Consider the following 288,358-nt stretch of genomic DNA (forward strand, 5'->3'; position numbering starts at 1 on the left):
TTTGATACCCAGACCAGCTGTATGCATGCCTAAGTAGGACCTTACTAAACATTCTGGTTAGTGATATTACTGTTGTTTTCAGAGCATACCTTACCTGCATATGTTTCTTAGGTGTGCATATGTTGAATTTAGGAACTGAAAAAGAAAGTGATTTTATAGTTGCCTCTGGATTGTACTCTTTAAGCATGGAAGTAAAAGAAGAGCATGCAGTCCTGCTTACTTTGCATCTGGTTTTCCTAATTTAAAAGAAGAAAATCTCTGAAGAAGCTGAAGTGAGGTAGGATGAGCAATATTCTGAACTTTGCATATTCAGTTACTGGTAGGTAATTCCTCTGAGAATTTCTTGAATATATACCTACTTGTGGATCTTTAACTCCAGATGCTAATTGAGATGAGTACTAATTAAACAATGACTAGCCTTCCAAAGTGCCCCTCTGGAGAGATTTCAAATCCAAAGCTACACAAAAAAGTACCATGGTGTTAATTTCCCTAACAAAAATGTTGCAAAAAGCTACCCTAAATCTCCAGTTCTAACTTCTTTATAAAATGTGGTTTATTTGAAAACAAATTTTGAATACGAGCTGATACTGAGAATTACATAGAAGTCTGTTACCGGTGCTACAAAATAATCTGTGTAACTTCTGAAATAGAAGCTTGCCTTTCCCAGACAATGATTTAACGTCTTGAAATCAAGTTTATATAATCTAGTTTTCCCATATAACGGATGTGGGTCTGGAAAGAGCACTGATAAAAGCTATGCATTGATTGAAATGGAAATTCTAAACCACCTTCAGCAAAGTGTAGATATAGGATGTAAAACCGCCTGGTCCCGGTGGAACACAGTAGAATGCAAGCCAGCCATTAAAGGCTTTAGTTCATCTGCTTCCTCCACAGATTTTATGACTATTAAAAAGACCATCTTTAGGGGCTAAGTGCTAAAGAGGCTCTTATCCCAAATGCTATTCAATCCTGCACCTTAAATGAGGTGTAGGGATGGGGACCACTTATGATGTACTCTTCCTTCCCTTTGTCCCTAGAAATTCTATACAAATCTTTCCTAAAGTAGAAAAATCATAAAAGTGCCATGTGCTAAAGTAGTAAATTTACAGATAGTGATGGGTACCATGTTCAAGAAGTTTTTTTTTGAGGACACATAATACTAAAGGGATCTGTGATAAGCTGCAATTAGCTAGTGATTGACTAAACAAAAATAGCTTCTGCCATGGTAGTTAACTAACTCTGAACAGTCTGTTGCTAAATAGTAGTATTTTGGGAGGACTTCCTCCTGAGCTGGGCAACTATGGCTCTGTAGTTGGTGGTCTGCATCCACCAGGAACTGCTGCTGTCCAGGAGCAGAGATTCTAGAGTGCAGTCATGGGTAAAACTGAGAAGTTTCTGTTGTTGGAAACTGTAGCAGTGGCTTAAGAGAATCGTAATACCCAGTTGGAACCCATAGAAATCATTGTCATTTGATTTTCCTGAGGACATATGGAAAAAGGTGAATCAGGTAGAAGCATGTGTAAATTAATTTCCCTTGCTCAGTAGGGATCCATGTTTCTGATGAGCAGTTTACTTCCCCTCACACCTGGATAAAAGCAGGTGTTGGAGGGGAACACCTGTATCGTCTCCTTCCCTAACGAGATGAGCAGGCCCGTACAGAGAGCCCATGTTTTGCCTCATTGGCTTCTTTATTTTCCCTGGAGGAGGAAGGGAGCTGCCTTATCAAGAAAGGTAGCTGAGGGAGTGGCATGCTCCCTCCTTTTCTTGTTCTGTCTTACAAGGAGCGTTGACTGGGAAGGCATGAGCTGAACTATGAGGAAGGGATTGTTGCTGGAAAGGGAAGTTTCACTGCAGCCCCACCCATTCCCCCTATTAACGGCAGTAGCAGCACCCCAAATCTCTGAGGTGGCAGCAGCAATCCTGCCATTTCTTAGTGTGCTGAGCCAAGAGAAGACAGTCTCACAGACAACAATGAACATGTCTGATCGGTGAAAAGTATTTCAGACATATTCACAGTGAGTGCACCTGTGCTGTGTCTGGTGGGATGTTCTTGTGAGCATTGGGCGTTTCTGAGTTTTGCGTCTGGCATCCACTTTGTCCCCGAGAGGCAGCAGAAGTTTTGGCCAAGTACGGGCAACCTACAAATCCCATCATACAACAGGAATGTCAAAGATCTCTTAAGAGAACTCTGAAGAATGTAAGTACCTGTCTGATAGTGTATATAGAATAAGTGGAGCAGTGCAGAATGACAGTGCCATTAGCGCAACATGTGGATGCACCTATGGAGTTGTCAAAGGACAGAATGCAGCTGACTGACAGTGCTGGGGATACCAAAAGGGCTGTCCCAGATTTACTCCTCCAGACGCTCCCACTGGCAAGTAATATAGCTAGGCAACTGTTTTGGCTGCAAGGAAGCCCTGCAGGCTTTTCTACTATCCCTGCCTCCTTATCTGACTCAGCTGAATAAAAAATTATTTTCGTACCTGTGAGTTAACATTGCTACTGCTAAAATTATCATAAAGGTACTGAGGAGACAGTCTCAACACCGCGATATGTTGGGAAAGGGATGGATATGCCTTTTGGTCAAAAGCTTTTTGACGTTTTAGCTATATGTTACATTAATAAGGTCCAGTAGTAATTCCAGTGCAGGTAAGTCCTATGTCAATAATATACAGAGGACTTTTTCTGCCCAGAAAAGAATGGCCAGGTATCTGCAAGGGGTTTTTTCTGTATCAGTTTTCTTCTGGACTGCCAAGACTGTAAGAATTTTCATGCTAGGAGAAAACAATTTGACTACAATTCCTTATCAAGCTAGTTTTGGACCAGGCCTGTAATTGCCAGTTAGATTTTCCTTATTAATTAACAATTTCTATGTACTGTGAACATTTTTGGATTAATTCCTATGAGAGATTACAGGTGATAAATGTTGGTAAGGCCTTACTAACTATGCATTGTAGCTATTTCAGGATTTGCATTTTTGATAATACACAACCTTACTTTTTGCCAGCATCATGTCTTATTTGGAGAGCCCTATCTAGCAAGGGAGCCAGTGGGCAGTCTGGTAGATATTGTGGTAAAAGTAAAGTTACTAATGCAAAAATTGAAGATGTTTTTGTGTAGTTCTATGGACCTGCTGAATTGCTACGTACAGAGCTTGAACTTTTGCTGTCTTGCATGTTTTTTATACCATGTAAAGATGGTAGTCTAACTGCTACCAAATCAGAGTGGAAGCATTTCACACTTGAGTTTGTTCAGGTGTGAAGCAGTGCTGGAGGGAGGAGGCTCTGGAGAATATAACCATCAAATTCAATCATTATCTCTGAAAAGAACAGACGCTGCAGTCTAGAGGTGGGCAGGAGCGTGAACTGATGTGGTGCACGTTCATCACGGTATTCTGCTGATACTACTTAAAATCCTTGACTTAGAGCCACACTATTTCTCAATGCTCCTAAACAGTGTACTGCTGCTCAAACTGTGTGGCAGAGAAATGGCTTCAGGTGTAGGCAAGCATACTCATACACTCAGGTCTCACACCTGCAGGTTTTTGAGTGTAGCCTCCTACAGAGAAAAAAATTAGCCTGTTCACTAATTTCAGCACAAAGTACCAAACATTTCATAGCTATTAAAATCTTTGTATAGTGTAGCTTTCTGGCTGTGTTCAAGGTTTTACTGGTAAACACTTCCTTCAAAATAGCTGTCTTTTAATACACAACCTTTGCAAGAACCTGGTGATGCAACATTTCAGTTTAAAAGCTTATATGTTGTTGAATTTTACAGTTTGTCGCTTTGTATTTTGAAAATATGTTTGACAGCCTGATTTAACTGGAAAGAGTTGGGAGAGTAATCAAACAGAATAAAATGTTTATTCTGATAGCTAAGTACTATGTGCCAGAAAGGACTGAATACTCTTACTCGTTTTGTACAAAGTTAGAAGCTGGTGCTGTGCTACTGTGTAGGCAACCATTATGCACCCACAACAGTAGTTTGCACAAACAGCCTTGGAGACTGCAGCCATTTTTATTAAAAAGAGGAGAGTTGCAATGCATTTCACGGTCTGTGAAATCTTGCAGAGATATGCTGGAAAAGTTTGACTGTCTTGTGAGTAGGGTGGCACTTCTGATAGTGATCAGAGCTTATCTATAGTGCTGCTTATGTGGAGAAATTAAGCTCAAGATGTGGCACAGACTGCTTATGATACAACTAACTGCATCTTGATACTGTTTTTCTCACAGAGACCATTGAATCATATGACAAAGTCACGTTGGATCATTAGAGCTGCACAAAATCATAAAATTATAGCCAGTTCCTGGCTCTGCACGGGACAGCCCCAAGAGTCGCACCGTGTGCCTGCGAGGACCATCCAAATGATTCTTGAACTCTGGCAGGCTCAGTGCTGTGACCACTTCCCTGGAGAGCCTGGTCCAATGCCCAACCACACTCTGAGTGAAAAACATTTTCCTAATATCCAAACCTAAACCTCCTCTGACTCAATTTCAGGCCATTCCCTTGGGTCCTGTCACTGGTCTCCAGAGCAAATAAATCAGTGTCTGCCCCTCTGTTTCCCCTCATGAGGAAGTTGTAGACTGCAATGAGGTCTTTACTCAGTGTCCTCTTCTCCAGAAATTGATACAGAATATGAGCAAAATAATCATAATAGCAGAATGGGAACATGAGTTTGCCTTCCTGTTTGACCGTGGTTTTCAGAATCTTTGTTAAATACAGGCTTACAATTTCAGATGATGCATGCCATCCTTTCTGAAAAATCAAGGCCTTGTAAATTTATCTCAAGTTAGACATCCAAAATGAAGACTTTCATACACCAGTGCTCCTCTTATTTTTCAAGACTGGGAGAGATGGGTATGGTCTTCCTTTACTTACAACACTATCACATCTGTCTCTTTGGGCCTTTCCATTGATCAGAGGTTTCTCGTGTATCAGTCCATCCTGGACAGGTCTCTTGCTTTCCCGAGTCTAATGACTCCTTTTTATTTCCTCTCACAAGGCCTCTGCCTGCCCAGAAACTTCCTTGCAGGGCATGATTTTCAATCCTTTTGATTCTAGATAAGCAAATAGGGGGAAAAAATTACCTAAAGTAATGCAGAATTATAGAAGTTAGACAGAAGGTTTTGATTATGATGGTCTAATTTCCTGTTTGGCAGAAACACATTCTTGAAGTGAGTGGTTTGGGGATTGCTGTTTGTGCTTGGTATAACTAGACACATGCAAAACTGCAACGCTACAACTGTTCTCTACTTAGCCGAGACTAATGTTATTAAAAGAAATGGTGAATAAATTAGGAAATGAACATCCTGTTGCCAGGTCAACCACATTCCTTATTTGTTAGTATCAGCGTGTGTATGAGAAGGATAATATGTAGTGAAGACAGAGAAGAGCTGCAAGCTCTTCATGACACCGTGGAAGGGAAGGGTTGTAGAAAATAATGCCTTTAGCAACAGTGACCTAAACCCTTCATTCTCTTATCTCTCTGTGTACATGTCAGTGAGAAAGAGGGAGAATTATTAGAAGGATCAAAAGGCAAAATTCTGTTTCTTAATTAACTGTATTTCAGTTTCCTGAGGACACACACAACATATTTCTGTGTGTTTTCTCAGATTTCAATGGTGACGAGAGTGGATCAAAGATGTTGCCTCACTTAAACTGCCCTCAATTTCTTTGTGTTTACAGTAGGTGATTACTGCCTTTCCAGGTTTTGACTTTAATCCTGTAAATGTTTTTTTAGGGTTTCATTACTAACCTTCCTGTGAAATCTAAAAAAAAATAGAAAATAAAAGAATGTTCAGGGTTTTTTTCTGTTTGTATCATCAAGCAAAACATGTTGTTATGATGAAAAAATGTAGTGGTCAGTCTTCCTCTTTCTAGGTTGATTATATTGGAAATGCAAAGGGCAGTGGTTCACTTGTGTGAGAAAGTGTGATGTTTTAAATAGGTTTAGTGTAAATCAGTTTCACCATTAAACATATAAAGTGCTTATCTGGGGAGTGTGCCCCATATCCTACTAGGACTGATTTCTCAAAAGTTAAATATGATTCTAACTCTATTTTCTTGTTCTCTATGTGCACAAGGGCTAGGAATTCTGTGGGGGGGAAAATGTGCTCACGCTGTTTTCAGCAGATATTTTTACAACCTATGGAGAGTTGTACAGATGGATGCCAAGGGGATTATCTTTTAGTGATTTAGGTATAATGATACAAACCAAGATAATTTTTTATAAAAGTTAGGCTTCCGAATAGGTGCGATCTTTTTTTTTTTCTTTTAAATTTTTTGGTTGGTTGGTTGGTTGGATTTTTTTGTTTTGTGGGGTTTTTTTTGTTTTGTTTTTTGTTTGTTTGTTTGTTTTTTGTTTTTCTGCTGGGTATCCAACAGTTCTTGTTTTCTTCTGCAGAGGGCTACTAGGTGCTTGGCATTTAAGAAAATCAGGGCACTTACTTAAGTACCTATATGCAGATGTAAGTTTGACAGGCATCCAGTTTTGAAAGTCGTGCAGTGGGGTGGTCAAGAAATTTTAGGTTGGTTTCTTGGGGCCATAAGATGGAACCGTTGATATAAAACACTTATTTTCTAGCTGGCAATAATTTTGTGAAAAGTGACTGTTAATTTTATACTCTAGTGTGTTTCCTTTTCCTTCCCTCGTTTCATAAGACATTCTTCATATGACTGTGGGGAAATCAAGCCTGTAAGTACTGTTGTATCATGTGTTACAGCTGCTCCCATATAATTTTCTGTTCTATTTACATAAGTTAGAACAGAACTGAAGTACTCTTCTTTCCAAAGGAGATTTCTGTTTTGGTGAGGAGGAAAAGAAAACCAACAGCTTGCCTCAAATACTGAAAAAGCTGCAGTTTCATCTTTACAAAAACATGTTACAAAACAAAAGAAAACAATGGCTTGTGCAGAGATTGTTCAAGAGAGAACCTGGGGGAACCCAAGGTATTTTATTATTTCTGAAATGCAAATTTCAGTGAATAAGGAACATTATTCTGCACATGAAAGCTCTGTCTTTTTTTCTTTCACCCAGCTCTGAAGGTAGCAATGCAGTATTTTTCTTCTGTTTAGGATAAGCATGTGATTGACATGAAGTGTTCGAGTTTGCCTCTTTCTTTTACCTCATACAAGTACTGTTTTCCCTCTTTCTGTTCAGTTAAGTCATGTTGTGTATTTTATGCAACCTAGAAGAGTCTCTGTGTTCTTAATCTTGTTATCTGCTTTCTCAGCATTTATTCATTTTTCAATTGCCTAAGGAAGTGGAAAGGTTAAGATACAGTAACTGGTCTCTATGATGGCAGAATCTTTCTTTGTAAAACTGGTAGTTGTATTTTCTCCTCAATTTGCCTTTTGTTCTATACACTTCAGCTTTAGGATGATCACATATTATGTTACGGGTCTTCTATTTTTCCATAGATGCACACAGCATCTATGGAAAATGGATGTTTTCATGTATTCAGCATCCATGTTCATGGAGCTGAATAAAATTATGATGTATGTGGGCAAGATATAGCAGATATGCTAACCCATAAAATATATGACATAATGTTATTAGTTGGAAAATATGAATAAGTTATTCAACACAGAAGGTGTCATGAAATTATCCATATCCTGTTTACTGAGTTTGTTATAGCTGTGTATGTACACAACAGCATGTTACTGATGTATCAAATTCTTTGTTTTGATAACCAGAAGTGTTGTTTGGGCTTTGATTTGCTTCCCTGTTTCTGTCACACTCTGTTATAACTTACGAAGTTATAAAGCTTTGGGTAAAGAATGTTCCTGGTAAGACAAATTAGGTCTGCAGACTTTATGCTTTTACTAATTATTTTCATATTCTCTGTTAGATGGATACTTTTCAGGTTGGTCTTACTCTTATGCAAAATTGTCTTGATAGATGAGTAGCTCAGAGCAACATCTGTAATTTATGGATATAGCAAATGCATGCAGTCTCACTATCTTTACAGATGTGCTTTAGGGCAAGTGAGATGTTCAGATAATAGAAAGGGGGAACATTAATAAATCTCAGTCAGGAAGACAATACTTACATCTTTTCTTTAAAATAAATTCAAAGCTGAATTCCAAATTACTTTTTTAAACATCATTGGTGCTTTTTTTCTTCATAATATTGCTATTGTTAAATTGAATGCTAGATGATATGCTTGATGTATAATTTAAAAATACAAGTAATTAGGCTGTAATACTTGTTTTCCAAGACAAAACTGGTAAATCACTCAGACCCCATAAAAATGTAGACTAGTGCTTTTGATTAGTTGTTGGAGTCATTTAAGTTTCTATCAGTGTTTGTTTCGGAATTAGAGAATCTATTATCATATATTGGGAAAATGACTGCTGCAGTATTAATAACATTATTGCAGTCTGTAAGGACTGCAGAGAAAATGAACAACATGGAAATTGCTGCTTTGGAACAGAGCAGTGATCCGTACAGCCTTGTATCTTGTCTCTGACAGTAACCGATATGTGATGATTCAGAGGAAGAAATACGCACAGCCAATTGTGTTATAGTGTACCACAGAGGGAAATTTCTTTCTGGCCCCAGATGGTGCTTGGTTTATGCCTTAAAGCATGAGGATTGATAGCCATTGTAAATTTTACCTTAGCTAGTGTAACCAAATTGGATTGCTCCTTGTTGTCCGTAACCTGCCCTTCACCTGGCCTTCAAGGGATTACAGTCCTGTCCCGTATTGCTGGATTCATAGCTTTTATCTTTGCTGTTTTAAGCAGATGCAGTAATGCAATTCAAGGACTTGTGCCACTATTTTACATGGTGTCACACACCGTTGTATTTTTCATCAATAACAGGCTGGTTCAATGCTTTTAGTTAAACTGAAAATGATACTTTTGTGGTGGGCAGAACAGTTACTACACTCACCCTGTGTCAATTCTCTGCTAACTGTCTCCTATTCTGAACACGGGAGCTTTGGTCATGGAAATAGTTGAAGAATATGCCTAGAACTGGGGCTCTAAGACTTTTGTGTCATTGCAGTGGCCTGAAAGAATCAAAATTGGGTTTGGAGCACTACCACACCCTGCAAATCTTGACCTAAGCAGCTTCTGAAGACTGTCATTCTGTTCTTTCAGTTCCTACACTGGAGTACGAGGTGATGTTAGAGAAATTAATATTGTTCTACTGCAGTGCATATGTGACATTTAGATGAAAACGTATGAAAGTTCCCTGGGTTAACCTGTAACAGAGGCTAGGGACCAAGTTCTTTGTAGTAAGCCTTGGTACATTTAATTTGTTGCACACCCATCTAATAAAACCCTATATCCTGAGAGGAGCTATCTGACAGCCTAGTAAAATAGTTGTTACAGACAAAAATTGACCTCATTTTAGTCTGGCATTCATAATGCAAAATAGCACAAACTTTTGAAACTGATGCTGCTGCACTTCAAGATCTTCTTGGGTACAAGCCATTTTGATGAATAACAGCACTTCGTATCTTACTGGTTTGTGCACTGCCTTTTAGGAAGTCCTTCCCTGTGTCAGGAGTAAGAAGAATCTGTAACAGTGCTTATGCAATTACTGTCCTTCTTGTCTTTACCTCTGCGAGTGCAGATTGGTCTCTGACATCATGGATAATGTTAAAAAAGCAGTAAGCAGTTATCACAGGAAGCAGATTTTGCTCATCAACTTCCAAACCTGTCATTAGGTGCTGCCTTTCAGCTTTCCAAATGCATGCTCCACTGTCTTTTTGTTCCTTCTTGAGAGATAATTAAACAACTCACGTCTCCTTGCCAAAAGACTGGTCAAAGCCAGGGAAGGTGGGTTTCCTGAATGACAGTGGAACTTCATAACAATCTTGGGAGAAAAAATTCCCTTTCTCACTGCAGGAAAGAGGTCCAGATTTGTTTTATACTCCTTCAGTATTATTGATGGTGCATTTTCTGGAGGCATCATCTAGGTTTTAAATCGGCATGAAGAAATAACCCTTTTGTTGGTTGGTAAGTGGCAATGTGTCACATGTCTCTGCACCTCAGCTGATCGAATCTAGCAGAAATTGTCCTTGAGTTGTCAGTCTGTATGAGCTGGCACATTGCCTCCTCCTTTATTTCTACCTCCTTAATTCTACCAGCACTGCAGTAGCTGAGTACTTGAAATGGTGACATTTTATCTGTTAGTGAGGAAGTCTTTCTCCTGTGAAAAAAGAGACTTGTGGTGGTGATGTGCTGCTGCCTAAGCTTTGGAAAAAACTTCTGTTGTCCTGGACTTCCACAGACAGGATTGGTCCTCGTGGACTTTTGTGATCATTTCCCCTCACTCCATCTTTCTATTCTCAGCTGAGAAACAGGACTGTAGCCAGAGAGGTTACTTCAAGTGAAATTCCTTCTGAAGCAACCTTTAGGTTTTCTTCTCTAATATTTCTTCTTTCTCCCAGCCCATACTGGTTTCACAATGGGGCATCTCACTTGGAGCCATCTGACTGTGCAGCTGCAAATCTGGATGCAGCAATCTCTGCAATCAACAACTGCAGAGGCATAGTGTTCATTTGCAGCCATGCTATCTGACAATGGGAAATTAGTGGGTTTTTCAGAAGATAAATGAAGTTTTTTATACCAGCAGTTGAACTGGAAAATTCTCTCATCTTAATCTAAAATCACAGATTTCCTTACATTTCTTGGGTCTTCCATATAGGTCCACAAAACAATTTTTGATAGTGCATAGGTATGATTCCAAGACACTGCATTCAGTGGACCGTGTACCTTGGGGTAAAAAAAATTCAGTTTGGTTTGGTTTGAAGATGAGATGTAGAGGCAAGATTTAAAGTCAAGAAATAAGAAAAAACCAGCTCGGTGGTTATTGATATACTAGACTAACATTAGAAACAAACAAGAAAAACATCTTTAAGCCTTCAATATGCAAATTGTTCACCAAGTAATTCCAACATTTCTGTAAAGCTCTTGCTTTTCTTCTTGCTCTGTGATACACTTTACCTTAGTCTTAACTGCCTCACATTCCTCCTGATTTTAATTACCTTTTCTTATATTTTCTTATGTTTGTCTTTAACTTTCAAAGTTCAGAGATCCCCTGTTTTAAGAAGAAAGCATGTTTCTATACTGAATAATGTGGGTAAGCATGAGAAGGTAAATGTGAATCCAGGACCTTCTGCAAAGTCTTGCAGTTCAGCTTTGTAGTAAGCCTTGGTACATTTTGGTTGAGTTTTTGTAACATGGATGAATGACAAAAAAGGTGTGTGGGGTTTTTGAACTCTCAGGACACATCATGGACTGGGGGCATGTCCTGCAGTGGCAGTTTTACAACTGGAGTAAAATGTGGCTGCCCCTGCCTACCACCGGGGTGTGCGATGTTTCTTTCACTTTGGAGGAGCTGGGGAGAAGCTGCTGTGTCCAGAACTGCCCAGGACTGTGGGAGCTTCCAGCAATATTTTCAAGGGAGTAGGGAAAATCTTTAAAACTGAACTCCCCTTGGTAAATCCTTGTCTACTTCAGGCAAATGAAGGTGAACAAAAATCTTCCTTGCTGGTGCCATGCAGTATTTTAGATCCTGTTGACCTCAGAATCTGATGATGTTGCTTTGACCCAATAGACTCTCTTTGTCACGGAGGCAAATTCTTGTCTCTGGTGTTAGTTAGGAAGTCTCTCAGTTCCTGTTGACCTTAGGGTTCAGCTCTGCCACGGGACTGAGATGCTGCAAGTCAGCTGTGTGATTGCACCTTTCAGCCGTCCAAAGCAGCGGCCCCTTGGCCCACTGTTCAGCTGTGGGAATCCCAGGGCAACAGCAGCTTCTGCTATATTTCAGAAAGCTGCCTGAGCAATATCTCATATTGCTCTGCTAGCTTCAGAATAAAATGGTAGAGTGGCATAACTGCATTATTCATGCAGGGCTTAGAAAGGGAACCTAATGCAGAGATGCTGAATGAGTTAATATATGTTCATGGAATGGTTTTTCAGAATGAGGTAGGGAATTTTTCTGCTAGGTAGGGGAAGAGAGCTGCTGTTTTGCATTATGTCCCAGCCAGAGCTGTGATAAAGAATATTCTTTCTCTCACTGATGCATATTAACCTCCCTTTGCAGAGATGGGACTCATGCAGTGGCAATGTTTGGATGCTGCAGATTACCCAGGAGAGTGTGTATTGTGGAGGCACCAAGTTTCATCAGTGCTGGATTTTGTTTGGGATTTTAGTGCAGCATAACAGCCATGTTAAATCGATTTGCATGAGCCATGGAAGCTGTTCAATGGGAAGAAGGCCAATTGACCCTTCAGTCTTCCCCTGTCCCTGTGTGCATCCCGGGAATCTCAGACCTCCCAGTAATCCCAGAAACACATTCACACAGTGAGATATGATTTGTGTTTGACGCACAAAATGGTGTTCATTGTAATCTTCCCTATATGTGTACTCAAGAGGCCAAACCTCATTTTTGTTTGGCCTGTCCCTGAGTGCTGTTGAATGGACTTATTGTGTGAAATAAGCATGAGTGTCAATCTCTGGTTTTTTACCCCAGTAATTAGTAGTACTTTCTTGAGACAGTCTCCCTCAACTGTCAAAGCCATAATTCTGCTGAGCGGGTCGGCCTGGAGCAGGTTTGGGGACCAAGCTGCTCTGCGTAGGTGTGATCGTGATGTCAGGCCCAGGCAGGCTGAACTAAACACACAGTGGAATTTGCTGTCAATGTCACATGGCCTCTCAGGAAAATGACTGACTTATTTTCTTTTCCTTCAATTTTCCTTGACCTTTTTTTAATCCTATGTGCCAAATCTGCATCTGTGTGAGTAGTTACCACCTGCCAGAAACTCCCCTTCAGGAGAAACAAAGCAAACCCACCCATCCCAAGCACAGTCACTATGTGCTATTAGAGTCAACCTAGATTTGATGCCAGTTGATAGTAAGAGGTGCTGTATGACTCCTAAGTATTTCTTGTTAATGCTGTGTAGAGGAGGGACAGACATGTTAGTGCTATATTTAGTAGCGAAACACAGACAAGCATGAAGCTGCTTTCCTTAGCAAAGTTAACTCATAAAAATATTTAATGCTAATGGCCAGATATATGTTAAGAATGTGATAATTTAGGAATTTGTTTGCTGTGAAGTTTATAAACGTAGGCATCCTAGCTGGATAGCATTATGTGTGCCATGCTTAGTCAACTGTACTAATAGGGGAAGGTCTGTTACATCTGTTCTCATTAGTGCCTTGGATTTTTTTAGGAATATGCACACTTTGGAAAAAAAAAAACCACTTCAGATATTATACACAGAAGTAATTTGCTTCATTATCCTGGAATGCCTGACTAGACCTAGAGAAGGTCTGCATGTCTTTTGATTCGCTACTCTGTCTTTATTTATCAGTGTCATTCCCTAAGACACGCTGTCAGTATTCCTGTGAAAATGTCCTCTCTCAGTGAAAGCATTAGCATGCACTAATCTCCTCTAAATTGCTCTTTACTGCTTTTTACTCCTGAAATGTGATAAAGTAAATAAAATTGCAGTCTTTTCTTGCTTTTCTGGTATTTCATGGATATTGTTATTATTTACTTTATTTGTAACGTAAATGCAGGCAGCACATTCACATACATACAATTGAAAGTGTCAGCTTGAGTCCCCTGCTGTTGCAGGCTATGATATATCAAGCACCACAATTAATGTAGTGACTGTGTTTCCTTACGGATAAGACACCTTGAACACTTTCTCATTTTGCTCCCTGTCACTGCAGCACTGGCAGACATCATTAGTGCATAAAATGCATTTTGATCTGAGGCCTCTTGGGTGGTATGGAGTGGCAGTGAGTACTGTGCATTGTATCCAGCAGCTTGTGTAGGGTTTCTTAGCTAGGGTTTCTCTGATTGGCTATTCTGCAACAAAATTGTCCTAATATCTGAGAAACCACTGCTAATTTTCAACCTAATGGCAAGTTTATGTTTTTTATTCTTTTGTCAGCTTTTCTTTTTTCCCTGCAGATAACATCCTAGTTGTCTGTCAATCTAAACATCTCATCTTCTCTGTCCTTCTCTTGTAAGATGTGCAGTTCTGAATGGTTGTGCCAGCACTCCTCTGCCCTGTTCTGGTTTGTGAATCTGTGTCTTGAATTTTGAAGACATTATCACGTGCAGTTTTTGAAAGAAAGCCCTTTTGCAATGGCATTAATACTTTTCTATCCACAGAAAATGCCTTGATTGATGCTTCCTCACATTACATTTGTCTCTTTCATAGCTGAATCTTACAGACCATTCATTCTCCACCTTCGTAATTTCTTGTTGATGAGCTCTCAGCTTCTTTCAGTAGTTTTTGCAGTTAGCTCCCAAGTGCAGAATCACAATTTTTTTTTGTTCAAATGGGACTCATTTCATGTTTCTGTTGTTCTTGTCACCAAAGAAATCCAAGTAGCTCTTGCAGTCCTCCTCTTACGTTGGCAACGACACCCCACATCGCTGACTCTCATTAGCTTAGTTGTTCATGCCAAGATTATTAAAGAAAATACTAAACTAGATTTATCCTTGAAAAACTCCAGTAGCCAAGCTCCCTGCTGTCTGAAAGTCTTCTCCTTATTACTTCTTGCTTCTGTTTTTCCTTTGCCTGCCTGTCTATTCATGAGCTTTCTAAATTGGTGAATGGTTTCCACTGGAAATGCTTTGCTGAAATCCATCTGTATAAGACTGACTGAATTTCTCTTGTCTTTGTCTAAAAAATGGAGCACCCTTACTCCATGTCAGCCTGGAGTACTCTTTGAATTTTAGCCCATATTGCTTTAGGTCCATGTCACTCATTAACCTTCCTTTCAAAATTTGTTCTAAATTCTCCTGTAGTACTGAGATTAAACTTACAGGACTGTATCTATTCATATTATTTTCCTATTCTTAATGCAGGCATTACCTATACTGTTCTCTAGTCAATTGATATCACTTCTAACTGGATAGACTACTATAAAAAAACTTACTACAAGACCATAGCAGACAATTATTTCTATGACGTATCATTATTCTGGAGCTGTGAAAATGAAAGGTGTAGTTCTGTTTAGCTTTATTTTCTGAAAGAAACTTCTAATCATGGTGAGATGAAAGAGCTCAGTTGTGCAACATGGGTGAGGAATTCTAGGCTGGTTTTGTTGCTTAGCCTTTAGTCTTTTTAATGTATGCATTGGTTTTCATTTTGGTAACTGTTTACAAAAACAGATCTTCTTGGAATAAGAGTGGAAATGAAATGAATAATACAGTGGTTTCCATTAAAAAGTAAAAAAATCGACCATTGTCATTTTATATGAGAAAGGAAAATGACTTTGATATCTCACTTCTCACCAGCTGAGTTGGTAATAGCAACTGAGAAGCATTGAAATAATGTTCTTAAAGGGCTGATCTCACTTCGATAGGGCTGTCTTCTCCTTGCATTTTAACGGTTCTTGAGCAGTCAACAACTATCTTGAATGTGACCTTGCATGGCAGTACATGTTATAATCATGTTATAGTCTTTTATTAGCATATGGAGTATGATGATAAATTATGCCAGCTATGTATTCATTAATAAATTGTGGTCAGCAGGATGTAGCCCCCATGTCAATCTAATTTAATGACTCTGATGGAAAATAATTTATTTTTTTTAACTCTCTAACTTCTTTGATTGATAATGAACTTAGTCTTAGAAAGGCAGAATGTTGCCTTCTGAATCGAGATTAGGAAGTATTTGGACAAGACCTGTTTTCTTCTTAAGAAAAAAACTGTGAACTATCTAATAGACTCAAGTGATGGTGGGGAGCACTGCATTACATTAATTTCTTTCATAGTGCTGGTACATTGGCATCCCCTTGTATTGGATGAGGAATTGCTGTTCACAAACTAAAGCAGAACAGAGGACGTGCTGCGCCGAGCCACTGGTAGTCCATCCGTGAAGGTGCCTAGTGATATACTGACACGGGGAAAGTTACTGCCAGATGGTCCAACTATGGACCAGAGAATATTCTTTGGTTTCACTCCATCTTCCATTTCAGTTTTCAGTTTTCTGCATATGGATTTCATGGATGATAGAGTCTGTTTAAGAGGCAGTCAGATTTACTTCAGCTGAACTGTGCACATGAATTATAGTAAGCAAAATTTGGCCCATTTTGACTCATCTTATTGTTCCTTATATAAACGTCCTTAAGGCAGAGAATTTCCACATCTAAAGAAATTTCTGGATCAGCATTTGCATATTTTTCCTTTTTCAGAGCTTCGAAAAAGGGTAGAAAAAAACCCAACCCACAATGAAATCCTAAGTATGATTATCATCTGAATTGCATGGTGTGACCAACTCTGTGATAATAAACATTTCTAAAAGAAACTTACAGACTTTGTGTAAAAAAAGTGAATAATAATATTATTTATAATAACTTCTCAATCCCCAGTTTTGCACTGATGGCAAATAACAAAGAGTAGAAAAAAGTTTCTTGGCTTTGTTGCTACCTAATAATGCAGCACTCATGCACATATTTAATACATTTTTACATTGAAGAGGCATTTTGATAAATATGTAGTCCAGTATTGCAATCACACACAAAATGGACACTGTAGTATCATTTCCCCATCAGTAATTCCAGGTTTACATTTGCATCAGGCACTAATGTAAATGTCTTTACATTTTCCCTTTGCTTAGATATAAGATGATTTGGGTAATGGATTCTTTATTGTACTATGCCTTGTGGCTGTGCAACTCATTTAATCTGGTACCTTACCTACTGTTTTCTATGATAGGTAAGAAGATTGTATAGTGTAGAAAGCTGTAATTTAATAAAATTTTTGAAACCTTTAAACGGTGTTTTGCCTTCCAGGGATCTCCATCTGAGTTTAAATATTTGCATGGCTTTGCAGCTAAGTGTTGACATGGACATGTAGCTTCTCATCTGTTGGGGTATTGCACCTGAGGAAGAAAAGAATAAAAAACTATGTAAAACATTTTTTGAATTATTTTTGAAAGATTTCTAATACTCTTAAGGCAGCCCCCAAACATTCATGCTTTTATTCCCCCTCATAGGTGACCAGCCATTAGGTGTTTCTTGGCTGGATCCCATACTTCATTTATGGGTGCTCACAAGTTATCTAATAGTAAGGAAAATGGAGATGAATTGACTGTAGACCATGTAGCCTTTGTGTGAAACTTTAAAAGACTTTAATGTGCAAGGAAGTCTTAGCACTAAACATCCCAAAAATGTACTGTACTGTTGCACTCTGTCAAGTACCTAATAGTCCAGATAAGCTTCCTAATGTGATGTTAGACTTCCTTTGCTTGTTTTGGGAGCAAAGAGCTGTCAATAGGTTTTAATTCCTTTTGGTACTATAATATGTTGTAAGTCTGGTAAGTATAACTGAGCTTTGTTGAATGTAGAGATGAACTTACCCTCCTATATTAATCTTTCTCTGCAAGTGTTTTTCATATTAGTTATAGAAGGGACAGATTTTCTAAATGAGCTAAGTGACATAAGATCACAAATTTCATTTGAGTATCCATTTTTATTAAAAAAAAAAAGGCAACAAAAAAACCTCCCCCAAAACAAAACTAAATTCCAGGTGCACTTTCATAAAACTCAGGAGAGTTGTTCCCCTATCTGCTTAACCCTTTAAAGGCAGTATGGTAAGTTGTCATTTTCCCCAAATCCTGGGTTCTTTGGTTTTACACCTGCTGATTGGCAGCTGAAACTTTTGCATTTCTGACTTGTGACACCTCATGAGTCTGAGTTCCTGGAGCTGCAACGCTTGCAGCTTCTTGGTGCTGCAGTTCCCACACTTCTCAGCTATGGAGTAGTCTAGCAGCATTGATTTAATTGAAAGGAAATCCTGAAAATCCTGTTTGGTAGGAAACACAGATAATTTAAATTTTTATTCCTTTAGGGAGCAAATGTACCCTAGGTGTGTTCTAAAGGTTGGTATTGTTTTTGGAGTAGAAACATGAGAATTCTTGCCCAGCTGTGCTCTGAAATCCCTTAGATGACTTTTGGAAATCCCACGCTGAGTCTTCAACTGCATTCAAAAAGGATCACAAGCAGGGACTAGTTATTGCCAAGTTTTCTGTGGCAAGGAGAAAAATAATGTACTGATGAGTTAAATTTGAACTTTTGCTTCATTTTACCATTTGCGATCATTATTCTTGCCTACACTAGAATAATTCTCAGTTTGGCCTATTCTACATCTATTATGTTCCATCTGTTGGAGAGATGCAAATGGAAACAGGCAGAAAAATACCATCTCAACTCAAGGAGGATTACTACCTCAAGGAAAAAATTGCCATCTAACAGTGTAAGAAAATTTATTAGGAAAAGTGTTTTCTATATCTCCTAATCTTGGGTGATTTCATGTCTACTTCTCATAATACCTCCATTCAGTGCTTTGGAAGAAACAACAGAGTGGCAGGTGGTGTACTGCAGAGAAGGCCCTCGTGCCTGCTGATGCATTAACTATATCAAATAAACCTCCACTGATTTTAATATTACTGTGGTGAAAATGATAGAAACTGCCTAAGGCCCTTTCTATTCCTTTGGAGTAATGATAACGTTGGTGGGACCTTGCAACAGCAGAGCAAGAGGGGGAAAATAATAACCAGATAATGTAGTAGCTGCTGCTTACTAAGTAAAATAGGGAAAGACAACAAGTGCCTTGTGTTCTGTGTTTTCAGTTTGGTAACTGCAGTAGTTCAAGTCTTGTGGCTCTGTGAATAAAATGTTAACATCAATTAGAAGGGTGTTTAACTCATACGTCTTCACTATTCAGCGTGAAAGCTGAAAGGACAAGTTCCATATCCCTTCACTTCTACGTGCCCTTCCTTCTTTCACTGTCCTTGCTAATAAGTTCTCTAATTCCCCTTCCCTCCCTCCCTCTTTGAGCAGCATGTCACACCTCCGTTGTTTCTTCTATGCCTTTCTGCTAAGGATATTGTGTTGTCTTCCTACGGCTGTTAGTAATGCACCTTAAATCTTCTTTAAAATGTTGCTCTCCCTGTTGGAAAGCAAACTTATTGACTGTGGATACAGTGCAGCTTTGTTTGAAGTGGTAATTAAATAAGAAACAGTATATTGGAAGGGAGGGTTGCCAAATGCCTAAGAAGGGAGTGGAAATTTTAATATTTTCATGGTCTTCTGCCACCATTTACTTAGGAAAGTAGAAGACATGAGAAATCTACCACTGGGAAAGAAGTTCTAAACAAAGTGTTGATTTACAGCAAAGCTCCTCTTTACAGGCCACTAAAAAAGTAAAAATCTCAAAAACCACTCTGACTTCAGTTTCCAGTGGAGCTCATATTCGATTATTTCTGGTTTCCAGTTTCTTTGACAGCTCATCATCAGTCCCGCCTCCACTTCACACAATTTGAAAATCCTGTTCAATAAGCAGAACAAGTATAAGCATGGTTCTGTACTTCGGTTATCCTGGCCCAGGGAGGTGGGGGGAGGGAAGAAGAGGAGTGGATTAAAAAACATGGAAAGGCAAAACAGCCTGTTCAGAGGGGTGTCTTAACAGGAGAGATCACTTTTTCCTTTAAATTTGGAGTGACTTTGGAATTCTTTACTCTCTGGTCTGTTCTGGCTAGCCCTAGGTCCTTTTCAGTTTTCTCTTCCCAGCCTACATTCCCCTCCCTCCACGAGCACTGCTGACTCTGTTCCCTCCTGTTTCTCCCTTGCCTACGCGCTCAGAGTATCATTGGCTCCGTGCCTTACTCAGCCAGGATAGTGTCATGAATACTGCATTCTGTTCAAATGTGCATGTCTGATGTGCAACGTTCTAAAATAAATGCTTCTGTAGATAGAAACTGTGGGGGGAATATCACAAACCAGAGTCAAGAAAATTGCTGTGTTTTCTAAAGAGAGAAAACACATTGAAAATAGTCATTTGTAAATGACACATATGCCTAGTGAGTGAATCATATGCGGTGTTCTAAAGATCGGGGTTTATAATAAAAATTATGAAAAAATAGGGAACTCAAGTTTATGTGTTTAACCCCCATCTCTGAGGCAGTTCAACTGTACCTCAAACATTGCTACTAATGCTTGTCTAACATTTTCAGAGAGATTTCTGTTATAAAATTAAGCAATATCCCTAAGCAGCTGGTGTTTTCTTATACCCTTGAACATAGAGGATATTTTACTTCTTCCTCTTTGCAGCAGCATTTCATATACATGTTATATATATGCTAGCTGACTTCTCAGTATCTCTTTTCCTCAGATGGAGCATCTCTCATTCTTTCAGTGTTCACTCAAAGAGCCTTCCATCCAGACATTGCTCATTGTTTTCTCACCTTTAAATTCTAAGTGGATTTTTTTTTAAAATGTAGACTCCTAAACAGAACAAACTACTTCAGAGGAGGTTTGTTAGCTCTTAGTGCCGTAATGGTTAGGAGGTTTATTTTCTTTTCCTAACACTGTGACAGTGTTGATTGATGTTTGATTTCTGAGCCATTTTAACCCCCCAGGTTGTCTTCTATCTCCTAGCTGGTCATTTGGTATTTGTGCAGTTGATTGTTCTGACCTTCAGCTCACTGACAAGATCTGAAGTTTAATACTTAGTGTTTGTCTTTACTGAGGCACATCCTGTTTATTTCAGACCACTTTTCCATTTTCTTGGGTTTGTTTGAGATTCTAATCCTGTTCTCCAGCAGTTTTTGCCCTTTGCAACTTTCCGTGGTCTGCAAGTACAGCCTGTTACATCATCCAAGGCATTGATGAAATGACTGTTCACTTTGAGTGCCAGTAAGACATTGAACTACTAATAGCTATCCTTCAAATACAGTTTTTCAACTAGGAATGTGCATGCTTTATGTTACTCATGTTCCCTTTGGTTCACTATGAAGGTGTTCCATGAGATAAGTCAGGGCATCATTGATAGGTTTTCTAGTAATGTCACATGACTTTGGATTGCTGTCATTTATGTTGACTGCTACTGATCACCTTGCTATCTTCATGTGGGTAGAACAAGAAGTCTTTGTTGTTCTCTAACCTTGCCAGCAATTACAGTTAGGTACACTGAAATCTGATTCTCTCTGTTCTCCTTTTCCCACTCTATCTGCCTTTTTCCAGTCTTTAAGTATCTCTTTGTCTTCACAAGTCCCTGAAGACTTTTCTTGGAAACTTTTCTCACCTACAATGTTGTTGTCATTGCTTATATCAGGCTGACACTTTTTACTTATGCTTTCTTGTAATTATTTGCTTAGAGGTACCAGATATTGCACAAGAAAATGTCGACTTTTCAATTAATATATTTTTTAATTACTTTTACTGCCCCCTTACTTTTAGAAAAGCTGTTCTTTGATAGCTTTTTGAGATGAAGACTATTGTCCTTTTCAGCTGTTTGTGATGTGTCTTTTCTATTTTGTTCTGGAGACTTGGGATTAGGCTCTGACCTAACCTCAGTGCCTCAGTATCTTTGGCTGTCAGGAGATGTGATCTTCACTCAGAATAAGCCAAGAACATTTTAACTGTCTTAAGGTAAATCATCGTAACGGTGCCCCAGGCCACATTTAGGACATGAAGCTATCTTTGCTTTTTGCCCTTTAAGGCAAACTCAGCAGATATCTGACTCATCTGGGAAATGAGCTCACTCAGTTTACGTGAAATACTTCATTCACTTAACTTTTCTCCCCTTTGAATGTAGTACTTTAAAGTACCTTTACAAAGTTATCTTTCTTCCCTTTTACCGCAGATTACGGGGTGAAAATCTTACCTGACTGAAATCAGTATTAACTTCAGTAAGGTCAGAAATTTCACCCTAGAATTTAAAATATGGTTATATTGTGCAAACCTTAAGTAATGTGCTCATTTTGCTAAGCTCACTTGTTCTTTCTAATGACTCCAGTCAAACTAAGTGGAGAATAAGGAAAGCAGTGTATATTATGTTGATTTTTGTCCAGATAAAACCAATGTTAGAAGAATTTTTATGTTTTCAGAACAATGCCAGGTTCTCTGCAACCTATTTCATTACATGTTAAATAAATCTGGATAAAGAATGGATTTGTGTCTTAGTGAACAATCTCAGGAAATCCAAGTTGAATTGATGACCGTGACATTGGCATTACCTTTCTGCTTTTCCATTGGTAAAATGAGGATAATGATACTGGTATTTCTTTAAAGCATTTGGAGATCTTTGGCTGAGAACTTCTGGCTATATTCTGTAAGTGACACTTCTTTACTTTCCAGAAACCTTTTCAGGCTTCCATTAAAAAAATAAATGTGTTCAACTTTTTGTACTGGCATTTGGAGACTTTGATGTTGATAGACCTGTGAGCTTCTTCCAAAAACAAGTCATGAGAGATGGACTTTTCCTTTTACAGCCCTTGGTCTTCCAGCTGAGCTACAGAAGGTTGATTTTTGCTTTGCAGCAGAAACCTTCACCAGTATTGATGCTTGCAGGGGATGAGTATGGCAGTTGTCTTGCACTTAGAAAAGGAAGCTTGTATAGGACTCTCCTAATAGAGTGGTTTTTTTGGAGTCCCAAAAGACAGCTGAGTGTCTTTTAGAATATATTTAAATTAATGAAGGGATTAAAGGATACTGGTGCTTAAAAAAAGCAGAGAGCTGTTCTTAATGACATGGAATAGTGCTTGAGAAGGGAACAGCTCTGACTACATCATTACGTAAGAAACAAGGAGAAAAGAAATCAAGCTTGCTAGAAAATCAAAAATCGTGTATTTGTAGGAGAGGAAGATAAAGTAACTGAGAAATCTTATTACATTGTGGTAGTTTCTGGACCGTCAGAGTGAAGATTTTCTAATTATAAGGAGGGTTTTTTTTGGAGGGGGGGGTTCTTGCTTTTTGGGCTTTTTTTAACAACTGAAGATTTTAAATGAGAAAAGTAGACATTACATAATATTTAGCACTGAAACATCCCAAGGTTTCTGTGCAATTCCCTTGGCATGGAGTCAAGCAGGGATAAAGTACTTATGTTTCTATGTTTCTTAAAACAATTTTTTCAACACGTTGAATGGTTCTGGCATCTCAAGGGAACCATCTAGGCCAGACTGACAGTGGAGTTGCATCGTAGGCTGCTATCCCAATGGAAATGGGAAAAAGCAGACAACTTCCATTAGAGACCACCGTTGAGATTACAGCAACATGTTGGAAGTGCTGTTTGTGTTCCAAAGAGTAATTGCACATCACTAGAACATGTCCCACTTTACTGCATGGTAGAAATAGTCGATACTGGCTTGGCAGGGAAAGGAAAGAGAATTGCATACTGCAAGTGGGAAAAGCATATTCTCTGTGAGACACTTCCTTGTGGAGGACTTTAAGAGCATGTGCACTTCTTTTCTCAATTATTTATGGCCTTGTATGTTTTCCAAGTTTTGAATCTGAATTACTATTCTAGTTTTTTTTCTTTAATACACTTTCAAAGTCAAGGTTTTCCAAACTTTAGCTGCTTGCTTGGGGATTCCACTGCCTATGAAATTTTACTATGGAACAACTTTATCCCAATGATCTGATTTTTCTGAAATTCTTACTGTTATGCTTAGGTATTTCTCTTTATTTTAACCCACAAATTTCCTAGCTTCACATCTTCAGATATTTATAGATTTTACATAAACTGTTCTTCTCTTCATTTTAGATCTGTTGGGATCTTTGTACATCTACCCTGTGAATCCTTGTTTTCCCACATTAAAGCAATAGCCACTGAATGCACGATCCTTTCCTGTGTACATCTGCTTATGCCTCTGCCTGTGCAGCCTAATCTTTCATTTGGTAATTTGTTGCCAAAGAAGTTGGCAAATTTGTCTGTCACAAATACCTTTCCACGTCATGGATGGAGCAATGGTTTTAAACTAAAAGATAATAGATTTAGATTAGACATAAGGAAGAAATTTTTTATGATGAGAGTGGTCAGAGACAGAGACAGTTGTCTGACAAAGTTGTGGATGTCTTTTCATTTGAATTGTTCAAAGTCAGGTTGGATGGGTCTTTGAGCTACCTAATCTAGTGAAAGATGTCCCTGCCTATCACAGGAGGGTTGGACTAGATAGTATTTAAAGGTCCCCTCCAACTCTAACCATTCTATGATTCAGTCCTGAAAAAAAATTTACCTCTTTGGTGGGTATTTGAATGTTAAAAGTGATGTCTGTTCTTTGTTCAACACTGCAATGTTTAATGTCCTGCTCAAGTTACCTGAATTCAGTTCTTTTTTTTTCAGTTCAACAAGACCTGGGATAAAACTGTTTTCTTTCTAGGTGCTAATGCTTGATTCAGCTGTATAGGTTCTCACTGCCTCTTCTGTCAGCCTAGGAGGACACTTACAGGAAGTGTTTATTGCAACTTGGGTTGCTGTCATATGCTTCTGGTTCAAGTGAATGCTTTGTGCTGTGTTTACTTAGCTAAACGAAGAAAGATTTCAATTTCAAACCATTGGACAGAATGTGTTCTGGAAACCAAACTTCTTTTTACCTTGCTGCGTTACTCTCTTTGATGGCATATTGATTTACCTTACTCAGCCAAGTTGGGCCAGGCCCAGCTTTCTGCCCAATTATGTGTCTCAACATCTTGCAATTTAGTATCTTAAGCAGAGTTCAGACTTGTCCCTCCATGCTGGGATAAAGCTCCATAACTGCAGATTCTTCCCGTGCATTTCTTTTGGGCTCATAACGAGCGAGCAAACACAGTGCAGGTACCTGGAGGCAAAAGCAGTGGGTTCCACCACAGATGTCAAACACCTCAGCAGCACGTGGGATTTTTGCTGCTGCAACAGCCTTCTGCTTGCCCATGTGGCATCGTGCAAATGAACAGGACTGGGCACAGTGACGGATTTGAAAGCTTACTGTATAGGTGCCTGAGTCCTCTTCTCTGCAGAGGTGTTTTTGAGGATGTGCAGCTTAAGGTATCTTGAGCATAGGTCTCTCCAGCCATTACATTGCCTTCAGAAGGTTTCTTTCTTTCTTTCTTTAACAGCAACATGTAGATCAGTGTTCAGAGTTTGTGCTAATTGCTCAGCCATGGGCAATTAAGTTAGGGCAAAATTTCAGGTCACTTTAAGAAAAGCCAATCCAGTCTGGCCCAGTGTTATGGTGATGTTTGCTGAGATGGATAAGGTGGTCAGAGGATGTAGCTCCTGAGTGGACCTGACTGATTACTGTTGCCAGAGGGGTTTGACCGTCTGAATAGGGTCTGGGTGTCAGGTGAGCATGAGAATGAGACAGGAAACTGGGAATGCAAGGAGTTGAAATGAGTTCAGCACCCCTGCTTTCCCTGACACCTTTTGAGACAGTAGTCTAACACAGTGTCTCCTGAGGTTTTAGCATCTCATCAGGATGCTTGGAGAGGCAGACCTTGCTCCTGGCCACTTGCTTCCCATGTGCTGGCAGCTAACTGACCCCCTTGAGGCAGCTGAGCTCACTAAGCCTCCAGAAAATTAACTGTTTCTAAAAATGTGAGTTCTCCAACTGTCTCAGCAGATCAGCTCAGCACTAGAGGCAGTTCCACAGGGCAGCAGGGTGTCTCTTTTAGGAGCAAACCTCAGACTGACCGCTATCCTGTGAAACAACTACCTGTCCTAGTTCCTTCCCCTGGGTTTGGACTGGGGTTTGGTGCTTGACTGATGCCTTTAGACTGCCTCTAAACCTAAAAAAAATAAAACTCACTGACTTACCTGTACCTAGATCTCTCCTGGTGTAGAGGAAGCTCCAGTGGAGTATTACAAAAGTTGCTTTGACATTCATGCTATCTTTTTGACAGAATAGTTACTGTACTTTTAAGAAACATCTCAATGTGCACATGGCTGTATAATTTACAAATTGCATATATCTAGCCCAGAACACTAAATTTTTTATTCAGATGCTGTGACGCATTTTGTACTGCTTTGTTAGAGCATGAAATTTCAGTCTGAGAAATAGTGTTATTATTCCAATTTCTGTTGCTGGAGGTTGGTCATACAGGACTGTCCTCAGCAGAAGAGAACATTGTAGTTCATACCGGCAATTCAGCTTTTATGTAGTAATAATTAAAAGAAAAAAGTTTGTATTTATTTACTGGTCAATTATCCAATTTTTTAAAATTGGCCTTCACAAGAAAATAAAATGAAGAGAAATGCAAAAGGAAAATCTGGTCATTAATGTACTCGTTGCTTCTAGCTTTTACTTCATTTGATTGTAAATTGTTTGCAGTAAAATTGCAAATTAGTAGCTTGGATAAAGCACTATGAATTCCTTCAATATCAGATTTAAATGAGGAGGAATTGGGCCTCTAACCTTCATGGAATATAACTGTAGCTGGATGCATTCCTAGGGGCTTATTATCCATTCCTCCATATTATATGCTTGAATTCTCAATTTCTTACTGTTTAGTGCACATTGGGTGGCTGCTGGAAAATACCTAAGAAGATGTGAAATGGAAACTTAGGCAGTGGGATGCTCTTGCTACAAACACAGATGTCAGAAGATGTGCCACATCCCACAGCAGGCTTCTGAATGGGAGCGGCTCTCAGAAAACCATGTTGCTTTCCAAGAGTAGTGCAAAATTTACATCCTGAGCTTGCAGAGAGAGAGACAAGGGTTATACTGAAAGTGAGTCTTCTATGTTTTGTAAGCAGGCAGAGCAGGTTGAAATAACCATCCCTCCAGGAAAGGAAAAGTACTGCATGAACTTCAATCAGTTGTCTCCATACTTCTTACCTAGTACAGGGAAAGTGTCCTAAAATGTAGGCAAGGTAAATTTTGGCTTAGTGTGAGATATTACTACTGTCACTTCATTTATTTTATAACTAAGATAATTTCTTCCTGTTTATCACATGGCTAAAAAAACAATTCTTCCATTCATTGCCTGTGAAGCAGTGTCTTTTGTTTGACCCGTATTGCTTTTACCAAAAGCCAAAGTGATAGGAAGAATAATCGTTATGGGCAATATCCTGGATTTTTAGAGAACAGCCATGGAGAGAGAGAGAGAGAGGGAGAGAGAGAGAGAGAGAGAGAGAAATCCTTTTATCTGTTTGTCTGTTGGGTGTGTGGTGGTTGTGGCTAGACTGGAGGGAAGAGTCAGTGGCTGGAGCTATATCGGTGTTTGCTTCTGCTACCCAGGTGTATGGGAAGAGGGTGCTTCTGCGATGAAGAAAATTTAAGCTCCAGTTTATGTGCTTATGACTGGATTCAGGTATTAATTAGAGAGCATAATTTGTTTGGAGAGTAAAAGACTGAAGGAACTCTTGTCTTCCTATCAGAACAATTTTATCTGCATTGTGCTGTCTGATAAACCAGATTGCTCATTGGGGGTATTGTGTGGATTTTTTGGATTTTCCAAGAGCAAATCAGAATATGCTGATATTAGACCCAACGTTTTTTTTCTTCTCTGTTGCACTCCTTATGTCTGTGAGAGAACTTCTGCACCCTTTCCTGTCAGGTTTAGCTGCCTTTGTATGCTGTGTGGTGGTTCCTGTTAGCTGTATGGGGCACTAGTCTTGTTGTCAGCGGGGAAGGCTTCTTTACCTCAGGCATTCGAGGTACAATACTAGTCACATGTCCTGCTTTTTGAACTTTGAAGCTCTGTCTAATTCTAACTTATTTTTTCTGATCCAGGGTCCTTTAGCCTGGAATGGATAAACACTCATCTATTGTCAGCCTCGTTCAAGCTGTGGGGAAGTATAGTAGTTGCTATTCTGTTCTGTTTGTAAAACAACAAGCAAGAGCAAAAGACCTGAATAGAATGAGCAAAAATAAAAACAAAACTGCGAGGTAAATCCTGTTTATCTTTCTCGCTGAGTAAATGCAACTGTACAGTCTGTGAGTATAGTATATACAGAGTTTGGGCTGTGTATTGAGTGGGAATACATTTACAAGGAGAGGAGGTTACCTGCAAAAGTTAAGAGTATTATTAAGGTGAAATGAATTCAGGACATAAAAGATATGGGGGATGGGGGATTTGGGTTTGAGTTTTGTTGGTTTGGCTTCTTGTTGTTGTGTGGGTTTTGTTTGTTCGTTTTTACTGCTTTTTGTTCTGCAAAGATGAGGATGTCTTATCTGTGACTTTGGTGCTTTGGATACTGTGTCAGTCTTAATAGTTTCTTATCCTTTTGAATGAAGTTATGTTGGTTTAACACTATGCAGAAGCCAAGTCTCAGAGAAGTGATGGATGTCCCTGGCTTTTGTCAATTGGATATATTGTGCCACCAGAACAGTAAAATTTCAGCAGTGGCAGGATAGTATACCCAGTATGCAGTCACATCCTACAATGGCTCTGGAGCTTCTATTGCTTGTGCTGTCACTGCATATTAAGAATTAGTGAGCAATGTGCACTAGATTGTTTTAGACATGGTTTATATATTATTCCTAACATACCCTGACAGACTGTGCTATCCCAGCTGCGCTGTGTTGGTAGGACCAAAAGGAATATCAGCCGCTGTTGTTAAGTTTGGAATATAGGTTCATTTATAGCCTCAAATCCTTATTTATACAGAGCTTTATAAAACAGGCATCTGTTGGGATGATCAGTTTTTGTCCAGAGGTGAATCTGTCTAGAGGCATGTTACCAAAACTAACCTCCAAATACTGCACAGATTTAGAAAACCATGTATCAACCATGTTTCATAATGAGGAATGTTTTCAAAATTGCCTTTACACACTAAATTTCTTAAGTAGCAAGAAAACATATAATTTTTAAAGAAAATACTAACCTTTGGCAGAAAGCATAGGAAAGAATGCTTGATGAGTATTGAATTAGGCAATGCTTGTTGCTCAGTTGTTCTTGAAATTGGTGGTAGACCAGTCTGTGCTTAAGAGGGCATGATCCTATTGCTGTTGGACCATTTGAGTCATTTGTGGACTGCGTGTAGACTAACATTAGAAGCAGATGTGCTTCTAACTAACATGGTGAAGCAGACAAAGAAATGAATTTTTCTAAGTGTTCTATATTTGCTTCTCATCTGGCTTATGTATCTCCTGTATATCTTATATGTATAGAGTGGTGTGAAAAAGACTCCAGCTCGCCAACTCAGACCTTGGAATGAAGGAAGAGAAGAGAGCTGGCTATGACAGTTCTAGGCAGAGATGTTTGCAAATGGGGAAGGATGAAGAAGATTAAAAAATGTGGAAAATAGGGACATGAATGGTAAAACATGAAAAGAAAAACATAGGGAACAGGAGAAAGGAGGAAGGGAAACATAAGGAAATTGAAGTGCAAGTGTCAAAGAAAAGAGAAAATATGAGAAGCAAATAGAGGAAAACATAAAGCTTATTTAGTTGTCTTTTTTTAAATATGCAAAACTCTCAGTATTTCAAGATGTGCATGTGCATGTATAGAAATTAATATGTAGTTTGAACCATTCTAAATTCAGGCTGTAATCTTGAATTTTTCAAATCAAATTGGAGACCTCTGGGTTTAGTGGGGCCATATTCCATTCAACTGTAGTAGCAGATGGACACCTTAGTGGTATCTCACACAGAGCATTCCTTCATCTTATTGCTCCTCTGCCCTGAGTTGTCCCTATTGTGCCATATGGCCAACAGTGATAAATGGTGAAGTCTCCAGGGCTGATTTGGCTTGAAAATGACTGCCCACAAACAGGTGAATCCAGACAGATCAGTTATCTGGTTTTGAAATCTAAAAATGTGTGTGAGACTGAAGGTTGGACACAAGGAACATCATGTTACTATGTTGGTTTGGGTTAAACTGGGGTATTTGAAGTGTGGCAGTAGAATAGTATAGACAGCATCCAGTGCATGCCTAAAGCATGTGCTAAGTCACAATAGAAACACCAACAGAAAAATGTTTCTATAAAACTTGTTTATTTGGAAAAATGTGTATACTAGCTAATTGAAACATTCACTTCTGTCAACCGAGAATTGACAGGAGGAACACCAAAGCAGACAAATTGTCTGAAGGCACATTTTTGGAGCCCTGTCTAGTCTGCAGCTTTTGAGTTTTTTTCCTTTTTCCAAACTATAATGTGAACATTTACAATCAGCAATGAAACGTATCAGGAAACTTAAAAGCAAATGACAGTTGGAAAAGAGAGGGGAATGTAGTACTCAGATCTTCTGTATATCAGGGTAAAGGAAACATGTTTTATATTCTTTGTGCATCTGTAAAGCTGTGATATTTTTAGAAATTCATTTCAAACTGAGGAGCTCGAAATAAAACTCCTATTTAGGAAGAGTTGTACTGCTCAGTTTACCACACTGGTATTTACAACCACAATCTGAATCCTGTTCCTCAGAAATCATCAGTCTTCTAGAAGGTGTGAGCATCTTCTCACACTGTCAGATTTGAATATTTAATCTAGAGAATGAACTTGAGTTGAAATGCAACTCCTTTGGCAATGGAAACTGCCTTTGAAGTTTTTGAATCTTCTACATTCCATGTTTCCTGTTTTAAATTAAAAGAACAAAGCACTCTCAAACCTACTCTCACTGTAAGCACCCTGCATCTCAGACATGAGGAACCAGACAGAAAGGAGGTCTGGAGGCATTTCATTCATCTTCCCATCAAACAACTGCCCTAGGGAAGAGAAGTTCATGTGAGTCAGAGCTAACAGGTAATTGTATCCTCAATTACAGGGCAGCCTGGCTAACGGCTTCATTAAAAATCTTACTCCTATGCTTTGTTGATGACAATGATGAAATACCCCACAGTAGCCATTGTAGGACATAAAATTATGATGCCTTGGACAGAAAAAGCCCCAAATTCTTGGTCCCTGCCTTTCTCTGAATTTCATATGTAATTTCTGATCCAGCTTACATAGACCTTCCATGTTTTTCCACTGTCCTGTGACCATGATCTCTCCCAGCTTCCAGGCGACAAGACTCATGATCCTACTTAAACTGTGAAGCTTCTTAGGATGTGCTTATTTTGTAGGCATGACTGAAAAACTAAGGAATTGAAGTTGACTTGAAACTTACCTAATTGCACGAGGTCTAGAACATTATTTTCAGTCTTGACTCAGGCTGGGAATCATTTTAGCAACACTGATGCTGAATCTCTCACTCTGGGGTGAATGATGTCTTGTCATCTTTATGTACTACATTGGAGCACTCCGTGTTGGACTAAAGGTTGTGCTGTCCCTGTGCAGAAAGTGGCAAAATGTACAGTGTAGGTTCCAGCAACAGAGAGATGCAGAAGAAAGACAAAAAGCTCAGTTTATCTTTCACCAAAACTATTGCTACCACATAAGGTCAGACAAGATCAGTTTGTCAGTAGGGATCAGGTAGTTGAAGTTGGATCTAAGTGAGGCAGATGTGAGGACAAAAGAGAGCTGGAAGATGCCTTTGGCCAAGTCTCAGTTGTTTTGTATAGTCTGTAATTTAGAACTACTGCTGGATTGGCAACTGCTGTGATTAATGATTTCTTTCATCTCTCGTTCTTGGGGAGATTTTGTCCTAGCTAAGTAATGCTTTTATAGGACTCTTATATCCCAGCTGGGCTAGAGCAATGCAGTATACATGGGCATAGAGCCATTGGTTCTTAGGCGACTGCAGTCACACAGAGTGCTGCAGCATTTCCCCTCAGCAGCTCGTACTCGTGGTAGCACAATGCACCATTTCTTTTCTCTGAAGTACTGCTGCAGCTGCTGGGCCAGTTGGCAGTCTGAACAGGGAACAAGAGCCTGTACTGGCTGCCGACTTTTTGGTGACACCTAGTTTGTCAGACCCTCTCTCAGAAGGGATCTGGAACTGCTTTTATGTTAAAACATCTGTTGTATTTATAAACCTGCACTGATGCTTGAAGAGGTGTTTGAAAAATTGTATATGCCATTTTTAGATGAGGTTTGAAAAACTTGGTGTATATCCTATAGATCATATACTTCACGTATAATCATAAACATCATATATCATCATAAAATGCTAAATATCATTACACAGCATGTATATCTTTGCACAACGTGAGGGATCAAGGTTATAGATAAAATGGCAGAAGATGGAAAGAAAATAGTATTAATAGTTTTAATAAAACTTTATTTGTTGGTATGGCTTGGATATTGTCTTGTAAGTAATGAACTGTTGTTTGTCAGAGTGACACAAGTAATTACTGGCAAGTTTTTCTTTTTTATTTTATTATAATTTGGTTCTTTTGCCCAGTTACAGTGTTTCATGGTTTCTTTTTCTGAATGATCCAAGTGTTGACTTACTGGTAGAGAACTTTGGCCAGACTGTGAAAGATTTGTATTTCTTTTTAACAGGATTCCATAAGCTGATCAGAAGAACCTGTCCATAAGCATGCTGAAAGAGTTGAGGGCATCTGAACATTTTTCCTCTGGCAAAAACTCCGAAGTGGTATCAGGCAGATTTTGCTTGGATGGGTGCTGGTTGCTGATTATGAGTGAGGAGCCAGGGGTGCTGTGGGAGAGGATTTGCTGATGGTTACACCCACACCAGCAATTAGTGCTGTGCAGCAGCAGCAGAACTGTCCTGAAGACTTAATGTCCACATGAATGTATTTTTGAGGTGTTGGACTAGTCCTGGTTTGGTCTCACGTGCTCCTCTAGTGGCTTGAATGCCTGGGGTGTGCTCCTGGAGAGCTGCTCCAGATTTAGTTACACCCTGCAGGAATCCTGTTTGTGGGCTCCGAGGCACCAGTGTGTTCTATTGGGAAAGCTGCTGATCTGAACTACAAATTGATGTAGACACAGCTGTTAAATGTCTAATCCTATCTATCAAATAAGTAAATTGAGACCACAGAAACAGGCTTTTGGAGAAAGTGGCAAACTAATTCTGACTTACTGTTAGCTAAAATCAAGGTCCACTAAGAATTAATATCTAGTAAAAAAAAATGTTAATACTGTTGACTTGGTTTCAGATACAAGAGAAAATAAGAAAGCTCTTTCTGGGGCTAAAACTAAAAGAAAAAGGGAAATCAGCATGAAAACCAGAGGGTAGAGACACCAGAAACATTAGTGCTATTATCTCTTATAGGATAGCTGCAGGTATTTTGACATATCCTATGATGACTAAGCCACTGGATTCAAGAAGTGCCTGTGTATTGAGAACATAAAACTGTTATAGTCTTATACTAGTATTCTTAAATGCTTTTGTTAAAAAACCCCAAAACACTCCACCCACCTTAAAATCAACATTTATTACACAGAATGAAGATGCTTCCTAAAGTCTCAGTCGGAGCACGTGCTGCCAAACTGAAGACCTCATTCTAAGTGAACTGTGTTATGGTGAGTACATCAGCAAAAGGGGGTCAAAAGGAGACTGTAACGAAAAAGTGCTCAGAGTTTCTTACACGTGGCATGTTTACTACAGGCCTATCTTTAAAATGCTGTCACTTAAATGAAGAAATTTCTGCTTACTGAACCATGTTGTTCAGATAGCTCATAAGCAACTCTTACAAACCTAAACAGACTTCACAAAATTAAAAGTCTAAAGTGCTAACACAATTAACTTTGTGAAGTTGTTTTATTGAATGGAAAAACCTTTTTTAAAAAGTATTTTAAGTACTGTGTTGGTTTTTGTATTTAATGTGACAGTCAATCATATCTTGACTTTGCAGCCAATAATTTTTTTGAACATAAATCTGTGATGAATGAAGCTGAAAATACAGTTTGCTTAACAAGTTCAAGTTATTCTGTGTTAATTTGAACATAAGATAGTGTTGGAACTACTGTCAACCAGAAAACTTCTCAATTCTGGTTAAGCACATTTTCCTCCTGGTCATATTGGCTGCTTGAAGCGTACTTGAACTGATTGTACACCTTGAACTGATTTGGATTTGTTAGTTTTCCTCTTCTGTCACTTCATTCTTCTGCCCCGATTTGTATTCTGCCCTCCAGCACATAACTCATAAATCTCTCATTCTCCAGCACCATCAGGCCAGTGCCTTTGCTCTTTGAAAACACGTTGTTGCAATTTCTGCAAATCATGGAAGAAAATTACATAATCTTAAAAGCTATTGCTCTGTTCCCTGCATTAAATATTAATATTTTTATCCTTCTTCTTCCATCCCCTCTCACAAGTACTTCAGCCCAGACTGATGCACCTTCTCTTATTAGGGGGGCTCAGTCTTGGCCTGCATTCTCAGCAGAACTAAACAAAGTCCTGACAATCTTTCACTGTCATTTTAGGAAAGGATTAGCTCTTTAATTGTTTTTACCTAAATACTGAGACAATCATAGCTTTTATATAGTCAGTGCTTGCTGCAAGGTTTTTCTCCTTAAGCACTAACTCAATGAACAGATTTTTACAATTTGGAGCCGCTCAGTCAGTTCGGGTGGCTTTTTAATCTCCAGAGGCCAGATGGAAGCATGATCCTTCAGCATTGCTTGTTTTGCATAATGTAGGGATTGGAACTACATTTCAATAGCACATAGTCATAGATGTGTAAGTATACAAATATTTTTCTTTTCCATCTATGTATTTTCTAATGTTTTGGTCTGGTTTTCTTTAATGACAGCTTTCCACAGGGAAAAGCTGTCACAAACAAGCAAATGCTGTGCTCTGACAGAAAAGCTTACACAGAAGAAAACAATGATTTTGGTCAGGAAGATTTGAGAGAGAAACTGACACTCAAGTGCTAAGTTTCTGAGACAGATGATGACTTACCTTGGTTTCAGGGCACTGATAAAACTGCTGTTAGACTGATGTGGAATGATGGTTTTTTGGTTTTTTTTTTCTCTCGACAGAAGCTTTATTTCAAGCTCTCCAACAATCCTAACTTTGATTTTAGTTGTATTTATGCAGTTATTCTTTGCTGTCAAATGTAATCAACTGATTGAAATCCATAAATAATAAACATCAAGTTTCAATTTAAGATGCAGTAACAAGATGCTGTCGGAAGAAGTTTTACGTACTTGAGCAGCTTTTTATAGCTAACTCCCTCCAGAGTAAAGTCCTGACACATTCTTAGTGATAGGGAGCTAATGTCTTTCCTGCACGTTTGTGGAAACCCACGTGACAAATCCTATATGGCAACTGAAGGAGAGGACACTTGCACACCTGTTTGTGGAAGGGTTATATAAAAAGTCCTGCGACATATTTTAGCATCTATCAGTAAGCTGAGCAACTTGACCTGCTTTACCCTTTGTAGGATAAATGATATTAAATTAACAACTAGAAAATAATAAAAAAAAAGACATACTAACATGAAAAAACACATTTTATTGCACTTAAGTTATAAGAAAATAAAATTTCTAAGTGAATCAAACCATAGACACAATCCCTTTAAAGGTTGTTTTCCTCCATCATGTCAGGTTGTTACATAACTAAAATTAACCAACTGGAATCTGATTGTTTTAAATCAGACTATAAATAAAACAAAAACAAAAACAAAAAAAGGAGGAAAAAAGATCGCCTAGGATACAGTGTTAAACCACTTTCACAGTTCAGCTTGAGTTGTGGCTCTTGGAGAATGAGGCAAACCATTTGACTCTCGTTTCTCATTTTGTTTGCATGTGACATCTTTACAAAAACTTAAGTTTTTGCTCTGTCAGTTCCTCCCAGCAATAACTGTAACAGTTGTTTTTTTCTCAAATACTGTAAAACACTAAGACTGACCAGCAACTTTATTTTAATTTTTGTATTTTATAATATTTTTAAAAAATTTTGTCAGTTTTTTTAATGTATGTTCATTCCATTCACCACAGCCCTCACAAAGAAAAATTTCCCCACAGAACAGGCTGCAATAGCTTTGTTCCAAGGAATGTGTTTTAATTTTTGCCCAGAAAAAAGAAAATAAGCTTTGCACACACACTCAATTCTTTATTTGCAGGCAAACTTCACTCTTAATTGTCTGAAACTCTTCCACTCTCAGCCTCTTAGAGGCACAGTTGGCTCAAGTTTCAGTGGCAAAAAGTCTTTTTCTGTAACCAAACTAGAGCAAATTTGGAATTCAGTCTGGGACTAAAACGTCACAGCAGAAAAAAAAATAAAAAAAAATAATTTGCTTTTCTTTCTTTCATTTAGCAGCATAAATAAGTTTGGCCACTGGGAATACAGTACAGGGGTGGGACAACAATCCCGTAATTGAAGACCTACTTCTAGCACCAGCATTGCGAATTAAATCCATCAGAGGACTCTCAAAACCCAGGACAACTTGCCACCTCAGAGCAACTTATGCGTTGAAGAGTGTAGATGGAAGCAACAGTAAATAGATTAAACAGAGGCTAATACTGTGATTGACATTGGCAATGGTTGGCAAAAAAAAAGAGGAATAAAAGAAAAAAAAGAAAAAGCTCTGATAAAACTGTACAAAACAATTCACAGTAATATTTTAGCTTTTCCACACCAGGAATGGACTCTTTGTTTTTGTTTTTGTTTGTCTTTTTCGTTGCAGATGCTCTCTAGTTTTTGAAAGTCAACCAGTGACTGCTCACAGAGGTTGGAAGGGACCTTGGAGGTCCAGTTCAACCCCCTGCTCAGAGCGGGGCTAAGGGACAGCGCGTTGCTCGGAGGGGCTGCCGGGACCCAGGGTGGCCCAGGGGTGCACGAGCAGGCTCGCCCGTGCAGCTTATTTCAAGATCTTTGTGGTAAAATAACTTGTTAACAAGAACTGTAACATTTTTCTTTTTCACTCCAAATTGCTCAAGGAGCAGTTGGAGGAAAGTGAAGAAATTAATTGCACCTGGTTTAATTTCAAAAGTTGGATTTTTGCAAAGCTGCCCCGGTCAAAAGTGTAGCCTTTTTATGTGACGAGACAGCAAAAGCCTCTCTTGTCAGTTATAGTTTGTCATCTTTGTCTTCTCCTTCGTAGTCTGTAGGTCTTTAGGATCTGTTGCCCCAAGGCAACATCCTGCACCACCAAGGACAAGGGATTTTTTCCTTTTTCTTTTTTTTCTTTTTTCTTTTTTTTTTTTTCAGGGGGGAGGGAAAGGAGAACATCGTCTACACGTTTGGACAAATTCATCTTTCTGCCCTTCACTTCATATCGACGTCAAAGTCCAACACCAGCAGCTTTGTTTCTTCAGTCCCATTGCGGCTCCCAACTGCACACACCAGCTTTGTGTTAGAAGCTCTGATTCGCCACACGACGCCTCCACTTCCCCCGCTCTCCAATGTGACTAGATTTCGGATAAATTCACCCGTTTTCAAGTCCCAAAGTTTTACAGTTCCATCATCTGAGCTGGTAATTACAAAGTTCTTGTTGAACTGTAAACAGGTCACAGCACTCTGATGCTTGTTGGGACCTGTAATAGTAAACAAAATCATTTTTATTTGTAATTGATTAGAAAGCAATGGCAGGCAGCACTGCATCTAGAATAAATATCTAGCTATTTGCATATAGTTCTTTTACAACTATTATAGAACTATCTATTATAACTCCTGATTTTGTACATTAAAAGGTACAGAAGCCTTTCCATACTTTCAAAAAGTGAAGGCAGGTATAGAAAACTTCCCCAGTATTTCCTTCTTTGTTTCAGTGACCTCACTGTGTTGTATACAAACAGTAGGGCAAATGTGCTCTTGGACATTGATGAATATGAACTTAGCCATCTTGAATGAGGTGACTGCTGTAAGAGTTCGTCTCCAAGTCCCTTTGAAGTGTTGTTATGAGATTACTCCATCAGTAAATATTGACAGTTATATACTGACACATAAATAGATACTGTTAAAACAGCAGAGTTTGTTTTATAGGGAAATTTAATTTTCTGCTCCAGCCAGTGATGCTGCATATGATATATGGGAATGATATAAGACCTTTTTTGTGGGGAGAAACAAAACCATGAGTTTGTGTGCACGATGCCTAAGTGGCAAATGTCAAAATGGAAACAAGAATCTTTCTTCTTGCTTAAATAAAGAAAACATCTTCTACTTGCATCTCTTGATTTATTGCAACAGACAGTGTACTTTGCCTCCCGATCCAATTAATCAGTAGGCTTTGAAACATCCAAGTGACCCCTAAATAAATACATTGACTGGCTATTTTGAGATGTAATTTCCTACATATTTCTGTGGCTTATTAGGCTAATAAACCCATAGCAAATTGCTATCAGTCCAGACCATCTGCCTTTCATAATAGGCAAGTGATTTGAATAGATTAGATCAAATACATTTTGTTCTTCTAGTTCAGAAAAGGATCATACAACTGTCATCAGAAAAGTATTTCAGTTTTAAGTGGTCAGTGCTTGTTTCTCTGCATGTAATTATTTTTAAGGTTTTTTTATTAGAATCTGCAGCACAGATTACTGCAGGCTGCTTGATTTACATGAGGGTAGTTTAAGCTTACCTTGCAATGTCTGTAAACATTGTCCTGTTTTAATGTCCCAGATTTTGACCGTAGAATCGGCATTCCCAGACACAAGTATATTGTCCTTGAGTTCCATTCCACTTGTGAGTGACTGGTGGCCTGTTAGAGTGTGAATGCAGTTGCCTGTCTCCACATCCCAAACTCGGATGGAAGTGTCAAGAGATCCACTCACCACATGGATACCATCAAACTACAAGAAAGGTAAATCTATTACAAACAATTATATTAGGATCTTACGAAGAAGGCTGTTAAGCATTTCATTCACTAAATGCAAGGTGAGATACGGTATATATTCGGAAACTGCATTACAAAGTAAGAATTCAGTCCAAGTAGAGATGGCCACATTTGATACCAGAGGAGGGGACTCATGGTTAGACATATGGGCTATCAAGTACGTGGTTCAGAACGAGACTGAACCACTGGTCTTTTAAATGTAATACAACTCCTTTAAACACAGCAGAATCCTGACTCTGCTGCAGTGTGCAACAGTAACAGCGTGCAACAGTAAGAGAACCCAGCTTTCCTAATACAGACATTAACAAGCAACCCTGCTTTTTACAAGTTAGAGGGAGTTTAAGCTGGAGAAGGGCAACAACATTAGTCCAGAATCATCCACACAGAAGTCAAAACATAGAAAAATGGAAGGTATGTAATGGAAAAATGTGGGGTTTAGCCATTGTATAATCCTAATTGTGTACAGTAAGGAACTTTTAACTCTCTAGTCATTGTAGGGAAAGGCGTACAGGCTAAGATATGAAACACTTTTGACCAAGAAGACTGAACATGTAGAGAACAGAAAGGTAGAAAGGAACCTGAATTATAGTGACAATGACATAAGAGTCCAGAATTCTCAAAAAAGGAAAAAAGCAGTGGAATAAAACCGGTGGGCTTCAAGGAGGAATACTTTAAAAAAAAGAGACTTCCTTCCCATGAGGTTTTTATATATCTATTCTCTGAGGGGAAGAAGAGTTCAGGATAGTTGGCACTTTCTTAAAGACACAAACTATCCTTGTGTGAAGTAAAGATAGGAAGTGTAGTAAATTACCAAGACCCACTTGGCTAAAGCACAAGGAATTGTACAAAAAGTAGAAACTAGATCAGTAGATCTGTATAAAAGAGCCCACTGGGACAAAACCAGAAAGGCAGGGCACAAACCAAGATAAAACTAGCAAGACCCATTATACTATTCTGTAAAAAAAAAAAAAAAATCCAACCAAAAACAAAGCCAAAAAACCACACCAAGAGGAAGGCCAAAAAACAAACATACAAACAAAAAAAAAAAGCCCATTTATCCACAGCAGGAAGGAAACACCAAGTGAGGCCAGCTATTTAACTTTCTTTGCTTCAGTCCTCAGCCATCTGAGTGTAGGCTTACAGCACTAACACCACTAACAACTGAGCACAAGCTTTTGCTAGAATGAGGGGGGGAAAAATCACATAAGGCAAGTTGTTTTAAGACAATCTCAGAGACATCTGCTGCTATCTTTGAGAATCCATGGAAGATAGACAAGCTTCAGATGGCAAATACAATTCCTTTCTTTACTGAAGGAGATGATGATGGGAGATGGGGAATTACGGATCAATCAGCCTAACTTCAATTTCCAGAAGGAACTTGTAAGCCCTTAGTAATGCAGTAAGTAGCAGCAAACACAGATTTGTGGGAAAATGATCTTAACCAATATGTTTTTTTTCTTTGACAGAATAAAAAGCCATGGGAAACAGCAAATGTCTTGGTTGTATTTTCACAAAGAGGGAGGCGAATTTGAGGCCGGGATACTATGCCATTCAGAACTTTGTTCACAGTACTACTGGAGATATCAGAAAAGAGTTCCAGAGAGGTCTGGCATTTACTATTTTCATCAGGATTTGGGAGACATTTGAAACAGCAGAACTGACCCAAAGCAAAGAGTGTAGAAGTCAAGTAAAAACTGTGAAGATCTGAGTTTGGAGGGGAATGAATGAAGGTACAGCTGCAACCTAGGAGAAGGAAAGTTGGGCATGAGTCTGTTATGTTTAAGGCAATATGATGCTACTTGTCCATGTGGACTCACTGGTACCTGATAATCGCAAAGAACGAATCCAGTTAAGGGAACTCGACTGTCTGAAGCTGCTTCCTTTTATAAAACCTGTAGAAAACTAATATGGTAGATCTTTGCAGCCAAACATGGGTGAGCATGGCACCTAGGTTCAAAAGAACATAGAGAGCAACTGGCACATACAGACTGCTTATCTGCTGTATGCACTGCATTTCTGGTGAAAATATACTAAAAAAGACCCTCTGGTATTTGAATGTAACGCATATAAAATAACTTTTCACTTCCAGTAAGCACTGATAAGACTTTGACTGGACTCTGTTTTGGGCTCCCTGTTTTCAAAAGAGGATGTGAACTAATTTGAGTTTAGATAAAAAGATGAGGAGTGCCAAGTAGCCTCGCAGACTTGGGTGGAAATGCTACAGAATGTTTTTCTTTCCTAAAAAGAACTAAACCAGATTGATGTAACAAATTTTGAATTCATTTCCCCTTTCCCACAAACTAATTGTATTCCATGTACATAAGGTATTCAGAAAGAGAGCTTTAAGGCTGGGCATCAAGACAAACTGATGTTGTTACAGTGAAACAATGGTTCGGATCAGTGGTTTGGATCAACTGCTACCCATGAACCCTCAGAATCTTAAAGTAATCTCAGTGGATTACTTTAAAGGCAGATAGAAAGAGAAAGAAAAGTCAACACCTTCAGTAGTCTTCAACTGCCGCATAAGGATCTCTGGAAAATATTAAGTCTACAAATGGGGAAATATCGAGGTACAGAACCTGCCATAGAGCAGGGATAGGGAGGACTGGCTTATTCCACCTGATTATTTCATTTATGGGAGTTCTACCATTTGGGGTGATTTCAGGCCAAAGGGCAGGAGCCACCAGGCAATTTTAAAGAATCTTTCTGTTCAAAACTGCAAGCACCTGTAGTCTTGCCTGCCTTCCCTCACCCCCCTCCCATTAGTTTCAGAACATATCGGTGTGTAACACAACCCAATTATTTGATCCATTATTACTATAGTATCAGAGCAAGACATGAATATTCATAAGCCAAAACAAGAGTCACTGGTGAAGATAAGGCAGAATAACATCTACTGTTCCCAAACTGCCCTATATGAAATAGAATCTTCAGAATATTTTTGAGAGATAGGTAGGTAGCACAGCATTTTTAACTTGCTTGCTGCTTGTCTAGAGAATACTCCTCATCATATCAATGTAAGAGAATGGTTGGAGATTTTGATAAATTTTGCTACATATTTTTGAGAAAGGAAACCAATTAGGTACTTTGTTCATATTTAATATATTATGGTGAGATACATGTTATGAAATACACACTTTATGAAAAATGTCTCTAGCACTGAGCTTCATTTTCTGAGCCACAAACCAGAGCAGTTACATGCTGAATGCCATTTCCCAATTTTGAACTGTTTTTGTTAATTTCTTTTTCAAGTCCTGCCAGATTGTGGTGAGAACAGGCACAAGCATGAAATTAATTTCTTTCGCCTCTCAATGCCTGGAAGTGATGCTTTGACTCTATGAATGAATAAGATTTTTTTTTTGGTTAGTAAAGGTAAGAAGACCTGAGACATGAGGTCTGTGTGTATCTTTGCCAGCTTTGTGGGTAACTGGTAGGCAATAGAGAGATGCCACAAAGTAGCACCATAATAACCTGCACCTACATTAAGGTGTTTCTGTTGAAAAAGCCTCACAGCTGTACATCTGCCTCTACTCAGAAAAGAGGAAGTAGAAGGCTGGAGTATTACATAGGATCATTAAAATCTTAAGTTTAGCCTTACTGTGAATTATAGTTTGGAACTGGAAGATGGGACCAGAAAATGAGGATAAACAGATGACTCAGAACATTAATACAATGCTTTTTTTTTGGCACATTGTCAATAACTATATCCTTTATTTATTTAAGGCAGTAAGTTTAGAATTTCTTGGGTAAAGCAAAAACATAGCTCCATAATACATGCAAGATTTAAAAAAAATCCCAACCAAACAACCCATCTACCCACAAAACAACATAACTCGGTAATATAAAGATTTGGGCTTTATTGTACTGGAACCTTTAAAAAAAATTCTACTCTAAATTTCTAAATTAAGATAGTGTAACAAAATGAAAGAGGGGCTTATCACAGATGCCTCTATATTCCTGTGGTCTGTATAATTCTGGAGGAGGTACCCACAATTTAATAAACAAGGTGAAATAAACTGACTTTAAATGTTACTTAAGGAAACTAAGGCAGCAGATGAAAATCACATACCTGTAACGAGTAGACTCTGTTAGTATGCCCTTGCAGTGTGTGCAGACAGGTCTCTGTCTCTGGATCCCACACTTTGACCATAAAATCATATGCACCACTTACAACCCTTCTGCCATCATATTGAACGCACCGAACTGCAGCTACGTGGCCCATCAGAACGTGTAAACACTGGCCCGTCTCTATGTCCCAAACTCTCAGCGTAGCATCTCGAGACCCACTGACCACTCTGGAGGAACAAGAAAAACCCCTCCTGTACTTAGCATTGGACATAAAAGTATTAAAACAATTAAACTTGGGTTTACAGCAGTTATGAGTTGTAATTTGGGACATCAGATGGCATTAGTCCACCAGCCACTGAAGATCAGGCTTGGCCTGACATTTTATTAGGGTCTCAAATGACTGGAGTGTTCTTCTTCCTTGCTCTACTTACCTCCTCAGGATATGTCTTTTTGATACAATTAGCAATCAGTATTTAAAAAAAAGGCACTTCATTCCTGAACAGCAAAATGATGCTATAATTCTGTGGACTGTTGTATCTACCTATGAAAGCTTATGAACATGCTAAACTCCAGCCAGTGCTATGAGCCTTCTGTTTTAATGACTGAGTTAACTAATTGTAACAATTAAATAAAGATCTTTAGAAGTTTTACTTTTAATAGAGTAACAGTTATTCTGCTTGACTTTTTTTTTTTTTTTTCAATTTATACTATTAAAAGCTTTTTTAGGCAGGAACAGAAATGAGAAGGAATAAATATTAATAGAATTCATAATGGAAAAACCTCATCGTTCTTCAAAAAAGAAATGCAACCAACAAGCTCTCTGTCAACAGCTCCATACCACAGTCAAGTAACAGAGCTTTGCAAATGTTTGTTGAATCAAGATGTGGTTTACTATTAAAAAATTCTGTTATAATCAGTTAAAATTCAAATAAAATACTGCAGTGACAATACTTAGAAAGTCATTTGTTTAAAATGAGTAAAAGTTTGTAGCACTGACAAAAGGAGAAATTACTCAGTGTGGGAGACTGGATCACAGTTTAACAAAGAATTAGCTTTAAAATAACGCAAAATGTGACTTTTTGAAGTACATGACTCAATTTTCAGTTCTTCATTTAGTATTCTTATGCTTTTGCTTCTATGAATCATCTCCTCCCTTATGTTGATTTATGTTTCGCCTGGTTTGTGTTTCACTCCATGTGGCATCAGGTACCCAAGTTTAACAAGCCTTTTCTGTGCACACAAGTGTGTAAGTTACAGGCGAAGCCGTGGCTGTACCTCTGGACAAATCCGTACCTTTTCTCATGGAGATGCATGCAACGCACGGTGGAGGTGTGTCCGTACAAGGTGTGTATGCATTCTCCAGTCTCAGCGTTCCAAACCTTCAACGTTCTGTCTGTAGATCCACTGATGATGATATTGTCCCTCATTTGTGATGACCAGACTCCACCTGTGTGCCCAACCAGTGTTCTCAAACACTGAAAAGAAACATTTTCCTTAGTTTACCTTTTTGACAGAGTTGAATGGGAACTTTAAGAAAAAGCAATCTTGGAAGTAACAGTTGGCTCTCATAGTAAGAGCCAGAATACCCCTGGAGACTGCTTTCTGATTGAACAAAAAAAAAAAATAAAATTTCACTTTTACAAAATATTCATCAAATTTGTCTCTCAATTGTTGGTACTTCAACTATAAGGAATTTTCCCTGTAATCTTCCCCTTGACAAACTAAACCATATTTCCAAATTTCTCAATACAAGGACATGTTTTTCAGCCTTGAGTTGTTTTCCTGGCATTTTTCTGAGTCACTGCAGGATTTCCAATAGCTTTTTGAAGTGTGTTAGAAGGGGAGAGAGCATTCACTTGGTAGTTTTACCACCAATCTATAAACCATATACTTTTGTTGTATTTTTCTGTTTGTTTATCCAAGAGACATCCCACTCTGTAAGCCTTAGCTACAGCATCAATCCTGCAAAAAAACTCATGTTTCAAACCTTTTTCAGACTTTACTGTTGCCCAGGAGAGGATCCCACACTACATAAGCACAGCCTACCTTCTTTGATCCCAAATGTATGACATGATTTCTCACCATGTACAGACTGTTTGCTCACACCTACTTCTATAAAACCCCCGTCCTCCCAGAACAATGACTTGTCTCTGTCTCTCAGCCTGTTTGCCTTACAAATAATGACTACATACACTTTCTCACCAGGCAGCAATAAATGGTAATTAGCACAGACGAGGAAAGATCCATGCAAGACTCCTCTAGAAAGATACTTCATGAAGATTCTGCATTTACTTTAACAACATGATCTCTATAATTACCCACTTTCTAACCCATTTAAATATGTGCCATGTTGATTTTTGCATTATTCTATTTTCTTCAGTTTTGTCGTGGGGATAGAGTCTTGCAGTGCACACAGCCATCTACTTCTGCACTATTATTTTTATCAGTCAAACCCGTAACTGCACAAGAAAAGAGGTCAAGGCAGTTTGAGGATATCTTTTTCTGTAATCTAATGCTAAGTGGCATTAATTGCCATGGCCTTCCTTTAACTGTTAGTTGACTCCTCTTGATGTAGTCCAATATTTTTTATCTGAGATAATGTATCCTAAATACCCAGTCTTTCAGTTTACTCCATGTAAACATTTACACATTTTAGCTTTCTAACTGTCCTGTCCTGGATCTTCTTGTCCTCATACCTTTTGAAAAAGTGCTAATTTTACCCCACAGGTTACTTTAGGAAAAAAAAAAAATCATCAAACATAGATTATCTGGCTCAACTGTAATAAGAAAAGTAGTTGTTTAACATCCTTGTGAGTTTCTGCTGAAATATTCTATTATCACTGCATGCTGTATTTGCATCACATGAATTTTCTCCCAAAGTAAGTTTTTTTTCTGCATCAATGACAGTATACTAATTCCTATTGTTAATATCCTGTTCTTTCTTTCTGTTAATATCCTCAAGCATCCTTGTAAATGCCTTGCTTTTTTGCTGCACATAGATTTCCTGTTCTTTAACAATTTTTAAACAGTCTTCTGCAATTCCTGGCTCCTTGCTTAATTCACTGCTATCAAATCCATCTTTTTCAGTTCATAGCTGTTAGTCACTTTTACAGTTCTTTTTTTCTTATTTCAACCAATGTGCTCATATTTTAAGACATCATCCTGCTAAAGCAGTAAGAACACAGAATCCTTATTTTGGGCTTTACATCTGTCAAGGGAATTATTTAGTCATGTTCATTTGCACAAACCAACCTTTAGGGTTTTTTTATTTTATTAATTCTTCAGCATCAGTAAGCAGGAGGGCTGCTACAGCATGTTTCCATTTTTCATACACAATTCCTGGCTCTCTTAAAGGTTTAAAGTAAATAGTCACACTAGGTTTTGTAATTACTTTCAAAAAATTACGGAACAATAATTGTTAAGTCATGCTACTGTGCTCAATTTTATATATTTAAAGGAACATTTTGCTTTTGGGAGTATGATATGTACAAAGAAAGTATTTTTCATTGTGTTTAAGTTGCCCTTTTCAATTAAAAAAATGTAAATTTCTTTATGAGATCCTTCATTAGACAGTTTGTTGTAGAGAAGCCAACAGCAGCAGGGTGAGGCTGCCTATGGCTCTTAATTTTATTCTTACCCACAGTAGTATTAACAATCCCTTCAAGGATCTTCTGGGCGTGCAATGACAAATGTTTAATACACTCAGCTTCAACATTATGAAGTGGATACCTTTTACATTTAAACATGTTATTCTCAATAGTTGCCCTGTTGTTACCTGTACCATTAAAAGGAGGCTAAGTACACACAATACCAGTCTAGAAGGAAAACATTCTGTTTTTCCAAGGCCTTTTCTACATCCTTGGAGCATGGTCAGTCAGTCACCTCAAAAAAAAAACCCGTGGGCTGAGCAGTCATGATGTTCTAATGTGAGTGAAATGTTCAGTACTGTCTTTTTGATTGCACATACTGGTTTGCTTCTCTAAGCCAAAATTAAATTATTGAAGCTTATTAAATTCCTGACTGATCTGGCTCTAATTTAATAGGAAATATTTAAACCTAAAGCAAGTTAATTTATTTTTTTTTGTGGCTCAGCAATATAGTAGCTTAGAATTAAAAACAAACTCTGTATTTGAAATCAGAACCAGTAAAACAAACACCACATTTCAAGAACCTGAAAACAACAGAAAGAATGCTAGAAGACAAGCGAGAAAGGGGGATCCAGAAGGGTAAATGCAGCCTAAATTAAGCTTTAAGGAAGAAAAAGTAATGTATCTGTCCAAATTCTTTAAAATCCATGTCACAAATGACTCCACAAGAATAGCAGAACTGCCAAGAGAACGCGGATATATGCCAGTGGTAACATGAGCAGCATTGCAATTTCACATCAAGGTGACTTTTTTGAACTAGACAAGTTTCTGTGTGGGAAAAGGTGACCCACATGTTTACTACTTCTGATTCTTGCCCCAGACGGCGCTAAAGGCCACCCTGCGAAGTGGTCTAATGGCACAGCAGCATTTTTGATGTGCCAGCGCTCTACCTGTAGCTCATTTCCTCAAGAATTCAGCAAAGCTGCCAAATTACCTTGCCTGTAACCGCTGACCACACTTTGAGTGTGTTGTCATCAGAGCCGCTCACTATCCGGTTCCCACAGAACTGCAGGCACGTGATCACGTGGTCATCGTGCCCTTTGAGCACCTGACAATGAAGAACATGAAAACGTACAGTCACAATTTAATGCAGTAGATTAGAGAGAAGCAGAAGAAACAAAATGCTCCTCTGATTCGTAAATTGCAAAATGCTAGAGTTGCTTCAGTAATAATAAGGCCCCTTAATCCCGTGTGTCAAGTCTAATTTACCGCCAGCTGGGACCAAAGAAGGTGTTTTCCTCCTTCCATGGAGTGATGTTGCATTGCTTAGCAAGCACACTACAGCTACGGTAAACCTCCTAAAAGTACCAGGAAAAATCCCTAACAGAAGTAGCCTGAATTAGTAACTGAACATTGCTCGATTCCTCTACAGTTATTCCATCTCTTTATTTTTCAGTTGAGCTACTGTTACCTTTTGTTTCAATCTTGAACAAAAAAGGATGGGCTTGTATTATTTGCTGAGTATTTGTATTTCAGTGGTCAAGGCTGACTACATCTATTTTTTCCCTTACCAGCCAAGCATTGTATTGTGTTAAATGCCAGGCAGCACCAAAGTAAAAACTAGAAAACCATTAACTCAATTAAATACAAACAAAAGCAACAATTTAATGCGTTGGAAATGTGGATTGGAATGTTGCTTTATAGAGGCGGGATTTTCAATACTTGATTTTGGAAAAATTCTGTATCTTTTATCACAATACAGCAAAACCAATCCTTATCAAAATACATAGGATGAAAAATTTTTTATTTAAGAAATCTGAGCATTTTTTTCAATATGTTCATTGAAATGAAATGGCATTTGGATAATGCCAGAGGCTGTAATTTTAATAATAATTCCAAGATAACTTGATGTGGCATATCAAAGCAAGAAATACAGAACCGTTGCCAGAGATGTACGTAAGTCATGGCCAAATAAACAGCAGGATACAGCCATAGGTTTTCCATGGGAATTATCTTGTTCTTAGTTTTATTATTTTGTTGTACAGTAATTAAGAAAGGAGGTAAATTGCCTTAAAACCTTAAAAGGCCATGAATATGGGTCTTATTCATATTTCTGACTGCTTGTTCAATACCAGGTTTGATTAGACAGTTGCTATTTTATGTGCTGCTCAATTTAGAAGAATATATTTAAAAATAAAGCATGAATTAATCACAGAATAGTTGCAGAGTATTTTTATGTTGCGACATGGCCCAGCTCTACCTGAGATTATGTCTCAAAGAGACTGGCATATTTATAGGAATTCATAAAATGGTACAGAAATTTCTGTAGTGAAAGAATTCTGCTGTATTGAAGAATAACACTTCAATTTGCCAATATGGTGCTCAGAATATAATTTAAACCCAAGGTAAGCTAAAATACAAATTATTTGTTTCTGTAGCAGTACACTGCTTTTTGTGCATGGACAGTCTGGTTTGTCCAAAGGAAAAAAACCAATGTACAAGTTGATCCTGCTTTGTTCATGGCACCGTGCACAGAGCTCAGAACCTTACCTTAGGCGATTTAAGTTCTCCTCGCCGCCAGTTGGTATCAATCCTGTGTTGTCTAATGTAGGCGCTTTTCCACGGACTGTGTATAAAGCCTGGTTTTATTACTTTCCTCCTTTTAATATGTAATGGTTCATCAATACCTAAAATGGATTTAGAAAAAAGGGTGGGGAGGGGAAGAGATGAGCTTACCCCACAAAATACACATTTCCTCCCAAACCTTTACAGCGACCCCTGACATTAAATTCAGCAGAGACGCAAGAACCTCCTGCATGGCACTCTTTGTGTGTCAGGGATACTGCCCTGCTTCTCAGCAAGTTATTCTGCATCTGTCCGTGTTGGTTCAACATAATCATTACCATAATCATGGTTGAAAATGCTCTAATTCATCATTCCTTGCTGGCAACCTACTAGCTTGGTTTTGGATCCCCCTTTCCGAGGCAATGCAGCAGAATATTGCCTTCTACAAATGAGTATTGTCCAAAAAGCTCCATAACCACTCATATGCTTATTTTGGAACAGTTCAAGAATTAAACCTTTCTGTCCATGGTTCTCCACTATGGCCACCCATCTTCATTGCCTTTAAGTTCACTGTGACTCCTTGTATTAGTGAGCTGTTAATTACTTTCTTGATTTGAAAGGATGACAGCTTTTGTCATTGTCCTCTCCTGGTTGGAATTTAAGTATAGCTCTGCCCTTTCTGAGTTGACACTTGAGCAGTAGTGCTTTGTTTTAGCCCTGCTACTACAGATACAGCTTTTTTTACAATTCTCTCACCCTGCACTTTTTTCTATGCAGCTCCTCTTTCCACTGCATCTCATTACTGGCAGGAGTCTTGTCTCTTGCCAATATGTGGATTTCACTCCTCTGCCTTTAGCCTTGTCTCTGGTGTCTCTGCCTGCAAGTCTTGAATTAACGTTTCCCTCACGTTACTGAGCAGTTCAGAGGCCAACCAGGCTGCAATACTGGCCTGTTTGTCTCTGCTCTTGTGCCTGGATGTATTTAGTCTTACTCGTAAGCTCACAAATGTAGGCTCGTTCCTTTCTCAACCTTCTCTTTTTTTTTTTTCATTCTGTCCTCTTAATGCATTTTCACTTAAGTTTTTAAGAAGAGAATCTTTAGAGGAGATTTAAAAGGTTAGAAACCCATTGCAAAAGAAAACAAATTAATTTAGGTGCCCTTACAAAAAGGCAGCTAAGCTGACATTGTCATGTTTTTTGAAGCCTTTGCATTGACCTCTCACAAGTCCTTGTCTCCATACAGTCTGGACATGGCCCTGTGTTTGCCTGTGTCTAAGAGTGATCACATGCATGTGCTCTGCCCCCCAGAACAAACTCCTCGTTCATATAATGCTCCTTAAAAATAAAAGCTTTGTGCACATTCTTCATGTGCACAAATACATGGCTACTTTCCTGGGAGTCTTTTTTTACCCCATTCATATTACTGCTGAACCACCTTATCTTCTTGATTTGACACGAGCAGGATAATATCTGTGTCGCTAATGGGTTGTGTGTCCCTCTCTAAGCAATCCTGTTAGCAACTTCTCTCACTACCATGTGCCACTTCTGTGTTAATTTTCCTACAAGTGATGTGAAATTACAGCAGCCCTTCTACTGACCAAACAGTTTTTCCTCCGTGTCACAAACCGCAAGACTATACTCTGTCATTTTTACATCTCAGCTCTCATTTACTTTGGTTGTATAATAACCCTTAGAAAGCAAACCCAATTGTTTTCTAAATACGTACAACTGGTATAAATAGGGCATTCAAACTTTCATTCAAATGAAACTCTAGTTTCATTTCTAGCACTCCATGGATTATTTCTGCTTCCTACTTTAACAGAGATACAAACCATGTAGCTAAAAGCATAACTAGCACTAAATCTAAAGTCACACGAATTGCCTTTGCAAAACTTTAAGCTTATTATGTAAATTAACTGCACTTTTTATGATAGCAACACTTCGACCATTATATCCATCTTTTTGCTCAGCCTTACCCTCCTCTTTGCATTTCTCTCTCCAGAGAAGATTATCTTCAGCCAGAATTCTCCAGTAACGACATGTCTGGGCTGCCTGCAGAAGGTCCCTGGGTTCCAGGAATGACAGCACATACAGTGCCAGCTGTAAAAAATAAGAAGAAAATGTATTTTCTGCACTGCCTTTGAAAAGTGAAGTAACTCCACATATTATCACACATCAGGGGCTGAAATACAGAAAATTGAAACACTAAATTATTAAACAATCTCAGAAACTTAACAGACTCCAGTTTATTCCTGTGGGCATGTGGGAATCTAACAATCATCTTAAGTAACTAAACCCATACAGACCACATCACAAAATGATTCTTGTATTTGCAAGAAAGTAGATGGCAGCTGAAATCATCATTATGTTTTTTTTAAAAACATAATCCATGTTACTGTGAATCATTAGCAGAATTATTACTGAAGTAATTATGGCTATGTTATTTCAGCTAACAAGTACACCAGAAGTTATTCTGAGAGTTGAACTACAAAGTACAGCACTCACTGTGTGAGCAAACAGGGATGTATGTTGTGATGAATAACATCACTCAGAAAGCCCAAATGCAGAACAAGTAAATGTTATGTGCAGCTGAGCTCAAAAACCCTCTGCAGTGGTAGGAAATGCAGTGTACGTATCACTCATTTTCTGATGAGAACACAAAACATTCTTAGGTGGTGTTACAAAGGATTTGACGGACTGGGATGCAGAAGGATCTAAGTATGTAACTTTAGTACAATACGGTACCAAAATCACATGGGAAATCCCAATGAAAATAAACAGAAGATGAGCTTTCCCACATGAAATTAAAGGTTATTGGGAGAATTCAGACCTTGGCTGACTGAACTAAGCCTTATTGTGAACACCATAAACCCCCCAAAATCTCTACATATATCTTCAGATGTACTGAAGTCTTAAACAGGGGCAGAGGCATCTAAAAAACAATCCAAGACACTAGGACAGCTATCATTAAGGGTATGATGACCGAGTACAGCTTTTCTACTTGACAGCAACAATGCATCTCCCTAGTAATGGAAAATAAGTGTAAGATGCAGTAAAGTCCCTTTCACAGGTAAAAACTCTACAAAAAGAAAAATATTGACAAATAGTGATGCAGAGAACTACTTACATGCTGAAACAGTGGGGTCTTTGTCAGTAACTAATAGGATGCAGAAGTTGTCAAGGAAATCAGATCATCCACTTTTAGTTCTGCTTGCCATATCTTTTTGTGTTTAGGGTTTTGAATTTAATTTTCAGCTGAAGTTATGATATATATAAATAGAGTCTGCCCTTCAAAGCAGCACAGACTGAAATTTAGTAAGGAAGTCATAACTGTAGGCTATTGACCTCAGCAGATTTTTGACCTTATTTTGTGAGAAACATTTACTTTCAGTAATCTAGACCAGCCAGCAACTGAGCAGGAAATAAAAATTCAGTATGTCAGAACTGCATTTTGGTTGCACACACACCTTGTTTGCAAGTCATCACCTGCAGCTCAGAGGCAGCATGTACCACTCCACATTTGAGGGATCTGTGTCTTAAATTATGCATTAGATCCCACAGGCATCCAAGGCCATAAACCTGAAGAATCTTCCTCTGTCCCTACTCAGGGAATCAGCATTTAGGATCTGGTGTAAGGCTCTCTATTACAGGAACAACAACTGTATCTCTCCTTTTGGACTTTCTGTTTTAATTCCTGGCATGTAAAATTATTGAAGAAGTGTTGTTTCCTCACACACATCACATAGTTTTGCATGTAGCAAGACTCAAACATGACACAGACCCTTTCCATTTTTTGCTGGATGTTCCTCAACTGACAGCAGAGTTTGTTTAAATATCACTCTACAGATACAGACACTTGCTAAGATGGTGTTAATTAAACCCATGAGCCAACCGATTCTAAACCAGGTTACATATGGGTAACATTTATTTTAGACTATATTTATCTAAATAGTCATCAAGGGTCAACGCAGCCTACAGCTGACTTTAAGAGTAGCAGTGCGTAAAAGATGACGTCCCTTTGTCTCAGCTCATGGATCTAGTTGTAAGAAAACTTCAGGTAGCAAGGATCTGACCTCTGACTGAACTGGATTTAGGACTACTCTCTGCTTTTGTGTTAACACCCAACAGTAAGCAGTCTCTTGCCTTTTTCTTCACTCACACACATGGAACCAACAAAATTTCTATGGCTGATTTCAGCAACACTCCTCATCTGTTGGTTTCTAGACCTCATTTTCACAAATATGTAACCTGAATAATTATTTCTAAAGTCTCAGCAAGAAAACAGGAGTATTTATTTCAGATTAATTGTTTGACCGCATGTTTCCTTAGGAGGAAAGTAAACATTTTCTTGGTTATTTGGCTATTATGTTAATGTCTTTGCATTGAAGAAAACGGTTTTGAAGCAAAGCCCTCCCATCCACATCATCTTCTTGTTCTGGTTCAGTCATCAAATCACTGCATTGCATCCAACAGCACTGGAGATAACTACAGATGTTAACGCGGAGCGACAACTCAAGGGAGCGTGTTCTCTTCGGTAGGGAAGCCTGCTCACAGAATTACTGACCCTAACAACTTGTTCGTGCCCCCACAGCTCAGTGCGTCACCCCCCACTGCAGCCAGCATTAAACAGCTGAGGACAGCACCGCTTAGGAGATCTGGGTGAAGGAAAAGGAGAGGAGATGGTGGAGTCAGCTCGACAGTTTTTTTAACGCAGTTAATTTTGGTGACAGTGACTCGGGGTTAGGAAGCAAAAATTATTTAAGCCAACTTCACTGGTGAAGTCAGCCTGTCATGAAGCACTTACAATATTCTGGTTTCAAGAGGCAAGAAACCTACTAAAAATAAACAAATTAACATGAGTAGTTTACAATGGAGTTAAGAAACCTGAGTGAGAAAGAAAATTTTACTGTTATATAGTGTATCTTTTCTGTGAAGAAATTGTGAAAGCTGATGATCTTTAGTTACAGTGTAACTAGACCACTGGTTGTATTTGAATTAGTACTGCCACAAAATCATGCAAAGAGAACTGATCTGTGAGTTCCTGTTATCAATAGAAGTTGCAAAGTATCTTATGTCTCCCCAAAATACAAAGTCTTTCTGTCTTTCTTGGCCTCTGAACTAAGGTTGCTTTGGGTAGCTTCTTAGAAACATGGCAACAACGCAGAGGTCCTATTGAACTCTTCTCCTGCCCCAGTGTCCTTTCCATTCCCAAAGAAGGCTGCTGCAGAAAGTGCTTCTGTAAATACTAATCTCATGTCCTGTGTACTAAGTTAATACTCACTGCATAAATTGATTCCAACCCTTACAAATGCCAGCCAGCAAGGGAAAGCTGTGACACTTCCTGACATGTGAAGATATGACAGTATATAAACAGAAAGAAGGGTCTTGTACATCTAAGTATTCAAAAATCGGATATACACCAGAAAAGAATGTCAAGAAACAGAGATATGAAACAGTCTTCAGCTAATAAGACCATGTTAACACAGCAACCAAATATTAGCACCCAAATATCTTAAAAGAACTTGTTTTGTACAGTGTTAGTACCTAAGACTTACAAACACTTAAGCGCTCATGAAAATTTTCATCTAGAAAACTCAACATATGGTAGATCTGGCAAAAGAAAATAAGACTTCCTCCCCCCTCCAAATAACAAACATTTCGAAGTCCCTAAAATCAGTCAAGGTCAGAAGTATCATTTCTAAATTAACTAAAATACATTTATTTAATAACTGCAAAAAAATGGGTTTACACTCTTTCATATCCACCCTCATGTTCTAGTTGTGAGGACATCACGAATTACTCTTCTGTGGACAGCATTTAGTTACAAACACTGAAATCTAAATCTTACTTTCTATTTAACCTGATACAACATGATCTGATTTGCAGTAAAGAATTTACTGTAACATGTCTGCTTAATTACGGCTTGGCTTTATCCTTAGCAAGAAGTGCTTTTCTGGTTTTACTTTTGGTTTATTTGGTAGAGATATTACAGCTCCACTTGCTTAAAATAAATTCAAAGATAACATTAACAAAACTCCCACCACTAAAAGGATTAAAAAATAATGCTTACACTTACAGAATAATGTGCAGAGAAGTCTTACATCCAGAGGAAATTTTTGTGTGTGTTGCCCTAACAGAATTAGTTCTCAAAAAAAAAAAAAAAAGCTAAATTGGCCCAATTAAGATGCAGAGATATTTTTAAAGCTACTGGGATTTTGCTTAAAGGGGTCATCTGTATTTCCACGTATCTGAATGATTATCAAGAGACAGAGGTACGGTAACCTGAAATTACATTAGCCATGTTATGGCAGCGTACCAAATTGTGACCCTCTAACATCAGTTTACATCACTACGCTGGCAAAATCAGCATTAAGTTTTTAAAAATGGCAGCCAGCGCGCTCCATAATCCAGTATGAACTTTTTTTTCTCACCTCTTTTGGGAGCAAGGAAATGAAGTCTCTTTGAAACTGGGGCTCTATCACTTGCATCATGTGTTTTACTTGTGTTGGTTCACAACTATCAATGAGTTCATCTAAAGCAAGTAACTTCTCTGGTCCACTCCAGCTCTGCAAGGAAAGAAGAAGAAAGAAACAGTAAGCTTAGTTTAACACACTAGTTTGGTTTACATCAGTAAGTGCCATTGCTTTGCCAATAAGGCAAATTAAGTTTGCTCATCAACCTATATACAAGCATATAAAAAGCCAAGAGATAAATGCTCATGCTAATGACACAAAAATGAGGAGTTAATCAACACAAAATATTCAAAATTACTACACTGATTCATAAGCTAAGAAAGGATTTGTTATACGCACACATACAGATTGGCAATTAAATAGATAATAATATTTAGTAATAATAATTAAATTAATTAAGCTTCTTTTGAAGTTGATGAAATCTACACACACGTTACAGAGAACGACGGGGTTGCAACAGAATGCGTTCCCTCTCTGTCTTTCTCCATTGTGCATTCAACTGAGACGGTAACTTCTAACCTTCATATTTCATGTGGTAGACCCAAATCTTGAAATGAGAGGAAAGGAAAATAAAAAACTTTCTCTAAAAGTACATTTGCTTACTGCCTGCTTATTACTACAGTGTGTCCCTAAGCGACAATGTTGTAATTTCAGAATCCTGGCTATAAACCAACACATATTTTGTAAGTATCAATTTACACTTGAATAAACAGGGAATTTTGATTGGTAATTTTCTTACTTCACATTTTTACTAATGGGCACCATAAAGTTTGAAGATTTTAATAAGGCACTCGATTGAGAGCATAGCAGATTAGGAGCATCATTTGTAGAAAAAAAATTAATAACTTAAAATATACTGCACATCTGAAAAACATGTCTTAAACTCATCTGTGCTCATCAAAGAGTTTTGATTTGTTATGTGAAAACAATTTAAAGAAAATATAATTTCTACAGGAAAAAACAACAACTACTGCTAACTAATTTAGCAACAGAATTAGAGCACGAATAAAGCCTTAGAGAGAAAATGAGACATCACAGTTTTTGAGAGCAGATTCACATTCATAATCTCGAATGTCTTCTAGAGTGACACTTACAAGTAAATTAGCACATACAAATGATATTACAGTTACGGTAAGAGGCTAACTGAAATAAAAAAAAAAAAAAGGCAAGATACCTTACAATTAAGATTTCTGTATTAATCTGCCATGTATCTCAGGACCATTATTACTCATGCTCTAAATTTCTGTTCTCTGGATTTGACTCTGACAATTCACTCCGGTCTCCGCAATACTACAATGTTTGTATACTGTGCAGTTTCTGCAGAACAATGAGGCAAGTGAAGAGGAAGGTGGAATTTCTGAAAGCGAATGCAAAGCAGATAAATACCCAGCTTTACTCGATGTAGAAAGATCATCATGTTGCATCATTTCTCCCTAATTAAAATGTCAAAATACTTGAAATGTCAATAAAAGCATCATTTATCCAAACGATGACCCAGGGAACTTTCAGGTGACCCCATTCCATCAGGAAGTGTGAGAGCAGCCCATGTGCAGCAGCTCATTCACCCCAGTTCCATGCTCTCACTCTACACCAAACGCATGGCTGATCATAGAATCATAGAATCAGACGGGTTGGAAAGGACCTCTGAGATCATCGAGTCCAACCCTTGATCCACTACCACCACAGTTGCTAGACAATGGCACTAAGTGCCACATCCAGCCTCATCTTAAAAACCTCCAGAGACGGAGAATCCACCACTTCCCTGGGCAGCCCATTCAAATGGTTGATCACCCTCTCTGTAAAGAATTTCTTTCTAATATCCAACCTAAACCTTCTCTGGCGCATCTTAAGGCCATGCCCTCTTGTCCTACTGCTGATTGCCTGGGGCAGTCTATCCTACTGGAGGAGGGGAAGAAAGTTCCTGACCTGAGCCTTTCCATGCACTATTGGCAATTGGTAAAATAGACTAAACTGGCAAAAAAAATATTCCCCATCCACCTGTGTGTATGTAGAGTGTCACCACGGGAGATGAGGATTTCTGTGTCTCATATCCAATACCTCAGAATATTAAAAAGAAACAGGAATGTCTCAGCTGAAGCTGCAGCAGTGCTGTTGTAAACAGCTTTTATTATAAATTTCTTTCAGTAGAAACAGTTGCATCACATAGCAGTTCTCCATAAATCATGCACTGAAGAACTGTTTATCTCACCAACTTTCCAACTGCTGTTTGTTTCATCAACCCAGAGCTTAGCTGGTGCTAGGTACAAACGTTTGCAGTCTTTAATCTCATCTGTCAGCTGTGTTTGAATTTAGGAGAATTAAAAAGAGGGAAAGTAATACCTGTGTTACTTCCTTATAATCTAAATTTCCACGGGCAGTCTACTTTTAATTTATAAGCAGTTACGTTTACTAAATTAGAACAACTCCACCTGAGGAGCATTGTTTGCTGCTGTGGCAAATGCTGCTGGCAGTTACCAACAGGTTATTGATTAATAATGTCACTGTACGCTATCTTAATCTGTAACTCTCTTCCACTTATTTGATTTTTAAAACATAATACAGATCTGAAGAGAAAAGGGACAAAATTCAAGAATGGGAAAGAGATGCTAATGACTAAAAGCAGCACTCTCTTTTATCTGTCCATTCATCATTAGGGGATGGGTACAGGCAGCTTCTTAAGGTTTTTTTAAAGCAATCAGCTGCTACAAAATGTTGTCTCTAGGACACTGTCCCCTTAGTCTTTCACTTGAGCAAACAAACCTCCACTTACAGCTGGTAAAGGGTCTCTGAAGGAAGTGTCTGACATGGAAAATTGGGATGAAGCCTTGCCAGATGAACACAACTGTTTGCATTAACAAAGGCAAGACTAGTAAACTCTGTTTCTGCGCCCTGTAGTTTAATCCATTTGCAAAAACATTGCATGTAGTTCATTAGGTGGAGAGTGTAAGGAGTAAGTTTGTGTCTTTGATAAGAAACAACAGCGAACAAATGTTGCAGAAGAGAAAGAAAAAGTAAATGCTGCCAAGTAGCTTGCAAAGTTTCAAATGCTGTAGATGACTGGAGACTTCTGAGCCACATGGTGTAGTGTCCAGATGCCTTGGATTTCTACCTGGCGATTCCCTTTCAAATTGAAGATCCTTATAAAGAATATACTTTATCTTTAAAAAGCTTTTGCTTAATTGGTTTTTCTTATCTTCTTAACTTGAATTTAATTTTAATGTAAAATTAAAATAAAGCTTTTATTATGGGCAGGGGTCTCCCTAGAATAGGTTAACTCCAGGATTCATTCACATAACCATTGGGAAGCCAGCAAGGCCTACTGATACTGTCCTTTGAGTGACTTCAGATTCTTAAACAAATATACCTCCTCTTTCTTCCTATTTCTTCAGAAAGGTGTTGATTTGTCAGCCAAGGCCTTTTGGCTGGTTCATACCATTTCCTCACTCAGTATTACAGCTGATGCAACCATGGCACTACCTACCTGAAAACTATCCCTTCTTTCCCCACTTTGTTATTGTGTGTAAATGTCTTCCCTTTCTTATAATCAATATAAACAACATCTTTGCTATTCTACAACTTCCATCTCATCTGTCCTGTCTGAGTTGCCACCTTTCTTTTTATCATCATCTGTTTCTGCAACTCTACTCTTTCATGGCCTATGCTTTTCTATTGCTCAGACCTCATCTGCTGCCTTCAATTTGTACAATTACAGTTTGTAGTAATCCTTTTGCTGTAATAGTTACATTAAGGACAATCTATTTTAAAGGGTTTAAATTCACGGTGCTGTTCTCCATTACTAAGTTCTGTTAACAGAGGTCTGTCATGATGAAGACTTGCAGGAAGGGCTCTTCTTGGAGCCTGCTTCTGTTCAGCTCTTGGATCAGTTATCGAGAACCCTGCCATCCCCCACCTCAAAGGTATCTCAGTCTGGATAAAAATAGCACATAAGCACTGAAAGAAACACCATCTACATTAGCAAGCAGTTTGTCACACCAGTAGGGATTCAGGAGCAGCTGGTGCTAAAGCCCCCACATTAACCCATATCAGAGTCCCAATCCCCAGTCTGGTCCCCTGGGCTGAACATTTGTGGTACATGTGATGGACCCTGTCTAGAGGAGCTGTAACAGGTTCAGACTCTACATCCCTGCTAAGGGTTTGATAACATAGGAGTTTCTTCTGAAATCAGTTGAGTTCGTAGGTAACAAAACTGCCATGAGAGTCAAATCAATAAAAAATAAGCCAGGAAGGTCAGACCTGCTGTAAGTCTGCACTATACCTCTGAAACAAACTGATAACAGTGCTACAGCCAAGAAGGGTCTGTAGTTGTAGTGTAGATCTCTCCCAGTCAGTGTATAGGAAAGAAACACCAAACCCTTGACCTAGTCCCACCACAAGACACAGAGCAGAAAACGCTGCAATGCTGGTTATGATACAATCTTTACCACTTGCTTCACATAAGAGGTGGACTATGCAGTTGTACATTTTTTCATTCCCAAGCGTCTTTGGAAGAATAAGAAATGGAGAATGGTAAGTAATTTGAATTTAGGTGGCTCAGCCAACTATTTGTGTAAAAAAATGGAACAGGGCTCTTGGCAGCCAAAAATGGCAAAAGCATTTTGGACATTATCTAAACTGCTGTGAAAAAAACCACTTCCAATTTTAGGTAAAATAATTGCACACACTTGTTATTCAAAGTGATTGCCTATATTAGTGTGTATGGAACAACTTTTCAACATCAATATTCCATGAAAATGCAATTTTTTTACACATTACTTAAACAAAACACCCAAAGTATGTGAAGTAGGAAGAATGATGAAAGAGAGAGCTTAGTAATTTTTTAAGCAATACCATCTCTGACTGAACTTAGCATCCAATTGATATTTTTCCTTATGGCAAGCAATTTGGTAACTTAAAAATAAAACTTCTTTGTAAAGATACACTTGGGCATTGAGTTTTAAAAAACTCCTACAGTGGATTTTAAAAAGATCTGAAGCCAAGAGCCACTGCAAACCAGAAAGAATAAATGGGCCTTTAAGAAATTAAATGGTTTGGATTTATTAAAATGCTTTTCTTCATCAAAATCAATATACAGCTTTATTTTTAAAGGGCAAGTGCAACTACACAATTGTTTCTCCCTTCTGCATTATTTTGTTACTTTCAAAATAAAAGGCTTAGATCAACTATAAAACATAACAGCAGGAAGAACATATAAAAAATGAATTAAAAAAAATTATAGGCCATCTTAAGTTTTCTTAATATTTGCAGAGTGGTCTTGTTTTATCTGAAAAGATAACACAGGAGAAGAACTGAAGGCTAACTACAGGTGAGAGTCCTCAAAATAACTGATAATCACTGGTCACTGACAGCTGCTATGCCAAAGAACAGTTCTACCTTGAAACAGTACATATGTCCACTTAACATGCCCCTGGAAATTTAGCTTTCAAATTAATTGGAAATAATATTTTGATATAAAATATGAGTGCTATTAAATAAGCCTAGTCAGTCTACAGTACCTGAAGAAAGCTCTCTCATTGCTGTTTCTCTACAGGAAAAACTTTGTACTGCAAGGATGATGCTGCATGTGCCATTTAATCCTGCCCTTTGGGCAGAGCTAGCTCCCCTATGAATGTGCTTTTATCATTTGGCTATTTAAGACTCGTCCCTTTCGTGAAACTCATGTGAAAAATAAACACATAGAAAATGAGGAGGCAAGCAGATGTAACACTGAGATAGAGCTATGTGACTTAAAAAGCTTTTGATTCTATAATAAGGGACTCCCTTTTGTGAATACAATAAAAACTATCAGTGACAAGATGTGATCAAAGTGCTACTCAATGATCTCTAGTTAGGAGAGACCCCCCTCCCCGCCGCTCTTTCAATAGTATAAATCAGTATTTAGGCATTTAGTATTGCAAATAAGTATTTTGAAAAGTTGAAGTATCTAATTACACACTTAGTAAAGCATGTTTTCTACATTACAAACTGTATGTTTGCCTACATAGACAAAATTTTCACAGGCTTACAGACTACTTTTCCTTATCCTGATGAAACAGTCGATAGCATTTGCTTTTACAGTCTGCATCACTGTCTCAAACATTCCAGCCTTTCATAATCTTTTTTTTTTAAAAATATGTAACTATTGATAACTATCAATCTTATGTGAAAATACATGTTGTACATTGTTGATAACAAAATAGCTTTTGTTAGCACCAGCGTTTTAACATTACAAGACGTTAAATACAATGTAGTATTACATTACCATACATACAAAGTACCATTCAAATATGATTCTTAGGGGTTAAAAAGACATATTTCTATGAACAGTCTCAAAAAAGATACACCACAGTAATTAAATGTGAATATTTTTAAGAAACTGAATGATGTGTACAAGAACCTTAATTTCAAACTTCCACCGGTTTAAGCAGATCATAAATGCGTAAAAATAAAGAGGAAAGAGGTTCTACATTATTATTTTAATGTTCAGAACTGACAGTGATTGAGATCAATGGTATTATGTGGCAGCATGAATCAAGCCAAAAGCAGGTTTCTGCCTGCAAAATTGTATGCTAGCTACTGTCTATTACTCTTCTATTTTTGCCTGTTACAGTAATTGAAACAATGCCTGTATTTGTTACTTACTCCTTTTGAAAATGTTTTTAGAAGTAACAGTTTTTTAATCAAGATAGGAAGACATAATATTTCCATTTTTCAAATCAATGACTAGGACTCATGCCTGCTTCTTAAAAATACAGAGCAAAATGTACAGTAGAGATCTCCATGATACAGTTGAGGAACAGGAGCAGAGGCCTGCCCCAAACTGTGTTTGTATTAACACACACAGAATTGGCTTAGGTGCTCCCAGACTAGTGTCCAGGCAGATTTCAGTTTTGACCTGAGCAAGCGTCCATAGCACTGAGGGGTTAAGTTTTTTTTTAGGTGCTATTGAAGGTGGTTGAAAAGATACAAACAACCTTTTCCCTCCCTCCCTTTGAGTATGTGTGCATGTACTGGCTGACATGTTCAGTACACAAAGATCAGTAAAAATACACACTGAGTTTCCTTTTAATCTATTTTTGATAAACTTTTCTTTCTATTCTTAGAAGACACCAGACTTATGACAAATCTAGTGCTATACCTGCACTGAAGCAAAGCATGCACTAAAGCTTACTAGTCTCGAGTGAAAATGTCTCAAGTTAGCTTGAGGCCATGAACGTAGCCATTACATGTTGACAGACTTGGCAGAAAATATGAAAGCACTAAACAGGAAAGGTTATTTTATTAAGAAACCAGCGAAAGCCGTTATTTTTTATCAGTCTCTACAGTAACTTGCTGAAACAGGGACCAACAATTCCTTAAAGTTGATGCCCATTTGTTTCTGCAACAGAACAAAAAATCAATGGCAGAGGCATTCTGGATGTATGAGGACTGGCTCTGCCGAAGCAATCTCCTACTTGAACCATGGGGGTTAGCTGCTTCAGATGTTCCTTTCTCTAAGCACTGGTTACCTGAAACATTTTCAGCCATTCCTGAAGGCCTGATGGTGGCTGCACAGATGTAATGCGGCGACGTTGCTGTCCCTGGCCATTGGCTGCCCTCAGGTCCCCAAAAGTAGTAGGTGTGGCGGAACATGGCACCAGCCCCGTAGTACTACGATACAAATAAAAAGTGACAGTCATACATCAAACGTTAAGGAAAATTCAGAAGTCTATTGCAGAACAAAAAAAATCTAGTACATAATTTGCAACTATTAATTAAACTCTTTAGCTTCATGCAAAAGCATTAATGTGAAAAATTGTGCTGCTGGTCACTCAAGAGGTCAGTCCCTCACTTGGATAAATCTGCTTGCTTCTATCACTGCAGTGCTAACCCTCCAGCTTGGGGAGAAATGGGGATCACCTTTCAGGGCTGAAAAATTACCACTCTGTTAATTGGCCAGCAGGTTGCCTACAAAAATTCAGGTTTATATATTCCTTCCCTTGCCAGGGTACTTCTTTTCCTTCTGGGCTCCACTGGTGCCTTCTGACTGGGGCTGTAGGAAGCCAGAGCTCAGAGTCTCACCTATACGTGAAATGTACTAGTGCTGCTTTATCCTCAAACAGAAAGAAAAAAAAGTATCTATTTTTAGCTCTTAATATATTTTGTTGACAAAGATCTAATAATATCAAGCAGTTCTAGTGGCTTAGTGATCTAGAACTGGGCTTTGAAATACTGTATACAGTCTTTTAAAGTTTGCGTGTTGATAGAATGACAGAGGAATTAAAGGGGTGGGGGGTGAGGTGAAAAGGGAAAAGAAGCCAAAGGTGCTCTCTGAATTAGTGTGATTTTTTCACTCTGACATGTTAAAAACCAGCTCATTCATATGGGATGGAGCTTTTAAAAGAGCTGGGATTAAGCTGCTATTGTGGGAGTCTAAAGAAATACAGCTGACTGTGTTTTCTGGTTTGGGGTTTTTTGGGGGGTTGAGTTTTTTTTGTGGGTTTTTGGTGGTTTTTTTTTACATAATGTAAAGTACTTCGTTCACAGAATACCAAAGTTGTATTCCCTAGCAGGAAATACAGAATGCTGGTAGTATTTGCATAAGCATGAAAATTTTAAATACAGTGTAAGACTCCAAAAAACCCTTTGCTTTTGTGTAGGATAAATCCAGCTTTTTTGTAGGTATGAGCTTATAGGTTTTACTGGTTTTTCAGTGGCTACAGGATAGCTTTAAAAGATGCAAGGCAAGTTCATTTTAATATTTACCTCATTATGCTCTACAAATATTTCACTCTACTCTTCCTTATTCTGAAGGACAATCATAGCATGTCCTAACATTTACCCAAACTGGTCAAGAAAAGTAAAGATCGGTTTGAGCAGGCATATTTTTAAATGTTCATTTTGCTGAGTAATAACAGAAACAGAAACTGATATAAAAATACTGTTTCAGAGATGAAGGATCCTCTTAATGGCATTTGTTTACTGGTTCTACCTGTGATATGTAAATGAAATTCATTGGGACTGTTCAATTTTAAAGAGTGCCTGATCCTAGGGAAAATGGAAACAAGCAGGTACGAAAACTGCATAATTTGCTTAAGTATTATTTAGATAAAATAAAATCAAATAATTAGGAGAGAGAGGATAGGATATTACTTAGGGATTTTTGTATGCCAATGACTCAAAATCCAAGGAACATAAGTTAAAAGTATTTTTAAAATAAAATGCGGTATTACAGCTTACTCATTCTCATCACCTGCACAGAGATCCAGCACAAGGCCTATCATTCAAGGTCCAAAGTAAGGCACTTGAAATTAGCTTTTATTGGATCTGAGTAATATGTAGCCTTGAGCTTGCCCCAGTAAAACAGTTACGTTTTACTTTCTTCTGCTGTAAACTGGTTTTCAGTCAAAAATAGTTATACTAAACAGAATCTAAAAGCCTCTTTCCTTTGATCTGAGTTTGTATCACAAGATACTTGTTCATGCTTTAATCTCCCCAAAACATTCCCCTGAAACAATCAGTCAGGTTTCTGTGGAAGCTGGACAAGTCCAGCAGTTCCTCTGAATCTGACACACACACTTGACAAAGAAGTGTAGTTTCTTTGTTGCTGAACTGTTTACTCTTCTGGGAGTGTAGAGAACGGCGTGTCACCTGAAGAAATGGTGACCAACAAGAGAGTTCTTCCATTAGCCCGACTTAGAAACTGGGAGAAGACACCACCTTGAGACTTGGGGGAATGTGGAAGCTGCAACACATTGCCTCCTTTAATCTACTGCAGCATTTACACATCCGCAAAGCAGTCCTGTGACTTGTTGCCTAACTTTTCACTCATTACCTGATAAACCTCTTAAAGGAAGAGAAATAAAATATAAATTACTTTTGAAAGAGCCATCAGTGACTCAACACTATTATACCATGTTCAAAAGAAGTACTATTTCCAGACAGCCTTGGGAGGCAAGTGCAGTGCTTTTGGGAGGGACGATGCTTATTATGGGGAAAAAATGTAAAATTCAAAAAGGATGGGAAGCAGTGTGACATCCAAGCACAATTGTTATGTCCACTGCTCCTGCTCATGGTTAGGAATGCTTTACCCCACAAAGCCACTGACTGGAATAGCAGCAGGTAAGAGATTTGGTACCATTCAGGAGTAGCAAGGAAGCAGACTAGAACCCATAAGTGGATAACAAGTATGCATGTGTTCCTGTTAAGATCAGATGGTCTGCTCTGCCTACATAAATTTCCATTCTCTCATTCCTGTTACCATAGCAAAGCGATACATTTGATCCCAGTTTGTGAGAGTCTTGGGGTTTATCATTATGTCCCTTTTTAAAAATCTGATTGATTTTATTACCAGGAATGCTTCACCCCTCAAAAAGTCTCTAAGTAAATGGGCATGCTATATTTAGAACGAAATACAAACCTCAACCAAAGAAATGTAAGTCTGGCTACTTCATTAAAACTCATCTTCAGTTAACATAATTTAAATTAGCAAAGCAATATATAAATGCTGATACCACCTCTTCTTTGCTTTACAGTGTTTTAAGAGGATCTTAATTAATCAGGCTCAGCAATTGGAAAGACAGGATATATGCAGGAATCAGGATCCAGTGTTCTGTTATTGCATTTAATTACCTTGTGTATTCTGAGACTTTGCAGGGTTTCTTTCCCAGAGAGAAAGAACGGACCTCGGAGCCATGGTCCAACTTTCTCTTCATCTGCAAGGTGAGGGAAAAAGAGTAACAACATGGATTTAGTTACATGACCAGCCTTACTTATGTGTACTTCTGTAAAATTTATACATTTTTACCTTCTACTTTAATATACTTTAATTTAATACCAGATTTCAACAAAGTTGACGCTCTTAAAATGATTTAAAGCAGCATTTTAGTTTCTAGATTCAAAAATATTTGATACATGTTTTATAGGGTGCATGTATGTATTATTGCTGTTTAATAGGGTCCAAAATCTATTGTAATTACATTCTTTTAATTTCCAAATTTCAAATGTGAAAAAGTGTGCAGAAGTGTGTTAGTTTATTTACTAAACTGTTCCCTGACTATTCTCCCGGGAAAGGAGCAAAAGAACTAAACTAAAGCCCTTGATTCTTTGTGTTCAGGTTCATTGCTAAGTCTCTCATGGAAATGGTTAAATTTTAGGTAGCTTGTCTGCACTATAAACTATATTTATTTTAGGGCCTGAAAAAAAAAGACTGTCTTTTCTTTTGTCTATCCTTTTATTTTAAATTTGTACGCTGAAAACATTTATAAAACTGCAGTAAAACTGACTGATTAACCAGTATTTTTCCAAGAAGGGTAAGAATGAAAAATGCTACACCCTAGTCTTGAATGTCATCTGCAATTAGATATGATCAAAACCAAATAATGAGCAGGGCAGCTGCTAAAAGGGGAAGCCAGACTGCAAAAATTACCAAAGAGATGGAAACCAGTGAAAGCCATATTTATCCAGGCAGACAAATAAAGATTACTTTCTACATATTTGGGTAATCTTTAACCACAGGCTTTTGGACTCAATGAGACATACATATGCCAAATGCAACTTCTGAGTTTTTGTTGGTTTTGTTGTTTTTTTTGAGATGTGATACACCAAAGCACTTAAGCCAACTGAATAATGTTTACTGCTGTTTACAACTGTGGGCTGCAAAATACATAAACTACTTGTATTACAATTCAGACTTACTATAACCAATTGCTTCCTTTTTTTTTCAAAATTTCATGTTTAAGATACAGTTTAAAAGTTGTCATCTTTCTTACACAACTGATTTGATCTTTTTTAATGTTATATTATAACACAGTTATTTAACCGTTTACTGTAACTGCCGAAGCTACCTAAAACAAAACACCTCAAACCCAGCAGGATTCTTTAAAGCTTATGGTCCACGTAATTTTGTTGTGATTTTGGTTTTTATACCTTTATGGTTTTACCTAAAAACAGTCACTGAAGATCTTGTGTTCTGCTTCATTAGTGATTACAAAGGAAAGCTAACTAAGGTTACCTAGTTATATTTTTACAGTAACAGTTACAACGCAACCAGAAGAGCTTACTTTATAGCTGTGTTTTCTTGCCCATGCCTCACATGGGACACTCCACAGCATTTCACCACAAAAGTATTCAGCCAGAACCGCCCTGCATGCTGCCGAACCACCAACCTCACCCTCGCTCCTTCCCCATGCCCCAGGAGGCGCAACCCCCCCGTGCTTCCCCCAAGAAAACCAGTTGTAAGCATCACTGAAAAACAGTAGATACCATCTTTTATCATTGTGCTAGATAGGTGAGCCATCAAAATTACTGGAAGCATAAATAAGATGATTGAGCACGAATATCAGTATTTGATGATAGACTTTTCAGAAAGGATTTTTCTTGTTCAAGGAAAATTTTTATTTCCAGCTTGCCTCTCTGAGAGGTTATCATCATCATATTCCTTTTCTGCTTCCAGAAGTACACCTTAAAAATAAAAAGTAGGAAGGCTACCATAGAATAATCAGCTCTAGCGATTTACTCTTTTGCATTAGCAAAGAAAACAATATGCATCATGTTGCCTAATAATGATTTCACCTGTTTCTTTTGGTCGGGGTTTTTTCAGGTATTTTAGGCAACTTTCACATGTGTGGGGTCCACCACACAGACTGACTTTCAGCATCTCAGAAGGTGCTAAGTAAATAGAGGGTCAAAAAGGCCTTTTACCATACGAAGAAGATAAAACTTTCTCTACAGCAGAGTGGTCTAGTGACAAGATTCAGACACTAGCAAGGTCTCTGTATAACCGAAAAACAGAAACCGTCGAGCAAACATCCCTCTAAAACATTTAATCTGTCGCTAGGAAAACACAACTCCTTCAGACAACATTAATTATCGAAATAACCGAGATCGCCGTATGGTAAAAAATAATAATTAAAAAAAATAAATAAAAGAAGGGGCAGCAAACTGCATTCCGCATCACCGCCCGCCACCCAGCGCTGGCAGCGCTCACCGGCAGCGCGCTGACTGCAGCTACGGCCGGGCGGCAGCCCCCCGCCGCCGGCACGTCCCCGCCCGCGCACCGCCGCCCGCCGCCCTCCGCGGACACCGCGGCCCCCGCCCGCCCCTCCCGCCCTCCGCGGCCGCGGGCCGGCTGCGGGGCGAGGGGCGGGCGGCCACTCACTTTGTAGAAGATCATCTTGAGGGTGCCGTAGAAGCCCATGGTGTCGGCGCGCTTCCCCTTGCGCGGCGGCGGCGGCGCCCCGCGGGCCCGGCGGCCGGGCAGGCGCTGGCAGTACAGCCCCTTCTCCGGCAGGTAGGTCACCGCCTCCCGCGCCGACATGCTCGGGCACGGCGGGCGGCGGCGGCGCTGCTCGGCCCGGCTCGCCCCGGCCCTGCCCTGCCCTGCCTGCGCGCAGCCCGGCTCCCCCTGCCCGCCCTGCCCGCCGCCTGCCTCCGCCCGCCCCCCGCGCCCGCCCCGTCCCTCCCTCCCCGCCCGCCTCCGCAGCGGCGGCGCGGCACTGCGGGATGCGCGGCCGGGAGGGACCCGCGGGCCCCGCCGGCGGGAAACCGCCCCCACGCCGGGGAAAGGGCGAAAAATAATAATAATAAAAAAAACAGCGCTGCGTAGGTTGGGGCTATTTCCCCCTTTTCTCCCCCCGCTCTTCCTCCACACCGCCTCAGGCGGGGGCCGCCCCCCCAGCCCTCGCTCTGTTCCCCCAGTGCTACACGCTCCACGGTTTTCCAAGCTGGAGCAAAATAAACCCGTTTCCACTAATTATAATTATACCGTCGCCCTCGGCGGGCCTGGCTGGACTAGTCTATGACTGCGTTCCGTGGACAGACGCAAATTAGTCCTTCAAAAGTGCGGGTAATTTTAGAATTATTTGAAATGCGCTACATTTTTGCCAGGGAAAAAGATGCTGAAATACCCTCTATTGCTTAAACAATAGAATAAACGGGTTTTGAAGATTTAGGAGTTGAAAGAGCCGGATCCGAGAATTATGTAATATTCATTAAAATAGTAATTCACAGCAGAGCCGCGGCGGAGCTGTCAAAAGCAGGAGCGGGGCCGGGGTTTCCCCAGCGGGGAGGCAGGCAGCCTTCCCCGCGCACCTGGAACAGCCTGGGCGCACACACGCTCCCCGCTCCCGTACAACACAGCCCTTGGGCGGCACCAAGCCATCTTAGCTCGGGCTTCAAATCCTATGCAGGATTCTCACCTGTATTTCAGTGAAGGCAAAAGGAAAGCCCTTGGTAATTACTTGTTAAAGAACGCTCCTTTTTTGGTCATTTCCTACTCTGTGCACATCAACAAATCTGTCCAATTCATCCTTACGGTTCGACTCAAGGGCACTGAAGTTCCTGACATATGGCTGGGCTCTCAGACAGACACCTGCAACCAGTGGAGCAGCCAGGCAGCTTGTTTTTTTAGTTTCCATACAGACAACTCAAAGAGTCTTCAGCTTCAGCAATTTTTCCTCGGTTTTTTCCCCCCTCCTGCAAAGTTTTCTGTCCAAGTTCAGAGCAAAGAATACCCTGAGCATGATCTGAAGCCCCAACGTTCCTGTATAATTTTCCCCAGTGCAGTGAAATTGGAGATGCCCAGCAGCCCTCCAGACGAATGCACTCAGAAGCAAATGTAGTCAGCTCCTGCTGACCTGAAGGGAAACCATCTTTTTATCACCCAAAGCAGTACAAAAAAATGTTCTACCTTTATAGAACACACATCTAAAGGAGTGGAAGTACTTTCTGCAAAATCCATTAGCTTCCTCATTAGTACTTTAAAAAAACTAATATGTATTACTATTTGGTAATAGCAAAGTGTGACAGGTATTAGCACACTCAGATAAGGCAAAATCACTACCCCCATAGCACACGAGATCCTGCTTCTATATGGTTTTATGTATCTCCCATCCAGCACCGAGTCCTCATAGTGTTTTTCATCTCCCAGTGAAAATGTTTCTGCCCATCAAATCCTGGTATTTATGCCATTATCCATTGAACTGCAGTGCTGTATATTTTATGAGAACAAAATGGTCCTGAGTTGACTTCGTACCTCAGACATGAACAGAGCTGTACATATCCCGGGAGACTATTACTGTCTTCCTTTGCTGGCACATCACATGCAAAGGGGAAGGAAAAAAAACCCCATAGGCTGCATATACACATTAAACAATTGCAGGAAGCAAATTAATATCCAAATCATCAGAGTAAGAAAGAATTGAACATTGTGGCTGTGGGGACTTAGAAGTACTTTATATATGTGCATGCATAACGCCCTGAGATGCTTGCAGCTACCTCTGCCCTTTCTCCCATCAGTGAGTGTACTCAATGCAGAGGGGGGGTGGCTACTCTTCCTCCAGCATCACAGCGGGGACTGGCAGGAAATCCTCAGGGATCAGCCTCTCCCTCAGCCCAAAAGCAAGTGTAATCTGACAGCATGGCTAGATTTATCTTTTGAACAAAATGTGCTTTGGAATTAAGCAGTCAATGAATTGAATAATAATTAGAAATTACTATTTTCCTCTTTTTTGGAGTACTACTATTGCAGATTACTTCTCTTTTGATAATGATTGGCAGATATTGTCTCATGGTAAAAAACCACTGACTTAACTGCTAATCTCTTTGCCACAGTCAGGACCCATGTAATAACCCCAACAATCATTTTCTAGTGGTAGAAAACTCAGTATGTCAGGTATTTATTCTGCACAAAAGGTTTGGGGTTTTTCCTAATTTTAGATACAGATACCACAGACAGATTTTGACATTTGAACAGTGACCATCTTCCATCTAGCAGTCTGCCTTTCTCAGAGCAAAAACCAAAAATTGCACATGGATATGGCTCTGGCTCTCACTTATTTAGTATTTTTCTCTATAGTGGTTCCATTTTTCGTTCTCTACAAATAAAGAAACATTCCCTCTGCCTCCCATTAAGTTTGACAGTGTCTGAGTAGTCGCAAGTTTACTCTAGTTGAGTGTCTGCTCTTGTCCCAAATGCCTAACAACAGCCTGGTCTCTCTCTGATTGAGGGAGAGGAACGCACTCTACGAGAGGCTAAAGGCACTTACTATTAGACTTCTACTCTAAATTCCTGTCTAGGAAGGACTTTCTCTCTCTCCCTTGACTTTGAGAACCACCCTGTCCTCAGAAAAATTTAGTGTCATGAATGCACCACACTCTACCTTGTAATAAATTAATTAAGGGTTTGCAAAAGTAGTGTGGAACTGCCCAACCCTAGAGACTGAGCTGTGCTGCAGATCACACAGCTTCACTCTGCACCTTCTGGGAAAATACAAGGGTGAGGGCATAAGACCCCAAACCTGTAGATGCTTTTGAGAGCCTGACAGCAAGTAGCAAAGATGATGCATCCATTTACATCTCTACAGACATTTAAAAAAATATTTACTGTAGTAACATAGTATGCTCTAAGAATACTTAATGGTATAAAGTAAACGTTCATCACAAATTAAGGTACATTGAAGAAGACTACAGTTTATAAAGCAATGTTAAGAAAAAAATCAAAAGTTACTATGGTTTTTTTCCCTATTTGGTATATATTCAACTTCAAAGGTTGGTCTTATTTTGTTTAAGCTGGAGATAATTTTTCAACTTCTTAAAACCACAAACAGCATACAATTAATGACATTTAGAAAAATGTCTACACCAAAATTACATAGTTTTCAGTGGACACAAGTCCAGTCTTATTTCCCGTCAGTACTGCCAACTCTTAATTAAAAAAAATTCACAGCATCCAATTCTTTTCCTGTTGGCAACATTTCTAGCACCTTTACCAGTTTGTCATGTGGCATGCTGTAATTAAGATCGTCTATTACTTCTAATGAAAGACTAGAATGAATTACAGAAATCACCCACAGAGCTATATAATCCCCAGAAGAACGGAGATTACAGTGCAACAGACCAAAGAAACAACATTTTTTTGTTGTTTTTTTTAGTTGGAGAAACATTTTTGAGTGGAGAGACCACAGGATTGTCTGGCTGTGGTAATGGCCAGTCAGCATTTTGGAAAAACACTAGTGTTTAAACCATGGAATGCAAAAACTGTAATGGGCGTTTCACATACACATATGTGTGTTAGGAGCATAATGTGTACAGGAGGAACTATGGAGCAATATGGTTTGGTATCTCTGTTAATATTGGTAAATGCATCATTCAAGACAGTGCCAGAAGGGATTCTGTGTACTCTGCACATTTAGCAGACACTTAGCAGACTGACTCCTTTAGAAATACTTCAGAGGGATTTTTATGTGTTGTAGTTTTTTTTTTTTTCTATCCAGGAAACCAAACATTCTCATCGGGTGGGGCCAAATTCTTAACTGCGCAAGATTTACCCTGGACACAGCAAAGATGACCTGGGAAGAATGGTCACGCTCAGTTGTTTTTCCCTTTCTCAAATTTGGACCCACTTAGGTTTTAAACACTCCCCTTCTGCTTGGTAATCTAGTTTGGGCAGCTGCAGCAGCCAGCACTTTGTCTTCTATATTCGACCTATTCATCCAACTACATACTTCATTTAATTTGCCAAATGCTCCCATTCAGGCAAGAATCTGGCCCCACAGAGAGGTACTTCTGCCATCTGCTTTAGACATTTAACCACAGCTTAGCTTAGTACACCTACATTTAAAAGCCTAAGTTCCCATTCAGTCAATGAGAAAGGCACATGCTGAAGTCCAACATGTGTAAGGTCTCAGAAAAGAAGAAAAAAAATCCCATACAACATCAAGCATTAAACATGTTCCAAAATAATTTAGGGTGGGCTTTTCCTCTACAAAAAGGCACTGCTATTATTGTCAGATCTTTTTCTTTCTGAATTATTATGAAATTAAACAAGTGACCCACTGGGATCTTGGAAATCCCATGTTCTCATCGTTTCTCCCAGTTCAATTTGGGCTAGGCTAGCCTTAGGAGCTGCTGCTAATTTGAGATGTATTACGTGCATCCTAGGTGCTGAGCTGGAACTTTTTATGTGTCAATTCCCAATCTGTGGGCAGGGTGAGACAAAGTTTTAGGACACTGACCAATTAAAGAAAACTGGAATATATAACAAATTTCAAGGATACAGTGTGCGATGCACCTTATCGCACAGATATAACCATCTGTTTGTGTAGAATATACCATTAGTATTGATGGAGCAGAACAGACTTGAAGAAATGAATTTAAGTGCACCAGTTAGTGGCCAACAGCTGCTACATTCCAACTATGAGGTAAGAACAAGAACAACTTGGCTCCCCGGAAGCAGTTTAGATTGAGGAATTTCTGCTCAATTTACTTATAATGCCTGCAGCAAGCTTAGAAAGGTCCACTCCAGCAGGTTTGCCTCAACACACTTACAGGAAGAAATTTATGCTTATGATCTTGTGTAGTTCAAGTGTAGTACAAGCAAACCTGGACATTGCAATGAGCACTGATCAGCAGCTTACTGATAAATGATATATTTTTGTAGTATTGTTGAACTTAAGGTTTGGGATGAAGTAGTGTAAGCAACAGGAACTCTATTATGGGAGGAAGGAAGGACACACAGAGGCACTACACTAACTTGTATGAAGTCTTCCAAAGCTTACTTAAATGGAGTGGAGAATACGTATTACAAAGTATGATAGGTAATACTGAACTGTTTATTAACTCTATAAGGTTTCTTGGCAAAGCATTTTGAAGATTGCTTTCAAAATGAAATTCCTCACACATGATTATCCTTGATTTCCATGCAAAGTAAGGTACTGTAGTCAAATAAAAGTGTAAAAAGGCTTTAGATTTTGTTTTTGCAGGGAAGGAAATGGCATTGGTAGCAACTGAAAAATCAGATTATTATTTATTTATAAATCCTGATCTTATTAGAATAGTATGAACTTTGATTACAAATACCATTTTAAAGGTATATATCTGTAGCAGAGATTACTCATAAACCACCTTCTTATAACATTTGCCTTTAAAAAATATTGACTTCTAAATACATTGATAGAATTCAAAAGGTGTGCCAGTTAATGGCTGCAAGAAATAGCTTTGAAAAGGATTTAAACATGATGTGTATATAACACACTTCAGCGCTGGATATTTATAATAAACTTCAATTTATATTTTAAGAGCAGGGAGATTTCACAGACAGGCTTAATGTAATACGGTATCACTGTGTCTCCAGCAGAGCAGAACTCCCCTCTGAAGGTCATACATCCTGTCCTCTTTGTTGGTTCCTTGTAGTTGGGCACAGAACTTGCAACATATGCTTCGATGCTTAGGCTATTTTAAAGGAGTACAGCCAAAGCTGTCATATGCCCATTTATGAAGGGAACAGTTCCATGCATTGTTTCTTGGTGGCAACACCAGCTTAAAGATGTCCCAGTCTCATTCCTGTCCCAAAATGGCTCTTGCCCTTATTTTTGCAGGAACAAACATTTGTAGAAATACTCTGTGAACCAGGTTCATTAACTGATACAGGAGAGGTGGTTTTAAGTTTTTACCCTTGGGGTTTTCTTTTTTCTTCTTTTTAGAACTAGTTTCTGGTTTAATTTTCTACCATGCCTTCATAACAACTGAGCCAGCAGAAGCAAATGAGCAATTCACAGGCAGGGCACAGATTCCTTGAGCCAGCTACACCACTGAGAAAAAGGTATGAGGAACTGTAACCTGAGTGTCCCACACAGAGAGCATAAGCCTATTATTTACACCTAGTGGCATCACTCTCTCGGCTACAGTTTGGTGTGCACTTAAGCCAGCACAGCCACTGGGAAGAAGAAAAAAAAGCAAAAAAGCAGTCCCTACACCTGTGAACCCATGGCTGCCTTTGGCCATTCATTTCTATGCTTGCATCACCTTCTCAGGTGTGCCACCACAACCTTCATTGTATGGCTCTGGGGTCAACTATGGTGGCAACTGACCTCGGGACTCCTTTTTGCTGGGCTATCTTTCAACCAGGTCAGATTCCCCATCTCCCCTCCTGCACAGCCATACACATCTGTGCCAGCATAGCAAGAGATACAGCCTGCTCTCTCCTTTTTAACCTTCCCAAGCCCCTAGAAAAGCTACCTTGAACACTTGCCAAATTACAGCCTTAGGTGAAAAGGCAAGGAACTGGGGGGTTTGGGCTTTGTCCTCCCAACCCAGAGGACTGTATTGTTACCAGAGCAACTTATATACTTTAGTCTTTGACAAATGAAAATGGACACTCAAAAGATTTACCATAAAACAAGCACAACAAGGTGAACCATAGGCAGGGGGTGTAACGTCAACAACCTTCCTTAAACATGTCATGTTTACTCCAGGGATCTTGTCTCATTAGAACTGTATATTATTTCACTGGAAAAAAAACCAACAAACAAGCCCAAAACATTTTTCTTTCCAAAGCTTTTTCTTGTTAAAGAAAAAAATAAATGAAAGGAAAATATCAGTGGAGCTAGGCTTCACGTTGCTTTTAATTCCCTGTGACAGTAACCATGCAAGTTTCTTACACAGAAACATTGTATGGTTTGTTTTAGAACTAGCAATTATTATATTATCATATAACAAACATTTTTCACAGAGCATATTCATAAGGGGCAGAGTTAAGGTTGATAAAGCAACCTGCACTTTCATGTGCTTGCGTGCTTTCCATGCAACAGGAACATGTCGAGCTGCTTTTTTGTGTTTTGTTTCTACAGGGTATTGTTAGATTATTCATTTTCAAAGGAAGAAGATGGTATTACATATAATGCATCTTGCAAAACATTCACTAACGGCAGCAGATCTTCATAAGAACTGTGTTTCCATTCATTGTGCTCCTATTAAAGTTAACTGTAATTTATTTATTATATCATTAAACTTAATATATTGTAAGATGAATTCTATTTATAGATGCAGTAATAGCTGTGCTAATCACTCAAGTTCACACTGAATTGGGCTGTGCTTCTGAGCCACAGCAGCATTGCTTCAGAGACCTAAGTACATTCCTAAATTTCCCAAAGAGACAACTTTGCATGCTACATACTGCACAAGCCCAAGTGGCCCCACAGAACAGCCCCAGCAACCTGCTGGCTCCCATGCATGCACTGTGGAGGAAGCTGGCACCATGCACCCCATCCGCATTTCTCCCTTGGCCCACTCTTCTCCTGGATATCCTTACACACCACTGAAGCCAAGGGCAGTGGCTGCCATGCCAGCAGCCAGATGCCACCTGGGCACAGGGTGTTCAGTTGGGACAATAAGAAGAGAACAGTCCCTGCCTGGGCTCTGTTTTTAATAATTTTGTCTGCTATTCCTATTATAGTAATTTCACAGATTTTGCATGCGATTTAGTCCATAAAGTTAGAAAACCATGCACTAGAGACTGTGCTTAGGCACACAAAGCACAAGCCCTTCTTGCTGACCAACAGGTGACAATCACAATAAAAAAAAAATAAAATTAAAAATTACCCTGATAGGGATCAGCACCTTTTTTCAATATTTCAACCAAAAAGCTGAGTTGGTTCTGTTTATATTGACAAGAACGTTTCCAAATTGGAGAAGCATACATTTCTGCCTTTGAACACCGATGCTCAAACTATTTTCACTCAAATAGAAGCACGTTGGGAAATCACCTTTGTACAGAAAAAGAAATGTCTGTTTGGACTTGGAAGGCTTTCCAAAAATGTCTATCCTTTGCACTGAATACAAATAGAGCACTGCTACTACTACCTGTTTTCTGTTAAGTTTTCCTTTTTTTTTTTTTAATTTGGAGATAGTTTAATTTCAATTGTCAAGAGAACTGCTTATTTATCTGGCATAACCTATACAAATTTATTTATAAAACAGTTTCTGTCTCTCATTTGCGGTATGTGAGAAGGATAAGGGGTTAGTAGTGAGCCTTTAGGCTACGACAGAAGAATTTCTGGAATCATAGATTATACCAGAAGGATTTAAGAAGAACCTTAAGAAAAAACCCACTAAAAATGTCAAATCTCTTTTCCTACCTGTCTTAACTGAAGAGGGTATAAAAGTTGTAAAACCAAGCATTCAAAGGAATTTGAAATGACAGGAATAAGATGGTTTTACTCCTAAAAAGCTGCTTACCAAAACAGCCCTGTGCATGGTACCTACTAAATAAGACACATTCTCTGGCAAAAACCAGTGTCTCAGGTTGTAATTTATGATACATCGTTACCCACTTGTGCATGTGCATCAAATTTGCAAAGGCAAACTTTTGAGTGTTTTAGGCATGGCATCCTTGGCATCCATTTTATAACATCAAGGGAATTTACCCCATCATCTGGCAACACACTGACTCCCTGTTTGGCATGCCAGTGACTTGACACAGCCTGAGCCCCCATGGGATGCCCCACCACTGTGCGTAACCAGCGGTTAGGAATACAGCAGAATGCCACCCTGGTGCAAAAGCACTAGAGGAAGATGGAACAGTAAGTTTCAGGACAGTCTGCTGATAACAGAAGTACAGGACCCCTGAATCTCAGCTTTGGAGAAGAGCTTGCTCTGTTGAATATGTATGAATCTCCTGTGCTCTCCCCATCTTCATACTCATTTCTCTGACTAGCCTCAAGGTCCTCCATACTCCTGCCCTCTGCTCCCTGTATCAACCTCCTGCACCAGTAATTCCCCAGTAGTTTCCTCCCTCCTGCCCTCTCCACAGCATCTGAGCCTAACAGGACTAATTGTCCAACCTTATTATTCTTTTCCTTTCCCATCTCTCTCCCTGGAATTCAGGAAAGCATTTTTCTATACAGTGTCGAAGCATCAACAAGGCAGGCAGTATCTGGATTGCAGGACAGAGGCATAGAATCGTATAAAGGCCTGGGTTGGAAAGGACCTGCAAGATCATCTAGTTCCAACCCCTCCCCCCCTGTTACGGGCAAGGATGCCACCCATAAGATCAGGTTGCTCAGGGCCCTATCCAACCTGGCCTTGAACAATTTCAGGGATGGAACATCCCCAGCTTCTCTGGGCAGCCTGTTTGAGTGCCTCCCTACCCTCTGGGTAAAGAATTTCTTCGTAACATCTAAATTAATTCTCTCCTCTTCAGATAAAACTGTCCCCCCTTGTCCTGTCACTATCTGCCTGTATACAACAAAGTCACTCTCCTTTTTTATAAGCCCCCTTTAGGAACTGAAATGTTACAGTGAGGTCTCCCCAGAGCCTTCTCATCTCCAGGCTGAACACCCAGCTCACTCCGCCTGCCATTACAGGAGGTGCTTTGGCCCTCTGATCGTCTTCATGGCCCTCCTCTGGACTTGCTCTAACAGGTCCACATCTTTCTTGTGCTAAGGATCTCAGACCTGAACACAGTACTGCAGTTGGAGTCTCACGAGGACAGAGTAGAGGGGCAGAATCACCTCCTTCGACCCACTGGCCACACTTTTATTGATGCAGCCCAGGATGTGGTTGGTTTTCTGGACCGCGAGCACACACTGTTGGCTCACATCCAGCTTTTTGTCCACCAGAACACCCATGTCCTTTTCAGCAGGGCTGCTTTCAGTGAGTTCTTCTCGCAGTTTGTACTCATGTCTGGGATTACCCTGACCCAGGTGCAATATCCTGCACGTGGACTTGGTTGAACCTCATGAGGTTCTCGTGGGCCCACCTCTCAAGCTTATCCAGGTCCCTCTGGAAGGCATCCTGTCCTGTTGTGTCAACAGAGTTTCCAGCTCTGGTTAGTTCCTTTGTACCTAAGGTCAGTTTCCCAGGAGATCTCATCCACTGATTCTTTAAACAGCTTAAAGTTCACTCTTCTGAAGTTCAGGGTTCTGACTTTGTTCTTTGCCAGGCCCATGTTCCTTGTGATCAGAAACTCAACTAGGGCATGGTCACTACAGTCTAGGCTGCCTCCAATCTTAACCTCTTTAATAAGCTCCTCTACATCGGTGAACACCGGGTCCAGTAATGCTTCTCCTTTGGTTGGTTTCTTCAATACCTCTACCAGGAAGTTATCTAGAGGATATATGGCTTTTTTCCCCCCATTCTTGGCCACATCTGCAGAGCAGATGGAAGCAGACACTATGGGGAAGATTCAGTTCTGCCTGTGTTACCCTCGGCTACAACATGCTTGATAAGTCCTGGGGAAGGGCAGGGGTCAGGCTGGGGAGCATTTTGACCTGGTGGGACACAGACTCTTCACAGCCCAGAACGTTTCTGGTACATGGAAATGGTCATTTATCTACAACACTCTGCCATACCACTAAGTGGTGGCAGTGGTTATAAAAAGGAAAATTGCACATTATACCTGCTTGGTCTAGCTTCCTTTTCTCACCACATGCATGTGGTATAGCACAGAGAAGGGGATTTACTCCTTTTCCATGAACCCTCATGATTTATTGCCATGACAACTCTCTCCTCTCCAGAGGCCTATAGGAGCCATGTGAGCTGGTTTCTCCTGAGTACATTCCTCCTGCAGTGGGGGATTGATGCCAAACCTTCGCACAGCAGAAAGGAATGCCAGGCATGCTGGGGTCACACCAGATGCTTTGAAGGTTTGCTAACCCACTGTCATTAACCTTATGCTGAGCAATTTCATGTTGAAAGGGGCTACAGGCAGAGCAAGCAGGCCAGCAAACCTGCCCCATCCAAACAGACTCTTCCCTGAACAGGTGCTTCCAGTCTAGAAACCGTACAGCATGCTTGCCTCTAAAAGAAATATAGCACTGCATAATTTAGGGTAACTAGTCCCTCATCCAGACAAGAGGGATAAGAATTGCTGATATTCTTACTTTTTTTTTTACACTGAATCTAGCTTTATTGAGGTAAGATGATAGACGCCTCTATGTATTTGAGCCCAGCACAGCTTTTTATAACACAGATGTTTCATAGAATGTGAGAAGTAGGAAATAAGGTGACACATTTCATAGTGTTTCAGAGATATTTTTCAACAGGCTACCTGTATGAAACCTAAGAACTATAGCATAAAAAAAGAAAATGACCATATCTGTCCACTCTTGTGTCTAAGCCTCTCTTGGGAAAGCATTTTGTTCAGGAAAAGCTTATGTTCCCTTTATCAAGTTATAGTATTTATGTTTGAATTAAAAAAACTACAAATCAAACCCCTCTGTTTCTACCCTCAAGGAAAAATGCATGTTGCAACCTTTACATAACTTCAGACATCACATATTTAACCATTTCTCCAAAACTTCTGTCAACTTGCCGGTTCAGTGTGATGCAACTGATGTGCTCCCTAAACCAACCCATTCACTGTGGGTTAAATAGCAAGACAGTTATTTAAATTCCTGGGGTTTGAAACTTACAGTTTCTTTATTTATAGGCAGGATGGAGCAAATTAGAGATTTCAGAAATTTTTGGTTTGCTGTTCCATTCACTTGTAACCACAAAATTAGATGGTAACCATGGTTTTAAAGTTTGTAACTTTACGGAGACTCAACATTTCACAAATCCAATTATTAAAGGAAACCTAGCCTATCTAATGTTACTCATTTATCAATGAAATGCTACAAAGCAAAATCACTAGGAATAGTGCAAGCCACCAATGTGGTTGGTTGTACAGCTAAGTATTTTAAACTGTTTTAAAATTACAGAAAAAAATGCAAAATATTGCACACTATAATTTGAAATTAATATACAAGAAGAGAGATTTAGGATGCTGTAATAAAGCCTGTGCAAAAATATGTCCTAGTTCCTATGCCTTCTATTTTGCTGAAAGCAACTGCTAAAGGTTGTTGTTAGCTATAGTATTGCTTAAGCGATGCCAGCTATGTTCTGACAAATCTCTAGGGATTTTTTTGCCCACTTTCCTTTTATTATCATATTCCATCTCTAATATTCAATCAGTGCCAAACTGGTTTATGTATGCCAATCTTTCTCACAGAAATGGAAAAAGAAATCCTGCTGTATGTCATAGGCCTGCTGATGTGACAGGGAGAGGCTGAATGGAAGTGGGAAAGGGAAGCAGGAGGGAGGAGTATGAGAGCACCAGTCTGCAGTCTGGTATTTAGCAGAAATCTCATTTTTTTGATCAGAAAGTTGGCAAAAAATCAAAGCGCAGACTACCATTAGTTAGGTTCCTTGTAATTTAACCTTCAACACAAGCTTCACACATCGTGTGGTCTCTTCCCTTTAGTCTCATTTCATATGCAGAACAAACTTGTGCCTTGAAAACTGGCCAGATCTGAATAATCCCCATTTTACTATTTACCTCCAACAAAACATGCTACAAGCCACTGACCAGATCATTCGCTTATGAACCTAAATTTAAATCTCTATGCAGTTATTTAAACACAGCCCCAGTTGTTAGTTGAATTTCCCCACTGGGATAAGACTGCAAAATGTTCACTTTTGTCCCTTTTAAAATCATAGACAATGTTTAGGAATATTTGATTAAAAAGAAAATTCTGGGAAGAACTCATTTGCTGCTTGTGTAAATATAGTTCCTCATTAAAATTTGATAACAACAGTCTTAATGGAATACTACAACCTCATTCATGCTTTTGAATAAAGTGATTTAAGTTGGCATGAACACAGTTTAAATACACTTCTTCCCAGCTAACTGTCGACAGCTTTTTAACGGCCTGCAGGGACAGGTATGACTCATGCCTGTTCTTCAAAAACTTTTTTAAAATGCAGATTTTTTTCCACTTGTCTATTGTGCTTTACAAGTAAACTTAAAGAGACTAAAATTAGAAGGCAGACCACTATCACCAGAGGGATTAGAAACTGCTAGGCTAAGCTCATTCCAAAAACTGAATTGACCCATACGAGGGACTCTATGTTCGTTCCTACTAGATTTCTGGCAAACTTCAGCCAAAGTCTCTCCTGGTTGAAAATTGTTTGAAATCCCTGTGTTTGGGAACAGCGTGTAGTTTCCGGATTCACACACAACACTGCACTGAGCAACCCTCATTCTCTGGTATGGAAGACTGAAAAATTGAAGGTACTCACCCTAAGTAAGTCAGTATAAGAATGCTACCTGGTCACAAGTCATCTGGAAAAGGTTTGGGTTTTTTTAAAACAACTGGAGCAACAGTGTGCCTTATGAAAAGTATGCTAATATTTACCAATCCTGATTAACACAAAGTTTGGTAGACAGCTAATTTAAAAAGGAATCCAACAGCCTCAAGTTTAGACTAAGCAATCAACCTGCCAAAGAAAATACAGCAGAAATTACTATCCTTTCCTGTAATTCAAGCATTTTAGGTAGTGCAAACTACTGGGTTAAAAGCTAAAACAAGAAGATACATTTCAACTTAAGATAGGGATGTCAGCCTCCTTATCAGTACAGTCCTTCAAAGTGCCCTCTGAAATCCTCTTCCTTTCAGACAGACAAGCCTCAAATCTGTGGCAAGATGTGTGGGCTGCTCAGTCATGAAGAGCACACTAGGTACTCTCAGGGTAGTATCTTGTTAACCAGAAAACCTGAATACACTTTGTGCTTCTTTATGCAAAATACCTAGGGAAAAAATGTTAAGTACTTAATTTGCCATATCACAGAGGAAAGTTAAATGTGACTCAGCAGGTGCAGATACCAAGAAGCAAGAACACTTACACTAACTGGGATTCGTTTGCTTTCCCGTTCATGATAGCTTGTTACATGACTGTATTATGTGCATCTAGTTTAAAAATGATGTTTTTTCGCTTTTACAGTAGGTAGACAGCTGGCTGTTTTGTGTGGCACTCTGAAAAGAGTTAGAGAAACGTGAGTAGTAAGCTGGGTTAGCTGTTCAGTACTACATGCTAAATGTGGAAAAGAGGAAGACTCAGCCAGACCCTGCATTGATCTAAAGTATGGGTCAACAGTTCCAAGACACAGAAAATCCAATTCATTTCCAGTTTCCAGGGGACATCTATTACAATCTAAAAGGTATCTGTTTTGAAGAGTTGTGATACTAACACGGTTTTCTAAGCAGAGGCAGTGTACACTGAGGTTAAAGAGATGGCTGTAGCAAAAGAAAGCTAATCTCAAAATGAAAAAACAAGGTGAGAAAAACAATAATAATGTGCCCTTCATTGCCACAAAAACTATACTTTATTGTTGCAATAGAAGTGAAACTCTTAACTTACAAATTTAGCAGATGCCTAAGTATGAGAATAGGGGTACCAGCCCGAGGAGCAGTCATAAATGCTGTGAGAATAACCAGCAGGCTGTATTCAATCCTCTCTATCTTTTGGAAGGGCATTTTATATATCTGCAACTGCAGTTAGTATTCAGCTAGTTTTATATCTACCTAAATAAGTAAATAAGCAAGAAAAGTGTCTTCAGCTCCTGAGGAGAATTTGTGCTCAAGGATATATCTCACATACAGAGATCCCAAGGAGTAGTTCACATAATTTTTTCTCACTACTCAGGTACCATCAGACTTAGCACTTGATGAAACAGAATGTGTAACTGGTCTCCAAACAAGACCCTACCACGCAACCAGCTGGCTGATGGTGTCAATAAGTTTTTTGAGGGTTGTTTGATACTAGTCAGACAAAGGCTGCTGTGGTATCATCCAGCTTACACTCTGACAAAAGTTTATGCAGTAATACCTAGATCTGAACAAATCCAGTCCTGCCCAACATAAACCTCAGTCTGAAAAAAGTTATCAACTGATTTCTTCCAGACAACACAAGAATTTCAGGAATGCAAATTAACCACTTTAAGTCCCTGACAGGTCTTTCTAAACCTTCTACCAGTTCTTCCATCTTTTCATTTCCCCAAAACAAAACCACAGAACTCAGAAATATTCTGGAAGAATAGACAGCTAAGAAAAAATTTCCTAGTGCTCAGATGTTAAGCCTCCCTCCCTGCAGCATTAGAGTCTTCAAAATGCTTTTAAATGAAAGGGAAAAGAGGAGTAGCTTGCAGTAGTTTCCAAATAATACAATTATACTGCCTTTTATCTGTATAGATGCCAGCATGGAATTGCATTATTCCTTTTGGGGCCCTTGGGAACGAGGTGAGAATATTATCTTGATCTGCATTAAACCAGTAACTGAATTGAGTATATTTGCTTCTTCATGTTAAGCTAATTTCAAGGAGTTCCTAATATATTTGTTAGCTCTTTTTGGGAGTGATCTTGAAGCTGGAAAGGAAGAGAACAGATAACTCAATGTGTATAATATGGGCTTGTCAAATAACATCAATATTCCTCATAATAAGATTGCCCTTTCAAAGTAAGAACTACTTAGAGATATGGTAGAGACCCGAACTCAGTAGGACTGAATAGAGCAAGGGGGCTCACAGGCTGAGGCCTTAACTAACCTAGAGGTGAAACAGACTCAAAACTTGGCTAGGAATCAGACTGTTTCTTCATATTGTCATTTCCACTTTTTGGTTGTAAAGAAACTCTGGGGCAATGGCTGGGAACACCAAGTCTGCAAGTACACACTCTCCATATCGATGCCTCTATACAGAGAAGAAAGGATTACTTTAGACTACATCAGTAGAAAACTGCAGTTGACAAAGAAATAAATCTTTCTGAAATAAGTCTTTCAGAAGAGGAGGATACTGTGATTTTACCAGTTCAAAGCCCATCTTCAAATCTACAGGAAGATGACCACTGACAATCAAACATTTTTTACATCAAGAACAATTCTAGATCAGAGGTCTGTGTGCTCCAGAAACATTCCTCATGCCTACTGCTAGCTCCTCCTAATGAAATTCCTTCACTGTAAGACAGCATACCTTTCATAAGCTTTTCTGAAACAAACTTGCCAAAACCAGCTCTTGACATGGCAAGCCATGGGCATATGCTCTTCTGAATATAGCTATACCAGAAGAGGTTATTCTTCCCTCCTTAACAGATTTCAGTCAGTGAGCTGAATTGGCTTATACAACTATATATAGTAGTAGATCTTTGGTAATAAATGCACATTTTTCCTCTTAAACAGGCTAAGATGTGATGACATGAGCAGCTTAAGTGGCAGATCTGAAACAGCAGAAGTCTGCTCGCAGGATGCATGACAAATACCTGCACGTAGCCCAAAGGGAAGCAGTTTATCCAGCCAACGTAGCTGAGTTGGAAGATGTCATGTTCACAGTACCAACTGGTCAGACTCACAGAAGCCAAAATACATTGGATTCCCTATTGGTAGGATAAGTGATCTGAATTCATTGGAACCTCATAGTACTGCCAGGATTTGAACTGAGATCCTATAAACCCTTATTACTGCTGCTTTAATCAATAAAACCTCCTGAATCTAATACCTGCAAAGGGTGGCATACCCGACTTTCAAGAGTGGTTTTCTCTGAGAAATTCTAGAGGTAAATGACTTAATCCAATATCAAGACATCTGTCATAAAATTCTGTTGTGTTTTCTACCCACTGTTGCAGTTACAGGACTTTCTTCTCCTGTACTGGTAGTCCGACCTCGTTCACACACACACAAAAAACCCTACTGTGAGATGGGGCATGCCAAGTCATCTGTTCCATAAGTACTGTCAGTAGATAGATGTGCAGACAGCATTGCTAAAAAACATTTCATTTAGTCAGTTCAAAAGACAAGTTAGTTGAGTAAATGAGTCTTTGGTCTAATTTATCCTTTTTTTAAAGGAGTCACAGGTTCTGTTTCTAGTGCAGCTACATGAGACTCAAAGATATTCTGCTCAGACATTATTCATAACATTAATCTGTACTCACACAAAAGTTTCGGCTTCAAAACAACTGACTTTTATTAATGATGGTATGTTCTCCAAATCGTTGATGAAGTATCTACAATATCTTCAAATCACGCATTTCTTTCACCACCTTCCACATTGTACTGCCGCACCAATTCACAAGAGAATTTTACTAGAGCTCCTGCTCTACCAATGCCAACAGAGCCTCCCTAAGAGTGCAGCTACCCTCCACACTGATACTTGGTTCTGCTGCACCAGTGGAAGCAGTGCCCACCATGGCCCAGGCTTGCCTGTTGTCTGTCATCCACACTTTCCTCTGCAGCCCCCTGTACCCACCTGCAAATCGGCTCTTGTGCAAACAGCCTGACCTAATCCACTCCAATCAAACAAGCCAGGGTGGCAGAGTCTTACTATTTAAAATATCCATTTCATTTCGACAAACAACATTGCCAACAAATTTGAGAGGACATTTCCCTTTAACAGAGTGATTGTGCTAAGCTTACCTAGACAGTCTATACGAATTCAACACATGTTTATCAGTGACAGCAACGGTGTAAACTAAGCTCCTGGATTTTGCAGGGATATGGCAGTGAAGCATTACCATATTCCTTCTATTGGTTGTGCTGTGGGAGCAGAGCACCCAGAAACAGCTGGACAAAATAGTATCTTAAGCTGCTACAGCTTCTTGTTAAGACTGAACTCTTTGCCAACAGAAGTGCTCTTCACCTACCTTAACTGTAACCAAATTAAGGGTTTGGTTAGCTGAGAAATAGCAGGTAAAATTAGAACTTTTCAAGCATAAGACCTTACAGCTACATCAGCAAAGCTACTACACAAGTAGATCACCACTTCTATGAAAATTACTCTGGCAGAAGCAACCATGCTCACTTTTACCCTTAACCAGAAAAATCTCTGTATGCTATCATGAAAGCATATTCATCATCCATGTGATTTGTCTGTAAGAGTACAAGCTGTCACAGAGGACCTGGTTAGTTATCATTAGGATAATGAAAAATAATATAGTAGGCTACACCTTAGACCATACTTTGCCAATAAAGATGCCAAAAAACCCCCAAAAAACCCAAACCCCAAAAACTTTAACAAAGCCTAATCTGTTTACAGAAGTTGAGGCCATCTACTAACTGATTTGAAGGACATCTTTAAAGGCTGTATCTGCAAGCTCTTTAAGAAATCCACTCATGTACAGAAATCTGCAATATGAAAAAATCCTAGGAGGGAAAGTTCAAATATACAAAAAACTACAAAGTCAAAGACAGTACAAAGAATTTACAACCTCCTCTCTCTCTCCTTTTTTCTTAACTTCTGTTTGAATACCTGATTTTTTTTCCTGTCTTGAAAAAAAAAAAATCTGTTCACTGGTAAATAAACAGAATAGGCAATTCCTTTCCCACCTATTTCAGCAAGGTCATAATAATAAACTATTTTTTTTAAGTTGCAGCAGACATGAGGTGAAAAGTTATTACTTACCTGAACATAGTAGATTTACTTAATAATTCTTTTATCAATAAAAGCATGTTTTTCTTTAAACATGGTACGCTTTTCTTGGGATTAGGAAGTTCCTCGCTCTCCATAAACAATTTTTCTTCTATTTTAGCTAATATTAATTTCTTTTGCCAAGATGTGTGGAAAAGGCAACATCTATGAATATTTTTATGTAAAATCCTCATGATAGTAATTACAGAAGTAACTTTACAAAAGAAAGTGACTTTTTTTATAACCAGAGTCCAGACTTTGATGCCAGTATTAAAAAAATATATATAAGAACTTTACCACAGAGAGATATAACACAACATCCACCTCAACTAATGGTCAGAAACAGCTAACTTTTCTGGTATGTTTGGAAAAGAAATCAAAAGAAAACAGTAGGAAAAGATATCAGTTTTGCTTTTGAAATTTAAGAGTAAAGAACTTTTATAGTTTTTGTTAACCTGTGTCATATTGGAATTCAGCCATTATTATTTATGTCCTTTTAGAGTTCCAAAAATAAATGGGAACCTTACCCTCAGAACACCAGAAGCCATAAAGACAATACAGAAAGAACTGGGAATGCAATGCAGCCAGTAACGAGAGTGTAAATCTGAAGTTCAGTGCTTCTCTCTGTTATTTGTGCATGGTAATTTTCTGCTATTTTCTGCAGAGGCTTCTTTGAACAGAACATTGTAGAGTGATTACATGTCCAAACATTAATAAAATGTCAAAATCCACTGCTTCATTGTATCCACAATTATGATGGATTCCTCCTACACACGGGATAGGAAAGGATAGAATTTTATATTCATGGTGCTTCAAGTACCATGTTTTAAGTTGGGGTTTGATGTAAATCAGTTATTTGCCAACCAGATAGGCATTATTATAAATTCACATTTTAATAAAAATTGCGTTTTCACTTTTAAATATACTGCTTCAGATCTTGAATACACTTCTAGAGAATTAAGATTTTTAAACACTTAGTGGCTCTCACCGAGAAACAAAACCCGCAGCCAACGTCATATGTCACTGCTCCAACAGGGACAGAAGACAGCAGCCTGGGTTCTCCCCTGCAGTTTCAACTCTACTTAAACTGCAAGAAAAGGCCCTTTTTTCCCTTTTGGGGAAAGAAGCTGCAAAATCTCTGTTTTGGCCTCAAAGCTTCTCCCGTTTACAGGTCCAAAGCTCACACCTCCAAACTCTGGGGTCTGTCCAATGCCAATGTAAAAAGCAGCCATAGCCGACTGGGGTGGTCCTGCCTCCACCTCCTACCTCAGGTCGTGCTCTTAATGCCAGATGCTAAATAGAAACCACAGGCACACCAGACCTACCAATCACTGTCACCAAAGCAATGTTCATCCTGCTCTCTGGAACACCCACCACAGTTGCCACAGTCAAGGCTAATTATGCCCTAATAATACCTGCAGGCTGAAATTCCCTCACTTATTTTCCATAGCACAAATAACATTTTCAGACAAAAGAGAACCAAACTTTTAATATCAATTTCTCTCTGTATTTTGGATGGACCCTCTTTTTCCAATGGGATCACATTTGAAAACTCGCCACTCAAAAGAAATTCCTTTTTTAATCATGCGACTGTCTACAGATATCTGTAATAATATTTTTCCTATGCTGTAGAAAAAAAAGAATCACTCTGAGCTTCAATAACCAAAAGGATTGTAAAGATTGTATACAATCTATGCAGTTTCCTTTGTAGAGGCAACATATCAAAGAGAAAACTTCTGTCAAGAATGCACAGCTAAATGTTGACGGCAGATCCAATGGTATTTAGTCAGCTTTTGTGCACCGGCTGCTGCATAGCTGAATAGCAAATCGTACCACAACCTTCTTGCCAGGAGATTTAACCCTCCTATGAGTGGGCTTTGATGCATCAGAGAGGAAAGGATAATTCTTGTATTTTCTTTCGAAACAATGCAATAGTGATTGTGAGACATACTTGTCTGAATTAGATGTATAATACTAGGTCTCATAAGAGACACTCTAAACTTCTAAAGCTTGCCTGGCTGTGATAGGAGCTATTAAGGGGTTTGCTTTAACGGATAAGAAACATGACGACTCCCACAAGAATCAACTGGTGCTGTGCTAGAAGGACTGAAAATGCAGTCCTGCTGTCGCGCTGGTCCTTACAGAGGGAAAAAGGAAAACATGGGTCACGTTAAGATCTCCAAAAGTGTCCATCCGAATTTTTGCTGAGAAATACATGAGTGAAAATCTTTGACTTCTTACATCCCTTCTGAAAGAATTTACTGCAATTAAATGGAAAATTTTTTTGTGTTCCCCAAGTGCAAACATTTGCAGTGCAAATGTTAACCACCATTTTGAATCTGGTGGCACTGAAAAGAGCCTTGAAATAAGAGATCTGCTTGGTGACACAGAATCTCCAAGCTAGTTAACCACCATCTTCATCAACTTGAGAACCACTACTCCACCAGCCAGAATAGCATTTGTCTGTGTTAGTCCTGCTCTGAAAAATGACATATTGCACCTAGATTATTGCCAGCTTTGTGAGACAGCTCTCTCTTAAATCCTGACAACTAAGGAGACTGGGGTGACCAAGGAATAATAATCCTACTGCTGCCCCTTGCCCATTCTACTGAGGTAAAAAGGTCCACTAGCAGCCTCCTAAGTGGATTACCAGGGAGTACGGGTACCCACAGAGCAGGTGTCACCCCAAAATGCAATTTCTGCCTGGTAAACCATGCTGTCCGATGTACATTTCTCATCTGGTTTGCAGCGCACACTGCAGTAGGAAATTCCTGTTACCAAAAGAAAGGTGATTATCTTTCTGCTTTGGAAATTGCTGAACCTATGATGGCTATTACTTATAAATTCCTCATCAGATGATGTTTTCAGTTAACCAGAATAAATCTATTAGCCATAGTTTCATGAGCCTCAGTGCCTCACTGCGTTGCAGCCAATGGAGGCTGTACTCTTACTCTTCCTGGTACACACTGCCCAAACTAATACAGACCAGAATAAGTGCTTTCCATTATTCACAGCTGACATCTGCCATAATAATTTGTCTGTCTGTTTTACAAATGGGGGATATCTTTGTATTTCTCATATTGTCTTCAGAGGGGACAGGGTATTTGTTCCTTTGCAATTACTATTTTGAATTAGGGCCATTTTCAATTCTTTTATGAACATTATTCTCAGAGAACCACTTGCTCCCTGTGGTTCTCTTTCAGTACAGGCCTTCAGGCTGACTTCTCTGACACTGTATATCCACCCTGAACTTACTGGAAACCATGATAGGCTGAAAAAATGCATTCACTTGATTCAGCTTTCCATCTATACATGTGCAAAACTAACACCAATTAGGACTTTCTTCCCTCCTAAAACCAAATGTAGGATGTAGCAACAGAAATGACTGAAACGGTCATCAGTCATACACACAATAAGAGAACAGTAGATGGATTAGGATTATGCTAAAAGATTTCCTGAAGAGACTTTATAGGAACACGCTGTATGATTCCATTCTGAATTTCTATATAGGATCCCTCGTAACTTGAAGGTACTTCCAGAGATTGCTCAAGACCCAAAGCAAGATAAAAATATAGCAACTGTGACTTCCGCACAGCTTCACAGAAATATATTTACAGGATAACATCCATGAATTTTATTTAAACAAACTTCTGGACAGCTATTTGGTGCCTGAATGAATAACATTGAAGGCAGTGGCACCAATGCAAAACTAGAGAAGGGCATGTGTCAGCAAAGTGGATTACTGCAAGGCTGGTGAATAAAGCTACTAACTACCCTCCTTCAGGGGTTTGATGCTGCTGCAGGTATACCTTGCCTAGTGGTACTTCCACCTGCCATACATCTGGTTATGCTTCTGTTTCAACAATACATATGAAGGGCCAACACCACAACAATTTTCTAATTATTTTAATTTGCCTCACTTTTTAGAGAAGGTTTCCTAATTGAACACTAAGCATCAAAAATGATTCATCACTAAAGCTTCACTGAGCTTTTGAGTTTAAAGTACAGCTGTTAAAACAGACTCCAGGGATGCAGGACCAATGTCTTGTTTTTTTTTTTTTAAACTGGATAACTTCACTGGGTTGGGTGATTTCTCCAAACCCCAACACTGAACACCCATCAGCAAAGCTCTCCAAAGCAAAAATATTCCCAACAGAAAAACTGACCTAAAAGCCTATCTTTTACTATGGAAGCAGAAAATCTTTTCACAAAAGCAAAAAACTTCAAGAGGACATTCTCTGTTGTCAGTAGCTGACAATTTAGGTTTTACCCACGGATTGCAAACACAATGAAGCAACCAGCACAGGAGAGCCAGGACCTCAGCGTGACAAAGAAGAACCACAATATCTCTAAACACTGTGAAGTTTCAGTAATTTCCATCCGTTCACTGAAAACTGTCTTTGATGTGTTCTCACTGCCAGTCAGTCGCTTCAGATGTTGATTGCTCATTACATTGATTTCTCCCCTGTTTTCAGTTCACTGAAAGTTTTATCATGAACTCCTCTGAAACAAATCGGTATAAAATACCTTTAGTCAAATGAGGTTCTGGGTGGAGCTTAATTCTATTTCATCCACTGTGGTGCCTGCTCTCTCTCTGCTTGTTAGGCACATTTCTTGTAGGTTTTCATGCAAGATCTTCTATTACCTTAAGGACATGTTAGATTCTACCACAAATTTCATCACAAAACTCAGGTGTAGACAGTGTAACAGACAAAGACAGATAGCCCAAGATCTCTCAATCCATTTAAATCTGTACATCTATCAATTATGAGCACCAAATGTTAATTAGCCATTAGGTAAACATTAGTAGTCACATGCCACATTATTTTTTAAATAATGTGGAAAATACAAACTATGCACCTATAAAAATTACAAGGCAAAGGAATTCTGTAAATTTTTCAAAATCTCTAAGGTAGGAAGATGCAAAAGGCTTTCAAAGAGGTGGTTCTCAGATAACTTTGAAGATGTAATTTGTTTCTCCTAAGTCTCACTTATTTGAGATTCCCTACCACAAATACAAAGATGTCATCATAGATCTGGAAGATTCTAATTTGTACCATGAACTTAATAATTTTATATTTAGAGTGATATTTACTTATGTATACATTCTGACTTCTTTTACAGCAAAAGCTTAAATTATTTACCATCCAAATCCTCCCACTGAATTAGCATTACACATGAACTAAGTTCAAATTAACATCGAAATTACATGAAGCTTAAAAACATCCAGACTGAGATGATAAAGTTCCCCGTTACTACCTATCCACAGCTTGAAAAGTACCTACTGCTTTCTGCTATAGAAGAACAAGCCACTCATTAATTTACAGTTCCCCTTCTTAATTTACCTACAAAGACTTCTAAATATATTTGTACAGTCTTTTGTTCATCAAGCCACCTCACAGGAAACTTTTAACATTTCCTTGACTTCAAGCCATAATGTTGGGCAAGGTGAGTAGAGTCCTTTCTCAACATGCCACCCATTTGTCACACCTGGACACCCCTCAGTTTTTGTGCCACAGCCTCCCCTATGTTTAGCTGTGCCAACAGAAGGTGCTACTGTCCCCACTGCAAAACCAAAGGAACAATAAATTCACTTCAGGCAAAATTAGCTGGGTTAGCACAAATCACCCATTTAAATTGGCTAAGCTTTTCTGGCTGACTGCTCCACAGCCAGTGTGGGAGCTCTGCTGGGCTCTAGTGAGGCCATAATTACCACCAAAGGGGCAATAGCAACCTGCCTAGGGGAGATGAAGGTTTCCAGTGGCATGGATTTTAGCCAAGCCAGCATCTGTCTACAACCTCCAGCATGTGATTTTTAATCAAAGTAGTGATACTAGCACAGGCAGTTGCAAGAGGGCATTTACAGCGACAGAAGTGCTTACATCTGCTCTCCACGCACCACAGATAGATGTTCTCTCTGAACAACTTGGCCAGTTAAAGACATTCAGCCCCTGGGTATCCTACCACCTTTCTGAAAGAGGTCACTGACCTTAGAGTTCTGCTGCTCTTTCATCTCCTTCATGCAAAACATTTTCCAGGTAGCTTAAATCACTTTTAATAGCCTTTTAAACTTAAGTAACTTGGCCTAAAGCAAATGAGAGCATTTACAGGATCCATTTGCTGGCAAAGTTGAAGGGAGGAAATGACTTCTGGTAGAGTACTGGGCAGTACTTGGAAAAGAGGGAGAAAGGTTGAAAGCACAGGTGTGCAAATAAAGCCTCCAGCCAGCACAGCTGGATTCAGAAGATGACAGCTGCTTATAACCTCTTCTTGTACTTTTGTATAACTGCATTTGAAGACATATGTGTGAAAGCAAAGTGCTAGAGCTTATAAACTCAGGAGGTGGAGGGGAACTGCCCCTGGTGCAGCAGCTATCACAACAAGGTCTTACTTTGGCCATCACTTTTTCTGCTGTACTTCAATACACATCAAGAAGTCTAATAAATTATATCTGATTTAAAGAACTCGAATTCACAGTTAGCGAATTCTCCATTTCACTCTTGACAAACACAGAGTGAATGTGCTTAAAATGTGAAAGCTAACCAGTGAACAGCATTTAACTTGCAACTCAAAACACATATAAAACCCCATCTAAGTCTTCCATTTCATCAGTATAATTTTGGAAGTGATCGCTAACTCATTCAAAGAAGTCTTCGCATCCCATTTCTGAAGTGTTAGCTCACGCTATAGAGCAGCAATGGTATTTTGCAGCTGAACAGTGCTATTCTTTAAAATCTCTGGATGTATTGTAACTACTCTTGAAATAAAACTCTGGTCAATAGTTAAGTAGGTAAGAAGCATCTCAACTTGATTTCTTCTCTCAGGAACATAAAAATCTGGCCTACATTGTACAAACATCTGTTAGCAACTCTGGAATCAGAGCTCGTTTTCTGACTGCCAGGCACTGGCTTTACAAACTACAGTCATTTGCTGTGCTGCAGGACCAACATCCAGCATGCCTTCTTATTATCAGTAAAACAAGGTTTATGGGTAGAGGCAGTATCTTTCACTGCCCCAGTAATACAGCTGGGATGGGGAAGAGGGGAGGAGAGCAAAAAATTGAGCTGACAAGGTTCCAGGTATGCTTCTGAGATCGCCTGGTTTGCCCTTAAGTATACTCTGAAACTTTCTGGTTCCCACTGAGCAGAAAAGGTAGTGTTAGTAATGGGAAGGAGTTTGTCTCCAATGGGAAAGAAAGGAGTGAAACAAGGGGAAAAAACTCCGAGATTATAGCATTCCATGAAATCAATAGCTCTATTCAGTCTATGGTTTTATTGTCCCAGGCTCAATGCTTTGGAAAGCATTCCGTAGCTCTTCCTGGAGGATTAGGACTGAGAGGGTCAGAGACTGTGTGGGTACTTTGAGAAATGTTAACCCACTGGTGTTTCCATCCTTCATCAGCTGTCAGGGCTGCTTAGTCACCCCTGGGTGTCCCAAGGGGTTCAGAGCACTGCCAAAATGCACTGAATTCCAGAAGAAAGCCAGGAATTTGATGATCCTGTTACAAGGGATATGCACTAGACCCACATGGAGCTGTGCTAGCACATACCAATTACCTTGTATTTCAGACAGTAAATTATTAACTTGTATGCCTAAATGCAGAGCACCTGTTCTTGGCTTGCACTTAGCCTCAAAATTTCCTGCTTCCATTGCAGGCCTGGAAGAGCAGTCGCAATGCCCAAAAGTTTGTTCCCCCTTCCCAGCTACAGTAGAAGATGTACTGGCTCCAGACAAAAACTTCATTCAATTATCTCTTCAGATCACCTCACCAGCGCAGTACTACCCATACTGCTAGCAAGAGAATCTATTTCCATGTATATGTAAAGGGTTGGCTTCTGGCAAAGGTTTATATAATTGTACATAATGTGAAGTTCAGTCACAACATCAAAAGGAAAATTATTTTTCCTTTCATGAGATCTGGGATTTTACTGTTTGTTCACTCATTTTTTTCTTGCCTTGATCATGAACGCACAGTATATACAATCCTATGTTTTTTAACAAAAACTCTCAAACCAAATCAGGAAAGGAAATGAACCATAAAGGGAGGGCAGCAGGATAGTATCTAACATTTCTGCAAACAATCCTTTGCCACTTTCATGGTCTTGGATTAATTAATATTCTATAAAGGTCTTCCAAAAGCTGAATACCTCTCAAGTTCTGAATTCATGGGGCTGACCTTAGACTTTCTCAGAATGATTTTTAATGCAGTCTGTTATCAGCAAAACCCGTTTAAACACATGCCCCATCTGCCAGTACCCCATTTGCAAAAGAGCTTCTTATACTTGCAGACAGTAAAGCTTCTGCCTGCTTCCCTCTCTCTTCTAAATACCAGCTGTATGGTAATGAGCACAAACAGCTGAAAAATACTGCACAGTAACAAAGCTGGTACGAAGCGGGCAGAACAACGCATCCACTCAATGAAGCAGTTGTAGCATGAATTTAGCAGATTAGCTATTGAACAGGGGTGGGGGGAGGCTTGGAAAAAATGTAAAGGGTCTGCACAGATAGCAAGAAAATGAAAAGAGACCAAAGGGGCACGGGCTACCAAAGAAAAGACCAAATTCTAAAGTACTTTTGTTGGAACTGCATGAACCAATTCTTCAAATTTTCTAAGGCTTACTCCCCCTGTACTAATGATATGCCAAATGCTATTCTGATCAATTGCAAGTTCAGTTAGGTTTTAAAGGAGGCAACTTGTTAATGAAAGTTTTCTATTCATTAACAAATCTCTTTATCGGCTGGGGTCAGGGGAAGTCCTTAAGAACAGGAACACGCTCTCCTACTTCAGTCTCTGGTACTTTCAGCATGTGCGACCAACAAGCACCATATTATCTATTAACTTTTTGCATAATAGCCCTCTCAGCCTATCCATTTTTATAAAGACATTTTTTAAAATGCTGACAACATTCACGCTACCCTCCAGACACTAACAAGCTTTTTAAACAGTAAGCATAAAAGACACTTGCTTTTAAGAAAATTTGTGCACAACTGCATTCAGCTGACATGCATACAAGGCATGCAGTTGAGTATTTGTTTATGCAAGTAGCTAATTAGATATACACTATTTGCATAAAGTCTAAAAATAGCACATGCACTTTTGCACTTGAAATTACACGCATCTGTCTAATGGCAGATGTGAAAGATGCATGCAGCTTGGATACATAAAACTGATGTGAAAACACTGGACTTTTTTTCTTGTTCACAATTTCCCAATAGCTTCTAGAGTATTACTGTTGCTTCTGAAGAATTGGAGCCTAACACTTTCGAAGAAAAACATGGGAAAAGATGGTGTATTGACACTGCCCAAACAAGTGCTCTGTCAAAAACTTGATACATAGGGTTTGGGGGTTTTTAATTCCTAATATAAAAGCCTTACTGTTACAATCCCTCAGCATTCTAAGATTTGTCTTTGTGACAAGTAAGGCTAGTAAGATGTTTTTCAAAAATTCACCTACTAAGACATACTGCAATAAAAACACTATGTTTTTTCTAAAAGCAGTGAAGAGTGAAACCTCCTGTCTGTGGCAAAAAAATTTATTTACGTCTAAGGTCATCATAACGCAGCTCCTAAGAAATCAAACAACCTTTTAACCTTTATATATCCTACTTAGAGAGTTAAACAGAACACACATTAAAAAATCATCTGTGTTGCTGGCTTTTCTCTGGTGATCATAGAATACAAAAAAAAAACAAAAAAGAGAAAGCTATTTTCGCAAGGAATGAAAGAGCTTGTCATGCAGCTATACAGTGGCATTCACAAACGATATTTTTATTGCTTATGTCTATCATAACCATGTAATAAACAGAAGACAAAAAATCACTTTTGAAGTTCACTGGAAATCTCCACCTAATTTCAAATTTTCATGTAAGTAAAATCTATTGAATTTAAGTTAAAGAACATGTACTTTGATCTTTCCTGGAGAATTCTAGCACACATTATAAATATTTTTCATATTTTAAGCACCTTAAGAAATTAATAAAGAGTTTATCAAAAGACAAAACAGGTAACAGACCTATTCAACATACTGAGATGCATTAAATATTAGCTAATGATTAAGTAATCATAAACTACTTACTGTTTAAGAAAGTGTTAATATTCAGTCTACATACTTATTACTAGTCATTAAAATTATCAGTGGTTCCCATAATTTTCTGTACTTAAAACTTACCACAATTATCACTTAGTTCTTATTTTTATTCTGTTCTCTGATTTATTGAATATGCATCAGGATAAACACTGTTTGCTTAAAAACACTAAGTAACTTAAAGTGGTTTATTATGAGAGGAGGTATAACACTTGAATCGATGGAAAAATTATCTGCCAAAATTACTTTGATTCATTCCATGAACATTTATTTCTCCAGCTCATCAGCACTCCAGGAGGAAGGAATATGATACTACAGAAGTGCTCTATCTAGATGCTATTTGCTATGCTACTAACCCAATATGCCTTGTAATCTTCAAAGGAGCCTGAGGTGCTCAGTATCATTATTTAGCTTTTCAGACTATGGTCCTGGGTTGCTAAAGCAGCATCAATGAACAAGGAAAGGCCCACTTATTCTGGAAGATTTAAACTTGAGCAGTGCAAGATTTTTTGCATGTTCCATATGAAATCCTCTAAAATTCAGTATTTTATAACTTAGAAACAAAAATAAACTTTTATATAAACAAAATCAAAGTTGTCTGTGGAAAAACCCACAATGCAACATAAAATATTCAAAAATAAGCAAGAAAGAGCTTGTCATTGAGACTGGCAGAGCTACACTCATTCATTTCTAAAGTTTTAACCTCAAAGTATTCATTATTTTAGCATTTGGACAGAACACTAACTACAGCAACTAGAACACTGTCATAAGAAAAACAGGAGTGAATGGTGGCTCTGTTGAGAAACCTGTGACATAAGAAATAATCGCAGAGAGGTTTGAGTTGGACAGAACCTGAAAGATCATCTAGCTCCAACCCATCCTGCCATAGGCATGGATGCCATCCATTAGATCAGATTGCTCAAAGCACTGTCCAACCTGGCCTTGAACACTTCCTGGGATAGGGCATTCACAACTCCTCTGGACAACTTAATCCGGTGTCCCACCACCGTCCCAGTGAAGAATTGAATTTCTTCTTTATACCTTTCCTTCCCGATATCTGAGGTTTATATCTATACTCATTATTTCAGAGCATACATCCCAAGATGATGACCCTTCTGTTTGCAATGGTGGTTTCAAGAGATATTGACAGAATGCCTCCTTTAGATACTAACTTATTCTACTTGAGAAAAATATATTAGGCATCTCCAGTAGTTAGTTTTGCAGGGTCTCATATAATAATTCAACAGTAATTCATACAGAATGGTTGCCATTAACAGGGAAAAAGTACTTCAAATGTACTTTAATACTCAAAGTGAAAAAAACCAACCAACTAAAAAAGGATACCGTTTTGTATTTCAAGTCTGGCTGTACTTTGCCAGCACTTGTCCATAATCTTCACGTGCTTTTAGCACATGAAAACCTTTAAACACTAACAGTCTTGAAAAAGTACTGAATAATATTTCTATTCATGAGTGTAAACAGTATCAAGGAGAAAACAGTGGGTAATTTTAAACAAGAATGACCTTAACTGTACTGATATTTCTAGAATACTTCTTTAACTTAGAAGAATTGTCATACTTTCTTACAAGTAATGCACATATATACAACAGATAAAATAATCACATTTTAAACCCTGATCTTCAACAACAGATTGAAAAGATGAAAACAGAGGAAGATTTATCAACAGCACTACACTGCCCCTTCATGTCCACTACAGAAACAACACCACAAGCTGCATGATGTAAGAAAAAAAAAATCACTGAAAATTAACATGGTTATTATGTTAAACTGCAAATTTCTTAAATTTTTCTCTTGGACAGCCCCTTGTTCCCCCAATAAAACACACATACAATGGAAGAGAATCAGAATAAAATCAAACTTACTTTAGCGGGAAAACCATCTTTTTTACCTTGATATGCATAGTTAAGACTTTTCTTTTTTAAAAAAAGGTATAAATTTTCCACCTTGATTACATAGCATATTAGAATTTATGACCAAAAGCAATCCAGATAGCATTTCTCTGGAAAGAAAAAAAAAACTAAAACAGATATACTTAACCATAACATGAAGTCTTAAGAACAGAACAATAAAGCTATGATCAGACTCAACTCTTAATGGTATGAGAAATCAGTTATAAGTATTTAAGCTATTTCATACATCTTATAAATTCCCTCAACTTTTTAAATAATAGTTTTTCCCCCGTTTAATATTCACTTGATATTTTGCTTGTCATTTAATGCTGAATGTGTTGTTCTCATATATGTATGTTTTTTATTTCTGGTAGCATCAAGTAGAATGTCAGTCAGAAACTTTTGATTGAATAAAAAAAGGCACAGCTCTCAGTGTAACATTAGCACATGCATCAGGCAGACAAGTCCACTGTATATATGTCAGGAATAATGTTTTCCAAAGAGTAATCCAGTAGTTTCTTGATTTATCACTGCTTTGTGGACTTAACGTTCTCATAAAGATTATACTTTGAGAACTTAAAAATAATCAGTATATATTTAGACCTTGTGGCCAAGATATGAATGTAGAGTCATGGATCATTTCTAAAAGTCTTGGTAGGATGATTATATGTTTTCTGGGAAAAGATAACTAGAAAATTGCACAGAGAATGAGACAGCAGCTCATCTTCATTTGGTTTGCAAGTAGATACCTAATAACTATTAAAACACAGTATTTCACAAGTACATGGCACATCCACACAACTTGAAAACCTTTACTATGGTGAAAGTGGGGAAGATGAACTTTATTCATAAATAATTCAATTTTCTAATGCATAAACTCTCATTCCATGCCCACACTCCCCCCTTTCTTCCTCTCTCTTCATTACTAATGATATCAGCTTTGGATAACCTTCTTGCTGGTTTAATCTCTGACTCTTTCCAAAAGTATGAACTTAAATCAAAAACAAAAGCAAGAAATGTATTATAATTTATTTTCTTGTGTAAATATGTATTATCTACTTCTTCAGGGCAGCAGAACTATTCGCTTTCAAACCAAATACTAATCTAATCAAGGTGCACTAGTCTAATCTTCATACTCTTCTTGAACCACAGAAAAGACAAGAAGATTCTGTGATTCTATTCTGAATTAAGGAATAACAGAAGGTATTACTTTTCTGTATGTTCTACAGACATAGGGCAAGACAAAAGTGTAAGAAGTATTTTTTATTTCAATAGTTGTAGCTTGCTCACACTTGAAAACATTAATCAAAAAATAATAGGAGCAATATAAATAATCTTATGACATTAATAAACAAATTTCTTAGGTGGTGTGTAGGACTGTATGTTATAGTTCACATTTCCATCCAGATCTGCTAGAGTAAGTGTTCTGGTTTCAGCTGGGATAGAGCTCATTTTCTTCCTAGTAGCTGGCCAGTGCTATGTTTTGGATTTACTATCAGAATAGTGTGGATAAACACACTGATGATTTAGTTGTTGCTCAGTAGTGCTTACTCTCTAAGTCAAGGACTTTTCAGTTTCCCATGCTCTACCAGAGAGAAGGTGGACAAGCTGGGGAGGGAGCACAGCCAGGACAGCTGACCTGAACTGGCCAAAGGCATATTCCATACCACAGAGAGTCATGCCAGTATATAAACTGGAAAGAGTTGGCTGAGAGCTGCTGAGGGATGGGCTGGGCATCAGTCAGTGGGTGGTGAGCAACTGTATTGTGCATCACTTGTCTTTCTTGGCTTTTATGTCTTTTTGTTGTCTCCCTTTTTATTACTATTATATTTTATTTCATTTTAATTACTAAATTGCTCTTACCTCAACCCACAGGCTTTACTTTTCTTTTTTTTTCTAGTTCTCCTGTGTGGTACTTAGTCACTGGCTGGGGTTAAACCACAGATCTTTTGCTATTCTAGGATAAGGTACATTACTTTTTCACATTAATAGGAAAAACCACGTATTTCTTACTATTTGTTAAGATAAACTACCTAACACATTTTCCTCTCCAGCAATTCATGGATGACTTTTCTGCAAAAAATCCATAAAATATAGAAATAAATGACAGAAATTAAGTTCTAGTTCTTTTCTGTTCAAATTTTAGTATTAGAAGAGGGAGAAATTCAGGTTTTTTCCTTAAGCAACTGGTCTTTGTAGAAAAAAATTACTACAGCAACTTGGGGATTTCCCCAGCATTTTAGACACGCTATAGTTTACAAGAAAATCACAAAGGTCTTTCTGGGTCAGGTATAAAATCCCATCTAGCTTAGCTGAATCATATTTTCCCGTGGACTAAACCCCTGTCTACCAGGCTATTCAAGTTGCACACAAGTACAACCTTTTCAAGGAAGAAGAGGAAAAATTAAGTTGGCTTTTGAACAGTTATGAAAAACGGTGCCAAATATTTCTCTGAATTATGTGTTCTGGAAATTTATGCATTGAGAGACTTCCAACTTCAGTGCAACTCACATGTTCCACAATAATGGTAAAAAGGATGCTTAAAGATGACTTCCTGTTTTTTCAACTTAGAGCATCCCCCACCAGATTTTACTACATTATTACTACTGTGGCTTCATGTGTTTACACATACACTATGCATTTAAGAATGCAACTTTACAAGGACTTCTTACACAGCTTCTTAACCAAGGTCAGGGTAAGGCATCCCCTCAATAAAAAGTGTTCCAATGAAAGTTCTAATAAAATAATACTATAAATAATGGCATGTTAGGTATAGCAAAAAAACTCCCAACATTTTCCCACAACCATAATCTCCAAAGGATTCTCTACTAACAACAGGAAAACAAAATTCAAGCTTTCTCTTCTGACTACCTGCAAGTAGAAACAAGGGGACTTAAAAGAGAAGATAGTTGTTTCATAATAAATTCTGAAAAATAGTTATTGCAGTTAATGACAATATCTGGGCCATTGTGTATATTTTATTTTCTCCTCTGCCTAATCATGCAATTTTTTACACAAAAATGTCAATCATCATACTATCTTTCCTTAAAACAGATTCTGAGCTATGAAGAAAAGCTGGAACTCAAAGGAACCACCATAACCTCTTCAGGAGTTTCTCCTCTGTAAAAGAGGTTGTAACAAACAACTTCAATATCGGGTTAATTGTAAGGTTTTTGATTAAGATCGGGGGTTGTATTTCTATCCCACTGATGGCACCTAGAGGTCAGATCTCTGTAACTGCAAATAACCCATCTGTGACTCTGCAAGCAAGGCACAAAACAAGATTAAAAAAAGTGTTGTCTGTCCAACACTTGTTGTCAGGTCTTCTTTTTAAGAAATGAATGGATTCTCAAACAAGTAATGATATATTCTTTCTCAGGAATATATTCTTGTTTGAGAGACTTCACTGTATAATCTACAGTGTCACCGTTAAAAATGATGTAAAGTTCTTGTGAACTGGGAATGCCACCCTGGGAGTACTAAAAAAATACTTCAATACCTTCTACCACTATAAAGGTATTCTATTTTGCTGACACGTATACAGAAATAGCCACATTTTTAGCAGTACAGCTCTGGCTGCTTGGTACTATAGCAACTCATTTTTCTGTTCTGCCTTTTGTGCGTCTCACTTTCTGTGCATCTCATGTCATTTGTAGCCAACAAAGCAATGCTGCAACTATGACACAAGCCTGGGACTGGTGTGGCACTGCCTTGCTTTCTCCACCCTGTGATAACTATAATACTACTAAACAGCCTCTGAAATTTGAAGCATCTACCAGAGAATCAGAAAATGCCATTTCCTTCAAGCAAGCATTGTAAAGAAACTAAATCACTGCATTAAGACCACAGAAGTGCAGCTCAAGTTGCATCTGTAGAAGCTGAATCTCTGAAATTTTTATTTAGAGTAATCTATCAAATGCTCCTGACCACTTCCAATTTTACTTTCAGGTGAGAATCTGATTTAGGAACTTTTGTATTTTTATGAAAATAGACATGGTTGTAAATTGGAGCACAAACATTCTCATTAATATATGAGACACATTTAAAGTATAAAACACATTTTACACTTTAAATGTAGTGGTGATTTCTTATCTGCTTTTGTCTTCATGCTAGTCTGAACATTCTACGAGTCTTGTTCTTGAAACACTCTGATTTATCTCAAAGACTTCTAATTTTTAAATTGCTGCAACCAGACATGTGGCCAGTATTCAACACAAGTATTTTTTCCATTTTAGTTTAACAGAAAGAAACCACTCCTGCATTTCCAAGTCAAGCAAGGAAAGACAGGGGTTCTTAACAGCAGCTGTTTCCAAGTTTGGAGACTATGACAGCAGCCATCCATAAGGTGAAAGGAAGGACATAAGGCAAGACTACCTTAGTTTTCAGATTTGTTTATAAAGCTACTGCTCACAACTATACCTTGGTTCTTGTCTCTCTTCTTGTGTATACAGAACAGATACTGCATACTGAAGATAAGCTGGAGAATTTTTTATTTGATTAATATTTTCAAGACATGAGGAGCAAAGAACTGAAGAAGGAAAAGCAAGCTTCCTTACTTATAATACATTAGAAGACAATATGCAACGTTTTTCCCATTTAATATTTTTTCTTACCAAAAAATGAGCTCTTGTTTATACAGAAAAAAATCTGATTAAAGTTAAAACATAGTATAAATGGAAAGAAAAATTTTAAAATAAGAATTTAATGGTTTGTTCTGCTGGATAATAGTAACAAATTCGACAATTTGTCTATTTGTGAAAACTCTTAATGAAGGCACACCTAAAACAGGCCACATAAAACCCTTGTGTTTGATATGGTTTTTATATGTCTGTGATTGATACACATAATCAAGGGCAGAGCCTTACGAAGCAGCACTGCTGCTACTTATTGGCAAGAAGCTAGAAGGAAATCTTAAAACTCTCCCTGAAAGAAGAGCATCTGTATCTGTGTATGTATTCTGAGGACTGTTATTAAGTAGTATTAGATAACGAGATGCTATGACTTCCCAGTTCTGAATGGAAGAAGAAATTGCCTGCTAGCTATAATATTGTATGCTACAGAATGAAAATTATATATTGTATTTTAAAAATAGACCATGAAGTTCACAGGCACTGTCAAAGGAATTCAAAAGTTCAGAAAGGTTTTTAGCATATTTATAAGTAGCAACTGACATTCTTTTAGAAATACAAAGAGGGTTGCATATATTAGGTTTTTAATAGGGCAACAAATCTTTGTGATCTATGTCATTACATGCTTTGGAATGTCACATCCAATATCTGGCACTTTGATTCTTCAATGACAACATACACTTTTATGTCCTCTCTACTGGAATGCTCTCCTAGTAAGCTCAAAAAAAAAAAAAGGCAATATTTCAAGTTTTCAACCGTTTAGTCCCAAGACTCCAAATTCATTCTCTATATGTTCATATACCATCAAAACATGAGCTATCTCTCGAAACTCTGTAAAGAAGGTAAAACTCCTAGTAAAGAGAGATCAAAAAATAGACAAAGAAAAAAGAGTGTGCCCCACGTTGCCACACGGCAAGGAACTTCTGGCATGAAAATGCGCAAATAGGTGTCCTGACTTCATGGTTCTGAAGGCTAAGTAAAAAAGAAGAACAACTCTAAGATGCAGGCAATCTGAAATTAAAATTGAAGTGGAAAATAGTTTAAATGACATTAAAAACTACTACTTACTATACTTCTTTATTTTTCAGCCTTACGTTTCACCCCACTGAGGTTTAATTTGTGTCAACGTAAGTACCTTTGCAGAAAGGATTCTATTTACCTTCTTCAAATACATTAATATACAAATACTGTACCTTATGCATACAGTTGTTAAACTATGTTAAAAAAAAATTTGACATTTTGGTGTTTATCTCATGAAGATTACAGTTACCACTTCATAGAGAAGACAGTTCAATTTAAAGGGTTTTTGCTCACTAACATTGTTCATGCTTAAGTAGTGCAAATTTGAATTACAAATCTTAAAATCACCAAGAAAATACAAGGCCTTAGGGCCAATTATTAAATAACATGTCTCAATTTTTCTCTCAACATACATTCACAAAAGATAGAATATGCTGAGAGCAAATAAACACAGCTGTTTCTTGAAAAATTAGTTTTATTAGACTTGCAGCACCTATTATGACTGGGTAACTATGCATAACCTCAGGGGGTATAAACTGTCTACAGAAGCCCAAAGAATAAGCTGAAAATTTTCAGCAATCATGAATTCATATGGTCTATGTGTCCACTGCAAGGAGCTGCCAATGCTAGCTGTTTCTATAAATTAGGTCCCCCAGTCAGAAAGGCACTCCAAATTTGCTGAGAGAGGTGCAAATTGTGGATTTTAATATTCCTATACTTCAGTGACTAGTGAGAATTTTTACTGTATAAGAAAAAGAGAAAAATCAGGGCAGGAGGGCGTGAAGTTTTCCACACCCACATCTCCTCACTGCCATATTTTCAGGAATTAATTCCCCGAGGATGTCATGGATGTCTTGCAGCATTTACTTTCTCCACACACCAGAAAGAACAGGTCACTTTTGATATAAGCTCTTCCTAAATCAAGAAAAGTACGGCTGGACCTGGTAAACATGGCCATAAACAGACAAATATGCAGTATCTCTGGACATTTAAAACATTCACTTGGTGCTCAAATTAAAATGGGCCACTTCTTCAGAATAGGAAACAATTTCCTCTTCACCCACTCAGAAGTTTGGATGCCTTCCCAGAAATCTCAAGACTGGCACAGGGCTTAGTACTGTGCCTGCAAGACAGCTGCATCTGGATACAACCCTTCCTGAGAATGCACAAGACAAACCAAGGAAGACAGGTTGAACAGATGTAATGAACTGAGGTGGTGCCAGCAAGTGATCCGTGTTAACCAGATGCTCCAAAGAAATTTCGCTCAGTAAGGCAGTGCAATATGCAGGCCATTTGGAAAGCTACTTGAGTTATGCCAACAGATCTCATGGAAACCCACGATCGCTCACACAGCTTGAGACCAAGCAGTTCAAGCTGCCTCCTCTTCTTCTCTGAGGAAACAGCAAGAAAAACAACCCACTGAAGTTTTCCCCCATGATGACCAGCTCTTTTTGCAACAAGAAAACAGAACCAAAGAAGAAACTAAAGGAAATTTACAGCAAACTAATCTGACAACTAAAGGGAATAATTCCAACAAAATTATAACAAACATTCTCTAACCCATTGGAGGGGGGTATGGTGCGTGTCTTAAAAAAGTCAAGAAACAAATCCCCAAAATGAATCTACTTTTGCAATTTTAAACTAATATTACATACTAATTAGGCACTGACCAAAATAGCTGCTATTATTCTAACCCGTTTTCTTTCTGAAGAAGTACTGCTATGTATGTATGTCCTTAATAAATCTGGATATTAATTGCAATTAGTGTCAAATTTTGACAGTGCAAAGTGACCTCAACACACAATTATATTTCAAACATGAACAGAAAACTAATAATTTCTATCAGAAGCAATTTTATACCATTAGACAAATCTCATTCAGAAATAGCAGTGACAGCATAGATCCTGCCATAGGTTAAAGGAATGATATAGCCTCGTTTCTGTAATTTGTATGATTAGTTTTTTGCCATGTTCATTGTCTGTTAGATAATCTTACCTATTTCTTGCATCAGTATGAATGGAAACTGCAAGTAAGTGTCAAGCATACATGTCTAATACATGAAATTAACAGAAGCTTATTATTGTTTGAAACAAAAAAATTCCTCCTAAAAAAAAAGGTAAAGCATCTATTCTGAATGCTATTCAAAAGAAGAGAATTGGTACCACCTATGAGTTTATTATCTGCCTGGAGAGAATAAAGCGAGGGTAAGAACTAGAAATTTTATACTGAATTTATTATATTTAAACCTAAACACATGTATTTTAAAAATTAATTAATAAGAGCTGTAGCTGTTGTACTTTTTTTTTTAGCTTGATGGCTTATCTGGTGGTATTAGGAAATATTAAAATAGCCAGCTATGGATAATTTCTTGTTTCACTAAAGGGAGTGTGTGGGCAGAAAGGAATTCCCAGGACTGTTTGCAAGATAAGTGGAGAGGGAAAGGATAGGAACATTGTGGGTGTAAAAAGGCAGGAAAGAAAAGACAGATGCTTTAGAAAAGCTGTGTGGACAGAATAGGCACTAGACAGTAAAGGACCTGTTCGACAGCTTGTTATCTAGACAGGATTTGGAGAAAGGGAGGCAAGAGAAGAGAAGATTGAGAGGCCATGGAAAAATTTATGGTAAGAACTCAGTCTGAAATTTCACTGACAATGAACCACAGGAGAAATGCAAGATGGAATGTAGCAGTGCTACAAATATGTTAAAATTGCAAGCATTCTTGCCAGCTGCTGCTGTTATCATGAGAAGTAATCTTGTGTTAGGGTTTATTAATAGCAACATGCTTTGGAAGAGACTGCCATTTGTACGTACAGACACTGCACCATGCAGATTGTCTTGGAGCAACAAAATCTTAACTGCTTAAATATAGTAGTGAGTCTACCTAAACACAGGATAAGTAGGAAAAAATATGGCACTAAAAATATATAAAAAACCCCTTTGTAGCACTTCCTCTGCTGTTCTTTTTGGATTTTCAAAAAGCAAAACACTGTTGGGAGAGTATCCTTAGAAAGCAAGCGGCATGGTATCACCTACAGGCTCCTGGTCTGTAAGCCAAGGAACAGTCTTCTGTTTCTAGCAGCTAACAACACATCATGTTTCTATTCCCATTTCATCTTCTGTCTTTCATCTCTACAAGCAGTAAGCACTCTGTGCAGGGACAGCTTTGCATACAGTATTTAGGACTTATCATGTTATATATAATAATATAGTATTAGAATATGAATAAGAATTTTTGTAAACAAAACTGCTTTTAAAACCTTCGTCTCTCTATATAAATGGGGGCATCTAAATCATGAGGAAAAATTCCACATGATACTATCTAAGATCAGTATGCTGCGACCTGCATTATACTAGCTAGATTATAAGCTGAAAAATGCAGTTTTAGAAACTCCACAGGAAGGTACACATATCTGTTTTTAAATTTGCACGTATTTACATATTACAGATTTCTAAAATAAATTTTTACCCACCTGCATCTTCTACATACAAGTTGCCTCCTTTCTTTGCAATTATCAAATAAAATTCTATCTACTATCTTGAATATGCAAAGCAATGTACCACATGCAAATTTAGTAATCTGAATCAGAGAGGAGAGAAAGAAGCATGGATTACTAACTACAACACAAAACTTTTGCTATCTTTGCCACATGATTATACTACTGCCTGTAAAACAAAAATATTTCCTTACCTCACAAAGAAGTTTAACACATTAGCATTTACCAAGTCTTATGAGTTCCTCTGATATGACATATAAACTACGTTGGGTTAAGGAAGTACCACCAAACTCAGATAATTCATAAGGGAAGAACATATATAGTAGAAAAATATATTTAGACTTTTAATATAATTTATGTATTTTGATTTAGTCTTCTTCTCTCTTCACTTTATTAATCGATTTAGGGTCAGCAGAACTTTGGTTGTCTTGCAATATATTAGAATATGATCTACAAAACAAATGAAAAACATCACGCAAATCTTACCATGTTTCGTCTACTACTTCAAAATGTTAGAATAGTAGCAGTTACTCAAAAAATGATTTACTGTATTGCCTTCTTGCACAGGATCAACATTTTCATATGACATACATAACCAGCACTTCTCTTTCACAAGTATATATATTTCCAGTGTATTAAAAATGCAGTGCAGTTTGCAATTATCATCTGATTTTTTAAAAAAATCATTACCCTACCTCATAGATTGTATATTTTAGTGTTAAAATCATGTCCATTTGAGGAGCAAGTAACTAGAGATGTTTTTCTGAAATGTGATCAAACTGCACATGACCACACAAATGATCTGCAAACATCTTAAACCTCATACCAGGAAACCTTGCAATCAAACTGGTCACTCAAAACATTTTTTAAAGAACACAACAAACCAAAAGTACAGGCTTCCTTGACTAAAAAAAAAAGGAAAGGGAAAAGTCATGTCAACTCCAGTGCTGTTTTCTTGCCTTTTTAAACAACTGAGTAACAATATAAAATACCTGAACAGAATTTAGAAGATACTGCTCTTGCCCCTATGCAAAACTATATTTTCATACAATATTATCATGAAACAAAGATAAATAAGTGTTCCAGAAAAGAGGCTCACTTTTAACAGAGGATGAATATTAAATGAGAAGCTGTAGGAAGAAAGCAGAACTAGCAGTCCAAAACTAGGTGAAAGGAGAGGGAGATTAGAGCAGACCAGGGACTCAGAGAGACTTTGGAAGAAAAACTCGAGCTGAGCAGTACATCTAAGAATGCGAGGGGAGTGGAGTTATTTAAACCAGCAAAGTCATCATTCCCTGACAGTGACAGTTCATCATATAAGGAATGACAATCAATTGGTTGTGATAAGTGGCATTGATCCAAGAGCAAGATGCTAAGGCTACAGCCCTGCTTATGGGTTATCTGGGTGTCATTCTAGTTCAGTTTGACTTCCACTCAAAATCTGGGGAATACCAGAACAAAGATCACCAGTTAAAGTTATTTCGCCCTCTTTGTGTTTCTGTACTAAGGATAGTAATGACACAGCAATGTAGTATTTTCCTCTCAAAGGAGTCTTTCCCCATACACGAAAAAGATCTGTTCAGGAATTTAAAATAACTTCATTTGTTGTAGAAGGAAAAAAGTGTTTACTTAGTGATACAAGAGACTGCAAAAAGAAAAAAGGGAGATTCAGGGTTAAAGTAATTAGATTTCAAAGCAATACATTAAGCATTTAATTACACATTTCATGAGTTCCCCTCCGGCATGATCAATCAGCAAAGAGGCAGCTGGGTCAGTTTATGGCATCACTGTTGTCTCCCATTCCCTCGTTTCTTCTGCTGGATGCTATAACCTCCACAGTTTCAGACAACAAAACAGACAGACTTTACGCAGGTGAAGACCTTTCACAAAGTCAATCCAGCATGTTTAAATAGCTCAAAGTGCATGACAATAAAGGCTTCCAAAGACATCTAAACAACTGGGCACAAAGGAGTAAAACAGCCCAGGCAGCCTTCCTTCTGAGCCTCCTGAAGGGAAGGGGCTGACTGCAGAATCGTCATAACATGCTTTTAGCATCTGCACTCGGGCATTGGTCTGTAAGAGACATCACTGCATGAAGAATCGAAGTTCTAAATGCATTAAACCACAAAGAAAAACATTTTAGCTAGAGTTAAATATAAATGAGTTTCCGATTGCTGCTTTTATCTTGCCCAGAAATAGGTAGAACAATTTAAATAACAATGTTTCTCAAAGTGTCAGTATGGTTACAGAGGATCACTCAGTATTCAGAAAAGCTGTCTTTGGGAGTGCTGACATGTATGACAGTAGAGGTTTGAGAAAAACCACCCAAAACCAAAACATAAAAACCCCAAACCAAACATAGTAACAAAAACAAAACCCCAATCAAGTTGTCAGACATTGTTCAATTATTTTTGACCCAGTACAGTAGGCTGGACTAGATATGCACAGTTTAACTTTCAATTTTTATTTTTTTCCAGGTGACACAGGGAACAGCTGTTTGAGCAGCAAACTGAGTGCTCCCTCCTACAAATGGCTATCTTAAGCCCAGAGCTTCTGTAACACCCCAGAGAAGAGGAGGGGTAAAGATACTTCTGCCTGTATCTAGTTCTAGAGAGCCATAAACACTGGCTATATCTGACTGTATCCACAGCTTAAAAGATAGATTTTTGGTACACCTTGGCAGACCTCTTGTAAGCACAGCCTGGGACACCACGGGGCACTTCAGCTGAGCCAGGCTGAACCACCTCACCTTGAGTTAATCAGAAAATTGAGGATCTGTCCACCTCTTTTTTCTGCTTCTGCAATTCCTATATTATTCCCTCTCAAGTACAGTAAAGAGTCAATTGGTTTGCAAGCAAAATGAAAGAGAGAGTTGCAGAAAGGAGAAAAAAGGGTGAAGAAGATAATTTTTAGACTTCCTCTGTTCCATATTGAGAAAATAAGTAACATTGCTTTTCTTCAAGGCTACATAGGTTTCACACAGGAAAAACTTTCACTCTCCTTGAGAGAGAAAATGAAAGGCATGGGAAAAACAGATTCAGAGCGGAGATACTGCATATAAGTAAAAAACAAACAAAAAAAAAAAGAAGAGGAAATAGTTCATTATTCAAGACTGTTTATCTTCTAAATGGCATGACCCTCTAGGCAGTGTTACAGAAGACAGCCTTGCTCATTTCCGTAACTTTTTAGTATTCCTTTCTTTCCATTCAAAACCATCTGCCTTTTCAGTAAACTTCCTTCTGCTGAACTTCTCAAGTACTTCTGTTTCATTCCAAAGATCTTCCAAAATTGAAGCAAGAAAATAATAAAATAAAATAACAAAAAGCAAGAAAAAAACCCCTAAACAACTATAAATTATAAATTTAACAACAAAAAGTAAAACATTTATAAGGTCAGCTTTATTGTGAATATTTTCAAATCCAGAGCAATGGACACATTCCTTTATGAGAAATAAGCATAGGGACAAGAACAAACTTCCTTTCCTATTAAACATCCACTGATCAGTCCATGATCTGTACTTCTCTGACAATTTTTCTAACAAAAAAACCTGGAATTTTAAGTAAAGACTAAAGCAGCTTTGAAAGAAAATTATGACAGCCACTCAAAGAGGCATCTTACCACCAGTGGCCATAATCAAGTTCCCTGTCACAAAGCCCAGAACCAAAAAATTCTCTTGTAGAAGACACAAGCATGTGGGAGTGCTCTGACTTGTTCAGTGACAGACTCTGAAGATTACCTTAAGTTTTAAATTAGAAAATTAAACACATATACATATATATATGTGCACACCTGCACATTTTCACACTTTTTTTTCTTTATGTTCTTCTGACAGTCTCTTCTTACCAAATGATGAGAAATTGCAAGGGAAAAGAATCCTTTATTTTTTGTTTAAGGGGAATATAGTTTAGTGCTTTTCTATATTACTCAGAACTGATGCAAAGTCAGGTGCAATATAGGGAAGTGTAAAATGAGAGGATATATCATTTCAGAGAAAGCTAAGTAGTTTTTTGTCCATTAAGTAACATCTTACTGTCATCCATGAAATACAGGGCTATACTCAAGCAGGAAATATGATTTGTTTCAGAAAAATTCAGCACTACATTCCCCTGAAAAACTGAATGGACAGACTTGGCTGAATTGCTGGTGCAAGTGTTTACATAGATTTGACTAATAATGAAAAGAGTGTTTTGGTTGTTTTAACACAGAAATTAAGGGATAAAGAAACAAGTCCAAATAAGTCAAGTTGTTCATGCATAAGTCATATTAACATTTTAAACAAACTACTAGCATACCAGTCAACCAGGAAAAGGTTGACTGAAAGTCTCATTCCAAGTGCTCCGTTGTAGTAACAAACCAACTAATTCCATATGTAATGTATAAGAGCAGTGGATGCTCTTATTTGAAAAATACAGGGTGGTATATAAATTAATGCTTAAAATGCTTTATCCTATGTTCACTTAACACAAAAATACAGCCTATGATGGAAATATTTCAGTAATGAACTACCAAAAGGTGATGAATTGCCAAAATTCGGTTGGATCCATTTTAAGGGTGAAACATACACACATACAGCAAAACTATTGTCACAAAATGGAACAGTATAACAGAATTTTTGGTGTATCTGAGATTACAGGCACTGAAAATGGATACATTTATTACCTTGACTTTTTTAGCTTGGAACACCACAGGGTGCACACTGAAACCCCTGCTTTATAACAGTTCAGTGCTACTTTAAACCACTTGAAATGAAGGAATGCTGCAAGTGAACAAGTCACTCTCACAAATTCTCCAGCTTATTAGCACTTCTTAAAAACATGTATTTAATGTGATGAAATTGTTATCCAGCAGTCTTCAAGAGCAACAAGCAGTGGAATTTTCAGGAAAAAAACCCTGGAAAACTAAAGAGGGAAGAAATCTATTTTTAAAATACAGCTTTTGAAATAGTTAAGAATTATGAGTTCAGAAGGAAAAACACTTCTACTGTTGGCAATTTAAGAGCAGTCTAAGTGAAAAAATCACATAATTAAGAGACCAATTTTTTTGTCAACTGAAAGTATTCACTGTGGCAAACAAAATACGGCACTTGATTTTGGAACATACGTGACATACGTGACTATCTTTTAAGTATGTTCAATGATCAGCTGCAGTTACATCGCACTGAAGAGCTAATGATATCTGATACTTTAAGTGTGTACTAGCTGAAAGGTATTCATTGCTTCTTCATGTTATACTGCAAAATCTACTTCAGTGCCTATAAAAGATATGTTAAAGGTTAAAGAGGATCATGGCTATGCCTACATTTCATGATACTGCATCAGTGTTTTCTGTAACAACTTTAAGGAATGCATACGTTTACTGTGTAAGTACAGAACTTCTAGAGCTATACACTAAAGTTATTCTCAGTGCTACACAAAGAATGCTAAGTAATACTATTTTTAACTGGATTCAGATTAGCAGTATTGCAGACAAGTGTTTTAACTACATGAGCAAACTGACAAAATGCATAAGGGCAAACTGTTAAGTCCTGTGACCATTTATAGTGCACTTCTTGATAGAAGCCCAGTATAACTAATGCAGAGGATGCAGAAGCCATGAACTGTCAGCTCTCATAACGGAAGTATTTTTACTCTCAAGGATCACAGTACACATTTTAAAGATGGTTTGTTAGGTCTAATGTACAATTAAGGAGGGGAAGAAATGAGTTCAAACAAGGAGAAGGTCAATAATCTTTAAGTCAGGTCAGTGTTCGAATGGTCCAAATGTACACTTTTCAGAAAAAAGTTGACATCAATATAGTACTAAGTCAATAACCTGGAAGCAAATGGTAGCTTGTGTTCTAAAGCACATCAAGCTTAGCTCTGAACATACAGTGCTAAATAATTCAATGCATTACTTATTAAATGAAAAGTAGAATTTTTAAAAACTAAACATTGCATATTGGTGAAGACTTTGCGTCAAAATTCCTATTTTGCATTATGTTTAATAAAAGGATAAATCTAGATAACAAAAGTATCGATTCTCTCATTTATTGATATCAAAAATTAGGCTGGGTTTTGGTATGGGTTTTTTCAACATGTGGAAAGGAAAATGGAGAACTTGTATGTGACCTACGCGTATTAGCATGGAGGGAACCCAATATGGTAATCACCATGACTTACGTGCAGGCTTTGAGTGTTGGAAGGCATGAGACTAAAGGTGGAGCTCTTACCTCTTCCACTATCAGCAGCCATCATACTGAGAATTGTTAGTTTCAGAACACAAGATAAATAATAGATTGATGATATCTTAGCTGATAAAACATACATTTAAGATGTTTCTGAATTTCCTCATTAGTCCTAATGTTAAAAGAAAAGTAGATGCTGAACAGCTTCTTAAATCCTCCTAGAGCTAAAACATTAAATTGACTGCTTGAACGTGGTGTAGGACAGGACAAACAAGATCATTCTGGTCATTTTGGAACAGAGCAAAATCTGCAGAGAACTGCTTTAGATTTTGGGAGGGTTTTCTTGCATTTGTGAGAAGTTAATGTGTGATCACACTTCTCATTACAGAAAATACACACATAAGATATCAGCATTAAAGTTCCAACAGTATAACGTATTAATACAGCCACTAAAAAGACTTGTGAAATATAGCTCCGAAACTTATCTTCTACACTGTATACTATGCTTTATCCAAGACAAAGGAACTAAAGCTATCGAAACATATTCCAAATGTTTATTTTCAAGGAAACAGTTCTCAAATAATATAAAAAAAATTAAAGCACATCTATTAAAATATAGGAGATTACTTTATCACTTCCAACATTATGAAATGTTCCTATTCCATGTTCAGCAAACGCATATGTATAATATATAATTTCAGGAAAAAAATACTTTTCTGAAATGCACATGATCCAATATTAAACAGTCGTGTGTGTATATATATATATGTGTTCTAATTTTTGCATTGCTGCAGATTGACATTATGTTGCTAGCTTTCAATGCATGCATACCTTTTATATATAAGAAATGTTCCAAGATATACCAAACAACACAGTAGAAAGAAATCAAACTTTCCAATGTGATCTCGTCAAATTTAAATTTTGTCTGTGATTTAACTGAGGTTGCTAAAAAGTAGTATGTTGACATTCAAGGAAAGCCAGCATATTTACAAAAGGTGAGTTAGATTTTAAAACGTGCATCAATAAACAGAAACAGCATTTATTCAGTAGCAATACAAAACTCATATAATGATTTTTAAGAGCCACTTTATTAATATAGTTCCTGAAGCTGTAGCATAAGACCCGTGATAGTTTGTCAGGCTAGGATTGTCTATATATAAACTATATCGCAACCACCACATAGTAACATGCTATTTTTATTTTCTGTAACAGCAAAAAATGTTATCTCCATTACTGAATTATAAAACTATTAAAATTTTATTTCAAGAATTCTTACTAAAAATGTTTAAATATTAATTAGTTTAACATTTCTAAATTCTCTAATTTAGTATCCAGTAAGTCACATATGCCAATACAATTCAGAACTGAGTTCAATGAATTATACTCCAAGCTTCATCACCTAAAAGACTGAATAACAGCAAAATACACATTTATGAAGGCACCTATTTTGTACAGCATTTGTTTTCCCCATATGGTTTACAGCTATAAAAGAATCCCTCACGTGTTCCTTTAAATAAGTAATAGCTAAGACAACATGTACAGTTTTAATTAAAGTAGAAGAATTAATGAAATAATGGCACCTTGAGTGAATAGACAGTGACAGACATAAGTACTTCCTCACGGAATGAATGCACCATGACAAAGCACTGAGCTACAAGCCAACTGATCAAAATTCAGGTTTAAAGACTTTTACACTTACCCGCCTACGGCAGAAGGGCAAACCCTGTGCAATGATGCTGATGCTAAATATCTTCATCACGGTTTGGTGTGGTAGAGGTTCTTTGGCACTTTTAAGATCAACAGGAACCAAGCCATGGTTGATGGCAGTTTTCCCAGGTTTGGACATTTTATTGTTCTTACTTTGTCAAGTCTACTAACACTGGAAGAACATTGGTAAAAACTTTGCTCTAAAGTTGCATGATTTTTTTTTTAAAGTTTCAGACTGGTAAATCAGTTCCCCAAAGCTTGCTGCCTTTGTCTCTCAACCTTCTCCTGCCAAGTGTCCTGACCTGTCTGCTGCTCAGTGAAGTGCAAGCTATCCTAGTATAGACAGGAATTAAACTACCAAGGGGCAGGCAGACTGCTCCTGTCAGTCAAACAGCTGGTGGACCTCCCCTGTAATGTCAGAAAAGCCCTTCTCCAAAAAGGGATCTGCAGATTGAAAACGAAGAAAATCATGACTGCCTGGAGTTTTAATAGCCAGAGCCACTTACACCTGCACTTTAAAGGAAGAATTTTCTTTGAATTATTTTTTTTTTTTTAATTGGCATTGCACTTTCAGAAGGGGAAGTCAAGGAGATTGCAACCTTCAGAGAGTGACAGCATTGCTGCATGATCAACTCCACCACTCCACAAGCAGGTTTGTTCTGGACTGTCACTAAAATCAAATGAAAAACTGACTTGGACTTTACTGTTTCTCAATTATAGCCTCCACAAACATAATATATTGCTAAGTCCAAAAGTTACAAAAGGAAAGAAAAATGGATCCAAAAAAAAAAAAAGGAAAAAAAATGAGAGTCCCCTAAAATGGTGGCATTGGCACAAAACTTATTCATTTAATAAAAGTAGAAGCGAAGCTACTGTTGCACTCCAGCCTGCACTTCCTCCTCTTTCCCTGCGGCTGTGGGGGGAGCATCATCCAGGCAGCTTTGGCTCTAAGGATGCAACGGTACAATAATCTTTCCTCTTCTGGCCATCAGGAGTTTGGGTACCAGTTTCCTCAGGCCTATCCATCACACTGATGTAAAGGAGAAGGGCTCTTCCTCCAAAACAACAGCATATCTTGAAGGATGTGGGGAGAGGTCTGCCTGGCCTTAACAACAAACCTGACTGAGGACCATTTTTCAGTAAAAAGGTTGGTACTCCACCAAACAAAGCTGAACAGCAATGTCTATTACTCAGATTTTCCATGATTAGTTTGCTTCCATTTTAAATAATTTCTTGATCAAATTAGCTTTCCTACAATACCTCTAGGTTCCCGCAATCCCTTTCTGATGCCTATACTTGGACATGTTTCTTAAAAACATATTCATATTTTGAAAACCTTTTTGAGCAAAACTAAGTAGAAAGAGACAAAGACCTGTGAAAATGTCTTATGAAATTGCTGATAAGAGATGCAGAAAACCATCAAAGCTCTTGCATGAACTGAGTCAGCACAGTCCAAAACACAAAGAATAAATGACCATTAAGAAATCTTACAAGTCCCTTTATGCACAAACCAGCAAAGATAATTAACTGTATAATTATGTGAGGGCAAAAGAGGGAGTGCAGTAATGCTTTAATGCTCGGAGCACAACAATGTAACTTGACAAAAGACAGCATTAAAATATGACTGTATTAGCATTTCCACTTAGCCCTTTGTTTCGCCCTCAAAAAGCCAAGCTGTAAGCATGTCTCACTTGCATATACAGGGCCCCCCGACCAAACATTTGCATGTGGAAAGGTTTAAAAAGAAAAAAAAAAGAAGGAAAAAAATCCCTAGTGTTTCATTGAGAGTATATATACATTACAGTAAGCCTTCACTTACAAGAAAATATTTCTCAGACAAACAAGACAATCCTTATTTCTTTACAGATGTTGCACAGTTGCATACAGAAAAGCTGTGACAATGCTGCGTAGCACAGAATTTTCATGCACAGATGGCTGGGTTTTTTTATTCTCTACCATACAATTCAGATGTTATTCTAAAGCACATTTAGATGTACATTTTCTACTAAAAGACTCTTTACATTTCCTACTTTATACTTCATCTTATAAACTCCAAGAAACAGTTTACCATTACACTGTACTCAATAGCAATAGCATTAGTTTATAGCTTCATTCTGAATTACTTCATATTTTATACAACAAGTACTAGGCTTTCACTTGGCTGAAAAGCTTCAGAATAAGTGTCTTGGTATCTCAGTTTCATTCAAATAAGAAAATTTCACTGAAGTACTCCAAAGAGGGTAAAGAGGAGCCTTTTGTTTCTACTTTGAATAACTAAAGTGAAGAACAGAGCCAAAAGCTCAAAAGAGATCAACTCACATACCCTATTGAAGTATCATTCAAAAAGAAGCAACAGATCAGTTTTCCATTTTGACAAACTGGTCACCATTTCAATAGTTCCGACAAAGTGTGAAGTTGACCTAAATGTATTTATATAAATATAATTTGAGATTTTTATAGTACGTAATACAAGATCAGATACAGTATTCTGTACAAAGCAAGCCTTACTTTCTAGTTTAATAAATATTTGGCATTTCGTTTAATTGCATATAGAATTGTCTGCATGCATGTGTGCACGAAGAGAAACTGCTGAAATAAACTCAGTTTTAACAGAGTACTTTATTGCGCAATTGCTGAAAGAATTTGACAGCGTAGCAGATCACCAGCTGTTATTAGTTGGTATCAGAGCCTAGCATCTTATTACTTTACAGGCTTAGTTCCCCCCCTTTTTTTTTTAATTATTAGCTCAGAACAAAAGCGCAAAACAGGAACATAACTTGGCCCATTTACAAATTTACATACAATTGGGGAGCAAACAAGACTGAGGTGTTGCACTCTCCAAGCACTGCTCACCACACAAGTCTCCAGTAACAGGTTATTCTCGCACCTCTGAAAAGACAAAACTTGGGATTGTCAGCCCTTCTTGTGTGGTTCGAGATGAAGTCCCAGTAGTACACTGGTTTTTCCTGAGGAATGTCCAAAATATTCTAGACTAATTGCACAGGGACACACTGCTAGCTGAAAAAAGTATCAAGTTCACATTCAGTGTAGTCCCCTTTTTACATGGATAAAGCTGTGACAAAATATGGCACTTTTTTTCTGCCCCATGTGAAATTACAAAGCTAGATTTCATACTTTATCATGGCAATAAGAAAAAGCTCCAGTTTTTATCTGTGCCTTTTTTCCCCTGCCTTTTTTTACCATCATCTCCTGGAAAAAGGCTTGCACTAATAGATGAGATTTTGCTGGCCCAATTTTACTTCCATGTATCATCACTTTCTTTTCAGTCTTGTATTTCCTACACGTTACTGACTGTAAGTATAATTGTCTTACAGTAATGTTTAAAGGCCCCAAGCTGGACAGCTGTAAACATCTAATAAGTGAAAGTCTTTAGCCTGAAAATACAACACAGTCTAATTTAAGCAGTAAGAGGTTGTAACAGGAAGACAAAATGGTGAGGGTTGGCTATCTCAGAAGTGTCAGGAATACACTGAATATAGTAGATATCACTTATTTTTGTATTTATTACACATATAATTCTAATTCAAGCTCTAAATTTAAGTTTAAAGAATCACTGTTGTTTTCATCTTTAAAAGTCCTTTTTTACATTATACACAGTGAGAATATGTATAAACATGACACCCGTGAAATTATGAAAATTTGAGATTTAATGCTTTGTAGTATATTTTTCTAACATCCTATTTCTGAATAAAGTGAGGCCGATTTCCAGTGATGCTCCTTTTAAGGGCTCACCTGTCCTTGTAACTGGAAGATCACGTTTGAAATCAGATCACATAAAAGTGCCTGAAACCTTGAGTTTGAAAATACTAGCTTGAGATTGTCAGGGACTTTCAACTGTAAACAAAAGAAACTGTTTCTTTTTGGTCAGTTCAGTGAAGTGGTGTCTTTGTAAAATGAAAGCATGTAGTAAGCAGCAATAATCTTTATACCTTCCAGTCAGGTCACAGTTTTAAGACACGAATCTAAGAAATTACCCCAACACTGAAAACCAGCTTACATACACACTATAGAATTTTCTCTTAGAGTTGACAACTGCTTTGCATATTAACATTACTGGAAAAAAATTTTAAAAATTATGATATTTTAATATGGTGATGGAACAGTACAAGACCTACACAGACCTAGATGAAGTAAGTACAGAAAAATTAAAATGCAGACAGCAGAACCCCAGAGAGGTTCTCCACAGTTTTTAACATCGGTGAACAGCTGCCCTCAAATGGATAAAGCAGAGCACTGCAACGTTTCGAAAGTTACTTTCTCAGATCAATCATAGTAACATCATAATCTTTTGAATATATTTCATAATATACTCCCTAAATAACATCTGTAGTAAGCTCCACATAGGTGCTGCATACAGAATGCACTATAATTTACATTATACACGAGCTTTATTATTCCCTTGATATTCATGCTAGTCCCTGTTGGTCTAGAAAGACCAAGAACCACTTTGTCAGCAAAGCAAGGTACTCTTATACTACACTAGTAATCACTCACCTAGCTACTGTGGTCCCAAGTTTATTTATGTGAGGGATTTCTAATATCAATATACAAGCAGTTTTCAAATGACACATTGTACATTAGCTTGTTTTGTACAGGCAAATGAACCAGCTGTATAGTTAAAAGGTACTGCTGTACAAAAATAACTGCAACTGTATTAGTGGTGCTGGACACAAAAAAACCCCTATTGCTTTAAACAGTCTGTATTCCATCCAAGTTTACCCAATAAAAACATCTGCACATATAAGAAAAGATAATGACCCAGACTCCTGAAGAGGGTATGGAGGGAATCAATGGAGATAACAATTTTGATCTTATGAGATCAAAATTTCCTAAAAAACGTACACTTGAATAGTATGCAAAAGGGGCAAAACTACTAGTTTAAACATGCAAACTGATGGCTTTCTCTATAGTTCATGAAACACCCAGGAGTAGACCTGTTGTATCACAAGCAACAGAAAGAACAAAGTCTGGCTCCAGGTTAGATTATCATGACAGTTCAAATTGCACTTGAATTACTCTCCAGCTTCTCCAAGGCTTTATGGTCCGAAAATGTCATGGAAGGTTCACTCTGAACAGTCCAGCCATAGCAAAGCTTTATTTCAGGCTTATGCCTTACTATGAGTATTGACTAATAAATGGCTTCTATGGTTTAAAGGAAGGAACAAATGTTGACTGAACTGCTTACATGATCATAGAAATACTCAATTCCTTAAGAATTCAATTATGTCTTACCAGGTAACGGTCACTTCATAGACTTCCTTTTCTGCAGATGTACTAATAAGTCTCTCCCTTTCCTTCCTACCCTTTAGTTATCTTGAAAACTTGTGTAATCTCTCTCTTTGTCAAATTGGGTGAAAATTAGTCAAGAAATTCATAAGGTCTGGAAAGGATGACAATGACAGGCAAATGTCTGAACTGCACAAGCTTCATTTTCTTTGGCAACAAAGCTTAAGAACACAGTGAAGAAGAACCCATATTTTCTTAACTCAGATTCACAAGGGACCATTTGCACAAGTTAACTTTTTGTAAGGTCACATGGACGGTTTATGAAAACAACATAGACTGTCTGGTAAACTGCATACTGACAAGACTATATAATATCAATACTAATGATACTATCATATAATTAAAAAGATACTTAACGATGAGCATCTAAAAAAATAATTCCTACCATATTTAGACATGCCTGTAAGTGTCTAATAATCACTTGAAACTAGAGGCCTTTATTATTTCGCTTTACTCCACAGCTCCCCTATTTTTATTACTTTATTTACTGTACTATGGGGTCTTGTTGTCACTGTCACTTTTTAAAAAACTATTTTTAAAGCATGTATCTTCATTTCTTCATTAAACATTTCAGAAAATATTCTAGGTATGCAACAGAAATCCAGCTGCATCTTCTTGCATTTTATAAATATTCCAGAAATGTCTGCCTCACTGGCTATAACATGACCTGTTGGATAAGCAAGTTTAACTCTTCGGTCTAGTCAGAGTTGTAACAGCTGCTAAAAAGAATTGCTACAGCTGCTCTGCAGGAATTTATTTGCTGACCACTTACTTATGCTGTTGTTGCACCTTTAAATAAAGCTAAGAATTAAGAACTACAGCAACAGGTAGAGAAGTCATGCAATATTTAATGCTGGATTAAAATGCACGTTAAATTCCCAGCTGAGAATAAGCTGGGGGAAGGGAAAGAGGGTGGCTTTTTTAGTAAGGAGGTTGCTTTTACAAAAATGGAAGGAAACAAAACAATTAATTTTTCATACTGAGAAATTCAGCTTTTCTTATCACTGTATCACCCTTCCATGTAAAATGCAAGGCTTTAAATGAGAAATTCTCTATTTACATACCTACACATACAAAAATAAACAAGGTAGTACCAAAATATTTAAAACATGATTACCAGTTTCTGAATAATGTATAAAGAACACTGCCAAAAATGATGTTTGGACTTAGACTTTTCTTTCTTTCTACATATTAAATGGGAACAGGAAAAAAGCCCAAAATATCAGATAGGCATTAAAATATTGCTGCCACTTAACACACCTAAGTATTTTTTTCTTCTGTAGTGAAATTCTGTCCACATACCATTTATTCAGCATTAAGAAAAAAAGAAAAGAAACCAAACCTGACAACACAGTAACACTCTCCAGATTAGCTATATTGCCTACTGCCAAAATAAAAGGTTGAATAATGCAAAGTATTACAATTTGTACGTTTGAAACAATATGGATATCAAGGTCTATTTTGATATAAGACTATTTTTCTTACTAGCACTGTAAAATACACGTAAATACATAAATCTAACAAATGGAACAACTGATTGTTACAATGGCATTCATCTGATAGCACCAAATTAAGCTATATAATCCTTTTCAGCTGGTAACAGCATACTGCAAAAGGGTGTGAGGCTATTTATAAAGCTCAAGATATGTAAAGTAAAGAATGCACAGACCACAGAAAAAAAGCAGGTAGTACGTCGAAGAGCTGGTACTCTTGATTGGTATGGTTGCCACCTTGATCTTTCACTTGTCTGTCCTTTTTTCCACCTTTTTTTTTTTTGGAGGAAGGGGCAGCCTTGCCTGTACTTTTATTTCACAAACACTGGCTTTCTCTGATTTGTTCAAATTTCACTTGTAATTTAAAACACTTGTAAGTATTTAATAGAATTTTCATTTTGTATATGGTCAGCTAAGTCCAGCTTTGAGTTTACTGGCAGTCTGATATTCAGACTTCAAACCCTGCCAACAAAGAAAGGCAGTGCAGCAGCACCAAATTCTGCCTGGTACAGTGTGGAAAGAGTCAGAGTCTGTCAACAGCCTGTCCTCCAAAACAGATACATGTGCACACCTGTGTGTTGCATACTTGCTCTAGGGCATGGAATACTAGTGGTTTACATCAAAGCCAAACACTGTGTGGAAGGGTGAGTGCCTCCGCATACCAATTGAAAGTGTCCTTGCTTTGGATGAAGTCCAGCTTACAGTTGAGGGACAACACTATTACACTTGGCAAGAACAAGTGATCTATATTGAATGATTTTATGTCTGATTTCTTCCATTTGGCCACGTCACTTCCAGTTTCTTAACTTCATTTTTACATATTTATTTTAAGTCAATTTTTTTGTGTGTGTTTTAGAAAATCTTACCAAGGGATCATACTGAAGGAATTATGACGTTGGCAAAACTATGTTTATTATTTGCTGTCTTTTAATTTTTTTTAGTACCCTATACATTTGGGTAATCCTTAAGGGACACTCAGTAATTTGAGAAGAACAAAAGGTCTCCTCTTCTAAGCATTGACTGGAAAAGAATGTGATTTGCACTTACAGGAAATGTTGCTAATACTTTAAGTAGTAACGACTTTTGATGATGAATAAGGTGGGATTTATCCCTGCTGGCAATCTGTGGTGGCAATAAGTACAGTTTCCACTTCACCTGAGGCGCCATGGATAGAACAAATGTGTTAAGATACTATAACCATTAACTGAGTAATATGTCATGACATAGCTGAAAAGCATAGCCACTGTCTTCCAAGACTGAATTATATTGAATTTTACTAAAATTCACGATTTGCTCCTTTCATACTATGCGATGTATGGTCAGGTAATAAAGTCAGTGGAAAACATGAGCTTTTAGTAAGAAAAAAATCAAAAGAAATAAGGTTTTTGAAGAAATAGTTAGTTTGGACCACCTTGACTTGGGATAGAAATCTCTGCACTTCCTTAGTATTTGTGTCCTTGTCAGATCCTGTCCCTCTTCCCAATTCTTGTTGTTACAAACTAAGGAAACAAAATTTAAAATTAGCAAGAGTAGAAGAAAGGAGAAATGATACAGAAGAGATGCCCAACAGCAATGCTTTTCTCTTGTATTCCAGTAATTATTATCGAGATACCTATCTATGCACAAGAACTCATGACTTTAACCTTTAAAATTTCAACACCAATTAACCTTTAAAATTTCAACACCAATTAACTATATGTAACGTTATATCAGAAGTTGTACCATACACAGTCAATGCACACAAAGTTTTTTTAACGTAAAGCCCATTTTACAGTAAGTTGGTGAATTCCTGAACTTGTTGGTCCAGGAGAGATTGGGGAGAACTCTCACAAATTTTGCATGAAGTTAGAGTTTAGACAGCATGTTCATTAACAGCATGTACATTATTGAATAGAAGGGAGAAGATGCTTGCGACAAAACAAACCATTCATAGAAACACTGGTTCCAGGTTTCACAGGGATTTTTCTAGTAGAAACTTCACCAATAAACAAAACTGTAAAACATTCACACGCAACCTAAACAAACCACAATGGCTGATCAATGAGTCTACACAAAATGCATATTATATCATTACTGCACAAGCACAGCTTCACACACAGATCAGATACCATATACTTGCAAAGAACAGTTCATCTGTCAGAAATCATCCTTTGTCAATGGACATTAGATGCCGTCTGTTCAAACACTTATTTTAAGCATTCTGCCTGTTCAAAAATGATTAAACTAGCCTAAAAATTCACATTGTCTAGTTTTTCTCCTTATACTCAAGAATTTGTAAAGGTATGTAAATGACTTCACAGTGCACAGTGTGCTGAATAGCAACATGTTCTGCAGACAATGAAAAGTCTCCTACAGAAATAAAGGACATACTGCTATTTTGCAGATTACAGTAAGAAATGCATCAGGAAAAAATGGTAGTCCCACAGCAGCTGTTAAACGTAGTTCTGGTCCGCAGGTCACCTTCTGTTCCTCCGGCCCCCTAAGCTAATTTCAGATCTCATAACTTTATAAGTATAAACTTCACAAAATGAAAGAAATTTCCTAACCATAACTCATATTTCTTAAACATATACTTTAAATTCACAGTCAAAAGAATATTTAACAACAATCATTTGGGAAGGGCGGCGTCAACAAAACCGAAAACTAACTCACTGGCAAAAGTTTTCCTTTTTCCACACTTTGATTCACCACTTGCATCAAGTTTTATAACTACTAATACCAACTTCAGATAAGCTCCAAAAAGAGAAGCAGCTTAAAACAGACACTCAGAGCAACAGCATCCACTGATAAACGCTCAAGTAAATACAGCTGTATTACTACAGACTGGAGATATTCAGGCTAATGATCACATCAGGCAACAGCATGTCCCATACAGTCAAGAACAACACCAGGAAAAAAATTATATATTTAAGTAGGGCAGAGCTCCCAAACATATTTGTTAGACAAGCCATACATCCAACAGAGTAAGCATACTGAAGGGATTCTGAAGCACGTTTTCATGATTTCTACTTCATAATGTTTTTGTCATATAATTGGTGAGTTGAAATAGCATTACTGCAATTTTTATTTCTTTTTCTTAAAAAAAAACCAGGCACACTCATTCTCATTTTGAGAACAAAGATGCAGAGCAAAAACCACGTAGGTGCCTAACCAACACTAATTTCAAAGCCTACAAAAAAGTATGTGACAACAAGACATGCTTCATGTAATTATCCTGAAGGCATCAATTTAATTTATTCTACACAAAGTAAACCGGTATAGCAGTTTGACGAACATGGGCAAGAACCTTCCCAATATTTACCTTTAGGGAGCAATGCATTAGCCAAGCAATGAAAGGACAATTCAAATATTTTAGTCGGTTTCTGGCTCCTCCGCCCAAGGTGGCTGGCATCTTTTCTGCTTTAGGGTACTGCCGTAAATTTATATGTGAACAGCCAACCACTAGAGCTACAAAAGAATTACACATATGTTCAGGAGAAACTACTGGACGTTTCCGGTAAGAACCACCAGGAGATGGAAGGTGTACACTGAGATGTAGGCTTCACTGCAAAGAAGGTGCAATTATATATTGACAAATACCTCTACAGAGAAAACTGGCACAATGCAAAGCTCTGTAGGTTTATTTTCCAGTGTGGCTAGTTGACGTGAATCCCTTGACTGGAGTTTAAAGACTGACCTCAATTATTGGCATTGAAGTAGAAAATTGCTTATATCTTACTCAGCTAGGACTTCAGTCTAGTAAGCACTCTCTGTAACAAGAAGCTAAATCAGCATTACCTCTTTCCACCTTTAAAAAAAATAAAAAATGCATCTTTCTGCAGTGAAGGGAAAACAGAAAATTAATTAAAATCTACTTATTAAATAGAATTTTGTAGTCCAAACTATGACACAAACTGTCAGAATCAATGTTTTCTGTTAAAGTACTTGTCTTCCTTCACAGACTCTCTATACACACTTTCTTCACAAATTATATATTATTATTATCCTTTAATTCTGTTGTAATATTTGTAAAAATCATACTGAAAAGTGGTAAGACACCCTTCATAAAGGAAAAAAAACCCCAGAATTTATTATAGAATAAATTCTTGTAATTTGACTGCGACATTTTAACATAACAGTCAAATTTAATTACTAAATATTTCAAGAACTTTGCATGAGAAAGCTGAACTAGATAGCTAAGTTCTTAGATAAGCAACAAACTCTACGAGGAATAACCACATTACTCATAGAGTAGAGCCCACGTATCTACTAGCAAGCTTCAAGATCCACTTACAAAGTAGGGAAAATTAGCAGAGCAGCAATAATTTAATACCAGTTTTATCTGCAAGTGAAGATGTAGGAAAAATTCTATTTAGAAATGACAAAAGTACAGCTAGACCCCTGCAAGCCTTTGGGCAGCAAATTAAACCATAACTTAACACAGCCAAGTAAAACCACAGCATTTAAGTAGTATTTTTCAAACAAAGCATTGATATTTATAGTAAAGCATGCTGCAGGTTAGTACTGATGGGCAAGAACCTTGCTATCTACAGAGAAATGGAAAATCTGCATTCCTTCCATGGATGCTCTAGTATTTAACAAACTACATCTTAATGACAGTTGCATAACCTTTCCAAATGATCCTGCATGCTTGGAATCATTAGCACTAAACTGTAGAGTATATAAATGAGAAATAAATCAAAGGTTAAAACTGTTGATTTATATTCATCTCCAAGTACGAATATTTCTGATGTGATTACCGTCCATTACAAAAATAAGGCTCTGTATTGGAAAAGTAAAAAGAAAATATATTCTGAAACAGCAAAACTTGCTTGAAAATAACTAAACTCATGGTAATGCAAAAGTAATTATGACTGGCAGTTCTAAATCACAGAATGAATCATAGATTGGTTGGAAGGTACATCTGGAGATCATCTAGTCCAATTCTCTGCTAAAGCAGATTCACCTGGAGCAGGTTACCCCTTATTCTGCCACTGGGCACCACTGAAAGGAGTCTGGCCCCAGCCTCTGGACACCTGCCCTTAAAGTACTTGTATGCATAGATAAGATCCCCTCTTCTACAATTATGTCTTCTTAAGGCTGAAAAGGCCCAGCTCCCTCAGCCTTTCCTCCTAAGAGAGATGCCCCAGGCTCTTCATCCAGTCCACTAGACCCACTCCAGGAGTTCCATGTCTCTCTTGTACTGAGAAGCCCAGCACTGGACACAGCACTCCAGATGAGGTTTCACTAGGGCTGAGTAGAGAGGCAGGATCACCTCCCGTGACCTGCTCACAATGCTCTTCCTAATGCACCCCAGGACACCACTGGCCTCTTGGTCAGCTTGCTGGCTCATGGATAGCTTGCAGTCCACCAGGACCCCAGGTCCTTCTCCACAAAGCTTCTTTCCAGCAGCCTGTACTGGTGCAGGGGTTCCTCTTCCCCAGGTGCAGGACCCTGCATTTGCCTTTGTTGAACTTTGTTAGATTCCTCTCTGCCCAACTCTCCAGCCTGTCCAGGTCCTTCTAAATGGCAGCACAGCCTGCTGCTGTATCAGCCACACCTTCCAGTTTGGTATCATCAGCAAACTTCCTGAGGGTGCACTCTCTCCCTTCATCCAGTCACTCATGAATAAGTTGAACAAGACTAAATAAATGTAAAGACCATTTACTGTTTATCCTCCATCATTTACTTATCTTAAATCATTGTACTCTAGTGCTGTAGTTCAGAACAACCGAGGGAGGAGAAAATTTGCCAGTTGCTAAGCTTTAAAAGAGAGTGATGTGAAAGAAGTTTCAATTAAAAAGAAGAATCCCAGGAAGAAGCAAGATGAAAAAAAAATTAAATTGCCACTGCTTTTTGGGGGGTTCCCCCCCTTTTTTTTTTTTTAACAATCAGAACAATTCTTAAAATGTAGCCTTTCTGACACATCTTTAGGCAAATTTATTATTTAGCTTAAAATTCTTTTAGCATTAACTGTTAGGCAATTCTGGAGATGAAAGGCATGAAGAATCTACATACCTTACACGTGATTCCCACAAAAAATACAGATGAAAGTTTTGTAGTATGAAGTTTTTCTCTTTCTCCTGAAAAAGCACTCAGAGCAGAGAACTATACATTGCATTCTCAATCATACAAGCCAAGTTTAATACTTATTCTTTTAAAGAAAATATTCCTGCATCATTTTCTATAGTGGAAACAGATTTCTTGACCAATAAACAGTCCTGAGACCTCCTGTTCCAGTTATATTTATTCCCTACGCTTAAAAAACATACTTCAGGCTTTTAGCTGCAGGACCAAGGAAAACCTTTGCAAAGGAACACTGCACAAGTCTGCATGGGACTGCAGCAAAGCAATAGCAGCCCCCTCTGCTGCTCAGAGGAGAAAAAGATTAACACACACTTACAAACCACCCCCATCTACAGTATTGCAACCTTCTCTCGATTGCATGTACTGCCTGTACACAAAACAAAAATGTGCTTCCAAGGATCAGTAGTTCTGTAACCGTGCTTAATTTTCCCCTATCCCTACAAAGCTTCTAGTCTATTAATAATGCTGACAATAACTGCAAACTTTTATAGGGGAGTCCCTTTTCACTTCACTCTGAACAAACTGCCGAGTGCAATCTTACGTTTCCTCAGTATAAAAAATTAATGCTATCCTTCCACACAAATACAAAAACCACTGAAAAATAAACCCTTTATACAACCAAGTGTCAATTCTCATGTGTAGGTACAAAGGACACAGACCAACCTTATAGAACAGAAAGCTCTCTGAAAAAGGCTTGCATCAGTCAAACAAATCAGTCAAACACTGAATCTCAATGCATGGAATAATGTGATATATAAATGGGTAAATATATTGCATAAACAAATTTGAACTACTGGCACAGTTGCCACTGAGTTTTAATCTCAGTTCTGATATCATAGAATCCTTTAGGTTGGAAAAGACCTCTAACATCCAGTCCAGCCAGTAATCTAACACTACCAAGTCCAACACTAAACCACGCCCCTAAGTGGTACATCCAGGGATAGTAACTCAACCACTTTCCAGGGGAGTCAATTCCAGTGTTTGACAACCCTTTCCCTGAAGAAGTGTTTCCTAATATCCAATCTAAACCTCCCCTAGTGCAACTTGAGGCCATTTTCTCTCGTCCTGTCACTTGTTACCAGGGGGAAGAGACCAACCTGCATCAGACTACTGCTTCCATTCAGGAGCTTGTAGAGAGCAATAGGGTCCTCTCCGAGCCTCCTTTTTCTTCAGGCTAAACAACCCCAGCTCCCTCAGCCACTCCTCGTACGATTTGTGCTCCAGATCCTTCACCAGCTTTGTTGCCCTTCTCTGGACACACTCCAGCACCTCAATGTCCTTCTTGTAATGAGGGACCCAAAGCTGAGCACAGGATTTGAGGTGTGGCCTCACCAGTGCCGAGTACAGAGGGACAATCACTGCCCTGATCCTGCTGGCCACACTATTGCTGATACAGTCCAGGATGCCATTGGCCTTCTTGGCCACCTGGGCACATTGTTGGCTCATGTTCAGCTGCTGGCAAGCAGAACCTCCAGGTCCTTTTCCACTGAGAAGCTTTCCAGCCACTCTGCTCTCAGCCTGTGGCACTCTATATGGTTGATGTGAGCCAAGAGCAAGATCCAGCACCTGGTCTTGTTGAACCTCATACAACTGGCCTCAGCCCATGGACCCAGCTTGTCCTGATCCCTCTGTGGAGCCCTCCTGTCCTCCAACAGATCAACACTCCCACTCAGCTTGGTGTCATCTGCAAACTGACTGAGGATGCGCTCAATCCCTCATCCAAATTGTTGATCAAGATATAAAGATATCTACAATTCAAGATGGGTGTTCCCCAATCAGAGAGAGTGTTCAGAAACCAACAGGAATCATAACAGGAACAAAAAATGGAAAAAATATGCCCAATGTGTCCGTATTATTTACATTTAAGAGACCTTTCAGGGAAGACATTGATTGTTTTATGTATGCAGGAAAAAAAACCCACGTTTGTTAAACAGCTCTTCAATACAATATGAAAATAATAAAATTGTAATGGTCAAAAAATGTCAGATGACAGGAAGAAAGCAGAGCAGAGTAAAGGCGCAGAAGTTTAAACACCGACGATAACAAAAAACTATTAACCTAGGCATGAGATAGATTTTCCTTGCTGAACTGTTTCCTGTTTTCAAACAGTGACATTTTCTAAAAATATAAATCAATACAGAGCAGCCTAACATTTTATGCAGGAAATCATAACAGGTAACCACAAGGATCCTTCTGGATGCCTGGGTGTTGCTGGTGAATGCAATGAAGACTCTCGTGAACCACTGGCCTTCTCATTTCAAGTGCACTCGCCCTTGTCATAACATTTTCACAACATGATGGCAGCAATTATCTCAGTTATGTGCACAGAGAGGTATTATGAGGAAAACATTTTTATATCATTTTATATATACTATATAAACATTACAGAAAATGTATCTATAAAATGTGTTTTTATATAAATACATGGGGCTTATGCCTCTGATTAAGTTTATCAGGTAAAACACAGAAAGCTTGCTGCTGCCAAGTGGAAGCCCAGGTGACAGGCAGCAAACTCAAGCAGGGTACATTGTGGTGTTATGCAGGAAACGAACATTTCCTTCCTTAACCACACAGGATTCTGCAGACCAATAAGCAAAAGAAAGTCAGATTAGAGAGAAACTTTACTCAGTAGTTTATGAGGAAAGGAGTAAAAAGTAGAAGGAAAAAGAACAAATATATCCAAAAGTTAAGATGAGCTGCGTAACGACACCTATGGCAGTAGCAGTTGCTGTTTTGTTGAGTATCACTTGGTATCTCTTGGTATTGTGTAGTCATGAAAGTGTGCTCCTCATATATACAAGAAGACCAAACTGTGCTGCACTGGGAATGCCTGCTGAGGAGCCAGGTTTACATCTAACACACAAACATCAAATAGGGGATTCAGCCATCACTGCCCATAGTGGTGGCACAAAGCAAGTTTCATAGAGTATAGCACACAGCAAGGTAATTCAGCCAGAGTTAGGAGACCATACTAGAATATATATGACAAGAAACATATCTGAAATGCTAAAAATAAGTCTACCAGGTTTGAATCTCTTAGGATGAGTCTAATCTTCAACAGGTAGAACCAGAAATCACTCGTAAATACAGCTGATGAGTCTACTAACGCTCCTTTTTCTTCTCAAAAGTAGCATATCAATTAGTCGTGCTTATTTTGACTCTGGTAATTGATTCATGCTTGCATAGATATATTTCCATAAAACTTAACACAGAATGCGTTCCTGTGGTTAAATGTCGGTTTATTAATGAATTGGCAACATTAATGTTGCATTATCAGTTTTACTGTGTAATCATGACCTAGAGCAGTGCCAGCTCAAGCAGCTTTCTAACCTGTGCTGATCCTTCAGGTACAGAGTTAAAACTACCTAAAACAGAGCTGCACCATGAATCAAGAACAATTCCTAAATACAGTTTGCTACCTGGCTCCCCAACAATTCTTGCAGAAGCACAGCTTGGGGACAGAGCTCAGACAAAAATGACCAGCGCTGCATCAAAACAATACGCAGAGCAACTATCAGGCCACATAGAAATTGTGCATATCTTTCAGAGGGCTTCCTTTAGGCTAAACCAGCTTGTTTCAGTTTGTGTTAAATATGCATTAAAAAAAGAAAGAAAAAACTTGCATTTATCATTTAAGACAATAAAAAAAGTTTCAGAACTGACCACCACCGAAAATTATGCTCTGCTCTGTCTGTACATAATAAGAGTGCAGCTATTTAACAAGCACTTTGACAAGTTTCCAATTCAGAGATTAAAAATATGTTTTTGAGTGTAAGAATTTCCTACATTAAATATTGTCAAAACTGGACATATGATACTCAATAAATCATACTAAATCCAACAAAAACTGATACAGTGAAATAAAAACAATAATTTCAGTTATAAAAAGCCAATCCAATGATATGAAATATGGCAGTATTTCACTCCAAATTAGAAAGCATATACTTCAATACCTTGAAGAGTAGAATTATAGACATAAAATTATATAATTTACTAAAAACTCATGCGAAAACATTATGACTTCTCAAAATTCAAAGATGTTAGCTCTGATACTTTAAACATTCAAGTGAATTGCATACTAAACAAAAACATATTGCTGCAGATCCCAGAAGCAAATGTTTAACCTATTTACCTGTTCAGGTGCCTCTTCAATTCTGATTATCCATCTCTGTATGTTTTTGCTCGTACTCAACCTGTTAACCTACGTCAACTGACTTTTTTTATTTTTTTTTTTTACATCAGGTTTCAATTATTTTTTTTAAAGAAAATTTAAAAATTTGAGGGGGTTTTGTTTTTTGAATGATGAGAGGAAGTTAGGTGTTCTATTACCAATGAATGATTAAACAAAAGAAATTAGTACATAGGCTTAGGAACAGCATTCTTCCAGAAGCACACTGGCCTGCTCCTCTTTCTTATTAGTAAGTATCACTGCTTTCATTATTCTTTCAGTTTTTGCTGCTGTTGAGTTAATGGAAATCCTCCTTCCTGACGAATTTGGAAAATAGAGCGAACTACTAATGTACACTGCAGCCAATACACCAAAACCTTTTACTTTAATGTAAAACGTTAGATTATATAAGTAGAAATAAAGATATGAAAGTTAATTTCCAGATTCTTATTGCAAATCACAAGTTCTCAACCATCAGCACACAATTTACAAGGTCCTCACAAGCAAACATTATGTAACTTAATGACTGCCTAACACACTTTTTTTAACATGTATTTTGTCCACAAATTCACTAGAACCTGGATGGAAGCAAAAACTTTCTGTTTCGCGGTTTTCCAACCTTTTTTTCCATTACAATGTTTTTATCTAAATGAACCAGATCTTCTCACAGAATGCCTCATATGTATGATTTCTTACCTTCCTTCTTGCCTGCTTGGAGAAGGAAAATATAAAAAATGCCAGGAGGGTCTTATGTAAAAATATTTATAAAGAAACACCATAGTCTTCTGAACATAGCCATCAAGAGTTCTATTCCTTAAAATGCACAGGGGTATTTACTCACGTCAAATGCATGCAAATAATTTGATTACTAACAGTTAAAACAGCATAGTTTTTGTGGATTGCATAAATTCTTCATCATAATCTCTTTAGGAAGTAAAACCTTTGTTTCATCGTAAAACTTTAATTTATGTTAAATATGCAAATTTTTTTCCAAAATCTGAAGTTAATTAGGCTGAAGAACACAAAAAAAAAAGTAGCTTCTCACCTTTGTCTTCATGTAGAATGGAGATGACTGGTGAATGGGCAAGTCCATGAGGCTATTGGAATTTGTGACACTGTTACTGTTAGCATGTTCATCTTCTCTACTGCTGTCATCAGACTGATCAAAATCATCACTCTCCTGATCCATTTCCTCCTCCTCTTCCACCTCCTCCTCTTGATCACCAGCATGTTCATCATCATCTTCCTCTTGATTACAAGTGGATTCTTCATCCACTGTAATAAGTCTATTATTATTTTCTTCTAACTGTTCCTGCTGAGACTCATGCCTGTCATCAAATCCAGGTTCTTCTCCTATCTCTCCATTCCTCCCAATGTGCTGCTCCTCTTGTTGTCGTCTTTGCTGCTGCTCTTCCTCTTCTACGACTCGATTCATCTGCTCCTCATCTACTTGGCTTGAGGAAGCATTACCTCGAAGAGATCCACCAGTTCGTCGCCTCTTGCTGCCCACAGAGAGCAGTTCCTGATTCATTTCCAAAAGCCAGCTTGCTACTTCTTGGACCTTGGCTAGGCTATCTGAAGATGCAAATGCTTTCACATTCTAAGGAGATAAAGAAAAAGTGGAAAATTACAGAAGTTAGTTCTTTAATTAGATAAAGCAGTAAAAACCTATTTCATTGTATTATTCCTGACAACTTCAAATTCCAGGAAACAAGGAATAATTTCTACTTGACACACAACTAGAAAAACCCAAACAAACTGCAGGCAACTTTCTAGTAAGAGAATTATTTCTTCTGTCAAACAGTCTAATGGTCTCTGTAAGCACCAGATTCTGCAAAATTCAGAGGAACTACTTGCCCTCCTAGAGAATCCACGAGAACCATTAGCATTCATGTTAACAGAAGATTCAAGTATGTGAAATTACTGTCTAATTGGACACAGATAATTTCCAATGGCATTTATTTTCCTTCTCATTTGATTACAGACTTTATATATTACTCACAAGTGAACTGTTATTGGGCTTACGCATTAAGAGCAGGCAAATTTTCAGGTATAATTGAAAGTTTCATTTCTCGTCACTAATTTTCTTTGAGATAAATAAAAAAGAGAACACCAATTAAAGAATACAGCCTTATCACTGCCAATTCTTAAGCTGGCCACAGAGATGCCCAGTGGTCAGAAGCAGACTAACCAGCCCATGTGGCCCAGAAATGGCATACACCTCACCTGGAAAAAAAAAATCACTGTTAGCAGTAAAACTCTAAGAAGCTACAATAATTGTTACATGAGACTCTGAGAAGTTACAAAGAGGCCAAATTTAGGTGCATATTAATAGAAACTGAAAAATACTAATGCAATTTCCAAATTATCCACATATTCAGCTACACATGTTCATCCAAGCAATATATAAGAACAGAGGGGTATAACACATACTAATTAGTTCTTAAATTTGATATTAGATTTCCAGCTATACATATACACAGCCTTTGAGGCTGGTGCCTCCAGACTGCAGTTTCCCTAGATTCAAGCAATGTGTTGAGTAGGTGAAGTTGGACATGAACTCAACAAGTAATCAAATTCACTGTACATACACAGGCTGCCCATGAAAAAGTGTGCAAAGAGAAAACAAGTAGCTTTGTCATCGTGTGTAGAGCCACCTTTGCTTCATGACAATTGTAAAAACATTCATCTTATTGATAAGTAGGGACAAAATATCAGAAATCATAGCTCTATGAAAATTTTCAGTGTGTTGTATTATAAAAGCCACAGAAACATATTTACAGATGTTTTTCTAGTCTTGCTCTGAGGTGGATTCATAGTTGGAATTCTGTAACTCTCTGCACCTGTCTCCTCAGGGAAACATTACTTATAACCCAAAGACATGGTTCTCAAGTTTCCACATATCTACCTAGATGACAATTCCCCCAAATAAAACCTTATAAGGTCAAAAGCTGAAATATTGTGTCCAAAGAAAGCATCCTTTAGTGATTAGCTCCAATCAGTGAATGAGAAGCTAATACTAAAAGACAATTAAGCTGCATACATTCAATGGAACGTGCTGACTTGTTTTCACCAGTGGAAGAAAAGCATTAGGACACTTAGGGCACATAACCCAAACCAAAAGCTAATGTCTCTGTTCTTATGTTCAAGAGGCATCAAAAGCGAATGTGTTTCATTTTCTATATGCAGTAAGCAGCACTTGAGAAAGATGCCACAAAGAGTGTGCTGTAAGAGAAATGTTTTCACTTAACATTTTTCCCCAAAACCCAGAAACCTTAGCATATTGGAGTGATGTTTAATAACAACATTTCGACAAATGTCAAATTCAGTTGCATACATAATCTGACATTAATACAACCTATTTATCAGACTTGCGACATAGTTTAGGCATTATGAACAAGACAACACTACAATCTTCTTTTCTCATGAAAAGAGAAAAGTCTTGGAAATTTTGAAGTATTAATAATGTAAAAATCAGTAATTAAAAAGTAAAAAAAAAAAAGGAGATTGAACAAGAGGCTTACATTGTCACAATCTAGCAATTTTAGCTTCCACCACAAACGATTCTCTAAGTAGCCATGAATGAAGCTTAAAAGTTTTAATTGCATTTTTTCAGTATCAGCAGCATTATATATGCATCAATTATTGGTTTAGGATGTACTTGATAAAACTGCAAATGCTGCATTTGTTTCAATAATTTAATACATACTTTCAATCTGTATCTGTAAGCAACAAACATAAAAGGTCAGCATTGAAACATTTAAGTAATCAAATGCAAGAATCTGCTAAATGTTTAAGTGACAAAAATATCACTGTTGTTACTGTTACACCCAAATAAAATTCCAGCCAATTAAAAAAATGAACGTACACTAGTACTTTATAAATTTTTAATTATTCCTACATTTTTGAGTGACCATCAATTCATGAAATTAGCTTCAGTCATAAGTGACTTCCATTTACTCTGCATTTGCATGAATTAACTTAACTTGGTTTTTCAAGAAACCTGTAAAAATACATTAACAAAATTTAATTACAAGCAGTGCTACATCAGAAATCATCAGTATGCAGAGAGGTGATGCATTTGCTAAAGAACAGATGGATGCACATTATCTGAGAGATTTAAAACATTAAAGCTGCCTTCTGTCATGTAAGTGCTTTCAGAATTAACTACTGTCAGTTAATACACAATATACAATCATTTCCATATATAAGGTAGATAAGGAATAAGACAGGATTATTACTATTTTGCAGGAAGAAGTGTATTTACAAATTAACTTCCAGAGAACTGAAATGCTGTGTTTTTAGGTACAGTGCCTCCTTCATTTACATGGTCAGAGACCAAAATGGCACAAATCAGCTAAATCCCAGCAGATCCACTGAGGAAGGCTGTTGTTTTTCCTACCTACCTCAAACCTCAAAGAAATTTTTTTAGACAAACACCTAAACATTGCAGTGCAGTGGTAAGGCTTTGTGTAAACATGTAAAACTCATTAAACTTGGTCAATGAGTCTAACTTGGCAATTCCCAAGTAAGCTTCTTAACACTTGCAGTCAGTTGTAGGGGAAAGCAGAAGGCAAGGAATCCCTAAGGAAAATGTAAGTCCCCAGACTCGTTGAACTGCTAACTTAAGAACTGATCAATGCATTTCCCACCTCTGTTGAAGGCTGAATGCACCTCACACCTATACTGAATACTAAATGCTGCTTAACCAGAATTCTTCAACTTTATCCATTAAATTTTCACAGGAGATAGGTTATGAAAATAAACATGAACAACAGCTGCTCAAAACCACCTGTAAGAAATGCCAATCAACACTGGAAAACTATAGGGAGAACTCCTCAAGGTTATCTGCCACAACAGGTGGCACCCTGTACTGAGAAGATGACCACTTCACTTCTTGCTCTAGTGCCGAAATATCTCTATCCTGCTAACACAGATAAAAAGTTGTTAAATATTTTTAACCTGTAAAACCACATAACTATGGGAAAATCTGGACGTTTCCATCAGTCCTACTGATTTTTATTATTCCTTTTTTATCACTTGAAACTCCTAAGAAAAAAAAAAGAAATGAGTTGAGTGTGGAGAGGTGGGGGTTGGGGGTGGCAGGGCTTGTTTTTTAACAAAATGTAACAGATCTTGAAAATGTTTTAAAGAATTAACTTTGAAACTAGTGAGTTAGACTGACTTGGATACTAACCTAAATCATGCTAGTACTGATCACAACAGCAATTATTGAAAAGACAGGATGGTTACAGTCACAACATGGTTTATGGGCAGTGGATGCTCCTAGAACAAATCTTTTGAGATTACAGATTTAGTGGACAAAGACAATTGGACTAACACAAAAACTTCTATAGATACTTGATTAAATCCTAACTTATTAATATACTTCACATTTTACCATGATATTTAACTGAGTAATACTGAATTGAGGTGAAAGAAAGTAAAAAAGGAACATCCCACCCAAGCTAAGGATCTCCCATGATTTCATTTCAACATCTCTATCTACCTTCTGAAAAAAAATAAAGATAAGATCCTTATAAGAACACTATGCCCAAGACAGACAGTGGTGCATTGGTAACTTAAAGCTAGGCCCTCATGAGTAAGCAAAATGTTGATTAGAACAAGACTGAAATACAGCTTTAAAAACTTTCAATAACTTTTCTTCAAAATAAAATACATCATTAACAATGCACGTCATTCTACAAGCACACATTGTTTTTTTAAAAAATTATAAACTACTTCGCTCCAAGCTCCAGAACAAAATAGCAGCTAAAAAGATTCTCTGCTTCTGCTTCACTATTAACCTCCCAGAAAAGCTTTGCCAACACTTCATAGAGCAGCACACGCAACTTTTCTGTTGTATTAGAAATTATCCTGCTCCTTTTTTCACTATCTCAAGATACTTCAACAATCAATTCATGTTGTTTATTCAGTGTAAAGTGGTCAGAGCAATGAACTCTAAAAGAAAGTGCTCCTTTAATTACTTACTTATGTCAAACATAAATCTGACAGCACACAAAAAATAGATTTAGTATTCATTAAATTTTAAAAAAACACAAAGTTTCCCATGTAAATTTATTTAGGTCCAGTTGTGTCTAATCTTCTTTTGTGGCCAGTTTTAATTATCCCCCTCCCTGTTGAAATCCAGCCCCAACTTTGCATCTACCTTCTGAAGCTTTTCATCAAGTCCTGGCATCCTGACCTCTCCTTCTAAATATGTTTCTGAACAAAGACACTTGCAGTTTTCCCACCACACACGGTCTACTGTAAGATGTCTCTCCCTCCTGTTCACTTGCTTCTATCAACCCCTCAATCCTATTTCAACAGACCTTACCCCTTCTCTTCCTATTTCATCATCCAAACTTACTTCTTCCTCCCAGGACTGCCTCTGAACACCTCTCCTTTAATACCAGGCCTCAGTCTCCCAGTTCCCTTTAGCCTTGAGTGCTACTTTAGAGTTTCAGACACAGATCTCTTCTGATCCATTCCCCATAGAAAACGAATAGATTTGGAAGAAAGACAATAGCTGATGATACGTGAGTGGTGAGGGCATGACAGAGCCATGTCCCTTGCTATCAGTCACGGGGACAAACACACAGAAGCCATTAAAAAGAAAACTCTGTTTTAACTCTGAGCACAAAAGACAAAGGAGTATGGAGGACCTATAATCCTACCTCTTCTGGCACATATATGTGAAGTATTTAATATAGGATGAAATACGAAATAGCACACAAAATCCACTAGAGAACACGAATACAAAAAGGAGTTTAGAAAATGAGTAAATGATACAGGAATTTATACCTATTTAGCAGTACTTAAGCTAAGTGGCATGATAAGGAAATATCACAGATAGAAGAAAAATGAATATACCTTTTATGAGTAAGAGTTGCAAGAGTTTAGAAGAAACAGTCTGAGCTACAAGTGGTCACATACTTGATCTTCAGACTATGGTAAAATATATGATCATGTCTAATTATTTTATACACATCAAGATATTTTATATCACTAAAAAGACAAGAGTCCAGCATTCAGATTGCATTCTTCTGACTTTCAGCTACATTCACATATAGATTTCCATCTGCAGATGTCCAAATCCTCTTTAAAACTCAACTGCTAAATCAAAGATAACATTTTCTGTTCAAAAGGGTTTAGTCCTGTTAGTGTAAAAATAAATTATTTCATTTTATGGATCTATCATTTCTTCTCTTTAAATTTATTTTTTCCATAGAGTTTCCACATGATCTCCATTTCTGCACATTTAACATCATCACAGAACATTAACTTTTCATGTCAAGTCTTCATTCAGAAACAAATAACGTATTGTACGAGTATGCGGCTGAACAAAACTCTTTGCAGCCACTGCTGTAAAAGCCCAACCTCTTTGAAATAGGTTCACTTAACCCTCACAGATAGTGACTGTGGGTAGAGTGGGAAAAGCTGCAAAAGGTGCAATACGCTTCCTTGCTGTGTACAGGTAGGGCATACACAGATTCATCCCATTCCCATGAGCAACACAACCACCGGCAAAGTTCAGACGCACACAACAAATACAGAACCTGGATGTATTACAGCTCAAATGGATTCAACAGATTCTCTTGGCAATAGCAAGAGGAGCATCAAGTCTTAATGCTTTAAGCCAAAGGACTTTTCTTCACTCTTTGTGCATTCTCAAAACAAGGACTGCTCTGGCTAAGAGATGGGATAATCTGAGTTGAAGTTGGAGCAGTTTTTAATGCTCTAGCACAAAGAACTATGATATAAAATATATTATTAGAGACCTGATGTCCTAATTAAGGCAATCAACACATAACAGGAAGAGAAAAACAGGGAATTTTTTTTCTGTAAACATCTGTCCATAAGTAATTAATTACCTTAATTCTTGTATTTGAAGTGTTTCAAAACACGCCTGCATTTTCCTTGTTTCAAAAAGAAGAAAAATATCATAGCAAATAATCAGTGAATAATGTCTTACAGAAGTTATGTTTTTACCTTAAAATTTGACACATAAGAAAATGTGAATTATTGTGAGATGCTGTGGCAAAGATGGGGTAGAGATAAGACGGAAACGTGAAAGTGACCCATAAGGAAATGGTTGAAAGCCTCCATCATATAGTAATAAGAAAGCTGTATTAAAAAAAATAATAATAATAACAACTCATTTTCCTCAAAGCCATATCTCAACAGACAAGTTATTAACATACCAGTACAGTGTTATTGTAGAAGTGGGGAGCTCAAGTCCATATATCACAAACCCTGTTCATATCTCTTAGCTCCCTGAAAGTGAAAACTAACAGGGAAAATTACAAAAATTAGTCCTTATTTTTAATTCTGCGTTGTTATGTTTTCATCAACTGAATGGATACAATTTCAAATAAAATCATTTACATTTCTTGAAAGATATCATAGGGGACAACAATCCACAGCAGGAGGAGATGAGAATTATGGCTGATCTTACTACGTTCATATAAATAATTATGTTATTTTTAGTATTTATATTAATAACTGTTATACAGAAGATGGTTGGTTTATCTTTTCACTAACAACTTTTTAAAGAAAAATAATTAAGCTTTAAAATGTGACAAGTTAACTATCATATGAAACTAACGAAAGGCTTCTCTCCCCTTTTCCTCAGAAAAAGGAAAGCAGTAAAAAAGCTTTGAGTTATTTAAAGGGTGCCAAGTTTTCCAACAAGTATTGAAAACAAAACAGGCAAGTTCTCTATATAATCCTGCGTGCTTCACTTAGTATCAAGCAGTGTCTATTTTCTCATTGAAAGGACCTCTGTGGTACAAAAGTAAAGCACACAGTTTTCAATTACATCATCTTAACCTTTCCACTTGGACAACTGTACCATTACTTGGGTTCTTATATAAAAATTTTTACCTCTCCAAATAAAAAATTCTTACCTTGCGTAATTAATGAATACCTGCTTATTTTTTCCCCACAAATTAGATTACTACAGGAGGCCTATACTACTATTGCTATCCATACAGTGCAAGCATTCTTGTTTGCTCAATTTAGAACAGCACATTTCTATCCGTTAATATTTCAGTCTCATGTAAACTATGCTTTCTGTGCATACTAAGAAGGGAAGAGTCTCCTGCCAAAAGCAAATGTTAGATCATACTTCCAGCAACACAAACCCAGTATCTTTAGGTACATTACTTGAGAAGCACCAGGGCTGAAAAATTCTCAATTTAGAAAGTTAGGCAGGCCCTTTATTATATTCCCTTCAAATTTAAAGATGCAGTTGCATGGCTACTTAGCAAAGGCTAGGAAGGTACAAACAGAATCATCAAGTCTGCACTGAAACTAGGCAGGTTTTAGCTAGCACTTTGGTAATACTTTTTGCCTCTGTGAAACCGTGGGAGCAGAGAGGAGGTGACAGCAGCTCTTGTTTGTGTATATTTTCAGGGAGAGACAGTCAGCCAACCATGCTCTGGTAGCTGCACTTGTGCTGCATGTTCTGCAGTTGTTAAATGTGTGTGTTAAACTAAGATGGAGTGTATTTCTAATTTAAGACTTAAAGTGGTGATGAATTTACTATCTTCCTAGTAAGCTATTACAGTGAGTAATTATCATCATAGTTAATTCCATTTGGATTTTTCTCATTTCAGCATTTAGTGATCGGATATTACTTCTTGTCTATTAGATAAAATCCTTGTTCGCCTAGATAGTTGGGAAGAAAGGAGTTTCTGTACAGTAATCACATTTCCTGTTTACTTAAAATAAATGTTACTGAATGATTGTTTTAGACTTCATAGTTGAGGTTTCCGGTTCCTACTGTTGGTACCTATAATTCAGTGTGTGTTAACTCGGAGAGTTTTCCACAACACAGTAACACTCCAGCATGGCTTAACTGAAGTCCACTACTAGAAAGCCTTATTTCTCCTCAGACTCCTTTCCTATGGATGAAAGGCCTTGAGCTACATAAAGACATCCTCAGCAGTTGTTCTGGGCAGCTGGGGAGCTCCTTGTATGCAGTGCTGTTGATGATGCTGTAAAACTGACCCCAAGGACTTCTGTTATAGAGAATATAGGTGGTCTGGTCTGGGGACAGACAGGCACATGTAGAAAGTAGAACAATGCTTAGTACCATGGAGATTTCAAGCCAGCTTGGAAAGCGCTAACTACCACAGACTCACAACCTTAGTTTACTTACTTGTTGAAAAGAAGGGTGAATTCCAACCTCAAATTATCCAAATCTGTTAAGTTTTAAGGAGTGTTTAGTCTCCTTTTGCACTGTAAGAGGATTCGTGATCCTTTTTCATAGGGAAATTCTGTATCGCATGTGTATCTATTATGAAGAGGGATAGTACAACTACCAGGCTTAAAATACAGGCTAGCATTGTATGTCCAGAATGGTCTTAATATACATTTTTCTTCAGCATCCACAATATTGCTGAATGTGGCCCTGGGGCTGGGATGCACTTCCAACGGGAAAACCTACAGGCCTTAGCAGTAGGGTATGCTGAACCACTTTATGTACTTGTTCACACAGTCTGTCACCCAGCCTGGCGTTGCTTTGCAAAGTTGTATCATCGGAGCAACACATGAATAACTTCCAAGCAGAGTTGCTCATTATTAATGCAAACTATTCTGAAGGCAAAAGCAAAAGAGCATTTGGCAGCAAGAACACTGCCATTAAGATGTTTGTTTGAAAACCTCAAAGTGATTTCTAAAGTACCCAAGTGACTTCTCTGTCTTGGTTTCTTTCCTGTCCACTAATCATAAAAGTAATTCTGGGTACATTTCCCGAAATTAAGGGGTTTACTGATACTGAATTGCAATTTTACCATATGTCTGGTGTCAGTTTCTGGCAAAACGGTGGCACAATTTCTTGGACTAAAACTACAACTCAAATGCTGCTGAACTGCAGCACAAACAGGCAGACACACAGAAGAGCAGATACACACATATACAAAAAAAATCAACTTAGAACACATGGCAGAAAAGATGGACCAAAAAAGGTCATCTTTAACTGAACTGGGGGAATAGACCTTGAGGACAAACGGCAGCTAAATTTAGCTGAATTTAAATTTAATTCCATTATACTGAAATGGAAGGAAGGGCAGGAAATTAACACCAAGTACTAAACTGTTCCCTATCTCAAAGCTATTTGAGATTAGAGTCCTCTAATGTGGAATGACAACACACAAAAGCATTCTAGTGGCTAAAAAGAAGACAGTAGGATTGAAGCTGAGGAAAGTGAGAATCAAAAACCATGGCTACTCTTTAAGAATGTTTTTCTTTGAACGACTAAAACCAGTTTAAAGTAAATGTCCCCTTTTCAAGCAGCTCTTATACTACCTCTAATCAGCAAGAATAGTCAACTACCTTTATTCTCAAGAAGCTTCAAGGCACAGAACAGTATTTTCAAGCCTCTTAATAATGACTAATGAAGTAATGGAGAAGCAATGCAGGTTATGCCATGAAAATTCCAAATCTCACTATTCTGTTCAGTTGCAGGCTTCTGCATTAGACTAACCCCCTAAAAATAATTATAAGGTTATTGTAAAAATAAAGAATATCCTACCAAGATTAAATAGCCATCTCTTTATTCAGATACTACACTTTTTTTTTATAACTTTTTTAAAATTCCCAGTCATTCTATATTATTTCAAGCATACAAGACGACAAGAAACAAGAGAAAAAGAACGAAGTCCCCAAGTCTTTCCAAGCTGTCAACAATAATTTTTACCTCAAGATCCACAGTGGACAATGCTTATTCCAGGCTACTGCCCAAAATTTTTATTTTAATTTCCTATTTGCAGTTGTTCTTCAGACTCTTTTTAAAGAATAGGCAAGACCTGGGTGTGTTAGGACGACCACTACCAGCAGGACGAGGGAGGTGATCCTGCCCCTCTACTCAGCCCCGGTGAGGACACATCTGGAGTGCTGTGCCCAGTTCTGGGCTCCTCAGTACAAGAGAGACTGGAGCTCCTGGAGTAGTCTGGCGAAGGGCAACAATGATGATGAGGAGACTGGAGCATCTCTCTTACGAGGAAAGGCTGAGGAAGCGGGGCCTATTCAACCTCAAGAAGAGACAACTGAGAGTGAAGCTCATCAGTGTCTATAAGTATCTGAAGGGAGGATGTCAAGAGGATGGAGCCAGGCTCTTCTTGATGCCGAGCAACAGGACAAGAGGCAATGGGCAGAAACTGATGCACAGGAAATTCCACCTGAATATGAGGAAGAACTTCATTACTGTGCAGGTGACTGTAGAACAGATTGCCCAGAGAGGTTGTGGAGTCACTCTCACTGGAGATATTCAAGAACTCTCTGGATGCAATTCTGTGCAATGTGTCCCAGGATGACCCTGCCTGAGCAGGGAGGTTGGACCACATGACCCACTGTGGTCCCTTCCAACCTGACTCATTCTGTGATTCGGTGATTGAGCCCTAATCACATTGAGGTGATGTAGCCCTAATTGCTAGGGTGAAAACAATGAAGTAATTTTATCAGCACTGTTAAAGCAGACGGGAGTAAAAGGCTGTAATATAATAAACACAAAGACATTTCTTGTTTGTGTTTGATTCACCAGTTATAAACTGAATTTGTGAGATAAGAAAAGGTAGCTGGGGTCAGATTGAGGTAGAAAACAACACAAGATATTAACACTAGTGTATTTTACCATTTTGGTGGGAAAAACTACAGCTCAGCCTTATTGCCGTGAGGTTGCTCTAAAAGAACAAGGAGTAATACATATTTTATGAAGAATGCCTATCTGTCTGCAATCCCAATTCATATCTTATAAATTGTTCAGCTGTGTACATTCAATCGGATTTGTGCAGTATCCACTGGTCAATATTGTCTCCATTTTGAATGCCATATTTTAAAAGATGAACTCTGAATTGTACTTTCTAGTCAATGAATACGTTAAATGCCTTTGCATCAACATCAGATAAGGAGGAGTCTTTGATCTGCACTTTTTTATAAAAGCAAAAAATACAAAAAGAAACACAACAGCAGCATTTACTGGACTTGCTGAAATCTCTCAGTAAATGGGTTTGTCTGCATTCTCAGCATTTTCAGCAGTAGAAAGACATAAGTAAAACAAGATCACATACCAGCACAACACAGCAGAACAAATTCCCCTTTTTGATGTCTCACTTAAAAGCAAAAAAATAAACCAACCAACAATTACATTCTCCACATGGTATAAAAAACCAGCAAATGCTTTCTCGTTAACCTCACATCTCCAGAACACTTCCTACCACACATTGGTTCATAAGTGTTATGTTCTCTGTGTCACAGAGAACCTTTACAACAGTAGATTTAAAATTTGACCTTGCAGAACAACAAGGCACTTGCTGACAAACAGCATGTGAGAGCGACAGGTTTGAAGGAAGATGATATCCCAACCTATCTAAAGGAATCTGGCCCTGTCCCAAACAGACTCTTAGCAGGCTCCACCGGAGAAATGGAAATGGTTGCAATTATTGTTATTGATTTAGTGCCCTTAAAATGGGTCTCTGAGAATCTTATTTCAGCAACTGATTAAGCAGCAGGTTTAGCAGCAGGGTATCTGACTAACAACCTATGAAAACATAAAATTTCTTTGCCCAAATTATTTCTGGGACTAGGAGAGTAATTTTTTGTATCTGCATGACCAGAAGAAAAAATAGGTGCCTACGTAAGAATGTAAGGTGGCCTACAATATTAATGTCAGGCAGGCATTCAAACTCTTTCAAATTTTACATAGCCATCAACTCTAAATATTCCATGTTTCGGCTCTACAACCCTTTCCTACCGTGGAAAAGTAATGTGACTACAAGCAGTAAAAAGAGCTGACCCCAATTCAGAAAACCACTTGACCACATACACAATTAACAATTAAGTTATTTACCTGAACTACCAACTTAAAAGAGATACTGATACAGTATATTTGTACAAATATACTGTACAAATATAAACAATCAAATTTAGAAGTTGGGATCATAATTTGAATGGATTAAAAACAGGTTGTGGAGATTCTTTTCAGAGACTAATGTCATTCAAGATGCTGTTACTGCCCTGCCACAGGATATTTTCAGTGGAGCTTCCCCAAAATTAACTGTGTGTCCCCTAACCCATTCCAGAAAAAAATATACAAATAAATTTTATCTCACCAGTTTCCTCTAATTCACATGGTGTTGCTGGCGCTGGACAAATCAGGAATGTAGACTGGCCTACATTAAAGGTGCAAAGATACATTCCTGATTTTTCAAGGGCATTGTCGGTGCAGATTCATGTAGGTGAAGAGTGACCTTTATCTTTCTGGGACAGCAGTGCTAAACAGCACCATCTATAGTGATCTCTACTGACTGCAGTACTCCCCATCCAAAGCTGGTCTGCCCTCATGCTATACATGAGGTGTATAGCGTTTCACAAAGGTCAGCTGTACGCCAGGTCAGCTGCTACGACACACCTTGTGGATCTTGGAGACCAGCACGTTTTGGAAGTGAGTAGATGAAACTGCTCAGATTCCAGTGAAGTGCTGATATTCAGAAAGAGAAATTTGCTAGACTGCTGGTAACAGGTAGAAATCCAAAGCACCAATCGGCAAGACAAGATGGTTTCTCTCCTATGTCCCACAAGGACCCACAACACAATAGGCAAGGGAAAAGTCAAGCCCTCTTGACACAAAAGAACAGAACTCTGGGTGCACTGATCACACAAGGCACATTGTTGGGTTAGTTGTTTTCTAACATAGAAAAGATGTTAAAAAAAGCACCTTGTAAAATAACTGATTTAATCCAAATTTTGAGGCCATTATCCAGCTAATTCAGAATGTTGTTTTATCACTACTATGTAAAAGTGATGTGTGGAACAGTCCAGCAGCAAACAGTTGCATTTCACTCCAATTGTTTGTACTGACAGAATGCCAAATTACATGACTTTCTGAATAATATATCGGTTGTTGGTAGCAACAGCACCATCAAAACAGGGCATTTATATTTGCTCTTACTGGAAAACCTGGCCGATTAGGTTATGTCCCATGAAATAACTTGAAGGCTGCAAAATGGACCTTAGAGTAACCATATTCACTGCAGCAGCCCAAAAGGACTTTTAGTAACTATAAGGCTCTCTCACTAAACAGCTCAACTTTTCAAAAGGTCCAGTCCTCCACTGTGGAAAAGAGAATGTAGTACAAACCATGCAGGCAATGTGAAGTCCATAGCCTCATAGCCTTCAAGTCTGCGTCTATCTTAACTTTTTTATAATCCACACATGGGCTTCCATGTTCTCAGCTGCATGGATGATTAACAAATGGTACCATTCCATCCAAAGTTCAGAAATCATTTTTTCAGTCATCAGGACATAGGAGTCAGCTATTTGCTCAACTGAAGCAATGATTGGGTATGAAGTGTAAAATGGTAAGAAAAATATAGCTGAACTTTGTAAGGTATTTACATTTCCATTCCTATCATCTCAACACCTGGGAAATATCTAGCACATAAATTTTCTTTCTCCAGTAAGAATCCTGGAAAGAAACTAGGCTCTAAGAAATACTTTAATTTCCTGGTGACATTCCTCATAGATTTTTATCGAAGCCTAGCAAAAATATATTTTCTACTTTTAGTAGTGCAGGGTTTATCTACTGAAATCCATTCCAACAGAGTTCATAGCCATTCTCAAAGGTATTGCAGTTAACACGGGGTTTACAGATCTGTACTTACTCCTCAGACATTACTGAGATCAAGTATATGTTTTCAAGACATCTCATCTTCATGGGTTGGCATTGACCTGAAACCCCCAAGCTCTTTTAGGTGCTTCTGGTATCTTTTTTCAATATGTTAAATAACTACTTTGACACTGCAGGCACCGTTTCAGGAACGTGGCTGTTCTCAGCAGCAGCTCCTGCACTCAACATTCACTTCTCTGTCGAGGAACTGACTGTTTTAAAAATACTGATCTGTGTAAATTTATTGTGGTTCTTCTTGGAACTTCTGGCCCAAATCCACTTTTCACAGACTGCATAATTAGCCTTGCATTCCTTGATTTTTGAGTCTCGAGGGGGGTAGGCAGGAGAGGTGGCTCAGGGAAACAAGCCTGTTGCACTTCTGGCTTGGGAGTTGGAACTGTCCCAGAGAGTAACATCTGCCACTTTCAGCATTAGGGCTCACCAGAAAAAATTCTGAACTCAACAGATCTGGGTTTGTTTTACATGACCTGTGATAAATGGACAGGAGGTGGTAACTTAAAAGTCTGATCCCCAGTCTATTCAGTCCCAGGTGATAAATTTAAAAGAGAGAAAGCATTCAGAACACTTTTTCTGAAGAGTCCTAACATCTAGAAAAGGTTCAGCTCACAGTAGCAGGACAGCAGGCTGGACATTACTAGGTCTTCCTGCCACTGGTGCAGGAACAGAGATTGGACAGTAAGTGCGACATCATCTATACCTGTCGTGGTTTGAGACCTTCAAAAATCCAATTTCCAAGTCCAAGCCTCCCTCCCACAATTTGTTTCAGTGTGAGAGGGTTTTTCAGACATAACACAAGACTCAGTATGGGGTGAAGGGAATTATATTACAGTTATTACTTACACAAATAAATACTATAATACATTATATACACAATTCTAACTCTCCTATGGTAAAGCAATACATTTACATTAGATCAAATCTCCTTTCCCTCCAATAAAAGTTCAGAAGGGAAGAAGAAAAGATCCTTTCCACTTTCAGGGCAGCAGTGTCTCTCCTCTTCAAAGCAGCAGTCATAGCTGGAGTTGTCGTAGCTGGAATCTCTCTCTCTCTCTCCATTACAACACAAGGGGGGTCTCCTCTCACCCCTTGGCCCTTCGGCTCCAACCAAAGGTCTCTCTCTCCCGTGGACTGCGATAGCAGGGACAGGCTCGCCTCACCACGTCATATCATGAAGTGCAGGGCATCTTTGTGAAAGTCCCTTCCTCAGGGGACTCAAGCTCCTCCTGAGTCAGAACATTTAGGGCAGCTCTCAGTTCAGTCTTTGCCCCAAGCGTTCTACCAGAGCTCCTTTGCTCTGTCTCAGCTGCCAACATGGCAGCAGCAGGGGTGGCAAGGCCACTTCCCTTGCATTCCTTCTGCCCGTCCTGATCCAGCTTCAGAATGTCTCTGAGCTTCTTAGCTCCTCTCTCCGGTGCTGCTGCATTTCAGGACTCCCTAAGAGTTTGGAAGCCCACCCTTCCTTTCTAGGAGGTCTCAGGGTTTTGGGAAGGTAATGCAGTCTTACCCCCAAACAGTCTCTGTTGAGTTTTCTCTACTCTGTTGCCAGCTCTCCCTCCTTGCAGGTCATCTCTGCGTCTCTCAGCCTGGCTATGTGCCATCTCGCTGCTTGCTCTCTCTTTTGGCTCTTGGTCATAGCTCTCTACTCAGCGCTGCCTCTGCTGCCTTCTCAGCGTCTTCTGCTGCTCACAGTGGAGAAACTCCCCCAGTCTTTGACCACGCCACCCAGTCCAGTTTTAACACTACACCGGGTCTCCCGTAGTCTCGGCTGGGGGCTGGGGGCCTTGGCCCCCAGCAGGGCTCGCTGGCCCCTCAGCTCTAACATGGGGTGTCTCAAGCCACGGCTACCTCTCTTCTATCTACGTCATCTCCTTTCTTTTCTGGTCTGTTATAATATGTTGATTTCAAAGGAGTGAAATGTGGTTTCTGATTGGGCCCTGCACCAAGAACACCACCCCCTTGGGGGTTACCACTTTCTTAACTCCAGGGGAAAACACTTTTTACCCCACAACAATACACCCCAGCCTGGAAATACTTAGCAGTTCAGATGCAGGCACCATCCATCAACAACAAATGGTTGACTTAGTAGAATTCACATTACTAACCTCAAAAAAGCATGAGATTTTTATGAGCTTGCACAGAAATTCTCTTAGTTATGCAACAGAACTTGGTAACATCTCTTAGAAAAATGAAAGAAAGCTTCAGCAGATTTTCTAGCAGGACTTTTTTAAAATACAATAAATCAACTTCAAAAGTCTGACAGCTGTCTTTTAACAGATCTTTTTGAAAGATCATTTAATCGGTCTTTTTCCTTTGTAGTTGTGTGCATACAATTCCAGTGTAAACTGAACTATTAGTTGAACTTTACACCTAGAGATATAAAAGGACTACAACAAGCATCATAGGGAAATACTAAATCATTGAATTAAGAGAGAAAATTGAAATAGAGCAGCTACATATTAAGCTTAAAATAGGTAAGGACTTGCAGCTAATAGAAAACAAGTGCTCAGCAAGCACCCCAGCATGCTTATTCTGCACAAGATTTATTTTGCTTTCAAAGCAGACTTCCTGACATTAAAATAAACTATTTAAAAAAACTTTTGGAAAGAATAGGAGTGTAGACAGGCATGTATACACTCTTCCTGAGGCATAGCTCGGCCTCCCACACCCCACCTGCTTATCTCTGCATCCAACCAGATCTCCTGGCGTACCTGCGTACATAAGCATCACTAATCCGCTTCAGTCAGAATGAGCCAGGTTAGATTACAAGTTTAAATTCTCAGCTAAGCAGATTCGTTTTGCCTGAAATAGATTAGGCAGCACTCGCACGAGCAGTTCCACAAACAGATTAGAGACGTGGACAATCTCCTTCAGGGGAATGGGGCAGGCAGCACGCAGCCATAACCTGTGGTTGGCCCAGATGAACCTGAACTAAATGTCCACTGCAGCCTTGTCACATCCACCTGGGACTTTAGTAAAAGCTCACTTCAGATTCATGGTCTGTTCTGTTTCACAGCTTCCCTATGTGGATAAGACCCATCAAAAGTCAACAAAGTATATGAACCATAGTCTTAGAAAGTGTCTGGCATCTACAACCTATCGAGTTCGAGTACAAAGTTTGAAACATAACACGCATCTCATAAATCCCAAGTACCATACAAATGATATGTAGAGATGAACTGCTACTACATCTCTTATTTAATCAGAGAACAAGTTGTAAATGCACTAAAATGTTAAATATTTCCCAAGTGACAAAATTATTTTTTGTTATTTTTGTTCGATAAACAAATGAGGAAAAGAGTACTGGTCAACTGGAACTGCCAGAGAGATCCTATCTCACTACCCTAATTCATGGGCTTCCTGATTCTTTGGCAATCACTTTTAGAGGTGTACATCCTGAGAAAGCTCATGAGGACAGATAATTTCAAGGGGGGAGAGGGAGGAAAGTCCATGCATATATCCAGATGGCAAATTTATCACAGAATTTACTACTTCAGGGTGCTTTACTCCCAACCTTATTCTCAGTTTTTAAAAGTTTGTTGTTGTCGTTTTTGAACTTAAGTTGTTCCAATAACCTCAGAAGTTTAACAGAATATAAGACAAGTCTGCAAATACTCTGAAAGCACCAATCCCTTCATCAGTTGTTCAAAGAAGACGTGCCATGCAAGGGCATATGTGTTCCACAACGGGAACTATAAAAAAGGGTCTTTCTAAAGGTAAATAATGCACTATATTCATTCACATGTGCCTGCTTCTGTTCTGATACCACTTCTTGTTACTCATGTCTCCAGGAAGGTCTGAGAGACCTTGTTCTAGCATTCTTTATCTACAAGAAGAAAGTAAAGCAATCAGTTTATACACAAGGAGAGCCTGAGATGCTGACATATAGACAGGTCAGCTACACTGTTCAGATAGAAGACAGAACTTAGAACATACCTGACGGAATGGAACATCATCAAGAACTTTCCCACCTTGTTGGTTTGGTTGGTTTTTTTGGTGTTTGTCTTTTGGTTTGTTTTGCTGGGGTTTTTTTTAGCAAATCAGGGATGCATGGGAGTGATTAGAAGGTAAGATAATTCATAAAGATACAACAAATTTAACATAAGTGAAGAATTAGGAATTTATAGTTACAAAATACTATTGTTCAGGAGTACATGCTGCTCTTACCAAATCCTCATCAATAAGCAGCAGTGGAAAATATCACAGCTGAACACAGAAACAGTTACAGACTTTTAATACTCACAGATGTGATAATAAAGTATAAGAAATAAAATGCAGGTCAATCTACATCAACTAAATCTCTTCTGTTCTAGTAGTAGCAGTGCCATACACTATTTCAAGAGCCAGCCATTAACACAAACCAATCAAAAATCAAGCATGCATTCATTTGCATTTTATAAAAGACTTGTTACTCTAAGTTTACAAGATGCAATGAGAATCAAAAACAAAGAGAAGTTTATTTGTTTTGAAAAGCATCTGTGGCTGGTTTTGAGCATTCAATTATTTGCTTCTGTAATGACCACAAACTCAGTGACTGTATTCTTCAATAGTAATTAAATATAGGAGGGATGGTGAACGATGCTAACAAAGTCATCTGTAAAAGCTTCACCCTATCTTTTAAAAGAAAATCCAAGGGGGCTCCAAGGGGGCAGAAAGACTGACATATCTTGCCAAGTACTAACATATCCTACAACAGGCTCTAGGAAATAATCTATTCCTGCTTGTTCACATAATACCTTTACCATTTCCACTATACAATACCCCAACTGAAATGCTCAGTGCTTCTCCGCAGCCTCATCACATTTCTGAAAGTCTATTCAAGTCCTTAGGATCTGCAGAAGTAAAACAATCACAGATCTTGTTTCTTAATATGCATGTATCACCTCCAAATTAGTTACCGGTAAGCTTCATACCCAGTACATAAGCATGAAATCCAAATGCAGGTGCCTTCATTTGTCCTTCAGAGACCAAATCCTTTCTCCGAGTACAGATTTGACAAATACCAACTAGGATCTCTCACTGTCAATAAACACATTCCTTTCCAGAAAGAATGAGCCAAGTGGCTCTTGTACAGTGGAGTCCATCATTTATATTGTCAAAAGAACAGTATTTGCTCAACACAGTTCACAAATCTCAGACCAAGAAAAGAAGGCATACATTGAGCTGGGATATATTTGCTGCTTATTAATTCACATACAGCTGTTTAAGAAAATTAGAAGCAGCAACACAGGAAAGCGGGACTTGATAAGATCACAGAAAAACTGTTTTGAAAAGAAATTGGAAGGTGAAGTTAGAAGCTGTATATCATAACAGAGAAGCACACATGGCAGTGTAAAACTAGAAGTGAACTAAGCATAAGGGGATAGAAAGGGAAAAATGTGAAGAGTAGAATAAATTATACAATATAAGGTCTCAGACAAATTATAGATAATTCATTACTAGATATAAAGTAAACAAGATCAGATCTGTTCAGCACCTTGTAGCCAAGAAGGCACATTATTGATTTACTGTATTATGCAAGGCTTGGAGAAAGACGAGGACTCAGAGGTAAGTGTTCCAGCATATCAATTTTTATATTTAGTAACAGCTGAAACAGGCAGAAATGGACATTTTATAACATTAGTACTTGGTTGTTTATTTTATGCTTCAAGATAAATTAGCTTTGTGCACCAAGAAGAGGAACACTGTCATAAAGGCCAAAAATTCAATTCCTTAATTTAGTAATATCTAAAGCTTCTCTAACAATAGAGATGGAATTCAAGTAGCACTGTCCTTGCAGCATATTATTGATACTGTTAGGACAAGACTTACATAAAGGAAACTAACAAGTGAGATGTTAAACCAGTCAGTCAGTGAAGTACACTAACTAGCCTAACTAATGTCTAAAGCAGCTGAAGAGTCTAGAAATATGTTCAAAAAGTGTTCATCTCTCTGAACTCCTTTTATTTGACATACTCAACACACGCTATTCAAATCTCTATATGATCCTGTAATGTACAGATTGCTAAAGCAAAACTCAAGTTTCACATCATGTGAAAGTGGCAAAAGTCTATTCGCCTTTGCATGGGACTCTTAGCCAAGTTATTTAGACCTGATATGACAGACCTACAATAGGATCCAATGAGAGTTATTGACCAAATAAATGAGCAAAATGCAATTAAAGAGTAAAAGATTACAAACAATAGGCACTCTCATTGTGACTAGTAGGGGAAAAAAAAGTTATCTTGGGACAGCAATCAATTTTATAGAATTAAAAACCAGGATATACCAAAATAATGGCTTTTTTTATTCTGAGAAAATGCAAAGACTGTACTACAATGCTTGCATGAAAATGAAATCCAATGTGATTGATTTTGCCTGATACCAGAATGTGTTTGACAGCCATCAATACAACCACTAACCAAATAGACACACGTCTTCATGTATTACCAGTACTTGCCTATATTTACAGTCAGAAAGTTTTAATGTGGCAAATAGTGGACTCATGGTTATAGGAATATCAATCCTGCCACTGTGATACTGTGATAGACAGCCTGTCAAGATACAATAACCGCTGTATAAGAAAGAAAAAGAAGCCTAAATTTATATAGCAGTAGTACCTGTCTTGTGTTGTTTGAAAGTATTAATCGCACTCAAACAACACGAGTAAAGGCACAAAAGCTGTTTTTTGCGAATAGAAGTGGCTAAATAAATGCAAAAATACCCGTGTGTCCTTACTGTTCCCTCCTCAAAAAACTATGCCAACTACTACTGCAAGTGAAGTTTGACACCATCTGTCACCCAATTACATCTTATATAATATATGTCATCAGGACATTTACCATCACATTGCACCACTTTCAAAGTGATGGCACAAGATTTCAGTAGTCAGCTACTACATTTTCCTACTCATGGAACCAGTCACAAATATCTGTAAAGCTACCTGTACTAATATAAAACTTTTTCAGATTATGGCTAAAGTAAATTGGTAACTGTTAGACAGCCCATGAACGGCCATCACTTCTTTATTTCTCAGTATTCCATGAGCAGGTACTTGTAGTATGCACTATTTCCCATAGCTCCTACACTTAGAATTTTAATTCTGAGATCTACATACATTGGAATAGCATCCATTTAATTGAGTATGTGGAGATCTAGCACACGTACAAAGTTTTAAAAGTGTGGTTCCCAAATAAGCAGACAAGACAGGTCATTAAGAGTCTGTTCCTTAAGTTAAAAGAATCTGATGCCACCGGTTTTTAGCACTTCTGCAACTCACTATTCCACAACCAGCCACTCTGTGTACTAGTTTTGATGCAATGAATAAGGTACAAGATTTGGCTTGCTGTGTGTAGAGAAATCATACTTACTGCCATAAAATGAGCTAGTATCTTTAATACATCAATACACATTTTGTGTATTTGCTCTCTCAGAACAGGTTTTTAGGGCTGGGGTTTTTTCGGTGCTGGTGAGGGCATTGTTTTATTTGGGGATCTTTTTAGATGCCATGGGATCACAAAGGATAAGAAACAGTCCAAAACTCAAGTAATTTTTGCTACCTTTGCAGGGTCACCAAGTCAATGTAACAGCTCAGAACCACTAAATGTAGTTTCCAAAAAAACTCACTATACTTCTTTGCCTACATTTTTCCACAGATTGAAGGCTGCTATTTTTACCTTACTTACAAAAGTAAAGATCCACAAGGAACCTGAAAGTGGAGTACTATCAAGGTGGGAGTGGGAGGGAATAATGTAAACATACTTGCAATACAGAATAGTGAAAAGATTTGTGTTATATGTTGTATAAAACAGGTTTGAGGAAGACTTTAATTTGACACTGAAGCATAAAAATTCATTATGTTCTTCATAAAGAAAGATAGCTCTTCTGTTTGTCCATAGTGGAAGCTATGGTCATCAAATGGCCAGAAACTTCTCAACCTGAAAATATTACTCCGCTTTTCTAATAAGGAAACAACTTGGGAAGCGGTACTTTTTTGTCTCTTCAGGATAACAATTATCCTTATGTGCAGGTTTATTATGTCCTCACAGAATTCTCGATAAAATAAATTACAGCAAATACATGTTACTTACTCATTTTTCTGAATAAGTGCCAAATGTGCAAAACATTAACCAATATATACATAAAAAATTAACCTATGTATAGGCATCAATGTGCCCATCTGTTCATAAGAAATTCTTAAACAAGAAGTTTAAAAGGCATATAAGCATGTACATATAAGCAAGATAAAGAATCTCGGTTACAAAAATAAAACAAAGAACATTTCAGACCAAAAAAACTTGCAAAACTTAATCAGTTTCTAACTGCCAGTTGCTGCTTTCTTGAGCTCCCAAACAAAAGTTTACACCAAATAAACTGCAAGTAAATATATAGACACATATAGATATCTAAAATAAACAGACAAATAAATAAAATTGAGCCTCAAACATGCATAAGCAGCCAATAGAATCTACCCATATTACTCACTTGAATTAGGTTAAGTGGCTTGCCAGTTCATATTTTGTTTCAAATTCAGTTGGCTCATCACACTAATTCTGATGCTCTGCACTAACTTAGCAATATGATTTGCACATCTTAAGATCTGGAATTGCTCATGTTATGCAAGGTATCTTTCTCAGAAGAAAAAATAATTAGTGACCAATCTTCCATTAGTAAATTACCACTCAAGATTAGGAGTTGTTATACCTTTAAGAGAAATACAGAACTCCTTTTTCAGCTCCTGTACTTATCCTTCAGTCTGCATTGTCTAGCTGTTTCCTTTCTTCCTCAATTTATACCACTTAACCAAAACCTGCTCAAGGAAAATATTTCATTGTCACTACAGATATTGTGAGAAATAGCTGTAGCTGTGGGTGGAAAGCAGATGGAAAATGCGTTGGTATACATTAGTTACGACATGTTCAGGAAGTCTCTTCTACTTCTCCATCCTGAATTGAGTATGGGTATAGGCATTTAGAGGAAGGAAAGGTGTAATCTGCATCCTCTGGGGAGGCTGGGGGCAGGGAGAAAGTACAAACTGACTATTACTGGCAGCTTTGCATCTGGGAGGCAGCACAGTGGGGAAGTGGAAAGCAAACAATGGAAGTGACCAGGCAAGCAGATGGAGCCAAAAAGCTTGGGGGAAAAAAAATAATCAAGTGACAGCTGCATAAGTTGGCACACAGTTCCCAACGGCTGGCAAAGATGCTACACACAAACTTGTGAAGATGTGGCACAAAAGAAACTGAAGCAATAAGGTATAAGAGGCTACAAAGACCATTTTGTTAAACATGTTAAAAAGACAGGAAACGGTTCTGATTTTTATCCCACCTCTAAATGAGAGATTTTAGGCAAGTCACTATCTTCCTTGTGCCTTATTTCTGCAGCTATATGAAGTGGGAATCACCTTTTTAAGGCACCTAAATACCCCTAAAAGTGTTTTACCACCTTGCAGTCACTTGAGACTTTTCTCTGCGCTTTTCCCATGAAGGAAATACTATGTGGAGAAAATGTGACCCAGTGGGAAAACTGCTGAATACAGTCTGAGGAGACTTGAGTTTCCATGTTCAGGTTTGCCAGGGGCCTGAAGAGGGACCTTCAGCCTCCTCACTTTCAGAGTCTGAAAGTGTCTGCCCATTTATAAATAGAGGTTTATTACATTTATTTCCCTGAAAAAGCACATTGAAAAAGTGAAAGGTAAATAAAGGATCAAAAACGTCACTGTCTTGTCAGCCCAACTTCTTCCTTCACGTGCACTACAGTAGAGTCTCACATACCAATTTTTGCCCTCAGGGTCTATCAACATACCACAGAATGCAAACACATGCATTTGGTGAAGTATTTTCCCACCCATTATTCTTTGGAGGTTTCCAGAGTATATTTTATTATACATATTTTCTAGGTTGCTGGATGCTATGATATGTATGTACACTTCATAGTTAACTCTTATCTTAGCAACAACCAGGTGAAAGAGTGATTCTGTCAGAGGCCTGCACAGACTTCAAAGTCGGCTCACTGAACTTAACTGTGATATCAAGTTCCCCCGAAATCCAGACTTGTATCTGAAGCAATGTAGCATAGCTGTGCTTAGAATTCTGACAACTCTGACTCTTCAAATTTCAAATCTCTTCCTTCCTGTTTTCACCTGTTCTACCCACTGACAGTTGCCTGTGCTGGTTATATGTTTCTTTTTCCTCTAGCATTCTCCCATCCCAGTAGGGCCTGATGACCAGACTAACATCTGTTCCCAAACCACAAACAAAACAAAAAAATTAAAACATCATAAGGTCTGTATGTCAGGGCTCAGTTAGATGAAAAACGAAGAAACACACACACGCATGTTATCAGGGTGAAATCTGATGAGGGAGAGTTAAACCAGCATTTCTTTCTCCTCAATACAGCATTCTAAGATGACAGGACAGAATAACAGAAGGATATCAGCTCTAAGGGAAAGCTGTATTTTAGTCCTGCTGTTTCTGTATACTTGTCAAATTTTCGAGGGAGATGTAGAAATAACACAGGGAGCAGATTCTGGTACTCAGGTATCTCATCCCCAAACTCAGGGCAAAGTGCACTTCCACAAAGGTTGGAAAATCATTTTCCTTCTGCCTTTCTTTTCCCCTCATTTTTGATTACACAGTGGCCTATACACCACAACAAAGCTGGAAGATGCCACCATACAAACAATTTCTCAGCACTCTTCTAGGAAAGGGAAAGATGAGCATTTACACCCTTGCAGGACACAGGCAGGAACTGAACCCGGCCTTGAGTGCTCTACCCATACCCTTTCACACAAAGGGTAGGAACTCTCACCCATCACTACCCTATCCTTACAGAAAAAACAAGTCCTGTTCATTTAGGCTCCCATCATTAGGGAATAGCTCTGTGCTCTGGACTGTGAGCCAACATACAACAGTCTCAGTCTGTAATATTAGAAACATCCTTTTACAGTAGTATCTTTATATTTCTAAAATAAGGAGAAAATACCACTCTGCACAGGTTACTTTCTCATGGGGGATCAAACATTTGGTAAATATACAAACAAAACCCCAGTGAAAACACTCATTCTTCATTCTTTTTAATTCCCCCTACTCAGAGCAACTGTAGGTTTGGAAGAAAGGAAAGGAGGACGTGTGGGGAACCAAGACAGAGGCAGGCAGGTTCAAGAACTACTGTAGATCCCTTAGAGATACCCAAAGAAATAGAGCATTGAATTCTGCTGCTTTTTAGATGCTGAATGACAGTATCTCAAGTAAGAAAAAAAGGCTCAAAAAATTTTTAAAACAGTACTTGCAAATACATATAAAGAGTCTGTGTGTAAAAGAGAAGGTTATAACCTTTCATTAAGTCAGATTCATCTGAACAGTTTTTAATACAGTGAACTCTTACTGACTCATCCTGGAGGCTAGGATCTTGCTATGATTTTCCTCAAAGCAATTTTTTATTGTCAGCACTAAGTCGCTGATAAAAATGAAAGATTTCATATGTAAGTGCTGACACAACCCTAAGCACAGAGTTCTGCTCAGCATACTGGCATAGCTATAATTAAAAAGACAGCCTATATCAAGTAAAAAGCTTCGCCGCAAACCTTTTTAGTGGATCAATACAATATCATCAGTGACATCTCAAAAGGGAGGATAAAGGAAAAAAGAGGCTTCTTATGGAATTAAGAAAATTATATGTATTAATAAAAATATTTATCTTTTGAACTCTGTGGACAACAAGTTCTTAAACTGACAATCTAATATTAAATACATAGAGCATAACATACCAATATCTGAAATGTTTGTTTCTGTGTTTGTCTTGGACTACAGCAGAACAGCAAAGATAGTTAAGGTAACAGATAAAATGGTACTGGAATTAACTGGAATAAAAACAGTACTGAGGAAACAATTTTTTGAAACCTTCAAAACAGAAGCTTCAACAAAACATACAAGAAAAAAGTATTTGCAATTACTTTACTAAAACAATGAACAGACTATAGCATTCAGTTTAAGGATTAAAGATATTTTAAGGTAACTGAAAGAACTACGAGAACAGTTCATACTCCAAGAGCTTTATTCTTGGCATGTCCCCGAACACCATCCCCCACGACCGAGTGTCAACAATTCTAAGTCAGGGCACAGGGGCCCAAAAAGTAAAGTCTGGTACTTAGCAAAACAAATATTCATAGAAACAGCAGGAACATTAAGCTACCAGTAGTTAAGGAGTTTCTTGGAGTGCCTTTCAAACCAGCCAGGCCAAGCACACATATTCAATTTTGCACCAGTGATATTACTGCTCAAGAATCTGAAGATCTCTATTGCTGTGATGACATTTCCCTCTCCATGGCTCATTGGTTTCTTGTGTAATTTAATGAGTAAAAGGCAACCTTGGAGAAGGAAGGAACAGGGCCGAGAGTTATTAAGATTTTATATAAAAAGTTGGTTTGATTAAAATTGACAATATTTAATTCAAACCCCAGAATCTCATAGTCTTTAATACTATTTAACCAGACTATGCGTGCTGTAATACTTGTAATAACATTCCTAAGAAAGTGACTGTGCTCAAATCAAGACTTGCAATGTCAGCCTGTTGGGATGAAGGAAAACTCCACCATTCTGGTAAGCCATCCCAATCACGGCTTTTGGGAAATCTCATTTATTTCTGAAATTGATATTTTTTTTCTAAATTCAGCTTTGAGCAAGAGGACATTGAAATGGTTTTGCTGCCTCTTACATTGCTGTTCTTCTGATAGCGACAATGTTGACGCCAGTAATAGCATTTTACCACAAAATGTTAGTGTTTACTGGGTTGTCATCATTTTTTCTGTTTTGCAAACAGCAGGAAAGAAATTATGTGCTGCTCTTTTTTAAAAAAAAAAAAAAAGAAAAATACCACTTTAGCTTGACAAAGGAAAACCAAAATACTAAGATAGAATCTTTAAAGAGTTAACATGACAATGCAACAAATGCCAGATTAGGGCTTTGTTGACAGAACAGTCTGCACCAAGAGAATGCGCAGTAGATTTAGCTCTAAATACTCTTAAGAGTTGAACCTCAGTCTTGGGGTTACTGCATGGGTGCAATCCTGTGCTGTGCTATGCAGATGGTTGGACTAGATAATCATAATGTTTATTCTAACCTTAGACATCTATTTGTCCTTTCTTCCCTGGCTCAGTTCCTCAGCATAGTCTGTTGTGTCCTACACACATGTGGAAGGCTTCCTCCCTCTCAGTTCTACATCCTCAACTATCTCCTCATTCAAACACCACCAAGGAAGGTTCTCTGCCCAATTATTCAGAAGTCTGTTACTATTTAAACTTATTCCTTTGGGTATTCACATTTTACCCTCTCCACCCTGCTGATTACAACAGGGCTTCTTTTCTGAATGTGTACCATCACACAGCTCCAGTCTCTCCCCTGTAAGTCTTCAAGACTCTTTCATTGTTAAGCTGCTGGCATAGAGAACAGCCCACCTATGCTGAGAAGAACCAGCTTAAACAAAAAAACTCCACGCCATAAATCATCATTCATTCACAAAAATCATAGGCCATCATACTTCGGAATTCAGTAAAGTCTCTCTTCAAGGATTTTATAATTATACTAAACTCTTAACACAGAAAGTGGACATATAATGGCACAACTGAATAAGTGCAAAAAATACATAACTGCTCGCCTAGCTGAAATGCTTTATGACACATTCCTTGGTTTTGTTGTGCCATAAACGAAATATGGGAAGTAGGTATCTCCACAAGAAACAGAAGTTAGGAACTTTTAGTCTTCAGTATCTGTACAATACAACATTTAAAAATGAAAAGCTATTTACAAGAATTAACTTTAAATTTAGTAAAAGTCTTGACCTAAAAAGACATAACTGTTCCTTTTTATTAGATGCATCTAGATTCATATTTTCTTTTCATTCTCCCAAAAGAATGCTTTGATTTTTATTTTTTGAGATTTTTTTAAACATTATTCTTAGCAGAGCTTAATTTAGCCACATGGGAGCTCCCAGGTTACCTTTAGACACATTAGAACTGCTATCTAAAATGCTGAATTATGATAACAAATTATATTTCTTAGAGAATGAAGCCTGACATTCAGATCTTGTAATAAATTTCTAATGATACCAATTTTGAGGGCAGCAGGAAACAAACAAGAAAACACAAATCCCAACTATAACACTTGAGCGTGTGTATAAATGCCCATACACTGCATGATATCTGCAAAAGCAAAGCCAAATCTGTGATTAGCAGCTGTGCAAGATTCATACATACACAGATAATACAAAAAGTGGCTTACAGTAAGGTTTTCCACCTTCCAATAAAACACCTGTCTCTTTCTAGCTCCTTATAACTAACTGCTTCTCTCCTTAGTGTTCCATCTTTAGCTTTGTCAAGTCTTCCTTCAACTTCATGCAGTTGAACTCTTTTTTTTTTTTTTAATATATATTTCTTCTCCACTACTAGTACTTTTCCAGTTTGACACAATGGCTGTACATGTAAGAATACAGCCACATACACTCTTATAAAATAAGCATGTCTGACAAATTTTGAGGTACAAAATATGCCATACACCCATTTTCATGGTCTCATTATTTTATTCTGGATTTAATTCAAGTTAAGTTTAGATGACACCTTAAAATGATCTGCAATTGCCAATGACCTAGTATTTGTTCCTACTGAAATCACCTGGAGTGGGAGGGGGAAAGCCATTAATCAATCTGGTCAATTCCTTATTAAGTAATCAGATACAGAAGCCCTCAACCGATCTGGAAGGTCAGGGAGAGTGCGAAAACCAGTTTAGATGATCATTGTCTTTTGTCTTTAGCTACAGAGGCATTCACAAACAGCAGCACGCTCACTGCAATCTACCAGTTTCACTCCACAGTTCTACCTTGGAAACAGACTGCTCATTGCCAAGATCCCAACAGTGTGACACGAGTTAAGATCGCTTAGAAATAACTTGCTCAACCCAGCTATGTTGCTCCCACAGTCCACACTCATTTTCTGTTCTTGGCCCCTCTCTCCCCAGTTCAAAGGGACACATTTTGGCACAAACACTGAGCACCCCAGGTAACAAGCCTGACCCTCGGAACTGCTCCCCTGCTCAGCCACTCTCTCCCTTGAAGCCATCTGCTCCCCAGAGCAAGCACTGCCCAAGTAAAAGCCCAGACCCCCCCCTTGCCCACACCAGCTGGGGAGACTGAGCTGCTTTTACTTTCAGCGGAGGCTGGTGATGCCATTATAAATACATTTTCTACTGATGATGCCATTACAATACATGTATTCCATGTCCAGCTCTTTATCAAGTGCTACCCATATCGCTGTAATGCTAGTCAGAAGAGAATGAAGGTCTATGCTCCACTTCCAAAATACAGAGAAAATATGAGAACTTCTCAAAAAAAGACTGAAAAAAGACTGAAATATTTTAAAAGTGTTACAGAGTGATTTTTTCACTACATTTTCGCAAAGAGATCAGTAAACAGAAGTATGGGGTTTCTCCTATCTACTATCACATTTCAACAAAATCAAATTAAACTAGATTGGTTAAAAACTAAAGTCCTTCCAGGAAATATAATTTTGTCAGTATTTCTCTGGGAAACACCTCTAAGAGTTCTGTTAAAACAGGGAAAAACTGTACTTGCAGCATCGATTTTTATAAAATTAATAGAATTCTCTCACACTTTTTTTTTAATAAAGGCATTTAATTTGTTGGAAGATTTGTTTTGGTGACACTTTTGGAGACATTTTAAACATAGAACATTTTAAGTCTACAAAATCATCTCACTAAATGGCGTGCACAGTTAAACCAATTTTGGCAAGTATTGAGACCTAATTACCAAGGTTAATTTTCAACAGTGAATGTATCATTTAAGATAAAGCCAGTTTCTTTGTAATTTTAATATACAATTTTACTACAATGATTATCTTGATGTTTCACACACTCAAAGTTTCATTCTCATGACAATTTCTTGAAAAAACAAATACTATTCAGGGCTATTGCAGTGGCTACCGCTACAAATATCTTCTGGCTGAATGCAGAAACACTCGTTTTAAATCTGGCAAAGTGCTGGCTTTTGTTATTTAGAGCACCAGGAGGTGCCGTGACCTAAAATAACATGCTCCTGTACGTAAGGAATAGCTGTCCCATCCACCCGGGATGCAACTGTGGGACAGGAGCCAGAAGGCAACGCAGGGGCTGCAGAGAGTGGCCAAGGGCAGGAGCACCTTGGACCATGTCACCCAAGGGTCACCAGCATGTGCTAGAGGCAATTTGATGAGTCTCCAGTTGAACTTTCAGACTGCTAAGTCCAATTTCAACAATTCTAATACTACTATTCGATTATTCCTATTACTCCTTCTGCTCCACTAGCACAACAGTACTCCAGCAGCACATATTTACAGCGTTCATTGCCATTTCAGTAACAGATCACTCTCAGCAAAAAAAGCTCTTTTCACTTCCCTGCCCTAGCTAGTTTCACACAGTTGTATGTTTTGAAGTGCAGTTTTGCACACAAAACACTATTTTACAGAAGCAGCTGATTTTCTGCTTTCTCTGAAAAATGCAGTTCTTTCCAACTATTTTTGTCACTGATTAACAAATACTTTCCTTTTGAATTTCAGAACTTAATTCACTAGCTCTTTACCATTGTGTTTATTATTCAAAACACAGCAGATCACATCAACCTCCTTTCAAATACTTTTATGATGTTAAAAACATTACGGTGGCAAAATATCCATATATAAACCAACCTTGAGAAAACTGTACAAAAATAAAAAGAAAGTAAAAGCAAACTATTTAAGCTTATTTTTTCTCATTAACTTCTTTAAATGGAAGTGATTTTTAATTATTCTCTCAAGCTAATAGTTGTGTTTCCTATTGCCTGTTAGGCAATTTAAAGTAAATAGCTGAAACACTGCAAGATTGTTGCCTCCACAGACATCTTTTTAAAAGTCAAATCACTGAACTCAACAATCACTAAGTAAATCCTGCAACCAGAGCTCAGTGAAGTGCTACCCCCTATCACCACCAACACCTTTGAACACTATTCCTCTTCAGGTTCAAAAACCATGCTTGGGCTCATTCTGATACTCCAACACAATGACCAGTTCTTTCAGACTGAAAAAACTTATTGTACACTGGAGAAATAGGAATTTGGGTTTTTTTCACATATATAAGCTCCTGAGATAGAAACCTATTTCTGCAAAAGAACTCATGCTTATTTTGCAATGTAAAAAAATCCCACAAAAACAAACCCAAACCAAACAGCTGAGACAAATCTGAATGTCAAGCAATACAATACAGGAACCAGCATGGAAATAGTAGTATATTCTCCTTATTAGGGAAAAGGTGTAATAAATTGTATGAGTGAGAATCAATTTTCTTTTAGTTACCTTCACTGAGTCTAAATGGAAAACAAAATTAAAATCTATTGGTTTAAATCAAATGTTTCTTGCTCTCTGATTTTTATCAAGTGAGAATTGGCTGAAAGAGTTTTCTAGTTTTGTTTAATTATAATCAGGTTCTACAATTTCAAATCCAGCCACCTTGATTTACTTCAGGCCACTGAAATCACTGTATATTCAATCACTTGAGAAATTGTTACGTGTCTTATCTTAGCTATTAGTTATTCAGTCTCCTATTGTACACAGCATACTGATGTCCTCAAGCCAAAGTGAGTGTCATCCTCTAAACTTCAGCCTACTGAAGTTATGTTTTGACTGTTCTTACTTCGAGGTCCATGTGAGACTTTTCTACTTCCTGAAGCAATACTATCCCCATCAGCTTTCACTCCAAAATAGGCACAACAACGAAAAGCCATTTTTAATATATGGATGGGGGGGGATTGTGTATAAGTTTTCATTATTATATGATATGGCACATAACAGTGAACTCAAAAGGGCATGTTTATTCTTGCACAATAATGGATAAAGACTTTAGACTTTTTTGAAAGTGAAAAGAACTAGATATAAATTATATTCAATTAACCTGAAGATGAATGGTGTATTACATATCTTAAAAACTTTTCAAGTTTAACAACATGTTTCATCAGCTTAAGACAGTTTGGTCCAAAAAGTAGACCCAATCAAGCTCCCCAGTTTCACTCCCTGGATCACAGCTCCTTATGATTTTTTCTACAGTAAAATCCATATTCTGATATGGAATTTTTTTTGTTTAATGTAGTTTGGTTTGTTTTCTAATTAGAGCCAGATTTCTCTTTCCAAAGCATAACACATTAGCAGAAAAAAAAAATCCAACATTTAACACCAGTCCAGAAAGAACTGTTCTGTTCTCTCCCCTAGGCACAAACTTGGACTGCGTTTAGCATGGACCAACTCAGGAAATGCATAAAGCACATATGTTAATGTATTCTAAGTGGATATCAGGAAAGGGGATAGGCTGACAAATGAGACGTTACATCTTTGAGCATCTAGCAGTTTCAGAGCAACTGGAGGCTGCAATCAAAATATCCATTAGAGTGCTCCACGTTTCAGAACAAGCAAGCAAGTGGTTGTCAGTGCATCCAGTAAATCACCTGATCCTATTACAAAATCAATTACTGCAGCACATTTCTATTGCTACACAACCTGATAATGGCAAAATGATATTGGATAGCTACTGCAAGGTCAAGAAAACTACTAAAAAGATACAAAATTTGTCTTTTTATCATGTAAATCCAAATTATACAGCATCCTTTTAATGGTACAGTTAAAATTAAAATTATAATTACCTTCTTTGGCTGATTGAGACATTCAATGGATAGTCTCTGCAACTGCTCTGATGTATGACTGCAAGATAGAAGATTGGAGCAGCAGGTCGAACAGCCCAGCCTCTTCATTAAAGAAGAAATAATGCTGCAGCCACAGCCACACATTGACTTGCTCATCAGACGAGTTTATTCTTAAAGAAATTAGGACCAGTACTGTCCCATAAACACTCAAAATTGGCCAGCTGCCTCATTCTGCAGCTCCCTGGTTGAAAATAAGACTGCTAAACAGAAAGGGAAGGAAAAAAAAATGTTTCTCAAAAAAAAAGTCAGCCAGTCTCATCAGCAAGTAATACCTCAATGTTTAAAAAATGGGTACATTTCTCCCTCTACTCGTCTTCGCAAAGTAAGCTGCTTCGAAATGACAGCTGTCTAACAGAGGAGTAAATTCAGGGATGGCAATCTCTCCAAACTGCTTGCTGACTTCTCCTTCCCTGGCTCTTGTCACTTCCAGTCTGTTTTGCCCTCCCCAGCAGCGTAGCCTATCCAGGCTGGGCCCCGAGCAGAGGAGGCTGTGCCAGCAGCCAACAGCTGAGTGCTCCACCCAGCACAGCCCCACGCGCTCGCCCACAGCACCTCCACAGTGACCACTGCACAGAGCAGGTGACTGCACACCTTGGGAGCTGCCACCTTCTGTAACACCTCTGCTTGAAAAGGACCTTCCAATTACACAGGGGAATGATGAAGGCTTGTCTGACTGCTACACTCCCAGACTGACTACTTTCAGCATCTGGGAAAGGGGGGAAAAAAACAAAGTCTTCCTGAAAAGTTAGAATGCGTGAGAAAAATGCTACCCAAGTCTACCAAATCCTAAAATAAGAATGGCTGCTACAAAGCTATGAGTGAGAACAACATCAGGAAAAGCCAACACAAATTTAAACCCAGGAAGAAACACACACAAAAGGCTTTGTAGTAGAATGTCCAAAGGTACCACAACCAAATCTCAAAACAAGTTAGAGGCAGATCGTGTAAGAAGCTTTAATAAAATCTTCGAGGAGCCCTTTGCTTTGAGAAAAACAAAAAAGGCAAAACTAATTCAAACGAGCAGTCAGACATAAACAGGTCCCCTAACCTTTAAAAAGATGTATACTCTTATCAAAATACAGCATTGAATACCCACCCCCTCACACCCCCTCAATTTAACATACATAAGGAACTCACTGCTGGAAACATTTTCTTGTTTGCAAGAGATAATGATGCAGTAACTATATACTTTTGCCTTTCCATAGGAAAAAAAAAAGCAAGTAATATTGTGAAAAGCTCATTTTAATTGGTTTAAGATGGTATGGTATGCAATACTATTTCTGTAAGTGGAAGGTCTCACATTAACACAACTGCTTAACCTGATTACGGGATAATCTGACTTGAAATAATTGTCACTTACATTTATAGAGCTATCAGTGCTTGTTCAATAGCATCCTTTTTAGCAAAAGGTTAAGAAAAAATGCAAGTGATGTGAAAGCAGCTGAAATTAATATAATCACAAAAAAACCTCCTTTTCACAACACATTGAAAGCTTCATTTCTCTCCGACTCTCTCCCCTCCCCTTTACTCTCTCTCTCTCTCTTTCCCCCTCCCTTTCCTTGGTTTAAAGCTGAACTGAGCCTCTCCCTTCACCTTGCTCTGCCCTTTTGATATTTATGTTCCTATTAAATCAATTTCCAGTAGTATCCATATACAAGCATGCACAACAAATTGAATGGTAAAAAAAAAAAACAAACCCTTCCGTAGATAAAGACTACAGATGCAAACAAGCAAAATAATGCAGTAACCTTTTACTCGCCTGCTGGAGGTACTGTCTGCTGCATGGAATTTTAAATCCTCATCTGCAGATGCAATTGAGCTGGTATTGCCAAGGACTTTGCTCTTCCCGTGCTAATTCTACACAGCTATTCATCGAAAGAGCACACTATATAGAATGTTTAAAGTAATATCAGGTGGAACTACTTAAATGTCTCAAAAGGAACCAACTTCCAAAAAAAGCAGCTATAGCTCTGACCAGCCACGTTTCAGAGATATGTCAGGCACATTAGTGAAGAAAGTCTTATTGCTGATGCATGCTTGCCAGCAATGTGCAGGATGTGGAAGCAGAGAGCTAATGAAAAAAATTAATACACAGATTTAAAGTGCAAGGATCATGCTCCAATGCTCAACATTTCAAATGTCCTGCATACCACAAAAATCTCTTTACAGAAGCATCTATTGTTTATAGAGCTAAGAAAATGTTGTTAAAAGTAGCCCCCATGTCCCCCTACTTCAAATCCTGGCCTCTCAGTAGACTACAGATCAGCTCTTATACAAGTGTTCTTACTGTACCTGTATTTCTAATACATAGACTAGCCTTTTCCTTTGGCAGCACGTAGCTAAGAATTACCCAGATATATTTCTTAACAACAAACAGACTACAGGAAAGCATCAATATTTGGGATAATGGTTTGAAGTCTAATAGGGTTAGGAAGTACAAGGGTACTTCACTAGAATTTGTATTACTCTTGGTAGAGATGAAGCGCCAGCAGTGCAGCCTGCTATTTATTATTTATGAATTCTTCCCCTCCTCATGTCAGTTCCCTTAATGTACTATTGATCTCTGGTGCATGCAGATAGAGCCAGTGACTGACAGCCACGGCCTCAGAGAGGAAGGTTCGGCAACATAAAATAATATTTGTAAGAATATCGAGGTAATTTTAATGCGGGGAGGAGAAGGGTCTCCTATCTATGGACAGCAGAATTGAAGTCCTATTCATTGTGACATAGTTGATAGAGACGAACAAATGTTTTTTCCCCCCACCAAAAGCATCCTGTAGTGTCATTTAAAACACAGATTTCCTTAAATTTTACATTGGTGTTACCACTATCTTTGGTTTAATTTTCTTATGTGTTATCAACAAAACTTTCAATACATCTTTACTCCCTATAACATGTTTCACCTGAATTTAAAATTGCTTTCTATGAATCTCTTTTGTTACATCCCTGTTCCTAACTAAAGCACTGAATGTATAATGTTCTCCATTATACTCATTGACAGGACAGAGTCATGAAGACAACATCCTCAAAACTATGGTTACCTTCCAGAATACCAGATATTTTTATTATATGAGCTCTCATGACTTCCACAAACTCAGTGAAATCTAAACAAAAATGAAGCAGGGTTGTTAATGGTTTTGAAGAAACATTTATCATACTAACAAAGCTTTCTTACCGTAGTCTTCATCTCAAGCCACAGACTGTTTCTATTAAAAAAAAAAATCCAAAGGAGACATGATTTCATGCTAAGCTAAGGCCATACTCTCCTGTATGCAAAATCTCAATAGGCAAGCAGCCAGACATGCTCTTAGGCCTTGATGGAATATCACTTGGACACAGAGAGTGGAAGAGACAGAATTCTACGAAAAGTGTAAGTACAAATTAAAAAAAAGAAAGTGCAGAATAGATATACATAGAATAGATATACATATAGAAACAATATATAAATTATGAAACATAGTTACTGAACAAATAATCAAACAAATACAACTCTGAACCAGGGAAAGCCTTCCCACAAAAAGATTCATGCCAAATCTTTACAACATGTTATAGTAATACACAATTAGGACAAAATCACTATACTATATACAAGTAATTGGAAAGTTTAAATGTCTAAACTTATTGCAAGGTTCTAAACATACAACACGCCTGATAATACAGTAAGATACTCAAATAGAAAAAAGCCTACGAGTTTATTGTTACGACAGCAAGGGAACGCAAGAGAAGCTACAACTCGAAAGGGTTTAGAAGGGGGGAAGACACTTTTCACAACAGCTAAACAATTTTTAGGGCAACTATCCAAGCGACAGTGGGAAACACCAGAGACCCTGGGGCTTGCCACATGACACGGCCAGCTCCCCTGTTCTGTCTGCAGCCAGTGCTGCTACCTTGGAAAATAAATCCAACATGAAGAGCAACCACCTCTTCAGTAGCTGGTCAAGAAAAGGGTCGGCTGGTATACTTCCTTGCAAATGAATGGATCTCCTCAAACTTAATGTTCAAATCATTGCTAAAAAAACCCACCTGTTTTCAATACATACCTAACTTTTAATACAGTCAGAATATTTGTTTCTGCATGGCAAAAAAGTAGCACAAAATCAGAATGCAGGCTTATTGAAATTATTTTTCAAGTGAAGATGATAGCAATCTGAATGAAATTTTACAAATCTCATTAAAATAATAAAAGAACTCATAGTGCTATAAACTGAACCTAAGCTATGTATTTCTTCATAATCCAAAAGCTGCTTTATTGGTTCATATACACCAGTACAATAGGTAAAAGACATCTTCTAATTGAAGGTTTGCTCCTGGTAATAAAAACTTTGAAACCCTCCATTGGGAGAACCAGCAAATTGCTTTAAAAAGTTCATCATCTGCTGCGCTCTCAAGATTGCAACTCAAAGATGTGAAAATGGTCTTTGGCATTTTCATCCTCGTGTCAGATAGTAAAACAAAACAAATTTTAACAAATGCCATCACAACAGACAAGTACACTGCCCCTGCAACAGACAGATTTCAAAGCAGTTATAGGAAGGATATAAGAAGGCATGTCCAATTTCACCCAAGATGCAATGTGATAGAAGTGGTGGTTTTTGGCTTCATCAGCTTTTCTCAAGGTCCCTTCCTTCTGTTTGGGATGGGAAGAGATGAATGGGTAATCAAACTCAGGCTCATTCTTTCCCCTCCTCCACAAGAAGAATCATGAAAAAAAAATAAAAGGTTGAAAAAGAGGAAGACAAGTCTTTTTGATCCAAAACTGAGAAATTTGTACAACCTTATGCAGGACAAAGACTGGCTGCACCGTCTAAGGCCCTCATCTCACACCTGACCCCCCTTGTTGATGACAAGTTTTCTAATTTGGAAAACAAAACATACAAACAGCACCTCTCTCCAAAAAACCAAATGGTGGTACTCTTCTGAGCTTCGCCCATAGAGATAAAGGAAAAAACACAGTCCTAATATTTGTAATACCAGGAAATATTTTCTTGAACTCTTTCAGACATCAGTGAACTTGCCCATTTTTCCCTGTGCAGCACAGCACGGGTATGTAACTCAAACCCTAGCTTCCAAGAGATGGAAGCACTGTAATGCTGGGAGCTTTGGAGCTTGTGTTTCATTCACCTGCTCCAAGGTAAGTGTCCACACTACTGCCATTCTAATTTCTTAACACATACTGTGGGAAACACAGTGACACATCCAACTAACTGAACTGACAAACACCTCAGGATTGGTACCTAATCATCATTAGCCATCCAAATTAGAACCTCCCTTTGACAAAATGTACACTACACTGACTTCTCATTAAACTCCTGTGTTCATACTTTCAGTATTTATCTTGCATGCTGTCCCCATCTACTTGGATTTTTTCTCTGCTGGAGAGAAAGGAGGCAACAGGATACCAACTCATTCGCTATAATTTTTTTAAGAACCATTCCATCACTTCTCAGACTTGAGATATGTTGTTCATTATACCTGAGGGAGACCTCCATACCAATTGCATTTTTTGCCTCAATCTTACTACAGTGTTCCCAGTTTAAACATCATTTGATATTTATTGCTAGTTGATGCAGCAGGGAAGAATTGGTTTCTCTATATGATAAAAGTGTTCTTAACATTTATTCCAACATGCTCATACACAGACTAAAAAAAAAAACATGCTAAAAGGGTGGGAGGGAAATTAACATATCTTTTATAGTCAAGGCAGTTTACACTCTAAATATATCACTCCATTCCACAAGAGCTGCATACTATGGAAAATTGTAGTAAAACTTCTGAGAATCTCCTGTATCTGCTCTTACCCAAGGGCCTTGTGTAGGCTTGTCTCTCTACTCCCCCAGCCTCTCTGCAATACCCCTAACAAAGTCTTTCTCGCTCCATGTGTTCAGCTGTCGTGGGTTTATTGCAGGCAAGCAAGGAAACAAGCAAGAGACAAAACCAAACCAAAACAAACCCCACAACATCACCAGCATTTCTTTGACTGTGGCTGAGTGAATCCTCCAGCCCCTGGTCTTGCCTCCCTAGCTACTTTCCCTATATTTTGCTCCCCAGAGGCATCATATTTAGCTCTTCATCTGGGCTGACTACCTAAGTAAAAAATCACACCCCTTTAACAATTCCCAGCACCTTCTAAAACAGAAGAAAGTCCTTTCTACTATCTTCCAGCTACATGAGACAATAAAATGTTTAGCTCACACAGTGAGTGCAGTCTAATGAGGGCAATCAGTGTGGGGCTTGTGAGGATGTCTCCTGAGAGAGCAGGAGATGATCTAGTGGCAGATTTTTGGATGTCTTTTCTAGTGGGCTTAAGAACAACAGAATTCATAAATTGGCCTAGGAGCTAAAATCACTTAGCTTAAGTAGTGCTGTTGATAGACATATGGTTCCTGGCATTAGATGGGAAGCCTACACTTGAGTCATGAACACAGGCAGCAGCAACCACTCGCACCAAATTAGGTATGGAGCTATTACAGCTAAATACAGGGACATCTGCACAGGAGTTGTTCCTCTCCTCCAGTCCTCCCAAACGCACTTATGGCTTTACTGAGTAGTCTCTACTTCCCTTCTCTTCTCGCCTTTTTCCTAAAAACCATCTGTAAAAGACAGTTTTTACACAGCACCGGAAAACAGCTGGAGATTATAAATCAATTGAATACAAGAAGTCAGTAATCTTTCAAGTAAAGAATAAATTCACACTACCATACATTACCTACTTATTTTCAGTATGCTGAAAATATTACCTCACAAGTAATAAAAGTTGTTAAACATATACACATGTGCCTGTTTCTAGCAGCTGGTGATTTTCCTCCTTTAGAGCTTGGGATAAGCACTAAACTGACTGTCAACTTACAACCCAGTGTTGAAATAGTTAATATTTTTCTCAGAGGTAACCCTCAGTGCAAGCACTGAATGCTGCTTTGTTTCAGAACTCTTGTTTCAGGTTAGCTACTTATTTAAGAAGGAAACAGTATCAGTTTATGCTTGGCACTTCTTTTTTAAGGTGACTTAATTATAAGTGCTATCTCTTTTCAAACAAGGGCAATGAAAAAAAAAAATTCCAAAGCAGTGCAAAAGAAAACTGACATCTGATGGAAAGAGGGATGCTGCTGTAACACCTTAGCCTGTAATAAATATCACAGAGGAAGCAAGTAGCTTGCCATCTGACTGCAAATTTCAGAGCCACCCATTTCCATTACTACTCATTAAGACAAGGATGAGGACAACCAGCTTCTGACAACAGACACACTCTCACCACAGACAGGATGGTAATTTTTCCACAAGCAGCACAGGGTAATAACCATGCAATTCCTGCTATACCCTTGGAACAGAATGCTGCTGACCTGGTGAGGCTGAAACACGAATCTTAAATGGTTGTTTTCAAACCCTTTACATAGGATTGCCAAAAGTAAATTCGCCCAGACTTCACATCTGATCCTGGTCCCTTTGCTTCCCCGGGGCAAAGGAGGAGGATGAGAAATAACAGGGACATGATCTTACATTTAGTTGTCATGAAAGCCTGATGCTTACAGAATATCAGCAGACTGACTCCACTGCCTATTCACAGGTGGGTCCTGCTAAGTGACAAGGAAGGTGTGACCGCACTCCTTCACTGCTACTGTAAAAAAAATTCCACATCATCCAGCAAGGTGCATTTCTGGGAAGAACAGGCAAAACACAAGAAATGCTCTGTGGCAAAACAGTACACCCTTTGATACAGAAATTATCATGTCAAATCACACCACAACACAAGACCTTTAACTCTTTTTGTTCACTGTAGTTTCAAGGAATATTAGAATTACTAGAGTCTTTTAAAAATGTAACTTACTCTCATTCATAATTTAGGTCTTCATAGAGCTCCAGATAGAGGTTAGCTTTATGAAATTCAGTTTTTCAGCAACATTTTTTGAAAATGCCAAAACAAACAAAGAATAGCAAGCCAAACTAAAAGCAAGAACGATGAGATTTAGCCATGTCTGAGCATGGAGGAAACCAGACCTTTACTTTCCAGTTAACCATTAGGAACATTTCAAATAAGAAACCTTACAAGACAATTTCAAAGTTCAAGAGAGAAGCACAAGAGCCTTATAAAGATCAATGTTCCCACTATATCTCATGTTTAATCACGAACCACAAGAACAATGAAGATATTCTAATCCTCTGTGCTCTTCAGGTTGCGTGAAACAAGTGGATTAGCCTTTATTATGTTTAAGACAAAAATCTCATAGCTGACTAGCTACTTTAAATAAAAGTTTAAAACATTAATTTAACCAGTATCAAATAACAATTCTCCTCTCCCTCCTCCCCCCGTTTCTCAACTTAAGCCTCACCCTCTCCACCTCTACAGGAGTACACTAAGGCAAAATATTTACTATACCTTTTGCAATACTCTGTCTGAAATTGTTACTCACTATCAAGTGCATTTTCATTACCCCTTTGGAAGTCACGGTCCAGATCTTTCTGCACAGCCTGATTCAAAGCTACAGTTAATACAAACTGTACGAGTGAATCACATAGGAAAATGCTAGCCTATAACACCAGTAGGTTATGAAAGTTTAAAATGCTATTTTTACTTTAGATACAAGTTCATCACAACACACAATTATGTTCTATGCCTCTGTTAGCTTTCAGGTGCAAAGCTGGAACTTCTCAATAGAAAAGCTGGCTACATGTAACAGCAGAAAACACTAACAGATGTTGATGCAAGAGGAAAAAAAAAAGCACCTTGCCTGTTCACTTTTTTCATATGAGATCATCAGTCTGGTAATCCTAGAAGGGAAACTGTGTCCTCCAGCTAAGAAAAAAGTTAAGGTAATCCAAAGCTATAAGCCAGAGAAAGTGAGCATTTTGCAAACTGTACTTCCTAGAGGATACTTCACAGCGCTTAACAAAGATTAAATGAACTTCAACTCTAAAAGCGAAACAAATAAAAATACAGTCTAATTCAAGATAAACAGAAATTACATTCTTTAATAAACCTTCTCCTAACAAAAAATCTACATACATTTAGATGCAGTGCAGAATTTTTTCACAGAAATCAGTATGCTCATTCTTGAACCAGGGTTGAGTAATAAGGAACAACCTACATGGACATTCCATATTTAAGACTGCTATATACTGAATACCTTAATATGCCTTCTACTACTTCATGCCTTTTGCAACCGGACGTGCCTGTCTCGTATTGGCCTTTTTAGCCACCAGCACACTTGTAACAAACGTGGGTAGAGCCCTTCCCAAATCTTCGTTCGCAAAGCCTGGCCATGACATGACATGACATACTGAAGATCTTAATATGCCTTCTACTATTTTCATCCATTCCAAAATCAGAGACTGACACAAACAAAGATCTGAAGAAAGAGTTAAATCTTTTCTAAACTGTCAAATGTATCCACAAGACAGAAAACAAGACAGTTAGTTTCTCCCTACCTGTGTATGCCATATGATCTATTTCCTATAGAAAAACTGAGGTATCATGTATGAGCTTAACCTAGACAACACAAATAACAACAGCGATATAGATGCTTCAGTACAAGCCTTAAGTGTGTGCCAGAATGCAAAACTGAAGCAATCTCCATCATTAAAGACACTAGCTAAACACACACCACCATAGGGGTCTTAATTCCCACTACAGTCACATCTTGAATTTTGCTGAGCTAGAGCAGCCCAGTATCAGTGCTTCATGGCAGGGAAGTTCATCTGAGGCTGCTGCAGGCTGATAAGCACTGGCAGCAGAACTGCTTACAGTAGCTTCAAAAATGTACTTCACTCCTCTCTCAGATGTTTCCAACCCCATGTCACCCCTGGCCTTGAGCTGGCACAAGAATCTGTGCAGATCACACAAGCATTGTAGATGTTCTTGAGATATTTAGTTTTATCCTGCAATAGTTCTGAAATCTAGTTCACTGCACAGATGCTCCAAAATTTCTAGAAGTCAAGAGTCAGAAGCTGATCAGCAGAATTTATTTCGGTAGCACTGCCTACTTTAAAGTGCTCAAAAACTACAGCCTAACACTAGTTTCAATCTTAGCAGCAGTGTTGCTTATGCCAAGTTATGCAGCCTTTGATCCCTTGTTTCAAACTCCTCTCCCACCCATACAGAGGGGAATACAGAGGTATAATTGTTCACCTGGTTGGACAGGGAAAAATAGGAAAATTTATTTGGATGAAAACCACAGGAAAAAAAAAGGCCACACTTCATAAGATGGCCAATCTAGATCACTGTGCTATGCTACACATGACTTCATCACATAATACAGAGGTGGATGGTGAGGTGGAGGGTAGAGGAGAAAAGTAGAGATGAAGGAGGCCAGAGGAGGCTGGCCAGCAGGCTTATCACAGGAATTCAAGCACAACCAAATCCATGGATGTTATACAGCACACTGATAAAATAATTTGTTGCTTGTTCCTCACTTCCTTGCCAATAAAGCTGGATGTACGTTTACTATGCACAGGGCTTTGGTAAGGTAAAAAAGTTAAAGACTAAGTTATTTACATATTATATTATTGAGCAGACAGGAAAGAAGGGATACAATTCTTGAACATAGGACAAGAAAAAAAAAAACAGCTAACAGGAGAAATAAGAAGCTTTTGTTCCTTTTCCTGTAACCAAAGTATAGGAGCTAGCTTGCCAGAGAAAAGAAGAGCTCAAAACCAAGAGTGAAGTCACGGGGATAAACATTCTGAACCTCGCTCAGAGGAAGTTTGAGCTGGATGCACTCTAATGTGCTGCTTAAGGCCCTTTAGTCATCCATAGTTACCTTTGCATTTGAGCAGCAAGTGGACTTCATAGGGGAAGAAAAGAACTGACTGAGAACAAGCACCACAGCGATACAGAATAATTAGTCATCAAGGTAACATCCAAAATAGACTTTCATTATGTATTACCAAAACAAGATTTTACTTCTAAATGACTACTAGGTCTTCTGTTTTAAGGCTCATTATTTTCTTGTATGTTAACAAGCTTTAATTAATATCAAGATGTGAAAGACCAATTCAGTAGTGAGGTCACAGTGCAGTTACCTGTGCACATACTGGGAGCCAGGTTTTACATACAGGCATCCCTGAAACCACTTAGCAGTAAACAGCGAGTGCAGAATAAGCAAGCTACACAAAGTCATGTAAGGTTTAATAACTTAAAATTATTAACTGGAAGCAGAAATATGAATACAAGGATCTTGCAAGATTCATATCTGATTATATGCCTCTTAGCAGCTTTTATTTTTATCATTAGACAAAGTATTCAATTTCTTTACAGTTCTGAAAATCTTTGGTCCCAGAATATCCAATTTGCAAGCCATCTTTAGAATATATGACTTACTGGTTTTCAGATTTCAGGAAGTACTTTCTCCCTAAAGCAACGCCAAGAAGAACTGATTAGTGTACAATTATACACAGGAACCCTAAATTACAATCATTTCATGTTCTGATGAAACATGGCTAATGAGAAAAACTGCAATCCTAAAGAACATGCAGTTTATCATTCCTGTTAAGATCATGACAATCTTTGCTCCAGACTTCACACCCAGGTTTAAGCAGACTTCAGACAAAAATTTTCCTTGACCTAAGACTTTGAGAAAAGTTAACATGCTCTGCAAAGCCCTGACAATTACATCTGAGTTAATTAACAGGACATCTACAGGCACTACTAAAAAAAAACCCTGAAGATAGAAAATGTTATAATTTATATATACTATTGTCATCATTTATTAACTACAGAATAGGCTAAGTGGAGCTTATACCAACATAATTCTAAGGTGTTTACCTGCAACACGATGTTTCTCACAAAAGTTCTTTACCTAGTGGGATCATCGTAACATCTCATCACATAGGTGATGTGCTATACTTTGTACGATGCATCCCAGGCAACCCATTGCCAGCTCAGTTTCCTAAGGGTGATACTAAAAAACTTAAAACCTACTAGTTAGCACTGGATCTTCATAGACCAGCTGATTTGTTTTGTTGTTTGTTTTATTTTTCATTGTTTTTTCTCCTCATTAAGTTAGTTGGCAGTGGGCAAGAGGGAGACAAGGACACCAAGATCTTTTAGGACATAAAAACAGCCAATCATCTTTCATTTTGTGTAGTCACCATTCAAAACAAACCTCATTTTATTTCATTTGTTGTAGCACTGTAAATAGAGTGTTTAAGGACACAGTCAAGGTGAAGTCATGGTTTGCTCATGCTATTTTTTATCTGCCATAACATAACTAAATCAACTTCAATTAAATTAAATGCTTTAGTTAATTAATCAGTGTAACTAATCTGTTGTTTGCCATTTTCACATAAGAATTTATATACTAGAAAATTTCACTCCCTCCCTTTTTTAGGTTAGCTGGTATAATAAGGGATATTACTCTTCTTTCCTCTCCTACTCCTCACTGCACAACAAGCCTGGTTTTACTCTCACTTTTCTACCCCCTCACAGCTTCAATACTGTTGTGATTTGCTGCATCCACTCCTTAGGATGGCTAGTATACCCCGTGTCTCATGTATTCCACAACAGAAAAATTTCAGTAATTCCAAAACTCCCAGGCATCAAGTTTTCAAACTGGCATGAAAAAAAAAAAAACAGATACAATCTGGCACAAATACTGGATTTCTCAGTGTCTAAAATTTAAATCAACAAGACACCAGGAAGAGTTCTCTCACATTGTTTCTTGGAACTTTTTAACGGATGTGTCTTGGAGTCTTCTATTTAATATATCTCAGTGTTTCAGTTTTACATAACAGACTTCTAGATTTCACTAGCTAGGAATGACTTTATTAAAACACACAAATACTATTATCTGCTGGTATTGTGTCACATGGACACCAGTGATACAGCCAGGAGTGTGTGAGGAACCAAGGATTACAGAGCCCTGCAAGTGACAGTAAGGAACTCTGGAGCACAGGTAGGTTTTTTCCTCACAGTCAAATGGGTGTGAAAGAGCCAGTTGAATCTGGAAAGTCAACAAATGGTTCCAGGACTGGTGCCATCACCAAGGATTCAGCAACTTGGACCATGGGACTTACTTGGTCTACTGGCGGCTGATGGGGTCCATCTGCCACACAAGGGGAAATGTATTTTTGATCATAACTTTGCCAAGTTGGTGAGGAGGGCTTTAAACTAAAGCTGCAGGGGGGGTGGGGAACTTCAATTCATCCCACTCATACCAGTTTGATACCAGTGACAGCAACAGAGGCCCAGAGAGGGATCAGCATGGCCAGCAGGTTGGGGAAGGTGATTCTTCCCCTCTACTCCACTCTTATGAGACCCCCCACCCAGAGTATTGAGTTTGCCTGTGAGGTCCCCAACATAAGAGAAATGTGGACCTGTTAGAACAGGACCAGAGGAATTTCACAAAGATGATCAAAGGGCTGAAGCACCTCTCCTATGAAGACAGGCTGAGAGAGTTGAGGTTGTTCAGCCTGAAGAAGTGAGGGCTCCAGAGAGACCTTATATCAGCCTTCCAGTAGGTAAAGAAGGCCTACAAGAAAGCTGGAGAGGGATTTTGTAAAAAGGCATGTAGAGATAAGACAAGGAGAATGGTTTTAGACTCAAAAAGAGGGTAGGTTTAGATTAGATATTGGGAATAAATTCTTCACTGTGAGGGTAGTGAAACAAGGGAACAGGTTGCCCACAGAAGCTGTGGATGCCCTATCCTTGGAAGGATTCAAGGCCAGGTTGGATGGGGCTTTGAGCAACCTGATTTAGTAGAAGGTTCCCTGACCATGGTGGATGGGTTGGAACTAGATGATTTTAAGGTCCCTTCCAACCCAAACCATTCCATGACTCTACGATGACAGATGTTGAATATTAGTCTCCCCAGCTATGTAGCAGTAACTTTGAAGCATGTCAGATAAGCTGAAGTTTCTCAGCTCCTTAGTTAAGTTCCTTAGCAAACAGTTTCCATTCTTAGACAGTAATATTTCTACTCAAATTTTTTATACAATGTAAATTGGTCACATACTGAACCTAATAGCCAAAATATTGTGGCACTGAGAAGCAGAAAGCATTGTATATTCACCTCTAGGCACAAACAATGCCCATAACTATGTCAAACCCTCCCCCTCTCAGTTTTTAATTGCGAAATTTTATTTTTACTCTGGCATTTCATAAAGTTCAAAAGTTCACTCAAATTTAAGGAAGCATTTCCCTTGAATTTTTCCCCAAAGAATCATTTTCCATTGAAGTTTATATTCAGCTAAATATTTCATCATCCTCCAGTAGCAGGCAAATCAGCATATACTTCACAACTTCAGTTAGAGACAACTGTATGTTATTAAATATTCATATATTTTGTGCAACTGAAACTGAATTATAAAAGTGGCTTTCTGACCCAAACTAAATTGGTGCTTGTTTACCTTGATGCCTTAAGGTCCATCCGGTTTTTTGATTTTCCTAATTTTTATAAGCTTTATAAGTAGTTATATAGTAGAAGTAGATTTAGAAGCAGCAGCCCTTATTCCTTTACCCTTAGCATAGTAATTACACACCTTCCCCAACCCTATCACCCCATTCCATGCTCCCCATATCAATTCTACCCCTGAATTCCAGTAGAAATGTTTAGTCTCTCTTTAAGATTAGGCCTATTTTGTTTAGAAAACACTTGTACCTTGGTCTAAACCGCAAAACTACAGTCAAGAACTGGGTGAATATATGCCCCCTGTACTCTGAAGAAGATGATGATTGATGAAAAGAGGGTCTCAAAAAGCCCCTCACCTCAGTTCCCAAGGGGTGGACCGAGGGTAGATCAGGGCAAAAGCCAGTGGGTGGACAAAACCTAGGATTGGACAAGCAGTGTTATAAATTGTACCATCTGTACACGGGGAGTGCGCGTCTTGTAATCTTTATGCCTAGGCACAAATTAAAATCCTTTCCTTATCTCACCTCCAAAACTAATTTGCCTCAGAGTTTTTTTCTCCCTGAATTTTCTTTAGGCTACAACCTTAAAAATGCCTCACTGTAAATTGCAGTTTAGGAATTCCTTCATAAGCTGCTCAGTCCACAACACAGAGATGTTCTATTATATCATTAGCTTTCTCAATGAAGACCATCCCAGCAAGCAGTCTCAGGATAAGTTTAATCCATGAACTATCCTGCAAAAGCTCTCATTTTGCCATCCCTGCAAGCAGACAGCAGTGGCCAACATCAAAACAGTGAAGTTGTTTTGTGTCGGGGCAATGATAGATGCTCTTCAACTTTAACTCACTGGAGGCAAGTCATCCTCCTAAAGGCCATGCAAGGAAAAAGACAACAAACAGCACCACTCTCTTCACAGACATTAAAAATGAAGGGCTGGCTATCATATTAAATCACTAGCTGCAGTGTTTTCTTATAAAAAGAGACTCTGACAGCTGAAGAGTATTTTGCACGATGTTCAGCTCTGGAATAAAGTAGAGTAATATGCATGAAGAACTTCCCTGGAAATGTACTTGTGGGTTCCCAAATAAAAAAGGAAAAAAGTACATGAAGTGACTAATTTGTGTTTTTTGAAGTGTTAAGTTAAAGAACAGAATTCTAAATTCAATTTCCAGTTGATATCTAATGAATTTGCTAGAAAACACCCAAGATCTTTCTGTGGATAATAGTCTAGTGAAAGTACAGATAAATTTATTTATTCAAAATGCATCTAGCTCAAGATTTGAACAAGAGAAAACATTGCACAAAAAGACAAAAATAATTTAAAAATGAAGCTCCAAAGACAGTGAAAAAGAAACAAAACAAAAAAACAATGACAACATTGATTAATCAAGAGTTATACAACTATTTAAAGTAATCATCAACAAAAGAGCTGACTGTCCCAGGAGATTCTATTTCAAAAAAACCCCATTACTTTTTCACTGAGAATACTGGGTAAAGAAAAAGTTGGGGTGTTAAAGTCATAGAAGAAAGCTATTTGTCAAGTTAAACCAGAGAAAACTGGCAACTTGCTGGGCAACTTCAGCTTTGCACCTTTTTAATTAAACATATCAAGTCATCAAAAATTGATTTATATGAAATCTCCTCCGGAAATCATTAGTGCGTTGTTTTAGGTTACCTTCATTTTACTGCAAATTATTATTGCTGACAAAGTTAACAATGAACGCAATTCACATACCGAATAACACAAGCACACAAAAGGTCCAAACAAGGATCGGACTTGACGGACAGATGAAAGCACAGGGGCTGCAAAAAGGGGATGGTATTCCTAAAGTGAGTGTGACCCTTGGCCAAACCCACCAAGAGTAGCTCCCTTTAAAAATCTCATTCATTAGCTTCCAAGGGGTAATGATTCCAGTGTCTTCCAGGAAGGCAGCAAGAGCTTTGTCAGTCTAGTAACTGTTCACTGGCAGTTGAAGGAAAGGATGGGAGATGTCTATGCTTCCTTCCACAGCTTCCATCTCCTGTGGGACCAAAATTCAAAGGTTTTACAGTTCAGACTACTTTGTATTAGGTAGTACAGACCAAATAAGAATCTCAATAGATTCCAAAATTATGAAAGATAGTTTTAACAGTAGACAGAACAAGAACAAAGAGTACTTCCCTGTAAGTATACCCTACCTCACCCTTGGCTTCACTGAAGACAAACTTCTCTCCATATATCAAAAATTCCAAATAAGTTTACCTTTGAAAGCTCCAACTCCTGTGAAGACAAACATCTCCCTACACTAACTCATACCAGACAGAGCAGCTCATGCTGTACCAGTGCTCAAATTTATATGCTTGCTACAGAAGGTCCAATGTATTAGTTTTCATGTCTTAAAAGGAATAGACTAGATATAATTTCAGGTACTTTCATATGTTATGGGCCTTTTACTGTCAAAGAAAAGTAACAAAGATGTTTTTACTCTCTGTAAGTGACAATCAATTCTGCAGAGAGTCTCTCTGGCAGACTCTTCTCGGAGGCATGGAGTAACAGGACAAAGGCTACAGACACAAGTTGCAATAACAGAAATTCTGACTGTTCTGAAAAAATTTCACGTCACAGGCAGTCAAATATTGAAGCAGGTTGTCTAGAGAAACTGTGGAATATTTGTCCTGGGAGATATTAAAAATTTATCCTGAATAGCAATACTGAGCAACTTCATTTAAGCTGGTCCTGCATTGAGTGGGGGTCTGGACTAGATGACCTCCAAAGTCCCTTCTAATCTAAATCTTCTTATGACACTATGAAAAAAAAAAAATCGCCTTATGACTCCATGAAACCAAAAGGAGGACTGGGGGGAGGGGGTGAGTCAACTGTACCACATTATAAAGCTATACATTAACATACATATAACAGTATATAGACTGATGTTTGATTTTTGCCTGTAAAAATAAGGAAGCTTGTAGAAATCCTTATTAAATTTTTTAGACAGTCTACTCTTTTTCTTCAGTGTTCTTCTGTTCAATCTCCTTATAATCAAAATTGAGCCTTTTTAATGTCAATAGTCAATAACATCCAATTAACAGAAATTTCAATCTCAAATTTCCTCATTCAAAATGTCATCACTTGCTTTTACAACAGAAGACTGATAGATTTTTTTAAAAATCCTATCAAATCAACTGTCCTCGATATTTTAATGATTTACAGCTGACTGCCAAAAGAGGGAAAAGCCTCTTTTCCCTTCATTTAAAAAAAACATATATACAGTATTTGTTTGATGTAATAGAAGTGAAGATGGGCAACCATAAAGAGATAAGGCCAGTATGTACATACTCAGGGCCAGGAGGCTTTTCCTGCAGTTGCTGTGCATGTGAACTGAAGCATATCCTAGCACTCCCCTCAAAGGAGAGAAAAAGGGAAACACAGGGGATTTCTGATATATTTGTTTGTTGCTCCATTACACTGACAGGAGTCAGTAAAAGATGCTCCTTGACCCTCCATTGGGTTAGTCCTCCAGTACTGCAGCTTTGGCCCCTCCTACTGCCTACAGAGGCAGATTTTCAATCTGCCCATAAAAACAAAAAGGAACAGACTAGTTTAGACTTAAGGAATTCTCTAATTCAACACTCTATTTAAATGATGGTTCAATACTGAATTCAGACCAAGTTGCTCAGGGTTTTGTCCAGTCAAGTCTTGAAAACCTCCAAGGACCTGGTGAAAGGTTTGCACTTTGCAGTGCATGTCTGCTGACAAATATAAATGCTTACCAATTAAAGATGTAAGAGAAAGGGAATACTGTAAGCAGAACTGAAACAGAATTCAATAAATGCAACTGCTCGTACAACTAGAAATGCAAAAGAGCCTAGTTGAGTAACTGATTTTCAAAAATCCTGTGCAATTTTTAACAATTCAAAGTGTTATATACTCACATTGTGTGTGTGTGCGTACACAGAGGTTTTTTATATACACAAACAGCACAGAAAAGATTTCAAAAGGCACCGGCATAGAGCCAAACAGTTGATTCCAACAGTCATGGTATCTCCTTCACTGTCTCCTGGAAGCATTGCCCAAACACTTTTGAAACGGTTTGTAGTACAGGAATAAAATTCAGCATGCAGCAATAGTCTGAGATGATATAGCAACAGCAAAACTGCATTTGTAAAGGCCTGATAAAAGAATACTGCAACAATCACAATGCCAGATAACGAGAGCTAGGATGAGAGTTTAACTACGTGGATAGAATATGAATCTCAGATTTTCTGCAGGAAAAATGAAGTTGATTGCATGTGTAAAACAACAGCAACAGTTTTCTTCTTTATGGAGACACAGTGTTTCTAAAATCTGTATTGAGACAGCATGAAGTGATGTTGAATGAGGGAGCACATCTATGTTTGTGTCAGTCTTTCTGTTCAGTGGGCTGCTATATATACTCAGACCGTTCCTTATTACTGGTCCTACCAGTCAGGTATAAAATGACCCCTTCTTACCTCTGTAAAAATGCGGTGAGGTGGTGTTTCTCAGGACGTTGCTTGGTCAGGCATAGCGATACCAGCAAGCAGAAGCAGAGAAAGACCTGCCACTGGGAGGAGCTGTAGCCATATGCAATCTAAAATCCTTGCCCTCCACTCAGGACTGAGAACCTGTCAGGAGTTACCATTCCTGCACACCAGGTTCTGCCAGCAAGCCAGAAGCTGCCTGCTGAAGCACACCAATCAGTGATGGAACAAGCACAGAGAACTAATTCTGCATTCTACACATCAGAAGTCAGACTTTTGGACATTAAGATAGTCTGTCATTTGTCTTCTTCCCCAGGTCAGTCCACAGTTCTGTCTGAAGCTATACCACCTGAACAAGTGCAGAGAAACAAGTAACCCAAGTACAAAAAAGGTACCAGCTTTCCTGAATCCACAAGTGTGAAAAGCAGTTTCTCCCTAATGCCACTTTCAACACAAGATGAAGTATTGCAAATACAACAACAAAAAAAAATCCTATTTATGTTTCTCCCTTTGATCACACCTTCATAAGTCAAACAAAAGAAGCACTTCAGTCTTCACCATGTTATCTATGAATAATAGCGGGAACAACAATGATCAAAAGCCTGGAATGGCAACTTACAACAAAAGACTGAAGAAACAAACTGGAGTGGTTCAGTTCAAAGCAGTGCTTCTCCTGCTTTTTTTTTTTTTTGCGACCGAGTCTAGCACGGCATAGGAAAACTACCAAGCTTCAGCATGACTCCTTCCCTAGCACACCTTCAGGACACACCTTCCTTCTGCTGTTGCTATGTCCTCAGCCTTGATGGAGCAGAAGTGCTCCCAATCCCCACAGGATGGATAAGGACAGGCCTCACCCATGCATGGCTCTCCTGACATCATGGTCCCTCCTTGGCAAGATGCAAGTTATAAAGTACAAACTCCTGAGCAGTGGCAATACACCACAGTTGACACACAAGCCACCTCAGAGTATTATATTACCCAGCAGAGCCATGCCACTGGTAGTGACTTTAGATGCAGCTGTCTCACTGCTGGATGCCCACGTCCACCACCACTGACAATGCTACACTGCCACACTGGTTTGCTAACCACTGACTTAGATGACAAGAGTAAGGAAAGGAAAACAGCACTTTTAAAAACAAAAAGCACGTGCATATGAAGGAAAGAAACTAATTAGTATTTATCCTGTCTACAGCAAATATACAGGAAAAAATTGGAACTGAGTTGAAGGAAAGGTGACACCGAGAGGAAGGGGGCAAAGAGGTAGAGTGAGTCTATAAATCACAAAGTTGCAGAAGAAACTGGCTACAAAAAACATCGACTTTCCTTCACTGAAGACTTAAAGACAGATCATAACAGTCCTTTGGGTCACAACACTCACAAGCAGCACTACAGGCTGGGGTAAGAGTGGCTGTTAAAGCTGCCCAGTGGAAAAGGACCTGTGGAGTGCTGGTTGCCAGCAACTGAACATGAGCCAACAGCGTGCCCAGCTGGCCAAGACGACCAATGGCATCCTGGAGCAGGGATTGTCCCTCTGTACTCGGCCCTGGTGAGGCTGCACCTCACCTCAAATCCTGTGTCCATTTCTGGGCCCCTCATTACAAGAAAGACATGGAGGTGCTGGAGCATGTCCAGAGAAGGGCAATGGAGCTGGTGAAGGGTCTGGAGCACAAGTTTACGATGAGCAGCTGAGCGAGCTGGCATTGTTTAGCCTGGAGAAAAGGAGGCTCAGGGAGGATCTTATCGCTCTTTGCACCTACCCAAAAGGAGGTTGTAGCAAAGTGCACATGGATCTCTTCTCCCAGGTAACAAGCAGTAGGACAAGAGGAAATGAGTTATGTCAAGGGAGGTTTAGATTGGATACTGGGAAAAATTTCTTCACTGATACAGTGGTCAGGCATTGGAATAGGCTCCCCAGGGAAGTAGTGGAATCACCATCAGTGGAAGTGTTCAAAAGGCACTTGTGGACATGGTTTAATGCTGAACAGGGCAGTGCTGGGTTAATGGTTGGACTCGGTCTTGGAGGTCTTTTCCAACCTTAGTGATTCTATGATTCTCACAGACACTGGTCTAAATACAATAGGTCTTTTGTCTTGAGGAAGAAGTATAAAGTCCCTTCTGTCTCTAATTTCTCTTAATTAGCATATGTGACAGGATAACAGGAGATTAATAAAATTTCTAATGACATTTTACCCAGGATTGACTGTCACATCACAATCAGCATTTTGGTAAATACATGAGAGGCCTTAGCAGTGCAGCTGGTAGTGCTCTCTAGTGGAGATAAAATAAACTCATTTTGCAGTACTTCAATCACAATTCACTGTAAACATCAATACTGCTATTCAAAGATGAAGAGACAAAAGCTGAGCTAATACCTTCAAACACAGATTTCCTAAATATCTACAAAAGCTAAAGACAGGCTTCTTCCTTCACGAGCTCAGCACTTTGCTTCTTATCAACTTACTTCACTATGGGCATACAACATAAGGAAGAAAAGACTAGAGAACATACTTATGCAATTTTTAAAGTGTGCTTTATTATCCATATCCAAAAGCAATATATACTACAGGTAACTACTGCAAAGCTTTAAGGTAGATGGATGATAAACTAGAAGACAGATGAAGTGGAGCCCCTCTAGGGTACTCCTCTACTACTACTATCACAGTTGATGGAGGCAGGTTTTTTTATTGTAAATTTTTTCTATCAGGAGTCAAGGAAGCCAAAGAGCTAGCTAAGAACCCTGACCCACACATGCATTTTTGAGTGCAACATTTTGGTGACAAAATGAAAGAGTATCCTTATCACACTGCCAGGGGCTTAAGATCTCAGCTGCATATTTGAGTTAGTGGTGCTGCCTCTTCCTTTTTATTTTGAAGGAGAAAATGAGACTGGTGAATAGCTCCTGTGGGATGACTGAAATTTGGGATCAAAGTGGATGCTAATAATCAGAGTTGGTAACACAGAATAGAATGGGAATGTTGATATGATCTTTCTTGATTTCAAATAGAGCAATAGAAGTTCTAAATCCCAGTTAGGTCCTCAGTTCTTTCTGTGCAGCCTGTAAACCCTCAAATCAAAACTTAAAGAATATTTTCAATGCAACCTGAACTTATTCTTCATGGTTACATAAGTTCAATCCCACTAAAAAAAACTTCCAGTCGGCAACTTCCAGACAAGGAGGAAATTATTTCAGCAATTTAGCAGTAACATAAAGAAAACAAATGGGTGCCATAGCATACCTACAAAGCTCCAGTGAGAAAAATTTCAAGTCAAGTTTACAAAGGTACCAAAATTTAAGCTATGGTCACCATGAAAGATTAAGAGTTATTTGTGCATTTTCATCACCGTCTACAGAGACAATCATAAAGTGGTAAGTCAATGAATTAAACTTGTCCTGTTTGAAAGATGGAAATGATTTAGCAGATCTATGACTGCCAGTGTATGTGATTAGGATGGCTTTGGTGAAAACACTAAGCAACAAAACAGCCTACACATTAGTTTGTGTATTTTCTTCATTTTCTTTAAGGAAGTTTCAACAGCATCCCTGAGGTCTCTGCCTAATCGCTTAACTGAAGGAGAAGGAAGAAGCAATTGTATGCAACCTCACACAAAGAAATACAAAACATTACTAGGCCATTAACAGAGTATTTAAAGTTGATCTTTTGGTCCAATCAAGGGCTCATTCCCCTAGGATCTGTCTGAAACTACCATAATGATATCTTGTCTGTAAAGAATTTTTCATTTTCTTTTAATTTTTTATAAACATTGGAATAACCAACTTTTCAGGATGCAATAGTTCTCATGAGTAATTCATGATAACCCCAAATGGTTCCAACCCAGTGAATCAAGCTACTTGCACATCAATTCTGTTTTGCAATTGGGAGAGAGTAAACAAAATCAGCAAGGCATTTTTTCAATTATGCTTTCAGAGACCTAGGCCCAGCTTCCCTGGTAGGGCTAATCAGTGTAATATTATCTTCTCTCAGACTAAAGAAAAACTACTGTGTGGGGAAATAATTATTACTGACCTTGTACATCACTCTTTTAATGGCTTACCTGCCACTAAAATAACAAAGTTAGATGAACTTATTCTCTGTTATTGTTCTAAGGTAGTACTCTCCATACCTATTTTCAGACAATGATTTACAAAGAAAACTCAAAGAGCAACAGAGATGCAGACATATGCACAAAGGCTGCTCAATTTACAGCAATGGGAATCTGCAATGTCAGAAGAGGTAAGATGCCAAATTTTCTACAGAAACAGCTGAAGAACCAAGCAATCAACCTCTGATACAAAGGAGGGTTTGCAATTTTATTTTCTGCTCGGTTTAGTTTGCATAAGATTAAAGAACGGTGTGTCAAAGGAACTCCTAATAGTCCCTAGGGTTTTCCAAATTCTTTGAACAATTTAATTTTAGCACCAGGTATGGAAAACTAGAGATTCTGTTTATTTACCTTGTAGCAGCAGCCAGAATAAATTTCACCTGAATAAATTTTGCTTTCTAGCAAGGAGAATATCACTAAAGTAGATAAACATCGAGAAATTACTTTGCATGGTTTCAGATAAGAGTTTGTATCAAAGGCATCTAACATTTATTATATATTCATATGGATATGTGAGACACAAAAATTGTGAGACACACAACCAGAGTAAGTACTCTGGTCTACAGCACCATACCTGTCATTCTATTGCATATCCAGAATCACAGTGGAACCCTCTGAATCAGCTGGTCCATTCACATATATACGAAAAAAAATATCATTTCTCATACATGCAAACTCAGCTGATCAAGGCCTTCATTATTGTAAGAGTGAATTACCACAAGGTACTAGATAGGAAGACAATTCTTGAGACAACTTTGAAGTCGCTCTCAGATGAAAACGTGTCTCAGATTCTCAGTAATTTGCATACAGCTACATCGGATTTTGTGCCATACTGTAGTAAACAGAGATACTCAGATTAATAGTTAAATCTGTGCTTGCATCCAGATTCACATGCAGCATTGTTAAATCATCCTGCAAGATCTTTCAGTTCTATGGCCATCTGAATATTTTCACAATACTAGTATTTAAACAGGAAAATATTGCATTCATTCCATTTATCCTCCTATCCTAACTGGTTACAAATCTATTTTTTATAATCCATGCCAACAATATCCAGTAGTTTGAGGTATGATATTATCAATATAGTATTAAATTCCAATCTCACAAAAAAATCCACCAAAAATTAAAAAAGAAGAAAAAGAAAAGGCAGTATAAGAATTAGCAAAGTCAGTAAGTCCAAAATAAGAAACAACAAAAGACTCTAAAGATGGCACCTTTCAAAATAAGGATTTTATCAGTAACTTTATTCCTCACAACCAACACCTAATTATCATTTTCAGCTTGGTTATCAAATCAAGTTTGGCCCATGACATAAAATTCTATCTAATTAGTAAGAAAGAATAATGGAAGCATTTATTAGAGAAGGAAGGGCTGTTTGCTTTATACTTCCCATTTGTTTGCTAACAAAACATTCTGTCTGACTTTATAAAATAGCAGCAGTGAGAACGAACAAACAGAAAACTTAAATGGGATACAGTACTCTCCCCCAGTAAGCATCACTTCAATAGTGAAGCATAAAAAGCGTAAAAATGAAACTGGCTTTAAATTGACCAATCTTGTTAAAAAAGGAGACTGTCTTTGCTAAAAGAAGTCTACTTTAACAATCTAATCTGAGGAATATTTCCTTCCAAAAATCTGCATGTCCTTTATAACAATTCCCAAACTTGAAAAGAAGGAAAAAAGTCAATCCTGTCTAATGGCATACTGCATGCTAGACTCTCCTGCTGGCTGCTCTTCAAAAGACCATGAGGGTATTCAAAGAGCAACAAAACCTACACTTTAGAGAAACAATATATAGACCAGTTGACAAGCACCAGAAGCAGATTCAGGTGCTCCAGACACCAGTGTCCACCAAGACAGGGTTCCTGTAGCTCTGCTTCTGCTCATGTTCAAGGACTGTAATTCAACCCACACAAAGCAGAAGGATCCAATTCCTTCATGCAGTGGTAACAGGAGCATCTGTAACATGTACTATTTTTAGAAGCAACTAGTTCCCCACCAGCTGAGAGGAATGAGGAGCTGGAATCCAGAACACCAATCTGCCTGCTAGTTACTGCTGTATCTGACCCACAGGGATGTGCCAAACTCCCCCTGCCCTTGACAACTACCTAGAACATGGAGTCAATTGAGACAAGCTTGCTAGAGCCATTTTTTGCCTCTTCTCACCTTGCTTCAAGATCTCCTGGATGCTCATGACTGTTTTTGCAGTCCAGCGACAGGGGTTTTTTTCCAGTCCCAGGCAGCCAATGTTTTGTGGATTACACTCTGAGGATATCTGCAAGCTTCTCTTTGCAGCCCACAGGCTCGAGCATTTTGTAGACAGCTCAAGGCTTTGATTGTATCACATTTTGGCAGGTACCAAACCAAAAATTTAGCTCTCTAGTTCATATACACATGCTTAATCCTGTTCAGAACTTCAAAACTTCTTTCCAACTATTTTGACCCATAGGAAGATGCGTCTATCTGAGCACCGAATGATTTCCAGGCTTTTATATCTACCCCTAAGAGCTCAGTACCATTATTCTTATCTAAAATGTACAATGGAAATCAGAGTAAACCACTAGTTCATTAAATGATAATTCTAGCATGAGAAACTGTCAAGCATTAAAAATCAGGATATCTTCTTGGCTGTTCTGTGCTATTCATTTCAGACACAGGAATCAAGCAACATTTTCAAAAAAAGTATGAATGAATGGTCTATCTTACAGATTCTCATCTGTAAGGCCAGTCTCATATTCAAAAGAAGAGAGGTAAGTCCTAACATCTTCTCTCAGAACCATTTTGATAGTTTCCTCAGAGTACCATGAAACTTTAATGTCTATGTGTCACACACTGAGAAAGGCAAAGACGGAGCCATTCAAGAGCCCCATCTTATTTTTAGCGTAACTATTGCCCATAGGGCACTGTAGAGACAGTTTTTTCCTCTCTCTGCCTTCAACCCCTCAAATAAATCCCCTCTATTGGATTATGGATTAATGCAGCAACTATAGCAGTAAGCTGTTTCCATGAGAGTGAAAAAACATAAGATGTGTACCATTAAGCAGAGTTACACTCATTTGGAGTTTGTCACTCTGTCTTGGACATTGCATGCACTCCAGGAGAACAATATTTATATTTCATTATGTGTTTTGAACATCATCAACAGGACAGACATTTAGCACCTGCTTAAACACTCTGACGACACTTAATACAAACCCCCATTTTCCTTAAAGTATCTAATGTCTGGTAAAACTAACAGCAACTCATTTTAAGCCACTGCTCCCATTAAACAATTAATAGTTATACATAGGTTAAAGAACACATCAACTAACTATGTAAATTACGGACTGCCATTTCAATGCAGAATGGTGAACTACTAATGCTGTTTCTTTTCTACAAAGAAATAAAACTATTATTATACTAGCATCACAGACTGTGATCCTCTGAAACAAATACAAACACTTAAAATATGAGCTCTAATTTCATCTGGGTTACATTAATTAATATGAGGGGGCTGAAATCTTGTGAAATGAAGAGAGACTTTTCTAGGAAGATGGCAAAAGTTAAAAGGCCTTTGCCATTAGAGGAGGGCAGAATAGACAATTACTATTTATATGTGATATACTGAAGATTTAAAGGAGTGGGAAGGTTTATGCCATTCCCTCTCCTGAGGCCATAATAGGCTGTATAATCCCACACTTAAAGACCCAGATTTGTCCTCTGAAGGCTCCTTTAGGCCCACGTTGATTAAACTCCAACTACCCAGTTCCTCTTCATACCTTGCTTATCTGAAAGAATAGAGTGGTTAGGTCTTTTCTCATTTTAGATGTGTGTTCACTTGGGTGCTCAGCAGTTATTTGCTTTCCCTCCCTTTACTCCCTTAACAACATTTGGTGAACTGTATTGAGTACATTACATTCTGGTGTGTGAACATGTAAGACCCAAAGATTTTGTTGATTTTAGTGGGAAGGAGAGCAAACATTTACCATAGGATGGTGAGGACTCATTGGCAAACGTTCCATTTGTTGCTCTGCAAGGCCTGGTACTATGTGATGAAAATTCACCAAGAAAAAGTTTGGCTCTGATCATGAGTTTGATGTTAGGGGATTATTAGAAAGCTAGGGAAAAGTGTTGGAGAGAAATTTCTTCCACATACCATTTCCCACTATAGCTGGTAATGTTTAATCATTTTCTGTATAGATTCCAAGCCACCATAGGGATTTTTCATGTTGTATTGCAGCCAGTTCATGCTTGATATTCAATAATTTTACTATTTCTCTAGAGGAGTAGTGTTCTGAGGTATATATTTTGAAAGATGAATACCAAATGCACTCTCCTTATTGCAAATGCAGTGATACCTAAAGGCTAAACAGTACACATTTAATTGTATGTTGCAGATGGTTGCTCATTTTAAAACAAAAAAGCAGATGTTGGTTGTGTCTTCTTTCTTCAATACATGCAGTTTGTTGCCTGCCAGTTGATATTGAGATGGATGTTTAGGAAGTTGATATTGATGAAGAAATGCATAATGAAAAAGCTAACTGCAGCACAGCTCCAGCTAGCTAAAATTCTGCAATTTGTTTTTTTGCTTTACCTTTACTTAATCTATCTTTCCAATGAAAACTGCACCAGAACTGCCAGTTTTCTTTTACGTGTACAGCTGGCATCAGTTGCCATCACACACTCAAGTTACAGATGGGTGCACAATCATTATAATATCAACACAACTTCAAAAACAGTTCCTCAACAGTGGGCTGTTAAAAGGCAAGTTTCCATATAGCAGTATAAAGACTTAGAAAGTATTATTTAAAGCCACACAACCTCTTCAGTTCCATCACCCATAAGGATACTTTGGACATAAAAAATTTACAAGTTTGTTGAATTGCGTTTAGTCAGCTGCTGCCATGTTGACTACTTTTACAGTATTTTTATAGTAATCATTATACTGTCAAAAACTTCAGATACCTTGATTGATTCTAAGCAATTCTGAGGACATAAGTCACCTTTAAAATTTGTATATTGGGAAACTAAGGAACAGACTCATCAGGAAGTACAGAATTTCTGAGGAACATCTTTGAGTATCTGACAGATGGGGTGGTAACACGACCTCTGGAAGAGGCAGCTCCTTTAAAAATCAGGGTTGACTCAAGTAAATTTTAGATTAACAAAGGAAAACCAAATATTTTAAAGAGGTATAAAACTACTGAAACAACAAAATGTAAAACAAGCGTGGAAGGGCAGAACTGGACAAGCAAGGGGGTAGAGGGAAAAAAACGCAGCCAGAAGACAGGGAGACAGTACCAAGAATGCACTGGAGAGCAAACAAACCTCCTAGAACATTCTGGATGACTACAGAGAGAAAGAGGAAAAGCAGGGAAGGCAGCAACCAAAATAGATCAGGAAGAGGACACTGCATACAGTGCCAAGCCAATATCCCACCCATCTCCTCACGGGAAGGGGAAATGAAAAAATGCGCTTTGTTCTTCTCTAAGTTTCCTCCATGCAAATTTTACATTAATGACATATCAATGCTATAGGTTTCAGGGAAAAAAAAACCAAACTAAAAAACAGTCAAAAGGTACTTCCTTTAAACAGCGCTGTTGAGCTATAGCTGTTAACCAGAGCACAATGGCAACTAAGCTCCCCTCTGAACAGGCTCAGCAATACAGTCTGAACATATACTCAGTGTGCTGCTATTCCTCACTGTGCTCTTATGCAAGCTCACTTAATCTCATTCCTAATCTCAAACACAAGTTTATAGTGAGCAACTGTCTCAAAAATAGAATCTAGATAAATTTATACAAGGACAGCTTCATTGCTTGTCACAGTTTTCCCCAACAAATTGTTACAGGGAAAACTTGCTTTTCCTGAGGAATTAGGAGCGCAGCAGGGTACAAAACTGCTCCATGAGAAAAACAGTAATTCAAACACTTTATTGTAACACAAATAAAGTTACCACTATTAACTAGGCCCAGCAAACATAACCACCAAGCATACAACACAATACCTACAACAAAACTCAAAATATAACTAAAGTGTAAAATATATTCCAGCAGCTGCTCCCACCAAATGACAAGTGCAAATCTGCAAAGCAGAAACCAGCCAGCTACAGAACATCCACGCTGCACTGTACTGCCCCATCCTTAAAAAAAAAATACTTGCAGAGAAGGATAAATTGCTCTTATTAAAAAGAAAGTCCCTAATCCTTTTAATCATGATTATAACTTCACATGTTATGTCATGTAAATACATTTGGCAAATCTATCTGAATCCCCCACTTAAACTGCAACACTATTATTCCTGTTACAGGAGGATGCTCATCTTTTACGAGCAAAATAAAAAGTTTTTTAAGCCACCTGATAACTCTAAAAATGGGCTAGTAGACTGCAACATCATCCCTCCTGATTTAGAATCCTTCCATTACACAGACATCAACTTTGAGAAATAATTATTATCATTAGCAAAAGTCTAGAGCACCTAAGAAATTTCTTCTGCGTCTTAAGCACCTAGCCAGAGGGGGAAAATAAAACTATTTGCTCATTTAACTAAATTCTTAGGAAGTAATTCAAGAAATAAAATAAGGTCACTTAATTCAACCAAAGGCTATGGTTAAGTCACGTGTGTTAATCACTTAATAAAACAAGTCAGCCAGTCAATAGTAAAAAAAATTTTTTTGAAGACTAATACACTTTTCATTCAGAACTAAATGAGCGCCTACTTAATATGTTTCCTTACAGTTACAGTATAAATACCTTCTTTCTTTACACACAGGTTCCATGAAAAACAGCCTTGAGAAAGTCAGTCCTGCCTTTTCTTATTTCAGGTGGTTCGCTATACTGAGCCACCTAGCAAGAAAAGCAGCAGGAGAGGTACACGATCTCTTGATTTTTACATTGCTGAACTCAAGACACAGTACTGCATTGCTCTTTTCCCTGCACGCTCTCCTTCTTCACAAAAAACTTTTTATTGTGCTTTAACAGAAGGTCAATGGCTATCACTTCTCTACTCTAGCACAATGGTGAATTGAAACAAGAACCCATAGCTGTTTGGACCGACAAAGCAACCAGTATGTCTAAGCCAATAAAGCGATTTGTTCATTAAAGCTACTTATAAAGCAACCTTTTGTTAGTCTATGAAACATCAGAAACCTCATAGAATGCATTTAACTATGGTTTCTTAAAAATCACCAACTCAAAAGTTCTAAAATCTGTTAACTTCTCCACTTCCTTAAACTGACAATAAAAAAACCTTAGCATTGACTTTTTAAAACACAGCAAGTACGGTGCAAACTTTTATGCCTATTCATCAAAACAAAAGTTTAGGGCTCTTGGTGAAGGGATTCCCCCTGACAAAAGTTCAAATTTATCTTACTAATGGTTTATGCAAAGCTTCCTGTGCAACACTGACAACCTGTAATAATGAGAGCAGCACAATTCTGTACAACAACAACAAAATCACTCAATGGATGCACTCAGTTTGGACCCAAAGATTCATTCGGATTTGACAAAAGAAATAAGAAGAGCTGTAGTGAGCAAAGGTCAAAATGCTGTAAGCACTTATGTCCATTGCTTTCAATTAAACTGAACCTGATTCCCAGTGCTCAGTGCTGCTATGTAGGGTGGCTGTTGTAACTATTCTCAGTAACTAGCTTTAACATGACTATGGCCACAAACTTCCTCCAAGCAACATCAGTATTTTTACCTTAATAATTTTAGCCACGCAAATCAGCAATCCTTGAAAGAATTAAAATTAAGTCACCTCCCTTACTCACAATTTCTAGACTTGCTTTGTTAACAGGTCAGCTTCATTATTCTCTGACTCTAGACTGGGCCACTAAAAAGACAAAAAAAAAAGCCAGGTAGATATTTCCTCTAAACCACTATATTTGTGAAAGACAATTTTACCAGCAGTAACAATACAAGTATTGAAGCTGCATACATGTTGACATAGACAATAAATAAAAACACTATCTGAGGAGAAAAGTGTATAGAGTCTATTATTCATATTTAACAGAGAAACACCTCTTGTCCTAGTGGCAAACCAATGTAGAAGCAATCTGAAATCATTCTTCTGCTGTCAGTTCTTATATGCTTCTTTTTGTCAAGCACAGTGCAACTACAAGATTTTTTTATATGCACAATGACCCAAGCAAAAATAAATAAGCCAGTTTCATCCTTACTACTGCAACTTCTCTGGGACAAGATTCCCATTTGTCACGCTGGATGTAGCATTTGCATTCTCAGTTAAAGTTCTTGTAATAGAATGAATGGTAAAATATTTGTCCCCACTCAGATATTTACAATCAGCCAATTTCTATCTTTTGCTGTTCAGAAAAAAATAATCTGTATTTACAAAATAAACAAGTCTGCTTTTTAGGACAGTGATAGCATCCCTCCCTCTACACTGTGACTCTCACTATCAAGCCACGAGATTATATCCTCCTTCTGGAATTAAGTGCTTATTCTAACAATAACTCTTTCAATAGCATGTGAAACTATTCAACTAAACTGTTGTCAAGCAGCCTGATAAGGCACAAAAAAAAACAACTGATAGCTGAAAGGAATCCTACAACAAGTTTTGCAGACTTCCTAGCTACTGCCAAACAAATAGTTAATGAATGAGTAGTCAAGAGGCAAACAAACTATCATTAAACTTCATAGCAAAAACAGGTAGGTAATCTTATTGAATTGTAAAGTTTTTACCATCTTCTAAGGTTTTCACTTAAAGCTTTTCTTGGACTTTGGAGTCTTTTGCCTACTATTGCACCACTGACATGTGCTGGCAAAGAAAACAGCAGTACAATAACTATTGCAAAGACACTAATTCTAAAGAGAGTTACACAATGCTTTTCCTACATCCTCCTTCAGAGAGAATATACATACTTCCAAACAGCAATTTGAAATAAGTGTAAACATAATGCTTTCCTAATTAAGTTCTGATGTCACACTTTGCTAATTTTCCATGCTGATACCTGACCAGGTATTTCAACAATTTTACAGTCAAATATTCAGCTAGGCTTAAGAAGAGTCATACAAGAATAAGGCCTCCCTAACACAGTATACTGCCTGATATTTGTGATCAACTGCACTTCTCAGTTTGCTTACCTTCCAAAATTAATCCTCTGCATCAGTTCAATTCCACTCCTCTCAGAGTACAAAGTCAGTGGTATTTATGTTCCTAAATGACTTAAGCGTACTTGAAAAATCCTGCTCTTCAGAGATTAACTTCTTGCTCTTCAAACTAAATAAATAAAGGTTTAGACTAATGAAAAGTTCATGGTACTTTTTAGATTGTATTATCAATGGAAAACTGACAATACGTTCTTTTCTGAGGCAACAAAAGCACATCACTAAGAAGTCTGGCAAATTTACACATGTAGCTACCAATGCAGCAAACATTATGCAGACATTTTGCTTTTTACAGGTATTCTTATGACCAAACCTAAGCAACAGCAGGATCAGACCTGGATTTCATTTATCTTCACCTGTACTCCACAAGAACTAATACGATAGCCTATCACTAGTGGCAACAGAAAATTAAACACTGAGTTAAAATGCATCACAAGTATCTTTGGAATTTTCCTCCATGATAGCAATCAATTTGACACTAAAATAAATCTTTAAAAAATTCTAAAAGCCATTGATTATTATTTAAATAATAACTTAAATAATTTAAATAACTAGTATTTTAAACAAACACTCTAAGTTACATGCCTTTAACACCTTACTAAGACTTCAAGATGTAGCTTGCAGAATCTATTTCTTATACATTTTTATAAGTGTATAAGAAGTAGATCCTATAATCTATTCTTACAGATTCATATCACTATACCGAATCTATTGTTATAGATCTTCTACAAATCACCTAATTAAATAAAGGCTTTAGAGGCATAAAGAAAACAAATAAGAACTAAATTTACTTTTCTTCATAAAAGTACTCACATAATTAAAAAATGGAAGTTGACAATACACTATTAACACAGCAGACGGAAAGACAACTTCAATTACAAGAGTTGAATTTTTGTTTGCTCTGCGTGGTTGCAACAGTTTTAATGCTAACATGGGAAACTTGCTATTTATCATTTCAGATAGATCCTAGTGCTTCTTTATTATTTTCTCATGATCCATATCATCAATACTGAAACTTCAGAGTTGCTAAGCTGATGTTCTAACCACATTAAAAGATGACCACAGGAACAACTATACAGGAATTGCCATTTCCTGGGGACACAAATGAGAATTCCTCATCCTTACTTTAGTACCCATCATTTTCACAAGGGCAAGCAATTCTTCAGCAAACATCCCCCCTACAGCCTGAACTTCAGTTGCACTTGCCATTCCAAGGGTTGACTTCAATCCTGAAACACAAGTAAGCACTGGTGCCCAAATGGCATCTCTACATTTCTACAAGAAAAAAAAAAAATCGCATAGTGAAGAAGTATCTGTCGTCTTACAGATGCATGCTGTTTCAGCAAAAATGACTTAAATATAGAAGAACTGGGACCTGAAAAATGGTCTTTTTTGGAACAAAGAGCCCCATTTCAAGGGACTATGCCAGAGGCAAGTGACATAAAAAGCAAAGGAAAGTAGCTGACTGTTCACTGCCCCTTGCAACACAAACACTAGGCAGCAGTTAATGAAGCTACTTGGAGTCACCTTCAAAACATGACTGACTCTTCACGCAATATCTAGCAGACCTCTGGAATTTGTTGCAAAAGGATGCAATGGAGATGAAAAATTTACAAGGGTTCAAGGAGAAATTGTACAAATTCTCGGAAGAGAAATCATTCAAGAGCTTCTGAATAAACAGAAACAATCTCTGGCTCAGAGATTCCATAAGCTGAATGTAGGCAGAGAGCAAGCATGAAACAAAAAGCATCTAACACTTATCTTATTCTCAATGTTCTCCATGCACATGTGTTCAGTAAGACATCTTTTTCAGATGGGTCATGTGAAGAATTAGGGAACTTCTGGGTTCCTGGACACGATTTTCTCTTTTATGGCTATGAGACACAAGATACTAAACTAGAAAGAACACATGCCAGTGTGATACAGTAGGCAAATTCTTCAGATTTAAATAACACAATTTAAAACAAAACATACCAACTAAAATGTATAAAAAGTATTTTAATTTTTGGATACCTGTCCCACAACTGCCAGTTTGATATAATATAATACATTAAAATGTTTTAATGAGCTTGACCTTTAATTCAAAATATCAGTTACAAAATCATATCTCTACTGGAATAACATGACTGGTTATTCTCCACTAAAATGTGTACAGCAGTTTCATGGCTTTGCCTCCTAGACACTATGTCTGCACAAGCTCTTACTCGGTAACAGAATGGTCTACTACCAAAGAGTTCCAGCTGTCATTTTTCTTCTCAGAAAACCTAAATTACTGACTCCAGGTTTTGTTTGCAGGTTGTTTTCCTTCCTGCAAACAGATTTAAAAAAACAAACAAACAAACAAAAACAAAAACCAAAACAACAGTGGAAGAACACACCACAGACATCAGCCTGTTCACTAATTAGGGAGACATCTATATGCCTGTTTGTTCCCTTTCCACGGCACATCTCACAGTGTTTCTACCATCTGAATTCAAGATCCCCAAGATCTTACACTACTTTCCAAGTGCAAGAAAGACTACCTGAGCGCAAAAGTTTCTTCGCTGCCATCACTCCATTACACAATTTGGGGGAGTGGAACAGAGCTAACAAACCTAAACCGTTAACAACTCAACTGGAAAAAATATGGTACTTTTGCATTTTCTCATTTTATTAGCAGAAATCAGACTTGAGTGATTCCACAGCAGCAAGAGAAAAAAAAATTATTTATAAATAATAAAAAATTATAGTAACCTCCTACTAAAAACACCTACTATTACAATGTGAGAAAACACAGTACTTACCTACATTTGAAAGAGCCAGTGAATATGATTTAGCGTGTTACAAACAAATAAGCCTTTCATGCATCAGCAAGCTAGCTGAAACAATTGTTTAAAGAATACTATTGTAAAACATATGCAGGTGGATATCAGAGAACATAAACAGCATGGTTTCTGGAAAGGAAACTATGCTTTTTTAGGCTAGTAGAATTGTATAACAACAAGTGAACTAAGGAGAAATTGCTGAAAAAATTACTTTCAAAAAGCCTCCCCCAAAGTCTCAAAAGGCCATTAAGTAAAATTAATATTGGTGTTTGGAGAAAACATTATTTGGGTTTACATGCCAGCAACAAAGCATCAAAAGAAAAAGCATTAAGTGGTCTGTTAATGTGCAGAAGAGTTAACAGCATAAGGCTACAGTTCTGTGCTAGAACTACATCACATATTCCCCAACGATCCAAAAAGCAAAAAGTGGCAAAACTCACTCACTTGAGAACTATTAAGGTTAAGACAAGAGAAGGAACCTTAAGAATTTCACGTAGTGTAACTAGGCTAGGTAAAATGGGAAATACATGACAGACAAAAAGAACAATCAACAGCGTATTATATGTCACGGTGAATATTTTACTCATCCACTTCCTGGATTTTAACAACAAATTCAGAAAGAACTCACTCTGGATAGTCCATAGAAGAACAATATTCCGTTAAAAAAAATTCTTAGGATGTATACTAAATGTTTTGGAGAATATTGGTACATTACAAACTGAACAGCATTTTAAATAGGCACTTTGTAAATATATAACACTCCTAAGCAGGCACACAGTAAAAAAAAATGGTTTAAAATGCTAATTAAACTAAAACAGTTCCAAAAAAGGTGAAATTTTATAACAGGTATCTTAAAATATATGCCAAAAAGCGTCAGAAGGATCAGGTATGTTAAGCGCAACAGACATGCAGAGTAACACAAAGGAAAAGGTAAAGGAAAAAAAACCACTTAGAACATTAATTTCAACTGGAGTTTTATAAAAATAAGAATATATTCAACTAAACTATGGAGTTAAAACATCACAAATAACAGAAGGCATTACTATGAAATTCATAAGTATACACAACAATACATTCCCATGCAACAATTGCTCAGATCCCCAAACTTGGTTTAAAAAAAAGAAAAAAAACCCACAAACTACAAACCTAACATACTTTTTAAAAGGATTACATGTTTTATTAAACAACATAATAGGCTATAACAAAAATTAAGACTGAACTTGAATAACTGTGAATTACTTGAAGCTTTATATGTGGAACTTTTCAGTGTCACAATACATGTTTCCAAAAAAGTGATTCTGAAAAGAAAAACAGAAAGATACATGTACCCTATAGTAAAATCCTACTTCTTTTCTGGAGGTGGCAACTAATAAGCAGAGAGAATAGAACAAGAGTTAATTTAAACCCTCAGCTCTACAATCTGTAGTATTCTTGAATATGATTTTTTTCCACACTTCAGCAGCAGCCAGCAAACATACACACAGTTCTGCAACCACCACAGCATATGCTGCCTTTAGCCCAGCTAGCAAACTAAAAAAAGCGTGGTAGGTTCTGTGGGGAGTGGTGTAACAGTCAGGCTGCAAGACTCAAACATATTGTGATAAGGGAGGTCACAAGAGATAATAGGACAGTAACAAGGACTCTGTTACTGCAGTGGTGGGATACAGAAGCAGACAGAGGGTACAGATCCACAGGAAACTAGGTTTTGTTAGCTCTGCTGCTCACAGAACAATTTGTTTCCCTTGTGTTTTACAGATTTGAATACTAATATTTCTGCACTCTGCAGCTTTGATCACCGTGTTAAATGTAGCTCTACTGAATAAAAGGATTAATTTGTCCAGATTGGCACATTTATGACTGTGATATGAAGAGAACTCCAGGGAAAAAACCTTTGAAGATGAAGTGCATGCTCAAATTTAAGGTTGAACTCGCAGTAGTAGCTGAAGGTGTTTTATGTCATGCATATGGTTTAGAGTATAATACATACGACAATACTTCTGCCGTTTAGTATAAAGATTATAAACATTTTTAGCTTACTTAAATCTGTCTTGCTGTTAAAAGGGGCAATACCACTTTCCCCTTACTGAAAAGGCTAAGAAGTCAGGCAGCAGTAATACTCATGTTGGTTCACAACTAGCTGGATTTGAGAAGTGGACAGCACAGCCACAAAAGACAAGTGGCAGGGAGAACAAGATCAGCCCTCTTTGTTACAGCACATACCCCACGCTGGCTTCAGCAGATCATCAAACCACAGCCATGAGGTTTCAGGGCACAGTTAAGCTGATCTAATGGTCAGCCAATGCCCCAAGGATGCACTGCCAGCTGTGCATCCCCTGTGTCAGCTCTAACACATATCCCGTGTCACACTGAGCCAACTCAATTTGATTTTTAGTTCCCTTCTCACTTAAATTCAGGGAACTAAACCGGTAGAAAACCAACAGCACAAAATTAATTACCAAAAAGCCAGATTAAACCAATAGCTAGCACAGGAAGAGGTCAGGGTAAGAGAAGATGTTTGGAATCATTCCTTTCAGCAACTAAGCAGGTCAAATACAATATGAAATGACAACCCCATAAAGGACAACAGAATATAACATCTCATGCACTCTCAACTTTGACAAGGTTTGAAATTATTTCATGAAGGAAGGGTAAATTGTTTCAATGATAAATTTCTCCTTTTTAATCTTTGCTAGGTCATGCCTAATCTACGATTCTGTTCCTACCACACTGCACTGTAAACAAACAATAGGAATGAGAAGGACCAAAACGTTAACATTTCTTTTGTGCCACTAAACAAGCTTTTGTTTTTCCAGTCATTCCTAGTACCCTTTTGAAAGGTTCCCACAGCCCGTGTAAACAACCACAAGCTGAGCGGGATGACTGTACATACCTCCTACATAGGCAGGCAGCAACCACAGCGTGCAGCTCCCCTAACCAGAGAGCCACACATCCACCCCATGACAGAGGGCACCACCCACCTCTACCCCTCAAACAAAAATCCTTCCTGTGCTCCTGAGTCACACTGAGTGTTATCTAGTGCTCCCACCAGGCACAGCCAAGCGTCAGTAATGGCTGAGCTGAAGTGTGACCCTCAATTATTTCAGTATCAGCCCACTTCTTTTCTGTGGCATATCAGGAATTACTCGATTTCAAAATAGTCAAGCATAACGGCATTCAAAGCACAAATAACAACAAAACAATTTGCAAGATTTACCATGGCAATAAGCTATAAAGCTGGGAATACAGCACAAAAACTGAAATCATAGAATCACAGAATGATTTTGGTTAGAAGGGACCTTAAAGGTCATGTATTTCCAAGCTCTACGCCATAGGCAGGGACATCTTCTATACCAAGTTGTTCAAAGCCCCATTCAACCTGACCTTGAAGATGAGATGAAAAAACAGTATGTCCTGGAAACAAGTCAAACCTAATAGTGAATGTCTAAGTTGCTTTGCTACAGCAAGACATGTCTAAGAACCATCCTAGTTTTAATGCACTCTCAGATATGTAAAACTTTCAAAATTAAGTTAAACATCTGGACAACGCAAGAAACTGCCATTATGGAGATAATCAGGGTTGTTAACAGAAACACTTCTATATTACAAGTTTGAAAAACGTAAAGTTCAGCCACTTGTGTATTAAAGCCCACCCAAGATATTCTTAGTAGGACTTATTTCACACTTCTTATTACTCCCCTGAAGACACATAATGTCAAAACATAGTTAGAATTACTACCATGTTACTAAGGGGCTACCAAAGCCTGCATGCCACTCTCGACATATTTCACGAACAGAAAGTGGCCATTCAGGACCATGTATTGCACAGCTGCTAGCATGGAGCAAGTGCAGGGCAAGACAAAGTCCAGCAGGCTGGGAGTCAGGCAGTGACTAAGTGTAGCTCTTACGTGGACCACAGACAGCACAGTCCGAACCCACCTCCTACCACAGATAACGCAACAAACACACCATGAAAGCAGAGGAGTAAAACTGCCCCCTTCCACCAGAGGCTTGTCATAAGGGTGCACATCTGCCCCATCATGGCTACACAAATAAGTTTAAACATGGACCAAGTGGGGGAAGCACAGTAGGTTGAATCAGTCTCACTCCCCCTCAACTCTTGCAACAAGAAGCAAATTAGGACAAAAGTAATTCCCAAACACAGTGCCCCAAGCAAACATCATTTAAAATTCATTCTTGCTGAAATATCAAATAGGGTCTGCTATCTAGGCATGTGGAAAAAGAAATGGTGTTAAAAGTTTCCTGGCCAAAAAAACAAACCACAAAACCATAGCAACTTTGCCATAGCGTGATTTAAAGGATGTTGAAGATGCCCTCAGGATTGGTAAGAACTGTCACTATTATACTCTGCAGTAAAGGAAAAAATGTTACCTGTCATTGCAGTGATCCACCCACTCACAGAAATGCCACAGAATTGAAGACATACTCATCAGCTCTGGCAATAGCAGACGAAACTGCCACAGCAGAATTCAGAAACATATGTTACAAATAACTTATACGAGGGTATCTTCACGATCAAAGTTTCAGGGCCCTTTTCTACTGTGCTAGAAGATCTCTCCGTTCGAGCATCACTGCATGAATCAAAATAAAAAGATGAAATATAAATAGCCAGAGAAGTAAGCACTCCAAGCAAACTGCAGGTTTACTGTCCACCTGGCCGAGCTCAGGGCCACAAGGCACATAGTTTAGCAAAGACACAGCACTTGGTGAAGCAAAGGTGAAGACATCCTGTCTTCAACAGAGATTCAACACCATGCCAAGCTACATGGCGCCACACTTGCCACAAAGGATGAGTAAAATTCTTCAGAGAGGCTCCATAGTTGTAAGTTTTGGTTATCCTTATTAAGTGGTTATGGCCCTGAACACCAAAGAAAATACTGTTATAAAACCAGCCTTATTAGGCAATGGAGAAGTCAAAAAAAAGCATGAACCCAACTGTTGTCAGGTCTAGCAAAGAAATGCTAGATTTTGCAGCTACTGCAATAGCTAGTGAGCAACTTCTCAAGCATGAAGTATGCTACAATGCTGAAAAGGTTTGCACTTGCCAGGGAACACACTGAGCAGCTTACCCTCCTAAAAAAGGAAGTTGGGGAAAAGCCTGAAACCTTTTCTTCCCCATTGGCTTATGGTGTTTTGGGTTTGTCAGTCATTTAGTAAGACAACTAGCTTGTCCTGAAGTAGCCTGTTTAGTTCTGAAAACACTGACTATTTTAATTTCTGCAGATATATACAGATGCACATTCTATCCTATAAAACGTATCACATATTTTACATAAAGGCAGTAATATCCTTTCGCATGCAGTTTTGAAATACAGCAAACTAACTCCCTAAGAGCATAGGCAGATCCTGCATGCTACAGCAGATCTAAACATAAAGTTTCACCTTTAAGAAAACATGATAGACTTTATCCTGAAAAACACATGCATCAAAGTATTCACAAGCATCTGTGAGAACACAGAGCCAATGTGTGCAGTAAGGACATTATGCCGGTCCAAGAGGGCAGAGTTAAAGCAGATACTGTCAACAACACACACCCAGGGTTTGCAGTTCCTGTCCTCCTGAAATTCAAAGCAATTGCCACAACCTACAAGAACACAAAGCCAAAGCTGAGTAACCCTGACTCTGCATGACCAAATTCAGGAGTACTTCAATCCATCAAAAGAATCGACCAAAACTTCATGTGCAATCAGTTCTCCACCACCACCCTTAAGCTCTTTGATAACCCCAGTAAAGAAACACACAAGGGAACAAGTCATCTGGTAACCTGTATGACATAAAGGTTTCCTCCCACCTTCCTACCCATCCAGAGCAACACTGCTAAAGGAAGAAATGCTGAAGAGGGAGAACAAGCTCTGACATTGGACCAAAAGGTTGAGGAACTGGGGAAGGGAACACAGGTAAGAGCACAATGATCATCCCAGAATCATTTCAGGTTTTTAATTTTCAAAGAGAGACACACGTGTAAAGAGGGAGAACAGGAAAAGGAAAGAATGAATCCATTGCTACAATCTGGGATACTGCAGTGGTAAGACTCATTGATCCACGTTTATGAAGAGTAAAGAGGAAATCATTGCAACCCTTCCCTAATGTCCCAGTCTCCACAGGTCCAGCTCCACAAAGCCAGGTCTCACCATAGCACACGCACACTTCTCAGCTCCACCTTAGGGTGGCTCTCCTGTTTTGGTCAGGAGGGAGATCTTACGCTTAGAAAGTCTTCAGCAGACTTCAGAAACAGAGACCAAGCAACTTCAAGAAACACATTACTTTCCCCTCAACATTCCAAGGACCCCTGTACACATGACATCTAAGGCACATCAAAATGTTAATCAGTATCATAATAAGGTATTTGGGTTACAAAATCCAAACAGCACTCTCAACCTTTTCTGAGACTCTTAAAAGGAAATCATACCGGTACAAGTCTAAATTACAACCAAAACTGAAAATAGCACATATAATTAAAACATTCCATGCTTTTTCATTTTATGGCCCTATTTGTGGTTGGTCAGAAAACTAGACAAATTCTACTAGTTCATAGTGCAGCGGCCACCACTGATCATGTTGGAGGGATTTAGGACGGGGAGAAAAAAAAAACTGAGAGTAAACCTTACTGTCGCAGCTACCTGTGAGCATGCACCTGCTGAAACCATCACAACAGAACTGTTGCCAGCAAAATAGCACATACCAAAACTCCTCATTCTCCAGCACAAAGCAAAGCCAACTGTCTCAGGTCAAGATGCAGGCAAAGCTTATCTGAACTAAGCAAGCTAGTTTTGGACAATATATCCCACACCTCCTCTTACCAACCAGCTGTGGGTGTTATATTCTCTAGTTGGTGGCAACATCTTCAATTGCCCCAGCAAATAGTAAGAGATATCTGCTGGTATGTTAAGACATGGCAACTTAGAAGAAATGCATGGTTTCACCCTTGAAAAAATAACTGCAATTGTTTCAGAGAATACTGAGAAAACATAATATTGGAGAGCTGAATAACACAGATTTGTCTATTTTGCAAAGATAAGCAGTCTTGAAGAGATGAACACACATTTTCTGTTATGGTGCAGTAGTTTCTTTTTACTCTGATATCCTTTAGTTTTGAATTGATTGACCTTACAATCTAAATTATATTATACACAAGCATTATGTTTCCAAATTTAAATTCTTTTGATGAAGCTCTGAAAAGAAATCTGCTATTTCAAAATAAATATGGGAGCAGGGAAACAAAACAAAACCTCGCACATGGAGTTTTCAGGCTTTCTGAATAATAAACTTTGGGAATATGGGATGCAAAAGGAAGTGCTTACAGACCTAAGTTATATCCACAGTACTGACAAAAAAAAAATCCATCAAGGATCTATTAGAAAACATTTAACTGCAATGTATGCATTGATACAGGATGACCAGTGGAGTAGCTGATCATAACCACTGTGGGAAAGAACTAGGCAGAACTCACAACATCACAATAGATTAATTGCTCCCATTCCCTCTTCCTGCCCAAGAAATGTCCCCTCACGAGTAAGCTGCAAAGACTCTCACATTCATTACAACCAAAAAAGGCCTTGCATATGCAAAGTTCTCAAAAGACAAAAGCAAATGTGTACTTTAAGTAAGAGCTTAATAAAGTCATTATGTTTCTTTATTGATTCTGGTTGATCAGAAAAGGGATATAAAAATGATTATTATTTCACCACTAATCTATATACAGTGAAAGATGGAGAACCACCACCTTTCATTTTCTATTGGACACAGAACTGTGACAGGTGAGGAGTAGTCAGGCATCAGGTATTCTTCCTCTCTCCTCACACAGGAATCAGAAGGCACCCAAGACAACTGACAACTCATATATCCAAAACAAGTCACTAAGCAGTGAATTGCCCACTCCTCCCTCAAAGCCACCAAACAACGTTCACCCAAGAGAAAGCCACTAAGGGTTGCCAAATGCACAGAAATGACACAGCCCAAAAGTACAGACTGATAGCAACTGGAAGTGTGTTCTGGGACAGGGACTTGTAAGCACATAGTGCTGCCTACAGTCTTTCACAGACATCCACTGCTGAACACTAAGAGGCACAGGATACTGGGCTAAACTGAACTTGCTTGATTTAGCCAGAAGAGCCTGTGTAATAACCAGCAGCTATACCACCACAAAGCAAGTCCAAGAAGTTTGTTGACAGTAAGTTAACTTCCACGCTTACATGGTTTTAAGTCTTCATCAGACAATTACTTAAAATCTTTGTTGCCTTTGCTGTCGTAAAAGACTATCTTAGACTATTATGAAGTCCACATAAGTGATCCCGGTAAACAGATTTTGCCTATCCTGTGAACACATTGAGCATTTCAGCACAGAACCATCCATCAGTTCCCACAAATTCACTAAAGTACAATACTTTGCCATGGAAGCGCATTTTCAAGAGCAACGACATTGTAATCTTCATCGTTTCTTTCCAGAATTACCTGATAAACACAGTCCACATATTAGAAGGTTGAAGCCGCTCTGCAGACAGGGTCTTTATGTCACTTTTATTTCAAACATAATGTACATAAAGTTAGTTAACACGCATATGCTCTTCAGAAAAAGATCCAGAAGATTAAACATTCATTAAATAAAACCTGAATTTAAAGAGTGCTGACCAAAAGATACTGAACTTAGTTTCCTTTAGAGACAAAGGAGTAGCATTCCTCTCCGTTTAATAACATTGCCTAGTATAAATCATCGCACACCATTCGGGTTTTTTTACTGATTCAGAGACAACAAATTCCACTGAATTAACAAAACTTTTGCAAAGTACCACAGGTGTATGTAATGAAGGGAAGTAAAGTTAATTTGTCAGTCTAAGAGTCTAAAGATAAAAAGGATTTCTATCCCTAAACCCAAAAGCTACTTACTATGAAAGTTTTTCTAACAGTTAAGACAAGTGAAAATCATATACTTTCTGATAAACATTTACATCTCCAAACAAACACCACTGTACTAGTAAATTATTCAGCTTGAACAAAAGAACTACATTGATTAGGTCTAAGCTGCAGTAAAGAGGAAAAACTTAAACCTTGACAAAAATAATTTTAAAAATATGAAGTGATATATGTTTTTTGAGATATTTATGAACCAGGATCATGAACAAGAACATGTAATTGCCATCAAGAGTAAGAACCACGCTACTATTAACGACAAAATAATGATGGAGTGGGAAAGGGCAGATTTAAGTTTGAGACCAGGAAATGACAGAAAAGCAAGTGTTATCACCACATGAAAAAAGGACATAGTGCCTTTAGCTCCTGTAGTTATTAAATACAGCATAGAATTGACCATCTCCTTAACTCCATTGCCTGAAGAGAATGCAACTTCCTTTCCTGACCTCCTACTTCTGGGATCATGAAAACCTAAGAGTGAACTGAATAGAGAGTTCAACTTCTTTTAACCCACTTTTTAAACAGCAACAACAATAGGGAGCTTAAGATAGGGAGATATTTAGGATTTAAAAAATTAATCGTCTTACCCATCAGCATACTTGGTCTCAAAAAGAATCTATGCAACATCAGGTGCTCTGCCTACCTTTAAACTTCCTTATGATGTCTAGGTTTTCCTCTGAGTTATCAGAGGCTTCTCTTTCTCAGTGGAATAGACAAGCATGCAACTGGGAAACAGACTAAGTACTTCTAAATATGTAGCACAAACTGAAGCACAGAGCAAGCACTCATTGCTGGAATTCTGTAGTATGGCCTTCTGTTCACATACATGTATTTTAGAGCTCCAGCAATATACGTTTCTGATACATTCTATCTTCCTCTACTTTCAATTGCATCCGGTAAAGAAAACCCAGGAGAGCAGGCCCCTAGCAACCGACCTGCAGGATGTTCACAACCTGTATGGCTCCCCTTTTAATGAAGAACTAGACGAATCCTACGACCTTCCACTTCAAAATCTTTCCAGGCTCCTTCCAGTAAGATGTGGAGAAGACTCATGCAGACAACAGTTTTCACACAGAGTTACGATTTCTGGATGCCTGTTTGAACAATGTCTCATCAAATAAACGACATTCAACCTACTCTCTTCACTTTTTAGTACATCCTCTTCACAAGTAACAAATTGCTGTATAAATTTTAACACTTGAGTAGTACAATTTAACACTGACAGACATAAATGTTTCTTCCCCCACTAACTACTGCGGTGTTTTCTTCAGTTAAGAGCAAGTTAAGATACTCCATTGAAACATGCTAAGTTTTGATACAGTTTTTGCTCAGAGGGAAACTGGGCAAGCGGCAGAAATGCTAAAAAGCAAAGCAAACCAAAACCCAAGCAAACAGAGTCCCATTCCCAAACGAGACCTTTCGTTCCCCAGTCCCAGAGTAAGGTCTGGAGTGAGAGCAAGAGCTTCGTGAAGGAGCAACTTCTCCGATAAACAGGAAGAGCCAACACTACTTCTGGCTCTTAAAACGCATTAAAAAAATGGTTTACGTGAAAAAGCAACTCCTTAATAACGCTTTTCCGCGACAAGAGCTGCATTTTCCACTCAAGTGTTATGTAAATGAGCGGGCCGGAGGCAGCCGCGGGGTCTGTTAGGAGCCACTCAACCCTTTAGAGATAAAAAAAGGAAAACGGGGGAGCGCGGGGGGGATGTTTGAAACCCTCGGGGCTCACAGCACCGCGGCCGTGCGCTCCACTCCCAGCCTTGCACAACTTTCCGCCCCGGCAGTTCCGCTCGACTCTCCGGGCGGGGACGGGACGGAGGGGTCCGAGCCCTCCCGTCGCCCGCCGCCTTTGTTCGCGGGGGCCGCCGCTCCCGGCGGGCACAAAGGGGGCGGCAGAACTTGCGGAGGAGACCTCGGCAGTCCCCGGAGGCCGCGGCGGAGTCCCACCCCCGCCTCCCCCTCGTCTCCTGGCCGGGCGGGAGCGGCGCGGGGACCGCGGGGCACCAGACCGTGCGCGGCCGGCAACGTGAGCCGCATGGGAAGCGGCGGCGCCGCGCCCCCCGCCCCGGCCCCCCGCCCGCTCCGCCGGCGGCCCCCGGGGCATCCGACCCCTTCCCAAGGCGGCTCCTCCCGCTCGCACTCACTTTTCGGGACGGGCTCCGCTGGGCTTTCCCTCCGCTCGCGGCGCGCGCGCCTTCCCGCCGGCGAGGCGATGCCGGCGGCGAGGCGGAGCCCCTCTCCCCCGGCGGGAGGGGGTCCGCTGCCCCCCGCCCCGGGGCTGCCGCCGGGGGCCGGGCGACTTCAAGGGGGCAGGCGGGTCCGGCCCCCACCCCCCGCCCCGGGCGGGCGGGCTGCGGACGGGTGGCCCTCGGCGACCCCCCCGGCGTGCGGCTGTCCCGGCGGCTCAGGTGCGCCGCCGCGTCCTCTCACATGGAGCCACCGCCTCGCCGCCCCTCGGCGCCCCCCGGGCCGGTCCCCGCGTCGCCGCCGGCCGGGAGGCGAGTGGCTCGGGCCGCGGCCCCCGCCCCGCTCTCCCTCTCATGCACTGCGGGCGCCGCCGGGCCCCGGCTCCAGCGGCGGGGGGGGGCCGTCAGGGCCCCAGCCGGGCGGCGCGGCGGGGCAGCCGGGCGGCGGGGCTCGGCGCCGCGGCCGCTCCGCTCTGCGGCATGTGGGGGGAGCGGCGGCGCGGGGCGCTGGGCGGCGGGGCAGGGCCGGGCCGGGGGCGCCGGGCGGGGGGCTGGGGGGAGCAGTGGCAGCGGCGCCCCGGGATCCGCTCGCTTCCTGCGGCGCCGGGAGGGGGCGGGGAGGGCGGGCGGGAGAGGGAGCGAGCGCGGCGGCGGCGCGGGCGGATGACAGCGGTAACCCGGCAACCGGCCCCACCCCGCCCCGGTGCCGGCGCGGGCCGATGATGCGGCGGGCGGGCGAGGCGGGGCCGCGCAGATCCCGCCGTGGCCGCGCGGTTCACACCGGGACAAGGGGGCGGCCCCGCGCACCCGCGGCCGGTGGCACTGCCCCTGCCCGCCATGGGAAAGGCTGGTGCCGGAGCGCTCCGGAGAGTTGTCGTTCCGTGCCCGGCAACTGCTCAGGTGGGAAGGGACTGGCGGCGGGAAGTGCTGGTCACTTTCGGTGCTTCCAGAGCCCAGGGCGCACCTGTCCTCAACAGCGCTTCATCTCTCGGGCTCTCCCGCAACGCAGCCGGATTCCTGCTCTCCTAAGGGTAAACCAAATAGTAATTATAGGAGCCTCTAAGAGTATCGCAGAATCAATTGGGTTGGAAAAGACCTCTGAGATCAAGTCCGACCTATGACCGAACACCACCATGTCAACTAGGCCATGGCACTGAGTGCCGCATCCAGTCTTTCCTTAAACACCTTCAGGCACGGTGACTCCACTGCCTCTCTGGGCAGCCCAATCCAATGTCTAATCACCCTTTCTGTGAAGAAATTCCTCCTAATGTCCAACCTAAACCTCCCCTGGTGCATTTTAAGACTATGTCCTCTGGTCCTATCACTAGTTGCCTGAGAGAAGAGACCACCCCCACCTGGCTACAGCCTCCTTCCATGTAGTTTTAGAGTGATAAGGCTCCAGGCTAAACACCCGGAGCCGCTCCTCATAGGACTTGCACTACAGTTTATTGTGGCCGTCACAGGAGTCCCGCCAGGGCTCCTCTGGTATGCAATGCTGAAGATATGGTGTTATTCAACAAACAACAGGCAAAAATGAAATACTTAATTGCTGAACGTTAAGTGTATGGGATGGCTGCACATAGCACCCATCCTGTGCACTGAGAAAAGCTTAGGCCCAAGGGGAAAAAAAAAAAAGAAAAAGCATTATTTGACTGTATTGCCATCACAAAATGCGTACATGAGAGCAAAATTAAGATTACTCATGTAACTTAGGTCTGATGTTTCCTTCCTTTTGCGTGTTGATCTTTGCCATGTTAATGTATCCCCCAGGCAGACAGTAGCTGCTCTGCCCAGACCCCACGTCATCTCTGGGCCAGAGGCTGACTGCTCTAAAAACCTTCTGAATGACCACTAGATTTTTCCTGTCTGCTGTTCAGTTTTAATTCTGCCTATTGTTCTCTATCATCTTATGCCTGGTGTTTCTTTGCCCTTTCCTGTTACCTCGTTTACATGATTTTTCTCTTCTTGTGTATAGAAAATAGATGTTTGAGCTCACTTGAGTCTCCAAACCTCTCCCTTGTCCCCACTGTGACAACGTAGCAGAGGAGCTCTCTCACTCTTCAGAGCTACGGGCAGGTCCCTTCCTCACCAGCTGAAGCTCCACACCTCCATTCCTGCCTAGCTTATGCTTTTTGTCACAAATTGGCATGGAGTGCTTCTGCAGACAGCAGCTTCCTTCACTAGCAAGCCCTGCTTTCCCACAGAACAACATTCATACAGTTTCCCACAGAATGACAATGGAGCCCTGTAATAAATATATAAGTAAATATGTAATCAAGTAATTAAACTTTTATTTCCTGGAGCAGACAGGAATCAAGTCCACATGAATAATATTTTCATTTTGGCAAGGTATTTTTCCGCCCAAGTTTACAAAAATGTGTGCAGTTTTTGCCCTCTACAAAGGAAGCAGCAACACTATAACTTTCGTATCTGCGGTATGGATCTCTGTCCCTTGAGCTAAGAGAACAGAGGTCTCTCCCCTCAGACCCTATTCATGTCATGGGGTTACTAGTTCTTATTTCTTGGACCTATTTCTTGCTCTTCTGGCTTTCCATTAATTGTGGTGCTCTCTCTCTGCCAGTTGAATAATAGATTTAGAGATAGTTCAGACATATCTGGGACACTAATATTGAGTACATAGGAAAAAGTTGGCTGTCTAATCACCATAGATCACTGACAATGGCAGATGCATCACTCAAGAAACAGAAAATCACTACTCTGCCAGCACTGATGATAGTGCCGAGACTGGCTGTGGATTTAATGAAAAATGTTACAATTTTTTTATTAGTCACAGATTAAAATGGTTCAGCACCTAGTCTTTAATGGGAATGTGGTCATGACTGACTGTACTTCAAACAGTAAGGATAAAAATAGGAATTGTACTGCAAATCAATGCATTGGCAGAACTAATCACACTGTCATATGCCAGACTTGAATGACACCACGGAGACAGTTTCAATAAAACTTATTTTAAAAATAAAACATAGAACAGTTTTATTTAAACAGTATTGTTTTCAACATACAATCCAGTGAGAATGCAAAAAACCTTGCCAGAGGTTATTACTGGGCATGAAATAGTGACAGAGCTAGAGAAACAGTGGGCTTTTTGAGCACTCTGCCTAGAGGCTGAAGGGATACCTGCTCTCTGTCTGGATGTATTTTCTTCTCATGGTGTTTTTAATCTTGATGGATTACCATCTGTAGCAGAAGTTGGTATTAAGCTTAATAGCAAGACTGCATTCTGTCATTTTTCTTTATTACACTTTAAATGCATGTATAAGAAAAACTGCACTGAAGTACGTAAACACCACAACTTTGGTAACTAATTAGATGACGATTTGATAACATGAGTTAGCCAGAAGAGAGAGGGCACATGCATTAGGAACAAGCCTACAACAGAATTGTTATTGTAGAGGAAAGCCTACAACAGAATTGTTATTGTAGAGGAAAGCTGTGTTGTACTATGTCACATTTAAAATGCCACAAATAATAAGGTGAAATAACCAAACGGAAGGAGCAAATTCAAATACTAAATCACCATTTTAAAAATCTGCTTAACTTGCCCATATTTCTGCTAAATTTTATAAGCTTGAAGAGATGTTTGAAGACAAAGGGAAGAATAAAGGATTTCTTTGTGTGAGAGAACATGGACCCAAACAACGTTAATGCTGAAGGAGGCCTTCTGTACAAGGTTTAGTCCATTTTGACTAATGCAATTTAAATTTTAATCCTTACTATTTTAAGACTATTTGCCCCAAGTGTTTACAGGTAGATATATCCTAATGGCTGGCAGTACTGTGCATCCCACTGCTTGAAGGAATGAGAATGGAAACTGAGCATTGTCTTGGGCAGATTTTTCAGCTTTTCTAACCTGTCCATACCCAAGGCTCCACATGTCAGAGTTTGGGATGGGAGAGGCAGAAGCCCATGTATTGGGGTCACCAGTGGTGCACATACATGGAGGTCCTGGACTGGGGAGGGTTTGTGAGGCAGGATTGCTGCCTGAGAAAGAGACCCTTTAGCAAGAGAAAGGAGTTACACTAGACACGAAGTCCTGGCTTGCAGCGTAGTGCTTATCCATGTTTCATATTGTCCCTGCCAAAGAAAGGCCGGAGCTGTGGGGAAGCTGTGCTGTTGCACTGCAGGTGTAGGAGAAGGCTGGCAATGGAGCAGGGGACACTGGATCAGCAGCTGTCTTAGTCACAGCATGTTCTCCCAGGTGAGAAAAGAAATCTCAGGAGCAGACAAAAGATAGAAAAATGGGCAAGATAAGCAAGCCACAAGGAAGTAGAGCCATGCTTTTTGTTGTTAGTGAAATATAGATTGGTTCATCTGTCTCAAACTTCATCCTAGGAGCTGCGGTGCTTAGGTTGCGCATGGACTGTCAAAACCTTACTTAATACTAAATCTACCAATTCAGACCACCTGCTGCCTCTTCCTAAATGGTATGAAACATCCTCTCTCTCTGCTTCATGTAAGGATATGAAAGACTTGAAGTAAAGAGCTCCTTTTTTTGATAGGCAATCTTCCGAGCAAAGACATGGTTAGTTCTGTCTTTACTTCTCAACAAATGAAACTGCTGTCCTAGCTGACCTTGGGAAGGTCATTTTAAATACCCTGCATGATGGAACTGAAACCTTCTCTCTCCCAGCAGCCAGACATTTGGTTCATTTCTCTTTTCTTACTGTTATTTTCAAGAATGTTTTTAGAGTCACTGGTAAGGCATAATTCACATTTCTCCCATGGTATTACTGAGTACTATAAAGCTGTGTGTAAGCACATTGCACCAAGCTTGGACAATGAAATCATGATTGTAGATAGAATCTGTTGCATTTAAGCAAAATAGAGAAAATACAACAGAAGTGACAACAAGAAAACAAGAATGAAAATCTTCTTTCATCTTCATTCCTGTAGGAAACAGGTCTCATGGACATACTAAGCTCAAGCAGAGTTATAATGTAAATATTCTGTTCAAATAAAAGGAACAGATTAAAAAAAAAAAAAGAGCTAACCAAGATGTCATCTTCAAGAGCTGTAAAGGTCTAATGCTTCCCAGTTGCAGATAAAAAGCCTGGGAAAGAGAGACAAAATTTCCAAGATAGGAAAGGCAAATTTCCATGGATGTAGTCAAAGAACTGGAGCCTATTTCCCAAGCCTCCTCCCTGCTTGGGAGACAAAGGGAATAAATTTACTGCAACCAACATTGATGAAAGCTTAGCCAGACATAACTACAGCAAGGCTAGGATCTGACTACAAGTAAAGATAAAGGACAATGCTGCGACAGCATCAGCTCAGAAAGCTGATAGCACAGATGATCTCATTAACAGGGAATTTCAGTCTCAAACCTTAGGTCTTGGTGACAACACCATCCTTTGCTATGGACATCTACATATAAGTTTCATAACAGTAATACCATATCAGAGAGGGTTTGTGAGTTATTACCCTGACTCAGGAAAATGGCCTAATTTTTGATACTTACAGAGATTATACAGTGCAAAACTTTTTGGGTTGACTTTTTTTCCCTTATTCCATTGGTCCATTTCTGCTCATTTCTGTTATAGGTACTGTAATGGTTTTGGCAGGAATAACTTATAAAAGAAGAGAAATAGTACAATCAGTGAGAAGGCTGGCAAAAGATTGTGTATCCAAATATACTAGTTTTAATGACAGAGTTAATTACCTTTGCATGTCTGGCTATAGCTTAATGCAAATATAAATAGAGATAAAGCAGGTCTGGCCTAAGTGTGTCACATACTGGTATATTAATTTGCTTTTAATGCAAGAGTGTTGCTGGAGTTTTTCATTAAAGCACTGTTGAACAGTGAATGCAAAATTTTTCTGCTAAAGGACATGGCTTTAAGCAGAAACACTAGGTTTGGTGAAATGTTTGAAACTGAACACCAGTTTGACCTGACCTGTGCAACATTGCAGGCTCAATACTTCCAGTCTCAGAAACCTTACAGGCAGGTATTTCACTCCATCCCTACTACTAAAACACATGATAATGCACTCAAGGGAATCAGTTCATGAATGTTCTTCAAATCCATACCAAAACACAAAGTTTGTTGGGTCCACCAAGGTCGTGATTGCAGCAGAACTAAGCCAGCACTAGAACTAGAATTAACTGTACCCTGGAAAAGTCAAAGCAGACATAGCAAGGCTTATAATTTGCAGATCAATGTATTGGCAAAACTATATCAGGCAGCTTGCGTGAAAGCTCACTATTCACAAGCTTTGTCAGTCTTTTGCTGCTGTCGGACTTGAAATTCATAGTAATAAAAAGAGAGCTCGGGTATCTAAGAGCAGATACTTTTCTCATAAAAGCAACAGAGGGAAAAAATTCACCCAGGAAAGCATATAGTCCATGCCTCTGGCAAGTACTAGTTTACAAAACATCAGCCTATTTATAGTATTTGTCTAAGTGTGTGCTTGAAGTTGAAAGTGTTAGCAACTTTCTTCTATAACCTATATTTAGCCATGGCAGCCTGACAGTCACAGTAAGCAAAGCAGGTTTGGTAGGAGCAAATCCTAATAAGGTATCCCCCTGTACTGAAAATAACTGAGTCACAGTTGTAATATTTAAACTATTTATAATTCCACTAAACAACAGTTCATAGGAAGCGACCATGGAAACCTGGTGGTAACATGGCTGTTTTCTGCTAGATTGATCTTAGTGCTGAATAACCCCACTCCATAGCAGAGCTCTTTTTTGTTTTTTTTCAGAAATTTCATCAATTTCTTGTTCATGTCTCCAGAGGTAGTTCTACAAAATTTAAGATTCATTTCTTGACATAAATTTGAATACTTATATTTTGTATTTATTTCAAATACTATCTGACACTGTCCTGCTCTCCAGTATAATTAATATTTTGTTCAGCCATCTTCCTTTGGTCATCAGCAGCTCCCCCTCAATAGCTGCAGTTTATAAAACAATTATTCAGTACATCAGCTTCTGCAAAAAGGTTTACACAGATGTTAAAAAGACAATCTTAGGGAAAAAAAGGACATTGGACTCATGTACTCAGCTAGCTCAGAGAATACTCACTAACTGTAACAGACAACACAAAATTCTCATCAATTAAAGTTTCTGAAGCCATTTATACTTTTGATTTTAATTGTGTGGCTATAAAATGGGACACTGAAGTTTTAACCAACCACCACCTGGTCCTCCAAACTAATAGTGTCAGTGGAATGGGGTTAAAGGAACTTTCCCAAAGCGTATCTGAGAGAGACATATCTCAATTTATCTGAATTAGGCTATTAGTACTGCTGTGGAGTGACAACAGTATCTCATAAAATTCTAGGCTTTGAGTCTTTTCTGCTATTACATTTTACAATCAAAAATACTGGCAAATTAATATAAGCCTGGAACTTTATTTTCATTACTTTTCACGCTCTCCAGTTGTTTCCTGTGTTGTTTTCTTTTCCATGGTAGTTAATTCCTACTTCTCCCATATCTAAGCAAATCAAACTCTCCTGTGACTGAATAAAATACAATCAAGTTTCTGTAGTTGTGCTGCTCCAGAATAAACAGACTTTAATTCAACTGCTTATATTTCAGTAATGATATTTTAATCACATATATACATAGAGAAAGAAAGAGAAAGCAGAAGAGCAACTTTTAAAGTACTTAGCTGTGTACTAGAAAAATCAAGAAATAGCTGTTACACAGAATTGTACAATACATTCTGGAAACTAAAGATTTGGCAAGCCATGTGAAAAAGGAATAATCTTGCTCTCTTCATGATGTAATCCAAAATAATAGTTTTGGTTAGCCAGTCATGATGCTACCATTTTTATTTAGCTTCAGCTAGGTCCCTAGGAAGAATGGAAAGACAACAAGGTTTAACATTTTATATTTCCTCAATACTCTTTGAGACTTTTTTCAATAAATTAGCAACAATTTAACAGAAAATCATTAAATTATATAATGAAGAGTGGCTTCTGCATGGTAGGGTTAAAGCTCAGTGCTACACTCTGGTTTCCTCTAGAAAATGCCTTTTCTCATCAGGTAGACCTGTATCACATCAAGTCCAACAGCAACCAAATGCATTAAGAAATAGAGACATTAAGCAGGTAGGGAGTGCTAAACATCAAAAATATCTGCATCCAAGAGCTCAGCTACGCAGACAGAATTCCCAAACTTGCTTTTCAAAGGCAGAACCAAAAGACATTACCTGAGGAACCAAGCAGATAGCTGTGGGTTTGTTCTTCGTAGCACAGCTTTGCTGTAGGCAGGTGACACAAAACTTTCCAGAAGACATTGGTGTAGAGAGCTAAATAGGCTCCTAGGGATGACCCCAGTTTGAGGGAGAAGACAAAAATGATACCATAAATTTGTATTGAATACTTTCTTTTTCCCTGGAAAAAGGAAGTCCTGAAGAGAGGTGTTACCACCCTGGCAATTGCTATGATGAGTGATCCTTTCAGGTTATTATCCTTCATCTATCTCACATATACAAGTTAGTAGTGCAATAAAAAGCCTCTTTCCAGAAGGGAAAAAAACTAGAGTTCTCCAAGTATCATCAGGAAAGATGGTCCTGAAATACCAAAAAAAAAAAAAAAAAACCACCACAACCATTTTTGATTCCCTAGTGCTTTCAGGAGTTATTCTGAGGGTCATCAGCACTGCTTCTGTGAAGGCTATATGACTGAAAGCAGTTCCTTATTAGAAGTAAAAAGTATTTTCAGATGCCTGAGAGGGAAAGCTGAAGGCAATTCCAGGATGTTCAGAGGCAGTCCAACTAAGTCTCTAAAAATTTCCAGCATTCTTATATAGTTAGACCCTTTTACTGACCCTGTTATTATACAAGCAAAATTATTTTTTTTTAAATTAATGTGTTTATGGGAAGCGAACTATTAGTCTGAGTATCCTCAAATATGGTTCTCATTAGCAAGGTGTTACCACAGCTTTCTTGACTAGTAGCTGGTATTCCTTCGGGTAATATTAACAGCTGCAATCAGAGACTGTTAACTATTACCCAGATTAAATAGCTTGTCGTTCAGATTTATGTAATTGGGGGGAGGAAATAAGGATGAATTCCCTTCTAGCACTTACAGGTCAAATATTTATCGTTGCTTAGGTAGTATAATGGGCTTGAACCACGTCATAAGCTTGAACAAAAGCAAGATAACATAATATCTCTTTTGCAGTTCTGCTCAATTCAGGTTCTTCACTGTTTCTATTAAGCAAAGCAATGAGCCTACACACTATTTTGCAGAATTACCCTTCAGCTGAAGCAACTAGAAAACAACTTAAAACCAAAAATTCCTCATCTTCTCAATTGTCATCTTCACTGGTGCTCAGAAGGCTACTGCAATGCAATAAAACTTCTCCTAATTTAGCAGGAAACCTCAAGCCCCTTGTTATTTGTAGAAAAAAATGCCTAAAGTTATAATAGTCAGTCGCATGAATATTAATAGTGCTGAGAGCCTTAATCTAGATAGTTTGCCAACTTTGCAAGTCTTGTTTGGCATTACACTCATCAGTCCTCCCAGGAGCATACTTCAGTGACACAGAACTGAAAATCCTGCTGGAGCTCAGGAAAAGGTCCTACCGGTTCATGACACTGCTTGCAGTGCCTCTGTGCCTCTGTGCACACTTTATCAGTAGAATTTGGAATAGAAGGGGTTAGGAAAAACCACAAACTCCCACACACAAGGCTATAGACGAAAAGCAGCACGCTAAAGCCCAGCAGACAGCATCACTGCCTTCCCCTGGGAGTCTGGGCTGCAGCGGGAACTGCTCCTTCGGCCTCTGATTTGGTGTGTTAGTGATGCTGTACACACAATCTGATGCTCCCTAGTAACTGCTGCTAGACAGGTGTGGCTTTCTGGATTCTTGTTAATGCTGCTGCCACCAATCAAAACCCATGATTTCATTGTCTGATTAGCTGCGCTAGCCAATCTGAAAAAGTAAAAGCAATCACAGGGGTCTGGCTTTTCACTCAAGGATAGAAGAGTAGTAAAAAATGCTTTAAAATCTCAGAGTCTGTTTAGGATCTCTTTATAAAAAGTGAGATCTTTACGAGTTTTGCCCCCTGATTTGGCAGCAGCTTTAGAAACACAGGCTGGGCTTTCCCCCATGTGATTGCAGACGACAAGGCACTGAATGTCGTGCCATAGTTTTGGTGCGTGCCAGCCCTGGGGGCCACTCTCACCTCCCTGCTGCACAGCCCTGTCCCCACCTTGACTGTGATACCAGCTTTTTGTACAGCCTTAATAAAAAACAGATCAGCGGTAACCCCTCCTTAGGAGGTTTATTTTGGAGCTCGGTCAGCTGACTGCTCTTTTATTCTTCTATGACATGGTGATGCTGATGCGCTGAGCTCACCTGAGAACAAGTGGCCGAGGAAGCAGGAACTTGCCAAACCCAGCCCACAGTCAAACCTAGCGTAGGGCAGGTTGTGTTTCATACAGTCTCCCAAAGGCTTCACTTAGTTCTTTTAAATGGTTGTTAAAGCAAACATAAAATAGAGGCTCCTGAGCAGCTGGCAGAAGTCACATTGACCTTACTAGGGCTAGGACTTCACCCATTTAAATAAAAGAGTAATCAAATATGTTGTGGGGTGTCATCATAAACTTACCTGTCCAATGGCTGCCACAAAGCCTTCCAAGCTGGATATATCCTGATCTTCTAATGCAGAAGCTGAAAGACCAGGAACACACATTTCTTAACTTTTACTTTCAGCCAGAAGGAAAATATGAAACTCCTGTTGGTCACTTGGATTTTAAGCATTTGATATTCAGGGCTGAGCCTCTGAGTGGAGCAGGGGGAAGCTTGTGCCATGAAATTCCAGTCTGTTCCATGTCCTTTGGATCTGAGTTTTAGTTTCACCTCTGCTTTCCTTTCAGAGTTCGTATTCCATACACAGTGTTAGCTGCTTTTTTGTTGTTATACCTCCAGGAAAGTCATTGAATATGTTCTGATAAATGCTGAATTATGTACTTACATTTGTGTTTGTGCTTATTCAGAGATCTGTAGCTGTAGTTCCTAAAAGCTCAACTACACCAACGACATTGCAGGTACAGCTCTCTGATCCCTGAAGGCATTTACCAAGTCAGAGGGAGAGATTTATAACTGACTTCAGTGGTACTACACTGATTTACTTCAGCCAAGGAGCCTCTATGTGCTTTTTAGAGTTATCTACTTGACAACTTTTCCATCTTCTCATGTGACTCAGCTGTTTTCTGTTCTTGGGCTCTAACCTTCTGCACATTAGTGGGTGTCACGGTAAATGAGAAGCAACCATATTGTAGTAGGTTAGCAAAAAACCCAGAATTGCAGGAGGTTAAAAAGTAACTGGAAGAAATATTTCAGTAATGTTAAAAAAAAAAAAAAAAAAAGAAGAAGAAAACCCAACAAAAAACCCACAAAACATGAAAGACACTTCAAACTGATCTTTGTGGATTTTTTGTAAAGTAACCCCGTGGCAGTAAATGAATAGCACAGCTGAAATGTCCAACAGCAATGTGATGGTTCAGTTAGGCATGTTGGCAAGCAGCAGAGTATGGGTTCAAATCTGGGCAGTTTCTTTTGCCTACATAGGAAGGAGGCTAAAGGCAGCAAACTCTGGGAATGTTTAGGTTCATGTTTCGGCAGGTGTCTGTGGCCAAAGAAGTAAAGATGATACTTGCCTTTGAACAACTAGAAGGCAGATAAAATCCTTTTACAGTACTTATTCCCAACAGGAATGTAGGAAGTGCAGTGGGAGCTTGCTGTGGTGTGAGGTTGAGAAGGAGCTGTAGGGTGGGATGTGCCATAGTATGACCCATCAGGTGGATAGGGTGGAGTTTGGTGATGGGGGTTGCCTCAGCAAAGAGAATATCCAGTGGTGTGTGCCGAGGGATTGCAAGTCTGAAAAACACCGATTCAAAAAAAACTGGGCTCGAAATTCAAATCCTCTTAATGTACTGACTTCTAGATAGTCTAAAAATAACTGGAAGACAAGGAATGAACTTGGCCTATGACTCCCAGAGCTTGGACTTTCACCTGTACTCGTATCCTCTGGCCATACCCATGTGTCTTTGAGAAACAGACTTTTTCCATGTGCATAGCAGATGGTGCATCTTCATAACTGCAGGACCTTAGGGATGCTATAAACAATTCTAACCATGTCTCAGCAAACAAATGTCTCTACGTTAGCCAGCTGCTGAAGGTAATTCAGAGTCCCCAGATCATAGAGGGGAAGTGAGGTTTCTTGAGAAGAAGTGTTAAAATAACAAATGCGTACTGGTCCTAGGTTACTTATCCTTTCTAATTAGAAAATGTTATTCCTACTTTGCATTTGTCTAGCTCAAGAGTTCATCCATTGAATATTTTAATACAGACTATAGATTCAATAACTCACTATGGCAAAAATCTCCCAGTGTTGACACATATAAAATGCTATATATATAAAATTTCAACTAGAATGTGTCATGTGACAAAACAATACCTGAAACACAGAATTATTTTTTAATATATAGATCATTCTTCACCCAGGCAGATTTGGACTTGGAGAACTACAGGCCTTGCCTAAAGCACGTATCTGGAAATATCTTTTTCTGATGGTATCCTAACAAAGCACTCTAGAGCTGTAGGCACATTCAACGCTGAAAGAACATTTACAGGCATGATGAGGGTGAAGAGCTTCTCGCAGGTGCTGTAATCAGAAGCCCTTTTCTCTTTCTCCGTTAGTCGCTTATAAACTGGACAATTTGAAATCACTGTGTTGTTCTGGTTTTCTCTCACAATAAAATTAGCAAATGCTCTGCTTATTTTCTTTCTATCAGTCACCAGAAACTACACTCCTGTATATAAAGAAAGCTATCATGATGTGTAGATGTCATCTAATTTCAGTGTCTTTTTTGTGGAATAAGAATTTACTGAGACAGCAGCTGCATTCTTTGGCTCTTGCTTTCCCCATCTCTTTTTTCCTGGGGTCTTTCTTGCACACTGACTTTTGGAAGTGTACTCAGACAGCCTTATCTTCCCACTCATCCCCATCCCAGGATTTCCATTGGGTTAACTGCCAACTGCCTTCAACAGTACAGGTGGACATATTTGCCTCTACCTAAAGCACATTGGTTTAGTCATGATCTTGGGATTGAGAATGTATATATTTAACTAGAAAAAGAATAACAACCTTGTTGGCTTTATCTTAAAACTAAGGAGCAATACAGGCCTAACCATGCTTGTGCAATCTGCTTATAAAGATCTTCTTCGGCCACCCTCTGCTTATAGACGTCCAGTGACTCTGTCTTTCAAATGCTACTGGTGCTGCAATTTTGAAATGCTCTCTCTGCCACTCTTAACTGCTCTATTCAGTGTGAATCCTGTCAGTAATACCCAGCACTGACAGATCAGGCGCTGAAGCTGTTGGGTTGGGTGAGGTGTGTAGCTCTGCTGAGGAAGTCGTGTGACTGCCCACCCTGGCTGCCTAGGAGGGCAGAGGTGCAGCTGGAAAAATCACCACACTGCGGCTGTGGGAGGTGACCCTGCCTTGGAGAAGGGGGCAGTATAATATCTCAATTGCCTTTGTCTCAGAAAAAATGAAGAACTGAATTAACAGATGGGTAGTGGTTTCAGTATCCTTTGTACTGGTGGAGTAAAAGAGCTTTAAGCCATATTTCTGCTTCTTCCCAGTTCAAACCTAGCAGAAGTAAAACTTGGCCCCAGTATAACCAGGCACAGGCTCCATCTTGTTTTGAGTCTCTGCTGCCAGCAGAGACAGCCAAAACTCCCTGCTGCAGCCCTGTGCTACTGCCCTATGGATAATCTGGGTGCAGACTGAGGTGAAAGGGGAAGAAAAAGAGAGAAGCAAATTATACCAGGAAGAAAGACTTGCTATATTTACAAGGCAGCTAGGTTGGGGGCCAGGGAGTGAGATACTTATGTGGCAATGGAATAAATTCTATAAATGTAATTTAGAATGAACGGGAGGATGCAAGCAATTAATTTGTTTTATTATTTTTAATTTCATCTTTATTTTCAAGTGTAAAACATTTTATATGCACAAATGCAAGAATATGCAGACTGAAAGTAAAAACAGTATATGTGAATTTTTGTATTAATCTGAAAAAGGTTAGAGGTTTATTGCTGGAAGGATCACTAGGGGAAGAGATTTTTTTGAAGCAAAAAGATGCAGGCCATATCTGTCTAGGATCAAGGTCTCTGTTAAGAAGGCAGGCAGAGAAACACCGGGGAAACAAATAAGGCACAGAATTGCATGCAAGAAAGCAGCAAACAAAACCATAAATTTGGGGTCCGAGGTAAGACAAGGGTAGAGAGACTAACAGCTACTGGCAATAAAATGCTTATGTGTGTGGATGTGGTCAAAACTCTGAAAAAGACTTCTAGAAGAGAGGAAGAAATCATTAGGCTTTTGTGCTTGGCATTGCATTTTTAATAGACTGGGAGGAGGAAAAACATAGATACTAGGTAAGGCCAAAGAGCTGAAGGCTATAAAACTACAAACTACTTTGAGTCAGCTCTCCAATGTAACATGGAAAAGACCCTAATAATGAAACTATAGATGTCCAACCCGTGTGTCCCCTGTGGGGACAAACTCCCCACTGCTCCATGCCTTTGTGAGGTTTAATGAATGAGGGCAGGCAGAGAACAGATGCAGTGAGCTGGGCAGGGAGTGTGCCAAGACTTGCTTGTCAAATCATGTTTGCTACAGTGCTGCAGGGTTGGAGCCCAAGGGGATCTGGGACTGACTAGGGTGTAGAGGCACTTGCCAAAGCCCCCCAGGCTGCTGAGCCCTTGGAGCAGCCCTGCCTGGGCATGAGGAGGGGACAAGGTGGCTGTTGCTGGGGCACTTCTTGGTGCACAGGGATTGCACTGGGGAACAAATGGGCTCCAGAGCTGGCTTAACTGAAGTGTCAAGTGTCACTGGTTTTAAACCAGTTTTAGTTGATTTGGTTATTTTTAGTATGGAGTTTGGGTTTTTTGGCTTAGGTTTTCCGTAGCTACACAAGCATAGTTGACTTTCTCAGTTGAGAATTAATGACATGGGGATGGGAGGGAAATGAATCACCAAGACTACAGGAAAATTATTTTCAGGAGAACAATAATTCCATATATAATTTTTTTTTTGTTCTGTCACTTGATAGCTCATTGGCCATAAGGCACCAGCTTGGAATCTTTGTAGACTGAGAGCAATGGCCTGTCTACACCTGAGTTAGTTCAAGATAAAAAAAGGCTTCATGATACTTGTATGAGAGTCATAGAAAGAGTCCTATAGAGATGAATGGTAGCTGGATTGAGGCCAAAACCATCACATGCCTCTTTGTAGTAGTTGCATAAACAGAGGATGAGTAGATAATTTCCCGCTCTCTTCTGCTCTTGTCTAAGATCTTTCTTGTCATAGATAATTATAAATCAAAAATAATGAACTTCCCCTTTAATGCATTTGAAGCTTTGGCATGAAATGGCGTAAACAAGTTCTGAGATCTAGCATATGGGGGCATTAAACCTAATTATTAATAGCTAAATAACATAATCAAAAACTGAAGGAGCAGTTTAGGGCTAGTAGTGTTTTATGCTAATATGTATATCCATAAATAGTAATAATTTGAGTGTCCTGTGACTAATTTTGTATTCACAGAATAGATGCACTCTGTGCAAAATGAATAGAACAGAGAGGAGCTAGTTTAGTGTGCTGCCTGCCTGGACCTACGAGTCCTCCCCCAGACCTCGGCTCTTCCTGTGCTCCTGGAATGCACAAGGATAATACTTCAATTCATGCCTCCTTCTGGTTTTTGCTTTCAGTTCAGTGATTTGGCTCAAGCGAGGTAACACAAGGATCTGTCCTTTTTAGACTATGGTCTTTTATGAGTGGACAAGTTCTGCTCTTATATTTTTAAGTTTTCCTACAAATCTGTTTGAACACTGAAAACCGGAAAGAACTATCTATGGCTAAATTAAGTGTTAGCAATATGTTTAACCTGAAGTATTTAAGTTAGAGCAAAGAGGCCTTTCATTGTCCATGTGTTTTTTAAAAATAAATCTCTTCTGCAAATCAAACTAATGCATAGCTACACAAATTCCTAGTTTTCCTCTAGGGTTATAAACTCATTATTATATATCCACTTAATTATTTCTCCTTCGTTACCCCTTTTATCTGTGTACTCTGGCAGTCACAGCTCCACAGGCAGTGATGCTCAGTCACTATATACCCCTATAGCACAGTCATTCAAACACTGGGTGAACCACTCTCAGAAAGATTTCTACTTTGCCATCTCCATGAGTCCTATTTTTCCTCTGAATAAAGCATTAAACCCTTTGATAAGTCTGACTATATGGTGACTGAAAGAAACAAGGTTTCTTAAATAAATCTGCTCATGGAAGTTGCTGAGTGATTTCTTCTCCTTTAACTTTGTATAAGTACACCACACGGTCTAGTGGATATGAAGTATTTATTTTTCCCAAAGAAAATGCTTGTATTTGTTCCAGGGGCAAAAAGGTTTATATGGTTTTGTTCTTTCTTTAACTGCTTCTATTTTTCTACAAAATATTATTAGGATTTATTTAAATTAATTGAATATAGGAAGAAAATAAATGCTGCTGTTAAACAATCAGAGCCAACCTTGCAGTCTGGACTTGAGAGAAGTCCTGTTTGAGGAAAATGATCAAAATACAAACTCGTATAATTTTCAACGCTTTGACAAAAATATTCTTGTGTAATTTGGACTGGTCTGCATGACTAGCATTGGGTAAGATTGAAAAGGTCAGGTTGAAGATCATATAGCTGTAGTGTGCTGTGGGAGTCAAACCCACATGCTCCCAGGGAAGTTTGGTCTGTGGGTGACCCTCTCTTGGGAAGAGTTTTCCTCTGGCTGTGGCACTGACCAGCACAGCTTCATCCCCTGGGGTGATCACCCTTACAGCTGCACAGCCCCACAACTGCAGCGAGCCCCCAGGGTGATGGGCAGACAAGGAGAGTCAGTGGTGCTGCCCTCACAGTGCCGGGCACCCCTTTGCTTGGGAGACCGCAGTCAGTTTGTAACCAACCTGGGCCAAAACCTGGGGAGCAAAGCTGGTAGGCCAGTGTGTCCTGAGAAAAGAGTATTTCCCCTCTCTTGCCCCTGTACTGCAGGCACTGCTTCCTAGGCAAACTGCCCCAACCCTGGGCTCCTTCTCTCAGTAGCAGGAGTTACAGTTGATGTAGGATATGCATTGTGGTAAAAAGCAGTTCTGCAGCTGCAGGTCAGGATTGCCTCCTGGGGGTGGCAGTCAGAGTATCCTTTTGGACCAGAGCTGGATGCATCCAGGCAGAGAAAAGCGGGTGCCCTAAGCCAGGGTACAGCCACGAGAGATCCCAGCAAACCAAAAATGCTCCATTACTGACAGCAAGGCTCCAGCCACTGCCTGAGAAGACAACGGTTTTGATTGATTGCAATACTATGCCCAAATATATATAAATAAAGGAAATCTGGACAAGAGCTTTTTGATAATATTATTTCACCTTCTGCATAATTCGTCTGTTTCTAATAGTTTACTGGACTTTTTCTTTGCAGTCAGTACTGATAGCTGTATTCTGCAAGAAAAAAATGTAAAGTAGGACAAGCAGTTACTTTAAACTAGAACTTACTTTTGACAGCTACAGTCTGACTATGCTAAACTGAATAATAAAAGTTACAGCTGATTTGTGGCAAATGGTAACCTCAGGGGTCTGAGACAGGTTAATTATTGCTACAGTTACATCTACTGCCTGCAATGCATTTGCTACAGAGGTTGGAGAGACTGTAAAGTTTATTTTTCCAGGTATTATTTGAACCTGTTGCAAAAGAAAAAAAAGGGTTCCATTGAAATTAAACACTATGTTTATTATTAAAAACAAAAGTGGGGGTGAATCTGCTAGAATTACTCGATTAAGGAATTAACAAAACTGCTTCTGGTGGGGAAACCTGCTAGTTTTGGTGATTTGTTGTACAAATCCCAATGACAGCAGCAGATCATATACCATTTCCTCTCTATATTAATTTGTTAATAGAAGAGAATAGAAGTCTGATTACAACAAGCAAATCCCATGAAACCTCTAAAATCTGGTAAACATCAGAGATGATAAAGCAAATCTTCAACTTCTGCTCCATGTGTATGCACAGTATACAAATGTATGAATCTCTTCAACTTGTGAAGAAAATAAAAATTGAGATAATGCTGCCTTCCTGGTGCTACACTACTACAGTAGTGTGGGCATCTGCACTGGGTTTCTCTTCCCAAAATTAAATATGTAAATTCAAATGCAGACTTGGGTTTAGTTTTCTGTGCTGGTACTTTAAGCAGTAATATCCTCTCATGTATTTCTGTAGTGATAGGTTTCCTTTCCTCTGTTTTTAAAATGATAAGTCTCAAACATTAGCCTCTCCTTTGAAATGAAGTTAGAATAAATGAAATTTGAGTTTATTGGGAATGAGGTGAAGTTAATTGAATTAATGAGTTTTGCTCCACTTCTGGACTTCATGTTAGTTTTCTATATAGAGAAAATACTTCTGTTTCAAACTTTTCTTCCAAAATACATTGAGAAGTCCCTTTTCAGTAACCTTAAAAACTTTGTTGAAGTTGAAAACCACCAAAACATCTATATTTAGAAATGTTCAGGTTTTGAGAAAAGTCATCCTTCTCATGAAAGCACAGTTAACCAAAAGATGTCCTGATCCTTCTAGTGAGATATCTTTTTAAAAATCAAAATTATCTGAATAAGAGCTAGATATATTTTTTGTTCCTCTTCTCTTTGAAGGTTGTAGCACATCTAATATCTTGAAAAATAAGGAAGGAAAGAAACCTTATCTCTGTGCCAAAATGCTCTTAGTGTGTATCAAGTGGCTTCCTGTGTCTCTCAGGTGATCAAATTAGCAATTTTTATTTCTCCAGTTGCCAGAACTAATCTGACAATCCTCAAACTACAGTTAATCATTGCTGGTAGAAAAATAACCATTGAAAATCTGGCAACAAAAAAGAGGCAATTTAATATACAAATAGAACATGTAGGAGAGTGTACATTGAGCTGTAATAATGCACTTAAATAATCCCCAGCTTATGAGTGTGTCAGTGAGACTGTGGCATTCCACTGCGTTGCTGCTGCTGGAGGGCCTGGCTATGGGGATGAGGTGCAGTCTGATCCCAGAGACATGCTGTCTTCATAGCCTTTCTTCCTTCAGTGTTATATTTCAGGTAAGCTTTTAGCTTTCTCTAGCAGAGAAGGATGATTTCTCATAGAGCAGATAGTGGCAATAGCACTAAGACACCTATAAAATACCCCATGTTTATGACCACTTCTACGATTGCACAAACCAACTTCCCCAGGGCTCTGTTTTGCATTGTGGAGGGGAGTGGTGATATTGCCTGTTCCCCCTGTGCCCCCCTCTGCAGTATCTGCTTGCGTGCTTGGAGGTTGTGCAGTAGCAGAGCAGCACTCCCAGTCCTCAGATTGTGGGATCCCACCCAAAATCAGGGCAGAGAACTGATCCAGTACGAAACCAGACCTGAAACAACCTCATTGGAAGTGCATGGGAGTCGTAACCAGTGCTGCGCTTTGCTGTCATGTCAGACCATGCTGATACTACTTCTTGTCACTGATATTCACAGGAAGTATGAGTTAAACCATTCTTAAAGCCTAAGCAAATACTAAGTGCTCAGGATGCATTTCCATGTATGTTGCTAATAATTTTGGTGCAGCATATGTTCTTTGCTCACCTCTCATCTTGTCTTCCTTTGCCTAAGCAGTTCCCCATGACCCCTTCCAGCCTTCTTTTATTGCACATTTGAGGAGCCCCTGATCTGTGGGGCAGCACAATGGTACTAACAGGGGCAGAGTGAGATAAGAGCAAGTGTCTGGAGATAGGGCAGTAACTCTGTGGTACTCCCAAAGGTGTAAAAATACTCTCTTGGGCTCTGTAGTCAAGTCCTCTTTTGCACCTCCCTTGAGAACTAGACAAGCATTGTGCCAAAATGCAGATTTTCAAGTCTGTACCTTAGAAAAGTGTCTTGCTGATGTGATGTTTAGGAGAGACAGGTAACTCGTTTCTGCCTGGTCACTGCTATGATGCTTTCAAATTGAGGTTGTTTGAACACTAAAAACATCAAATAGAATAAAAACTGACTTGAGCTTTCTGGTTACCCCCAGGCCATTATAATCCTCTCTAATGAAACTATCTGTTGCAAAAATGGATGAAAGTAATGCTCTTCTTTATTAATCTTTTCTAAATCTCTATCTGGAAATACTTGTCTCCTTTTCATCTTTTTTTTTTTCTTCCTTTCCCCTTAAATCCACTGACAATTATTTTAGCAGCTCTATCAATCTGGAGACTCATAACCTGAGAAATGATTGATCGTTAAAGAAAGATGGCAACAATCACCCAAGGACAAATCATGGGGGTATTCATCAGTTTCTGTGGAGTCAGAATTGGTCTATTGATAAAGACAATCTGAAACTCCCGAACAAAAACATAATGAAATATAAAGCAGCTTTTTTTTTTTTTTTTTTTTTTTTTTTTTTTTTTTTTTTTTTTTTTTTTTTTTTTTTTTTTTTTTTTTTTTTTTTTTACATTTAGGTAAAATGAATTTCAAAGCACTTCTGTAATTTGAAAAGACTAGTGCACTAGCCTTTAGGCTTTTTTTGCCTGAATTTTGGAGAACTGATGACAGTAAGATATCTATGTACCACATACAGCTGTGTAGGTCTTCTAAGGCCAGAGTAATCTTGACATCAATAACAAGTAATTAGCACCCATTGACTTGAGTGCATTAGCAGGGTTATGGGAAAAAGAGAACCTAAAAGAGAACACTAAAAACTCTATAAACCTTTATTAGAACAAGTTCTTTAAAATCTCAAACTCTTATATACAATTAAGTAATATTGTGACTTTCAAATATTTACATTACAAAATAATTTGGAACAGCTATTTGATAAAATAGTTGAATATACAGTAATTTCATATCAGAAAGTTAACCAAAGTTGATTTTATAGCCTTCCAATGGGTTTAGCATTACAAAAAAATATTTTTTTAATCTCACAGCAAGAGTTATCTATGAATCTATAACTTATGACTGCATAGAAACTAAAAAGAATGTTCCTTTTTGCTGAGGTTACTGTTAGGGTTATGTTCTTTACAAGTCCAGGACTCTTATGGAATTAATTAACTGCTGGCAATGTCAGTAACCTTATGTTTGTAATATTATGGAGGAGTTATTTCTATTTTGTTAAGATACTGATTTTTAACATATGTAGGAGAGATGTTGCCTAATTACCCTTCTTATTATCCATGTATTTCTCAAAAAAATCCTCCTTTGGATCTGTAGCTTTTCCGCCTTCTGCAGAACAAAAAGGCCTCACGCTGTAAATTAGATGTCAAATTGCCTTGAAGTGCTGGATAAGTACTGAAATAATTGAGGAAAATGGAAGAAGAGGTAACAGCTCCTTAGGGATCATCACATTTGTTAAACATTGTAGAACAATATACAGTGGAAGAGATTTTCTGTTTGCACGCGTTTTCCTAATTTCTACTGAGGAATGATAATTTGAGTTAGAAGTTACCAGTAGATGTTGCAAGAGGATGGGTTGGCTCAGATCAGGCTGACGATGAGGACATTACAGCGGAGGCCTAAATAAATTTAGCGATAATAAAATAATTTTTGAAACCTGCTGATATCTTATCTGCTGACCGGTTGTCCTTCTTTTTGTTTTGTGGGTTAGAGGACCTGACTATGTGCATCATTTAGGGAAAATTAGGGTGCCTCAACCAAAGATGTCAAGTTAATATTCATGAACTGGAATATTAGAATGTTTTGGTTTACTAATGTAGGAGAGAAGTTATCTAAATTCCCTGCAATTCAGTTCACCTACAAGATTAAAATACTGGGACAAAAGGGTGCAAAAGGAGATGACCAGGAACTGATGACAAGTGTAAAACAAACAGGAGTGCAAGGGGCTCACAGGCAAGCAGAAGAGAGAAATACCGAATGGGATCAGGGAAGAGAGGGGCCAAGGTAGCACCCGGGCCGAAGCTGAGCCCATGAACCCGTTGTCTGCAGAAAGTAACCGGAGCGAGTGGGTGCTGGGCAATGGCCGTGGCAAATGCAGAAGCCAATGTGAAAACCACGATCAAAAAAGAGACCAGTGGGGTGAAACAGGGCAGTGCAGAGCCAGGCTGAGGTATCAGATGAATGAATGACCCCCTCCATAGTTAAAGGCTGGGGAAGAAGAACAACGATGTAAAAACATTTAGGGAAAATAGAAATACTAAAAATCATATTTGTCTGGTATGGAGGCAATCTGTTAACATTATCCATAACTATACTGAAATGCAAACTACTTGGCCAAGGAACTGCCCAAAGCATTGTTTTGTATTTTTAAATGCCTAGAAAGTACCTGAAGAAGAAAATAAATTCCCTAGCATGTCAGATTTTAGAGAGGGTAAATGACATACCCTGGGTAATCATAAAGCTCTAACTGAGACATAAGTTCTGGGAAAAATTTATTTTAAAGTTTGATATAGAGATTGATTAATCATGAACACCAGAATAAGAATTAATCAATGAGTTTACAGAATATAATTCACTCAAGGTAAACTTAAAAAATAAAATATATAAGTGAAACTAAATCTCTGAGAAACTGACTTGGAATTGTGCAGCATTTTATCTGGCAGAACAACCACCTAGAATTAACATTAATCCCAAACCATCAACATGCACAACACAGGCTCTTATCAAATGCCACAGCAGAGTGAGGTAGTGCATTGTGCTGTCATTGATGTGTGGCTAGGACAGGAAGATGGATCATCATCGTGTCAGAACTGAGTTATACCAAACAATGTCACCTTTGGGCGTTGGTTAATTTTCAAAAGCAAAAAAAAATAAAATACAAAAGCAAAGACTCCTTTTTGTCCCAGCTGTGCATCAGCTCTCTTCAGGGAGAAGGTGGTGGATGCTGGACATGGGGCTGTGTGGGCTGGAGCAAGGTAGGGTGAGAGTCACAGGTGGACACTGGGGAACTGCTGGGTCCCCACTGATTGCCCTCCAACCACACAGCTCGTAATGGTCCCAAAATACATCTTTTTATCTTGTACCATTAAAGAAATGTTCTCTGTTTTGGGCATCCTCAGGTTACTGCTTTGCAGACTGTAGGAAGGCTGAGCATAACATATTTTTCTGTTGGAAAGAAGTTGGTAACAAAGCTGCTACTGAAAAATATCTACTACTGTTTTTTAAAATTTTCTGAATTTCAATCTTCTACTTTTTTTCCCCCTGCATTATTTTAAACCAATATTCTACAGAATGGGTTTGTTGTCAGGAAATAGTGGAAATGTTTGTAAAAGAAAAAAGTTGACTGAGCTTAAAACACTTTTTTCAAAGTTAAAAACCATCCAAGCAGGGAAAATCTATTTACCATTACTCATCAATTAAATCCAATATTTGTAATAAATAGTTTTGGACAATGATGAAGTCTTTTATTCTTTGAGGAAATTACTGATCAAGTCATATTCAATAATGAATGAATGTTGTTAGCTGTAAACATTCTTTCCTTCTATATTGTGACACATCCTTTATTATTCACAAAGGTGAACCATCCTCTGTATTTGTCAGCTGTTAGTGACACTTAGAAGCCATCCCAGAGGCTTGGGGCATTTGTTTTCTCTCTTTAACCAAGATATGCATGATAACTTATTAGTGAGTTATTCGCGGGCAAACTAAAATTGATCATATTAAACATGTATTGAGTGGGAAGGCACTCTATATTTAAATAGTAGATGAGGATAGGTAGGATATGATAGGGTAGGATATAAGATATGGTAGGATGTGAATTTGCTTTTTTAAATAAGGCAAAGGAAGCTTTGCACGGACATGAATCCGCTTTTACGTGTGTTACATATTTAAACTACATCCCTAAGAGACTTGCTATAGAAAATCAATGGACACAGTTGTAACATTTATATTCCCACCCTGAGGTATCCCAGGAGTCTGATTTTTTTTCAGTGTAATTAAAGGTGACCAGGCACACTTAGAAGTCCATGTCTTTCAAATATTGCAAGCTCAATATTCAACAACAGAAGCAGCAGAAAATGACGGAGTAGTCACGCATAACACATACTCATCTAAACCTATGTTTGGTGTGAGTACTGAACTGTTCAATTTTTCAAGCTCACTTATTTAAAAAAAAAAATGTTTTCAAGTTGAATATTCCTGAAGTAGGTGGTTAGAGAACAGCCCTCGGCAGGGAGGAGACTTACATGGAGAGAGCTAGCCCAGGGCGCTCATCTATGGAGATAATGAACTGAAAGGCAATCTCAAAATAATAGTTTTCACTTCTCCGAAGCCTTTAATTTGAAAACCAAAAAATACACTACAGACAGAGTCCATGCCCTTGCCAGGCTGCAGTCACTTCTGGCTATTCCTTTGAGAGGCTTCTCAGCTGCTCTCTCTCTGTCCTCAGAGGTGGTCTGTCAGTCCTAGCCTGGTACCTCCCCAGCAGATGCTCTGTGCAAATCAGTGCACCATTCAGAAAAAGCAAATTGAAAAATAAACATTGCATAGGCATGAGCTTCACATCCACAAAGCCAGGGCTGTCCAGAATTATGGACATGGAAACAAACACCCTCGAAAAACAAAACAAAGAAACCCGCTGAACTTTGAACAGAAGTGGTTTTAAGTGCTGCACAATACAAAACTGCAGAATGAGATAGAATCATGAACTATTTTGAGAACTTGGGGGGGGGAGAAGAGGTTTCTCTTGATTTGTGAGGAATGTAATTGCAGAAAGAATTTGAATCAGTCTCTAATCTTGCTACTGTGCTTTTCTTTTTTTCTTTTCTTTTTTTTTCCTTCCCCTTGGTGATGTTTCCTTTCTGAAGACCATATATAGCAGGACACAACCAAAGCATTTGCTTATCTGGCCTTTTGAGGTGAATTATATTTAAATCCAGTTCTTCCAATATCTGGGGGATGGTTAGCTTGTGTGCTGCTTCCCTTTATCCAGTTCTTTGCTGTTCTGACTTCATGATTCACCATCACTGTGAACACACAGGAAAGAAAAAAACACACCGGTGTCATGCTGTTGGGTTAGTTGTCTCAGCAGGAAATAATATGAAAAAGTATCTCTGGAGTCCACGTGAAGGTGTTACCAGAAAATAAATCTGTCAGTCATGCAACAGATGAACAGACTCCATCTGCAGTGTTGGATGCTGGCAGCAAGGGCTGCTCTGATTTCTCTGATGGTTAGTGGCTGCCCAGCACAGCCTGTCTCCTGCTCCGAGGCCTCTTTCCACAGGTGAGGATAACTTTCTATAAATAGAATTTTTGTATTACATCTGACCTCGTAACAGGTGCATTTTCTCTTTGTCCCACTGGTTTCTGCCCAGCTAGTTTGTTCCCTAGCTCTTTCTTAATAATGTTCTTAATTATGTTCATGCCAACATTAAAAATGAGACATCTTTTACTGGCTGACTGGATTTCATTAACAGCAGGGTTTTAAACCACTTTTGAAGTTAAAGAGCCACTCATAATATTTTACATGTTTTTTTAAGTCCCTTGTCAAACTGAGGCACATCCTGGGAAGGCAGTACTTCTTTCTGTACTAACTTATTACCCACCCAGAACATCTCTCCATAAGAAAGACTCCCCCTTTTCAGACAGAAAGACTAGGAGGGTGCCCAGCAGCACCCAAGGCAAACCAAATCTCTCAGGAGGTGTGATAAAGCGTAAGGGGATTGCTTGTACTCCACATCCTACAGCAACCCATGCTGTGACGGGGACAGGCTGTGCTGATTTTGCTGGGGGAAGTAAAGGTCCCTGGAGTAGAGATTGGTTTTGTACCCTCTTGTGCACCACAGGAGAATCAGCCCTTGCCTGCTGGCCCTGCTTCCACTGCCTGCTCCCTCCTGCATGGACAGGATGGGAGCCATGGCCCCAAGGAGGCTGGGGATGTTTCTGTGCTCAGGCACAATCAGGATTTTAGCACTAGGTTTCAAAGCCGAGACATATTATTTCAAATATATATTTCGAAAAAGGTATACAATTTTTGAAAATGTATACATATATTTGTAAATTAGCTTACATGCAAAAGTAGGTGACCTCCACCTACCAAGGAGCCCGGACTGTCATATATTGCCTCCTGTGCACAAATATGCAGCCTTGATGCTCCTGATTACAAATTTTGTTATAATAATAGCTTTGTTTCATTTTACTTCATAGTCTTTCACTTTACTTGCTCAAAATAGCTGCTGAAGACATCTATTTATCTGTATGTAGTTCTCTTTCTAACATTATTTATTCATCTAAGCGTTTATCAGGAAAACCAGCAGATATTGGTCTGATAGGGTTCAATTGCAGGAATAAACAGAAATCAGGTTTTTTTCATTGTTTACCCAGAAATCCCACCACTTCAGATACATTTTCTCATTGAAATAAAGCATATTTTGAAATTTCATGTGTAACGAAATTTGCAGAATTAGATCAGACTTAAGGGAAACACTCAACTTAGAAATATTTTACCACCATGGGGTTCTGTTCTTTAAACTTTTAAAAACTTTTATATTAAAAAGTCACTTATTCTGAAAGATAGTTTTGGAACAACTTTCATTCTGAAAACATCAAAATGTCATTACTGAAATGGTTAGTCTCATATAGTTTCAAAATTATATCACAATCATTCATAGTTCAAAACATTTTGGTCTTGATGAATTTCCCCCCAGCATCTTTATGAAGCACAGAAATAACATAGCCATCTCTGTTCAGTGAGGCCTTGAGATGTTTCCCATACTGAAATATCGTCAATAAAATCTAAAAGAGAAATTACCATAATTTGAGAAGAATTTTGCCCAAACAAAGCAGTCTTTCAGAATCTGAAATTGAATCTAATAATCTCACACTTTGTATTCAACTAATATCCTTTGTCTGAGCAGCTCTGAATGTTTTAGAGATAAATTTCCTATTTTTATTTGCATTTCTTTGCCTTTCCACAATTTCTCTATAGTCTGATTCTAAGGTACCAGTCACAAGAAAATATACTTAAATGGCGTGTGTGCCTTTGCTCTGACTGAAGCATATTTGTCTGAACAGGGTTGCTTTTCTGCATCAAGGCTTAAGCCTCACTATATTATTCTGAAGTGGCAATAACTCTGTTTGACAGGTTGAAGAACTTGAGGTAAGGTGTAGCCTAAAGATGCCTTTTGACAGCCAAGAGCAAAAACACCTCATTCTGATGGGGTTAATGCAAATCCAGTACAAAAGCACTTTAGCAAGGATGATATTTAAAATGTCAGCTCAAGCTGGTATGTCATGATGATTTTTTTTCTGAAAATGAATTGTTTAAGTTTTGGAAAGTAAACTTAACGCTAAGGTTGGTGTGCCTAAAAAGCCTTTTAGAGTATGACTGACGTTTGCTGGTGTTAGCATGTGACTCAAGCATGCTTTGTCCTATACTCCCTGCTATAGTCAGTGGAATGCTCAGCAAATCTGCTTTTAGAGAACCACTGTGCAGCTGCCTCTCCTTAACAATTTTCCCCCTCTGAGTTACCGTTTAGAGGCAGGAAGGGAAGACACAGATGGCTAGAAAATCCAGGATCTTTTCCAGCTGCTCAGAGTAAAATTAATGTGCTTGCTTGCATTTGGAACCTAGGATCTAAGTATTTTTTTTAAACAAAACTAAACTAAAGCAAAAACCTCACAGCACAATGATGATTTCTCTTGCAATAGGTGTAGGCAGAAACCTTTTAAATACAAATGGCTGCACTGGACAAGCCCCATCCAAAAGGTCCCCCGAAACTGCAGCTTTGGAGCAACTGAGTTGCAAACTCTCCAGCGGTGGTGATTTAACATCCCTGCTATTTCATTCCTGAGCAAGAAAACTCAGGAAAGAGGACTAGGATATTATGAGAGTCCACAGTGGGAGGTGCAGTTCTGCCAGAGAGACATATTCATCTGAATTATCTGGTGCCATGGGAAGCAGAAGACCCAGGTCCCCTTCCTGCCACCTGTCCCTGCTCCTGGCCTTGCCTGATTGCATCACTGCTTCCACTGCACCGGGGATTTTCTTGGTACATAGGATAGCTTACTTGTTTGTTATCATAACCTGGCACAGAGGAGCTGCTTTACCCACTACCCAAAACGCAGCTGCAACACAAGGGTGCGGGTAAGGGCAATGTGCAGCCTCTTGTTTCCAGCTGGAGATAGAATTTTTAATTAGAGAAAATGGGAGTTTGAGAGGGGGTTAGGATTTCTGGCCAAAATACTGAGGAAACCAGCCAGGAAGATTTTAAGTTTACAAGCTGTCAGGATTGCGGTTTTGCATCCCTCTGGGATCTCTGCTTGTACTATGAGCTAGTGCCAGCTTGGGGGGAGTGCTGCACCAGGGCACCGGGAAGGTCCTTTAGGTTTCTCTGGGATCAGACAAGTCCCTGTCTGGCAAGTCACAGCTCCAGCCAAAACATCTGGCAGTAGTTCTCAGGGACCTATAGGCACCAGACGGCAGAGGGGAACTGGGTGCCTGCACTGGTGAAGAGTGCCAAGGAAGCTATGCCGAATGCTTGTATTAACACCTTGGGAAACTGTGATTAAAGTCTGATCAGCAAGTGTTGTCTGTCTTGCACCAGTCTACAACTGCAAGATTCTTTAGGGTTGCAATTTACTGGCAGAGACCTTTTTAGAAATAAGAGTGTCAAGCCTTTTGTTTAAGTTGAAGTCAAAGTCCCTATATATAAAAACTTTAAAATTTATATAGACCAAAGAATCACTCTGTAATTACATACAAAAAATTGATTATTTTAGAGTGACATTGACTGTATTTCTTCAAATAATATAATGAATTAAAGTACCTTGGGTTGGCAATTGATTCTTTTTCTTCTTCTCTTACAGTAGGCAAACATTCACAGTCAGCTGAAAAAGGATAAGAAACAAGACCGTAGTTACTCTTGGCAATTCTTCTACATGTATTTCAAAAAAGCATCAATTTTTATCATGCAGTCTCTCTAAAATGTAGATCTGTGGATACACTTCTGCACTGTTTTATCTGCACAGACCCCATAGCATAAATGTTACACATTTTAAATCCTCCTTCCTTTTGATAAGTGTTGCCAGAATTTCTTTATTACATATATTTCAGTTATTTATGTACACCTATACAAATTAACTATTTTTGACAACTGCTTCCCTACAAAGTAGGGACAACTGCTTCCCCATGGGTAGGGTTGTTTGTTAATCTTCCATTGCTTATAGTTGCACCTATGCTTTATAGTAGAGCTGGGAATTTGGGGCTGGAGTTTAGGAAACACTAGCACACACACACACAAGTATGTGAAATATTTGTTCCCTTCTCTCCACAAAATTTTTAAAAATATTTTACAACACTATTGTCCTGTGTAGTACACTTAATGTGTCTCTTTCACTATTGCTACTTAGCACATGTTTTCCACTGGAGCTTACAGACCTCAAAGGTCAAAACCCCATCACGTGGAGCGCTGTGCTAACGCAAAGAAATGCTCCAAAGAGTTTTATGTCCTGAAAAACAAAGCATCCCTCGTAGGTCAGGCAAATGAGCCATTTGGATATAAGGCAAGGGACCAGGAATGAAAAAAATATCAGTGTTTCAGCATTTCCTAGCCAGTGAAAAGCTGTTCGAGGTTCAAAATCAGGCCTCGGTTAATTCACGCCTTACCAAAGACCCGCATTTTTTGAGGAGAATGCAGGGCCCTTAAGGATTTTGACTGGGAGATTACAGTCGGGAGGAAAATGAGGGGGAAAGCGCAAGATACTTAGAGGGAACTGAGAAGGGAGCTGAAGATGCTGCTGCTGGTAGTTACTGAAGATTCTAATTGCTCCATGGGCTGATAGACTTGCAAGAGAGGGGAAGGATGTATTCATAAGTTCCTGACAGCAGCTTTAAGTAAATGGTGGTCTGAGCTACAAACAAATGCGGATTTCTCCTACAATAACACAATGTGGAGCACAAAACTGTAGAAATTCTGAAGACTGAAAGGATTAGATGCTTCATAGAAATTAATATTTAGCATTAAAAATGTGTATTTAAAAATATAAATACCCCTCACAGCTATATGTGTGTTTAATAGAAATGTCTACTGGAAACTGAAAACATTTATGAGATTCCACCACATGTTAAAAATAAACTCCCACACAAACTAAAATACTCCTCTGAAAAATTCTACCCCTGACATTTGTGCAGTTATTTTAGTAGGAGGGAGCCAAGATCAGAACTAAAATGTTGTAGGAAAAGCAGTGACATGCATACAAAACACCTTACATTGATTTTCTACATGTGGGATCTACGTCAGCTAGCAAGAGAGGGAGAATGGAGTAGAGGGGTTACCGTGTACCATTTTTGTTCATGCTGTTCATCCATTTATCAAGCTCTTCCATTTCTATCTCCATAACAGAGGGCGTGTCTTCTTCGAAAATAGGACTTGAAAGAAGAGAGGGGGAAGAAAAGCATTACGCAAAATGTTAATTTGTACAACTTACAATGTAGTGATTTTGTATGACTCTTTCATAATTCCAGACACATGTATTATCTGTGGAAAGCCATCTGAGGAGATGCCCACCCAATGGGTTTGAACCAAACAGCTGCAAACAGATGCAAGGGAGCAACACTGAGATGCTGGTCCTGGGCAGAGGTAGGGGGGGGCTGAGATATAACACGCAGAGGGACTCAGTGCAGCCTGGTGTGTGCCAGAGCACAAGATCACTGCAGCTTTTTGAAAACTGTCCCTGTTGTAAATAGAAAACTAAAAAATAAGATAGTTTGTCTCTGCCCTGCTGGAACACGTGGCAAAAGTCTCATTGCTCCAGTGATAAAATCAAAAGGCCTAATGTTTCATCATAGCTGTGACTGACATTTGCAGTGACTTCAAAAGGAAAGGTCATGAGTAGAGTAACTGCATTTATTTAAATGCCTCCACTTAGCTTCCTTTTTCTTATCATTCCTGCAGTCATAAGATAGAAAAAATACTTTTTAGCAAAAAACCCTTTTTTCCTTCCTAGATCCAATTTATGAACTTCCAGTATTGATTAGCAAAATGGAGCTCAATAAAAGGTAACAATAAAAATTATCACCCTGAAAGAGCCACACAGCTTTTGGCTTGTTTTTCCAGCATCTAAGGCATTGCTCCCATGGCAGCCAGGCAAGCCTTTCTGCCTCACCTCTGAGTGAGAAGACAAACTTGAAAAACAGGGGAGAAAGACAGAGCTTATTCTGAACAGTAAAAGCCTGTGATGAGTCTGGGAACTGATCCCCTTTGCTCCTGGGGTACCTCATGTGTCTGGTGGCTGATGGAGCAGGAGGTGCCTAGAGCAGGTGCAGCAGGGGCTGCAGGCTGTGGGTGCCTGTGCAGCAGTGCTCGCCTCAGTCACCGCATCTCCTCCTGCTCTAGTCTTACACCTTCAGCCAGGTACTGAAGTCACACTTTAGCCACCTGTAGAGATAGTTAGCTGGTGCAATTGATGGCAAAAAGTAATGGTGTTTAGTGTATGGTAAAATTAAAACAGGTGGTGAAGGCAACAAAAATCATAATATCCTGTTAGAATAAAATTAAAAAAAAAATAAAAAGAGAGATATTCATAAAATTTACCTTTTCACATTTTCACTTCCCAGCTCATCTGGAAAAGAAGAAAGTTGGTGTTCATAGTTCTGCATGATACATACCTCTTTGTATATACAAGGTCCAGAAAAGGCAAGCAAGCCTTGGATAGTGTCAGGTAAAACAGGTTGCATTTTCAAAAGGCATGAAAACTAAATTGTAGATGAAAGACAAAATATCTCATCCTGTTTGTAATTTTCAGAGGAAGCTATTATTTTTAATCTTGAACACACTAGCAGCTCATTATTAGCTCAGCCATGCTGGGAGGAAGCCAAGTGTCAGTGCTGCAGTGGGTGGGACAGGGCAGATGCACGCTTCCCTGAGCAAAACAGATGTCATGAGGGAAATGGTATCCTGAAAAGGAACCACTTCTGCAAATATACTGTTTACGGGAGGCATTGGGACATTTTTCTACAGATTACACACAGGCAATCCAGCTCTGTCTGGAGACTCTGGGAGGTACTCATGGAGAGAAGAGGGGGTTGGACTTGCATGGCAGATTAAATCTCAGTCAGGCAAATGAAGCTGATGTCAAAAGGGATCTAAAGCTACTTATGATCCCAAGACAAAGTAAAAATGGGGGAGAAAATGGTGTAGGAGATAAATAACTTTCCCTCCAGGAATCGAGTGACTGAAAAGCCTGTCTTAAATTAGCTTATTTTTAATTCATTTTTGCCGATGGGTGCTGATACCTCCCAGTTGTTCCAGTACTCCTGCATTTCCTGACTGCAGGGCCACACAAAAACTACAGAGCCATCTGCCCAAGCCTTGAGGATGCTCCAAGCTCCTAGCTCCAAGCAGTAGACACAGGGCAAGAGAACCCAGGATTGTGTTCCTGAAAGGTGCCACATTTCCTATCTCTCTGAAGAGTGTATCTGCACCTCAAATCATCTAGAAACAGGTAGGCAACTAGATACCTGGTTGTGAATTCAGTTCTTTAGAGGGAGATGCAGTGATAAGGCAAATGCAGCCTAAAAACACCCTGAAAAATTTACTCAAAATCTGTGTTGAATGTGTTGAACTGCCTGCAGGCTGAGGAACTTTACAGCTGCGCTCTGGCTCTGTAGAGACACAGATACAACCATTTCAGGACTTCACTCACCAGATGCGTGGTTTTAATATGACACTTCAGTTTGTTTTCTGTGGCTTGACACTCCAAGTTACCACTTTCTTTGCTAAGAGATGAAGGCACCTTCCTGAAGCACTGCTCACCCTACCACAGCACCCAGGGCACTCTGACCATGGCATTCCTAGCTCATTTACTGTGATGTTTTCATAGCAGCCACTGTCCTATAGGATTGGGATCCCTGAAAATTGTTCCTTAAAATGGAACAATTGTTCTTATTTTATTGAAGCTCCAAGCAACTTTACCTTGAGTGAATCCTCGAGCACAGTGGTGGAAATGTGAAAACCCTTAAAAAGGCAATAGAAGCATTAATTTCACTTTGCATGAAGTTATTGAGCATAAAGGGAGAATAAGCATTTGCAGCCACACAGTTACATCCCTAAGTGTTCTCAGCATTGCCAGGAGCTGGAGCTCAGTGCCACGGCTCCCATGGGTGTGCAGCATGAGCAGGAGGCACGAAGAAGGAGAATTAGCTCCTGCCCAAGTAGAGGTGCGTGCCCAAGTACTGCTACCAAGGAGGATCCTTCTCCTAATCTGTCAAACATGCAACTACAGTCAGAGAAGAACATCCTAAATGTGGCATCACGGGCCTCCAAATAACATTTTGTTAATGTTGAGCACATCCTAAAAATATTCTTTTGATGCACAAGAAGACAAATTTACCTTGCTTAGACTTTTTCCTTCTATGATGTATTACGAAAAATGTGATCAATAAAATCAGCAGGACCAGCAGCACGACAGGGACAACATATAACAAGATAGACTGTTCTGCTGCTTCTAGGGTGTCTTCATCATTCACAGCATTCGGCTCACTACTTGAAGTACTTTCTGTTTCAAAGCTGCTTTCAGTAGCGCTTGCCGCGACAAGTACTGTCTCATGGTCATTCACGGTCGAAGAACCCGTAGCAGGATGAGATGTTACTGTAACAGTGGGTAATGTCGATGGTCCATCTCCTGATCCATCATTTTCAGGGCCTGTCAAATATAGGAGGACAACTTAACGTTTTCTGGGTTTCATTAGTATTATCAGTGAGTCACAGTGTACAGCTTTAGTACTTTCTATTTCACGTCTTTAAAAAATTAGCAGATGCCCCATACACACAGATTTGAAGTCTTGGGCATCAGATGTAAAATTAGATCACAAATTTATCACAAAATCTTACCAGTTGTGACCGTGTTCTTCAGCTGGCTTTTACTGGGACAAGTCAGCATGCGTGGTCTGTCTGTACAAAGCTGCCTTGCACAAACAGACTTCTTTTCCTGCAGGTTGACATCCGGCCTTGCTCACACATAAAATTATTTTGCTTCTCAGTAAACCACACTAGCCTGTTTTGCTCCTCAGTCTTGGCACATACATCCCTCCCCTTACCAAAGGAGTTAAGTACTCCCTTCAGGGAGACCATTATCCCTGGTTCACTAATTCCTTTGGTTCATGCATCTCCCTGTTTCTGTGCCTTTCTCAAATTTCTTAAGTTTGTCTCACTGTGAAAAACAGAATTGGTGAAAGGAAGTCTGAAGGATGCAGAAGCTGCTGACTTCCACTTATGCCTGGGCTAGAAGAGGTGGTAGTAACACAGGGACGTTACTGGGTACAGATGCAATTAACTGTTCCTCTGTCTGATCCTACAGGCTGGCTGAAGGAGCATATGGTAAAGCATTAATGCTGATTATTCCTCATAAATGCTAAGACTGGGGGTTTTGAACCTCAGTTTTGGTTTTGGTTTAATTTATCATGCACTTTGCAAGTGGCTAAAATTTGCTATATTGGTAATAGTGAAACAAGTGGTTTTTTGAGGCTGATTAAGAATCTGTACTGACTGTCACAGAGTGTAAAGCTTAAAACAAGTATAGCATGTTATGGGCAGGAATCAGTCCTTAGATATATTACGATAGCATGCTTCCTAATGCAAAGCCTTCAATAATTTTCTTAGCATGAAATTAAATGATGGGGTTTTTGTGTTATCTGCCCTTTCACATACAACGCTGGCACAGTGCAGGTCTCATTTTATGCAATAAAGCAGTATGGGATTTCATGACTCGCAATGACATGTTTCTCCTCATTCTTGTAAAGTGCTGGGCAGCCATAGTTTCCACTAGAGTTAGCAAGAGCTTAAGGTTTTCAGCACCTCAATGCTGGCATTTCCAATCTCACAGGACTGGAACCAAAAGTACTTAGCATTTTAAATGCTTCTGTAAACACATTAATCTTCATAATGGCCCTGAGAGATGAGCAGTTATCATCTCCATTTTACAAATGAGAAATCAGAAGGACAGGGATGCTGTCCTTCCAAGGGACGCCAAGTGAGAAAGGAAAACTGGGATTAGAGCGCTATCTCTTGCTTAATCCACTCTGCAGCATCTCCTCTCTCCCATCAGATTTGTCTCGAAGAGATGAGTATTTAATGAGACTGTATTTCAGTTTCACATGAATAAAATTATTTGAGTGTGACAGCAGTGTTCTATCTAGATTTTTATGCTGTGCATATCACACAGACACCTGATTGTTTATTCTTTCCTAAAAACTAGGAAAGAATTTGAATACTTAATAAAGAATACCTAATACTTGTATATAGTGTTTAGTACTGTGAAGGTCACCAGACTACTGCACCACAATAGGACAATGAAAATGATAGCTCTTTAGTCGCAAAGCACTTTTTATCTATAGTCTCTCTGTTGCTTTCTTCTATATTTATTATTTCAATCAAGAGCAAAACACTATCTCTGCCTCCCTTGCAGGTAATGACCCCTTATGTGTGTGCTCCTCCACCCCTTTCCCTGATCTGCTAGCAGTCCTTAATCCTATCGCAGAGAACAGGAAGGAGAGCTTCTCTCCCTTATTATTTTGGCCATTTGTCTTTTCTTTCCCAAGTTTATAGTTTCTAGTGCCTGCAGAGACTCCATTTGGATTGCTGCTGTGCAGAGCAGACAGGTAGCACTAGAGATATCTGTGCCACAGACTGTGGAGTGATAGACCGTGCCACTGGCAGAGCTGATGGCCCACTACAGCCTCACTGAACCTCTTCAATGACCTTGCTCATTTTCTTCCTTTAGCCATCGTCCTTGAAACCCATTGCCTGACACATTTGATATATTGAGAGGGACAAGCCTGTTGCTTAAAATAGTATGAATGTGAAAGGGTGTGGAGAACATACTTTGTTTCTCGTTTACGCTTAGGGTTAAAATGGATTTTTCAAATGTCTAAAGCATGGTGTGGCTTTAAAGCAAAGCAAACAGTCACACCTCATTAACTGAAGTGCTAAAGCTTCAGCTGCAGAGTATGCTGTGCTTGATTTCCGAGACTTTTCCAGTACCTTTGATATTTTTCCTGTTTTTGAGCTATGAAGCAGATTTAAAATCATTTTTCTCTGTGTGAAATAGAATTACCTTTTCTAGTCTCTAGGCAAAGAAAATGGCAAATCAGAGGGAGTGACCTTGCTGCCACGTACTTTTGTTCACTTTGCATAATTCCAGGGACAAAACAGCATCTCTCCGGGAATACCATTTCCTCTTACAGAGATCTTTTCTCTGAGTGAATTAAATACGTCTTTCAGCAGAAGGGCACCCAATTGCAGAATGTTCTTGCAAGGATATTGCTCTTGTTTCCTGTTTTACCTGCTGCCTCGACATCTCTCTCTCCTCTGTCACCTCTGAGGACCAGAGCTCGGACCAGAGGGATGCCCTACCTGTCACATGGCAGTTGCTCTCACTCTCAGGCCACCCATACATCACACTTTTTACACAGCAGGAGAGCACAACCTGCACCAGGGTTGGCCTGGTGGCTTGCACCATGGAAGTATTTGTACCTCCAGTTTGGCAGGCAGAGACAGGCTGAGGCCTCCCGAGCAGCTGCAGGGCTTGCCGCAGCCAACTGCCCAGGCCCCATGAGACCCACGTGGCCGGCCTCAAGAGAGCTGCTGTTTTTCACAGTGTTTCAGTTTGAAGTGCTCAAAATAGCAAGTGGGCTGTGTTGCAGCTGACCCCAGTGGCTGTTTTGTAGGGTGAATGAAAGCTGGGTGTTGCAAGGTTTGGAGCAGGGCAGAATCGCATCTGAAAGCTGGTGATTTTGTGAGATGCTATTCAAACGTTTTCTCTGTGCCAGATGTGCAGTGGTAATTCATACCATGAACTGTCTTGTTAGCTCTGCTGGGGTTTCATCTTGCAGATATCTATTGCCTCCCTGCAAATGGGAATCTGACCATAACATAACATAACATATCAGGATGGAAAACCAAGGCCAAAGGAGTGCAACAAGCAGCAAGTCACATACGGTCATGTACATATCTTCTTGACTTTGCAAAGCCCATGCCCTTTCTCTTGCTGAGCTAAGCCTCATGCTGTTGGCTGCAGTCCAACATCCATACTCATCCCTCTGCACAGCTTGTCCAAGGAGCATGTGCTCATACAACAACTGCGTCAGCTTCACTTTTGTCTGAACTGCCTGGGGCATAAATGCTGGTGACTTCTTCCCATGTTGAGGGAAGTGGATGGGAACACACCACAGCTTCAGACCAGCCCTTATTGTCACTTTCCATGCTTTCAAGGAAGAGGGGCTGGCACGCACCTGCATCCCACCCTGATGGGGATGTGGGCACAGCTGGAACTGGAAGCTAAGAAGCTGGAGCCGGAAGTTAAGAAGTCCTCAGGTTTCCACCATCGAGGTATTAGAGGATCTAGTCCTCAAGGGACCAAAATGTCTGAGCAACCACTAGCAGCATCTCAGAAAAGGTTCAATTAACAGTTCTTAAAAATTTTGAAAAAGCTATGTCCCTATATATAGATACCATGGTATAAGGTGTTATTCAGTATTCTCTACTTCAAAAATATGCTCGGATCACTGATTGTCTTTGCTTGAGTTTTGGAGGTGCTCTCAAACCTGCTTTTTATGGGAGACAGAGGGAGTTGAATGTACCAAGTGGTTTTACAGATTGGAGTCCAAAATAACACATCTCAGTCAAACAAACAACACTTCTGTTGTTGCAGCATTTCTTCCTCTGAGGTTTGTGCTGCAGCACTCAGAGGAGATGATATGAGCTTCCTGATTAAGTAAGCAGGCAAACAGGTTTCTGAATTCAGTTGGATGCAAGGCAAAGGAAAATAGCAAAGGAAAATAGCCATCAGTCAGCACATTTGGTTCTGTTGTAAAACCGAACCTGCCGCCTTACCATCAGACTCAAGGACTGGGGTCTCTGAAGGGAATTTTTCAAATTACACTATGGTATCTACTTACAGAGGAAAAAGGAATGGGGTAGAAAGAAAGCAAGAGCTGTATCACTGGGATAGCCAGGCTTACTAGTTTGAAAGGAAAATTTTTGTCCCATAAGCTATAAAAATGCAGTGAAAGGAATACCCACGAGAAGATGACAGAACAAGAAAAGGCTATAAAGCTGGTATGAAGTTACCACATCCTATATCACTCTGCTCTACACACATATTCCTTCTATTGGTATAGTCATACCACTCCACATGATCTGTGTGATCCTCTCCCATACTGCTTGGCTCATCCCTGCACTGTTCCTCTCCCACATTTCAGATTGCTGTAAGAAGGGCTGTTCCTTGCCACGGCCAGGGCTTGCCCAGATGCCTGTTGAGGCAGGTCTTGCCTGTCAGTCTGGCTGGAAGAGGAATCCTTAAAAGCCTGCAGGCAAGCTGTTGGGTGCGTATGCTGTTCTGATGAGGGAGCACAGGCATTTCAGGATGGCTAATCTGCAGACAAGATCCTATTAAAACGAGGTGCTTAGAAAGCGTTATCTAGGTATAACCTGAAAGAGGAAACAACTGTTTAAGCTCATTTATAGATGATGGAAACTGCTTTTCCTCACTGTATTTTCATCCAGCTGAAGTGCTGCACTAACTGCTGATATTGCAAATTCAGGCACGCGTCTTAGTGTCATTTCTCATCCCCAGTACTAAAGGTTTTCCAGACCAATGTATGCATTTAGTTGCTTCTACTTAGTCTCGTGGCCTTCTAGTGCTACATCTGTGATACCCATGCAACCTCACTGTGATGTAAATCTTTTAGTGCTCCTTGCTCTCAGGAGGACTCTGAAATTAAAGATTCAAAAGCTCTGGAGGCTTTCCAGCTATCATAAAATCTTGTGATGGAAAAGAGACTGGTGCTACTGACTGAAATTTAGTATAGAGTCTTGCTGATGTAAATGAGAGATTTTCTGAAATGCCCCTGAAGCACTTGAATAAAACACAGTGAATGTTTGTGTATGCGGATAAAAGGGAGGAATGGGAGTAAATATGTAGGAAGAAGTGATGTGTTCGGTAGAAAGGATTTTTCATCTGCTTTTTAGAGGACTGCACTTTGGGAAGACAGTATGTAGCAAATCCTCGTTTCTTATATTTTTGCTTTTACAGAAAATTTCAACAGGTGACTCTAACGGGTTCAAACCTATTCTTGAGTTCATTACTCTAGGAGGAAATAGGTCAAAACTATCCCTGTCTGAGAGATCTTGGCTTTTTAGGGACTTAACCTGAAAGGCACTTCTCTGCCAAGGCGAGAGTCGCTGCCTGTGCTCATGGTACAAACTGCTGAATAGCAATGTTTCTTTGAATGACAGCTCAAAACAATAGCACAATAGACACAGTCTTCAACTTCGTGATCTTATGGGTTTTACTGTTCCTCTCTCTCACACATTTTCTTGCTCCCCATGTCAGGCTGCGTATGCTGCAATTTCCCCTGTGTTTCACTGAACACGGTGGGAGATGGCATACCCTGAGAAATGACTGTGGGGTCAGAGCCTGTTCCTATAATCTATAGTGGGGGGTCTAAATGCTTGTTACTAGGGTCAGCACACATACCTAGGTAGGTGTTTAGGGCTGTTGCAAGGCTGAGCCAGTGAGCACCATCACCTACAGTAGAGAGAGCCACTGTCACCTGTAGGGCTTTCTGGCTGCATTAAAGCCAGGGAAAGAGAACTGGTGCAAATCCTGATGTTCCTTCAGTATGGAGTCATGAGAAGGCCAGCACCCAGAGCTGAGACCTCAGGAATGTGCTTAGAGATACGGGATTAGAGTAATTGTAGCACAGACAGGAGAAAACCATCCATAAAGCATAATCCAAGTGGCAAGGCTAACAAGGCTCTGGCATGGTATGGGAATAGGATTTATAAAGGCTTTAATCTGTCTATGCTGCAAGATTTAATCATATTCTGTTTGCCTATTTTGTAAATGGTATTTAGACAGCAGACCACTTTAAAGGGGAGGACTGTGTCTGGTAAATTGTAAAGTTCCCTTACAATTCCTGCCCTGTTGATCTGTGAACAAGGAGGATTGAAAGCAAAGGATCTCCCTGGGAGGCTGCCCTCAGTGGAGGGGCTCTTGACCCACCAGTGCCTCTGGGGTACCTAAGCCCTACAAAAACTTTTCCCCCACCGGTTCAATTTCCCCCGAAGGCCCAAGTTCACAACTTCCCCCTCCCACCTCCCACCCTTACAGTCAGAGTACTCCCCCAGTACATTTTGGGGCTGACTGCATAAGCAAAAGATGCCTTTGTATGGGGAGCAAAGGTGAGTGTTCTCCTCCCCTTCCCCAGCTGCTGCAGGCTGGCTCCAGAAAGTCAGGGCTGATGGGGCCTGGGGAGGGTTCTGACAGGACTGACTCACTCCTGAAGAGAAACCATTCCAAAAATAACCAGAATTTAAAGGGGGAAGTACTGATAGGAAGCCTCTGAAGGCAGGCAGGGTGTGGGCTGGGGCACCTGACATCTGCCTGGTGCTTCAAGCAGTCTTTAATGCCCGTGGCAAAGAAGGGCAGGGAGGCTGAGGGGACTGGGGACTAAGGTACCCCTCCACCCTGGGGAGGTGGTGATGAAATAGTATTGATCAGTACCCTGCACATGAGCTAAGGAAGCAGGAGCCTGATCACACTGTGTCTCCTGCATTGTGCTCCTCCTTTTCCCTGAGACCTCTGTTTTGCTCTGCCCATGGCAGGATTTTTGTTCCTCTGACCTCTTTGGTTCTGAGCTATGTATGTTCAATGCTTGCAGCATATTTTCCTGATGTGTCTGCAATGCAGCAGAGCTGTAGTAACACAATGAAGACCAAACCATTTTATACCTCACTTAGCTCACTCTTACAGCTGAGCAAGACTCCTAAGCGCAAGCAGCTCAGCAGCACACGGGGAATCTGCAGCCTAGCTTTACACCCTGCTTATAGTACTGGTTTTTCAGGGGAAAAGTAGCCACACTGAACCACCTATTACAGAAATGCATTTTAAAACCTTAAGAAGTCCAGTGATGGCTGAGAGGCAGCAAACACTTCTAGTCCATACTGAGGCACTTTGACAGGGATTTGTTTGACACTGAAAGGCTTGTAAGCACCACCTGTCAAGGTTTCACTAAAAGACCTGCCTGTCATGTGCAGTCCCTGGCTGCCAAAATGCCAGTGGAACCAACGAGAGCCTCTACAAGCCCAGCACCACCCAGCATTTTGTCGCAAGTGGCTTTTTCACTCGTGGTTCTTCCCTTCAGAAGGTCAGGACCTAAATCCATGCTGCCGGACACTTCGTTCTGCAGCTGAGAATTCAAAATATTTGTCTCCGGAACCGGCTGTTCTTTTGTTAAACCAGTTTCAGTGCACTGGGACTGCGGAAATTGGCAGTCAGTTTTTGAATGGAAGCAGTGCTCTGTCTTTAACTTTACTGTTAAATGCTGGTAGTATTGGGTGTGGGATTTAAAAATTTCAACAAATAACTAAAATTAGAAGCTAAATGCCTGGTGGCTCAACATGGAAACTCCAATTCCCTCCACAACTGCAATTTAGGAAGCATAGGAATTGTAGGATTAGATTGCTGCTGTTTGGGGTTAGGTCTAACAAGAAAAAATCAAACCTTCAAAGAAGAGAGGCAGCTTTAAGCAGAGAGGGTAAACAAAGCAAAAAGCAGCAGAGAGCAAGTCCCCACAGATCTTCTCCCGGTGCTTAGCTTGGAGGGTGTTGCCCTCCAACTCGGTCCCATCGCTGCAGGCATAAAACGCAGTCCCACCTCGGCAGGCAAAAGGCGCTTTTTTACTCACCATTTCCAAAAGATCCTCCAGCCAGCGACAGGGCAGAGAGCAGAGTGATAAAGCTGGGGTTTCGCATGCTGCCCTGGCAGTGCTCCCACCTGAGGGGCGCTCCGTCAGCCTCCCTGCTGCACCCAAACATCTACATTTCCTGCTTCCTGCCGAGGTGCATCTGAGCTGCATTTCTTCAGGAGATGGACTCTCTTTGATGGGTTTTAGGAAGTGATGTAATTCCGTCTGGGCCTGTCAAGCAAGCAATGATTGCAAAAGAAAAAGAAGAAAAAAAAACCAGAAGTTGCACTTCAAGCACGAACTTGGCTGAAGCACCTTTATTCTGTAGATGAGAGAGCTCCTGCTCTCCTCCACTCCTTTCACACCCGAGTTTACTACCTTCTATCTTCATCTACACACAGCACCACAGGGACAGACATCACACAAATACAAATCAGACACAAAATTTCACTGTTGTGAGTTAGTGGGAAGGTTTTATGTCACTTTTCAAGGTGGTTGAGCAAGCAAATTTCAAAAGTGCCTCCTCTCTTGCCTTGCTTTTCAAGCATGGTAGGACACTGAGTGCATTTATGACCCTAAAAAGCAACCCCAAGTGGGTTGTCTCTAGCAAATGAGATGAATTGCTAGCTCTCTTAGCAGCCTGTAACTGGTATTCTGGACTGATTTGTACCAAGGAACAGGACAAAGCAGAAAACCATATCATTTTTTTTGTTAGGAGCAGGTGGCTTGGCTGGAAAGTGCTTAGACACTGGTGTGACAATGGCTATAGATGACAGGAGACAGAAGGTCTCAGGCCCCACAAGGGTGCACTGCCTGGCATGGGGGTCCACAGTCACAGTTGATGGAGTGGAGAGAGGCAGGTAATCCTGCCTCCCTTCCTTATTCATCTTGATTTTCACTCCCCCTGGCAGTCTCTGTCTGGGTGTGCAGACCATGGGGCACACCTGATGCCCCCCAACAATGCCCTGTCCTCTGTCCCCACAACCCCACCACTGTCCACACACTCAGAAACACATGAGGGCTGACCAGGGGCTTCCACGTATTGCCTGTCACTAGGTAGGAGCAATGGACAAGCTCAACACTAAACCCAACATTTTCAACCTTCTTGCTATATGGGGTGGGCCTATCCAGGGCCAGGAACTGGACTCGGATCTAAACCATACTTGTCTTCAAGCAGGGAGGGTGGTTGGACCATAGGTTTGGTTTGCTCCGCTGTACAAATAAGTTATAGATCTAAAACTCATCCTTCTGAGTCCAGTAGAGCCTGAGCTCCAGATTTTACTGCATCACAGGTATGAGCCATTTTAAATACTTGCATAAAATTTCCCGGTAATAAACTAAGGAAGAAGGCATGAATGGTGCCTGTGCAGGAGCTTCATGGTACTTCCCCTAGACATCACTCTGTGTCTAAATCTGATTTCTGGTGAATTTGTTGAAGCTGGCATTGGTGAATCTTTCTGTTCAGATTGGTGGGAAGTGACCAATTGCTGCTCTGTTTCTCCAGCTAATAATTTTTTTTAACACACTGATGCTTTCATAAGTCATCAGTTATAGTTTTCTTAGCTTGAGTAGCTGAGAAATTGGTCAGTGATTCATTTAATGACCAGTTTGTTGACAGATTTAAAACACTTGAAGGAGTTTGTTAACTAACTAGTTGCTTAATATTGGCAATGTACGTTTATGCACTTCATAAAACAGTGTGGGAAAACAGCAAAGTTACAATATTGCAGCTACAAGAAGATAAAGAGGAGCTCTGAGTTTTGAAGACACTGACTGACCAATTAAATTTTTCTAGGAGATATTGTGTAATATGATGTCAGTCATACCTAATAACACTTACCGGACAGAAGTGTCAGAGGTGAGACTTACCAACGCTTTTAAGATTTTTCTGTTAAAAAGGGACAGAAACTCCAAGGATTAATAATAATGACTAATTGAGATAGTTTGAATTATGGAAGTCAAGAAATTGAGGCTACCAGGCATCTCCTATGTGCTCATAGGATTTGTCCAGGTGCAATGGATTTGTCTAGTCCGCGATAGGAAAACCGGTAATGGGCCAGTGGCCAGCATGGGCAAAGCCTGTCTGTGTTTTCATGAGCCTAGACTCAGGTTCTAAAGCTGTTTTACTATTGGTCATCCTCAGCTTTTCTTGAACTTCAGACAATAGGAGACAAAATAATACCTTTTCACAGTATTTTTGTTGCTTTAATGTATAAAGGATGTGCTATACTCCTTTCCATTTCTTCCCCATCTCCTTCCCAGGTTTGCCACTTTTGGTCTTTCTAATACCACACGGATTGCAAACATGCTTCCCTGATTTATCCTGCCCTGCATATTTGGCATATTTGCCCCATTCTGTAGACTTAGACCAGCTCACTCATCCCTTACTAAAACATAAAACCTAGACAGAGAAACTGGAAGAGAAAAGAGAAAAGGACTTCTGTTTGCTGCATTTTATCTCATATTTCTAGTGCAAAAGACTATATCTTTCCCTCTTTTCCCTTCTAGTCTTTCTACATAGCTTGTAGCATTTTTCCACACAGATTCCCATCAACTATTTTTGACTCACGTTTGGCTAACAACTTCTTGTGGCCCCTTGAGAACAAGACAGACACCCAGTGGTATGTACACCATTATTATTTCTAAGGCAAATACAAGTACGGGAAAGTGACTCTTGGCCACATTACATTTTAATTAAGATTTCAGAGTGATACAGAGGCAGTTTGGCACACATTTGACTATTTTAATTTAAAAAAAGTGTAGAGAAAGAGGATTGAGGTATTTTGGATGCTGACAAATCAGACTGTCAAGCAAGGGCAGTTACATGGTCCATCCCCAGTAGCATCAGGATCATGCTCCCCTGAAGCACTCCCAGCAGGCTCCCTTTTGCCTGCCTGGGAAGTAAGGTTGGCAGCCTTTGCCTTGGTTGTATTCCTCAGCCTCATGCATCTCTCTTAATCGCAGAAATGCAGAAACCAAAAACTGTAGTGACAGCCTTGCTGCAAAACTAACTATGTATTTGGAAACCTAGGTGGCTTCAGTCAGCTGATTTTGTAAGAGAGGTAGATTGTATCTGCTAATTTCATAGGCCTTAGTGCATTTACTAGGATTCAAAATGCACTTTAGCAAAAAGGAATGTCTTTTCACAGGTCAAACAACTAAGTTTCCTGGGTGCTTTCAATGTGTGTTACACAGCTGGAAACATTCTGTGCATGTTTGATGTTACTGTTTCATTGGTTTTTATATTATAAAGGGCATTTCTGAACACCTAGCTAGGCTCTTTGCTAATGTTCATCCCTAATCAGAGAAGGATTTACATCACTGAGATTACAGGATGTCACTAGCTGGACATTTTCAGAAAAACAGAAATGTATTGTAATGCTGCAGCCACTTGACTCATGCTCTTCTTGTTCCTTTTTCCTATGAAAACAACAACAGCTAAACTTTTGCAACTCATGTGGCAAGTTTAGAGTTAGTTATAGGGCTTATATTACAAACCTCTGCTATTGCAGCTTGTCTGCTGTGGACGTTGGCAGCTAATCCACCTGCTCTGAAGTGCAGGTAAGGGCTAGAGCCAGCCAAGTTCTGCTAGTCCCTTAATGACTTATTTCTGCCTCTGACATACGTTGGGAAAGGACAGATAAATTTTTCCCACAAGTCACTGTGAAAGAATGGGAAATAGAACTGTACTGCAATTCACTGCAACATTAAAATAAATAAATAAACAAATTATCATCAAAGCAAAGGAGAATGTGCAAAGCCCGCGGGGATCTGCTCAAGCCAGGCAGAGCCCTGGCTGCAATGGTGCTTCTGTGGGATGCTGAGCTAAGTAAGATTTGCAGAATTGAGGCTAAAATCCACAGCATTCTTGTGTAGAAACCTCATGTGGATTTGGAACCTCATCCATGGTTGTACTTGTTTCAGAGCAAGCATTGCCTGCATGAGTTGCAGAAGATAAAGCTCTCTTTCCAGCAAACTCTCTCAATTCTAGATTATTTGAAAAGACAAGTTACATTGTATTTCAGCCACAGAGGTGCTTAAGAAAAAGGTTTATATCTCTCTGAAACCAATGCCACCAGTATAAATTAGAACAATGCTTAGAACAATGAGATATAGTCTCTAACTGGGTATCATAAAAATATCTAAAATGAGAGTGACAATAAAAGCATAAAAACAAGTACCTTCCAGCTTTAAGAACCTCTTTGCTTAACTGGACTTGTAATTATCTTCTTTTGCCTTTTTTTTTATTTTCCTCCTTCCACACAATACAGGCTGTTAAATCACAGCTGTAATATTTTGGATACTTCAGTAGGAACAGAAATAAAATACAAAACTATACTTGAAAATATCCAGATGTTTGTATCTAAGTTTCCTTTAACAAAATGAAAAATGGATTCCTAAGAGAGACTTCTAACATTGAAAATCTCATCTGAAATTAAAAAGAATGCAGAGAGGGTGCTGGCAGACTTATACTGAAGTGCAGTTGGACACTTCATTTCTACTCGTTTCTTGGAAAGTGGTATATGGATTATAAATTTTGCACATTGCAGAAGCTTCCTAAGTTATTTGTGACTTGCATAAAATCCTAAAATAGGTGATGCCTTCATTCTACTGCAGTACTGGCAATGTTTTGAAATATGCCTCCTCCTTGGAACTTAGCTTTCCTTCAGGCAAAATCCACAGCTGAAACGGCATTTCTGAAAGGACGATGTCTGGTCAGCAAAATCATCATTTGACCACTGGAGAAACACAGCATTACTGGCTGATGTAGGTAGTCCCCTGCAGTGCCTCCCTCTAGCCTAGTGTGGGCTTTGCCCATAAAATCCTTCACCACAATCTTTCAAGACTCCTACCTTTGAAATTTAGGTGGGACTCCATGAGGTCTTTGTCTCAGTGCAGGCTTGCAATGTATCCCAAACTTGTATTAAGTGTACATTTGATAAAAACAGTCCAAGATAACTAATTAAAGGAACAAGTGGGTCATCGGGGCGCTTCAACGCTGTTGACAGGAGAGGGTCCCCTTCCACTCCCCGTTGGGGAAGACATCTGACCAGAACTGGACTCCAAAAGTAGAGCCGTGTAATAATCTAGGAGGAATGAGATGCCTCCCAGTGGGACACGAGTGGGTTCAAATGCCTGTTCAGAACAGAAACAGACGGCAGTCTCCAGTATCAGGAATAAAGGTGTTTTGTACAGACATGGCTGTGCAGGCACAGGAGGTAAACAAATCTTACAATACAGTCAGATACGTGTCAGACAATACAATTGTAATGCTAAAAGGAGTATCTGTGCAATTTAGAAAAACACTTCAGAGAATGGAAATTCTCTGTGACTGCTCCTGGGAGTGAGAGAAGAAACATCACCTGGGCGTCTAGCACAAGGATCAGAGCCTTGATGGCCACAGGCTTTCATGTGCCAGCACACTTGAGAGACGCACAGTCAGCAACTGAAACAGGGAAAAAAGCTGTCAGCCAGTGAGTTATCTTTGCATGAAATGTCAGTGCTGTGTGTCTTATATGGAGGTGCCTCCTCATTAGTTGTCACTTTCAAGTCAATGTTAGTTTAAGATCTGGCTTGAAAAAATCCACAGCGCTCTATAGAAATTGAAACATTTCTCTTAAAGAGATAACAAAAGTGAGACTGATGAAGTAAAGGATTGAAAACCAAACATGAATCTGTCTCATTTAGTGAAATGAAGAGTAGAGAAACAAGGTACTTGAGAGAAAGTAAGCTAGATTTTTTTAAACCCTTCTTATTTTTATTTCTAGGGTGCTTCAGCTAACTGTCTGAAGATATTTTCTCAGCTGTGAACAATTCATAAGAAGAGAACAAAATCTGAAAAGCACATTCCTTCAGTAATACTAGACCATAAAAAAACCCAGCAGTACATCCAAACTGTAATGTGAGTACTAAGATTTTTCCAGCCACACCTAAAGTATCTAAGATAATCTTTGATGTCCTAAAATAATTCTGCTTAAATGTTGCTCGATACTTTTTTAGGCTGTGGCAGCTCTCATTTGATCCTCCCATCGAGATTCCTTTCTCTGTTCTTGAATTAAAATGTTTTCTTCCTTTTCCTTTGCATATTTTCACTGTAATTAGTGAACTTCACAAATAGTTAATATAGAGTCCAGACTCTAAAGAAACATTAAAGATGAGCTTTTTTAAAGCTACTTAGATACCTAAAGATGCAAATGAGCACTAACTACTTTTAAAATTATGGATATCTGATCTGGGCCAAATTTTGTTCCTAGATACTTTGAAAAAGTATATTCTCTTAGTTTGTTATTTAAATATCTTTAAAGGACCTAACCCAAGTGGCCAGTTCTAGTCTAGCATTATGAACCAATGTTTAAAATCATGGAAGCAGCCTCCAGTCCTATCTTAGTCCAGCTCTCCAGCAGAACCTGAGCACATACTTAAGCATGTAAATAGTCCCAGTAGAATCAAAGAAACAGCATCCAACTGAAAACCAGACAGATATTAAAGGAAAAAAGTGTGATGGTCTGTAGAGAGTCTGTATGTATAATGTGTATGCAAGCAAGAGGCTAAATTAAGGCTGTTGAGAGGCTTTCAGTCTGCATTTCGAGCATATGCCTTTTTAACTTCAGGCCCCCATATAGAAAGGTGTTGGTGCTCTAGAAGGCACTTTGCCTGTTCCTCTATGCCAGTGGAAACTAGGACTGGAGCAATGAATGAAGGAATGGTGATTATTTGAAAATGGAACTACATAACATTTTGAAACACATCTGTTTTAAAGAAATATTCAATTAAAGCATTTTTTATATGGCACTAATGATTACTACTGGTTTGACCATCACAGATGCTAATATGTGTTACACCCCTTTGTTAGTGTGATTGTATTAAACCCACATACTGCTTACTCAAAAAGTTTTCAACAGTCTTTGCAATGCCAAGGATGCTATTTCAGGAATTCATACACTTCTGTCTAGGATCTGAAATCATTCAGACACCATGTTGAAACCTGGAAAATCACATACCTGCACCTTCATTTTCATATAGCAATGTGAGTATGTCTTACCTACAGTTCTTATTTTTCTGAAAACAGTACCCTGTCCCAACATGTGGTGTATTTAATCACTGACTAGGTCTTTATGCAAGTGATAATATTTTTTATGATACTCATCCAAAATGCCATTAGTCACAACCCAGAGAGGGATATGCTGAAAGGACTTGTGACAGAAAGCATGCCTTTTCAACACTCTGTGTTTAAATCTAACTTTCAGTTCGGTAAAGCTGACAGTAGTGCTCCAAGACTGCCTGAAAAAAAAAATCATAAATTTTGCCTTATGTCTTTTCTGCTACGTTGTTTTTGTTTCTCTCCCTCTGAGATATACCTTTCTCATTCCCCGTGAGAAACTCTACCAGTTTATTATATGGTTAAAGTAAGTTTATGTGTTCATTCACTTCATCTTGTCTGAATATATAGAATGCTTCCTAGTTAAGTTACAATGTAGCTGTCACTCAGTGAAACCTTAAGAATTTGATTAAGTTGTGCAAGTGCTGACCTTACCAAAAGGTCACTGAGTGAAACCTCATAAATTTGTGTAAATTGTAGAAACATCGAGTTTGACAAAATACAAGCAGCCGTGTATGTCCTCTTCCTCCTGCTTGAGCCTGGTATGAGGAGAAATCCTTTCCAAAGAGCTAGGTTAGATATGCTGTAGCTCATTTTCAGGTGGATCCATATTTTGACCAATCTCTGTGATGGCAGTGCAAGATGGTATACCTTCACTATTTTTTTGGTTGCTGTAGAGATCTGTGACACATACTTCAGTATGGGCTAGCAGCCCCATTACATAACCTAATAGCAGTACACAGACTGATACCCCTTAACTCTTATGGCTCCTTTTCTATATATCTGTCCATGCCACAGTCACATCCCTGTGCCAAAGTGTGGGTGCACCATGTGGTCTGATGTGAGAAGATCATGGGCCTGACAGGCTGCTACATTGCCTATATCCTGCTATCTGAAACTTAATCTTCTGTCAGAAGGTAGTTTTTATACTTAGGTGTAGCTTAAGTACAAGGCAAGGAATACTAAAATTCTGTGAGAACTGGCATTTGTCTGGTTGCAGGCAGATGCATCAAGAGTAAAAGAGGTCAATGCTAACTAATGGCTAAAGAAACTCCTGATGGAAAGAATTGTAGATATGATCCTATAGGAAACAGAAGCCTCCTGGAAGTGAATGTATAATTCCACGCTTAATCCATTTTGATTTCGAGTACTTAATTGTGAAGTTTTATGTCTTCTACCATGTCTGCAAAGGTCAATTCACATAGCCTGAGTTTACAACCCCCTTGAATGTCAATAAGGGCAGATCTCCACATGCTTTAAATTCTTATCATTGTATCTCCACACAGAGATAAATGTGGTGTTCATTTGAGGTTCACAACTCATTCTTTTCCCAGTAGAAGTGGAAATGCTTTTAGAGAATGCAAGTATCTGGTACTCAAAAAAAAAATATGCCTGCCAAAAATAGGAGCTATATTTAAAGCCTGTAAGTCAGACGGGTGGATGGCACAGAACTATCCCAGGTTTCTGAACTGGGGGACCAATCAGATCAGGCAGGAGGCTGACAAAGAATTTTTAATCTCTGAGGAGATGGAATGGCAGACAGGAAGAAGAGTGCAGGATGAATGATTAAAAGCAAACCAATACCTGCATTACTGCTTTTGGAAGATGTAATCTCACAAATATGTGCCTTGCCTGAGGAGTCAGCATCCTAGTAAGACACTGGCTCAGCCCACTTGGGAGGCAGAGCAGCAGTTAAACCTCCTGCTGGCTGGAGAGTGAGGGCTGTTTTCCACACACTGCAAGATTTCTTCCTAATTGTTGCAGACCAATATGCTGGTGAACACTAGCGGAGCTCCCTGCAAAGAACCCTGTTCAAAATTATCACTTTTGCGAGGCTACACTAGTGCAAGCAACTGGGTTCTCCCCACTGTGAGATGAAGTGAGAGGATGAAGAAATCCAAAGGAAGTTTTAAGTTCATAAAGCTCCCTAATCTCCATTCTAAATAATCCCTTAGGAAGCTTACATTAATGTGAATTTCATATAATCTCATTGTCCAGGATGCTATCTGCCATCCCAGTATTAGTCCTCAACAGATCATCGCTGAGAATGCAGGCATTTCACAAGGAATTCATGTTGGAGTTGCACATGTGCATTATGGCTGGGTATAGATAATGGTGTGGATATCATTAGGGAATGATTGAGTTATTTTTAAAGGTATTTAACCACGAAATTGCAAAATGATTACTAACCATCCAAGCGTTAAGTTTGTCAAATGCTTTCTTGTTAGCTGTAGTGAGCAAGTTGCTGGCAACAAATTAGATTTTGACAAATCTTTTAAGATGTTGTATGATTTAGGGCACCTAACTCTACATGGGATGAGTGAAGACCAGGTGAGAATGGGACACAAAAAACTACTAGTTTTATTACATATTTACTTCAGCTTTGCCTTTTGTAGTTTGGGTTTCTGCTGCCATCTTCTACATGCTACAAGAGTATGAAGCACAATATTGCCAACTCGGCAGGAAATTATCAAATCTTAAGTCTCTTTTGGTTCATAAGAGAATTTCTGTTGCTTTTTGAAAAAATTATGTTAGTAATGGGACATATAGGGAAAGCCCTTCTGATGAGGCATTGGATGGTTCTTTGTAGTCATTCAACAAACAGAGCCAAGAGCCTGTAGCTCTGTCTGCCTGTACTTGCATTTCTATCTTGCTGTTGCATGTCTACGGTATTTGCCACATCTGCTCCTACTTCTCTGCAAACGCTCAACATATAATGCACTGAAGTCTGGTCACCCTCAGCTCTCACAGGGAACTGTCCCTACTAGAATTTGAATTGTTATGTTTGTCTGTGCCATTTGTTGAATGTATGTGTAATGCTGATAGTAATTTTTTCTCAGAGCAGTAAAATTTATATCCGTCCAGCTGGCTTTTCAAAAATAGTTCAAAAGTTGTTGGGAACAGCATGTAAAAAGTATTTCTAATTCATATCCCAAATCTGTACTACAAAGTGTCTCTCAGCTAATTTCTGAAAAGCCATGCCAATTTTTAAGCTCATCTGACTCCTACTGCAACTTCTAGACTCAACATTTCTTACATAGAAATGCTGTTTCAGCCTTGCCTTGTCTCTAGGCAAATGTCTGTTTGCTTACTGAACATTGGTGAGCCCTGAGCAGTGCAGTGACAGTTTACATAGATCATGTCTCACTTTGCTCTAGGAAAAAAAACAACCAAAAAACTTGTGTCAATTAATGTTGAAGTGGAGCTGAATTATGGGTGGCCATTTCTTGCCATCTGAAATTCAGAGAACCTGTGGTGTTACCTCTTGTAACAATTTCTGAGGCTAATTTGTGTATGGATATGGATTTACAAAGGACTCTGGATATTGATTTCGAATAATAAGTTCTGCTTAACCTGACTTACAAGTTCTCCCAGAGTCCCTGCAGGGGAATTTCAATAGACTTTGCTTTTTAACTTCTCCTTTTTTATGATCTACCTGCCTTTCTCCATGATCTCAGGCCATATGGGCTGGCTACAAAGCCAAACAGGGCACAAACATCTCAAGTCTCACAAACAACTATTAAAATAGAAAAGCGTGGAAATAAACAACAGAAAATGTAAGTTCAAATAAAAAACCTTGATAGAAATTAGCTAATATCTGAGCTGGCTTTCAGTCTGACTTATTTTATGCGACACTGTAACACAGTTAGCTATGTAAACAGCCCCAAACTCCATCTTTGTGCAGGTTTTGTTTGTGGGTTTGTTTTTTTACAAGCTTAAAAAAATGAATAAAATTCATGCTGGTGATCAGGAGTGTAAAAGTAAGGTTCAAACAAAGTAAAGACTTGAAATGACCAAGAATAAAGAATAGGAGAAAAAATAAAATGCAAAGAGGTAAAATTAGGGAAAACCCCCATACTTTTAATCATTACATAATCTTTGATGTAAGGGTAACATGAAGACATGCCAAATCAAATGGAAAGTAAAAAACTGGGGTGTCTCCAGAAAGAGTTAAATATTTGTTTTTGGAGAAGAGAACTGGACACCAAATCATGGAAAGGAAGAAAAGGGATTTTGAAATGTAGTTTAAATATTAATTGGGACCAGTAAAAGAGAAAGGAAGAAAGATCTAAAGAGCTAATGGTAAGGGTATGATATTTAGAAATGTAAATGTAAAAGTGAACTGTGGCAAGGATGTTGTATGGGCTGATAGGGGTAAGAGATGAAAGAGAAAAAGGAAAGTTTTAAACAAAGATACTAAATGTCAAATTGAGAATCTCAAACAAACAAACAGGTCAGAAGTGACCACTGACAGAAAGAAAAATGGAGACATCTGAAAGGAGAGAAAGATGCGTGTTTTGTTACTAGTTCTCTCAGACATCCTGGGAGACTGCAAGAAAAAGCACTGCTCATCCTCCTCTACAAAAGGAAGAGACAAAAAAAAAGTAAGGACATACTCAATGTTCTTAGCTAAATGGAGCAAGGATTCAGGAAGGCCACTAAATACAGCAATGGAGAAATTAGGGCCTGAGATCACGAGGATGTGTACCAAGAGGGTGATACTGGCTGTCACATGAGACGATTCAAAAATACCACCTGCAAAGATAATATTAGAAATAGGGAGAGTAAGGAGGAAAGCAGCTTGCCAGAAGGTTGGGCCAGCAATCCTAACATTAACACTAGAATTAGTAGGATATAAATGAATATCAAATGATAGAAGGCAATGGATAAAAAAGGGTGGAAGGGGAAAAAAATAGAATTCTGAATAGCAAAATATCATCTTGCATCATTTATACAGGTTAGAAGTATGAGGCACCAATGTTGCCAGAAGCAGTGCTTTCAATAGGTTGTCTCCTTCTATGGATGATACAGTGGCAGCCCCACACTACATCTCTCAAGAGAAGTGGATGACTTCAGATGAGAAATCCAGCAACTAGTTAACACACGTTGAAGTGATTCTTGATTTGCAAGTGTTTTGTAAGAACAGCTCCAGAGAGTAGAGCTCTTTGAGCTTCACTACTGAGCAGAGGCCAGGAGAGCTGAGACCACTTGCCGCCCTCCTCAGCAATCCCACGTCTCACCGTTTTCAAAGAACAGATTATGAGTTATTTCATTTGGCATTTGGGGTGAGGTTGCACCATCCCATCAGACCACAACTTTCTCAGACAGGTGAGTCACTACCCCGGTGATTATAACTAAGCCTTACACAGGCACACAAAGCAACACAAGTGCAGAAGCGGAGGATGCAAACCAGCTCTGGAGCTCACCCCCACAATGATACAGCCAATGGATGAGCTGTGTGCAGGCTGACAATTCACATGGATTGTAGCTACGTGTCTGGTGAAGTGTAAAAACTTGTTAAATAATTTCCTTTTACCATTAGAGGTGGGCAACCTTCCTTTCAGTAACAGTTTAAAAAGAAGATGTAGTTTTATAGATCTGAAAGGTATTCAGAACAGCAAACACAAAAAAAATCACAGTGTAATATTTATTAAAATTTGCAAATAAAGATGTATTTTTGAAGAATATACTTAATTTTACACATTATTTGTCTCAAAAATGAATCTGAGGATGCTTTTGATTATATCAAACATACCTTCCAAATATTTTTTCTATTTTGGCCTTGTCTAGAAGTCAGTTATGTTTTTAAAACTTCCTATGTTCAGTTCATACTTCTAGAATTCACTTTGGGTTACTGAAAGCAACCTCACTGACTTGATGCTGAAGAGCATAATCACAGTCTAACCATGGTATAAGCAAAAAAGCTACAGAGAAAAGCATGCAGTTGTCCACACTAATACCTGAATTATTATAGCAAATGACGGCCTTAGTAATCCGCCTTTTGTAGAAAAGGTTCTTCTTTTAAAATATGGTGTAGTCTAGAGCAATATTCTTCCTCTCCCTCCAAACGAAACCACTACAGACACAAAAAGCCAGTGTCCGGGTGGTTTACCCGGACAACGCAAAGAAATCTCTAGCTCAAACTGTGTACACTAAATTGATTAACATTTACATAGCACACCACTTCCTTTTTTGCCGTTAGCATTTCAGATCTGTGAGTCCGCATTTCCCTGTGACAGACACCCAAAACAGCAACAAGCTTCAGAATGGTTTTCACGTTCTCTGACTATCAATGTGACCAAAATCCAAGTGAAGAAAAATATTTGGGCTCCTAAATAATTTTGAAAGCTATATAAAGTGTGTGACCTACAAAATCAGTTTCAGTGAGTGCATTTTAACTTAGTTTCTCAGAATGAACTAGGAGGCTAGGAAAAAGTCGTCTATTCTCTAAAGATACAGGATTTTGATGGGTTGTATGTTTTTTAAAGCAAGTTCCACAATTCACCTTCAAAGTCCAGGTCAAACAGTAAATCCTTCCTGTTGTTTACATGTCATGAGTATGACAGCACTCAGTAATTTACTTCCTTCATTACCAGCTAACAACGTTATTTCCCATCTCCTGATTTCCTAAGCTGCTTCTTGTGAAGATTACACTTCCTGTAGGTTGAACTCTTGGTTAACCAAGATTTGCTGCTTATATACACAAGTCTTTCTCATTCAGATCCAACATTTTCACACTCTTCACTCTCTCAGAAGGAAACAGAGGGTCTCTTTATCTGGGACTTGGGCCAATAAGGGCCACAGGGAGTCACATCGTAATAAATATACATATTTACTATATGGATAATAGAAACTTTTTCCTAAACTTGCTTTTAGCTGGAGAAGCTGTTGCAAAGAAACATATTTTAAATCAAAGGATTACTATAGGAAAATTATCTGCAGGTCTCAAATAAGCTTAGACAAAATAGAAAGTACATTTCACAAGTTTGTTCTGAAGTATTTAAGCAAGCAAAATGTCACACACCTTTCTAATTTAAAAGACTTTGCATTTGTATTTGAAAAGAATAAAATAATAAATAGTTAAAAGAGCTAATTCAGAGGGATCTTTCACGGAATCTATAAATCTCCATGTAGGACTTATTGGGATTTCAACAGAAATTTCCTATTTAGTCAGAATATCCTTTGGAAGGAATTCACATCAGGTATTTAACAAAAAAACCCCAGAAGTTTGTGTGGGTTTTTTGGTAGGGGTTCTAGTAAAACATTCATACAGTTTAGCCATATGCATTTCCTCACCAAACCACCCTGGTATTTTCACAGTCTTCCAACAATTTTCTCAAATGCTTTCACAAACTGATAAAATGTCCTACACCAGAAAAAAAGGTAAACAAAGCTTTAGCCAAACTATTTATTGAAAAGTGAAGAATCAAATAAGCATGAGATTTTTTTCCATGGTTTAATTATAGGCACCATAATATGATCGTTATTACACAGCCTTCCTAAAGGGCTTCTATAAAATATTTTATTCTTCCTCTAAATTAGAACAATTATATCTAACTTCTGAAAAAAATTTTAACTGATACAGAAAAGATTTAAAACAGGTTTTGAAAAAAGCCACAAGCAGGGCATTTCATATAGACTCTGGTTTTTGGCTCTGCTATGATTACATTGCCTGAAACACATACTCGAAGACGTGTAAATGTACAATAATTTACTCAACTTCATACTGCACTTGTGCAAACAGCACTCTTCTTAATGGGACTTAAAATGACAAACCACATTAGTGCATTGAATCCTACAGCAAAGTCTTCAAGTATTGTAAATAAAACAAGAGTTCAGTGAGGGTTTTAGTGCAGATGCTGCAAAAACTGATTCTTTTTTCTGTATTTACTGTAGAAATACATGGAGTTGCAGAGGAAGACCTACATCAAATCCATGTACCGAAAAGGCTGAAAGGGAGAGAATGACCTTCCTTTTTGACCTCTTCACAGCCCAAGTAAAGCTTTGTTTGTCTTTTGACTCTTGGATAAATGATTATGCCATTCGTGTGTATCCACATGCGAACACTTTTAAGAAAACAAAACAAAACAAAACAACACATCCAAAGCTGTGGTAACTTTCCGCTGTTCATCACTTGCTGCAAGAATAAATGATGGCCAGAATTCTTGACTAAGGACAAAAATGTTTATTTGAAAAAACCCTTACTTCTCAGAATTCAGGCATGTATTTTCTGTGTTATCCAATTTCTTGTTTATGTATCAAAAGCACCGAGCTGATAAATATTTACTACTGCACCGTCAAAAAACCAAAGACACCAGTGGAATTATTAATGCGTAGAAGTGCTAATCTCTTCCCGAAGAAAGAATTCCAAGTGGTCATGAGTTTATCCTGACTGCACCGAACTTCTTTTTCCTCCACTATACTTACTACAGTTATTAGTTTCAGGATTTGGCTCACTCCAAATTTGTGTCATTTGTTCCTAATTTTGTGTAAAATTTCAGTTTCAGCCCTTTTCCATAATTTCAAATTTCTTTTGTTATGTACATCTAGTCACCTGAGCAAAACACACCAGAGAACATTTCAGCAATCCTTGTTATTAAACTGCCTTTGTTTACTTACATAATCTAATTTTTTTCTAATTACATGCTTTCCCACTTTGCTAAAATATTTATTTACTTGCTACATGTTGAATAAAATTCTCCAAATCAACTAGGGAATCATAAAGCCAATCATCCGTGTCTTGACTTCTGAGAAACTTCCGAAGGGTATCTAAAGCGCTCAAAGCCTCGTTTTTTGATGGCAAAACCTGTTCAGCTCCCTGAAATTGATCACCTTCATTCTCATCCTCATCTTCATCTTCATCACCAAAAAATGTCCTGGCTTTATCTGACACAATTTCTTTGGCACACATCATTCCATTATTTATGTGCACTTCATAAGTTAGCAAGTCATCATCTAGAGCTGCATATTCCTCCAAAGATAAGCCTTCTGGAAACTCCACTCCAGCTGCTTGTGCGTGAGCAATCAAATCAAGATCACTTTCAATCTGTTTGTTGTTACCATTTGTCTCAGTTTCTAATTTGAATTCTTCTCCATTATAACTTTTTACAATAGTCTGTGGTGTTACTTCCCTCCAGCACAGGTACAACATCTCAATTGCATCAAGAAGGGTCAGCATAAACTCTTTATTACCTTCTACACAATCAACAAATCTCTTGATAAGACAGTGCCTGTATTTAACCTTCAGACTTCTGATAGCCCCTTGTTTCACAGCTATACATGAAGAGGAGTCTGAAGGAAAGAAAACTAATTTGACAGACTTCAGGTTCTTTACCTCTGTGTGAGCTGGGAGAGAATCAGCAAGAATAACCACTCGGCGCTGCTGTGCTTGAAATCTGCCATCGAGTTTACGCATCCACTGTTCAAACACTTCTGGAGTCATCCACGCCCTGTCATTTGCTTCATAATCCACAGGAAGCGACTTCACATCTTTGAAAGACCGTGGACTTTTGTTTTTTCCTATAACAAGCAGTGGAAGTTTCTCGGAGCCATCCATATTTGTCCCCACCACTACAGTTATTCTCTCTTTGCTTAGTTTACCTACAGAACAACTTTCCCCTTTAAATGCAAATGTGTTATGTGGTAACATTTGATACAACAATCCAGTCTCCTGTATATGAAACACATTTTTTGGCTGATAATCATTTAAATAATAAGGAAGCACATTCTGGTACCAAAGGGTTGGAGCATCCGCTGTAGTAGTTGCAGCTGCTTCTACAGGCTGAGCTCTGAAAACTAAACCATATCTCGACTTGAAACGATCGAGCCAGCCATTGCTGCACCTAAAATCACTGTGTCCGAGCTTCTGGGCAAAATCATTCGCCTTGAGGCGCAGCATGGGACCGTTCACCGGCACCTTCAGGCACTGCGCGATCCTGTACCACTTCATCAGTGCCTCCTCCAGGTCGGCATAAAAAGCCGTCCTCAGCCTTTTCCTTTTGGGATCAAACCGCAAAGTTTCAAAGGCTTCCAAAACTTTTTCCTTATTCTTCATAATCGAAGACAGGGAGTTCTTCTTTATGCCATACTTGGCTGCAATGTCCGCCTTTTTCTTGCCACTCTCCACGGCGCTTATGATGTCGATTTTCTCCTCGATAGATATGCTTTTTTTCCTCCTCACCATGTGTTCGGGCAGCGCCTCTGCCATGGCACCGAGGTCCGCTCATCCACATCCACACGCGGGCACGCACCCTCCTGCTCTGCCGGCTGGCTTTCCGGGACGGCGCACCGATCCCAGGGCACGGCACTTGGCGAGCCTGGAGCCGCCTCCCCGGCTGCGCTGCCCCCGGTTGCCATGGCCGCGACCATAGACACGGCAGCCCAGAGCGGCCGCCGCCCTCCTCCCCTTTCCGGCACGGCGCTTCCGGCTCCTGCTGCCACCGGAGAAGGAAGAAAATAAAGCCGGAGAGGGGCCGCCGGCGCCGCCCTGCCCGGCTGCTTCTTGCCCCCTCTCCCTGTCTCCGTCCCGCCCTGCCGTCCCCCGCAGCACGACGTCCCCGGGGCCGACGCGGCGCCGCCGCAGGTGAGGGCCGGGCCGGGCCGGGGCAGCCGCTGGGCCCCGCGTTCGGGGCGGGCGGGGAGGGCCGGGCCGCGCCTCCCGCTCCGGCCCGTCCGACGTGTCATCCCGCGGGGCTCCCGGGCGGGGGGGGCGGGCGGGCGGGGGTCTGCCCATCTCGTACGGCTCCGCTCCGGAGGGCACTGGGCGCCCGGACAGGGAGGGCAGAGCCTGAGCTTGGTTCGCGAGAGAGAGAGGGAAGCTGTGTGAATTTCGTGCCCCCGAGACTTACTCCACACCCTGGCAATTACTGTTTTAAGTGTGCCAATTTGTCTTTTGATTGCTGCTCTTCAAGCATGGGAACGCTGTGGTGTTGTGTGACAAGCAGGTGTTGTGTGTGGTGTTTGTTTACAAACTAGACGCAGTTCTTCCAGTGTTTCTTATAGTAAATCTCTAATATGTCATTTTTAACTGGCACCACCTCATATCCTTTCATCTCGTATGAAGGGCTCTAAGGGGGATCATCCTGAATGTCCAGTTCAGAATGAAGTTTCAGTGTCTAATGTGTGCTTTCTTATGCTTGGTGGCACCAGTAGCAAGGAGTTATCACTTTGCAGTTGGTGGCTGTAAGTGTTGACTCTCTACAAAAGACAACAGAAGGGTTCTTTTGCAGGGCTGGAAAAGGACATTACTTGATCGGTGCAGCTCCAAAAATGTCTGAATCATATATATGTTTATGTGTATATGTGTGTACACACACACAGTTAAAATGTAAAGATTAAGTAACACAGAAGAACAGATTGGAAGCATTAGGAAGCTGAGGCAGTATCTTGATTCACTGTTTCTTTCTGTTTTGGTAGAAGTTGAAATCATAATGGGCGCCCGTGGCTTACCTAATCTGGAGACGAGCACAGCATTAAGGCGTTCAGGGGCAGGTTGACCCATCATGGGGTTGTGGAAGTTAGTAGCAGCCTTGTTCTCTGGTCTTTATCTCCATCATGTCTTCTAACTCTCAGTCATAATTAGATCTTGTAAGTGGAGCAGCCAGGGAATTCAAGAGCATTAAGAAGAAACTATGCTGTGATTGCAGCAGAAACTGTTTAATGCAGTTCTTTACAGTCTTTTTAAAAAAGCAGTTGATCTTTATCTTGACAAGAATTAGTGAAAGTATTCTTAGTTAGAAATCAAAATTAAGAAAATATGTGTAAAATCATTATTTTAGTGGATTTTCTACAGTGTTACAAAAACTTGTATTGCTTATCTATGCCTTGGAGTAATAAGACAGCAATAAAAGTGTGTAGTAACTTAATTTGGACAGAAGCTATCTTGCTTTTGCCTTATTGGCAATTAATTAAAAAAAACAAGCAAAGGAGCCAGTGCATCCTGCTTAGAAGAGGAGATTTGGTTCTTGAGAATCCCATGGTTCTCATTTCTGAAACCAGAAGTCATTTACCTAAGTGATGTAACTATGTGAAGAATAAACTCCTTATTCAAAACTAATTTATTGTTGATGACATTTAATTCATATTTGCATGAATAAGCAAATATGAATTTGCCTTTTTTATTAAAGGTTCATAAGTGTGCTCTTCTAACCACTAATTATAATTGGTTAAATGTCTCTGAAGTCTTTATCCTAGAGTAAGCTTATTATGTTGTTTATAAGTTTTTGCTTTGCTATGCTTTTTACTTTGCCAGATGAAGAAGTGATATATAAATCCCCAGGACTTAGAAATTGTGTGGTTTTATTTACGGTGAGCAAAACTGAAAATGACTGAACCTGTAATCTAATATGCATTAAGGTAGATTCACCATGGGGGGCTTGATTTTAGTCTATGTCCTCTCTTCTACTCTGGTGCAGTATTTGTGTGGATTTGCAGAACTGGTCTAGTGGGGGAAAAATGAAGATCCAGAAGGGTGGGAGTGATATAGACAGGGTTTCAGGCTTAAATTCATGTCAGGATATGGATCAAGCATATTTTTCCCAAGTAGAACATCTCTGAGTTGTTGTAATTGCAACTAATAGTAGTAAATGTTCTAGTACACCAGTCAGTCACCTAACATATTCCAAAGTTGGGGCTGCTTTAGTGGGAAAAAACCCCCAACAACTAGATAATGCAGAATTCATGCTGTCCTGAGGATCAGCAACCTCTGATAAAGAACAGCACTTTGGCACCTGCAAGAACTATGGAGATGCAAAAGTCTGTAGGCATTTCTGTAATGGAACCTTAAGTATAAATGATAAATGTGTGTAGATGCCATCATTGCTGCAATTTCACATAAATGTCTTCACTTCTGAATCTTGGTGAAGATGTAGAAAGTTTTCATCCTTGCATACAGCATTCAGTGTTTATTTCCCTATTTTTTTGCTGTGCAAGCAGTCATCAGGAAATTCTGTAGTTAAATTAGAATGTGCAATTGAACTTTTTATGAAAGCCACCTTTAATCTACATTTTTTCCTCTTCTCATGTTTTAAAGGTGGTCAGTGTGGTCGTGCAGAGCTGGATCATAGAGCTGGCAAGTGTTGGCACTACTTGCAGGAAAAGAATATTGTACAACAAAATTGGTGAATTAACACAAATAGTGAATTAATTTGGATTTTAAAAAATTAATTGTCTTTATGCAGTGTCTTCTCCATGGGTTTGTGAGATGGTTCATGCCTCTAGATTAGGTTATTAAAAGTTCTTAAGTCTATCAAAATTATTTTTACTGCTTATAGCACTTAATAGTTTTAAACAGCGTTACTGGTCTATGTAAGTTTGTATATGATATAAAAATATAACTCTAGGAACACAAACGTGGTAAAACTGAGGAACAGATTGCCTTAACAAAGACTGCACTACAACATGAATTTAGCTTCTTGTTTAACCAGCAGAGCGTGGAAATCTCACGTATTCTTCTAATCCATAATGGACTTTTTTTAGCTACTCAAAAATAAGCTGTTAAGCGCAGAGGTTGTTTTCAACCACAAGCATAGTTTGGACAGGACTGTGGGAAAACAGCACCTCTGCCATATGGTCTTTCATATTCAAAAGAAATTTGAAAAATTAAGAAAGATATGTGAAGGAATTTTGTATTGATAGTAGAAAAATCCAACTTCATTCAGTGATATCTCTGAATGAATTGTTTTTCTGGAGAAAGTGTCTTATTTTACGTTTGATTTTTTCAAAGTAAAGGTTAGTCAATGTAATATGGTCTGGATGATTTAGGTGATTCAGTTTCTCAGGCTTTGGTCATGCGAGCTGCTTACCTTATTAATTATTTGCTTTAATTAGAATTTTTTATAGCTTAGGCATTTGAAATACAATATAAATACAAATAGTGATCTCTTTATAATTTTTCTTAATCTGGTATTTGTCTGAACATGTATAAAATGGTGCAATACTTAATGAACTGAAGTCATGCGTGATTATACTCAATACTGACAGACTGTTTAATTTTTAATGATTGGTTGTCTGCTCCTCTCAAACAGCTAGGTGAATTGTGGTGTCACCTGTAGGTACCAGCTATTTGAAATTGAATTTAGATACTTTTCTTATTTAAGCTATATTAGGCATGTAATTCATCTTCCATGATCACTACACTCACTGAGCTGATTTCTTGTGCATGTGCTCAGTGTCATTGCCTTTCTTTGCCTCCGTAGCTGAGATCTTTTTGAGACTAAAATGAAAGGGATTCTGTTTCTAATAGGCTTAACAGACTGAGCAGCTTAGTAGGTTTCAGTGGCTTAGCATCAATATAAACTTGCAATATTTGGATAAGTTTCATGTAAACAAAGTAGCGATCTTTGCAATGGTAGTCAGTGTATTGTTGCAGGTGACAGTATACATCAGCTGAAGAACCTTGTTTGACTTCCTAGGTTTTATGTTGCAAGCTTAGTCGTCTGTGTGGGGGAAGGTTGCTTTGGCAGTGGAAATTTATAGTAGATTGTATTCCTAGTCTCTGTTAGATTTGTGGAGAGCTGAAGGCATCAAAGGGAGGAGGTTTCACTTTGGTTTAGCAGAACTTGTAAAAGAAGTGTTTTCTGAAAGCCTGCCTCAGTTTCTGTGAGGTTCAGCGCCCAGCTCCTTTCACATCAATTAATGCATGCCAAACCTATTTGGTTTTCAGGTATGTCAGAACACAGCAGCGAATCCACAACACTTGATGAGTCTCACCCTGCTGCAGAAGAGGTCCAGTCTGGCTCTGAGGTGATTGGGTGATAGTTATATAAGTGTAAAATCAACCAATCCTAACAACAGTTTCAGACTACCAAAAATTCTACATAGCACAGTGGTATTAGTATGGGGCTACGAGCTCACGCACAGCATCTTGAGTGGGTGGGTTGGTTTTGAGACACTATTAAGAACATTCTGATTAATTCATAGTGAAGGATTGCTTCAGCCAGTAGTCTGTTGCTGTGCTGTATTTGTTTTGTAAGTTGAATAGATTTAGGCATGGATTCTGAAATGTGTAAGTACTGGAGGGAAAAGGATTGGTATTTGAAAAGCAACAATCTGTGTAATCTCACTACAACAAGGTATTCTATCTACTGCTGAAGTAGTGAATTTTTTTTTTTCTTGGGAGCAGAGACAGCTTGTTCCTTCTTTATGGAGAAGTCTGTGACATTTTGAAATTATGAACAAATTCCTAAGGTTCCTAATATTATTTAGCTGATCAGAATGTGTTTGGGAGGCTGTTTCAGAAAAATAAACATTTTTGTGACTGTTCTAGAGTAAAAATGAAGAAACTAATGCTGATTTTATCACTATTAGAGTTTCAATGCCAGTTAATTGTTTTTAAACTTTTAGAAAAACAGTATAGTGATTCCACAGCTATTTAGCATATCTCCAAATCTGATATTTGTAAACAGATACGTGCAAAGAAAATACTGATTGTTACTGAAGGATGATTCTATTTTTTTCTAAATAAAAAGTCCATCTTCAGCGTCATGTTTTTCTGTAATGCTTGTGTCATTCATGCTTAATACATCAATACAAATTTAGGAACTTATTAAGATTTACTTCAGGCTGTTTCTACATATGATAATTTTTCTTCTGAGGATTCAATTTCTGCCTTGTTTAAGCCAGCTGTGGGTTACACTTGCCAAAGGGGCACTTGATTCAGCAATCATACTCACTGTTTCAACAGAAGTACTGTTGTGGTTTGATGCTTTAGTTTTCTCTCAGATCAATAAGCTCACCATGATTGTGTGAGGTTACAGGAACACACATGCAGAGGTAAAGAGAAATGACTGCTTGTTTTTGGTAGTAGCCTACAGTTGAGTAAGTATTTTGAGGTATTGCACTGCTAAAGTAAGCTGATGCTGTGGCCAAGAGCAGTCCTTTATTCTCAATATATTCTTATTGCATTATTACCCCCTCAGTTTCATAGGTGCAAGTGTAGGACCCATGTGATGAACTGTTTTGGGGAACTGATGTGAGTGGAAAAATTATCCATCCTCTTTTTGAGCACAGGTCACCTTCTTTTAACCTGCAGTGTTTCTGGAATCTTGTTTGCTGTACAGATACATTGCTCTGGCTCAGGGAAGAGGTGAAGGAATGGTGAAAGCTGATAGGAGGAAGAGTTGGGGAAAAGGGCAAGGACTTTTTTTGACAACAGTGTTAGCTTAAACTGTTGACTAAAATGCAGGCAGTGGTTTCTTGTTATGTCTGAGTCAAATTAGCAGCTTATCCCACTTCCCCTTTTCAGCTGCTCGTTTCACGTCTTTGGTACTTACCTCACTGCAAACTGATTCAACTCACTGACACTGGAAAATTAACCTGGTGAAAAGGTCCATTGCCAGGTTAGTGAGTTGTGTGTGGTGACTGCAGTCAGGTGAGTGGTTCAGAGGTGGGACACTGTGTGGCTCACAGTAGGGACTGGAAAAGTAGAGTGGTGAAATGTCCTCCTTTCAGCAAAGGAAAATTATGTTACAGTTCAAACATAGCGTGAAACTGAAGTTAGCAAGTAATTTTTTGCTTTTTCTGAACTACATACATAGTTTGACTCAAGTAGGAATGCCTAAAAAAATAGGTGAATTGCTACTAGGTTGTAGTAGATTTCAGAAGTTGTCCAGAGAAGCTGATGAGTTTGGTTTTTTAATATATGTATTTGCTAGAGACGTGCGTATGCCTGAGTGTGTATATCTTTGAATAAATGTATAAAAATATATCAATGTCAATATTTGCAAGGTGATTTGAGACTGTTGATGAAAAGCACCGAAGCCAAGTATTTGTTTTGCCTTTAGTTAAATTTAGAGGTGCATTTTTGTTTGTGATCCCTGCCAAACAAAACGTATTCTCTGACAGTACAGGAGTTCCCCTTTGCACTGTGTTCTCTGATAATTTGCAGAAAGAAGACCAAAAGTATCTGTGTTAGCCTATGCCAATGTTTCCGTATTGTGCAGGTGGCTGTGACAGGCCAAGCCTTTGAACAATACCACACTTGACCGTGTCAAGTAGAAGTGTGGTTCCTAGCAGTCTTAGAGCTTAAGCAGATGAGAGATTCAGAGCAAGCTTAAGAAGCTTGATCTATTGGGCAGATTTCCTAAATGAAAATCTAATATGATACATAACTAGAACATTTGATCTGGTGGTGTTGTGTAGCAATTCCCTGTGAAGAGTAGGGAGTTGGACTTGATGATCCTTATAGGTCCTTTCCAACTTGAGATATTCTATATTTTATGAAATTAAACAAATTAGTGTTTTAGAAGTACTTATAAAGTAAGCATAGACCTTTTGGTGTGCTTCAGTATCTTCATTTACTTAAAGGCTACAAGGTTTGAGTTTATTCAGTTGTATTAAGAATGACCTAAAAAAAAAGTTCTGTTCTCTGGTTGTGGGTGAAGACTGGGCGGTGTGAAGAATTTGGTATGCTAGGCCAATGTGAATATATGGCATAGGAGGTATTCCTTGCCAGTGCTGAAAGAAGATACTTGCTGGATCTTAAATGAGAGAGATTGATGGGATAAGTTAGTGTGTTATGAAGTCACCATTTCCTTGAATTTATAGCACACTTTTTCTTAAATGATTTTAAAATTCTTCTCTCTGTATTTAGATTTTTTTTTTAACAAGCTGTGCCTAAATGTTTAGCTGCTTATTCTAGGGAAAGGTTTCATAAAGCACTATTTTTGAAAGGGTAGCATTCAATTCAGTTCTACTAAGTTAGTTGTAGAGAGTATTTATCCTCAAAGGGGGGAAATGTATCACCTCAGGTGGTATTTTTTGGGTGTACTTAGACAGCTTGTAGTTGATATGCAGGGTTCTTAGAGTGGCTTGTCACAGAACCACAGAATCAACCAGGTTGGGAAAGACCTCTGAGATCATCGAGTCCAACGCATGACCCAACACGACCCTGTCAACTAGACCATGGCACTCAGTGCTACATCCAGTCTCTTCTTAAATACCTCTAGGGACGGTGACTCTACCACGTCCCTGGGCAGCCCATTTCAATATCTGATCACTCTCTCTGTAAAGAATTTCTTTCTCATGTCTGACCGAAACCTCCCCTGGCACAGTTTAAGACTGTGCCCTCTTGACCTTCTTCTGGTTGCCTGGGAGAAGAGACCACTGCCCACCCTGCTCCAACCTCCATTCAGGTAGTTGTAGAGAGTGATAAAGTCTTCCCTGAGCCTCCTCTTCTCCAGGCTGAACAACCCCAGCTCCGTCAGCCTCTCCTCATAGGACTTGTGCTCGAGTCCTGTCCCAGCCTCGTTGCCCTTCTTTGGACACTCTCCAGCCCCTCAGTGTCCTTCCTAAACTGAAGGACCCAGAACAAACACAGTACTCAAGGTGCGGCCTAACCAGTGCTGAGTACAGGGGCGGAATCACTGCCCTGGACCTGTTGGCCACACTGTTCCTGATACAGGCCAAGATGCCATTGGCCTTGTCCACCTGGGCACACTGCTGGCTCATGTTCAGCTTTCTGTTCATTAGAACTCTCAGGTCCCTTTCTGCCTGGTCGCTCTCCAGCCGCTCTGTCCCCAGCCTGTAGTGCTGCATGGGGTTGTTGCGGCCAAAGTGCAGGACCTGGCACTTGGCCTTGTTAAACATCGTACCACTGGATTCAGCCCATTTATCCAGCCTGTTCAGGTCCCTCTGCAGAGCCCTCCTACCCTCCAGCAGATTGACACACTCCCCCAACTTGGTGTCATCTGCAGACTTGTTGATGGTGGACTCAATCCCCTTGTCCAGATCATCAGTAAAGATATTAAACAGGACTGGTCCAACACTGATCTCTGGGGGACACCACTAGTGACCGGCCACCAGCTGGATGCAGCACCGTTCACCACCACTCTCTGGGCCCGGCCCTCCAGCCAATTCTTAATTCAGCACAGAGTACACCTGGACTGCCAGCTTTTCCAGGAGTATGCTGTGGGAGATGGTGTCAAAGGCTTTGCTGAAGTCCAGTAGACTACATCCCCAGCCTTCCCTTCATCCACCAGGTGGGTCACCTGATCATAAAAGGAGATCAGGTTGGTCAGACAGGACCTGCACTTCCTAAGCCTGTGCTGACTGGGTCTGATCCCCTGTCCGTCCTGTAGGTGCTGTGTTATCGCACATAACCTTGCCAGGCACCAAGGTTGGGCTGACAGGCCTGTAGTTTCCCAGGTCTTCCTTCTGGCCCTTCTTGTGGGTGGGTGTCACATTAGCCACCTTCCAATCATCTGGGACCTCCCCAGTGAGCCAGGACTGGTGATAAATGATAGAGAGCAGCTTGGCGAGCTCTTCTGCCAGTTCTTCATCACCCTAGGATGGATCCCATCTGATCCCATAGGCTTGTGAGAATCCAGGTGGCTCAGCAGGTCACTAACTTCTTCCTCCTGGATTACAGGGGGGCTATTTGGCTCCCGGTTGCTGTCTACCAGCCCAGGAAGCCAGTTGTCCTGAGGACAACCTGTCGTCTTGTTGAAAACTGAGGCAAAGAAGGTGTTCATTACCCTAGCCTTCTCCTCATCTTTGCAACTATGTTTCCCTCCGTGTCCAACAAAGAATGGAGGTTTACCTTGCCCCTCCTTTTCCTACCGATGTATTTTAAAAACCACTTTTTGTTGTCCTTAACCGAAGTGGCCAGATTAAGTTCAAATTGTGCTTTTACCTCTCAAATTTTCTTTCTACGTGACCTAACTACATTCTTAAACACTACGTGAGTTGCCTACCCTTTTTTCCAAAGGCGATAGACTCTCTTTTTCCCCCTAATTTCCTGTAAAATCTCCCTGTTCAGGCAGGCCGATCTTCCCCACTGGCTCGCCTTTCAGCACATAGGGCTGGCCTGCTCCTGCGCCTTCAAGATTTCTTTTTTGAAGTGTGTCCATCCTTCCTGGTCCCCTTTGTTTTTAGGGTTGTTTCCCAAGGTACTCTCCTTGTTCTTTCTCTTCTCTGCATGGGTAAAAGGCAGTGTTCATTCAGAACTTGGTGGACATTTTTATGCTGCCAATTGAAGAAGCTTATTACACATTCAGATTTTGTCATAGATACCAAAGGAAGTTCGAGTTGTGACCTCTGCTTCAAAAGACCAGCTGAGGTGAAGTCTCAGTAATTTACATTTTTTGGAAGAAGTTATGGTAGCAAAGCTTTGAAAGCTATCTGGAGTTGGAGAAGCACGTTTATTGGAGCCCACAGACAGTGCCTAGTTAGAAAAAAGCTGAGAGGCCTCAAAACTTACTGAGGAAATCAATCTCACTAATGTAAATGAAGTGTTGATACATGAAAATGGAGGAAATATTAGCAATGGGATATGACGGAAGATGTTGCCAAATTAGAATGATGTAGGTGATGCTCAGTAAGTACCAGTAAAATCTTTGTGTTACATTGTTATCCTGTAAAGCTTCATGGGTGGTTGGAGAAGCTGCTGGTACTTCAGCCTTGTCTCAGGCTGGTTCTCTTCCTGACCCTTAGACTGAAAAGAACTAGTTTGGTTTGATGATTTAGGAGCTTTAAGGGAAGAAAGGTACCTATTCTCAAGTACCTGTTGATGGTATACCTTGTCTTGCCAGTCTTGCACAAGTGCATGGGCTGGTTTGAAGACTTCAGACAACTTTTATGTAAGTAATTGAACAAACACTGCCTTGGTTGTGTGTTGATTTTTCTACTGTTTACACTTTAGATGACTAATGAAGCTGCCTTGCAGAGGTAGGAGTAGCTTTTTGAAAGGGATGAAATTTTCAGTGTCTCTTCATTTTGGAGAGTGTTAGGGTGCCATTCTCCCTTCAGGTGCTTGTAAATGATGTGCGGTTCTCCTGGGAATGTCTCTTCTAGGTTATACCTTAGGTCATTTTTGAAATCAGTAGTTTCACAGCTGCTGCTACTGTTCATGATGCAACTGCATTTGAAAGTAACTTTGATTCTTGAATTCCGTTGGTGCTTTTGAGTTCTTTCAGTGCTTCTGCATTTCACTTCCAAGTGTGCTGCTGTTGACTGCATAAGAGTTGCATACCAACACTTTAGTCAGAAGGTGGCACTATGTTATGGCTAAATAAGAAGCAACTTAAACTATTTTAAGGTTTGGAATCATAGCTTTTCTTGTAACACATGAACTCACTGCACTTTTCTAGTATTTATTGCTGTTTATAGCTAGTACAATTTTTTTTAGCTAAGCTCACCTTTTTTATAGTTTGAGACACAGAAACTAAGGCTCAAGTGTGCATGGAAAACATTTGTCTGGCCCCACGCCTCATTTGTGTCTTACTCCCCCAATATCAGTGAGCTAAATTTTAGTGTTTCTTTTCTCTTAGATCTTTAAGTTACTTCTGACTGAGCTGTGCTAATGTGTAACTGTGATTTGGGGATGTGATTAAACAAATGTATGCAGACCGAGTATATCAGAATATTTCCAATAGGAGTTTGAAATAAAGTCAACTGTTTTCATAGGGATTACTCACTGGATATTTAAGACAAATCACCTGTTTCTTCTTATACTGTAGGAAAGTGCAATGGCTCAGGAGTCTCCCAAAAATTCAGCAGCAGAAATTCCTGTGACTAGCAATGGACAGCTGGAAGATTCTCATGAGCACAGCTTTAACAGGGTAAGAATTTTCTTCGCTGTCTGCCGAAGTATCATTATCAGAAATGCTGAAGTTACAATGCAGGGCGTACCAGACTTCACTTGAGGTTTTCTGGAGGTTTAATGGAAAAACTCCTTTGAAGCTCATAGATCATTGTTAAAGTTGACATAGCATAGTGTCATCACACATTGTAATAATCTTTTTTGTATAAAAGACATGTTAACCGTGGCAAATTTTGATTCCTTCCCCTAACCTTGATTCGTATGGATCAGTTTCCCTTGCGTTCAGACATCCAGCAGAGAGCGCCATGGTACAGCTTATGGAATTCGGGGTTGGGTTTCTTTTCTTTTTCTTTGATTTTCATTTGGAAATACGAAGACTAGTTAATTGTCCACGTTTATTTGACATCTGCTGAGACTTAGATTTTAAGGAAATCTCTGAGTTTTAACAGTCCCATACTGACTTGCACTGCAGGATTATTTTTAAAATGAATGCTTAGCAGAACTTCAACATTTTATTCTGTCCTACTAAAATGCTGATTAGAGGGGACAACCCTTATAAGTTCAAAACCAAATTACATATACATGCCGAATATTGATACAATAAGAATTTGCCTAATTTTGTCTTCTATTTTTACTTTAATGTAAAAAGGCCTTCAAAGATGATAAATTATTGTTAAAGTTGACTAAAAAAAAAACAAAGCACATACTGCACATTGCAGTGCAAGGTATATTAGTAATGATTTTTTTTTCCTGAATGCTAAAAGGTGTAAAGTACTGGGTACTCTGTAGTATGCAATCAAGTGTATGCATTTCTAATTATTGATTCTGAGCCTTGAGAGTACTGATTTTTAATCCAGGAATTTTATTCATAAGACAGAAAAATGGCATTTAAATATATTTACTAAAATTATGGTTTAAAACATGTATAATTTTAATTATAAATATTCTATTTAAATGTGTATAAATGTGTATTTTAAGAAATAAAAAAAATAAAATATATCGTGAAAACAAGATCTGAGACCATTTGACTATGATTGTAGGGTAGCTGTATAGTGAGCATGGCTGTAAAAAAAAGTGTAAAACTTCATGAGATGGAAATGCATTCATATTAAAAATACTGCACTTGTTACTGGGCATTTTTTCTGCTTCTGATGTATGGGGATTTTTTTTATGAATAGCACTGTAATGAGGGAAGGGTTATGTTTCTTAAGATTTGTCATTCAACTAAGCTCTATCAGTAGCATAATGTAAAAATTGGGACAGTATCTAATGAAATAAAATTAAAACTACATTTCTATAAAGATGTACATATGCCTAAGTGGACATTAGGAAATGTATCTTGAAGTAGTAATGAATTTGGGTTCACCTCGAAGTAGAGAAACAGATTTACTATTTTTAAGCTACTGCTGCTGTGACTTGACTGCTGTCGAAGTTACCTTTTCCTTACATTACGGTTGCTTCTTCAGTGTAGTGCATGCAATACTTACGGACAGCAAGTGGAACCTGCACTCCTGTTCAGTCGAAATGTAAAGGTGAAATTTTAAGGTAGTTTCTGTCTATGACCATATATATATATATATATTAAAAAAACTTGGAGTAGGTTTTTGCTCGCATGCTAATGATTTTGTTGGCTTGAAGTCAACTATATTTTGAAACTTCTACTTCCACAAAAGTGGGTCAGATATTTGGTCAAATTGCAGAAAACTTACACTATGCAAGCAAAGTTGAACTTGTTGCTGTAATTATTTCTCAGTGCTTATTCTGAGATCAATGAAGAAGTGCACTTCAATTATTTTTTTGAACTGTCTTATACAAGTTAACACCCGCATGTGTGACCTAAACTCAGAGTATGTGATAAACAGGACTTCTTATAAACAAAACAAAGAAAACAAACTTCTTGGAATTAACATCTAGGTCTGTTTACTAATCTGGTAGTCTTGAATTCTAGTATTTAGTCTTCTATTCATCTTGATTCATGTTTGTTATTTCTAATGCTTAATGCTGTGCTTTCTCTTTTTTTCCTTGCCAGATAATTTTTTTTTTAACTTAAAGCAATATATGCATTGCACCACAAAATTTCTCTGCTGAGTTTTCAGGGGTCATTTTTCCTATCAACTTACAGAAATGACAAGCCAAGTACTTATTTTTATGAGGTTGCTTAAGAAAGGGGCAGGAAACCACGACTATTTTAATTTGAATTGTTATCACAGTGCTTGGTAAGAGTATGTGACCACAGTAGAGTTTAGAGCACTCAAATTCCAATATACTGATATTGATTGCACCTTCTTTAGGAGCTGGAGAACAAGGTTATTTTGGCTTCCTGCTTTTTTATTTTTATAATCAGGTACATGTTCATCTAGGTGTTTTACAATTCAGAATGTAAACAATAAAATACCATTTATTCTGTATTTTTTTGTCTTCTACAGCTATTTTGCGATGAAGACTTGAGCAGCTTAGATTGTATGTTTTTGATAGACTGAGTAAAGAGGTAGTTGTACAACCTTTTTCTTAGATTTCTTTAATGACAACACTACACTTTCCTCTAGACTCATGTTCTAGTTAGCACTTCCATCTGACCTCAGGCTGCTCAGGCTTGAAAGTGCACATTTATTTTTCAGCAAATGCAGTATTAGTATGCACTCAAGCGTGAGAAGTATTTAATTTTTGCAAGGCAGTGCAGTGTTGCTCCTCCTTTGAAGAAAAGACTCCTCCTTTAGTTTTGCAGAACATCAGACAGCATAGATTGTCACAATGTCATTTCAGAAGGAAGCATGTTAGTTCCAATCTTGTGGGAATGTGATATAGCACAAATTGATGCATCTTCTTGGTATAAAGCATACATACAAGGTAACTTAAATAAATGTTTTCCTACCTGTAAAATCTCATTCAGAAATATGCTGCTACATTCTAATTCTATAATAAAACATGCCCGTGGAATTCCAACAAGTTTTGTCCTGCCTGTATGATGGATGGAAACTCTTTAACTAAAAAAAGCTGTAGCTTCAGTCATCATTGGATCAAATATCTAATGTTCTTTCATTAAGAAAAAGCTTGACCCAGTGCTTTCCAGCTCTCTGAGCTCTGTTGGAACTCACTTAAGCTTTAAGAACTTGGTGTATAGAACGGTTTGTGAATATTTGAGTATTACTGGTTTATATAATTCACGTTTTTGTTTCACTTATCCCTGACTTCTAGTTTTCCTGCCATGCTGTTATAATTATGTGATTAGCACATTGGTGTTTTAATGTCACTGTGGGGATTGAGAGCTGAGATTTGTAGGAAGGAGTGAGGAAGTATATTATTTCTATTTTCTATTTCTATATTCAATAACACGGCATACAGTGTGAAAGCTGCATAGGATTAAATTTAATTTTTCAGAAAACTGTTTGGTCTGCCTGTAAAGATACTCAAGCAGCTTTAAGTGATTTGTTACATTTAAACTATTGTATAAAATCTATATGACATTCATATCAGTTTGAGTCTCTGAATTGGTTGTTTCAATTGTTTCCTTTTAACTTCAGCATAGACTCTTTTTCATGGATCTTACTGTACTCTTATGGGAACAAAATCATTGTTAAACATGTATATAATACCAGTAATAAACTTCAGGCTGCAAAAGATAAATCAACTGTATTGTGTCTTCAATTTATCTTATTAGAATTATGAAATAAGCTCTGGAATCTGATGAATCTGAATGCCCGTGTTCAGTATCTTGTTCTGTAATTTTATTGCCAGACTGCACAAATAGACAAGGTCAATTCTTTTTTGTCTTTTGCCTTCTGAAAAAAAGACACCAGCCTTGTCACTCACATTCTGCCTGCAACATCTGAGTTCATCTCTTAGGTTTTACTAGGTTCACTGACATAGTCAGATTTTGGTAATTATAGTTTAATTAATGTAGGCTGATTTAAAATTCATTTCTGTGTGTCAGTTCTAGAAAACTGTTTTCAGGAAATAAAACAAAAAAGTCAAGTGGTCTTCGTACAGTCTGAAAAACCAAAAATATGCATGTTAATGATGAGAGTAGAAGGGAAACTAATTTAAAACTGGATTGCAGTGTTAGGTGAATCAAAAGGGATATGGTAGAAGGGGTCTTTTGAGTGAAGAACAATGTATTGGAGAATACATGTATTTATGCTTGAATTTAAACTGATTGGAGGATCTAGTGGCTTAATGGAAAATAGGAACTGAGTGATGTAATAGGGCGAAGAGAAGAAGAAAATGCTGAATATGTACAAGGAGCTGTACTTGTGCATGACTTTGGATAAGAAGTTAAAGTTCAGAGCCCATCTATCTTACTGGATAGATGTTATGTGTATATACACAGCTTTCTGTATCATTGGACTTTAAACTGTGAACTTTACAATAAGATGGGTTGCAAATTTTTCCTGAAGGCAACTGGAGTCATCCATCATTAAAAAATTTCTAAATCAAATTGCATATAGTGGCCTGAGTTTAAAAAATAAACAAGCATATGATTGGTCCCGGTTTAGTTGCTCCACATATATTTATTGAACGAGCTAGTGATGTGGGGTTTTAAAAACAAGGTAGTAAAGGCAAGTAAAACCATTTCTGTTAAACCTACTGCTGGTACTAAGGAGAAGATAATGCTTAGTCATGCATTAATAATGGACTGGCATAACTAAGAAATTAATACAGTGATACCTCCTTAGTTGCTCCTTAGTTAAATAAGTTTCTTCAAAATAAGCAAGTTTTGGCTAGGTTGGTTTCTACTGTTGGGGAAAATACAGTTCTGGTCTTTCCCTTCTTCATTTTAGATTAATATGGATAGCATGGATGGGAAGTATTGTTTTGAAAATAGTCTTGTAATTCAGCCAACAT

General features: G+C 38.9%; 4 protein-coding genes and 1 long non-coding RNA gene across 11 annotated transcripts in view; 2 read left to right on the forward strand and 3 right to left on the reverse strand.

Annotated features, from left to right (window-relative positions):
• Positions 1-34,968: 34,968 nt before the first annotated feature.
• Positions 34,969-213,701, reverse strand: FBXW7 (F-box and WD repeat domain containing 7). Of its 3 annotated transcripts, XM_027721689.2 has the most exons (12): positions 213,340-213,701; positions 134,052-134,606; positions 65,608-65,690; positions 62,505-62,646; positions 54,958-55,092; positions 50,503-50,626; positions 48,513-48,649; positions 46,957-47,070; positions 43,669-43,850; positions 42,377-42,602; positions 38,053-38,263; positions 35,392-37,012 (listed from the first exon to the last, which is right to left on the reverse strand). In XM_027721689.2, exons 2-12 carry the CDS (start codon positions 134,535-134,537, stop codon positions 36,744-36,746), a joined length of 2,109 nt encoding a protein of 702 aa, XP_027577490.1. In that variant the 5' UTR covers positions 134,538-134,606; positions 213,340-213,701; the 3' UTR covers positions 35,392-36,743. The 3 variants fall into 3 exon arrangements, with proteins under 3 accessions (XP_039235807.1, XP_027577491.1, XP_027577490.1); XM_039379873.1 differs by lacking the exon at positions 213,340-213,701 and having other exon boundaries at positions 34,969-37,012; XM_027721690.2 differs by lacking the exons at positions 134,052-134,606; positions 213,340-213,701 and adding an exon at positions 68,135-68,360 and having other exon boundaries at positions 34,969-37,012.
• A 23,962-nt stretch (positions 213,702-237,663) lies between these two features.
• On the reverse strand, positions 237,664-255,313 carry TMEM154 (transmembrane protein 154). 2 transcript variants are annotated; one of them, XM_039379890.1, is made up of 7 exons: positions 255,099-255,313; positions 246,743-247,054; positions 246,325-246,366; positions 244,945-244,972; positions 243,694-243,779; positions 242,179-242,239; positions 237,664-238,377 (listed from the first exon to the last, which is right to left on the reverse strand). In XM_039379890.1, exons 1-7 carry the CDS (start codon positions 255,226-255,228, stop codon positions 238,362-238,364), a joined length of 675 nt encoding a protein of 224 aa, XP_039235824.1. In that variant the 5' UTR covers positions 255,229-255,313; the 3' UTR covers positions 237,664-238,361. The 2 variants fall into 2 exon arrangements, with proteins under 2 accessions (XP_039235824.1, XP_027579248.1); XM_027723447.2 differs by lacking the exon at positions 246,325-246,366.
• A 5,672-nt stretch (positions 255,314-260,985) lies between these two features.
• On the forward strand, positions 260,986-267,611 carry LOC120322988. Its single transcript, XR_005563020.1, has 3 exons — positions 260,986-261,000; positions 262,052-262,125; positions 266,936-267,611. It is a non-coding gene; the product is annotated as an uncharacterized LOC120322988 (long non-coding RNA).
• A 1,761-nt stretch (positions 267,612-269,372) lies between these two features.
• On the reverse strand, positions 269,373-272,318 carry TIGD4 (tigger transposable element derived 4). Its single transcript, XM_027723438.2, has one exon. It carries the CDS (start codon positions 272,183-272,185, stop codon positions 270,647-270,649), a length of 1,539 nt encoding a protein of 512 aa, XP_027579239.2. The 5' UTR covers positions 272,186-272,318; the 3' UTR covers positions 269,373-270,646.
• Position 272,319: 1 nt separating this feature from the next.
• ARFIP1 (ADP ribosylation factor interacting protein 1) overlaps positions 272,320-288,358 on the forward strand; it is a 30,114-nt gene continuing 14,075 nt past the window's right edge. Inside the window, exons 1-3 of one of the 4 annotated variants that reach the window (XM_039379887.1) lie at positions 272,320-272,560; positions 276,641-276,720; positions 283,434-283,535. In XM_039379887.1, the coding sequence (XP_039235821.1) occupies positions 276,643-276,720; positions 283,434-283,535 (180 nt within the window). In that variant the 5' untranslated portion in view covers positions 272,320-272,560; positions 276,641-276,642. Of the gene's footprint in view, positions 272,561-276,612; positions 276,721-283,433; positions 283,536-288,358 lie in introns of those variants that run through there. The other 3 variants (XM_039379889.1, XM_039379888.1, XM_039379886.1) reach the window with 3 other exon arrangements.

Source organism: Pipra filicauda, unplaced genomic scaffold, assembly GCF_003945595.2.
Source record: "Pipra filicauda isolate LSUMZ 115617 unplaced genomic scaffold, ASM394559v2 scaffold17_size4572894_pilon, whole genome shotgun sequence".
NCBI classification, from domain to species: Eukaryota; Metazoa; Chordata; class Aves; order Passeriformes; family Pipridae; genus Pipra; species Pipra filicauda.

Coding starts and splice junctions, on each gene's coding strand:
- TMEM154 (XM_039379890.1), bottom strand. CDS start 255,228: ATGTTTGGGTGCAGCAGGGAGGCTGACGGAGCGCCCCTCAGGTGGGAG. Junction 244,973..246,324: donor TGCTCGAGGATTCACTCAAG/GTAAAGTTGCTT, acceptor CTTCTTTTCCAG/ATGAGCTGGGAAGTGAAAAT. Junction 242,240..243,693: donor GAACAGCATGAACAAAAATG/GTACACGGTAAC, acceptor ATCCTTTTTCAG/CTGACTGTGAATGTTTGCCT.
- FBXW7 (XM_039379873.1), bottom strand. CDS start 134,537: ATGAATCAGGAACTGCTCTCTGTGGGCAGCAAGAGGCGACGAACTGGT. Junction 65,691..134,051: donor CATTCTACATGAAGACAAAG/GTGAGAAGCTAC, acceptor CTCACCTTGCAG/ATGAAGAGAAAGTTGGACCA. Junction 42,603..43,668: donor ATGCATCTCCATGAGAAAAG/GTACGGATTTGT, acceptor TTGTTCCTCCAG/AGTGGTCAGTGGGTCTCGAG.
- TIGD4 (XM_027723438.2), bottom strand. CDS start 272,185: ATGGCAGAGGCGCTGCCCGAACACATGGTGAGGAGGAAAAAAAGCATA.